We start from the raw sequence: 235,616 nt of genomic DNA on the forward strand, positions 1-235,616 counted from the left end.
ACCCTCTGTGACAATGCACCCTGTTAGGCCTCCCTCACTTCCCCATATCCCTACTATTCACTTCCTCATAAATCCCCTTCATCCAAATCCCCATCTCAGGTCTGCTTCTGGGAACTGAACATCAGACAGCCAGTGACATCTCTGCTCTAACTGGAGAACCACTGCAAAGGTCATTGCTGAGGCAACATGGTCTTATGTGGTATAGCTAGCTTCTCTATTCCCTTTCTTCTTACAAGAAAAACTTCCAAAATAAATCTTAAAGATGCACCAGGGCACTTCTGGGAAAATAAAGTACATGTACCTTACCTATTCCTCCACGAAACACCATTGACATTATATAGAAAACAAACCTAAGGAGACTCTGAAAGGTGGAGAGGAGAAGGCACAGTAGCTTGGGCTTCAGGATCCAAGGAATGACATGGTGGTGAGTTCCCTGGATTCTTTTTTTTTTTTTTCCTCATATATTCCAGACTCAGAATGGAAGAAGCTAAAAACCTGGAAATGGCAATGGTGCAGGCTTAAAAAAAAGACCCTCAAAAAAACCCCACTTTTTCTAGTGAAAGGACCAGGAAAGGGACAGTCTACAGGGCAGGAAACTTATAGACAATAACTACTCTCCTCTAGCTAAATACTACCAAAAAAGCCAGTGGCCCCACTCCTATCTATTCCAGCAAAGGCTCAGTGAGAAGCCTAGACTTCCACCCTTACCAGGTGGAAAGAAGTGCTCCAACTCCCACATCAGGTGGTGGTACAGAAGCTTAGTGGAGAGTCAGGACATCCACTATTGCCCAGCAGTAGAAAGGCCATTCCCAGATGGTGCCATGTGGGGAGAAGTAAATGACAAGCTCCTACTTTTCCTAACCACGAAGATACAGCACAGTGGGGAGAAATGAATTTCCACTCCCACCCAGCAGTAATGAGGTGCCTCATCACCCCTGAGTGTCAAAGGAGGCCAAGTGGGGAGTCTGGACTCTGCCCTCATCTGACAGTAACAAGGTGGCAACTTCACCTCTGCTGGAGGAGTGTAAAAAAAAGCCTACTAGAATGGAAGGTTTAAATAAGATTCAGAGTCTCGTAACATATTACCCAAAATGTCCAGGATTCAGTTTTAAAAATCACTCATCATGTCAAGAACCAGAAATATCTCAAACTGAATGAAAAAAGACAATGATGCCAATACCAAGATGACAGAGATGAGAATTATCTGATAAAGATTTTAAAGCATCCATGATAAAAATACCTCAATGAGTAATTACGAACATGCTTAAACAAATGCAAATGCAAAAGCAGGAATTCCTAGTAAAGAAATAGACAGTTTTGGCAAAGAAATAGAAGATTAAAGGAGAACGAAATGGAAAATTTACAACTGAAAGTACAATAACCAAAAATGTGATAGGCTTAATGTCAAAATGAATGAAATGGAGGACAGAATATGTGAGCGTGAAGAAAGAACAATAGAAATTACGCAGTCTGAGCAACAGACAACAAACAGACTGAAAAAAATCAAGGAGCCTCTAGAACCTGTGGGACTGTAACAAACGATTTAATAGTTATCTCATTGGATTCCCAGAATGAGAGGAGAAAGAGGGCAGGATTTAAAAAGCCCTGAAAGAAAGAATGGCTGAAAACTCCCCAAGTTTGACAAGAGATGTAAACCTATCGCACAAAGAAGCTGAGCAAACCCCAAATAGAATTAACACACATGTACATGCACACACACGCACACACGCACACACATACACACACACACAGTCTACCCCAAGATGCATTTGGTCAAAGCCTGAAAACTAAAGAGAAAGAAAAAAATTTTTGAAAACAGTCAGAAAGAAACATCCGATCTATAGGGAAAAAACAATTTGAATGACAATAGGTCTCTTATCAGGAATCATGGAAACCAGAAGGAAGTGGCACAATATTTTTCATGTACTGAAAGAAAAGGACTATTAACCCAGAATCCTATATCCAGTGAAAATGTTCTTTAAAGATGAAGAAGAAATCAAGATATTTTCGGATGAAGGAAAACTGAAAAGTTTGTCCCCAGCAGACCTAAGCTAAAATAATGAATAAAGGAAGTTCTCTAAACAGAAAGGAAATGATAAAAGAAGGAACCTTGAGAAAAACAAGAAGAGAAGGCAGTTAGCAAAAATAAGGTATTTTCTTCTCCTCCTCTTGATTTTCCTAAATTATGTTTGATGATAAAAGCAATAAACATGCTATGAAAAGAGATACACTAAAAGAAACCACTATAGGTAAATCAAAACAGAATTCAAAAAAAATATGCAAGTAACCTAAAGGAAGTGATGAAAAAAGACTACAGAGCAATGAAAAACAAAGAGAAAAAAAAAAATAAATGGTATACTTAAGCCCTAAACTATGCCATACTAACACTAATGAAAAGAAACCTAGCCCAGCCAAGCGTGGCTCAGCTGTCGAGCATCGACTTAGGATCCAGTAGATCGAGGTTCGGTTCCCGGTCAGGGCACATGCCCGGGTTGCGGGCTCCATCCCCAGTCGGAGGCATGCAGGAGGCAGCCGATCAATGACTCTCTCATCGTTGATGTTTCTATTTCTCTCTCTCCCTCTCCCTTCCTCTTTCTGAAATCAATAAAGATAGAAAGAAAGAAAGAAAGAAAGAAAGAAGGAAGGAAGGAAGGAAGGAAGGAAGGAAGGAAGGAAGGAAGGAAGGAAGGAAGGAAGGAAGGAAGGAAGGAAGGAAGGAGAGAGAGAGAGAGAAAGAGAGAAAGAGAAAGAAAGAAAGAGGCCTGGATGAATTAGTTTGCTAGGGCTGTTGTAACAAAATACCATCAAGTAGGTGGCTTAAATAACAAGAATTTATTGTCTACAGTTCTGGAGGCCAGAAGTCCAAGATTAAGGTGTCAGCAAGGCCATGCTCCCCCTGAAGGTGCTAGGAAAGGATTTTATTCCAGGACTCTCTCCCAGCTTCCGATAGGTCCCTTGGCTTGTGGCTGCACAACTCCAGTCTTTACATGGTGTTCTCCCCGTGTACATGTCTGTCCCTAAATTTCCCCTTTCTACAAGGAAGTCAGTTATGTTGGATTAGAGTTTCACCCTACTCCAGGGTGACCTTGTCTTAACTTAATTACATGCAACAACTCCATTTCCAAATCAGGTCACATTCTGAGGTGTTGGGGAACAGGGTTTCAACATCTTTTGGAGGAACACAATTCAACCTGTAACACTGGAGGAGCCATATTAATTAATTTCAGATAAAGCAGACTTCAGAGCAAGGAAAATCACGAGGGATAAAGAAAGCTTTACATAATGATAAAAGGGTCAGTTCTCTAAGAAGACATAACAGTCCTTAAGGTGCATGCGCCTAACAACAGAGCAACAAAATACACGAGATAAAAACAGATAGAGCTGTAGGAAAAGAGACAAATCCACTGTTATAGTCGGGGGCCTCAAAACCTCTCTATTAGTTTATTGACAGATCCGGCAGGCAAAAAATCAGTAAGGGTAAAGTTGAACTGAACAGCACCTCAATTACTTGGATCTAATTGACATTTATAGAATACTTTATCCAACTACAATGGAATGCATATTCTTCTTAAGCTCAGTTGGAACATTCACTTAGATAGACTACATTCTAGGCCATAAAACAAGTATAAAAGAACAGAAATCATACAAAGTATGGTCTCAGACCACAGTAGAATTAAATTAGAAATCAATAACAGAAAGATGGCTGAAAAAATCCCCAAATATTTGAAGATCATAAACACACTTCTAAATAACATATGAGTCAAAGGAGTCTCAAGAAAAATTTAGAAATATTTTGAACTAAATGAAAGTGAAATAAAATTTAGCAAAATTTGCGGGATGTAGCAACAGCAGTGCTTAGAGGAAATTTTATAGCATTGTGCCTATATTAGAAAAGAAGAAAGATCTAAAATTAATAACCCAAGGGACTTGAGAGCAAAGAAAATTATTAGAAACAAAGGGTCATCATGTAATAAGAGAGTCAAGTTCACCAAGAAGAAATGAAAATCCTAAATGTGTATGCACCAAATCACAGAGCTGCAAAATATGTGAAGGAAAACTGATACAATTAAAGAAATAAACAAATCCATAATCATAATTGGAAAATGCAATACGTTTTTGTCAACAATTGATACAACAACTAGACAGAAAAATCAGCAAAATTTAGTACTAAACACCATCAACCAAAAAGATCTAATTGACATTTATCAAAAGCTCCATACGACAGTGGGGTACACATTCTTTTCAAGTGCGCACAGTACATGTACCAAGATAAGACCATATCCTGGGCTATAAAACAAACCTCCATAAACTTAGAGGGATTTAAATGACAGAGAGCATTTTCTTCAACAATAATTGAATCAAACCAGGAATTAATAATAGAAGGATAACAAGAAACTCTCCAAACACTTGGAAACTAAACAATATACTTCTAAATAACTCATAGGTAAAAGAGGAACTTCTAAGGGAAATTAAAAAATAGATTGGATTGAATGAAAATACAATTAAAATTTGTGGGACACAACGACAGGCTCTGAGAGGGACATTTGTAGCACTAAATGCAAACATAAGATAAGATGCAATGTCTCAAATCAATAACCTAAGCTCCCACCTCAAGAACCGAGAAAAAGAAGAGAAAAACAAAACTGAAGCAAGTAGAGGAAGGAAATAATAAAAACTAGAGCAGAAATCAATGAAGCGGAAAGAGAGAAATATAGAGAAAAATCAATGAAACAAAGAGCTGTTTCTTTGAAAAGATCAATAAAATTTAAAGCCTTTGGCAAGACTGACAAGGAAAAAAACACACAAACTACCATCGTGGGAAGTGAAACCGATATCATTACAGACCCTGCACATGTTGAAAGAACCATAAGGGGACACCACAAACAACTCTACCCACGTAGATTTGACGATTTAGGGGAAATGGCCCAACTCCTCAAAATACACGAAGTACCAACAACTCACATTTATAAAACAGCTTATTTGAATAGCCCTATAAATATTATGATATCAAATTCTTTAAAAATTCCCCCAAAGAAATAATCAGTCCCCAAGAATCCTACCAAAAGCTTAGAGGTTTAATTGTACGCAACCCATGCTGGAAAGCAGAAGGGCCGGGGGAACACTTCCTAACTCGTCTTATGAGGCTAAAATGATTACCCTGCTGCTAACACCAGGCAAAGCCAGACAAAAAGAAAAATTTAGACCAATATCCCGCTCATGAAAACAGATGCAAAAGTTCTTAACACAACATTAGCAAACACGATTCAGCAATATATAAAAAGAATTATACAGTAAAAAGCAAGTGGGATTTATTCTAGGGATGCAAGAATGGTTCAGTGCCCCAAGATATAGTCCACTATAATACCAGGCTATGGAACTATGGAAGCAGAAAAAGCATTTAACATACAATTCATGATTAAAAACAACCTCCCCCCGCCACACACACACACATAAACTCCCAGAAAACTTTAATATTTGCAGGCTCCAGAGAAAAGAGCAAAAGAGAACATCATCTGTAAACAGTGCATTCTTCCAAAGGAAAGGCTAAACCATGTCATGGCTTGAAGAAAATTTCCCAATAGTTCAAAGGGGGGAAATGATGGGAGAACTGAGTCATCAGATAGAACACAATGGTAGAGGCAATGCTCTGTAAAATTATATTCCCATTGTGAGCAGCAATTTAGGCCGAGCAAACCAGTACTATTCATCACATTGAATTAATATCGTCAATTACTAATGGATAAAAGTAACTGAAATTTAATAATAATATATTGATTAAAATTTTTATTGGATTTTTTGGCTTGCTTGTTTCAAATCTCTAAAACTACGTAAATTCAAGCTTTGAACTTGGGCTGTTCGTAGATAAAACTCATCTGAAATATTAAAACATAATGTATATTTCATTCGTTCCAGCTATCCCCCAAATGATACAGGGGTGTCTAGGGGTGCCCAGGGGGTGCATTCCAGTGTTTACAAGCACATCTAGCTAATTACTAGCTGGTGTTGGCCATCTGCATAGTTTAACTTCCCCTACTGGTCCTGTCTGCTGGTCAGCTCCGTTGCCCACTCCTGCCCTGCTTCCAGCCGACAGTGCTGCTTCTCTGAGACCCTACTCCTCCCATCTTGCTGGGACCTCGGTATCTGCAGCCTCCTCAGTGGTACCTGCATGGCCCTGGCCTCCCAGAATTCTGCAGTCATAGGATCTCTAACCCATGTTAAGATGATTCGGTGCACACAGTGTGACGGCATCACCTTTTTCTCCCCGCGGGCTGCGGAAGCTTCCTAGGCAGGAATATACTCTCTGCACGCACAGGGACAGAGCTGCTTCATCTGAAGTCCACCGACCTTCCAAAGGGCTCAAGAGAGAATTCAGGAAAGTCTTTCCATTTGGATGGGGGGAAACGACATTTTTGTTTTCATTATCCACAAACTAAAAAACTTTGTTTCCCTCCATTACAAAACTGGGCAGCAAACGGTGGTGGAAGGGGAGTACCGATGGTTCTGCCACAGCAGGAATCTCAGGTTTTTCCTTGATGTTCCAGTTTCTGTATCTCCAAATATTGTTTATATTCATTGTGATTTTAAAATCACAATAATCATCAGACTTGCCACTAGATCTCGTTATTTAAAGTGTTAAGAAAGAGGCACATATATTACTAGTATATCACAAACTTTTTAAAAACTATTTTGAGAAGTGTATTTCAATATAGTAGGTTTCCTTTACAATCTTATGTGTTTTATTCATTTAAAAGCATCTTTTTTTTTTTTTTGAGAAGGGTTCCATGGGCTTCCCAGACTGCCAAAGGGGCGTCTGGCACGAGATATTCAGGGGTTAATTAACATAAGGGATGTCAGAAATTATTTTTCTGCTACACAATAGGAGCTGTTCAAGTTGTGAGTCTGGCTTTTACAAACTGGGACACAAGAATCAGAAGAACTGCAGTCTAACACTTGCCAGTTAGACCAAGATCTTGGTCTTCCCTTTACAAAGGACATTATCGCCTGGTTCACCTGGAGGCCTGGATGATCCTGTGGTCAGGACATTGCTGTGTTGGCTTTGGAGTGACCCTTTCTGGCAAGGTGTGTGTCATGGGTTGAATGGTGTCCTCTAAAATGATATGTTGAAGTCCCATCCCTGATACCTGTGAATGTGGCCTTTTTGGAAATAGGGTCTTGCAGATATAATCAAGCTAAGATGAGGTCGTATTGGAGTCTAATCCAATATGGCTGGGGTCCTTATAAGAAAAGGAGAAGAGACACACAGGGAGAGTGCCGTGTCAGGGCGGAGCAGGGATCAGAGTGAGGCAGCTGCAAGCCAGGAGCACCAAGGGTTGCCCGCCACCACCAGAAGCTGGGAGGGGTGATGGAGGATTTTACCCAGCATCTCAGAGGGATAGTGGCCCTGCTGACACTCTGGTTTCAGGCTTCTAGCCTCCAGAACTGTGGGAGAATACATTTTCGTTATTTAAACCACCAAGACTGTGGCCCTTTGTTTGTGAAGCCCTAAGAAACAAATACCGTGTGTATCGGAGTGCCTAATAAAGGGAGAACAGGACCCTCATGGAGGTCTCAAAACTGGTTGTGTGACTTTTGGGACCTCGTTGCTAATGAGGCTGTACATGGGGCAGAATCTGGTCTGAGCCTAACACTCATTGTTATATACAGTCTGGTTGTGAGGTTGTGGGGAAGGAAATACAGAGCAGCCACCCACTTCCAACTGGCAGAGCCTAGAGAATCCCAAAATAGAGCACAATTGTTGGGCCTAGAGATTAGCTTAGCACAGTTGAAAACAGAATGTTGCTCTCCCTTTTTGTGTTACACTCCGTGAAAGCTGCCCCATCTCATAACACTTCACGTGAAAGCGTCTCCTTACATTTTTACTCATCTCCCTTTCTTTCCCTGGGGCTCAAATACAAGTCCAGGAAAGGCCAGGAGGGGCCCAAATGCGCTGGTTCCACGTGGCAGTTCTGCCCCCTCCTTGGGATGTGTGTGTCCCCTCCCAGGGAGAGCTCAGGGCTTTACACAGAGACACATGCAAATCTGTCCATGACTTTGCTCTTCCACATTGCTTCCTTGCTAGACCGACTCTCCAGGAGTGGACAGGTTATCCCAAGTCAGGACCCTCTTCTCTATCAACACAGTAGCCTGTTTACCCAAGATGTCAAACTAGATTAGGTACCAGTTCAGACACCCTTTTAGAAGATTTTTTGAGCAATCAAGCAGAAGCTTTCTGGGACCTTGAACTTACTTCCCTGGTTAGACACTTGAGGAAGGGATGGTGGCAGACTGGGAATCAGTAGGGGCAGGGACATGCCATTGCCTGGTGCTCCCACTCTTTCCCTCTTGAGTCCCCATTTCCTTCATGCTTGGCTCCGAATCTCCCTACGTCCAAGATAGTCCTTCCTTCCACTGAGACCTCTGCCTAGAAATGTGTCCTAAAGTCTACCCCTGCTCCCAATACATCCTTTAAAATACACCAGAGCATTCGTAAGAGCCACTAATCTTTCAACAGTTTCTCGCAGATCAAGCGCAAAGTCAAATATTGACCTGCATCAATTTGTACTTATGTAATTTAATCTTCAAATGTCATAAAGATAGCCTTCCACCTTCCCTTTCATTCCCGAGAGAGAATGCAGGTCCTTTGGTCTCACACAAAACCATCTTCAAAATGTCTAGTCGGCTCCTCAAATCAAGTTTTCAGTTGAAAAAAACAAAACCTGTTGCTCAAAATGCCTGTGAACTGGCCCTTCATGTTTCTAAACCACCCTGCTCCCTCTGCTGTTGTTGGCCAGTGACATAGCTCCCATTTGATTGACTGAGATACAACTCATATGCCATAAAATCCAGATGTTTAAAGTGTACGACTGAGTGGTTTTTAATACATTCACAGCATTGTACAGCCATGGCCACTATCTCATTCGAGAAAATTTCATCACCCCAGAAAGAACCTGTTGGCAGTCACCTCATATCCTCCCCTCCCCCAGACCCTGGCAACCTCTAGTTTAATTTCCATCCTCGCGGATTTGCCTGCTCCTTTATTGTTTCAACTCTTTTCCAACCCCAAGAATCCAATCCAGCTCTACCAAATTAGCATTTCTTTAGTGAAGGCCCACAGTTCCCCGAGGGAGGCTCTGGGCTTTGACTTTGAAAGGCCAACCTTTCAGGTTCTCTATTCCTAATGTAAAGAAAGAGGGGGAGGTGGCCACAAGATCCCTGGAGTGGCTGGTGTCCGGAGTTAAGGGACGTGTGGTAGCAATGGCCTTGAAGAACACCCAGCACTCTGGCTTTGTAAACCGAAGCCACACCATATGTTTCCTTAGCAATGAGGCTTCACAGCCACGGAGAATGTGTGCCAAGGGCAGGAACCTTTATTTCTAACTGCTGGAGAGTGGCTGTAGGTGTTGCTAGCTTTCAGTGTAAACAAAGGCAAATGTAAATGTCCGCTGAATGACTGGAAAGTTGATTCTCTGGGGCAGTGCACTGGGCCCCACTTGCCCTCACAGCCACCATTTGTTGGATCTGGTATTGCCCAGTTGACATCAGGACTATATTACATAACCAGCTAACCAAAGTCCTACGAGGTGGAAATAGGTTTAAATACACCTTATGAAAATACAGTTTAGCCTTACAATATATAAAAATAGGCATATTCATTTTGCTAGGATTTTTTTCTAAACTAATCTACAGTAATTCTAAATATACTTTTAATTTTGAAAATATAATATGCATTTTCAAATAATAATATAAGAGGTCATTTGTTTATTGTTTTTAAATAAAGCTCTGAACAATTTTCAGTATTGTTTTTGTCTTTTTAAAAATATAAATCTTTATTATTTCAGAGAGAGGAAGGGAGAGGGAGAGAGAGACAGAAGCATCAATGATGAGAGAGTCATTGATCGGCTGCCACCTGCACACTCCCAACTGGGGATCGAGCCCGCAACCGGGGCATGTGCCCTGACCGGGAATCGAACCGTGACCCCCTGGTTCATAGGCCAACGCTCAACTGCTGAGCCACGCCTGGCCGGGCTGTCTTTGTCTTTTTATAGCACCTACTACTATATGTAAATAGCTTTACCTTGGTATTTCTTTATTTAGTTCATTTCATTTTCTTTATACATTTTCATATCATAGTCTTATTTATAATCTCTTATAACAATGTATGCACTTTATATTTATTGATATTTACCATATTGGAAGTTAAAACTAAAAACTTTAAAATCTATTTAATTCATTTAAAAATAACAATTAACAATATATGTTAACATAAACATAAATTTTAAAAATTACATATTTTCTAAAACAAAAATTTTATGGAGGAGAGTGGCATTGTTTTACATTTTGCAAATCTCATTAATGACTGCCTAAATAGAAAACAGCTAGATTCTTTTTTTTTAATACATGTTTTTATTGATTTCAGAGAGAGGAAGGGAGAGGGAGAGGGAGACAGAAACATCAATGATGAGAGAGTCATTGATTGGCTGCCACCTGCACACCCCCAACTGGGGATCAAGTCCACAACCCAGGCATGTGCCCTGATCTGGAATGTAATCGTGATCTCCTGGATCCTAGGTGGATGCTCAACCTCTGAGCCACACCGGCCGGGCAAAAATAGCTAGATTCTTACATCTACTTTTTAAAATAATAGCTTTATTAAGATTTAATTCACATACCATATCATTTACCCACTTAAAGTGTACAATTCAATGGTTGTTAGTATATTCACAGACTTGTGCAACCATCATCACGATTAATTTTAGAACATTTTTATCATTTCTAAAAGAAGCACTGTACCTATGAGCATTCACTCCTTATTTCCCCTTACCCTCCACCCACCAATCTACATTCTGTCTCTGGGAATTTGACTATTCTGGATATTTTATATACTGTAAATAGAACTATGCAATATATGGTCCTTTACGACTGGCTCTTTTCACCTAATATAATGTTCCAATGTTCATTTATTTTATAGTGTGTTTCAGTAATTCATTTTTTTTAATTGCTGAATAATATCTCATTGTATGCATATATTACATTTTGTTTATCCATTCATCAGTTGATGGGCTTTGGCCATATTTACACTCTGACTGCTGTGGATAATGCTGCTATGTACATTCCTGTATGTACAAGTTTTTGTATAGATACATATTTTCATTTCTCTTTAGTATATGCCTAAGGAGATGTCTTGGGACATTGGGACTTTGTCTGGAGAAATTGCTGGGTCATATGGTAACTGTTTAACATTTTGAGGAAGTGTCAGATTGTTTGCTACAGTCCACTTTATACTCTCCCAGCAACGTATGAGGACCCCAGTTTCTCCATATCGTCTCCAATATTTGTAATTATCTGTCTTTTTTATTTTTGCCACTCAGTGAGTGTGAAGGGCTATCTCACTGTGGTTTTGATTTGTATTTCCCCAATGACTAATGATGTTAAGCACCTTTTCATGTGCTTGTTGTCCATTTATATCTTCTTAGGGAAAATGTCTACTCAGATCCTTTGTTTATTTTTAAACTGGGCTACTTGTTTTATTAAATTATAAAATCTTTTGTATTCTAGATACAAAACCCTTCTTAGATATATGATTTGCAAATGTTTTCTTTTGTCATTTTACTTTCTCACTTGTATCCTTTTAAGCAAAAGCATTTTTAATTTCAATGATGACGTATTTATGTATTTTTTTCTTTTATTGTTTGTGCCTAATACAAGGTCATGAAGTTCAAACCCTTTTTTTTCTGAGAGCTTCATATTTTTAGCACTTACATGTAGGTCTTTGACCCATTTGAGTTAATTTTTGTATATACTGTGATGTAGGAGTCCAACTTCATTCTTTTGCATGATGAAATCCAGTTGTCCCAATACTGTATGTTGAAAATAACATTCTTCCCCTTTGGGTAGTCTTGACACCCTTTTTGAAAATCTATTGACAATAAATGTAAGGATTTACTTTTAGACTCCAAAGTCTATTTTATTGGCCTATACAGCTATCCTTATGCTAGTATCACACTGTGTTGATTTATTGTAGCTTTGTAGTTAAGTTTTGAAATCAGGAAGCATGAATCTTCCAACTTTATTTTTGCTTTGCAAGATTGCTGGGTCCCTTGCATTTCCAAATGAGTTTTTAGGATCCACTTATTAATTTCTGCCAAGGCCAGCTGGGGTTTTGATAGGGATTACATTGAATCTGTAGGTCAATCTGGGGAGTATTGCCATCTTAACAATATTTAGTTTCCCAATCCTTGTACATGAGATGTCTTTCCACTTAACTGGGTGTTTTTAAAATTCTTGCAACAATGCTATATAGTTTTCAGAGTATAAATAAGTTTTATATCTCTTTTCTTAATTTTATTCCTAAATATTATTCTTTTCGATGCTCTTGCAAATGGATTTCTTTTCTTAATTTCATTTTCAGTTTGTTCATTGTTAGTCTATAGAGATACAATTGACTTCTGCATATTGACCTTTATCTTGTGACTTTGTTGAATTTATTAGTGCTAACAGCCTTTTAGTGGATTCCCTAGGATTTTCTATGTACACAATCATGCCATCTGAAAATTTAGTTTTACTTTTTCCTTTTCAATCTGAATGCCTTTTATTTCATTTTCTTGCCGACCAACCTGGCTAGAACTGCCAGTACGATGTTGAATATAAGTGTAAAAGCAGGCATCCTTGTCTTGTTCCTGATGAGAGAGATAGGAACATCAACGATAAGAATCACTGATCGGCTGCCTCCTGCACGCCCTGGACTGGGGATCGAGCCCGCAACCCGGGGCATGTGCCCTGACTGGAATTGCACTTCGATCTCCTGGATCGTAGGTCAATGCTCAACCGCTGAGCCATGCTGGTGGGGCAACTGTGTTTTTTTTAATAGATGCCCTTGATACGGTTGAGAAAATTTCTTAGTTTGTTGTGTTTTCACTATGAAAGAGTATTAGGCTTTGTCAAATGCTTCTCTGCATCTATTGAAATAATCATGTGGGTTTTGTTTTTTATTCTTTTAATAAGGTACATTACATTGAACCAGTCTTACATTCCTGAGATAAATCTCACCTGATTTTGGTGTATAATCCTTTTTATACACTGCTGAACTTAGTTTGCCAATATTTTGTTGAAGATTTTAAATCTATGTTCATAAGAGATATTGGTCTAGATGGTTGTTTTTTTCTTGAGATGTCATTGTTTAGTTTAAATATCAGGGTAATACTGATCTCAGAAAAAGTTGTGAAATATTCTCTCCTTATCAATTTTTGGGAAACATTTGTGAAGAATTGGTATTAGTTCTTCTTTAAATGTTTGTTAGAATTTACCAGTGAAGCAATCTGGGTCTGAACTTTTCTTTGTCAATAGTTTCAAATTATTAATTTAATATTTTAATTGTTATAGGTCTATTCAGATCTTCTAGTTCTTGAGTCAGCTTCAAATTCTAGAAAATTTTGCAATTTATCTAAGTTATTTAATTTGTTGGCCTACTGCTGTTCATAGTATTCCTTTATAATACTTCTTATTTCTGTAAGGTTAGTAGTAATGCCCCTTCTTTCATTCCTGATTTTAGTCTTCTCTCTTTTTCTTTGGTCAGTCTAGTTAAAGATTTGTCAATTTTGCTGATCTTTTCAAAGAACTAACTTTTGGTTTCATTATTGTCTCTATTTTGCTATTATCTTTGCCATTAATTTCCACTCAGATCCGTTATTTTCTTCTTTCTATTTGCTTTGGTGTTGACTTTGCTCTTCTCTTTCTCAGTGCATTAAAGTGAAAAGTTAGGTTATTTATATTAGATTTTTTTTTTTTTTTTTAAGTATCAGTGTTTAGAGCTATAAGTTTCCCTCTAAGTACTGCATTAACAGCATCTTATAAGTATCATTATGAAGCACGCTGCACTTGGTGTCTCTCTTCAGAGAGTGGACATCTGGGTATGAACATGGTCATTCTGGGACATTAGGGGCTTGAGCACTGCTCTCTTTGTGTGTTTCTGTTATCTCTCTTCCTTATTTGCTTCACATCCAGCTGTTTGAATCCACTAATTTCTAATTGCTGTATTGTTTTTGGCAGTTCCCTGGAACATGTACAGCCTGAGGCTCATTAAGAGAATCAGATTAATCAGCCTGCAGGCATAGGAAAACTTCACACTGCTTTGAATCTTTGCCAGATCTGCTTCCGGACCCAGGCCTTGTTAAAACAGACTTTGGTATGCAACTTGGTCCTGTCCAAATGCACCCAGCCCCAATAGAGGGGACCTCAAGCCAAGGGTTGTTGATAGCTCCTAACAGGGTACTCAGGGCCAGTCACAAACAATGTCTGACATTTTCCTGCACCAGAGACCCTCCAGAAAGACTGAGTCCTAGCAGGCCTACCTAATACATAGAAACAAACCCAAATAGGCAGCCAAAATGGGGAGACAAAAAAGCAAGCCCCAATAGAAAGCACAAGAGAAGTTTCCAGGAAAAGAGCTAAATGAAACAGAGATAAACAATCTATCAGATATAGAATTCAGAATACTGATTTTAAGGATGCTCAGCAGTATGAAAAAAGATATAGAAACTATGAAAAATGACCAGTTAGAAATGAAGAATGACTTAGTAGAAATAAAGAATACATTGGAAGGAATAAACAGCAGATTAGAGAAAGCTGAAGATCAGATCAGCGAATTAGAAGACAGGGTAGAAAAAAATCACTCAATCAGAGATCCAAAAAGAAGAAACAATTAAAAAACAGGAGGACAGTCTAAGGGAGCTGTGGGACAACATGAAATGTAACAATATTTGCATTATAAGAGTGCCAGAAGGGGAAGAGAATAAGCAAGGAATAGAGAATTTGTTTGAAAAAATAATGGCAGAAAACTTCCCTAACCTGGTCAAGGAAAAAGTCACACAAGCTCAGAAGGCACAGAGAGTCCCAAGCAAGAAGAATCCAAAGAGGCCCATGCCCAGACACATCATAATTAAAATACCAAAAATTCCAGACAAAGAGAGAATATAAAGGCAGCAAGAGAAAAGCAATCTGTTACCTGCAAAGGAGCTCCCATAAGGCTGTCAGCTGACTTCTCATCAGAAACTCTATAGGCCAGAAGGGAATGGCATGAAGTATTCAAGGTGATGCAAACCAAGGATGTGAAACCAAGACTACTCTATCCAGCAAGGCTATCATTCAAAATAGGTGGTGAAATAAAGAGCTTCCCAGACAAAAAAAAGCTAAAGGAGTTTATCACCACCAAACCAGCATTGCAGGAAATGTTTAAGGGACTGCTCTAATTAGAAGAAGAAAGAGAAGCAGTGCAAGAAATGTTAAAGGGATTGCTTTAATAATTAGAAGAAATAAAGAGAGAAACATAAGCATAAAGAATTAAAATGGCAATAAATAAGGACCTATCAATAATAACCTTAAGAACTTTAAGGGAGACATCAACAGCAATACAGCCATAGTAGTGGACTTTAACACACCATTGACTTCACTGGATAGATCTTCCAGATAAAACGTCAACACAGAAACAGTGACTAAATGACACAATAGGCCAGATGGATTTAATTGATATTTATAGAACAGTTCACCACAAAACTGCAGAATATGCATTCCTTTCAAGTTCACATGGGTCATCCTCAAAGATAGACCACATGTTTGGACACGAAACAAGTCTCTACAAGTTCAAGAAGACTGAAATCATGTCAAGCATCTCAGATCACAAGGGCATGAAATTAGAAATCAATTACAGAAAAAACACTCAAAAACATTCAAACACATGGAGGAGAAATAACATGTTATTAAACAATGAATGGGTTACCAATAAGATCAAGAAAGAAATCAAACACTTCCTGGAAACAAATGAAAATGAACACACAACAACTCCAAATCTATAGGACACAGTGAAAGCAGTCCTAAGAGGGAAGTTCATAGCACTGCTGGCCTACCTCAAAACTAAAATTTTTTAGTAAACTATCTAACTCTACAACTTAAAGAATTAGAAAGCTGCCCTATGAAACCATCCAGACCAGGGCTTTAGTCTACTGGGAGTTTTTATTGCTGCTTAGATTTCATCAGTTGTTATTAGCCTATTCAGGTTTTCTAATTCTTCCTGATTCCATTTTATATGATGTCACTCATATGTGGAATCTAATAAACAAAATAGACTGAGGAACAAAATAGATCCAGAGACACAGAAGCATGGAAAGGACTGATGAATCTCAGTGGGAAGGTGGGGTTGGGGGAGTGGGTGGGGAGAGATTAATCAAAGAACTTATATGCATATATGCATAACCCATGGACACAGAGAATAGTGTGGTAAAGGCATGGGGGTGTGTGTGGGCAGATTAGGGGTGGAGGGAATCAATGAGGGCAAAAAGGGAGATATCTGTAATACTTTCAACAATAAAGATAAATTTTAAAAATTTGTGTTGGTCTCTTCTATGTTTAGACACGGCTGTTGGAAATTCAAAGGGGAAGATAAATGTGGCTGGAGAGAGGACATCAGTCAGTTCAATGTGTGAATGCAACACTGGAGGCATGATGCTTTGGAGACTAGAGAGACCCATTATCAAGTAGGTAACATCAGTACTGGACCTAAATGAATGCAGAAGAATTCTCCAGGTGGAGAATAAGCAATGAGAACTCAGGGCAGAGGGATCAATATCACTGGAATGAGAGTTTTTGTGTATTTGCAATTCTATGTTATTATAGTAAGTCAAATAAGCAATAGTGAGTACCTAATTTGTGTTCATTTCATTAAGGGGCACATTGTAGTTCATGTTCCTGCTTTTGAGAAGCTGAGAATCTAGTTGGAGAGACACAACTGCAACTGACTAAACAGTGAGCCTACAAGGAGTATAGTGTTACCAAAGAGTATGGCCTAGAGTCTAGATGCTATAAGAGTGCCAAGTAGGCTGAGTGGCCCAAGAGTGGGGTGGTGAAAGCAAGCTTCATGCGAGGGATGGCTGAATGAGGCCCAGGAGAACAGAACAGAACAGAGCAAACCCTGCAGTGACATGCCTCCCAAGGGGTAGTCAATAAATGTGTGTGTGTGGGGGGGTGTTGAGGGCATCCCAAGACTGAGAGAGAAACCTAACACACAGAAAGATCTGGTATGGCACTTAGAGTAATGGTGTCAAAGCTATGCTCAATTTTGAACATTGAAATTAATGTATTTTACCCAGTCAATTAATCAATGATTTTCTTTTACCCCTTCTTTTCTCTACCCCAGTGAAGCAACAATTGTGTAGCAAGCAAAGCAAACGGACGGGTTGCTTTGTCAACTATAGCCCACAGACTACATTAGATTCAATAGTCAGACTCCTGGAAAGAGTAGTTATGATCTTGCTTTAGGTAAGTGCAGTCCTCTGATGCTTTCCTTGTAGTGAGTGAGTTGGGAAAAGACCTCATTGGAAATGCTGGTTGAGGTCTTAGGCATCAAAGGCTTGCCATTGATTAAGGCAAGGACTTAATTAAGGCTGCTAAAGATGACTTTCAGTTAATACTGATTAAATTTTTAATTTTCAAGCTTTAAATTAATTTTTTGAATAGGCTACACATTTGTGTGGTATAAAGTTCAGAAAATATAAAACAATATTTACTGAAAAATCTTTTCATTTTCCCCTTCCTGGAGGTAACCAATATTGCAGTCTTGAGTCTCCTTCCAGAGAGCTTATGCACAGACAAGCAGTTACATATTCTTAAAGAAAAGAATTGCTTAGTGTCAGATTTTCATATCATAAATAACATTAAGGATGTATTTTCTTTCACTTAAGGGCAAAATGGTTATTTTTCAAATTATAAAATAAATGATATTTATTATATAACACCTAGCAACTACAAAAAGGAAAATAAAATGAAAATTGCCTATTTTCATACCATTTAGAGATAACCTACAATTATTCGTATTTCCTTCTAGTATGTTTACACTATGCACACAATATGTTATCTTGGGGTCTCTTTGTTTTCACTTATTTTCAACTTACCCAAGTCATTAAATGTGTCTGTATACTCATTTTTAATGGCTTGTTTGTATATATCACAATTTATTTAACCGAGTCCTCTCATTTGAAACTCAAGTTGATTTCAATTTACACCATTATAAACTGTGGTTTGATATATATATTTAAGTTTTATTTATTGTTGACTTTGTAATTTAGGTATAAGTTTCTTAAGGGAAAAGACTGTGTTTGACTTGATTACTTCTGTCCCTAGAGCACAGTGCCTGGTTATGTGAATTTAACTATTAGACCATATCTGTAACAAAAAGATGCCCATTTTAAGTGAAATTAAGCTTCAAAAAGGATTTACTTAAGTGAAATTAAATCTCAGCATTGGGGCTCTGATTTCTCATATAAGTTGCTTTTGGAAGAGAGGACAGTATTCTTTCACCTATAGCTACGAATCCTGTGGAGGGTAAAGGGTTTGTTTATTCTCTGTTATAAAAGGAAGAATTGTGACTAGAGGTCTTAATTGTAAAAACAAGGTGACAAAAAGGGCCTCCATTTTTAGTGAGCTGTGCCCTCTGTGAATCCTACTGTAGTGGGACAAGAGAGTACACTTTGTATCAGGGAAGGCCCCAGACCAGCTAAAGAGCATCAGATAAACACGCTTCCCTGACAATGCCATTTAACACATTACAAACACCACCTTCCAAAACAATTCCCTGTTCCTCAGGAGAGGTCTATTTTAAAAGATAATGCTCACTAGACAACTGTGGTCTTGTTTGTTATTATTCTAAAAGAAGCAACAGAACAGCAGCTTGTTCGGTCTGCAAAAAAATCTTTCCCCCATCCCTAACTGTGAGTCTCCACAGTGGGAACAAAGAAAGATGCTTCCAGAGCAAGGGACAGGCAGGCAAAGGAGGGCAGATGGAGCAGATTTTCGTGGGAGTTCAACTTGTGACTCAGAAGGGTAACATTTCAAGTCCAAATGAACGTTTGTGTTGACAAAGCCTCATGACAGAGCCAATGTCCACTAAGACCAGGAACACTGAGTGCCCAGTGATAATAATAGTATCTGGGTGCCATCACACTCTTAAGCACCCCATACATTGTTTTTTTCATAGTCAGGCCCTGGTCTAGGTTTAGACTTCTGCACGTATAGAGAAGTTTCCTGCAAACCTGACTTTGAAATTGTTTGCAGAGAGAACAGAAACGATCACAGGCACTTTCTTCACTGGAAACTAGATTTTTGACTATTATATGTAGAAAGAAGCTCTTTTTTGGGTCTGTATTTCCCTGAAGGTATAAAAAGCGCTTCTTCTTCTTCTCAAATATTTTATGATGATCCTTTTGACACTGATGGAGAAAGTTTTGATACTTTAAAAACGATACGTTAGCCCTGCTGGCGTGGTTCAGGTGTTGAACATCGACCAATGATCCAGGAGATCACGGTTTGATTTTAGGTCGGGGCACATGCCTGGGTTGTGGGCTTGATCCCCAGCAGGGGGCGTGCAGGAGGCAGCCAACCAATGACTCTCATCATTGATGTTTCTATCTCTCTCCCTCTCCCTTCCTCTCTCTGAAATCAATAAAGATATTTTTTTTTTAAAAAATGATACTTTTACATTAACTTGCCCAACATTTACTCCAAATGCATCTGTCTTCACAATGGACACAACATCTTAGAGAAAGTTCTGCTTCTGTGTCTGTGTGTATTTTTCTAGCTTTCTGTAGATTTCACATGCCTTTGCTGCCACATTTTACCAGGCAACCTGTTCTCCACTCCATTTTCTCAGGTAGGCAGAGTGTGTGCAATGCTTTCTGGCTGTTGTTCTCCAAAAGCCTAAGTCTTGGCTTATACGGCAGAGAGAAATACCCACTGCCCAGGGATTATTCTGTGTTCTCCATATTTTCCTATCTAGTCATTAGGTGGGGTCACGTGTCTTGCTCTGGCCAGTGAGTGGGTTGTGAGTGGAAGCAAACATATGAATGAATCAATATACTTGCGTGTGTCTTAACATAAAATGCACTATATTGCATCCATTTGTTCTACAACTTGATTTTGAAAAAGTCAACAATGTATCTTAGAGACCTTCCTAGAATATAACACATAAACTATTCTTTTAATTTAAACTGCTCTCATATCACAATGATAATACCATAATTTCAACCACTCCCTTATAAATGGATAGTTAGATGATTTCCATTATTTTGTTATTACAGAAACACTCTTGTGTATTTTCAAAGTAACCTGGAAGTGGAATTGCTTGGCAAAAAGTTATTGCTTTTACGAATTTAAAAACAATGCTTTAAAATATATTCCTTTAACTTCAACTTGCTCTTATTTTCCCTAGGATTTTTATAATTAGATTAATCAATAAGAATGTCCTAGTTCTTCTAATGTTATCATCTTTCTCTCTTTTCTCTTCTTCACTCCTTGGGAAGTGGGAATACTGATCTAATTGGGTCAGATTCCAGGATGAGTTTAGGAGTGTGAAGACATCCACCTGGGTGTGGTTCCCCCTGTGGCACTTAGGCCTTTCTCAGAGGGGAAAAGAGGGCAGCCAAACCAGAGCATACCTCTTCTGGTGGGCAGACCTTCTTCTCTTTCTTCCTCCCACAGGAATAGTGCCACACATGTGCCCCTTCCGGCTTGGCAGGGAGTTGGTAGAAATTTCTGAGCTTAGAAAAAGAGAGAGAGGTCCTAGCCTTGTGCCTAAACCCTGTGCCCCTACAGAGTTGTCAGATCACCCCGCACTGGGTTAGAAGGACCTAAAATAAGGGAATGCCTGTTGCCCACTGCCATCGTTGGGTGTGTGTACTCCTCTCTTCAGGAACCACAGGAGGACAACCAGGCCCTGGCAAGATGCAGGCCCATTCCTGAATATCATTTCCACATGATCAAAATCTCATCGCAGGAGCATTGTCTTTTGGCAGCTGTTAGTCTAAGTATTTATTTTGAAGAGTAATTTTAAATTTCCAAGTGTTTAGGACTTTTTTTTCCTTTTTAATATATCTTTATTGATTTCAGAGAGAGGAAAGGAGAGGGAGAGAGAGAGAAATATCAATGACGAGAGAGTCATTGATCAAGCCCACAACCGGGGCATGTGCCCTGACGGGGAATCGAACCCCGATTGCCTGGATCCTAGGTCAACGCTCAACCGCTGAGTCACGCCCAGCTGGGCAGGACTTTTTGTTTAAATAAAATATTTTTGTTCAATTCTTCTTCATGTAGCTATTGGGATATGATAGTAGACAGTAAGGCATTGGTTCCTTTAGAAGCAATGCTGCATTGCAAAGATGTTGATTAACAGGAAGTGGGAGAGATAGGTAATTAGAAAATAGACCTGCTTTATGTCATTTAAAATTGAAATGTGAGGTTTCAAATCCAGCAAGATTTTCATTGTGGCATTAATATCCAGTTCTAAATGAACACTGTACAATTGAGATGACAAAAAATTTCTTTTGGAGGAAACTAAAGCCAACAATTGATCAAGATCAATTGATCAACAGCATATAATTAAGACAGCAGGGTGTTGAGGCAGGCTGCCTGGGTTCAAATTCTGGAGCCAGCATTTACTACCTGTGTGGCCTTGGAGAAGCTGCTTATTCTGTTTCAGTTTATCTATAAAATGGGGATAATTATAGTATTTCCCTCAAAGAGCTTCATAAGGATTGAATGAAGTGGCACATTTAACGTGCTTAGAGCTTGTCTGGCATTGAGTAAATTTTAGCAGTTACTTTTAAGTATTGATCATTACTATCCATTATTGTCAAGGATAGAACAGTTATACCTAAAAGTGTCCTTCCTCACAAAAGGTGTTAGATTGAGAGCCACAGGCCTGCATTCACTCCCCAAATAATAAACGCTGAACTGAAGATTGTGGCAATATATACAAGAGCCTATTTAGACTTTGCCTTCCCCCACTCCCACTCCCCTCTCTCAGGCAGCCCCAGACAGCTAAATAGTGCCAGCCCGGCTTCACCAGCGGCTGCTGCCTGATTTCGTTGCTCTATTTCCCACTTCCCGTGTTCTCTTCTTTCCTCTTCAGGAGGTGAATTCCATCTCAGACTCTTTCTCCCACATATACACCCTTGAATCTACTGTTCTCTGGTTCCAGTTTTTGTGGTGGGCTTAGGAAAATTGCTTTTTCTCCTTTTATTTCATTTATCACTCTTCCTGTCACCCAACCCCCAAGATTCTAATCATGACCATAAGGCCAAGTAGTGCCAGTGACAGACAGAAAAAGAAAAAACATTCAACCTGAAAAGTAAACAGCACAAAGATCAGATAACAATGTAAGGGTTGTCACAAGGCAGTACAAGGTTGCCAAGAGTGTGGTCCTGACAACTGATGCTGAGTCTGGACAGGGGGAGAGAAATTATTGGGGCTAGAGTGTCCATGGAAGGCTTTGTGAAGAGAGGAGCTTGCACTGACACTGAAAGACCTGGGGGTTGTGGTTCCCAAAATGTGGTAATCCTGGTGAGGGGGGTGGTCTGAGTAAAGGCTTCTGTGGTCAGAGGCACATACCAGGTTAGTCTCTCTGATGAAGGGTTTGAGTTGTGGGCAGTGGGCAAAGAGACTGAAAGTATAATCTGGGCCTGTTTGGTAAACTCAGGTTACACATTACTGCAAGGATTGGTCTGATATGATAAATATCAATTATTGAGGTTGAGGGTAGGATACAAATGATCTGTAAAATGTAAATTCAAAACAAATTTGTTAAAGTTCAGTACAGTGATATATCACAACTATGCTAACCACTCGACAAACAAAAATGAGGTGAACCATTCTTTAACTAGCTGAACTCAAGTCCGCATCAGCTCTGCAATACTTCAAAATGACCTAATGTCCCTTAAGCAGTGTTTAACATTTTAATAGGAACTTATGCTTATAGGCATATAAACATAATTGACAGAAACAGAGTCATCTGCAGTTACTTGCATGTAAGTGGCAAGTATCCCAGGGAAGGGAGAATGCATGGGGTGAAGGTGGGGACAGGAGTGCCTGGTATGACTGTGGAGGCCATGGGTTTGGCTGTGTGGATGCTGGCTGTGGGTTTGGCTGTGTGTGCTCTATGCCACCCACATGACACAGGGATATTAGTCTGGCAGGGTGTGGACAGCAGGGATTAATGTGGCCTTGGCAAATGTGGTCATGGCTGCTGTAATACTTCCCTTCTGAACACAATCTTTAGTACTGTTGAGTTTTTGTTTGAGGCTGCTTTTTTGTGTTTGTTTTTTTTTTTGGTGATGAGCTTGACAGGTGTCATGTACAGGGCCAACAGTACACAATAAAATAACTTTACAGAATGACTTGTGATCTGGGATAAAAGTTTCAGTACTTTTTAGTTATAAAGGTGTTTTTAAAAATGCAGGAATAATAAATCTCTGTTGGGGATAGAATTATTCAGTTCCAATATCAACTATGTTTTGTTAGATCTTCGACTCAAAACCCTAGAAATAGTCTGGTCACTTCTTGAATTTTAAAATGTAAAGTACAGTTTAACATCCCAATATACTAAAAACAATACTTGCCTGTGAGATCTTTTCTTAAGGATTTAAATAAGCTTTTCTTAAGCACAATTTTGTTTCTGAGTGACTGAAAAATCACAGGCATATATTTTGAGCTCTTTGCTTACTTGATAAGGAAAAACTAAAATAAGAATTATAAATAAAGATGAATGAAGAAAATAATTGCTATAGGAATTCTCATATGTAATAGCTAAGAGTATTTTTGGTAACTGCAGCCCCTGGCTCCAAAATTGCAAGTCTGCAAAACTGCAGCTCGAGGTTCCTCCTGCCTCAGCTCCACCCTCGTTCAGGCTGAGCAACCTACACCTGCCCCAGCTCTTTAGGCTTCTTTCTCTCAACTGTAAAATGAAGAAAATATCTCTTTACAGCCTTGACGTGAAAATTAAACAAAATAAGTGCTCTGCACACTGAAGAGTGAGTACAGAAGTTAATGGCAACATTTCCTACAATGTGCTGGCCTCTCCGCCTTTATTTTTTTTAACTTTACTTTTATGGTTGACCCTACTACAGATGTCTCCATCACCCTCCTTGCCCCCCACCACCCGGCTCCAGGCCCCCCTGCCCTCCGGCCACCACCACACTCTTGTCTGTGTCTATGGGTTATGTGTATATGTTCTTTGGCGAATCTCTTCGCCTTCTTCCATCCAGCCTCCCCACCCCTGACAGCAGTCAGTGTGTTCTGTTTCCAAGCCTGTGTATCTATTTTGTTCTGTCAGTATATTTTATTCATTAGATTCCACGTATAAGTGAGATCATGTGGTATTTGCGATTCTGTGGTGGCTTATTTCGCGCCTTCCTCCAGGATTGGCTCGAGCTGCGCCCCTTACCTTGCCTAGTCTGTGTATTCGTTTGTTAAATTAATTAACATTCGCCACCGTTATTGATTTCCCTGGTGACAGCAAGGGCAGGGGACGGTCCCATTCTCCCTGTCCTCGGGCGTGGGGACGTCGCTCCAGGTCCAGGTGCAGGCGCCGGGTGGGAAAGAGCCACAGAGCCCCGCCCACACATGGCCCCGCCCCGAACCCGCCGGGAAGCCCCGCCCAGTCTCCGAGCCCCACCCCGCCTCCAGGCAGGGGGCCTCGGACGCCGCCCCCGCCCCCGCCCCGCGCGCGCGCCCCGGGAGAGCCCGGGCTCCGCGAGCCTCGCGGTGATTGGCGCTGCCCGAGCAACCCCCGCTCCGCGGTCGTCAACTAGCCGCCGGGCTGCTCCCGTCACCAGGGAAATCGAACTGCTGAGTCCTTGGCGTCGAGCGCGGACCCTTCGCGCGCGGGAGGCATCCCTCCGCCGCCCTCTCGGGTCTGAGGCCCGCGGGGAAGGGAGGGCGGCTGCTGAATCCGAACCGCCTGTCTGTCACCTGACAGGAGCCCAGTAAGTGTGCGATGCGGTCCCTCCACGTCGGACCCTCCGAGGTGCTGAGGGAAATCTTGGAAATCCAGCTTCCGAGCTGGACTGCCCCGCTTGCAGATGCCGAACCTGGAAAGGCCCTGCGACGTGCCCCACTCCCGTACCCGCTGGGGACCTGGGTCCGGGCGGGGAAGCAGGTGGCCCGCGGCCCGCTCGGCCCGTTCCCGCGCCTCGCCCGCGGCCCGCCAGCCTCCCCGCGCCCCTCTGTCACCGGCCACAGCAGGAAGACGGAGGCTGCTTGGGGCTTGGAGGTCATGCGAGAAACAGGAGAAGTTTAATTCTGAGAAATAATCATAACATGAGTAGTCTAAAACCGAGAGCCATCTGTTTGGACTAAAGCTTTCTACAACGTGTCCTGGAAAGGCTCCCTCCGCTCCTGCTCACGCCAATGGTTTTCACAATCACACCACTAAGACGAGCCCCGTTTTCTTTTGCTCATGGTATATGGGCAACTAAAATTTATATTTAGTTTCCCCTTGGTAGTTTTCCTTTCATCATCTTCTTTTGACCTTCCCCCTAAAGCACCTCATTTATCCTCAGATTTCCTTTTCTCAACCGTGGGACAGCCCACTTCAGCCTCCCTGTCTCTGCCCTCCGTTGTTGTTCGAGTAGATGATTAAGGGCAGAGAATTGGGGTGCGGGCTGAGGGGAGTGTTACAGCAGGGCACCCATGAGGCCTCATCCCAGCTTTCTTCCCTTTGGGAACAATCATAATTCAAAACCCACACAAATCACAAGATATAGCCACCTAGCCCAGACTTCTTTTTCAGAAGCTACCAAGGACATAGGAAGCCTTGGGTGTTGATAATAAGGCAGTTAGAAGTGTAGGAGATATTTAACAGAATTAATAGGCTCTAAGCTGTGCACTGTGCCTCATCCTCTGACCCTCCAGGACCTACTGGCATAAGCGTGGGAGCTTCCGCAGATGCTCCCTCAGCACAGCCTGCACCTCTGCACGCCCCCGCAGCCCCGGCTGCACGTGGAGCCCCGCCCTAGTTCCTTTGGTTGGAGCCTTTGGACTTGTGCCAGATTCATCTTTTTATTTTCCCCCAAACCCTGCCTTCCTGACCCTGCTTTCATCAGACATTGACTTCCTGTTTTCTCTCCCCCTCCCCCCTTTACTTCTTCTTTCTATTTAGAAAACCCCTATTTCCCCAAGCTTTGACCTTGGGATAGCACTTAGGGCAGTGCTCAACTGAGATTTGTTTTGTTTTGTTTTTTATTGTTCAAAATTTTAGAGATTTGTTGTTTCTTACTATGGGTTCCTTTTCCCCCAATTTGTAATAACCTCAGATGAAGAAATCCTGAATAATAATAGTAAGGATAACAACAGCACAGTAATATCCAGAAAGTAATGTCGCTGTTTAAACAAACCTCTATTTCCTGATCTTAGCCTTGTTAGAAAGGCAAATCTTCGCTTTGTTTGACAAAGCAGGATTATCAGCAATTTTGAGTGATCGATGTAATTCAGCTTAAACCCCCTTGCAAAGTGCCTGTTGTATATGAGGTCCTGTGCTGAGGACATTCATATAGTTTGTCCCTATAGTCATGGAACCTTCTTTCAGTCTAGAGAGGACAAACCCGAAGTGTTCAAGGACACATTGGTGAAGTGTCAAAAAGCAAAGGCTAGGGCTTTCTCAGGGGAGAGGCTGCAGAAGGTTGGTGAGGGTGTCTGGAGAGGCTTATTTGAGGAGTCAGGGTTTGAAATTTACCTTGAAGTCTAGGATTCCACACAGGAGAACCACAGGAGACCACCTTGGGGGTGGGAAAACAGGTGGGCTATGTGTGGAGGGGCTGCTTGTCAGGTCACTTGGCAGCACTGCTGTGGCAGGCATCCTTGCCCTGACATAGTTGCTCTTGTCCCATTTGAGTAGAAGGATCCCTTCTGTTGAAGATGCCTTTTCTCTCTTTCCTTCCTGTTTTCTCTGGATAAGTCTCATTTTCCAGGTGCTTTCATTTCCCACGATGTGGTTATTTCAGGCTAAGGAACCCTAAGAGTCAAGATCTGAATCAGAATTACTCATACAGGTTCTCTGATCCAATAGCACTCACCAGACTTACTGTATTTTATTTTATTTTAATTTGTCATTTAAGTGCAAAAGGGGCACACACCTTAGCTGAAGAATCTGGTTGTCTTTTGTTTGGAATCAAGAACGTGTTCCTTTAGCTTAAAAACAAAACCTATGACTCTTCTGAAACCTCTTTTAAGGTTTCAAAAATCCAATGTAGGAGTTTTAGGATAGTTTATGTAGCTGTGTTCCCTTTTTATCCTAGGGCATGTAGCTCCCTCTAGTAAGAACATAGGAAATGGATAAGTATGTTTCAGGGAAGAGAAAGATGACCTGGAAATGATGAAATAAGTAGTAAAAAATATTTATTCTGAGCTTCCTTTTGTTTCTATAAGAACCATTGGCCAAATGTAAATATCAGTCTTTGTTGGAGAGATTTCAAAAAAGAAAGTTGAATCATATGGTCTGTGTTTCATGTTGTTTTCATGTTCTGTGGTTCTAAAGTGGAAGGAGGAGAAACCAAAATTTCATAGCTCAATATAACTGGGGCTTAGAGGTAAAAAGATGCTTGGAGTAAAAGTGCGTATGTGAAACAAAGCAGTTATTAAAGGACACTGATTATAAGTAATTTATTTGTACATAGCTCTTTCCAATATGTCAAGTGCTTATCCATGCAGAACTCCTGCATTGTCACATTTGCTTTTTGCAGTAGCCCTGGGAGTTAGGGGGGCATGGGTGGTGTTAACACTGTGGAGAGGAGAAGTCACCTAATGTGGTGGAATGGACCTACACAGAGTTTTCACTCTCAGCTTTCCCACTCCTATATGATGCTGTCCAAATGCTATTGTAACATTATCATCAAAATGATAAGTAAGAAGAAGGCAAGATCTTCACCAATAATATGTTTGTGTACCTTTGGAATTCAACATATATGGACCGTACAAACTCACATAAACCTTAAAATGGAAATCATTATCTTTAAAAACTTGAAAATGACAAATCAGGAAGCTTATTGATCCTGAGCTCTGAGAATAAAAGTTATTTTTTGTCTTCAGTAAGGTCCCAGGAGCCCTAAGAGAAAGCAGTTTTACTGGAATGCACTCCATTGATAGGCTTGTACTATGGGACCAGGCTGGAGCTGGTCAATTATAACAGTTGCAGAGTGGTTAAGTAATGGCTTTGACTTCTGCTTCTGCCACTTACTGGTTGTGTGTCCTGAACAACTTCTTTAAATTCTTGAAGCTTCTGATTTCTCAAATGTAAATGGGGTGTAAATTAGTTATAGTATGTAACTAACATAGTTATGAAGAATTTATGAGATTGCACATATAAAAAGCTCATGCCAGGGCCTGGTCAACAAATGGAAGTTGCTGCAGTTTTTTTTATAATAATAAAGGCCACAGAACATTCTGTGTTCTAGACCCTAGAGCCAGATGACCTGTTTGGAATCTCAGTTATGCATCTACCTGTGAGAAGATGGGCAAGTTAGTTAAGCACTCTGTCTTGGTTTCCTCATCTGTAAAATGGGAATAATAGTAGGGATACCTACCTCATAGGTTATTACAAGGATTAAATATATGCTACCCAGAATATACATAAAATTATTTGCTAATAATGATACTTCTAACTTCATTTCACAAAAATCTCCCTAGCTTGGGTCCAACTGAATTTTGTGTTTGAAAGTTCATGTGAGACTTTCAGGAAATAAAAAGTTTTAAAACTGGGAAAAGGGAGTGTTTCCATTGTTAAAAAATATTATAGCCCAAGGAACTAATTTATATACATTGCACACTCTGAGTGTAGAAGTAAGCAGAGTTTCCTACTCTTTCCCCAGGTTGTTAGGCCCTTCCTGAAGTTGGAGTGAGTGGGGTAAGATTGCATTACAGTCTGGCCACTCCTTCCTCCTGTGTACATTGGCTATATTTAGGCAGGTCTAGATAAGTTTAATATGTTGCATATTGCCTTGAGTCTGGTTGGTCCCAGAATAGCTGGCTATGTGAGCCAGATTGTTTCAGTCCAACTTTAAAGTCCTAGAGAAGAAGACATTCAGAAGGTGAGGCAGTGTATTCTAGCTGGGTTGAGCCCCAGTCTGGTTCCCAATCTCTCACTAGCTCCCAGTTTGCCACTCCACATGCAGAACAGGTGTGTTTCCTCTCAGTGTTTCATCCTCTTTATCTTCTTTGGAAGCATGCTGTTATAATTGGAATACTGATGTGGAATGAAGGTTCAGGAGTGATTGTTTATTTTCCAAAATGGAAGAGCTTTGTATTTTTAAAAAAAAATATCTTTATTGATTTCAGAGAGAGGAAGGGAGAGGGGGAGAGAGAGAGACAGAAACATCAATGATGAGAGAGTCATCAGTGATCGACTGCCTCCTGCACACCCCCAACCGGGGATCGAGCCTGCAATACAGGCATGTGCCCTGACCAGGAATTGAACCGTGATCTCCTAGATCCTAGGTCGATGCTCAACCGCTGAGCCATGCCTGGCTAGGGTGCAATTTTCTGATTATGAAAATAAATCCTGTTTTAGAAATCTTTAAATAATGCGAAAATTCAAGAAACATAGAAAAGGCAAAAGTCCTACATACTCCCACCACACATAGAAAACTACTGTAAACCTCTTGGCATATATCTTTCTAAGTGCTTTTCTGTGTGTATATGGGTATCTACCTATGGATATTGAATTTTATGGATATCTTTTTGCAATATATGTGGATATCATCTTTGCCAACAAATATATATTTGTATTATAATTTCTTTAAGGTTGGAGAAGCACTAACATAGTGTTTATTTGTTTTTTAAAAAGAATAGTTTATTGATTTTTAGAGAGAGGGGAAGGGAGAAGAGAGAAACATTGATGTGAGAGGGTAACATCAATTGGCTGCTTCCTGCACACACACTACTGACGATCGAGCCCACAGCCCAGGCATGTCCCCTGACTGGGAATAGAACCAGTAACCTCTCAGAACACAGAACAATACCCAACCTACTGAGCCACACCGGCCAGGGCTGTATTATAATTTTTAACTTGTATATAGAATTCCACTTCATGCATGTACTGTAATTTATTTTAAACCAATCCTCTATTAATGTTAGATTGTTTCCAAGTTTTCAGGAAGTCTGAGTATGACAATTGCTCTGACAGGAGGTCCCTGTTACTTAGGTCCTAACTCGGAGATGGAGATATCAGGATCATCGCCTACCATCTCTGAGCAGCAGCTTCGGAGGCAAGAGGGACTGAGCAACACCAAAACAGACGTGGCTGAGCAGAGTCTCATCTCATCTCAGGAATGGCTCCAACTGCATGGGCTAAAGAGCAAAAAATTGACCTTGAAACAGATTTTGTCACAGATTGGATTTCCACACTGTGAAGGTAGAGTACTCACAGAGCAACGCTGGCTGGAAAATTAGCCTGCTGCCCGTTAGCTTCTGAGGAGGCTTTGTCAGTTCGGAAGATCCCTCAGGAACCATGGTCTCTGAGCTTGTTTTGATCTCACTTCCTTACCAGTAAAAAACATTTGTGCCCCCAATATATGTGTGTTATATAGATGTACATTTGTTAATCCAAATATTAAATATTACTAATGCTTAATTTTATTCTTGGTTCTTTGAAAAATGAAATAGAAATTATTTATATTTAGCCCCTGGGGTGTGCAACCCCGTTTTGGAGGTCATTGATGAAAACAATAGCTATGTGCAGTTCCAGGGAGAGTGTGCTATTTTCCTGTGGTGGCCTTCCTTATGTTGTAATCCACTTTTTTTCTAAATGCATTGGTTTGGGTGTTGGTTCTCAACACCCATGAGTACTGCCCTCCAACCAGAGATTATGGCAGTGTGTGGGGATTATGGATTATGCTGGCCTTATAAAATGATTTGGAAATACTTACTCTTCCTCTACTATGTTCTGATGTTTGCATGTATTTGATTGGTACTACTACTTCTTTAGATGTTTGATAGAACTCAGCAGTGAAACTTATCTGAGCCTAGAGTTTTGTTTGTAGGCATAGTTTGATAAGAAATTCAATTTCTGTAATAGACATAGGGCTATTCAGATTTTTGTTTCATCAGGCCAATTTGGGAAAGGTGTGTTTTTTTTAAGCAGGTTGCTCATTTCATCAGTGTTTTTAAAAATGTTGGCAAAACATTGTTCATAATATTCCCTTAACATTGTTTTAATGCCTTTAGAATCTCTAGTAATGTCTCCTTTTTCACTACTGATATTGATAATTTTGTGTTTCACTTTTTCTGGACAAGTCTTGTTAGGGGTATATCAGAACTCTTTTCAAAGAACCAGATTTTGGGTTTGTTGATGTTTTTCTATTTTTTGTTTTCTATTTCATTGATATTTACTTTGATCTTTATTATTTATCTCCTCCTACTTTGAGTTTAATTTGAATTTCTTTTTCCTTTTTTTCTTTTTAAATATGTCTTTATTGATTTCAGAGAGAGGGAAGGAGAGGGAGAGAGAGAGATAGAAACATCAATGATGAGAGAGTCATTGATTGGCTGCCTCCTGCATGCCCCTGACTGGGGATCGAGCCCGCAGCCCGGGCATGTGCCTTGACTGGGAATCAAACCCTGATTGCCTGGATCCTAGGTCGACGCTCAACAGCTGAGCCATGCCCAGCCGGGCTGAATTTCTTTTTCTAACGTTTAAGGTAGAAACTTAGATAATTGATTTTAAGCCTTTTTTCTCTTCTAATGTAGTCGTTTAAAATTATAAGTATTTCCTCAAGTATTGCTTTAGCTGAATCCCATGAATCTTGATAGGTAGTGCTTTCATTATGATCACATTCAAAATATTTTCTTTTTTTTCTTGTGACTTTTTTCTTTGATTCATTTCTTTTTAAAGAAATGTGTTGTTTAATTTTCAAATATTTTAAGACTTTTAAAGATATTTTTGTTGGATTTCTAATTTAATTCTATTGAGATCCATTAACATAAGATTTTAGCCTTTGGGAATTTACTGAGATTTGTTTCATGGCTCAGCATATATCTTGATGAACATTTTATACACACTTGAAAAGAAAGTGTATTCTGCAGTTTTTACATAATATTTGTAAATGTTAATTGGGCCAAGATTATTGATACTATGATAGAGATATTCTATATCTTTAGCAATTTTTTTTGTCTGTTGGGTGTGTTCATTTCTCCCTTTAGCTCTGCCAGTTTAGATTGAAGCTCTAAATGCATACACATTGGGATTTTCATATCTTTCTGATAAAGTGACAAATTTTAATAATTTTGAAATGTCTGTGTTTATCTCAGCTGGTAGTCCTTGTTTTGACATTTACTTTGATGTTAATATAATTACCACAGCTTTGTTATGCTTAGTTTTTACATGGCATGCATGTTTATAGTCTTTTACTCTCAAACTATCCATAGTCTCTATATTTAAAGAGTGTCTCTTTAACCTAGTCTCCTGATATCTGACTTGTAATTATAGTGTTTGTTTTGGTTCCCTACTTTAATGTAATAGTTGATATAGTTAGTTTTAGGTCTACCATTTTACTTTTTGTTTTCTATTTGTCCCATCTTTTTCTTTATCTCTGTTTCTCCCTTCCTGCCTTTTTTGGGGTAAACTGAATATTTTTTAGTGTTTCATTTAATTCCATTTTTACTTATCCATTTAAATTTCAATAAGCTTAGGTATACCTTTTTGCATTATACTTTCAGTAGTTGCTCTAGTGATTATATCCTTAACTTGTCACAGTCTGCTAAAAGTTAACTTTGTACTACTTCTATAAGCCTTGGCTGGTGTGGCTCACTGGTTAGAGCATTGGCTCGCACACCGAAGGGTTGCAGGTTTGATCCCCTGGCCCAGGTTGAGGCATGTTTGGGAAGCAACCAATCAATGTGTCTCTCTCACATGATGTTTTTTTCTCTCTCACTCTCCTTCTCCCCCTCGCTCCCTTCCACTCTGTCTAAAAATTAAATGGAGAAATATCCTCGGGTGAGGATTAACAATAAATAAATAAAAATGTACTACATCTGTAAAATGTAAGAACTTTGTTACAGTACAGCTCTACTTACCCTCCCTCCTGTCCTTAGTGTCATTGTTTCAATATAGTTTATCTCTACGTACATTATAAATCTCACAACCCAGTGTTATAATTTTTGCTCCAAAAAGACATTTGTCTTTTAAATAAACTGAGTAGAAAAATTGCATTTTAAAATCCTCATATTTACTATTTACAATACTTTTCTTTCATGTAAGATTTGAGGTTCCATCTGCTGTTTTTTCCTTTGTCACATATGTGGTCTGCAGATATATTCTCCTAGTCTGTAGCTTGCCTTTTTATCTAGAACTTCTTACAGTTTCTCAGAGCAAAAATTTTTTAATTTTGATGAAGGTCAATTTATTGATTATTTTCTTGTATGGATCTTGTTGGATCTCAAAGATTTTTCTCCTTTTTTTTCCCCTAAAAGTTTTATAGTTCACATCTTACATTTAGCTTGTAATTAATTTGAGTTCATTTCTGTATAAGATTCATTTTTTTGACCATGGATATACAGTTGCTCCAGCATCTTTTATTTAAAAGACAATTCTTCCTCTTTTGAATTGCTTTTGCATTTTTGTTAACAATTAGTTGGTTGTACTTATATGGGGCTATTTCTGGGATTTTTATTTTGTTCTATGCATCTATGTGTCTATCTCTCCAGTAATGCCATACAGTCTTGATTACTATGACTATATAATGTCTTGAATATGTAATATCTTTCCATTTATTTTTGTCTTTGATTTCCTTCATCCAGCTGTCTTATAATTTTTGATATGTAAGTCTTACACATGTTTTGTTAGATTTATACTAAATATTTCATTTTCTGAGCAATTATAAGTGATAATGTATTTTAAATTTTTGTTTCCATGTATTCATTGCTAGTATACAGAAATATGCTTGATTTTTTTTGTATGTTGCTCTCTATCTGTGACCTTACTGAACTTATTAGTTCTAAGAGGTTGTTGTTGTTGTTGTTGTTGTTGTTGTTGTTGATTCCTCAAGATTTCTAGGTAGACCATGATGTCATCTCCAAATAGGGAAAATTTTTATTCTTCCTTTCTGATCTATATGTCTTGTATTTTCTTCTTTTGCTTGTGCTGGCTAGAACTTCCAGTACTATGTTGAATAGCAGTGGGTGAGAGTGGACATTCTTACCTCACTTTAGATCTTAGGGGAAAGATTTCAGTCTTTCACCACCAGCTATGTTGTTAGCAGTAGGTTTTTTGTAGATGTTGAGGAAGTTCCCCTGTATTCCTACTTTTCTGGGAGTTTTTTTTTTATCATGAGTCATTTTTGAATCTTGTCAAATGAAAGGATCATGTGATTTTTCTTCCCTAGCCTGTTAATATGGTTGGTTATATTGATTGATTTTTGAATATTGAACTAGCCTTGTATCTTGGAATAAACACCACTTGGTCGTGTTGTATAATTGTTTATATTGCTGAATTCTATTTGCTAATATTGTGTTAAGGATTTTTGCATCTGTATTCATGGAAGGTATTGGTCTGTAGTTTTCTCTTTTTATACTGCCTCTGTATGGTTTTGGTATCAGGGTTATACTGGCTTCATAGAATGGGTTGGGAAATATTACCTTGTCTTCTGTATTCTGGAAAATATTGTGTAGAATGTTAGTTCTTTATATGCTCAGTAGAATTCTCGAGAGAACCTATTCGAGCCTGAGGATTTCTTTTTGAGAAGTTTTGAATTACAAATTCATTTCCTTAATAGATATGGGGCTATTCATATGATCTATTTCATACTGAATGAGTTGTTGTAGTTTGTGTTTGGAGGCATTGATTCATTTCATCTAAATTGTTTAATTTATGCGTCAAATTGTTTGTGGGATTGCATTATTCTTTTCATGTTTGCAGGGTCTTTAGTGATATCCTGTTTCATTCCTGATACCAGGAATTCATGTCTTCCCTCTTTTTATATTTGTTCATATTGCTAGAGGTTTGTCAATTTTATTGATTGTATTAAAATACCACCTTTGTGTTTGATTTTTTCTTGTTTTTGTAATCAATTTCATTGATTTCTGCCTGAATCTTTATTATTTCCTTCTGCTTTCTTTGGATTTGTTTTGCTTTTCTTTTTCTAGGTTCTTTAGGTAGGTGCTTAGATTATTGATTTGAGACTTTTCATCTCTTCTTTTTTTAAAAAAATATATTTTTATTGATTTCAGAGAGAGGAAGAGAGAGGGAGAGAGAGAGATAGAAACATCAATGATGAGAGAGTCATCATTGATTGGCTGCCTCCTGCTCACCCCGACCGGGGATCGAGCCCACAACCATGATCTCCTGGATCCTAGGTCGATGCTCAACTGCTGAGCCATGTCCAGCTTGGCTCATCTCTTCTTATGTAAGCATTTAGTGCTATAAGTTTTCCTCTTGACACTACTTGAGTTGTGCCCCTCAAATTTTTATATGCTGTAGTATCATTTTTATTCAGTTTAAACTATTTTTATTTTTGTTGAGATTCCTTCTTTTACTGATGGATTTTTTAAAAACATGTTATTTAGTTCCCAAGAGTCTGGAGATTTTCCTGTTATCTTCTTGATTTCTAGTTTGTTTCCACTGGGTACAGAGCACATATCTATTTGGTTTTAGTTATTTTAAATTTTTAAAAATTTGTTTTATAGCCATAGATATGGTTTGTCTTGATATGTATTCTGTAAAACTTGAAAGGAATATGTATTCTTCTGTTGTTATGTAGAGTTTTCTATAAATGTCAGTTAGACCCTGTTTGTTGTGGTGTTGTTGAGTATCCTTGCTGATTTTCTGTTTAGTTATTCTATCAATTGTTGACAGAATAGAGTGGTATTGAAACCTCCAACTTTTATTGTGGATTTGTCTATTTCTCCTCAGTTTCACCAGTTTTTGCTTCACATATTTTACCAGCTTGTTATTTGGTGCATACACACTTTGGATAGCTATGTCTTCCTGGTGGATTGACACTTTGATAATTATATAATGTCCTGCTCCGTACCTAATAATATTTTTTTGCTCTATAGTTTACTTTTCTGATATTAATATAGTCAATCCTGCTTCCTTTTTATTAATACTTATATGATTTATCTTTTTACTTTTAACCTATATAAATCATTATACTTGAAGCAAGTTTCTTATAAATACCCTATTGTTGGGTCATTTTTAAAATCCTCTTTGCCAGTTTATATAGTCTTCTGTAGGCTCATCTCCTTTAATCCTCAAAAAACAGTACTCTTGCCTCATTCCAGATAAATGTCTTAGATAAAGAGAGAGTGCTGCTGGTGATTTGAAGTTGCTCTATTTATGTCAGTTAAGAAGTTGAACTCTTGGAAATGGAGATTTTAGAGTTTGAGAGGTTTGAATGTCAATGATGTAAGAACTGTCCAAACCTGTAGGGAATTTTTATGAGTATTTTTGAGCCATACTGATGACAATTTTTTGGAAGTAAAATCTCAGTGGATTGAGAAAATGCTCCGGAGAATGGCAGTTTTCCGGCTTATTTATATATTACAATCAAAGGAGATGTAAGGGGTGTTACATGAAACCCCTTAGTGGTACATTAAAGAGACAGGAGAAAGCAACGTGGGAAATCTCTGAGACTGGATAAAAAGTAAAATGGAGAGATATGTATTTCTTTTCCCTTGGTGGATATAGGATAGTTAACAGTCAACATTTAACAGCACACAGAGATGGTATTTAGGTCACAAGATAACAATGAGAAGTTCTATGTCTTGTCTCTAGTGGGAGATTGTGCCCTGAGGGATGTGGAAAAAAGGGAGTATTCTGACATTCCAAAGATATGTTATCATAGATGCAAAAAAGACAATAGACAGGCTCAGGTAAGGTAAAGATTGATCTTTGTCTAGGAAGATACATGACTAGTACATGACTACTCACCACAGCTGGCTTTTAGTTAGGAAGTTTTAATTTCAGACCATCCTGTGTAGTTACTTTTGGCCTCTGAGCTTGTAAGGCCCTCTATGCAGGCCTCCCCTGAGCTTTGTCAGGTTTAGTATGTTGCCCCTTTTTCTATCCACACGAGTGATGTTATTGCTGATGGAATTCAAGAATTCATTCTTTACTCTTTACTATTATGATCATTGGTCTTCAAGTCTTGTAAATTTTACCACCCCTGATAATTTGGGACCAAGCCTGGCCAGGGAGGCTATAAAATTCAGCCTGGCCCTTTCTGCCTTTCCAAAGTAGGCTGTTACCTTGCCTCCCTCGGAAGGCAGAGAATAAGACATACTGGATTCAAGAGCACCACCATTCTCTCTTCCATCTTTGGGACTTAACAACAACAACAATGAAATAATCAACACAATAAGAGCATCTCTGGGAAGCTTTGCCTCATCTTCTGTCCTGCCAAGTCAGAGTTAGTCCTTGAATCCTTTCTGTAGCATCTGTTCCACAAAGTAGTAAATATATGTCTTCGGCAGCATCATATTCCCATTCTGTAAGCACTGTGTGTATCATGCGGTGGGTGCTCAATATGTGTTTGTGTAACAGATGTTGAACAGCTGAGCACATAATCTGAGAGAATCTTGTGGTTTTGACATTCTGTGTGAGTATTCTGAATCTATTACCTGCTTGCTTCATTCACTCATCTATTCATGAACCCCTACTTGAGAGAGCAATAGATAATATCTAAGTTTAACTTTTAAAATTCTGAAAACAAGTCTAAGTCCTGAATAAAAGTTTTCAGAAATTAAACACAATTTCTATATTTTCTTGTTCACCTCTGACTTAATCATACTGGACAAACAAGCCAGGAAACCAAGAAAGCAAAATCCTGTTTTCCTCCTCATTTGTTTATGTATTAAAGTATTACCCATGTCATACACAATTACATTTATAGCACCTAGAAATACTTCATTATTTGGATCAGAATACAAAGCATCACAGAGTGTTGCTGTCACTGGGTTTATAATTTGAATGGTGTCAGAGAAAAGCATTTTGAAATCAAAATAAAAAGCATTGATAATGCACCATTTTGATTGTTGTTTTTCATAAAAACACAGATTATGTGACTTCTCTGGGGAGATTTGTGGCTTCCCGGTATGCCGATGGCCTGTTTCCACGGGTCTACAGAGCAGAAGATGGCACTGCATACAATGTAAGTGGAAGTTCCCTTAAGGGACAGGCCCAGTGATCACTGCTGAGGTCTGGGAGTGGCCTGTGCAGAGACAGTCACTGCTTCCATTGATGCTGGAGCTTGAGGAATAAGCTTGAAAGACAAGGGGATGGGGGAAGGAAAGGAGTTTAAGGCAGAGGGGACAGACAGCATGAGCCAAGGCAAGAAAATGTGGAATTACATGGAATGTTCAGAAAACACATTTTCCTTAACAATTTAGGTATTTTGGGGGTGTTCTGAGGGTTGTCAAAGTTTTTAAAAAGTACCAGATCTTTAAAATTGTGATTCTTCACAGAATAGAATATAATTTTTCTTATTCCTTTTCTGTGTCTCCTACTACCATACACCCTGAAAGGCCTTGCACAACTGTGCCTGATCTGTGTGAATGATGGTTTATTTGTGTATACAAGAAATTGCCCGCAAGCCTCTGTCACCTTTCAGTGACAGCCCCTACAGGTGTTGGTGGCAGCTGTAGGTATTCAAGTGATCCAGATACAGAGGAGCCTGGACTGGGAGACAGAGGAAACAGGATAGAGGTCATGAACAGGAGGATAAGTCACTGGGGCAGCATCCTTAGAGGAAGCTGGGCAGATGTGCTGGCATGTTTAGAAGCATTTTCAGAAATATTTTTGGCATGTTGTAGTTAGGAAAACTTTTTAGTGAGGCTTATTTTTTTCCATCTGCCTTTGCTTATCTCTCTTTTTTCTTCTTAATTTCTTAAAAGTTCCCCTGGACATTTTCTGATAATGATAATTCTATAAACATAAAGATAAAACATGATCTAGAAATAGTTTTTTAAAAATAATGCTGTGTTTTGAATAGAACACATGATCATCTTTTCTCCTGTGGGGAATCAGCCAAAGGTTTTCAACTGAAAGACTAGAATGCTTCCTTTTGGATTATGTGGGGTTTGGAGGATCATCTATAAAATCGTTATTAATGCACAGTTCTTGATGGCAGAGGCCTTCACTCAGTGGGCCCCGTTGTTCCTGGCTACACTGTGGTTCAGATGACTTACTTTGGTGTGCTTTTGTTTTGTTTTACTTTTATTTCATTAAGCTGACAGCCAAATCAGAACTGATCTATCAATTTGTGGAACACCTAACACAAGCTGTGGAGAGCTATAAGCAACGGATAAACTGGCTCACCAGCAAAAGCCGGCAGATTTTCGGTGTCATCTTGGAACAGTGCATCACCATAGTGCTGGATTTTGGTGGCATCCGAGAGGAGGAGCTTAATCTGTGCCAAGATGCGCTAATAATGGTCCTACAGGAGCAGGTGGCTCACATAGCCAAGTTCAATATCATATGGTGAGTTTCCCATAGGAACGGAGTGTTTCACTGAGACTTCATAGGTAATTTTTTTTTATTTGGAGTTAAGTGGCATAAGTAACATAGTTAGCTCTATTGGTGGTGGTGGTGGTGGGGTTGTTATTTTGTAATTTCCTAAAATATAGAATTCCAGCAGAAAACCTACAATGAATAAATCTTAGAAAAGTGTTATCTGCTTTGCACATGGCATTTTAGTTTGCAAATTAGGAGAGATTTAGAAACGTACTTTTCTTCAATGCATGGCAAGGTAAAAAAATATAAGAATATGAATTATATTGAATATATATTTAAGGCCATAAAAATCCCTTCACTCATTTTAGATTTAACTTGGTTAATGAATTCATTCTCGTCACAAATTTCACTGGTTTTCAGACTGAGCTTGCAACTCAAGTTGACCTCCCCATAAATTCACCCCTGAATCAGAACAACAGGTGGCTGGCTTTATAGAATTTCCCATATTTCAGAGTTTTCACAATCATTTATGGATTCCTGGATTTGAGAGGATTTGGACTGCAGCACCAACTTCCCATGTGGAACAGTGGCTGCACCTCCCAGACAAGAAACATCTGGAAGGGAACATCTCCCCGAGTTTTTCTTTTTTATTTTTTTAATTGGATTTATTAGAATGACATTGGTTAATAAACTGAGTTTTTCTTTTTAAAAAATAAAATATTTTCAGCTAAATAGATGACATATTTGGGGATGCTACCTAATTGTGTTCTATCCCATGTTCCTGTTTCTGTCATGGATAAAGTACTGAAGGAACTAAGTGCTTAAGTCTGCCATGCTTTAGCTTTCTTGGAAATGTATGCTTTAGCATACATGCCACTTGTCCAGATTCTCTACCTGGAGGGGCCACACAGAGGTGACAGCCTCTGTCTCTGGAGGTGGGCTCTAAGAAATAACTCAGAATGGTTCACTTAGTCCAGGATTCACATAATTCTTATAATCATAAATTCATACCTGCCTGTTTATGAAAAGAACTTCAATAATTTTAATGCACTTTATAATGTTTGAAATCCTTTATGCTCCTGTAAACATTGTTTTTCTGAGTCAGTACAGCCGATGGAAGGTACTGCTGCTTTAGAAACCTGTCTCAGAACCAACAGTTTTGTTGGTAACTTTCAGAGGGCTGGGAGCTGCTTTTTCTTTCAGTGCTGGTGATGTTAAGTGGCTTATTGCTCATGGTTGTGAGACTGAGGGCTGACAGCTGTGTTGACCACTGCCCATGACAGCCCCATGCAATTTCTTTCAGGGCTTCTCAAGAGCCTGTGAAATGGCAAGAAAATGCTACTCCTGTGATGGAACAATCCATAGCTGCTGCCATCAGTTGGGTTGAGAAACTGACCTTTGAGCAGGCTGTGAGCCAGGCTAGCCGCCTGGATGCTCTGCTGGAGGCTGGGAAAGACAAAGCTGTAAGTATATATCCAGGACTGGCCCTAGGTCACAAGGTGGCTTGACACTTTCATTATCCTCATACTGCTGATCTGGGTCCCTTCCCTGTGACATCCCACAGGGACTGAATCATTGGCATTAAAGATCCCCATAAGTCTTAATCCTATTCACCTCTGAATTTGTAACCAAGTGAGAAATAGGTGACAGGCCCTAGACAGGGATCAAAATCACAGTTTTGGTTATGGTAGAGCTGGACCAACCAAAATGAGACTCCCTGACACCTGTCCTCTGGGCCTGTCTGGGCTCCCATGGTGGGATGATTAGGGTTAACCCTCATTTAGCCACTACCAGGAAAGCCACATGCTGCTCACAGCCACTGAACATCAAGAAAGGACAGAGTATTAGGCCATAGTTCTGCATTTCTAACACTTTCATTGCACTCTTTCTCTCCTGACAATTAGATAAATCAGGCAACTCTTATGGGAGCAGAGCTGGAAGAGTCCTCATAGAACCCTTAGGATGAGGAAGTAGGACTTCCCTAACATCTATGTTCTGAAGCTTTCACACTTCCCCTTCCTCACAACTGGGTCTGTTGTGTGCTTTCCAAGATGAAGTATATACATGCCAATGATTCAGCCATTTTCAAATGTTAATGTATTCACAGGGTGCATTTTGATTAGGGACCTTTTGGAAATAAAGAATTATCTGGAAGAAGTGATTAAATGGTGGTGTTTTATGTGTCTTCTAGCCACAAGGATGTGTGTTTTTGTGAATGACTCTAGTTGTGGGACTGTCAAGGGTAGTGGCAAGACAGAGAGGAAGTCCTCTGGGCAGGTGGGTCCTTTAACCCACCTCAACTCCCTGCATGGGGGTAGGTCCCCATTCCTTTAAGACAGCTACTTAATTAATACCTATTAATTAATATTAATGAATATTTAATTGCTTTCTCAGTCCTGGAAGCTTGGGAATTCTATAGATTTCAAACTGTATTCTGCTGCATTAAAAGTCCTTTCTTGGTCAGGAAGGCCATGCATTGGCACCTTGAAGGATAGTCCCCAGTGGTCACCAGACTGTGTTTATTGATACTGAGGATGATGGCTTGAAATTGGAAACACATTGTTTATTCTCATGAAGCCAGAAGAGCAAATGTTTCCCATTAAAGAAGAACAAAATACAGCAACTTTGTTCTTTGACCTTTCAAGTTTGTCTTAACATCTGTAAAATTTCAAGTGTCTGAATATTGTAATTAGCATTCAAGAAATGGGACATTTCACACGCTCATGTGTGTGTGTGCGTGCGTGTGTGTGCGTGTGTGCATGTGTGAGCGTGTGCACACACCCGTGCGCTCCTGGATGTTCTCTTTCTTTGTTCACCTGGCTTCCCTTACCACACCTGACTTTAACAACTTGACATGACTGCAAGATTTCCCAGTGACCTTGATTTTCTATTTTTCTTACCTCTGGTTTGTGCCTCTCCTTTCTCTGGGCTTCATCCAGCCCAGGAAATATGGAACATTTTAGTTAGATCCAGGGAAGTCCAATAGAAGAGGAAGAACCCAGAAAGAATCTTACAGGCACTGATCATCAAATGCCACCTGAACATTTTTGAGGAGAGACTGTGGAGTATGGCAAATGCAAAACATATTTAGACAAGTGTTCCCTCCACGTAGAGCTTTATCTGGGTGTGATCCCAAGGAAAAGTCTATAAATGCAACTGCCTCAGGTATAAAAATTCCATGCCCTATGTTTTATGAGGAGTAAAACAAAGTATGCGTGCATGCGTGTGTGTGTGTGTGTGTGTGTGTGTGTGTGTGTGTAGGATGGAGTGGGAGGTAATGGGTCCTCTACTCTGTGAACCTCATGTCCACCCCAGTGAGTTTAAAATTTATCCATGTCACTGCCGCTTGCTATGACTAGAAAAGATTTAAGGCTTAAGAAACTTGAACAATAAAGCTAAACACCCAGACTTTTCTTACTAATGATAACCTGCTTTAAGTTAGCATCTCCCATGAGTGAGTCCTGAGAGGAACCAAGAAAATAAGTATTGTCTTGTGTCTAAAGACTAATGCAGAAGTTGGGTTTTTGTATCAGGTCTATATGAGGAGGGAGGGCTGACTGATGTGCTTGGTTACGGTGAAGGAGGGTGTTCAGGTGTCCAGAGGCCATTGGCCTCCTCCAGAGGCGGGCTTTGTCACCACAGGTAGGCCAGGAAGATTGAACAGAGAGTAATAACTGAGCATGAGCCTTCAGAGGAGCTGGGCAGAGTGTGAGAGTCTGTTTAAATCTCTAATCATTGCATGTGAAGAGCACTATAGATGGATGAAATACTGTTGTATCCTGTGGAAACAAACCTGGTTCCTGGGTAGGACAGTGTGGGGTACTGAGGAAATATTCACTGTTTAGAGGAGCTGGCATCCTCAGGGTCCAGGTGTGCTATCCAGCTCAGGGTTTCTGCTCTGCACTATACCTCAGCCCCTGCACATGTCTTTTGAAAGTTGGGAGCTCCTTAGTCTTTATGAGGAAGAGGTGCTCTGCCAGGAGGCCCCAGAAGGCCTGCTGGTCCTGGATGTGAAGGTATTTAAGATGGAGAAGACTTATGATCTCAGCTGCCTGAGACAGCTGACCAGGGGCTCTGCCTCTGCTTTCAGCAGGTGACCACCTACCCAGAGGACAGGCACATCTACCTGACAGGCACAAATTTGTTTACTTTTTTAAAAAAATGTATCTTTATTGATTTCAAAGAGAGGAAAGGAGAGGGGGAAGAGAGAGATAGAAACATCAATGATGAGAGAGTCATTGATCAGCCACCTCGTGCACGCCCCCCACTGGGGATTGAGCCAACAACTCGAGCATGTGCCCTGACCGGGAATCCAACCCCGATCGCCTGGATCCTAGGTCGATGCTCAAGCGCTGAGCCATGCCTGGCTAGGCTGTTTGCTTTTTCATTGGAAGACTAAGTGGGTCAATTAGAGGCAGACCCGCGTGATTCCATAAGGAGCTTCCCTACTAGATAGTAAGCGAAGGATCAGCCATCTCAATAAAAAACCTGGCATTTCATTTACTTCCTTGCAGTGACTCAGACAGGCATCAGATCATCTCACTTTTGTGCCCCTAGCAATTGCAGTGCCTAGCAAGGGCTTGATAAAGCTTTGGCAAACAGTGAAGAAATAGAAAGGAAATAATTTGATATTCTTGAGGTTGGGGGCTAGAGGTGAATCTTAGAGAGTCCCATCCCCAAGCTATGGTACATATCTGAGTTTTTTTAATTGAAGGGAGGTGGTCTGCATAGGACCAGGTAGGTGAATTTGCTGGGCCTTGTGTGACTCTGGTAGGACTAGTGGGGTGGATACAGGGACCCTGAAGCCTGGGAGGCCAGAAAGTTGATGGTGGTCAAGGGTGTTAGGACAGATCTGAGAAGTGAGCTGGATTAATACCATGGAAGTAGTTTCTGCCATAAGGAGAATTAGAAATTCAAAATTGCTGAGCCAGGAAAGGTCTGCCACAGGCATGAGCAGGATCTGGAAGTTAAATTCAACATCCTGGTTGGTCAAAGCTGTTGCAGTGTACTGTCAAAGTGGTGTGAAGAACAGAAAGAATTTTGCTAGACGTCTCGTTGCTGTTCTGGTTGACTTTAATTTCTGCTTCCTCGCAGAGTGGAGAGTTTTAGACCCAGAGGCCTTGGGGGCTTTTGACAGGCTCGAACAGTGGGCAGTCAGAGAGGAAGCAGCCTCTTCAAGTCTGGTTCTTTTTTCCCCAAACCTGTGGCTGGGAAGCTGTTAAGGACTCCCTGGCCGGGCAGAATGCAGGTTACCATGGGAAGCTGTTGGACAAATGGCTCAGACAGAATAAGGCATTTTAAGTAAATACAGAAAAGCTCCACCCTATTTTATGTAGTATAAAGTGGCAAGAGTTTGTGACTCAGTAAAATAGCTGAACGTAACTCACATATTTTCCATGTCTTGTATTGTCAAATTCAGTGAAATCAGCATTTAGGGACATGCTGGCCAGTGAGGAAGCTGCTCCTGGTCCTGGTTGCTGCTGCTCCAGATTGGCCCTTGCCTCAGGGAGCTCAGAGGTCCTGGGTAGGGGTGAGGACTCCCGGGATGATAAGCCCCTGAACCAGACCACCTCCTGGACCCAACTTTGGTCAGTGATGTTGCTAGCAGGTGATCGGAGCCTTGGATGGTGTGGGAGCTAAGGAAGTGAAAATGGTGCCTGGCCTCTGGCCACTTTCATGTCCCATGATCTTGCTTTCATAATTTCGGGAGTTCACGTTCATCTCTAATAGGTGACCAGCCTTGCCATGATGAGGCGACAGAGTGAAGTAGTTAAACACAAGGACAGCAGCTCATGAGGTCAGGTAGCCTGGGCTTACTAGCTGCAAGACCAGGTCAATTAACCTGCCCAGGCCTCAGTTTCTTCATCTGTAAACTGGGCATGAGAATAAGAATTCATATCCCACAGGACTGTTGTGAGTGTTGAATAAAATAATTCATGTGAGCTTATCATCCCAAATAGCAGATGACTCCAGAGCCATTTCACTTTAAAAGCATTTTGCCAGTTTGGGGAGGGGCTAGCAATAGGTAGCATATTATCTTCCTCTCTGGTTTTCTCAGTGTCATTATGTGAGCAGAAAGGAGAGGCAGAAAGGCAGTGTGCAGAATGGGGGTGGTAGAGGCGGTCTCAGTGGAAATCTGTAGCAGGGGTACCTGAGAGCTGAACAGAAACATAGGCAATTAAGAAGCTGAGTAGTGAACTTAATGAGTAACCTTATAGCCTTAGTAAATGCAAGGAAATCCTAACGCACTGCTAGCTACAGCAGTTTTTAGTTTGATGAAGTCTCAAGGGAAAACATTTCTTTACAAGGATTTTAGACTCTTAGGTTACTGCCAGAGCAACAAAGCTGAGTCTGCATGACATGCAGTGGAGCTGCAGGGTGTCAGAGCCACCGGCAGACCACCTAGAGATGTGTATCCTCACTGACCTCCCTATTGAGCTAACAAACCCTGGAAAGTACCCCTGTGTGAATGTAAATCCTATGAGAGGATGGACCATCCCCGTGCAACACTTAGGCACCAACACAGCTGAGACACTAATTACTAAGAGCACAGCTCAGTGGAGTCCATTCACTACATCTTATACAAGGTAATGTATACCAGCAGGAGAAAATGGAATTAGTGCATTTGCTGGAAGAACAATATTAGGAATAATGAGGAATCTGGACAACACAGTTTCCCCCTTCCTTCAATTTTTTTTCTGCCACTTGGGTGACTGGCTGAATGTACAGCTTTCTCAGTCTTTACGTTCCATTAGGTCCTTTTTAAAATCAGGGAGCTGGAATTAAAAGCCCCGAGAGAAAAAGTAGGGGTGGGAGGTAGGGGGGACAGAGGAGGGCTCTCTTATGCCCCATTGGAGGAGGTAAACTGCATTCTCTCTCTTATCTTCATTAAAATCACTTGCCCCAGGTTACAGAGCTCATGAGTGGGGTGGTTGGGAAGCCATGGAAGGCAAATCCTGGGAACGAGCAAGGGCATTGTGGTTTCTGTAGGACGGTTGTCACAGGGGCCCTCAGGTGGGTTTGACATAACTCCAAATTAAGCAAGGAGCCTTTGGGATTGACTCTTACCTGGTGAAGTATGCATCTCCTAGATCCCTGAAGGTTGGTGTGTGTGTGTGTGTGTGTCTATGCCTGTGTGTCTGTGTGTCCTGACACAGGGGTTATCTATTCTCTTAGTCTTGTCATGGCATAGCATGGCGACATGAGAAAAGGTCCTGTGGGTGGACCTGTCTCTTAACCTGCTGTGTGAAGTCAGGACAGCCTCACCTCCCCAGGCATGTGCTTCCCTGTGAGATGAGACCAGAGGATGAAACAACTGGGAATGTGTCCTCCTGCCACATTCTACCTCACACCAAGGATGGAGGAGTTGGACTGTAGAATTCTGGCTCCATGGGAAATAGCTAATAAGCTTCCTGCCACAGTGGCTGTGTGTCTTCATGTTGAAAACAGCTGCTCCTTACCTGTATTTGTACTCATGGGCTCAGAGGAAGCTCTTCTGCAAACCTGCCAACCAAACCCTTCCCATGTGACACCCGAGACTGTGGCCACTCCCAACAGACAGTCTTGGCACCAGGTCTTGAATATCTTACTTCCTGACCTTGGTCCCCAAATGTCTTCACAGAACATTGAGCAGTGCTGCTATCCTTTCTGTTCCTCCCTCTCCCCATCCCACCATTTAAAAAAATGCCATTTTGTAGAAAGTGTATTGCCAACTAGTCCAGTACAAGGCTATGGCATGTCAGGTGATAAATTGCTGGTACTCCTGTTTTGCAGATTGAATCCATTTACTACTTTGTGGTGGGGGACATTCCTGAGGAATCCAAGCAGCTTCTCCTCCAGAGAGCATTGGAGATGCCATGTCCTGTCTGCACTGTGTCCTTCAACGCCAGAGGAGAAGGCACTATAGCTTTCTTAAAGGATCTGAGTGCCAAGACTCACAGCAGGTAGGCAGAAACATGCTCTGGAGGGACTGCTAGTGAGTCCTGGGTTCTTTGTGGTCCTAACCAGCCTGTGGCTGTGTTCTTTCCGTCTAACCAGCAGTATTTAATCTCCATGAACCTTTTCTTCTCTACCCTGTACTAGTCTTGCCTTTTTATTTTCTGTAATTTGTATGCTTGGACATCTTGGGACCTTGCAAAGACTGCCCCTCCCAGGGCTAGCTAATCCCTAGAGACGGTGAATGACTCATGGGAGTGCTGCTTTCCTGTGCAAACTAACAAATGCAGAGCCAACATACTCACCCTCAGGGCCCCTAACTATCCCAGAGCCAGATACCAGAAAACTCCTATACCTCAGAACTTGCTGAAATTACTCAAATTTAGCCAATCCTAAGCCTGCTTACTCTGCCTTGCCCATTCCTTCCTGCAGAATCCACATGTTTCCTCTGCCTCCTGACCAGCCCTGGTGCTTTCCTGTGTGGCCCTGTGTAGGGCGTGGTGGCCCCTTCATCTTGGGCACTGTATTAGTCATTTCTAGCTGCTATAGTAGCACAGACTGGGGGGCTTAAACGACAGAAATTTATTTCTCACAGTTCTGGCTGCTGTCAATCCAGCTCCAGGTGCCTGCTGATTCATTTTCTGGTGAGAGCTCTCTTTCTGGCTTGCAGACAGCTGCTTTCTTGCTGTGTCCTTTTATGGGAGGGAGAGAGAGGGAGAGGGAGAGAGAGAGGAAGGGTTGGGGAATCCAGAGCATGTAAGCTCCCTGGTGTGTCTTTTTATTTATTTTTTATTTTTTAAATATATCTTTATTGATTTCAGAGAGAGGAAAGGAGAGGGAGAGAGAGATAGAAACATCAATGATGAGAGAGTCATTGACCAAGCCCGCAACCAGGCATGTGCCCTGACCGGGAATCGAACCCTGATCACCTGGATCCTAGGTCAACGCTCAACCGCTGAGCCACGCCCGGCCGGGCGCTGGTGTGTCTTTTTAAAAGGATACTAATCCTATAGGATCAGGACCTCACCCTTAGGACCTCGCTTAGTCTTAATCATGGATTAAACTTTATAGGCTCTCTCTCCAAATACAAACACTTTATGGGTTAAGGCTTCAGCATATGAAATTGAAGGGTGGACACCATTCCATTCATAGCAGGAACTGTGAGCAATGAACTATCTTTTCAGTGGCAGTTGAAGTGATCTGTTGGCCTCATCATATATGAATAATAATGAAATCTACATTTTAAAACATACCCCACCGCCCTGTCTGTGTGTAAGTTAAAGTCCCTGTGGAGAAAGGCCAGCTGCTTGTGTGATTACCAGGAGAGTGACTGGGTCCTTTCCTAAGAGTCTGTTTGCAATGAGTGCAGTGCCGCTCTTGAGTACATGTTTTTATTGATTTCAGAGAGAATAAAGGAGAGGGATTGAGAGATAGAAACATCAATGACGAGGAAGTCACCGATCAGCTGCCTCCTGCATGCCCCCAACTGGGGATCGAGCCCACAGCCTGGGCATGTGCCTTGACCAGGAATCAAACCCCCATCGCCTGGATCCTAGGTCAATGCTCAACCGCTGAGCCACGCTCGGCCGGGCTGAGTACATGTTCTTAAATTGAGTTGCTCATCATGTTTGAGTGGGGAGCTTAATCATTTGGAGGCCTGGGCTTTACCTTGCAGGCTGATTCCACATAATACAGGGGAGCCTGGGAATATGCATTTAGCCCTTCATTTTGCATAAGAACGACTGAGGGAGCTTAATTAAAATGCAGATGTCTTGGCCTCAGCCCCAGAGATACTATCAAGATCTAGGGCAAGCCAGGGACTTGGATTTTTAACAAGACCCCTGGGGATTCTGAGGAACATGGGCTCTGGCTGCTCTCAAAGCCAGTAAAAGCAATTGGCTTCCATTCAGGGTGCCTGAGTCCCCCAAATACAGAAAGGGCTCACTGCCCCGCTTTTGCTATTGGAGACAGAAAAAGGCAACTGGCAGGGCCACCTTCCTTGCTTGTCCTCCTCTCAGCTCATGTGGGCATCTTCTTTGGGCAGGGGAGAGTCTAGGGAGCAATTTAACAGGGAGTTCACTCTGACCTTTAGCACTTCAAATTTTAACAATTTAGCACTGCAGCATTTCAGCTCCTGACTCTTAGGCCATGCAAGTTTTGAAGAGGACAATGTATAGACAGCCCTCCTGTTCCTGCTCTGGCCCTTGAAAGTGAACCCAACCCACAGACAGTGGTGCTCCTGTTCCTCCCTGCGCCAGGGCCCTGGACTCCCAGTTGGTCTCTCTGCACTTCTGGCTCTTGAGCACCAGCTAAAGTGCACTTATTATTTAACTGTAAGGGCATGTTCTGAGCACCTCAGCTTGCAGAGACCTGGACTCTGGGTTCCCTGTGCCCAAGGCTGTGTCTGGGCAGAGCCACTAGCCCTCAGGTGCAGTGCTGTACTCTGGGCTCTCCAAGGAGCCCATCTTACTGGTGATTTGCTTTCTGCACAAGTGAGGCTGTATTAGCCAGAGGGAATGTCTGCCTTGTTCTCTTTTCTAACCTGGAGACCACATCAGAGAATAGAAAGTCTTGGGCACCAAAGGCCTTGGCACGAAGGGGGTGGGTCCTGCCAAGAATAGCCTCAGCATCTCTTCCCTGCCCTGCTAGGAAGATGGCCATTTCTGCTCTGGAACAGGTCCCAGCAGGAGGTAGGCACAGCCAGCTTGAGTCCATCAGCCTCATGAGGGGCCATTGGACAAGACTGGCTTGTTCATTGCCATCAAGCCATTGTCCTAGTGTCACCTGAAACCCTTATAAATAGACATGACTGAGGCTTTCCATGGCCCAGGCGAGGCCCACACCTCTTCCTCTGTCAGCCCATCCATCCATCCATCCATCCATCCATCCATCCATCCATCCATCCATCCATCCATCCATCCATCCTCACCTGTGCTTCAGGATTCTCTTTTGGTTGAATGAGTAGCAACACATAACCCCTAAGGGCTAGAGGTGCTCTTCTCAGAGATCTCCTCTGCCAATCTGAAAGAAATTCCCTATGACTACTGACTTTTTGGATTCCAGATGAGTGGCTTCGGGTGTGACTTAGCTCATAGGGTGTGACTTAGCCCATAACCCATGCATGACACTGTTGCTCCTTGAGATTTAAGGTGCATGTGAATCCCGTGGGGAGCTTGTTCAAGTGCCAATTTGGCCTAAGCGTCTGGATGGGTGTGGCAACATACACCCTAACCAGCTCCCAGGTGCTGCTGCTGCTCCTGGGGCCACACTTGGAGGAGTCAGTCCCTACAGACCTGTCTGCACAAGAAATCTTCCCATTCGTACTATGCATAGGTCCTGGGGAAGTGTGTATTTGCTGAGTTAAAGCTGACTGCAGCCTGTCAGCCACTGGCAGGTGAAGCAAGGTGCATGTGGTCTCCTGCCCTTTGACTGCAGGGCTGTGGGCACTGTGGGGCCACATTAAACTCGGCTTGTCAAAACTGTGCTGCCATGATTGAACCCTGTGAACAAGGAATAAATGTAAGCATAGTGTATCTTTTTTCCAGGGTCAAGAAATAGCACTTGGCTGAGCAATTACTCTGTAATGAAGAGAAAGAGTCATCGATTAAAATCCCGAAGCATCCACAATTCTCTGTTTTCTCCCACCTTCTCATCTTCCACCTGTGGGAACAGACAAGGCACAGGGAAAGGAGGGAGGCATCTATAGTGCCTGGCAGCGTTGAAGAGCAAGTCCACAGTCTCGGGAGACTGAACAGACACGCGCAAATACCACCTTCCAGCCTAATGATGCAAATCTCTTCACGTTTCAGGTTCCATGCGTTTGCAGAGAGAACAGAGTGTGTGGAATTTCCTGCATCCTCCATAAAAGATGGTGACAGTGTAGTGACTAGGAATTCAAGGAAACTGAAAGGAAAACCCCCTCCAGGTACCTGGAACCAAAAAGAAACAGTGTGCTTTGTATCTTAATCATTTCAGGTGATCTTGTATCCTTAGGAAATACAGCACCAAGTAGGGACTGACTGGGCCTTGTGTTATTTATGTGGTACAAGGGCAGAGTTTATGGATGTTAGTGGTGAATTAACAACCAGTTTTATCAATGAGTCCTAAGTTTATCACCCAGGAAGTGGCCTAAGTGACGCACATTTACAAACTTGGGAATCTTCTGGAGACGTGGCCCTGGGGTGTGTCAGTACAGGACTTGGATCTTGGCAGGGCAGAGCCACTCTGCTGCCCAGGTTAGCTGGATGCCATAGTGAGGATGCCCATGGTTCTCTGCTGCTCTGCGAGGCAGGGACAGCAGTGCTTGTAGATGCAGATGCGGGTTTGACCTGCTCCTTGTTGGGGGCCAAGGCTGCACAGGAACTTCTGCAGAGGCTGAATGAACCTCCCTCTCAAGGAATGTGATTATATTGTTTAACAGGCATAGAAAATGCAGTCACAAAATCAGTGAGAAGTAGGGTTGTGGTTTGGAAAGACAGTACTAGACAGTTACTCAGAAAGCCAAGAGATGGTAGTTTCATTGGGACTGTGAAATTGCAAAGTGCCAGACACTGAGCACACACCACTGAGAGAAGCAGGGAAGGAAGCTCCTGTCCTTTGTGAGATGACTTGGCACAGGAGTAGTCAGACGTCTGAGAAAACCCATCCACCTCCACACTCCTGCTCACTTCTAGTAGTCAGCAGGTTTCTATCTTCAATGTGAGGCAAGAACTACTCTTTGGAGACAGGGGAGAAGCTGCACGTTTCAGCTGCTTAAGCTTCCTGTTGATGTAATGGTGTTGCAGAGGCTCCCAGGGGAAGGGCACTGGGACTGCACAGGAGGCAGTTGTGTCAGGTGGGGAAGGTAGGGGGCAGTCAGGTGTTCAGGTAGAGATGAAGTCTGGGGGTGGAATCAGGTATTCAGATGTGGGTAAATGTAGAGGGTGGAGTCAGGTGGTCAGATGGATTCAAGGCAAGGTGGAGTCACAAAGTGTGTATCAGAGATAGGCTTTGTGAGTTCAGATTCTTAGTGCCCCAAAGCAGAGCAAGAGTGGTCCCTGTGGAACTCAGGGTGGGCACTACTTTAGGTAATAATCTACACCTTTGTTCTGATGGTGAATTAGACATTGCCAAGAAATTGAAAAAATATCAATTGATAAGCAAGGTTGATGCTAATGTAAGAAAAAATTAACTCAGATTATATGCCATGCCTGTTGAAAATAATTTACAAGATTAAGCCTAGTGGGCAATGAATCAATGAGAGTGAAGAATGTGAGATGTCACCAGCTCCCCAAGCCATGCCAATTACTGTCAATGGGGTTTAATTTTGGTCTATGTATTCCTTGGAAAGTCATTTTAAAAGGGAGACATATCTGGCTGCATAGCTTACATTTTCAGCAAGTACCATCCTCCCAACCCTGGGAAGCATACAGATTAATTACAGATAAGAACATTTTTCTTAAAATAAAATACTCAGAGTGTGGCCTGCCACTCTAATACCATTTCAGTGATCACATGTTCTGAATTTGGGGAGAGTCCCAGATCCTAAATATGAGTCTTGTCTTCTCTATCCATCATAATGTCCCAGAAATGCCAACATTCCAAGTTGACCTCTCCCACTCAAAACCAGTCCAGAAATCCTTGACTCTTTTGTTTGGAAAATTTGTGGTTTCCAACCTTATCTGGGGCCTCAGAGATAGTTCTTCAGTCTTTTCCTGATCAGTTCCCTCTCCCCATGTCCCCATAATCGTTTTCAACCATTTATCAGTGTCAGTTTCCTCAGGTTCCTCTCCAGTGTGGGGAGGGAGGGTACCCCCTCAGGAAGCAATTTTCCAACTATTGTATAGAAAACTAGACTATCAAGTGAGGGGCTAGAGGATCAGTACTCAGGGAAATCACCTGGCAATTTAAAGAAATTTCCTGCTCTTATTGATTTTCAGAGTATAACTATTACCCCACACAGTACACCAATGCAAAAAGAAACTCTGTAGTTAAGATAAATAATAGTTTTAGAAAGTAAAAGATACATAAAATTGACCATCTTAATCATTTTTAAGTGTACATTTCAGTAGTGTTAAGTACATTCACATTGTTGTGCAACCAGTATTCAGAACTCTTTTCATCTTGCAAAATTGAAACTCTGTACCTATTAACAACAAATCCCATTCTTCCCTCCCCCAGGCCCTGGCACCCACCATTCTCCTTTCTGTCTCTGTGCCATTGCTTTATTATTATTATTTTAAAATTTAGCAAACACTTAGACATTGCTGGGTACATGACAGTCAGTGTTTCAGCCTCTTATCAAATTTTAGCACACTTAATCTTCATTGAAGCCCTATGGAGTAGGGACTATTAGTATCCTCATTTCAGTGATGGGGAAACCAAGACAGAAAGTGGTTAAGAAACTTGTTCAAATTCACCGAGCGAGTAAGTGGCAGAGTAAGGATTGAGACTCAGGCCATTGCACCAGGGTGGTTTTCTTCAGCGACTCATTTTATGTATAAAACATGACAGACCTCCTCTGACTATCTCTCATGTCTGTCCTTTCCCCCTCTGGTATTTAAAATACTTTATTTCCGTTCTCTGGTTTCTTACAGTGAGTTCCACAGTATATTTTCTTCACTGAGTTTCTACTGATTTTATCTTAACTTTTGTGATTTTTTTCCTACTTTCCTGAGTTGGTCATATGTCATCTCTTCTTGTCATCTCACTCTTGAGTTTTTAAATTTTTACTTTGTTTTCTTCCTTCATGGAGATGATGGCTTCATATATACTTTTAAATTCATGGTCAAATATTGCATCATAATTTCTTGTCTTCCTTGATAACATTTTTAGTGAGTATTCATCTGTTGATAGTTTTATTGGCTTTTTCCCTCATTTTTTCTTGTAATACCTTGTTTGGATGCTGTTTGTTAGCTTCCTTTTTATTATTTGCCACTGGAAGGAGATGGGATAAATCTGTGCAGGAAATTCCTGTGGGAGGTAGGGTAGGGAGGGCTAGGCTTCACAGCTCCAGGCTCTTCTCTGCTGCTGCAGAGAAAGTGGTGCCTACAGATAAGCCAGTTCTGGGTGATGCTGCCTCCCTTTGCTCCCTGAATCAAGTAGACAGACTTTTGTTACTGGTCCTTGTTCCTGCAGCAGCCAGCGTTGCCAAGAAGGCTCACCTTTGACTTTAGGTGGGCCTCCACCTCCGAACGCCTGCCCAGGCTCCCTAGACCACTCCAGGTGCACACCCTGCACTTTCTCCTTCCCCATCTCAGCTGCTCTTGACAGCCTTTATCTGGATGTTACTTGTCTCCTAATTTAGCAGAAGAAGGTATTTGTGTTTTATTTTTCATTCTCATTCCCTTCATAATTTCTAGGGAAAAAGACATTGACTTATATAGTTGTGTGTATCCTGGAAGTAAAGGCTTCATCTTAAATGTTTAAAGGTGTGACAGTGAGCTCTAAGACCAAATGTGAAACCTGATGTCTACATCTACTGTGTGGGGTGGACAGGATCTTTCACTTTTTCTTGTTATGCATTTATGTTTTGTGCATCATGTTGCCACTCACTGTGTTTATTTCAAAAATTATCATTTGAACACAGCCCTTCTATGATCAATTTCTCAAATTCCAAAATAACATTTGATAGGTTGGTATGAAATTCTGGTGTTTTAAAAGAGAATATAATTTGTAAATATTAAAAAATAACCCTCATCATCTGTGGGGTTTTTTTCTCTATTGCATCAGTTATTTCCCAGAAACCATGATATCACTTCTAATTATTGAATGAGAGTGATGAAGTGTACTAACCGTCTAACTGTTTAACTTCTGTCACTTCAAAGGGTTTTTTCTAAGATGGTTAAAGCTGGGGTGTGTGTGTTGCTAGGTACATCACATACATTAACTCATTTAATCTTCACAATAACCATGTGAGGTGAATCATATTATTATCCCAATTTTTCAGAAGAGAAACAGTCTTGGAGTTATCCCCCGCAAAGCTCTGTGTATGTTTTTAATCAATTATATGAGAATAACCATAATAATACCTACAATACAATGTTATTAGAAAAGTTAAGTGCTTAGCTTATATAGTAGTCCCCCCTTATCTGTGGTTTCATTTTCTGTGGTTTCAGTTACCAGCAGTCAACCATGGTTCAAAAATATTAAATGGGAAAATTGGAGTTATTTTCTGAGGCTACACAGCTGGTAAGAGACAGAGCTCCAGATTTGAGCCCAGGCTCATGAAAAGTAGGCCATCTTGTACTCTGCAGACAGTATAGTATAGACAAGGTGGAAAATACAGGGAAGAAAGGAAAAGAAATATTGTTGCCACCAAAGATTTTCACTGTTGAATGCAGTGATGTATTTCCTTCCAATCTTCTCATTGCATATACCATTTTGAACAATTGAAGCATAAATGTCATATTATGTACCAATTTGAATATTGCATTTTTTACTTAATATTGTAGCAAGTATGTTTCCATGTTCCTAGAAAACTTCTGTAAGTGACATTTAATAATACATAATACTTCATGAATGTGATATAGTATAATTTTCTTAATCATTTCCTGTGGACATTTGGGTGCTTTCTTATTGTTTTGCTATTCGAGATGATAACAGCATTTATCTTTTTTTGTGTGGTGTATTTCCTCCTATATTTTAGATTTTGGAGGGATTGATTCTAGTAGTGAAAATACTGGATCAAATATATTTGTATATTTTGGGGGTAATCTCTCACACTTAATTGTTTTCCAAAAAATGTTTCAAGACAATTCACATCAAAAGTATATGGGGAAGACCCATTTCACTGAACCTGAGTTAGCATAAAAACAGTATCTCATTGTTTCCATTTGAATTTCTTTAATGGAGAAATTAATGTCAATTAGTAGTGAAAAGTAGTAAGCATTTTTGTATGTAACTTCTTCTGTGAATTACCTCTTTGTCTTTTGCCCATTTAACTGCTGGGGTCTTGTGTTTCTTACATAGTATGAGCTCTGTATGTTAATGATGTTAACTCTTTGGTGCTATTATTTATGGATAATTTATCCTAGTGATTGTTTTCCTTTTGATTTTGGCTATATTTTATATGCAACCTTAAAATCTGCACAGTAAGTCCAATCTGCAGATCCTGTAACTTTCGTGATTCTGTCTCTTTTCCATTGATCCTTTATAGCCTGAGTTTAAAACAAAAACAAACATCTTTTTGGTCCATCTAGGTTTATTTTGAGGTATGGTATATTGTATGGATATAAATGGATGTTTTTCTCCATAGCTCAAAGCTGTATTCACACCATTCACTTCCTAACCCCTATTTCTCTGGCTCCCTTTGTAATATACTACATTCCTATGTGATAGGCTTGCTCCTGGGTCGTCTGCTTTGCTTCACTGCCCTTTCCCGTCTAGTGATGACCTTTGACATTAATACGTTTTTCTATCTGCCCTGTATGTTTCTTGTAGATGTGAAAAATGGGTTTGATATTTTTCAAATAAACTTCCTTTTGTGTGGTGTGGGACTGAATCTTCTAAGGGGAGGACACGTGTGTGCCTGATTTTTATGGTGTCTTACCCAGTGTGTGCTTGTTTCCTCATAATATCCACTGACATTTTAAGCTTTTTATTTTTTACCCCAAATATATTTTCCTTCCTTTCTCTTATTTTCTTTTCTTCACTCTTCCCCCACCTTGTTCATTAGTATAGATTTGGGGAGGTCCAGCAGTACAATTTGAAAAGAAAATAAAAAATTGAGTTGAATCAGCAGTTTGCTTACTGCACTTTCCTTGCCAAGGTACTAAATAAAGCCTTTAAAATTTTGCAACAATGATATTGCATTTGTACCAATTAGCAAATGGAGATTTAAAAGGTGATAATTATTCTCTAAAGTTCCCAGAGTCCTTTGGACTGCTCCAACTTAATTAGTAGAGACTGGCTAAATAGATAAATGCATTGCTACAAATTCTGATTTCATCTAATTTTGATGTTTGGTACTTGTTGATAAGTAGATATTTATAGGAATCTGCATTTCTTATAATGGGTTTGATAAACAAATTATAATAGTATCAGCAAATAAGTCAATTACGCATGAATTATGATCGTTAGGCTCTGTAATTTGGGATGATTCATTACATTAACCTCTTCTCCTAAAAGGAAGAAGTAGTTGTAAACTGAGAGAAATTTTATCTTGTTTCTTGCTTTATTAGAAAGGCAAAATAGATACATCAAGTACAATCATTTATTTATTCTGTGCCTGCTTTCGATTCTTATATGGACACTAATTCCTTAGAAGAATGTCCTCTCAGATTGAAATTTTTCCTGTTTGTTTTTCCAGGACTGTTCTTTTCAGGTGATGGGAAGCTTTTGCAGGGTTTTGACAGGGGCAGTATGTGCTCTTTAGGTTGATACATTAAATAGTGTTACATTTTAAGTTTTTCTTTTACTACTTCCCAAGAGTTTGTGGTCCATCTTCCTTGTGAAGAATATTTAGAGAGAGGATAGGAAGGGGGGGTTAAGGTTCATGGTGCCTATTGTGTCAGTTCCACTGGGCACTTGTGCAGATGGTGGTGCTGGCCCACCCCAGGATCAGGGGAAAATTGCCTCTGACCCATGATTCTGTGGTCAGGTGCTATCTGAAGACCTTCTCTCGGATTTCTGAGAAACTAAGGTGAGCCCTTTTGCTCCCCTTGCCCTCTGGTATCCTCTGTTTGCCTGCACTGGGTCTCGTTTCCCCATGTTAGCCTGGATGAAAAGTCATGTCCTCTATTCCCTCCCACCACTCTCTTCTCACACTCTTTAGTAGGTGCTACTGACCCTTTGAAGGGTCAGTACTGATACAGTCTTGATGCTGACCAGTTTATTTGCATGCATAATGGTGGATGGGAACTGGCATTTGGAACTAGGAAGTGAATACTGTATTGAGGAAAGACTAACATACATCCTCTCTGGATCTTTCTATTTCTCCTTTTGCCTTTTGAAGCCTCTCTCTATTTCTTCTTTTTTTTCCTTTTCTTTCTTTATTTTTTAAAAAATATTTTTATTAATTTCAGAGAGAGGGGAATGGAGAGGGAGAGAGAGATAGAAACATCACTGATGAGAGAGAGTCATTGATCAGCTGCCTTCTGCATGCCCCCTGCTGGGGATCGAGCCCAAAAGCCAGGCATGTGCCCTGACGGGGAATCAAACCGAGATCTCCTGGATCATAGGTCAATGAGCAACCACTGAGCCACGCCCAATATTTCTTTTTAAGAGCAAAACATGCCATTGAGTCTCCCCTTCAATCCCAATGACAATATCTTGTACTTGGGGTTTGTTAAGCTTCTAGGACCTATTGGTTTATAGTTTTTGTCAAATTTTGAAAAATGTCAGCCATTATTTATTGACATAGGTCTACAGGTCAACTGCAGTTCGATTACTCTAAGATGGCTTGTCTTTCTTTAACTGGTGTTACCCAGGGTATATTTTTATTGTAGGAAATGCCATGAGCACAAGAGCCAAGCCAAACTATGCAACAATGCATAAGACCCCTGTTCATGTTACATCCACTAATATTCCATTGACCAAAGCAAATCACATGACCAAGTTTAACAGTAGTGGGATGGGAGCTCTCCACCTATACTGAGATGGAAGTAAATATTTGCTGAACAATAATGTAAGCTATCACAAGCTTTTGTTCTTTTTGGCTCTGGGAAAGTGTTTGCTGGACATTGAATTAACTTTGGAGTCAGACCAGGATTCATACCCTAGTTTTTCCACTAATTACTTGTGTGACCTTAGGCAAGTTACCTAGCCTTTCTGAGCTATGTTCCCTCAGTTGTAAAAATGGGAATAATAGCATTTACCTCATGTAGTTGTTGGAAGAATTAAGGCATATGGCACACATGGAAGTGTTTAGTACAAGATTGCCATTCAATTAATGTTTGTTTCTTTTTGGGATTCCAAGTGGGCTTTTATTGTAGACATTGGTTCTAGAAAGTAAGATAATCCAACAGGATATGGCAGCCTCTGTCATAAAGATCATTTTCAGAACAGTCTTGATACTGACCAGTTTATTTGAATACATAATGATGGATGGGAACTGGAATTTGGAACTAGGAAGTGAATACTGTATTGTTATATTGTGTCCTGATGGGAGGAAGATCCATGTTTAAGGTTGATATTAGGAGTAGGCCACTGGGACCTATCTAGAAGCAAGCAAGAGCACCTGATGTTTTACTGGTAAGTAGGATTACACTGTGGGGCCCTTTCTGGAAATGAATTTCACCCACTTCCCTATTGTCAGACTGGGCTAGTGAGAGGCTTGAATGGTGTAGGAACATTTGTAAATTGGCCATGGTAATTTTCAGTCCTCAGAAGCTTTCAGGTCGGGATGGACTGTCCTGGGTTGGGGGCTGGGTTACTGTCTTGGGAAGGCACTTTAACTGCTGGTGCTTTCAAGGGACTATATTGTTAAGAGAAAAAAATACTAATTCTATGGGGAGCTGCTCCTTAGGTTATGAAAACCCTGTGGGCCTAGAGTGAGGGGTCTATTGAGTGGTTTGGGGACTTTCTCTTCAGAAGGAAAAAACTTCAGATCTTTTGTGTTTAGGGCAGGCTTCATCTTTTAGTTTGGTTCTTTCTCCCTGTTTTATGCTAAAAAAGTTAATTAAACTGAAATAATAAAATTTTCAATGAGGCATCAGGCTTAAAAAAGGAGACAATTTTAGCATTGTTGAAGCTAGCCCAGGATCTGGACTCACTGGTGAAGCTAACGTGGACTTATTTTAGATGGCCTACAGTGTCAGGCTCTTCAGAATTGATGTTCAAGGCACTGCAGTGGTGTGATGAGTGCCCAGGCTGACAGCCATGGTCAGAGCTCTGAGCTCCCACTTCAGGCCAGAGCATCGTACTTTATACTTGAAGAGGAGGAACAGAAGGAGGAAACAAACTGTGGACAACTGGCCACAGTTTTAACTTTAGCGCATTTACATATTTTTTCATATGTACAACCAATAAAACCAGTAGCTCAGAACCCTCTCCTGGTTCCAGAAGATAGGAGTTGAGCAGCACAGCACTTCCACTTCTAGGCCCACCCTATCCATTCAGCCACCACTAGTCAATCCATCATCACCCCTTCCCACTGAGCCTGCACTGGCGTCAGCCCCTCTAGCACAGCATGCTGGCCGGCCCCTGCTAACTGAGCAAAACTGGCAAGTAGGGTTCCGTGTGCTCACGAGAAAGACTTGGCAATGAATAAATAAAAAGGAGTATCAGGTAGTAGGAAAAAAGCAGTTTTTCTGAGAGTATCTTTGTTTTTTCCAGTCCCCTGGAAAAATGCTAGTAGAAGAGGTGCTCTGTTCTACTAGTATTATTAAGTCCTAAAATGGTGTAGCTGTAAAATGTGGTTGATTCTATCTTTGGAAACTGCACTTATTTTGTGTTGGTGTAGAAAAATGCATGGACTAAAACTAAATATTATGAAACTAGATTTTATTTTCTGTAACATATGTTGAAGCTGTTATACTTAAAGAGAAAAAGTAATCAAGCTGTGTTCTTGGAAGACGCTTGTGATCTTTAGATAGTTAAAGTTTACTGGCCCATCACTTGGCCTTGGCATTGCTGCTTTGTTTCCAACCTCTAATTTAATTTAAAAGCACTGATGGGTGACTGTTTACAGCTTACTGACAGCAGGAGGCCTTCTCAGAGGTCACCTTCCTTCTCCCCAGAATTCAGTTTAATTCAGTGGATGGAGCTGGAGCAGCTGTACATCCAAAGCTGTTGCCACATTACAGTCGACAAAACCAAGAGACTTTAATTATTTCCAGGTCTTGAGCCTTCTAACAGTGGGTTGCTTTGAAAAAAAATTTTTTTTCCTGCTATGAGGCAAGCATTTATTAAGCTCCATCTGTGTCCTTTAGAGTCTTACTAGGGTTGAGGAGGATATTCAAAAGGAATAAAAGATAAGGTTCCTATTCAGGGAACCCCACCCTCTTAGAATGCCCATTATGCTTCTGCTTGATGATAGAAAAGTTGCTCCTTCTCTCTGTAACTCCAGGATCCCAGTTCAGAACTTAAGAAGTGTTCACCTGCACCTCTCTCCTTAGTGCACACCTTCGCCTGATGTGAGTGACGGTCTAGTTTTCCTAATCAGAGAGTAACCCTGTTAAGGGCAGGGAACCTTATATTCCTCTCCCAACATTGGGTGTATATCCCCAGCTCCAGTTTTATTCTCAGCTCCTGGCTGCAGTCCAGGCTATCACCAGGATGCCCCACGGCTCACATTAGCCCTCTGCTGGCACTGGGCAGTGGTGGGGTGATTCAGCCCAGTTCTTCCATCACCAATATCATCTCCTAGAATCATGCTGAAGCAATCGAGGGATGCATCCTGCGTCACCTAACGACACGAGGCATAGAGAAATCCCTCAAAAATCTTTTAAAAACTAAATTGAGTTACTAGGGGGAAAGAAATAGTGAAGATTTCTGGCAACATTTGAAAAACTTGCTTTGACTTCAGGGTGAGAGATCCACTCCCCATTTGTTATTTGAAAATCTAGCACTATGCTGAGCTCTGGGGAAACAATGATGAAAGAAGGAGGTCCCCCTCCTCCAGAGCAGCCTATTTGGAAATATCTGCGAGGAGTGGGGATGTACCAGGGAGAGTGGTTACAGAACAGACAGACATAATTCTGTGTTCAAGGAAGTCACAGTTTGACGAGGGAGACAAGCTGAAGATAGTAGAAGCCCAACACTTGCAAGCTCTCTGAGTTAATAACCCAGGAGGCCTGTCCTATGGGCGGCTGCCGTCCCAGTGCATCGGATTCCAGCCAAGCCAGCAGGTGTGTGCTGTTACTCACCAGAATGTCACTCATTAGGCCTTGTTTTGGAGATACAGCTCAGCAACCATCACCCGTGTATCAGAATTAGTCTGGGTGACTGGGCTTATAGACTCATCTCTTTCTATCCAGGAAGAGATGAGTCTATAAGCCCTTCAAAGGAAACTGGAAACAACCAATACATCTCAGATGAGGTCTGTTGACAGATCTCGCATCGTGATAGCTTGGGAGGAGGCTCAAGGATGGGTCCCAGTGTGGAAAGCTTATCAGGGCTTTGGACACACAGGCCTGAGGCTGAGTCCTGACTTTACCGCTTATCGGTTGTGTGGCCTTGGGCAAGTTCCTAATTTCCCCAACCACAGTTTGCTTATCTGTAAGTGGGGATGATAATCCCTAGTTGTACCGTTGCTGTGAGAGGAAATAAGTTAATGTATTGAAGTGCCCAATATGTTGGCTGGTACGTGGTAAATTTTAGTTTCCCCTCTTTCTCCTCCTTTGTGTATCAGCAGGAAGCAGCCATTATAAAATGCATTTAACATAAACATGCTCTAAGAAACAGCAGAAGGCTGTGAGCCAGATCAATGAAGATAGTATGTCAGGGACTCTCTGACATGTTGAAGGGGAAAGAGAGCTCTGACTTCTTTGGGAAGCATTTCCTCAGGGCAGAAATAGGGACATCAGGGTATTGGGATATTATGCCCAGAAATCATTGAACTTTATTTTTCCCCCAAGAATGTCTTAGATAGAAATAATTTGTTTACATGCCTGTCTCATCTATTAGACCACAATGGCACAAACTTTTGTTGCAAAAGAATCACTGAGATGGTTTTCATTTCCTGGTCTCCCTCCCTCAGAATGCATCTGGGGCGGAGCTTAGGAATCTGCATTTTGATGAGCAGATTCGGGGGTTCTAACAGGGGTTCTGAGGACCGCACTCTGAGAAGACCACACTAGAGTGAGAACCTCTTAAAAGCTGGCACTGTTTCCTGTTCACTCCATTTCCAGTCACCAGATATTATAGGCATTGATCGAGTTTTGTGGAATAAATGAGTGAATGATGATGCTCCAAGAAGGTGTCCTGTTGAGAAGAGGATATTTTAAAATAATTGGCGTCCTAGTTTCTAGGTCAGTTTCTTGTGAGTTTGAAGAAAAGAATTAGTTTCCTAAAACTTGTTCATCTCCTAATGTTCTTGCAGAGCTGGGAATAGACCTCACTGTGTGAATGACATTCAGTCCCCAGCAGCCCAGATGATCCATTTTCACAAAAACAGGCTTCAGTTGAGGACAGGAGGCTGGATAGATGCTAGTATGGGCTTGCTTCTCCAGGACGATAGTCCTGGCTTTACTCTTTCCCTGTTGATTCAGAGCTGGCTGATAGGAATGAGAGAGGAGCTCAGTCATCTTGCATTTGTTTTGTGCCCTATAGGTCCCTGGGAACCAAAGAAGCCCATGTCTTTTTGTGATGGAAGAGCTGAAAAACAATTTTAATAAATTTGCTTTATGGGAAACTCATAAAATTCTCCTGAAGCTACCGTTTCATTAAAACACTGCCCCTTTGAGTTGGTGTCTTCTAAATTGTATTGCCTATTCTAAATAGAATAGATTTATTTATTAAACTATATTCATGGGTATTTTTGGCATTTTTATGTTTAGCTGTTGCTTCTCTATCCCCATGGCTGTGTTTTTATCGCCTGCTTGCCCAGTAGCACCCACAGCAGGGTCATGCTTCTTGCTGAGTGTGATGGAGCACTTGCTCTTTACCTTGGAAGAACAGTGACGGTTTATAACCAGGGTTTCTGTGGGAATGTTGGACTTTTAGACCACATTACATTTGCACTTCACAGTAGTCTACTTAGAAGAGATGCCCCAGGAGCCAGTACCACACCCACCCACTGAGAGTTGTCCATACTTGGTATTTGAAATTGCTTTTAAAGACATCATGGCCCTTGTGAAACATATATATTCATTGCCCCCAAGAAGGTGTCAGATGTTTATACAGATGGCAAAGTGACTCTGTTTGCTTTAATTGGTGGTTGATTCCATAGGGTGAGACTGTGTGCAGCTATACATTCTCCTCAGAGCAGTGAGGCCCAATCAAGCCAGCAGGTGTTCAGTGACCTCTTGACAACAGAACACCTTAATATATAATTTTTTTGTTAATCCTCACCCAAGGATATTTTTTTAAATTGATTTTTAGAGAAAGTGAAAGGGAGGGTGGGAGGGAGTGAGAGTAAGAGAGAAACATCAATGTGAGAGAGACACATCAATTGGTTGCCTCCTGCACATGCCCTGACCAGGGCCAGGGATTGAACCTGCAACCCAGGTACATGCCCTTGACTGGGAATTGAACCCACAACTGTTCAGGGCACAGGCTGATGCTCTAACCACTGAGCCACACTAGCTAGGGCTAAACACCTTAATATATAATTTAACAAGTACCTGGGAATTTTTCCATTACAATAAAAAATACTGATTTCACCACTTTCAATCCCTTTGTGGATGTAATAAATCCCCTTTCACCAGACACATCAAAGCATATCTGACCCGGGTCTTATTTCATTTATTAAACTAGCCAGCCTGAGAAATCAGTTCTGGGAGCAAATGAAGAGCAGCAGCTTAATATGACATCTCTCCCAGCTGATGTCAGCATTTGGCGAGCCTTCAGGCATGTGGGGGATGTCGGGTTGGTGCAGGAGAGGTCATTGGGTTGGAGAATCTTTCAGGTTGCCCAGATGCCTCTGTGAGGAACCACACCCTGCTTCTGGGCACTGCAGGCCTTGGCTGGCTGATGCCCTGATGGTTGAGATTCATAAGGCTTCATTGTTGTTTCGTCTCCTCTCTTGGGTGAGCCTGGAGCATTTCAAGTTCATAGAGCTCTCTGAACACTAGGGTTACCAGTGCCTTGTCCTCCTTCCTCTTCCGTTTCCAGCAGGGCTGTCTCCCTGGGCTGCAGCTGTCCCATATCCTAGCTAAGTCCCTCAGAAGTGACCCCAGTAAAAACGCAGCCCTCCCATGCTGCCTATGAAGTAATCTGAAACAAAACCTCTTCATTCTGAGTTATGCCTTTTACTGCCCTATGACTTTTCTTGTTCACTAGCTGGTTTTGTTTTTAAACAAAACTAGTTAAATGGGTAGTTTTGAGTTCTTCTGTTCCCTGCTCCCCACCATGAGAATCCACCGCGGCCTAACTACAGTGGTTAAACCAGCGTGGCGATAATCCTCACAACGACTCCCGCAGAGAGCATGTCTCAGGCTGCTGCTGCCCCTGAAGCATGTTTTCCCGTCCCTGGATCAAGAGCCAGCTGTATTTCCTTGGACATTTTCCCTCGGATGCTGATCTGTAGTCACTCCCTCTTAGTAAATTAGTGGAAAGCCTCGACTCATTTGAGACATTTTAAGGGAGAATCCTGCTACTTAACACGTCCATGCTGAAGTGAGCAGCTGAAGGCAGGCTGACTCACGTCAGAAGGGCCTGTGGGCTTCAGGTTTACATTTGGCTGCAGCCTGCGATATTTTTGGAGTTCCAGCATGGAGCTGGGTACACATCACGTTTCACTCCTTGGATTGTTGATGGTTGCAGATTCATGGTTGCGTCCACCTCTGCCAGGGCTTGTCACCCACTGCTTTACAAGCACACTATTAATACTCCCTCACTGGATCTGGCCAACTTTGGGAGGGCCAGAGCACTGGTGTCCCTTTACTTCTGCCCTGCCCTTCTTGATTGCTCTTAAAGTCAGAGACATCGACTCTGATCTGCCCCAGGCTGTCTTGGTGGCTTAGGGCCAGCCCTGTGCCCTGGTGGATGAATCTCCTGGGGTGGCCTGTAGACCTGATAGTGGTGTCTCATTCTCTGTGGCTGCATGATCTCAGGTATCTGTGGACTGTTAGTAGACAGCTTATGGACTGTTATGTACACCAGCTTGGTAAGTGGGGGTCTCATGAGCAGCTGGAGGAGAGTCTGCAGGGCCTCTTGATAACCACTCACCACTTTCTCAGGGCAACTAGTCATGGTGGCTGAATTGGTGCAGTCACACCAACCTGGGTTTGACTCTCTGCTCTGACTCTCATTGACAGTGTGATCTTGGTCAACTCACTCTGCCTCCTTTTACATAGCTGTAAAATGGGACAAGAATAGAATTTGCCTGCAGAGTTGTGGTGAAAAGAAATGAGAAAATGTCTAGGAAGGCCTAAGCATAATGTCAGGCACATAGCAAGTACCTCAAAAAGGTATTTATCATTACAGAATTTGGACCCAGCTTACTTCAATGATAACATCATCAGTGTTCTCTGAGCCAACTGTATACAGTCTGTGAAGTAAAGTTGTTGTTTGTGTGTTTTTTAAAATAACTTTGCTAGCCCCAGCCAGGTGGGTCAGTTGGTTGGAGCACTGAAAGATTTAGGATTCAGTTCCTGGTCAGTCAGGGCACATACCCATGTTGCGGTTCGATCTTTGGTTGGGGCACATACAGGAAGCAACCAATTGATGTTTCTCTCTCATATCAATGTTTTTCTCTCTCTCCTCTCTTCTCTCTCTAAAAATCAATAAAAACATATCCTTAAAAAAACCACACAACTTTTTTATTGGAATGGAGTTTTTAAAACTGGAGAATACAGCAGCTAAATTCTTGTCTATGCAACTATATTGAAAGCAGCCCCGGAACAGGGACTCCCCTGTAGCCCCCACAGTGCCAGAGTAGTGCCAGGCTGGTGGCTGGGCCCACGGATGCCACTGAAAATGGGTGGGTGGCATCTTCCACTCATGGTGGCCTCTTGGAGTCACCACTGGCTATGTGTGCACATAACAAAATGCAGAGATCATTACAAGTTCATGTACAGTTGTAGGAAATAATACAGAGATACCCATGTGCCCTTTACCCAGTTCCCCCTGTAGTAACATCTTGCAAAACTATAGGACAATATCACAACTAGAATATTGACATTGATACAGTCAAAATACCACCACAGGATCCCTCCTGTTGCACTTTTATAGTTACACCTATATCCTTCCTGCTCTTGCACCCTCCTTAACCTCCAGAAATTACTAATGTTACAGAACCTGAACTTAGGTGAGGACAGAACCTCTGTCCCAGCCTTGGATATTTTACTGTAGACTAACTTTGATTGATTGATTGTGAGGGTGACATAAATCAGCCATACCATTAAAAATAAAGTCACATGGTCCAACCTAGCCCTAAACTGAGACAGCAGAGGTCCAAAAAAAGGAAGCCAAATTCTCATGATAACATCAGGGGAAAATAAAGACTTGTCAAGGTGCTTTCAAAGAAGTAGGCAGCCTCAGCTAAGTTAAGAAAGGATGCGGGTCATCACTTTCATAAACCATTGAATTTCCTCACCAAGTTCACCCTGGCATTTATTAGGTGCTTGGAATATTTTTATTGTTTATCTTATTTGAGTATTATCAATAATTCATTTTAAAATATTCTGGCTGCTACAAATGTTTACTTTATAAAGATGTATTGCATCCCTGATCTGCATTTATGATTTCTTGAGATAACAGCATTTCCTTAGGGATTTCAGTTCTGCTTCTCAGACATTAGTGGGGAATATTGGAATTTGCTGTTCAAAATGTTCTAGAAAACTGGCTGGAGTGTGCCAGTTCTGCTAGGACTAGTAGAGAGTTCTTGGGCCAGTCATGGCCACCCACTTATGCTGTGTTTCCCTCCCAGGAGCCGGGGTCCGAGAGGACGTGTTTCTCATTTGGAGGGAGATGGAGGAAGCCTGCAGCACGCTGGCCCAGATCCAGAGGCTGGTGGCTGAGCCTTCCAAGTCTGATGTGGCTGCAACAGACCATGGTGAGTGCTGCTTTGGTCACTACTGTAAGAGTCACAACTGCTACTGATTGGGGATGGGGGCTGCTTCCAAGTTCTTTACCAAGGAGCGCTCCTGAGGCCAACCTGAGGAGGGCATCTGGAGCTATGGGGTGTGTGTGCTCATGTGCATTTGTATTCATGTGCACATGTACACATGGATGCATACGTGTCTGTGTGTGTGTGTTGTGTGTGTGTATGAAGATTGTTAAATAAAAACCAGAGCTGGACAGTAGTAAAGCAGTAAAAACAGATTCTATTCAGGGACTATTGCAGTAGGGAAAAGAGATGATACAAACTGGTCTCGGTTATGAACACTCGGTTATGGACAAGTGGGGATTTATAGCCAAGGAGCAGTGTGGGGATGGGTTGGTGGATAGAAAACTACTGAGAGGAAACATCTGGGGTTGGGGGATTTCTGGCTAAACCGACCTGACAGAGTTCCTGCTATAGGCAGGCCATAGTGATTAATTGTCACCTGGGGATATCAAGGGGATTCTGGCTAAACTGATTTAGCAGGACTTTTGCTAAAATTGGGCAATGCAAAGACACACAGGAAGGCCCAAGGCCACAGTCTAGTTAAGACGATTCAGAGGAGCCTGAATTTTGAAGTGAGAAAAACCTGGTTGTAAATTTCATCTTCATTACTAGGTTAACCTGAGTTAATCTCTTCAAGTTAGTTTATTCTCCTGTAAAATGGTTAAAATAATATCAGTCTTGAAGGGTTATAGTTAAGATTAAGTAAGACGATGCATACTTTGTACCAAGCAGGTACTTCTTAAATGTTAACTCACCCTTCCCTTTCACAGTGAGGGGAATTAGTGTTCCGACTCTCCTGCTTGGGAGCTCGAGCCAGTAAAAGATTTCCTCTGTGAGTCACTGGTTTCATGTAGGGCACCCCTGGTAGTAATAGCTGTCAATACTTACAGCACATACCTTACATGTCAGACACTGTTTGGGGCTTGTCACAAGTATTAACTCATTTTATCCTTTGCACAATCTTATAAGATAGATGCTACTATCATATTCATTTAGGGTTAAGTAGCCCCCAAGGTTACCCAAGGCCACACAGCTAGAAGTAATAAAGCTAGGATTCAAACCTAGTTCATCAGTAAAAATACCAGTGTCTGGCACCCACCCCAGACATTCTTTTTAAAAATTTTTACTTATTTTATGTTAATCCTTACCTGAGGATATTTTTTCCATTGTTTTTTAGAGAGAGTGGAAGGAAGGGAGGGTGGGGGAGAGAGAGAAGAGAAACATGGATGTGAAAGAGACACATCAATTGGTTGCCTCCCACACATACCCTGACTGGAGCTGGGAATGAAACTCTCAACCCTTCAGTGCAGAGGCCAACATTCTAACCACTGAGTCATATAGGCCAGGGCCAGACATTCTGATTTAATCCATGTGGGATACAGTCTGGACTTTGGGATTTTTGAAAGCTCCCCAGGATACCCTAACATGCAACATATTTAGGGAACCTCTGCCTGGTTTTATTGCCTCCTGGCATCCTGCTTGTATTACAGAGTGTCAAGGTGGGAGAAGAGCAAGGAGATCAGGCTGGCTGGAGGCAGGCAGGGATATGGTTGAAGAGGAGAAATGGGGAAGGGAACATGTGTAGAGGTGGGGAAGGGCTTGAAGGCCTGGGTAAGCTTGCCCTGTGCAACATGATAAATTCCTGGTGACAATGACATTTTCCTGTGACTGGTTGTTTTAACTTGGGCCTGGGCAGCAGCAGCTACACTTGCTTTGCGAGGACCAGCTTTCTGGTGCTCACTTGGAGTGACGCCCCACTTAGTGCGAGCTTAGAGTCAAGAACCCAGATAGTCCTCTGTCGTCCTGAGTAGATATCCATGCCAGGTAGAGAATGGTGATCCTGCTGCTAAGGTATTTGTTTGGGGGAGTGCTACAGACTGAATTGCATCTCCCCCTAATTCCTAATTCATATGTTGAAGTCCTAACCCACATTGTGACTGCATTTGGAGATGGGTCCTATAATGAGGTGATTAAGGTTAAAAGAGGTCATAAGGGTGGGGCCCTAACCTGATAGGATTGGTATCCTTATGAGAAGAGGAAGGGAGGCCAGAGACCTCTCTCTCTTTCCACACATGCACAGAGGAAGAGCTGTGTGAGGTCAGAGTGAGAAGGTGGCCCTCTACAAGCCAGGAAGAGATGCTTTACCGGAAACCAACCCTGTGGGCACCATGATCTTGAACTTCCAGCCTCTAGGACTGTGAGAAAATTAATTTCTGTTGTTTAAGCCCCCCACTCTGTGGTATTTTGCTATGGCAGCTAGAGCAGACTAATACGGGGGGTATTTAAGCTTGAGGTAGTTAGCCTTGAGGGTTAATAGAAGATTTTCAGATGTTATTCCTAAAAGAAAGAGAAGAGCTATTGGTGTCTGTAATTGATAGAGAGCTAGATCATCATTCCTTTCTTTTCATGTAACACACCCATACACACACACACCCCAAAAACTAAAAACCAAAATAACTCCAAGCATAAATTTTCAAAGATGCTTTAAATGTACCACTTCTATTTAAAAAGGAGAATTTGGTCAGGACCTTTCCACTGTTGGATACCCATCGGAGCTTTCATAACCTTGCTTTGGCCCCAGAGGTCACATGCAGAGTGTCTGACTTCCTCCTGTTGCCACCCACAGCCAAGTGTTTTATTTATTTTTAATATTTTTATTGATATTTAGAGAGAAAGGAAAAGGGAATGAAAGAGAAATATTGATACCAGAGGGCAACATCGATCAACTGCCTCCTGCACGGCCCCTACCAGGGATTGAGCCCTCAACCCTGGTCATGTTCCCTGACCAGGAATCAAACTGCTAACCTTTTGGTGCATGGGATGATGCCCAACCAACTGAGCCACACTGGCTAGGGCACATCCTAGTGTTTTTGAGGTAAAGGCTATGTCAGTCCAAGACCCTGTGACTGCTTTGTATGAAGGCAGCCCATCCTGACCCTTCCCCAAGCTTGGCTGCCCAAGGCCTGCAGGCCAGAGGAGATGGGTTAGTCTTCAGGAGAGGAGAAGCGTCAGGATGGGCTGCCATTGTACATGGAACATCCATGTAGATTAGATAAAAAATCTCTTCCTGGGCATAGCAGTCCCCTTATACCCCCTGGGCTTGGCACATGGGTTCTGGATCAGCTGGCATCTATGACTGTGGGGCCTGGAGAGCAGTTTCTGGCAGAGATGACTCATAAGCCTGATGCCTGGGAAAAGGAGATGGTGAGGCCAGACACTGACCACTAGTAATTTTGACCTTATTTAATTACCAAGAGCAGGACATGAGAATTCCCCAGGGGGGAAACTGACAAAAATATATGAAAAAATGGTTTTTAAAAACATTGGACACCAAGCAATGAAGGCCAATAATCCCTGAGATACAGGGAAAACCCAGGGTGAGCTCTATGATAGTCCCAGCTTAGCGCTTTGGAAGTTTCCAGGCCATGGTATGGCAGGAAGGATCTCAGGTGGAGCACAGCAAATTTCTGAGTTTGGTAGCCAGAATGAAGAGTCCCAGGAGACCAAGACATCTAGATTTCATAGGACAGAGTACCAGAGAGGAGAGAGGTACTCAAAGAGAGAGAACTCTGGAAATCTACAGAGAGCCCCCCTTGAGAATTCGGCTCAATACTGATAGCTCATTTATGTGAGGAAATTATCTGAGGCTGGGAAAGATCCATTGGAAAGAATTAGAAAGAAAGGGCTTTGAACTTGCACACAGCCTATCCTCACCAGCCCAACTGGAAAAATGTGTAACTCATGGGGCCCTGGGGAGACTACCTGGGAAGGTCTTGCCTCAGTAATGGGGACTGACTGGCCTTAAACTGAGCTCTGGGCCCTCCTAAGAAATCAGTGAAGCAAGGCATGGGAGGGAAAAACTCTTCATAGGTAACTTAACTGCATCACAGAACAAAGCTCATGAAGATTTATAAGAATACAGAAACATCCAATACCCATCTAGGTAACTTTCACAATGATTGTAATCCAATCAAAAATTACTAGGCATGAAAAGACAGGTAATGTTCCCTTTAATAATAATTAATCAATGAAACTGATTGGGAACTGACACAGGCATAAGAATTGGCAGAAAAAGAGTTAAGTAGAGACAGGGAAGATATTTAAAAAGATACATGTTGAACTTTTAGAGATGAGAACTTTTAGGGAAGAAAATATTTTAGATGAAATCATGTTGAATGGGATAAATGACAGACATTGTAGGAAAAAAGATTAGTGAACTTGAAGACACAGCAATAGAAACTATCCAAAATGAGACATACACAGAAAAATAATAGTAAGCAAACAAATAACTAACAACGAATATATAAATCAGTGAGCTGTGGGACAACTTCAAGTGGCCAAATGGACATGTAGGTGGAATTTCCAAGGAGAGGAGAAAACAGGCAACAGAAAAATACTTGAACAAATAAAGATTGAAAAATTCCTAAATTTGATGAAAACTATAATCCAGAGATCCAAGAAGTTCAATGAATTCCAAGTACAGGAAAATGAAGGAAACTGTACGAAGGGATATCATCACCAATTTGCTCAAAACCTGTATTACAGAGGAAATCTTAAAGCAACCAGAGGAAAAAAAGACGTCTTTGTACAAAGGAACAAACATAAACATGACAGCAGATTTCTTGTTGGGAGTGAAAAGACAATGGAGCAACAGCTTCTTTTTTCATTCTGTACTTTAAATTTTCAATCTAGAATTCTATATTCCATAAAAATTTATTTCAAAAACAAAGACAAAAAATTTTAGGACATGCAAAAGCTGAAAAAATTTATTATCAGCACATTCACACTGAAGGGATGTTGGAGGAAATCTCTTAGACAGGAGGAGGATGATACTTTTATATGGAAAGGTAAATGGAAATATGGACCTACACAAAGTAGTAAAGAGCACTAGAAATAGCTATGTGGATAAATGGGTGATATTTTTCTATTTAGATATCTTTAAGGCAATTTACCGTTTAAACAAAAATAATGTCTCTATAGCAGATGTATAAGTAAAATGTATGACAATAATAACATAAAAACTAAGAGAAGAATAGCAGCATTATTCATAAGTTCCAAAGATAAACAACCCATATGTCCACTGACAGATGACTGGATAAACAAAATGCGTATATACCTACAACAAAATATTCAGCTTTAAAAAGGATGGAAATTTTGGCACATGCTACAACATGGATAAACCTTGAAAACATTGTGCTAAGTATTTTTAAAATAAGCCAGACACAAAATGACAAATTTTGTATGATTCCACTTGTATGAGGTAAATTTATAGTCAAATTTATAGAGACAGAAAGTAGAATAGTGGTTACCAGGGCATGGGGCGAATGGGGAATGAGGAGTTATTATTTAATGGCGACAGAGTTTCCATTTGGGATACTGGAAGAGCTCTGGAGTTTGATGGTGGTGATAGTCACACAACAATGTGAATGTATTTAATGCCACTGAATTGCACACCTAAAAGTGGTTAATTTTAGGTTGTGTATATTTTACCACAATTAAAAACAACAAACTTATGAACGTCAAAAAAAATTGTCCAGGAGGGGAGAAATGGAAATATGTGATTATAAGACTCTTGTGCCTTGTATGGAGTGGTATAATATCAATTGAAATTGGACCATGATACATTAAAGATCTATACCATAAACCTAAAATAACCACTAACTTGCAAAACAAGCCAACAAAGGAGATAAATGATATTGAAAATATTCAATACAAAAGCTGTCAGAGGAAAATAAAAAAGACCAGAGCAAAGGACAGATAGGACTAATTGAAAACAACTAGCAAGGCGATAGACATAAACCTAACCATATGTATGTCAAAAATGATCAATTTGTACATTTTAAATGTGTATGGTTTATTGTAGGTCCATTATACCTGAACACAACTGTTAATACAGTAAAAGAGGGGGATACAGGTCACTCCTGAGGTGCTGAGCTGTCCAGAGACATTGGTGCTGGTACATCTGAGCATTCTCTATGTGTGTATCAGTGTGTATGCCAGGTGTAACTCTCCAATGAGAAGATGACTTTTCTCACAGAACGTTCAAGAATTTGTCCAAAGTTAGGAAAACTTTACTCTTCTTTGGGTGATGCTACGGTTCAAAACATTTCAGGATCTCCTCGTTTGGAATAACCTTCACAGCCATTTTATGACCCACCAGAGATAATTAGCCTAATCAGGTTGTGTAGTCGTGTCAAGATTGGGTTCTGAATACCTGGTTGTTTCAAAATATCAAACTCAATGTCAAAAGACAAGGAAGGGGCTAGAGGCCCATTCAAGCTCTGCAGGCAGTCCTAACCAGGAGCTGTACAGGAGTTTTGAGCACCTTTTTTTGAACAAATGGAGAGAGGGCCAATCTTCATTTTTATCGGCATTGTATTAAATAACCAGCCAGATTTCTCTATAGTCTTGGGTAATAGTGAAGTACACAGGTTTTGGAGTTAGAAAGATGTTAATCCTGGCTCTGCCCACTCCTGTGTGACCCTATGCTAGACATTTATTATCTGTGCCCCAGTTTCTTTATTTGCAAAATTGGGATGATAATGATAATACCTACCCCATGAAGCTAAGAATTAAATGAGAAAATACATGTAAAACACTTAAAACTGTGCCGGCCTACAGTTAGAATGTAATGATAGCTTAGTAAAAGGTTAATCTGTTTATTCTTTCATTTATTGAGTGGTTCCTAAATGTGGCTCTGTGTTAGACAATGAGTATAATGGCAAGTAAAATAGACATGCAATGGGCCCTCATAAAGCAGGACCTTGTACCATCTCTTGTTCAGTGAGGGTAGAAAATCAGATTCACATGGAAGTATAATTAACAACTGGGGTAGAATGACTAAGGGAAAGTGTGAGCTTCTGAGCTATTCTCTGAGGTCAAGGGTAGCTTTGCTGAGGAAGTGACATCAGAGCTGATATATGAGGGTTGAGGAAGCAAATTAATGAAGTGAAGGGGTGGGAGAGTATATGCCAAGCAGAAGAATAGCACATGCAAAGGTCCTGAGGCAGGAAGGAACATAGTGCTTTAGAAGAACTTTGAAAAGATTAGTGTGGCTGAAGCTCAGAGTTCAAGTTAGCAATTGGCCTGTGATGAATCTTGAAAAGTAGTCAAGAACCAGATGATTCTGGGTCTAGAGGCTATGGTATGACATGTCAGTCCTTAAGTTCAGACCAATGGAAGCCACTGTAAGATTTTAAGCAAGGGAATAATAATAATATTGATTTGCATTTAGAAAAAAGATTACTTTGGCTACTTTACTGAGAAACAGATTGTAAGGGAAGGGCCAAGCAAGGGTGATGGAAGAGAGTTAAGATGTTAGTATAGATGAGGGATAATGACATCTGAGACTAGGGTCATCATGTGAAGATGCAAAGCTTTTATATACTATTAAAATTAATTCAGTATGAATCCAGATGTTAGGATCTTAATTGTAATCCTGAGGGCAGCCACTAAGAAAATAACTAAAAAAATATATAGTAATATGTAAGAAAAGAAATGCCAAGGGGATTAAAATGGTATGCTAGAAAACACATTTTTAAAGTAGAAGAAGGTAGTAATAAGAGAACAAAAAATATTTAAGACATATAGAACACAAGTAAGAAAATGGCAGATGTAAATCCTACTTATATTACATAAAATGCACTAAACAATTAAACAGCAGAGATAAACAGGATGTATTAAAAAACATGATCCAGCAGTATGCTGTCTACAATAGACACATTTTAGATTTAAAGACACAAATAGGATGAAAGTAAAAGATGGAAAAATATATCATACAAATAGTAACAAAGAACTAGAGTAGCTATTCTAATTTAGACAAAATAGACTTTAAGGCAAAAATTTTTACAAAGAAGGATGTTTGATAATAATAAAAGAGTCAATTTACCAAGAAGGTATAACAATTATTAACATAAACACACCTAACAACATATCCCCAAAATATATGAAGCAAAAACTCATGAACTGAAAGGAGAAATAGTTCAATAATAATAGTTGAAGATTTTAATATCTCACCTTAAATAATGAGTGGAATAGCTAGGCAGAAAATCAATCAGGAAATGGGAAACTTTAACAACACAATAAACAAACTACACCTACTAGATATCTGTAGAATACTCCATTCAACAGTAGATTACATATTTTCCTCAAATGCACACAGATAATTCTTCAGAAGAGACTGTATGTTAGGCCATACAATAAATTTAAAATGTTTGAAATAGTACAAAATATATTCTCTGTCTACAATGGATGAAACTGAAAATCAGGAACAGATGGAAATTTTGAAACTGAAAAATATGTGTATATTAACAACATACTCTTAAATAATAAATGGGTGAAAGAAATCAAAAGGGGAATTAGAAAATGCTTTGAAGTGAATGAAAATGAAAAACTTGATTTACCAAAATTTATGGATTCAGCTAAAGCAATTCTTACAAGGTAATTTATAGCTGGAAACACATATATTACAAAAGATAAAAGATCTCTAATAAACTAACTTTCCACCCTAAGAAATTAGAATAAGAAGGGCAAACTAAACTGAAAACATGTGGAAGGAAGTAATAAAGATTAGAGAAAAAGAAATGAAATAGAGAATAGAAAAATAACAGAAAAATCAAAGAAACCAAACATTGGTTCCTTTAAAAGGAATCAAAATTGAAAAAGGCTTATACAAACTAATCAAGGAAAGAAGGGTGGGAAAAGATTCATATTACTGGAATGAAAAGGGGGTATCACTACTGGCCCTGCAGAAATAAAAATGATTATAAAGGAATGCTATGAACAACTGTATGCCAACAAACTAGACAAAGTAGATTAAATGGACATATTCCTAGAAATATAAACAACCAAAACTGACTCAAGAAGAAACTGAAAATCTGAATAGACCTATCATTAATAAAGAGAAATCCAGGACTGAATTGCTTCACTGGTGAATTCTATCAAGTGTTTAAACAAGAGTTAACACCAATTCTTCACAAACTCTTCTAAAATACAGTAGAGGAGGAAATACTTCCCAACTCATTCTACGAGGCTAATATTGTGCTTTCACCAAAACCAGAGGAAGATATAACAAGTAAAACCAAAGAAACAAAAAACAAAAACAAAAACAAACTATAGACCAGTACCTCATGTAATTATAGATACAAAATTCTCAACAAAATACTAACAGACTGAATCCAGCAATATATAAAAGGAACTATACACTTTGACCAAGTGGAATTTACCTTAGAGTGCAAGGTTGGTTAAACACACAAAAATTAATGTAATATACCATGTAAATAGACTAAAGGACAAAATTTACATGATTATATCAATAGATGTGGAAGAAGCATTTGACAAATCCCACACCCTGTCATGATGAAAATACTCAATAAACTAGGGATAGAAGGGAATTTCCTCAACCTGATAAAGAGAATCAATGAAAAATTCATGACTAATTTCATGCTTATGGCAAAGACTGAAAACTTTTCTCTAAAATCAGAATAAGACAAGGATGTCCCTTCTTACCACTGCAATTCAATGTCATACTAAAGGTTTAGCCAACATAAATAGTCAAGAAAAAGAAATAAAAGCATCCAGATGGGAAAGGAAGAAGTAAAATTATCTCTAACAATAAGGATTTAATTTGGTACTGATACATGCTACAGTGTAGATTAACTTTGAAAACATTATGCTAAATGAAAGAAGCCAGACACAAAAGGCCACAATTTGTTTGACTTCATTTATGTCAATGTGAATGAAATAGGCAAATCCCTACAGTGAATTAGTGGGGGTGAGGGTGAGAAAAGAGGAGAGAAGGGAAATGGGGAGTGACTTTTAATGAGAATAGGGTTTCTTTTTGCAGTGATGAAAATGTGCTGGAATTAAGCAGTGGTTGCACAGCTGTGTAAAGAAACTGAAAACCACTGAATTCTGGGTGAATTCTGTAGTATGTAAATTATATCTCAACAAACTTTTTAAAAGAATACATGAAATAAATATACTGACTAAAAGTGAAAAAAATGCCTTGGCAATGGTGATGCAAGATTAAAAAAATATTAATATCCCAAGGGAAGCAGATTTAGATTTTCTGTCTTGGTTTAATTCCAGTATTCTCACTGTATTTCAGAGTTCAATTCTCACTACTACATGAATTTCAGGCTCTGAATCTAAAATTCCCAAACTCCATTATTCCTTTTCTCAATTCTCAATCTTGATTTTTTCCACTTTATGCCAAACATCTTGAATTGGCTTGTGTTTATCTTGCAGATCATGCTATTCTTTTAAGGTATAATTTGTTGCCCATATCACTGATCCTCAACTATTTTCAGTTTCTTTTAACTGTCATTTTAGATACAGACAGATTAAAATGTGGCTTTCAAAATTCTTCTCTTGGAATCTGTGCTCCACTAGTGGTATCCTCTCAGCCTTCGTGTGGGTTTAAACATTCTTCCTGGCTACTTGTAATTTCTTCCTTTCTTTCTGCTGGACATTCCTTCCAGGTTCTCTGAACCTTTCCTTTACAACTAATTCACAGCATCCTTTTCCCGAGCCACTTTCCACATGGCAGCCAAGGGGTGGTTCAGGGTCTCACGGTATCTGCAGTAACAGAGATGTTGGACAGTGTGCACCGAACTGTGGTCTATCAAATATAAACCCTCCAAAATGTTCTATGCAGATAGGTCTTGGACCAAATTACTTTAGGAAATACCATTTTATACCTCTGTTCATGGTGAGCCCACTGCTGAGTCTATAACAAAGGCTTAGATGAGTCCTGTGATAAAGAATCTGCTGAAACTGTTTAGTTTCAAGCTCCCCAAACTTTTTGCTAAGGCACCTTCTTTCTGAGTAATAGCCACCGAATGCACTAGAAGTAGTGTTTGTGGAACAAGTGTGGGAAACATTGTCCTGGATGCTCTCTGAGGTTGGTTCCAAATCTAGAGCTCTGGTTTTTTCATTAGCTGATGGTTCACATGGACCTACCGTGGCTGGAATGAGGTGCTAGACAGGTAACTTTCAGTGGAAGAGGACAGGTGTATTAGCCAGGTTCTTCAGAGAACAGAACCAATAGGATGTGCGAGTGTGTGTGTGTGTGTGTGTGTGTGTGTGTGTGTGTGTGTGTGTGTGTGTAGAAGGAGAGGGAGATTATATATATGCTAAGGATTTGACTCACTTCATTGTGAGGGCTGGCAAATCCAAAATCTACAGAGCAGGCCACAGGCTGGAGATGCAGGGAAAAGCTTGTGTCTTAATTCAGGTTCAAGGGCCATCTGCTGTCAAATTCCCTCTTCCTCAGGGGAGGTCAGTCTTTTTTCTTTTAATGCCTTCAATTGAATGGATGAGGCCCACCTGCTTGATTCAAAGTATATGGATTTAAATGTTGATCTTGCCTAAAAAATACCTTCACAGAAACATCTAGAATAATGTTTGACCCAATATACAGGTACCGTGGCCCAGCCAAGTTGACATGTAAGATTAGCCATCGCTGTGGGACCAGCAGTTATGGTGGTGCTGAACTTGCAATAGCTGTGAGCCGCTTGGTGACTGCACCTTGAGGGGAGGAGTGGGCACTGATGCACTGTGCCCGATTTGTCATTACACCAAGGCCCTGGCTATGGCAGTGACATTTCAAAAGCATTGGCCAGTAGGTCTTACTCATTAAAACATGTTCTGAGATTTGATAAGGAGGACAGAGAGGACCAGGCCAGTAAATTCTGTGGCACAGATGTGATCTGCCATGTGTTTCTCCTTCCATAACAGAGAAAATCTTTGGCAATCTGTCACATGGAAAAGAAAAGCATTGTAATCAGTACGAGCTGTGAGCTCACATGTCTGTAGGCGAGAAGTTATCTAAACGGTTAATTCAGATAACTGCAGGAGAATGGAAAGGACCCTTTTGCAAGAGGCTGTAATGAACAGATGAGGCCCTTCCCATCCCCTGTTGGGCAAAATGAGGCTCAGCCACTAATTGGTACAATTCACACTGAAAGTGCGAGATTTTCCCCTTTCTCTCCTTTCCTCAGCTGTGGAGCACCTACGCTGTTTTTGCATGCTTGGTTACCCCTTCTTTCTTTATGAAGTTCAAGTTGCTTTAGGGGTCTTCCTCCCAACCCCCTTTTTGGAGGGTAATTGGGAGTCTGAATAATGCTTTTAAGGTGACTGCACTGCCTGGTCCTGGATGAAGATGGAAGGAGTCAGAAGTTAGTCTCTGGCTCTTTAAAACCCCTTATTAAAATTGATGTGATGTGTTTTTATGGAATTCTTTTATGGTAAGCTGGATTTATCATTGATAAAGGGTTCTTATTGTTCTAAAAGAAAGCAAGCCAAAACAGAGCAGAAGAATGTGATAGTGTGTGTGTTGCTATGAAAATAATTGAATGAAAATTTTATTTCCTACTACAGCTATTGATTAGAAAGAAGGGAGGTGAATAATAAAGCTGAACTAAAAATGAGACAAAGGCTTAGAATATAATTAACAATGGTGGAGCAAAAACAGCCATCAAAAGGGTTTCTCCAATGAAGCTGACCCCACTGAGTAAACAGCTCCGCTGTCTTTATGCTGCATCCTTGTGATGCAGGTGAACATCAGGGGAACCTTGGAGATTACAGGCTCTGCAAAGCCTCTGGTTGGAGCTCCCTGGGATGAGAGGACACTGTGAGTCACATAGAAATCAACTGCTGGCTTTGGGGGCAGATCCCAAAGCAGTGTTTGAAGCCAGATTGGTTTAAAATTCAAAAGCCAATAACAGAGTTCTTAGAGACATTGCAGCTCCAATAGATTTCAGAGTGTGTTATTTAAAAAGTATTCTATGAAAATTTGAGGACATGGCTCACATGTAGAATTAGTGGACAGATCCTTTAGGTATTATTGGGAAACAGTTGGATCTAAGGTGTTTTATGTCTTCAAATATTATTCTAATTATATAACCCCTTAAATATAGTAATGGGTAAGAATGGGTAATATTTTTGTTTTCCTAATAGTGAGTGCTACTTTTTAATTAAAAGTATAATTTGACTTGAATCTGTGTGTCTGCTGGAAGCATGATTGATGGGATCACAAGATCACATTTTAGAAAGCTCTTTCCATCTTACCCCAGGTGCAGAGCTTGACTCACAGTGTAATCATCTGGGAGTTTGAAAATCCCAGCATTCAGACCAGTTAAAACAGAATCTAATGGGTGGGGCCCACGCAGCAGTATTTTTAAAACTCCTCAGAGGATTCCAGTATTCAGGGTTAGAACCACTGATCTAAGTGGAAATGTACTCTGTAGGGCTGATGGACCCTGGGTAAGACATTTTATAAAAACCACCTCTGCCCAACATCCCTCCTGGTCCTCCTTTTGTTCTGCTGGTCCCAATGGGACTAAAATCTTGGGGTCCTTTCTGCCTGCCTTCCAGTGGCATGCAAATAAATGTTTGCCAATCCACACTTTGGAACAAAAACCCTGATTTGTAACATCTGTTGGTCTCCAGATTTTATGAATACTCCCAGCATGGTCAATTTCACGCTCGCAATGTGCTACCACTGTGCACCTGGCTGGAAGAGGAGGTGCACTATTAGCTCTCACAGGCCAGTGCAAGCCAGCTCCAGACACCAATGTCTCCTTCTCAGCTTCAGATTGTTTGTTCCCTTTCTCCTCTGTGCCCACTCCAAGATACCCCAGCCTCCCTTAGGTGGCAGTAGGGGTTTTTGTACAACCCAGATAAAGACTTTTCTGCTTACATGATTTTTCTGCTCAGGTAGTGTTATCAGTGGAAGTGGGGTGCCCCTTTCCCGACTGAGTGCTGGGGGTGGGGTCCTTACAATATCTCGAGAAAAAGAATTTTCTGAGACTTGCACAGGAGGATGAGTGCTTTTTATTTGTGTGGAATTACATCCCTGGGTTTCCAAAGTCCCATTTCTCTTAATCCAGTCTTGGAAGAAGTGCAGCTGGGGATTTAGTAGAGCTAGAAGTAAAGCCAGTGTCCAAAGCTTCCTTCCCATGGTGAAGTTGGGTCTGGTACAGCATCAGGCTATTTGCAGTCCATTAGTCCATTGTGTGGGATCCACATGGCTGTGGGCCATGTGGGCAAATGCAGGAGCATAGGAGAATGAAAGCAAGAGCTAGGATCCAGTAGTGCACCAAGAGCGCAAGAGAGAGAACCCCTTTGTTTAGGGGATTAAATATCTCAGATCTTCCTGTGCTAGCAGTGACCATGCCTACTTTAGCCAATGACCTGTTCCCAGGTGTGACTGACAGGTAAGTACCTTCTCTTTTTCCCCCAGACTTTACTGGGCATGTGTCTGTTCTACCCTAGTCCAGTCCCTTCCACCAGCAATTAGTGGAAAATAGACCAGTGGCTATCTGGGGAGTATTAAACTGCAGCTTCCTGGCAAAGCTGCACAAATGGCATGCCTATAATATTTGGCCTTCCCTTTGATCCTTTCCTGTTATTAATAACTAGGTTAGCCTGGCTGGCATGGCTCAGTGGTTGAGCATTGACCTATGATCCAGGAGATAGTGGTTTGATTCCTAGTCAGGGCACATGCCCCGGTTGCGGGCTTGATCCCCAGTAGGGGCTTGCAGGAGGCAGCCGATCAACGACTCTCTCATCAATGATGTTTCTCTCTCTCTCTCTCTCTCTCACTCCCTCTCCCTTCCTCTCTCTGAAATCAATAAGATATATTTTTTAAAAACATAACTAGGTTAATTACAACGCTATAAGTAGCATAATACCTCCTCCCACTTAAAGAGTATAGGAAACCTTTTTAACACACCAAGGGAATGTGCCTAAGGCTGGGTATATTTGGACAATTGGCCTTCTGGATTATACTTTATCCTGTGAATCTGACTAAGGTGAGTTGTCATAGATCAGCTCCAGGTGCCTGAGCTGATATATGAAGTTTCTGAGCCTGCTGAATTGAGGGCCAGGCTTTGAATCAGGACACATCCACCAAGTTAATGGGGAGCTCCTGGAAGACAGCTCACCAGTCTTCTGGGCTACCTGACTTCCGCCTCAATGCAGGTTACATCTCCCTACTTCTCCCCTTTCATTACAAAGCACTCCCACATGACTTTTCTCCTTGAATCACTTCAACACACCTAGGAAGGCATATTGGATGCTGTTTTCCATCTGCAGGTGAGGAATTCTGCTGAAACTCAGAGAGATTGAGTGACCTGCCAAGTTTGAGAATTTGCCCAAGCTAGTCAGTGATGGAGGCAGGACTTGAACCTAGAGCTTCTGACCCCAAGTTTAATGCTCTCCCAACACACTGCCTTGGTCTATTGGCCATCTCCACCTATGCATGGGGCCAGTCAACTTAGGTAGAAGAGGAAGTAAGATGAAGAGTAGCAGATTCCTGGCTTCCAGTCCTGTGAACTAATTCTTTGGAAAGCATACTTCCGGAAATGAGTGGGATCTAACAAAGAACATGTTCCAGCTTGGTAAGTCCTAAGGTGGGAGTGAAATAGGAATGGCTCGTGTAATATGAATGTCTAATGAACTGTGATTCCAAAAATAGAATCAGGAGCAGCCTCTGTTGGAAGTGAGCTAAATCAAGAAGACACCTGGGACTCTAAGAAGTGGCTGCATAAATACGGCTTAAAAGCCCAAAAGCTGTCATTTTATGATGTTCTTGCTGACTGTTCCTTCCGCCATGCTGATGGAGTTGTTGATATAAAAGCCAAACCTGAGAACGAGTCCGTACAAACCAGTGCGGTAAGTGCACTCTTGGTGGGATTGTGCCTTCTCTTGATGCACTGAGTAGGTAGGTAAGGCCTCCCTCAGACCAGAGCCCAGGGCAGGACCAAGGTTAAAGGCAGCGTGGAGGGAAACTGGCTGGGGTTTCCATGTAGAAGGACATCCCTTTCTGCTTCTTACCATACACTCCCCTGAATGGTACCTGTGGGAGTGGAGGTCAACTCTGGGAATGGTTTCTAGAGATAAGTGAATTATAGAGTAATTATACATAAGCCAGAAGCTGGGCTTGTAGAAATTCAGGCATCATGAGTCTCAGAATTATTTAACATTAATTCTAAAGAGAAGCCCTTTGGTTCTCCATATTGAATGGGAGAAAGAAGCTACTTATAATATGCCCAAAGCAGGCATTTCTAGGGTCCTCTTGTACTGTCACTGTCTTAAAGAGACATAATTCGAGTGACTACCTGCCAGCATTTAGTGGATTCCCAGTAAATACGAAATCAGATTTTTTGAGGAACTACAGCACTGGAAGGGTGTATATTGAGAACTTTGGAAGCTATAATTCCATTATGCCAATGGGTCTGAAAGGAACATAGCTTCTCTAAGTGTTCGACGCTGGCTCACAATGGAAGGATAATATCTGTAGTAGCAGCTCCCACACACGTGAATCAGTGGGTCTGGGGTGGGGTGCCAAGAATTTGCATTTATAACAAGCCTCAGATGATGCTGAGGCTTCTGGTCCAGGGGCCACACTTTGAGACATACTGGGTATAAAGAGAACCCAGAACTGTCAAAAGTTTAGAATTATAGAAAGACTAGAAAGTGTCACAATGTGAAAAAGAAAATCGGGATAAAATGAATATTCTAAATTTATTGAAACTGAAGGAAAGCTCTTTGAGAAGGTAGTAAGGCCCAGGTACCCACTTTGAAGTGAAAGCCAAAATGCCAGCAACAGAGCAGACATGACTGGGAGAAGAAGTCAGGGTCCTTCTCAAATGCAGGCCACTCTGTGTATTCTCTAATCTCTCAATGTCAAGATTATCACTGAAATGTCTGTCAAGTCACAGGTGAAACCCGTCCCTCTGACACTCGGGCTGACTGGCCACAGGGCTCCTTGGGGGAAGTCTTTCAGGGCTGCATAGCCACTCGATGTTGTATGTTTGCCCTCTTATTGCTGTGTGTTGACAGTGAACTGCAAGAAGGAAAATATAAAAACTGAATTAGAAGAAAAATGCAGAGTTGACGCAAGACTTGTTTCCTGGCGTATATGCTGGGATGCAGAGTGATTGCTGTGGTGCAGGCAAATCTCATTTGTTTCCTCCCAGAACAGTTTTCTGATTTTATAGACATCATTCAGTAATGTTATTAGTTCAGGAAATAAGCATAACTAAATTTTCATTTTTTAAAATCCATTAGGCCCTGGATATTTAAAATTATGAATCCTTGTCCATTTGAACCTAGCCTACTGCACCCTCCTGGTATTGTGGTGGTGCGCTCAGGCCTCTCTAACTCTGATTTTCTTTTTGTTCTTCCTTGACAGTTTTATATGAAACTTTACAGGGAAAGTTTGAATAATTTGGCTTATAAATGAGGAATTTTACCTCAAATTTCTTGTGCTAACAAATAATAATGTAATAAAAGTTAAGAAATAGTACAGCTATCCCCTTTCACAAATATTGATGAAAAGGGGACAATTTTATGTTTAGTATTTGGGGTTACATATCTGAAACTGGATTTATGCCTAAAATTGTGATGTGTATAAGGCAGGGAGAAACTGAGGCTGTGAAATAGGTAGATTATTTAGCGCTCTCCCAGACTCCCACTGGGCAGGGCCCCCTAAACTTTTACCTATAAAAACCAATTTGTAGGTACTGATTTAGGAAACTCATTTGCACTGAGAAATAAGTGACTAAAAAGGCCTTTCTGTGTAGCATTCCAAGATAAATGAGCAGATGGGAGGAGGAGACAAAAATGCATTTCTAATTAGGAAATTTCAGGCAAAGCCTAGTAACTTGATATTTCAGGGCAACCCTAAAATCACATCACATTCACGGCTACTTATGCTGCGTATTTACAATGCCAGTCCTGATGTTCAAAAACCCACTCTGTTCTCATCATTTAATCCTGTAACAAATATTGATTGAACCTTCACTATATACCAGGCAGTATGGTTTGGTGGAAAGTGCACTAGATTTGGAGTGAGAAGACCTGGGTGTGAACGCTGTTTCTACTAGTTACTAATTATGAGATGTCCAGCAAATAATTTAACCTGTTTGAGTCTCACTCTCCACATCTGTAATGTGGGTGGTGTAAAGTCCCAATTAAAACAATGCATGTCTGAGCACAGTGCCTGGCCCTCAGGAGATCCCAGTTACCTGCCGTCATTATTAAAAACACAGTGAGTCAGAAATGAGCACTTATGGAATGCCCATGTGCTTTATATAGAAGGTGCATATTTGTGCTCTCATATCACACATGACAAAACAAAGTCACGGGGCCTCTGAAAGGTTAGGCAACTCACCTGCCACCTCATGGCAGGTGGAGGCAGGATTTGAACTCAGATCTGCTTGGCTCTCACACTGTGCTTTTCCCATTCTGAGGCTCTGCTGCCTAACGCCTGTGCTCACGTAACGTATGGTCTGGTGTTTCTACTTGGGAGTGCGTAAGGCATAGTTGGCAGAGGCCATGTGATGGGATTGAGAGCAGAGAGAACTCTCCTGTGTGCCGTCCTCAGCAATGTGGTGAGAATGAGAGGACATCTTTCTCCTTCCATCTTGCACTGCAGAGGAGATGTGGCTCCCCTCTGTGCCTGCCTTGGCAGCATCAGGGCTGACCTCATCGTGCCCTTCAACCCCGTTCACGTTAGTCACCGCTGGACCCCTGAATCTCATTCATGTTTGGCCCTGACCTCCCTCCTCTGAGCCTCGCCATTTTTCTCTGACTCCCAGGACCCCTCCACTATGCCCTCTGGACCTAGAAGTCATCAGCAAACCCCCTAGAGTCTCAAGTGATCTGAGATGTTACTTTCCCCTGCTTGTCTGGGTTCTCTCTTGAGGACCCTGGCTTCTCTCCCCTTCTCCTGTGGGCCTTGGAGGTGGACAGTGGCTTCTTTGCTCCTATTTGCTGCTTCATGATCATTCTCCTGCCCTCTTCCTATGTCATCAGAATGTACCACCCACTACACCTTCTGTGGCTGTCACATACTGAGCCCCAGGTCACCGCCATCAAGCCTTGAAGATTAAGCTTCAGGTTTGTTGTTACTGGCTCTGTTTTAATTCCTAGTGATGTCAATACCATGAAGAAGACTCTGACCTTTCATTTCTCTGACCTACTCTTTTCCGGTGACTTTTCCTCCACTGCATGTCTACCACTCTTGTCATAGGCATGCCCTTGACCTTATCATTACAAATAGCTGTGTAGTCATAACCCACATAATCAGTTCCAAAGGTCCCACTATCTGATCACTTTTTTTTAGGTCATTCTCTCTGCTGCCCTAATTCTATCAATCTTTCAGCCTCACTGAGATGTACAATTTGTTGTTTCTACCATCTCTTCTCTCTGTCCATTAATCCCTCTCATACATCCTTGACTACCTTTTCTCTCTTACATTAATTATTGCACTCCCTGGAAAAAACCCAACTCTGGTTAAATCCACTTTCTGCCTTATACCTGTGCAGATGTCTACAGTGGATGAAACTGGAGGAAAACAGCCATGGTGTCTGGTTTCACCTTAAATCCCTGACTTGTAACTTCAGGTGGGTCTTTTGTGCTACACCACAGTCCCACTGACCTCTCCCTGTCCACTCAGACTGTTATTCTGCCAGATGTCGAGCTTCTTCCTCCTCAAACTTCAGCCCTAACCCTAACCCTAACCCTAACCCTAACCCTAACCCTAACCCTAACCCTAACCCTAACCCTAACTCTAGCAGGTGGCCTTCTTCCCATTTCCCTGAACAATGAAGTGAACACCCACGAACACCTACAAACAGCTGCAAATCTCCCAGCATGTGTTTGTATGTTCTCCTCTTATTTTTTCTAGGATGGCTGAACTGTCCTTGCTCTGTCTAAGGCCAACTCTCCATGTGTTCACTGAGCCTATTCCTTTGTTCATTCTTCCCCTTTCTAACTCGGATATTCGGTATTGCCCTAATTTCCAGATCTTTTCTGTCAGATTATGGTTGTTTCTCCCATCTTAACTTGACAGTGTTCTGTCCTCCATGTGCCCCCAGCTCTGCCTCCCTACCTCATTCCTCAGCTCCTCTCTGGAATTCTGTTCCGTGGAAGTTTCATACATTCCCATTCTCCATTTCTGCTGCTCTCCCACACTCTCTTTGCACTCCAGCTAGACAAAGGCCCCACTCCACCAAAACCTACTCCTTTAAGGGATACCTGAGTTGCTAAATCCAGGGGTCAATTCTCAGTCTCTTTCTTACTTGGCCTGTTATCAATATTTAGTATAGTTTGGTTACTTTCTTGAAATTCTTTTACTTACAAAAAATGCACTGTCCTGTTTTCCCCTCTACCTCCTGCTCTTCTTTCTCAGCCTTCTTTGTTACTTCTTTCCCAAACTAAATGCTGAAGGGCCTCAAGGCACAGTCCTCAGACCTCTTCTCTGTCTGCACTCATCTCTGGGTGTTCCCTGCTGGAAACATGAGCTTCTCTGGGGCACAGACAGGATTGCACATGCCTTTCTGACCATCTTTCATGACATCTAGTACAAGCCTCTGTATAGAGCAGGCCCCAGCATGTTTGGTTGAACCAACAGTGGAATGATTTCACTATGGGAGTGAGTGCTAAGAGCTATATGATTAAAGCAGAGATGGAGCTGCCATCTGGAGACTTTTCTTCTTGGAATGGTTTCTGAGCGGCTTCTGTCCTTTGTCCATTCCTTAGGAGGCCAACAAGAAGACAGTCCATGCGAAATACTGTAGTAGATTTGTCCATGCTCCCTGGAAGGATGGGAGCTTGGTCCACGTCTGCATTACCAGGGAGAAGTTCACCTGGTACAGTGAGAGGATCCGTGCAGTCCTGGCCCAGATCCGGCAGAGGTTGGTGTGTTTATAGGAGGGCTAGTCTCTTTGAATTCAAATCTTCTTGTCCTCTTTGTAAAAGCTTAACCAAGAGAAATGGCCAGTAAACATGTGAATTCAAGTTGCCATCTGTTGGTTTGCTGGTGGCCTTGTTGTTAATAAGGGGTGATGCTTGGATTCAGACCCTTAAAAAAAACAGTAAACAAAGGTGTAGTTAACATGCTGGTTGTGCATCTGTGTAGGAGGTAAAGGAACGCTTCTCCTGTCTTACATGTCTCATGGGCCACAGGTATATTGAGACTGTATTACATCTGTTCTCTGTACTCTTGAATACTACATTTCAGGGCACTATTACAATGTGAAATATTTGAATATAGTGGAATAACATATATGATATATGTATTTTAGAAATCAGCTAAAAATAACTTCATATATTCGCTCTCAACCCTGCTCTTTCTTAAAATTTGGTAATGCCAATGAGTCTGATGCTCTAATGCTGAGGCCTCAGCCTCAGATCCGGGGGACGATCTACCCTCATGCTTTCACCTCCCAAGGCAGGGACAGCTTAGGCCATGAAGACCAAGTCCATTTAGGTGCATGGGCTCTGGGGTCAGATAGAGCTGGATTCTGATCTCAGCTCTGCCACTTGCTGTGTGACCCTGGCCTAAAGATGGTTAATGTTTTTGTTCATCAGTTTCCTCATTTATATAGTGGGGATAATAATGCCATTTAGAGATGTGTTCTATGGATTAGGTTGGATACTAAATGTAATGAGTATAGGCTACTACCCAGACTGTAGTAGCTGCTTGAAAATGAGAGTTTCCTCCTTCCTTCTGTGTTTTCTGCTATAAAGCCACAAGCTGCAGACACCTGTCTCCATATTAAGTCTTTGGCGCCACAGCTTCTTAAAACCCAGTTGGTGATGGGATACTCAGAAAAACTAATCCTTATGTCTGGAGCCTCCTCTGCTTATAGTTTTAGGGTTGGCTTTTGGGGAGAGTAGTTTGGATTTCAGATCTGGGAAAAAGAGTGCTGCTTAAAAGAGGTCTTTTTGTCCCTCTTATCACACCAGGTGTGAAGGGTTGTTAGAAAGTTTTCTCTCCTTCTCAGTTTTCTGTGAAGAATTGGTATCATGTCTCCCTTAAATGTTTGTGGAATTCACTATTAAAGCCATCTGGGCCTGGAGTTTTTCTTTATGGGAAGGTTTTTAACTACATATTCAATTTCTTTAAATGCTCATAGAGCTGATGTTGGTAATTTATGTCACCTTTATTTTGTAACCAGTCTGGCTAGAGGTTATCCATTTTATTTATCTTTCCTTTTGGTTTCATTGTGTTTTTTCTCTATAGGGTTTTCTCCTTCCTATACCATTGATTTTTACTCTCACCTTTTTTATTTCTTTCTTTTTCCTTACTTTGGGTTTAAGTTTCTTAAGATGGATATCACTGATTTGAGCCCTTTCCTTCTAGTATAAACATTTATTTTATAAACTTTCCTCTGAGTAGCTCTTTAGCTGCCTCTCACAAATTTTGTTATGTTGTATTTCACTTCATTCAATACTCTCCAGCAGTTAGTCCTACAAATTCTAGTTGCCTAGGCCTTGCTGTACTCTGAACTCAGTTTCAAATATTTTTCCATTGCACTGCTCCCTTCCCCAGGCTTTGCTTGCAGCCATGAATTTAATTTTACATCCTGTGATGGGAGCCTGAGCCTGTACCACAAAAGCAGCCCTGCTCACACAGCTGCCTGACCCTTGGTTATTACAGGGACCTGGGTGGCCTGGTATTGTGCATAAGCTCCAATGAGGCTCCAGGAATGTGCTGGCATTACCAGCTTGGCTACAACCAGCAGGGTGAGAAGAACAAATGGTGTGAAGTCATAGCTGAGGGCTTCAAACTCTCAGAGGACTAGAAATAATGTACTTTTGACTTTGGAACCCAGTCTTGGATTTATTTTTCTGCCCTATTAATTTTCTGTTTGTTTTACTTGGATTGATGGTGGCTAGGGGAGGGGGGCTGATGAGGAGCCAGCCCCAATGTAGGATTTTCCACAGAAATCCCTCAATGTGAGTAATCCATCCACAGAAGATTGTATGTAAACATGCAGCACAGCTCTGGACTTTGTAGGTGTATCATTGAGTTCTGAGGAAGGTGCTCTCATTCCACAGGCCCTAACCATTCTCTTTCAATCTATTTCCTGCCTAGGATTGAATGGCTACAGGATGGGAGTCAAATCCTCTTTGGAAAAGTGTGTAATGATTGCGTCTACATTCTCATTGATACGTCTCACTCAATGAAGGGCAAACTGGATTTGGTGAAGGACAAGATCACCCAGTTTATACAGGTTAGATGGAGCTATCATTTATGCAAAGCTCTGATGCATCTCCACTGATCATCACCTGCTATGGTAATGGGAGGTTCACAGGTGAGGTTTGCACTAAAAAATCCACAGGAAAGCCATGTTAGGAAAAAGCTCCTTTCACTAGTGAGAGTGTTACCAGTTTTCCTTTGCAAGCAGAACTTCCTTTGGCAGGTCCTTTCAGTAACACACAGGTTACTGACGGAGTTTCTTTGTCCATTGCTTCAGGTTTTATCTGTCCTGAAATCTGTGGCATGCATACACCTCCATGGTTTTCGTCTTTAGGTTAGCATTCAGATTTTAATTTCCAGTGTTTATGAGGGTCCTGTGTGCACACAGACCCAGCATGAATGGTCAGGAGCTTCCTTTCTTACTCTGCCTGTGCTGCCTCTGAGGTGTAGGGCCTGAAGTAGACAGCCCATGTTTCCTAACTCAGAGTTTCCACACGTAGAAATGGGTACCACAGAACGGTCATGAGCCAATAGTGCTGATGTGAGTATTAACCACGTAAAATAGCTGTGGGGAGTGTTGACAACTACAAAATACAGCTTTTCATTCAGTAAACCTCTCTTGGAGAAATATGGGCTGATGCAAGTGAACAGATATGTAATGGAATAACAGCCTTACCAAAGAGATGATCACCAAAATGTAACACTGGGATTTCTTTTTCTTAAGCATATTGCACTTAGCATGCATATTAGGTATATCATTAATATCAGTATTAGAGACATTTAATGTCATATTATATTTATAAACATATGTATGTGATACATAATATACATTCATGCTCATATACATTTTTAAAGGTTTAGTATCCAAACTGTGTATAAATTTTACTTAAATGCCTTTTGTACTAAAAAATATTTTCTCTATTGAATATAATTTTTACCTTCTAGAACTGAAAATAGATATCATGGTGATTAAAATTTATCACACAGTGACCTGTCTCAATATTTTCTTACATTTGAGTGGTTTGATCGTTAAATAATAATTGTCTCTTACAGGAACAGCTGAAATTTAAAAGGAAATTCAATTTTGTGCAGTTTGATGCTCAAGCAGTTGCTTGGCAGGAAAAACTTGTTGAAGTCAATGAAGATAATTTGAAAGGGGCTCAGTCCTGGGTTAGAGACATAAAGGTAAGAAGGAGGCTGGGCTGGGAGAAGCAGCCTGACTGATCACCAGTTGAGGCTGTTCTGGGAGAGAAATTTCTGAGGAACTGCTGTGAGCTCTGAGGATGGCAGTGGCCACAAAGACACTCGTTTGTTTTCCTAAGGTTACATTAACCCAATCCCATCAGCCAGTGCCTTCACTAGGGGTGTGGCCCTCTCAGCAGCTCTGGGCCCAGAACCCAACCCCATTCCTCCTGCAGGTGTAGAGGGTTTGTTTCTCCCTCTTTCCTTCCTCTTGCTGTCCGGGGTTCTCACCAGTGCCCAAGGGTGACATGTTGGTGCCCTTCTCCCCACACTCCCCTCTACATGCAGATTAAGGCTTTTGTTCTCTAGGGGAAGTAAAGGGGGTCTCTGGAGATTCAGGTGACAGTTTGCTTTCCCTGGTCCTGCACCATGAAAGAAACTTTCTTGGGACTCTCCCATCTTCTCTGAGCATTCTGGGGTTTGTGGTGAAAAAGCCTTCAGGAGAGCACAGATGCCCCTGTAGCTGTGGCCTCCAGACCTAGCCAGCATACACCAGGGCAGCCTCTACTGATTCACTGGTCATCCCAGAGAAATTCTTTCTTTTTCCTTCCTTCCTTCCTTCCTTCCTTCCTTCCTTCCTTCCTTCCTTCCTTCCTTCCTTCCTTCCTTCCTTCTTTCCTTCCTCTCTCTCTCTCTCTCTCTCTTTCTTCTTTTTTTGTTAATTCTCACCTGAGGATATTTTTTTCCATTAATTTTTTAGCGAGAGTAGGAGGGAGGCAGGGAAGGAGGGAGGGAGGGAAGGATGGGGAGAGAGAGAAACATCTACATGGGAGAGACACTTCAATTGGTTGCCTCCTGCATGGGCTCTGACTGGGGCCAGGGATCAAACCTGCAACCAAGGTATGTGCCCTTGACCAGGAATCTAACCCAAGACCCTTTGGTGTGCAGGCCTACACTCTAACCACTTGTGTAGTTGGCCAGAGCAACACTGGTCAGGGCCCAGATAAATTCTTCTTACGTATGTCTGGCTGCATCCTGTCCCAGAAAGCCAGTGTGTGCATCTTGTCTGTCTCTGCAGGTGCCACTGCTCCCCATATTTGGGGCCAATTGTCTGTCCTGTGACCTGAGCACTGTGGTGGGTGTAACAGCAGTTCCCTGCTTGCTGTTTGTCTGGCTTTTTTGTTATGAGTTTTGGAGTGACACTCATGCCAGTTTTCTACATCCCTGGGCACAAACTTCAGGAGTTTTAAAATTTACAATTTCTTTGTTTTACCTCCAGATTGCCAATGATACCACACTCATGTTTGCCAAATACTAAGTATCATGAATCAACCCTGGTTTGAAACAAGCATGATCCCTGCCAGGGTATACTCAGGTTGCATGTTTAAGCTGTGCCGACAGCTGAATGAGCAGCAACTGAGTTAGTGCCTCACACAGAAACACGAAGAGATAGAATTGCATTAAGAGCTCTGTCGTCAGGAAAGGAGATCCATAGTCCTGGCTTCCAGCAGTCCCAGAATCGGCAGGGAGGGGCCTTATGGCACACTCAGGGGTTTGACACTTGGAATTACTGAGCTTAAATTATTATCTCAATATAATTTTAATGTATCTTTTATTTCACAAGTACTTTTCTATTTTTTTTGGAAGCAGAAAATAACATTTGTTTGAAATCTTTCTTGAGATTTAAGTGTATGCTTGGTATTTCTCCCTCTCTCTTCTGTAGGTTGGGAGTTCCACAAACACTCTGCATGCCCTGAAAATTGCTTTTGCTGATAAAGAAACACAAGCAATCTACCTTTTGACAGATGGGAGACCCGACCAGGTACTTATCAAAGTTGGGGACCCTGAAAGTCATTGCTGAGAATGGGTTTGGGGGACCTTTTAAACTGTCATGCCTTGCTGGGTGTGGCTCAGCAGTTGAGCATCGACCTGGCACCCAGGAGATCACGGTTCGATTCCTGGTCAGGGCACATGCCCAGGTTGTGTGCTTGATCCCCAGTCGGGGGCATGCAGGAAGCAGCCAATCAATGACGACTCTCTCATCGTTGATGCTTCTATCTCTCTCTCTCCCCCACTTCCTCTTTCTGAAATCAATAAAGATATATTTTAAAAATAAATAAATACATACATAAATAAACAAATAAATAAATAAATAAATGCTGTAGAAAGATGTTTCCTTGGCTGAGGGTTCCCAGATCTGAGGTGAGAAAATACTCAGAGGAATTCCTTTGTCTACTGAAGCACTGAGAACAATTTATGTGACCCTGAGTATTGTCTGGTTAATGCGCCCACACCCACAGGGTTGGAGACTGAGTCCATGTAAGGAGATCTTCCATTGAACACTGGTTTATATTTTATTATAAACAAAGAGGGAGAGGATTCTTTTTGATTTTTTTCCTTTGGGGACTGAATCTAAACATGTCACTGCACATGCCCTTGATTTTACCCCTAATGTTAACTTAGTGATCGTTTAAACAAAAGCGTGCCTTTCTAGTGAAATGTTCTTTGTTTTGTTTAGCCTGACTGGAGATATTTGAACGTTTTAGCAGAGTCTGTTCATCTTCTTTTGAGCTTTGTGAATGAAAGACTAATGCTCTGAGCATTAAATAAATATGCAGATTTGCAGGCCAGTACCATGTAAATTAACCACGAAAATGAATTAGTACTGACTTGTTTCCTTCATTGTGAGGTGTTTGCATGTGAAGACAGGCAAATGGTGCACAATACCCTGTGTCCAGTGGTCTTGTGATTAAATAGTAAAGCAACGGGACTTACTGCAGCATTAGCTTTATTGTGGCAGAAACGTTGTATATAAAGTTGTATTTGGCGTGATTTTCCCATCAACGTCACTGTATTTTCTCTTTGGAAGTAGAGTGTTGTGCCCTGTTTACATTCTATGTGTGGCGTCAGGTGTGAGGCTACAGGGGTGAACAAGATCCCTGCCTTAGGGAAGCTAACACTTTAGGGTACCTGCTAGACGTGTTCAATTAACCCTGACACGGTGTGGGAGTGAGTTTGCTGGTGCTCTGAGATGTCTGTGTGCACAGAGCAATGGATTTTGCTGTAAAAGATGGAGAGACAACCAGGCAAGTTTCCCCCGAGGAGCATATGGTTTTATCCATCTGTATTTAGAAATATGCCTGACTAGTGCCAGGGAAAGAGGAGATCTTGATAGACTGGTAAGGGCCCACCTCAGGTAGGAGCAGCAGCATGGGAGACGAGGGGACTCTCTTCAGAGATGAGATAATAGAAGTGGCCTCAAAGGACTCGGTGACCAATTTGGGAGGAGGTTGTGGGGCCAGGTGAGGAGAAGTGGGAACAAGGGAGAAAGAAGTCAAGATGACTGATTTCTGGTTATAATGACTATATTATTGACTGATTTAATTTAAAGCAGGAGCAGGTTGGGAAGTTGCTGATGGAGGAAGCTGAGTTGTGAGCCTGTAGTCCATGGATGCCCATAAGCCCCTAGAAATAGGAAGCTGGAGGTTCTGATTTGAAAGTCATCTGGACAAGAGGTCCTTTTCTTTCGACTAATTTCTCACTGATTTTATTGCAATTTAGAAAAATAGACAAGCATAAGCATAAGAAAGAACAAAAGTTAAATCATTCATAATTCAATTTTGCATCCTGCTTTTTTAAAATCTTATATGTGCAATTTTTTCAAGTCATGAGAAATTCTTAAGAAACATCATTCTCAATGACTGCATCATATTCCATTAATAAAGCATCTACCTTCAAAATTAATTTTATTTAATTTGTGAATAGTAATACACTTACATGGTACAAATTACAAAGGTACAAAAAGATATACAGAGAAAATTCTCCTTCCCATTTCCTGTTCACCAGCTAAGAGGCAATGTGTGTTACCAGTGTCTTCTATCTTCTTTCAGATGTAGTTTGTTTGCAAGCAGGTATGTATTTATATATATTTCCTTTAAAAATATACAAGTGGTAGCATGTTACACAGACAATTCTGAGGGCCTTTTTAAATAAAACAATATACCTTAGAGATTACTTATTATCATTTCATAAAGAGCTTCCTCTTTTTTAAAAAAAAATGCCTTTATTGATTTCAGAGTGAGGAAGGGAGAGGTACAGAGATAGATAGAAACATCAGTGATGAGAATCACTGATTGGCTACCTCCTGCATGCCCCCCACTGGGGATCAGGCTCATAACCTGGGCGTATGCCCTGACCAGGAATCGAACCTTGATGGCCTGGATCATAAGTAGATGCTCAACCGCTGAGCCACCCTGGTCGGGCTTCCTCATTTTTTAATAGCTGCCTACTATTCTACCACATGGCTACTTAGCCATGTTCCCTGAAGATCGACATTTAGGTTGTTTTCAATCTTTCTGTTATACACAATGTTGCAAAAGTAACTATGTGTGTGTGTGTGTGTGTGTGTATAATTTTGCACATGTATGAGTAAATCTGTAGTGTAAATTCTGAGAGGTGGACTCAGTCAAAATGCATGTTTTGATAGATAGTGTCAAATAGCACCCCACTCCCCAAAGAGGATGTACCAAGTAACACTTCTGCTAGCAGGATATTAAGAAGCACAGTCTTTCCAAATCTACTTCACAAGATGGTTGTGAAGATTAACTGGGATTCTATGCCCCAACAGAGTGCCCAGCACACAGAAGGACAATTAATGTCTCTTCGTTTGCTCTCTGTGGGATACACATTGACAGTGGCTTGTCTGAAGCTGAAAATTGCTCTTTTGGTAGAGACCTTTGGAAGCCACTTGAAGATCCAGTGTCCCCACTCTGTAGAATCCTGACTGTCAGGATGTTCTACTCATGGCCTCTGACTGCAGTACTTTAGGGGATCTAATGCATAGCCCAACACTTGAGAAGCATGGATTCTAAGTTTAGGTGCACCTCAGGCTGAGGGACTTGATTAGCCAAACCTTTCTCCCAGATTCTTTTTCCTACCCTCAGAGGGCAAGGACCTCTTTGTACTCTCACTGTCTGGCAGTGTTTGCTTTCCTTACCGAATTGAATTGATACCTTTCTCAGAAGCCACTCACTGCTATATAGGTAATTACTAGTTGAGGTTTCACTATCTCGAGCAAATACTAAAGGATTTTACATCTTATTATTTTCTTTCTCTTTTTCTCTTTTTCTATCTCCTCTTCCCCCTCCCTCAAAACTTATCAATTCAGCCACCTGAAATGGTTATAGACCAAGTCAAAGTTTTTCAGAAAATTCCTATTTATACCATCTCCTTCAATTACAATGATAAGATTGCAAACGACTTTTTGAAAGAACTTGCTTCTTTGACTGGAGGAGAGTTCCATTCTTACAAATTGGGCTCCAAGGATCCCTGTCCTATGGAGGCTGTTCAGGTAAGAGCTTGATGAGCTGAGAGGCATGTTCACTTAATTGAACATTACTCTGGAGGCCCAGGGACAATACCTTAATTGTTAAAACAGCAACCATAAAGACAATTAAGTCGAGCAAATGGATCATTTAATATGAGCATATCAGTGTTTCTCAAGGACCACGTGGGCAAGGGCACTTGTGAAAATACAGATTCCTGGGCCCCACTTCAGAACTACCAAATCAGGCTCTAGGCACAGAAGCCCAGGAATCTTAATAGATTTGGTTTTCCACTAAGCTTTTTATTGTGGAAAGTTTCAAACTTACAAAAGTAGAAGAGTACATGGACTTTTATGTATCCATCAGTCAAATTCAACAACTATCAACATTTTGCCAAACTTTAGGAATCTGTATTTTTAACAAGCAGCCCAGGGATCCATATGTGAAATCTCTTAACCACTGCTGTTTATGGACCTATATCAGATACTATAAAAAAATTCAGTTGCTAGGTAGTTGTCTTCTAAGTTCTTTGGCTATATAACCATGTGACCATCTGATGAAGCAATTCATTCTAATGGGCTAATGGGAAAAAGTAAATAAAATTCTATTTTTCAATCCTCCAGTCTTGGCCTGAGGATATATATTTTAAGAATGCCCTTCTAGATAATGTGTTTTTCATCTCATTGTCTGTCCTGAGGAGTGACCTTTAAATCCAGGACAAGCCAGAGTATTGATTAGTGCTTACATGTGAGGAAACTACTGGGGTCTGGGGAATGAATCATTCAAGAAGATTGCAGGGAAGAGAAGTTGGAGTCCACACAGAGCTGGGAATAGTGACTACTCCTATAAACTAGACTGGAAAACCTTATAACCCTAGTTATAAGTATGAGTGGAGTATACAAAATGGTCTTGCCTCAGTATTGGGAGCAACCTAATGCTGCTCCAATTCTTCCTAGAAAATCTTAAATCCAAGAAGCAAAAGGATCACACTGTTCCCAAGGGACTTTACTGCATCCCTGATCAAACCTCAAGAATACTTACAGGAAAGCAAAAATATCCACCACCCAACAAAGTGAAACTGAAAATTTCTGGCATCCAATCAAGTAGTACCAGGTATGCAAAGAAGCAGTAAAACATAGGCACATAATGAAGAAAAATGTAAACAGAAAAATAAAAACATACCCATAACTGACTCAGATGTCAGTATTCATGCATTAAAACAGTTAATGTAATTGTATTAGATATATTCGCAAAGTTAGGGAGAGACATGGAAGCTACATGTAAGACACAAATCAAACTTGTAAAGATGGAAACTACAGTGTATGAGATGAAAAATACATGGAAGGGGATAAACAACAGATCAAACATTGCAGAACAAAAGATTGAAACTATCCAAATGTAACACAGAGAAAAAAAGAATTAAAACCAAAAAGCAAACAAAAAAAGAGGCTTCAGTGAGTTGAGGAAAAATTCAAGTAGCCTAATAAATGTGTAATTGAAGAAATAGTGGCCACAATATTTCCAACTTGGATTAAAACTATAAACCCACAGGTCCAAGAAGCTTATTAAATCCCAAGCACAAGAAACATGAAGAAAACCACACCAAGTCACATCAGAATCAAACTTCTCAGAAGCACTGACAAAGAGAAAACCTTAAAAGAACAGGGAGAAAGAAGACATGTTATGTACAGAGGAAGGATATACATACGGATGAGACAGCTGACTTCCCATCGTGAACAATGCAAGTGAAAATACAGTGGAGTAACACTTTTTAAAGTACTGAAAGAAAAACCTATCCTTGTATAATCTATACATTGTGAAGATATCTTTCAAAAAGGAAGGTTAAATAAACACTCTTCAAAATATACAAAAACTTCCCTGGCTAGTGTGGCTCAGTTGGTTGAAGCACTGTCCTGTACACCAAAAAGATTGCTGGTTAGATTCCTGGTCAGGGCATACACCCAAGTTACTGGTTTGGTCCTCAATTGGGGCATGTGCAGGAGGCAACCAATCAATGTGATGTTTCTCTCTCACATCTCTCACATCGATTTTTTTTCTCTCTCTCTCTAAAATCAAACTCACTGAATAGGCTCAATAGTAGAGTGGAGATGACAGAACAGTCAGTGAACTTGAGGTCAGACAATAGAATTCTGCCAATCTGAACAAAAGAGAGAAAATAGGCTAAAAAAAGTAAAGAACCACAGGGACAATAACAAAAGAGCCAACATAGTATCATAAGAGTTCCCCAAGGAGAGTAGAAAGAAAGTGAAAGACTATGTGAAGAAATAGTAGCCGAAAACTTTTGAAATTTGATGAAAAATTCAAATATACAGATTTGAAAAGCTAAGTAAATTCCAAACAAGATAAACCCAAAGAAACTCATGTCAAGGCACATCATATTTAGACATTTAAAAATCAAAGATCAAGGAAAAAAATCTTGAAAATAATCTGAAAGAAATGACATCAAATTGGCAGTGGATTTGACAGAAAATTTCTCACTTATAACCAAGAAGGCCAGGAAAAAAAGTGGCACAATAAAGTAAAGAGCCATCAACCACAAATTTTATATCTGATAAAACTATCCTTCAGAAATGCAGAGGAAATGAAAATATTCTCAGAAAAATAAAATTTAAAAGAATTTGTTGCTAAAAGACCTGCTCTTATATTGGCTATTGAGAAGTTCTTCAAGCAAAAGGAATTCATAAGGAAAGAAATCTTGGAACATCAGGAAGGAAGGAAAAAAGATAAAAAAATATCAATAGATAGACTAGACTATCCTTTCCTCATGTGATTTATTAATCATATTTGCTAATTGAAATAAAAATATAGCACTATTGGATCCTCAAGACAATAATATTTAAAAGGGAGTAAAGTAAATGGACCTAAATAGAAGTGAAATTTTCATATTTCTCTCAAAGTAGTAAAATATTGATTGCTAGTACACTTTTATAATCACATACATATGTTTTCATACTCTAAGAAACCATTATTAAAACCATACAAGGAGATACACTCAAAAGCACTACAAATGAACCAAGATAGAATTATTTTTAAAAGTTAAAGTAACCTGGAGAAAGGCAAGAAAAGAGAAACAGAGGAACAAGACCAATGAAAACAAATAGAAAATAATAAAATAACAGAAGTAAGTGCTAACATCAATAATTACTTTAAATGTAAATGTTCTAATTGCATAAAAAAACATGTATTGGTAGAGTGTATAGAAGAACGTGACTGAATTATATGCTGCTTACAATAAACTCACTTCACATACAATGACAGAGGTAGGTTCCAATAAAAGGATGGAAAAGACATACCATATAAATATTAAAAAGCTGGACTGGCTATGTTAATAACTAATAAAGTAGACTTCAGAGCAAATAAAATTTACATAATAATAAGAGAATCAATCCACCAAGAAAATATAAAGGTTCTAAATATGTGTGCACAAACCAGTACAGCAAACCAGTACAAATCAGTATGAACCAAAATCTGACAGAATTAAAAAGACAAATGGATAAATACAAAATTATAGTTGGAAACCTCAACATTTCCCTCTCAGCAACTGATAGAACTACTAGACATAAAATCAACAAGAACAGAGAAGATCTGAACAACACAATCAACCATCAGGATCTAGTTGATGTAGATATAACACTCCCCACCATAACAGTAGAATACACATTTTTCCAGTGCTCACAAAATATTCATCAAGATAGGCCATAAAATGGGTGATAAACAAACCTCAACTAATATGAAAGACTTGAAATCACAGTTTGCCCTCTGACCATGGTGAAATCAAACTAGAAATTAATAAAAGAAAGACAGTAGGAAAATGTCTAACACATGGAATTTAAACAACACAGTCCTAAATAACCCAGAGGTCAAAGAAGTCTCAAAGGAAATAAAAAGTACTTAAAACTGAATTAAAAAAACACCACATATCAAACTATGTGGGATGAAGCTAAAACTGTTGGGAGTAAAATTTATAGTACTAAATGCTTCTGTTGGAAACAAAGAAAGGTATTCAATCAACAATCTGAGTTCCTGCCCCAAGAAACTAGAACAAGAAGCAAAATAAACCCAAAGCAAGCGGGAGGAAGGAAACAATTAATAAAAGAGCATAAATCAATGAAATTGAAAATAGAAAAAAAGTAGAGGAAGTCAATAAGACAAAAAGCTCTTTCTTTGGGGAAAAACTCAAGAATTGATGAAACCTCTTGGAAGGCTGATGAAGGCAAAAATAGCTTTCACAAACCACTAATATCAGAAATGAAATTAGAGGACATCACAAAAGATCTTGTAGTCTTTAAAAAGATAATAAAGAAATACAATGGACAACTTACTCTCATAAATTGACAACTTAGGAAAAAATGGATCACTTCCACAAAAACTAGAAACTACCATAACTCAGCCAAGATAAAATGGACAATGTGAATATATTGAATTAATAATTTTAAAACTTCTGAAAAAGAAATATCCAGGCCAAGATTGCTCCATGGAGAATTTTATTAAACATTCAAAGAATAACTAAACCAATTTATTTCAACAAATAGAGGAGGATGGATCATTTTCTAATTCATTTTATGAGGCTAGTAGTACTTTGACACCATAACCAAATAGGCAGTATTAAAAAATCTACATACCAATATCCCTCAGGAACAAAGATGCAGAAGTCCTCAATTAAATGTTAGTAATCTGAATCCAACAATGTATTAAAAGAGTTATTCATTAAGACCAAGGGGAATTTATTCTAGGTATACAAAGCTGGTTCAATATTAGAAAATCAGTAATATAATGTGGCATATCAATTGATAAAGAAGAGAAATCATATGGTCATATCAGTTGTGCAGAAAAGGCCTTGACTGAATCCTACACCCATTCGTGATAAAAACTCTCAGCAAAATAGGAATAAAGGTGAACTTCCCAACTTACATCATCATAACACCTATAGCTAAAATCATAGCTAATAGTAAAAGGTTGATTAATTTCGTCCTAAGATCAAGAAAGAGACAAGGACATCCATTCTAACCACTCTTATTCAGCATACTACCAGAAGCCTTACACCCATGGCAACAAGACAACGAAGGAAATAAAAGGCATACAAATTGGAAAAGAAGGAATAGAACTGTCTCCCTTTTTGTAGTAACATATTGTCTACATAGGAAACCCCAAGAGATCGACAATAAAACTTCTAGAACTATTAAGTTAGTTCAGCAGGATCACTGGTTACAAGATCAATACACAAAATTCAATCACATTTTGATAAAGTAAAAGTGAACATGCAGAAGTCAAAACTAAATAGTCAATGCAATTTATAATTGTGCAAAAGAAAATGAAATAAGTATACATTGAAAACGTACATAATTTTTATGCTGAAAAGTTTAAAATGCAGTAGTAAGAAATCAAAGACCTAGATTAATGGACAGACATCATGTTCTCAGAATGGATGACTCAACATATTAGAGATGTCAGTTCCCCCTTATTTGATCTATAGGTTTAATAAAATTCCTATCCAAATCTCACAAATGTTTTTAATAGACATATTTAAGCTTATTCTAAAATTTATATGTCAAGACACAGGCACCTAGAAGAGCTTAAACAATATTGAAAAAGATTAACGTTGGAATAAAGCTTATTCTGTAGCTGCATTAATCAAGACAGTATGGCATTGGTGGAGGAATAGACATAAAGGCCAATGGAATGGAATGTAGAACCCAGAAATACACTCACACAATATGCCAAACTGCAAAGATGCAAAAACAATAGAGGAAGGAGAGCCCTTTCAACAAATGATTGGGACAACTCGACATTCATAGGCAAAACAGTAAACCTCAACCTACATCTCACTCATGCAGATATTAACTCAAAATGGAGCACTGACTTAAATATAAATCATAAACCCTGACCAGTTTTGCTCAGTAGTTAGAGGGTCGATCCACTGACTGAAGGGTCTGGGGTTCGATTGTTGGTCAAGGGCAAGTACCTCCGGTTGCAGGCTTGATCTATGGCCTGGTCAGGGCGCTTGTGGGAAGCAACCAATCAATGTGTCTCTCTCACATCAATGTTTCTCTCTCTCACTCACTCCCCCTCTTCCCTCGATTCCACTCTCTCTAAAAATCAATGGAAAAATATATCCTCAGGTGAGAATTAAAATAAATTAATATAAAACACAAAACTATAAAACTTTTAGAAAGAAATATGGGAAAAAATCTTGAGGACCTTAGCCTAGGCAAAGAATTTTTAGTCTTGACACCAAAAGCATGATCTATGAAGGAAAGTATTAATAAGTTAAACCTCATCAAAGTTGAAACCTTTTGTTTTGTGAAAGACCCTGTTAAGAGAATGAAAAGACTTGGAGAAAGTATCTGCAAACAACATATCTGACAAAGGCCTAGTATCTAGAATATATGAAGAACTCTAAAAACTCAGGAGTAAAAACCAAATCATCCAACCAGAAAATAGGCAAAACACACGCACAGACATTTCACTGAAGAGGATATACAGATGGCAAATAAGCATATGAAAAGATGTTCAACATCATTAGCCGTTAGGGGAATGCAAATTAAACTGCCACCCAGCCGGCATGGCTCAATGGTTGAGCAGCGACCTATGAACCAGGAGGTCACGGTTCGATTCCCGGTCAGGTACATGCCTGGCTTGTGGGTTCAATCCCCAGTAGAGGGTGTACAGGAGGCAGCTGATCTATCTCTCTTTCTCTCCCTTTCCCTTCCTCTCTGAAATCAATAAAAAAAAGTATTAAAAAGGAAATAAACAAATTGCCATGAGATATCACAACATGCCCATCAGAATGGCTAAAATAAGAAATTGTGACAAAATTTAGTGCTGGCAAAGATGAGGAGAAACTGAACCATTAATTAGTTTTATGTAATTGCTTGTGGGAATGCAAAATATAGTAGCCACTCTGGGAAAGTTTTACAGTTTGCTTAAAAACTAATGTTTAATTACTGTATGACCCAATACTTGCTCCTTTAGGCATATATTTCATAGAATAAAAACTTATACTCACATAAAAGCCTATACTTGAATGTTGATAGCAACTTAATTTGTATTAGACAGAAACACAAAACAACCCAGATGTCCTTCAACAGATGAATGGTTAAATCAACTGTGGTATGTCCATATCCTAGAATACTACTCAGTAATAAAAGGAATTAATTATTGATTCATGACACAACTTGGATGAATTTCCAGGGAATTTTGCTGAGGGGAAAAAGCCAAGCTTAAAAATTTATATACTATATGATTCCATTTGTATAACATTTTTGAAATGAAAAAACTGTAAATGGAGATCAATTTAGTGGTTGCTAAGGTTTAGGAATGATGTGGGAGGGAGGTGGGTGTGATTACAGAAGAGAAACATGAGGCCTCCTTGTGATGATGAAACTGTTCTGTATCTTGACTTCAGTGGCAAATGTACAAGCCCATACAGGTGAGAACATCATATACAGCTAAATACACACACATGTACACATACAGTTGAAGACAAGTAAGACTGGGGAAATCAGAATATGATTGGTGGGTTATATCAATTCCAAAATCCTTGTTTGATATTATATTACTGATTTTCAATATGTTACCATTGGAGAAAACTGTGTGAAGAGTATATAGGATCTCTCTGTATTATTTATTACAAATGTATGTGAATACACAATTATCTGAAAATAAAAAGTTAATTTTAAAAAGACAAAAACAATTTACTGGTAATGCAAAGAATAATAATAAATTCACATCTAAGATTAAATGATAAATTGCTCAAAAGACACAAATTACCAAAACTCTCTCAAGGATAGGTAATTTGAACAGCCCTACATCTATTTAAGAAATTGAATTTGTAGTTAAAAACCTTTTTGCAAAGAAGACTCCAGTAGCAGATTACTTTAGTGCTGATTTGTATAAAATATATAAAGACAAATATCACATGATCTCGCTTATACATGGAATCTAAAGAACTTAATAAACTGATGAACAGAATAGATTCAATGACATGGAAGCATAGATGAGACTGATGAATGTCAGAGGGATGGAGGAGGGTGGGTGGGTGAAGGGGGAGAGAATAACCAAAGAATTTATGTGCATATAGACACAACCCAAGGACATGGATAATGGTGGGGAGAGGGACTGGGGAGGGGGAAGGAACGGGGTGGAACGGGTCATTGGGGAGAAAAAGGGACATCTGTAATATTTTAAACAATAATAAAATTAAAAATATATATATATATAAAGGAGAAAATAATATCAATTCTACATAAACTCTTTCAGAAAATTTAACAAAGAGAATATTTCCCAACTCATTCTATGAGGCTAACATTAGCCTGATACCAAAACTTCACAAACACATTATAAAAAATGTATAGGCTAATATCCCTCATGCATATAGACAAAAAAATTTTAAACAGAATTTGGCAAATTGAAGGTAAAGTATACATTAAAAGTCTAATGTATAATGAACAAGTTGAGTTTATTCCAGAAATGCACTGTTGGTGCAATTAACCATCTTAACATACTTTAAAATCCAACTTTACAGTCATTACAATTTATGCAGAAAAAGCTTTGACAAAATCCAATGTACATTTTTAATAAAAACTGCCAGTGAACTATGAATAGCAGAGACTTCCTCAATCTGATAAATGGTTATTTGTGAAAAACTTACAGTTAACATCATACTTTAATGGTAAAAGAGTGTATATTTTCCCTCAATAGCAGGACAATGACAAGGATGTCTGCTTTTACCATGCCTATTCAACCCAGGGTAATGGAGTTTCTAGTTAGTACAATAAAACAGGGTGGATATGGACTGGGGGAAGAAATACAGATTGGAAAGAATAAAGTGAAACTGTCTTTATTTTCATTCAACATAGTTATCTATGAAGAAAATTCAATGGGATATACAAAAAAAGTACTGGAACTAAAGTTAATTTAGCAAGACTATAGTGAAAGGTTAAAGTCGGTGGTGCTCAGGCAGGCTAAATAGCCATCTCAGACCTTGGATAAAGAAAAATAAAATTTATTTAAGGGAAAGGGAATGGAGGATAGGGACATCCAAAAGGAAGGGCTACAGAGCACTGAGTCAAGGGGCTATTGGGTCGATGATGGCAGCAAAAATATACTTAGGACAGTGCAACAAGGAAGGTGCATAGAAGAACAGGAGAGCCTATGCTGGACTGCTTTGGCTCACTGAGAAGTCAGAGAAAAGGGGGTCTTGGAGACAGGTTCGGGGGTAAGCCTAGGACAAGCTGCTGCTGCCCATTGCTCCCCTGGTTGCAAGTCTCATGGGGTCTGGGAGGGAAGAAGGGGGAAGGAAATCGCACTGGGTCCTTTGTCTTGAGCATATTTCTCTCTCTCTTGCAGGTGGGAATCTTAGGGGAGGTCTCAGGGGAGTGTCTCAATAGAATATTCATCAGCTTTCCAGCTCTTTCAGGATCGTGGTCTCCACTGATTGGTCAGTGTCAGGGCAAGGGGTCATTAGTCAATGTAGCTGGTCCAGAGGCAGCACAGTGTCACTTGTCTGGTTTTGCTGCTTTTCTGGGCCTGGAGCTGAGATACAACTGAGGCCAAGCTGTTATCTTTAGGAAGGAAATGATCAGTGGGTCTCAATTGCATGACCAGCGATATGCTGGGGGAAGATAGGTTACCCTGGGAACAAGGTTCTTTTTTTTCCAGTTTTGCCCCTTGCTAGGCATCTGGGGCTTTCTGTCCTAGTGAGTTTTTGTATCTGGCCCATTGTCCTTGCTCTGCTCATGTCTGTCCAACATGTAGGATGCAAAGTTAACATAAAAAAATGAACTTTGTTTCTATCTATTAGCAAAGGACAATAAAAATACACTACTATCAAAAATATTAAATATGTAGGGAAAAATCTATCAAAATATGTGAAAACACACTGAAAACTACAGAACACTGTTGAGAGATATAACTTGTTTATGGGCCAGAAGATACGACAATATTGATGTCCTTTTTCCCCAATTAATCTATAGACTTATTGCAATCGCAATCAAAATCACAGCAGGCTTTTTTGTAAAACTGACAAACCAATTCTATGGAAATACAAAGGATTTAGGATAGCCAAAACAACTTAGAAAAAGAAAAACAAAGTTGGTGACTAACACTACCTGGTTCCAAGGCTTATTATAAAGCTATAGTAATTAAAACAGTGTGGTATTAATGTAAAAATAGACATACAGATCAATGAAACAGAATAGAGAAACTATAAGTAGATAGACACTTATATGAACAACTAATTTTCAGCAAAGATGCAAAGACAATTCTGTGAAGAAAAAATAGTTATAGGTTTTTTTTTTACCTCAAGAAATGGTGTAGGAAAAGTTGGCTATCCATATGCAAAAAATGAACTTTAATCCATACCTCACACCTTATTAAAAAATTAACTGTAAGTGGTTCATAGACCTAAATGTAAAACCTAGGTTTTTTTCCTTCTAGAGAAAAAGATATGAAAAAGCCTTTGTCATCTTATCTTAGACAAAAAACAAAAAATTAATAGGATTTCAAAAGCATGATCCATATAAGAACAAATTGATAAATTAGACTTGATCAAAATTAAAAGCTTCTCTTTAAAAGACAATGCTAAGATAATGAAAAGACAAATTGTAGACTTGGAGAAATTATTTTCAAATTGTATATCTAATAACGGACTTCCATCCAAAATACATAAATATCTCTAAAAACTCAATGGTAAGGAAACTCAAAAAATGGGCAAAAGATTTAAACAGATGCTTCACCAAAGAGGACATATGTATGGCAAATAAGAACATGAAAAGATGCTTAACATTATTAATCATTAGGGAAAATACAAATTAAAACCATGATGAGATACCACTGCCCAGCTGTTAGAATAGGTAAAATTAAAACCAAGATTGACCCTACCAAATGTTTGCAAGGATGTGGAGGAACTGGAACTCTCATACATTACTGGTGGGAATGTAAACTAGTACATCTATTCTGGAAAAGAGTTTGGTAGTTTCTTTAAAAGCTTAACATCACCAAACATATGCTCCAGCCATTCTACTCCTAGACATTTTCCCAAGAGAAATGAAAGCAGATATTCATACAAAGACTTGTACACAAATGTGCATAGTTTTATGTATAATAGCCCAAACCTGGAAACAACTCAAATGTTCATCAACAGGTATTTGGTATACAATATAATACTACTGAGCAATAAAAATGAATGAATTATTGATTCATGCTACAACATGAATGAAGCTGAAAATAATTGTATGAGTGAAGGAAAAAGAGTACATCTATGATTCCATTTATATAAAAATCCAGAAAATTAAACTAATGTATAGTGACAGAAAGCAGATGAATGGTTGCTTGGGAATGGAGGGAGAGGGGTCTTGAAGTGGGAGAGAGCAGATTTACAATGGGCATGAGGAAACTTTTGGGGGTGATGGATATGTTTATTGTCTTGATGGCAATGATGATTTCACAGGCGTGAATGTCAAAACTCTTCCAACGGCACCTTTTTCATACATTTAGGTTATTGTATATAAATTATATCTCAATAAAGCTGTTTAAAAACAGAATAATGAGCATTATTTACAATAGCTAAGATCAGGAAATAGCCCAAGTGCCTGCCCATCAGTAGATGAGTGAATAAAAAAGCTGTAGTACATTTACACAATGGAATACTATGCAGCTGTAAAAAAGATCTATTACCCTTTGAGACAGCATGGAGGGACCTGGAGATTATTATGCTAAGCGAAATAAGCCACACAGAGAAAGACAAACATCACATGATCTTGCTTATATGTGAAATCTAATGAACAAAATAAACTGACAAACAAAATAGGTCCAGAGGCATGGATACATGGAACAGACTGACAGATCTCAGAGAGGAGGGGGTTGGGGGTAGACAGGAAGAGATTAACCAAATAATTTATATGCATAGCCCAGGGACACAGACAAAAGTGTAGTGAAGGCCAGGGGTGGGGTGGGGGCTGGGTGGAGGGGATAAAGGAGGGGGGAATTGGGGGACATCTCTAATACTGATGACAATAAATAAAATGGAATAATGTAAGAACTACATGAAATTTTTTAGATTCTTAGATTCTTCTTTCCCTGATACACTTGGTTTTGGGTTAGAAATGTTTGCAGTGTGAGCTCTTATATAATCTCACAGTGTGTTCACTTTTCATTTTGGCAGAATGAAGATCTCACTCTTTTAATTAAGGAAATGGAGCAGGGACGCAATGACCTGGAGAAGATGCAAAACCTTTATTCTGAGTCCTTGATCATGGACTGGTGGTACAACGGCGAAAAGGAAGGCGACAAGTGAGCGTGCCCAACTGCATTTCCCTTCACTGGGCCCCCTCTGATGCGCTGCTCCCTCTCCTTGACACTTCCTCCTTCCGCAGTGCTTTGTGGTATTTCTTTGAAAAGAATCGCACAGTATGATTACGTAAGGATTTTTTTAAAGCAAAGATAATTTATCTTCTAATAATTTAATAATGATTGGCCACATGTTCACCTTGATAAGTAAGTTCTGAAGTCCTTGCATGGACCTAAGAGCAGTGCTGGCTTCATCCGCACCCAGTGTAAACAGGGCCCCAACCCAAGTGAGAGAGCAGAGCAGGAGTGTGTAGTGAAGGAGACCTGACCCAAGGTCCAGCTCCACTCTGGCAAATTCTTACCCCCCACCCCCATCCATTGCTGTGGGTCTCAGTTTCTTCATCTTTGAAATTGTGGGTGTTGGTGGTAGGATTTGGGATAGATGATTTCGGTCTTTTCCCGCTCTGTATTCTAATATATTTCTGATTAGTAGTTTTTTTTAAAAAAAATCAAAACCAGCCCCAACATTCAAAAAAATGTGTCAAATCTTATGAAAATGATTTAGCATTGTACAGATATTCAAGTATCACAGCTTCATAGAAATACTCTCTCAGGAGGATTTTTATTTAAAGAGTGATAGCAAAATGGAAAGGAGTTGAAATACATTTATTAATCAGCATTTCCTCTTCATCAAAATTCACTGTCTTTCTATTAGCAAATTAAGCATTAATATGAGCTGGGGGCAGGGTATGAGCATGAAATCAAAACAAGATAACTATCATACTGGGCATCTCTTATAATGAGATTTTACAGCATCAATTTTAAGTATTTGTTTGGGAAAGCTCAGGTACATCTTCTAAATTGAGAGAATTTGAACAAATAAATTTAGAATCAAGTCAATCGGCAGCACTTTGGTGTAAATTACCGTCTCTGCACTTCAGCCAGTGCCTCAACTGTCCTGGTCCCCTTGTTTAATCAAACTAAAAATCTCAGAAAGTTGGCTTGTTCCGTTGACTGTATTTGCTATTGATTAAGTAGTGGATGCATTCTAGTTCTTCATATTTATTTTTTGGGGACTGGTAGGGGCAGGTTCCAGAGTCAAGTGGAAAAGCGTTTTAATCCAGGCTTCCAAGCATTGCGTGTTACGTAACTCTGGGCAAGTTACTTAACCTTGTTGGGCCTCAGTTTCCTCATGGGAATAATGGTAGTCATAGAATTGTTAGGTGGACTAAACAAGGACATACCTGGCACATAATAAGAGCTCTGAATTAATATAAAGGCAAGAGTAAACACAGTGCCTCTTCTACATTTCCTTGTAACATAACATTAGGAAAAGTTATTTACCAATTTAACTCCAGTCAAAAACAAATTCCCATGTTCTAGTTTTCCACCCGCTGAAAAAAAAATAGCCCTAAATATCCTCTCCCTTCCTTCTTTTTTCAAACATTATTGAGTATAAGTCAGTAACCGGGAGAACTGGGAAGCACCAATGAATGTGAGTCTGGCCCCTTCTGTCGTAGGATGCCGTGTGGGTGGGACACACAGGATCTTACACATTGGGTGGGAGCTCCATGGAGGTTGGCAGGGGGTAGGGGGATGCCGAAGAAGGAGGACATGCTGTACGTGCCAGTGCAGGAGATTGTTCTGGAAACTTTCCTCTCTGTGGCTGCTGTGTTCAGAGCTTCAGAGAAGGTGTGTCTGGGAAAATACTGGGGCATTTCTGGGGTCCCTCCTGGCCCCAGATCTTCACCAGAATGTTTTGCTGTGATCTGGTGTTGGTACAGGTAGTCCAAGCAGGGGTTCCCCTCCTTTGGCTTTTATAAAAGTTGATTGTTCAACCCTTTGATTAAAGAAATGGGTTCCTGTAAAGCTTTCTGGTTTACAACTGGCTCTCCTCCTGTTAATCCTCACATCAGCCCCATGCAGTCAGAGCACAGCTGTAGATGAGGAAAGTGACGAAATTTAAAGAGGACTGAGTGGCTTCACTGAGTCACACAGTCAGAAAGGACGAAAGCTGTGATGTGAGCCATATCTCATGGCTACAGATCTGGGTCCCTGTCTACTCTCTGCATGGGGCAGTTATCAAGGACTGTTCTTATACGTTACCTAAAAGAGGGGGAGGGGGTGCTCACTTCTTTAAGTTTGTAGCTTTCAACATGACTATTGATCTAACTGCCTTCTTGATGAAAAATTTATGTTTTCCCTCTTTTTTCTTTTTGTTCTTTCTTTTTATTTGTCTGCTTTTTATCTAAATCAAAACAGGCATCAAAAAGAAATCTGTTCCTTGGTTTCAATCCCAGAAAAATGTGTGAATCTTCACTCTGATGTTGAAGCAACACAGGTGTCCTCCCTAACTATGTTGAGAGTACCAGAGGACCTTTCAAATCAAAAGATTCAGAAAAAGAAAGTCCTCCACGCAGGTATCAGTGAACAAAATGGTTTGAATGTTATTACTGGTTATTCTTCAATGCAAAAGGTAGAATAAAACTAAACCCACATGATATTATAAAAGAAGCCTAAACCTGTGTTTTTTTAATTGAAATAATTGTATATTCACATGCACTTGTAAGAAATAATTCAGAGAAATCCTGTATACCTACCCTTCACCCAGTTCCCCCAGTGGTGACATCTTGCAAAACATAATAATGCAATATTCCACCAGGATATTAACATTGAAACAATCCATGATCTTGTTCAGCTTATCCAGTTTTACTGTGTTCATTTGTGTGTGTGTGTGTGTGTGTGTGTGTGTGTGTAGTTCTATACAATTTTATCACATGGAGTAGTTTCATGTTTCCACCACCACAGTCAAGATACAGAAATAGTTCCATCACCACAAGGATCCCTGGCATTGCTCTTTTGCAACTACACCTATCTTTCCTAAGCCTCAGGAAACCACTAAATTCTCCATTTCTAAAAAACTATTTCAAAAATGTTATATAAATGGAATCATGCAGTACATAACCTTTGGGGTTGGCTTAGTTTTTGCATGTATCAACAGTTCATTCCTTTTAATTGCTGCATAGTACTCAGTGATATAAATATGTCAGAGTTAGTTTAACCATTCATCTATTGAAGAATATTTGGGTTGTTTCCAGTTTGGGGGTATTACAAATAAAGCAGTTATAAATATTCATATACAAGGTTTATGTGAACATAAGTTTCACTTTTTGGCAGTTAGTGGTTTTTGAGGAAGTGGTCTATTTTTTTCTAAGTTGTCAGATTTATGTGTGCAAAGTTATTTATTGTATTCCTTTATTACCTTTTTAATAGCTGCAAAGGCTATAGTGATGTCCCCTATTTTATTCCTAATATTAGTGTTATGTCTATCTTCTCTCTCTCTCCCTCCCTCTCTCTCTTTCTTATTTGTCTTTTTCAGTCTTGCTAGAGATTTTATCAACAGCTTTTTGTCTCATCGATTTCTCAATGTTTTACTATATTCAATTTTATTGATTTCTGCTCTTTTTGCTTCCTCTCTTCTCCTCCTTTAGTTTCTTTTGCCCTTTGTTTTCTAGTTTCTTTAGTTAGGATTCTATTATTGATACCAGTTATTTCTTCATTTCCAATGTAAGTATTTAGTGCTATAAATTTCCCTCTCTGTACTGTTTTAGCTGCATCTCATGTATTTTGATTTGTTGTGTTTTGGATTTTATTCATTTCTAAGCTTTTTTTAAAAATCCTCACCCGAGAATATTTTTTACATTGTTTTTCAGAGAGAGTGGAAGGGAGAGAGAGAGGGAGAGAGAGAAACATCAATGTGAGAGAGACACATCGATTGGTTGCCTCCTGCATGTGCCCTGACTAGGGCCTGGGATCAAGCCTGCAACTGAGGTATGTGCCCTTGACCAGGAATCAAACCCAGGACCCTTTAGTCCACAGGCCAACACTCTTAACCATTGAGCCAAACCAGCTAGGGCCATTCCTAAGTATTTTTACTTCCTTTAAAGACTTTTTCTTTGACCTATGGATTATTGATAAATGTATTATTTAACTTCCATGTACGTAGAGATTTTTTCCTGTTGTCTTCCTCTTATTGAATTCTAGTTTGATTCCACTATGGTCAGAGAACACACACTCTATATGAATTTAATTCTTTTAAATTAATTGAGGTTTGTTTTAATGCCTAATGTGTAGCCTATCTTGATCAATGTTTCACAGATACTGGGAAAATGTATATTCTGCTGTTGTTGAGGAGAGTGTTAGTTAGATTCTGGTGGTCCACTGTGTTGTTCAGATCTTCTCTGCGCTTGCTGATTTTGTGTCTCAGTTGTTGGGAGGGAGGTTATGAGGTCTTCAACTACATTTATTGATTTTTTTTACTTTTCCTTTCAGCTCTATCAGTTTTAGCTTTATATATTTTAAAGCTGTATTGGTTCATGTGCATCCATGTAGGATCTCTATGTCTTCCTGGTGGGCTGATCATTTTATTATGTAAATTCTTTCTGCTGCGAAGTCTACATTATCAATATTAATATAGCCACTCTAACTTTTTATTTATATTTGCATGACATAACTTTTTCCATCCTTTTCCTTTCAATCTACCTATGCTATACTTGAAGTATAAATTTCTTGTATGTTGCATATAGTTTGATTCTGTTCTTTTATCCACTCAGCTAATACATGTCTTTTGATTAGTGTAATTAGACTATTTACATTTAAATTGTTGCTATATTAGCACTTACTACTGTTATTTTAGTATTTTCTATTTGTTTTTATTGGTCTGGTTTCTCTGTTTCTCTTTTCTTGCTTTCCTTCAGGTTATTTGATTTTTTTTTTTTACAAATCCATCTTGGTTTATTTGTTGTTGTTGTGTGTGTGTGATATCCTTCTTAAATTTTTTTCAATTACAGTTTGCATTCAACACTATTTTGTATTAGTCTCAGGTGTATAGCACAGTGGATAGACATTCATGCAGGTTATAGTGTTTCCCCTGATAATTCCATTGTCCAGTTGGCACCATAGATAGTTATTACAATATTGTTAACTATATTCCCTATGCTTTATTGTTAACTACATCCCCATGCTAATTTTGTAACTACCAATTAGTACTTCTTAATCCTGACACCACCACCCCCAACCAGCCTCCATCAGTTTGTTCTCTGTATCTATGAGTCTGTTTCAATTTTGTTTGTTCACTTATTGTGTTCTTTAGATTTCACATATAAGTGAGATCATATGGTATTTCTCTTTCTCTGTTTGGCTTATTTCACGTAGCATAATACCCTCGACATCCATCCGTGCTGTCACAAATGGTAAAATTTTATTCTTTTTTATGGTGAGTAATATTCCATTGTATATAATGTTTTTACCCACTTGTGTATTGATGGGCACTTATTTTGGGGTGTATCTTTTTGTATGGCTTTTGTAATGGTTTATTTGGGTATGACAGCATATGAATGTGACTTATAACATGTAGTAGCATCAGTATTTTAGCACTTTGTGTGGAGTGTGGAAATCTTACTTCAATTTAGATTTCTTTACCTTCTCCAGTTTTAAATCATTTGTTTGAGTATCAGCTGGTTTTATAGCTTTAATTTAAATGATCAGGTGTGGTTTATAAATCTCATGATGAAAGGACAGTCTACTGTATGCACCATACCTTTTCTCTCTTTTCTTCTTCCTTCCTTCCTGATTCCCCAAAATATCCTCTTTTATGATTTTCTTTCTGTTTGAAAAACTTCCTATATTCAGTCTGTTAAGGTAAGTCTGCTAGCCACAAATGCTTTTTCTTTTTCTTAGTCTAGAAAACTTTTTACTTTCTCTTCATTCCTGAAGGATGACTTGCCATATTCAGAATTTGCAGTTGATTGTTCTTTCTGTAACTGAAAAATAGTGTACCTCTTCCTCTGGCCTCCTACATTTTATTTTATTTTTTAAAAATATGTTTTTATTGATATTTAGAGAGGGAAGAAGGGAGAGGGAGAGAGAAATAGGAATATTGATGAAAGAGAAACATCATTAATCGGCCACCTCCTGCACGTTCCCTGCTGGGGACTGAGCTCCCAATCCAGGCATGTGCCCTGACTGGGAATCAAACCAGTGACCTCTTGGTTCGTGGGTCGACGCTCAACCACTGAGCTACACAGGCTGGGCTGGCCTCCTACATTTTAAATGAGAATTCATTTTGGTATTCCCCTATGGGTAATGCATCCTTTCTCTTTGGCTACTTTCAAGATTTTTTCTTTGCCTCTAATTTCAAATGTTTGGCTATAAATAATAAACCTTGGCATAGACTTCTTTGGGCTTATTCTTTTGGGGATTTGCTCAGTTTCTTGAATCTTTATAGTATGTCTTTCACCAAATTTGGAAAGTTTTTATTATTAGTTCTTCAAATAGTTTCCCAGTCCTACTTTCTTTCTCCCTCCTCTTTGGGATCTAATGATATGAATGTTGGATATTTTGTTGTTATCTTACAGGTTTGAGGCTCTTTTTATTTTTTTTTAATGTATTTTCTCTCTGTTGTCAAAATTGACTGAACTCCATTTTTCTGTCTTCAAATTCTCTGATATAATTATTGGTCATCTCCACTGTTCTATTGAGCCCCATGGCAAGTTTTTTAAAAAAATTTCTGTTATTTTATTTTTCAGTTCTACGATTTCCACTTGGAAATTTTTATGACTTCTATTTATTTTGTGAGATTTTCTACTTGTGTATTTGTCTCAAAAGAATTTGTAATTAATTATTGAAGCATTTTTAAGATAGCTTCTTTGAAATTCTTGTCAGATAATTCCATCTTCTGATTTATCTTGGTGTTGGAGTCATTTGATTATTTTTTTCATTCAAGGTGTGATTTTCTTGGTTATTGATATACTGGATGATTTTTTTATAGTATTCTGAACATTTAGTCAGGAACATTATGTTAGGGACTCTGGATCCTATTTAAATCTTTTTTTTAGTTAAGTAGATGCCCTGGTCAAGGTTAACACATAGACCTTGTCCTGCTTTTGTGGGCTGTGGTTCCAATTTAATTTTCATAGCCTTTTTGGTATGATTTTGGTACTTGGTTTTCTGGTGTCACTGGGCTGCTTCTGATTCCTGCTGGGACTACCTGAGTTTCCTCAGGCCAGAATTGTAGATGTCTCTCAGTGGGGGAGGGTTGTGGTGGCTCCTCCACCATTGTCTCTTGGGTGTCCCCATGTCCAGAGGGGTAGAGAGGCTTCCTAGAATGAGCCACTTGCTATGTCTTGGTCCCTCTTGAATGATCTGTCCACTCGTCCTGGTGTCTCTGTGCAAGGGAGGAATGTGTTAGGCCCATGGGGACAAAGAGGCTTCCATACTGGGTACTTGTGTGGCTGCATCTCTTTTGCCAGTCCTGCCTACCTATCCCAGTGAATCTGAGTCCTGCTAAAGATGCCACTTTCCACTCATCCTAAACATTTTAATGGCTTTTTGTCACTTGTACCATTTCACTTAGAGTTGGGATCATTGCTAATGATAGGCAACCATGCACTGAATTTCTATTCTATTTCAGTCATATAGAGAATGAAGAAGGCGGGGATGGACTATGCAGAGCTTGGGGAGGGGTTAAATGCTTGAATCTACCACCAGATAAATATGTTTTTATTCAGTATTTGCAGAGTTTGGGGGTAGTGCAGTTTTTATGCATGGAGACTTTTGGAGCAAAATTTCACTTTCATTTTGGCACACCTGTCTGTGTGGTTGTTTTCACCTGGTAATTTTGGTCAAGGTGGCCTGCCAGTGTAGTCAGGGGCCAGAGTTCAGCTCTCTTATGTGGATTATTTATCTCCTTTTCACAGATATAGCTCCCAAGAAGATGTATCCTTCTTAATCCCTGGTTACAGAGGCAACCGAGACAGGACTCACCCTTTTGTTGCCTAGAAAAACAACCAATAGCATATAGTACACTCCTATCTCCATGCATGGAGGCCCTGGTATTACCTTTCTGTGCAAAAGACAGACAGACAATTTGCAGATTACTAACTATTATTCACATTATTTAATTTCTTATGGGAGATGGTAAGTCCCTTGTTGAAAATAAGAGCACATTTCATTCAGGAATACTACATAAAGCCTTGGTACTTGTGCCTCTAAATTGTAAAGTACAGAACACATTTACAGCTAGTATAGTTTATGTAATAACATATGAAAACTCAAGATATCTTGGTGCAGGCTCATTATTCTCTAAAGCACACAGATTAAATGTCAATATTCTATAAGTGTCCACTTGCTAGTTGAAGGGACCCAACAGAGGGTAGAAAATAATATAAAGGTGTGGACAGCAACTGTGGGAGACAGTTTCTAAAGCTGCCTACCAAAGTTGTCCCACTCTAAACCCAGCATAATTTTGTTATGTTGACCTGGAGACATGGTTATAAGGGGTGGCAGGTATTTACACAGGCCCTTAGGAGCAGGGGTGTTTTCTAGCTGGTGGCAGAATGGAAAATCAGAGATGAAGCAGGAGGGAAATTGAGTGTGCCCTTGCTGGCTTGGAGATGGAGGGGCCATAGGAGGAGAAATGCGGGTGCCTTAAGGAGCTGGGAGAAGCCTCTGGCTGACAGCCAGCAAGGAAACAGGGACCTCAGTCCTAAAAATGCAAGGAAATGAATTCTGCCAACAACTTGAATGACCTTGGAAGCAGATTTCTCTCCAAAAGGGTCAGAACTTGAACTAATAAAAGTGGAGCAAGCCATTACCACAGCATTCAGTTGGTGGAAGAACTGTGCTCCGAGGTTGGGAAACTGAAGCTGCATTTTTTTTTTTTTTTTTAAGAATCCAAGGACATAGTTACATCTAATGAAGCATCTTTTTCCATCCCAATTCCCTTTAACCCCTCTCCCTGTAATACCTGCAGAATCGACCAAAACCAGCCTGCTCAGAAGCCAGATGTGCACCCTCAAGAGCTCAGCTTGTAGCAGGAAGGACGGCCTTTCCACTTCCAGCAGCTGGAACTCTCCAAATGACAGAGGCAAGCCAGAGAGGGTCTGTGTGTCAGGAAGCCCAGGCTGGCCTCCCTTTGCCAGGGTGCCTGCCCCTGAGAGAGCTGGGTATAGATACTTGAGGGGAAACAGACAGTTTTTAAGTGGATCCAGATTGCTTTCTATTCATGGGACTCTCTTATAACTCAGGTCTACCTGCCTTTGTGAACTGGATTTTCTTAGGGTGAGACTTCCGTTTACTGTGCCTGGGTGTTTAATACACACGTGGCCTGTGTAGCTATGGTGCTAGTGGTCATGCTTGTGGTCACTCCAAGGTTTGAATTTGAACATCTAATACTTCACTATAGGCTTATTTATATATTTTAAATATTACTGTACTCTAATATTTTGGATTTGTTGATTTTTAGAGAGAGAGGAAGGGACAGAGAGAGATTGATTTGTTGTTCCATTTATTTATGCATTTATTGGCTGATTCTTGCATGTACCCCAACTGGGGATCGAACCCACAACATTGGTATATCAGGACAATGCTCTAACCCACTGAGCTACCCTGCCAGGACCACAGTTGGTTTATTTTCTTCCCTTCATTCACAGGTGGCACCATCCAATGAGCTCATCCCTGGTCTAAATGTGAGGAAAATATGACTTTTCCACTCAGTTTTTATTACTATTTATAGATAAAATCATTATGGTTAAAATAGTAAATTTCTAAAAGTCTAATTCTTGTAGTACTTTTCCCCATATTTCAAATAGTTGATAAATAATAAATCCCAGACACACACATACATACAATCCAAAGTCCCCTAGGTAGTAGGACGCACCTGAGTGACAAATCACACCTGTTGTTACTCATCATAGCTTAATCAAACCTTGTGTTCTTCAGGGCTGATCTAGGTGACGTCTTTTCCTTAGTTTCAGCTAACCTGGCATATCTCCTAAGTCTGCTCCATGCACCATCTTTAAAGGGCTTATCATGTGATGATAGGATAGGAACCTTAGGCATTTAACTAGCTCACTCCCAAACACCCTTTCTTCCAAATGCTGCTGATTCAATGAGCTAATATTGCTTTCAATTAATAAATCCAAGTTTATATGAGGGTATACATTAAAACCCCCAAACACTAATTTAAAAAATAGTACCTGCAGCTAAGCAGGACCTAATAGGGATTTGGTTTTCCTACATAGAGCTGAGGAACCACAAAACAAACTATTAACAACTAAAATGTCAATCAAAGCTCCCCTGTGTAATTTGGGGGGAGTTTAATGAGGGCAACATTAAACAATCAGTGGTTAGTGGTATTCTTATTTAACATTTTAAAAATATGTTCTCTGGAGAATGAGAGAATGAGTGTGTCTCAATTTTCCCTGGAGGGAGTGAGGTAGATAAAACAATGATAGCACCGTATGTACCTATGCATTGGTCTTCAGAGTCAATCACAGGTGAATCTTGCCTGAAAACCCACTCTGACAGACTAGTGTTGTCTGAAATGTGGTCCATTTCTCAACCCTCAGTCACAACTACCTCAGACACATATGTGATCCTTTTGCATTTTGGTATAAACCCAATGTACGAGGATATTATACAGCTGCCATTTCCCCTTCCACAGAAATGAGCATCCTGCTGGCAAATGAGTATCCAGACAAATCATCAGAAAGACCAACTCCGGGAGGAAGCCAAGTTAATGACCAAGAGTGAGTGTTCTAATTTTACTAGGACAGTTTTGTTCTGTTTTCATTTGTTGTAAGTTTTAAAATGTTACACTCATGTGTTTTTAGTTCTTCAGATTTGTCTTCAGCAAACTGGCTCAAGACCAATGGCTTGGTTGCCAAGAAACTCACCATCATGGATGCCTTGTCAGTGGCAGCTGTCCCTCACAGCCCCACCTACATTCCCATTCTGGGAAAGTATGTTGCTTCCAAGGTCTTCGATGAGGTAAACTGATTTTCTATATGTCTCTGCTTGACATAGTTTTCATTTCTTGCTTAAATGAAAAGTTATCCATTTCAATGTCTTGTACAGTTGTAACAAAAATGTATTTTACCCATTGAAAAAGAACTCCTTGTAAAGGCAGTAAGAAGTGTTTTTGCTATTAAGCTAAGAAGGAACTGGCCTTTGTTAGGTTGGCAGTTCAGGATTCTCTACTTGTGAGAGGTTATGTCCTTCCTTTGCTCACCTTCTTTTCCTGAGTGCAGTGGCATCTTTACCATCATCAAAGTCTCCAAAGGAAAAAGAGAGAAAGAGGGAGGGACGGAAGGGGGGAGAGAGAGGGGGAGAGAGAAAGAGAGAGAGAGAATGTTAATAAAATGTTAAATAAGAATACCACTAACCACTGATTGGAGAGTTAGCTAGAACAAAGGAACCCTAAGAGAGTGATGAGTAACAGTCATTCATGTCCCAGGAGAAAAAGAGCTGAGAGCTTCCAGTAAGAGGGTGTGTGGTAGGGTGTGTGGAGGAAGCCAAATAAGTACTGAAGAGTTTCCATTGACTTGTGTGACAAGAAGGTCCTTGTCCTTAGCAAGAACAGATCCAGTAGAGCAGCCAGATTGCACAGGGATGGGGAACACAAAAGACATGAGAACATAAGGATTGAACTCCAGTGCTTCAATATAATAGCAACTAATGATTTAAATAGGAACACATTAGGCTTTACATTCACTAAATGAAAATAATATCCTTAAAAGACCTTATCTCGTACTGAAATATTTACAGAGGAATGGAAGGGGTTTGGGATTTGCTTCAAAATAATCTGTATGGTGAGAGCAGTGGGAGGAAGGGAGGAGTAGATAAAGCAAGATTGGCCATGAGTAGATAACAGTTATATTTGGATAATAAGACTATTGAGTGGGGGAGGCTCATTCTACTATTCTGTCTTCTTTTTTACATATTTGAAATTTTTCATAATAAAAAGTTGGGGGGAAATCAAAGGCAGGAAAATTTTTTTTTAAAAAGAGCTTTATCTAATTGGTCTTAAAATAGCTGAGATTTGATGTATTTGGAAGAAGTGGATGAATTGATGAGTTTATGTTATACCCATTTAACAAATTATACCTATGGCCTTCAAAGCATCCTGGTTGACATGACCAATGGCTCTTGTTCTGGAGGTTGTGTGTGATCACTTGGGCTGGGTTCCTGATGACTTTGCCTTAAGGTGAATGGTCTTGTCCCTGGCTGTCATTTTGTGACTGGCAGATTCTATTTATACCTCCAGTGAACTCTAACCTGATTAGTCAACTTATCACTTGAACTTGACTTTTTCCAGAAACAGCAGAGAGAAACTGAGCACTGATTTATTTCTTCCAGGGAGTTTGGTGACAGCTTCTCATATTCTGTGGATTTATTTTATTAAATTCTTGAGTTATATTTAGAATAAAGTATATTTAGTGAACTCTCCCTGGAAATAGAATTTTCCTATGCTTATCATGTCTCCTTCTAAGCCTCTCAATAAGCCAAGATACATAGAGAGTAAATTTCTCTAAAAACAAACATGGTAGGGTAGGCAAACATAAGAATAAAATCAAAGGGAGAAGCCATAAAGGAAAGATTTATAGATTGAATAAATAAAAATGTTATTTTGAATAAAAACATATAAATATAATTAAAGCAGATCTCTGAAAGATATTGGGGGAAAAAACAGCAACACACAGTTGAGGAAATAGAAACTAAAATAAGAAGTTCTAGTTCTTGTGATGTGTGGAAAGTGTAGAGTGAAGATGCAGAAGGGTCCCCTAACCCAGCTTCAGATGTCGAAGAAGTGTTCAGACGTGGCCGTGACAGTTCAGTCCAAGTCCAGGCCTGGGGGAAAGAAGGAGTTATGAAGGTGAGGAGGTGAGGAGAAGTGTCCTAGGCAGTGCAGGAGCATATAGGGAAGTCTAAGGGTCAGAGAAAGTTTGTCATTCCAAAGAAAGTTTAGTGTGACTGGAGGAAAGTGTCAAAGCTGGGGAAGGAAGGGCCTTGATTGAGTTAAGGACTTTGAATGTCATCCTGAGGGGAAGTGATTTTTTATAGGGGAGAGAAAAGATCAATTTTGGGCTTTGGCTGCTATCTGTACAATGGTTAGAGGGGCCTGAGGCTGGGAAGGTGAAGGGCAGTCAGGAGGCAAGGTCAAGGTGGCTGTGACCCAGGTGGTAACACTGGGGATGGATGCAAGGCAATTTATAAAGTCAAGTGGACAAGACCAAACCACATGGAGCTGAGAGAGAGGAAAATGCCAAGAGTGAAATTTAAGAAGGAAAAATTGGGAGGAAGAATAGTGAGGCTTCTGGTCTTCAAAAGAACATTCTAGTCTTCTGACTCTAGAAAGCAAAGCCACAGAAAGAGAACCAACATTTTTCAAGTGCATTTTACCATGGGGCATGTGCTTGGTGCCTTTTGTGGCATTGTATGGCCTCATCACAAGCTTGTGGGTAGGTCGCACACCACCCAGAGTGCTTCATTATTGATAGTAAGAGCAAGACCATGATGATGATAGAAATATACTGTAATGAATTCCAATTTCATCCTTACGGCCCATTTACATCTTTTATTCCTTAATATTTTCTCTGACTTTATAAGAGACTGTTGACTGTAAATGGGAAAAATAGGAAAACAATAATCTAAAAACATGTCCCACTTAGTGGGCTATATAGGTTTTTGAAACTTGGACCTAATATTTTATGAAAAAGTAGACAAAAACTGGAATAGAGCTGAAAAGAAAAAATGAACCTTAACCCACTTCACTGAGAATTTCAATTGACTCTTACTCCTATGTTCTGTGCACAGCTGCATTCATCTGGGTGGAATTGTAAAGCAATGTTTGGCTTTGTCCCCAACTCTTTGTTTCATTCATGACTTATGTGTGGGCTCTTTCTTCTTCTGGAACACAATGCTGTTTTGGTTTTCAGTGTTTCCTGGAGCAGCATCAAATTTGTCACCTTGGAAATTGAGCAGAGAGGTTGCCCTAGCAATTCTCCATTACAAGATGCTAACTGGCAGTTTTAGTTTCCAGTGGGCCAGATAATTGTATCTTAGCTCTTTCAAAAAGATTCACTCATTGTCAAGCCATATACAGAATAAAACTGTTTTAATTATTTGATGAATCTAGAATTTGAAGCTCTTTATTGCCATTTTTTTTTTTTTTTAAATAATAAAACCAAAATAATTTGGGAACATCAGTCTGTATTGTTGGAAAGTCTAAATCTTCATCATCACCAACACAATGTCTTTAACAGCATCCCATCAAGACTTCTTGTTTTGTCCTAATTTGGATTCAGCAGACAGCTTTGTGGTCACATAGCCTTGGCTTACACCCCAGCTCATTTACTCCTGATGGGCCATGGCAGGCCTCTAATCTAGTACGAGAGGGGTCCTCACACTAGGGTCTGAGTGAAGCATCTGATATCATCAGAGTAGTTCATTTAAAACTTAGTAACCCATTAAGGTGGCTATCCATCTCATCATTTGGCTAGAAGAGAAGGTTCAGTGCAAAGAGGTTAGAGATACGGTGAAAGGCCTGGCACTTGTTACTTTCAAATATAGTGGCATTCAACATAATTTTTCTATCGATAGGAAAGCTTACTTCAATTAAAAATTCAAAAGCACAGTTATCACAAAAGCTACATATATTCACTGTGTGAAAAAATTAGAAAATATAGTTGAGTGAAAAAGAAACAATAGTTGTAATTCCACCACAGACGAATCACTGGTGGCTGGCTGGCTATATCTTTTCACTATGTGTGTGTCCTTTGTTCTTTTTGCTTTACCAAAATGAAATCAAACTGAATATACTGTTTTGTACCCTCATTTTTACTCAGTAGTCTGTTGTGAACATTTTTCCAACAAATGTGTACCTAGTATACCATTTTAATTAAAATTTAAACCATCTTTTATATTCTAAAAGTTTAGATTGAAAAATGTAAGAAGTGCCCTGGTCAAGCGACTCAGCTGGTTGGTGCGTTGTACCATACACCAGAGGTTGTGGGTTCAATCCCTGGTCAGGGTGTGCATGACGGGCAACTGATCAATGTTTCTTTCTCACATTGATGTTTCTGTCTCTCTCCCTGCCTCTCTCTAAAAATCATTAAACATATCCTCGGGTGAGGATTAAAAAAATGTAAAATGTAATCTATGCTGTAATCTACAGTGTAGTAAGTAACATATTTTCATGGGTTTATGAATGATCTTTTCGGCACACTGCTAGGACAGTTAATTTTGTGGCCCTGCCTTCATTTTGCTCTTTGGAGAATGGAGGTAATGCAGTTAGAAAGGTGTGAGCACTTTACAGTTTGGACAACTGCACTATCTATCTGTACTCAGAGTTATCCATCTGGGATATGCGTTTGCATTTTCATTGCACATGTCCAGTCTGACCTTTCTTGGCCAATCTGGCAGCAAGCTCTGGAAACTCATTGGAAGAGCTGATTTTACTGGAAAAAAAAGTAGTTGATGAATTCAGTCAGGAATGAACAATAAATATATAAATACCAGTTTCACACTATTTTCTCATTTCAAAAGGGGCATTGTGGGATTGCTTATAAACACAGAATGTTGTCAGGTAAAATTCTGCCTGCACTACTTTAGCAACTAATAGCTACATGCACAGTTCTATATTCTGCTTTCTTTTATTGTTGTGGTTGTTAATCCTCACCTGAGGATATTTTTTCCATTGGTTTTTAGAGAGAGTAGAAGGGAGGGAGGAGGAGAGAGAGAGGGAGAGAGAAAGAGAGAGAGATGTGAGAGAGACACATCAATTGGTTACCTCCCACACTTGCCCTAACAGGGCCAGAGGTTTGAACCTGCAACCCAGGTACCTGCGCTTGACTGGCAATTGTACCCACAAGCCTTCAGTGTGCAGGCCAGTGCCCTAACCACTGAGCAACACCAACCAGGGCTGTATTCTGCTTTCTTTATTTAGCATATGTTTTGAACATATTTCCTTGTAATGACCATTTTTGGATGATTTTAATGGTTGTACTAATATTCAATAATATGAGTTACTACAATTTATTTAACTATTACCCCAATTATTGGGCAGTTTACTTGGAATTTTAAGAATGCCTGTTTTCCTATATCTTTGCTATCATGTAGAACAGTAACATTAAAAAAAACTTTGCCAATTGCTATGTGGAATAGTATTTTAATTTTCTATTCTTTTATTATTTAAGGATAGTTTTCTTATGTGAGCTAAATATCTTTCTTAAAATCCTGTTCACATTATTCATACACTCAGCAAACACCTCTTTAAAAATAGCAAAGTTACACTCATCTCATACCTCAGTTACCAAGGATTCAAATTTGGTGGGATCCAAACTTAATTATGTTTTGCAATATAGATGAACTTTAAAAAATTTTGAGCCTTGGCCATTATTTTAATTTGTATATAATTTTAGTCTTTCATATGTCCAACAAATGGTTAATTTACATATGTATTATACTAGAAACTAGTATTTTTAAAAGGAATAAAGAACTACAGAGTTTAGCAGAGAGGCAAGTCATATAACAAGAAGTACATGTATAAATATATTTATACAGGACTTGAATGAGAAAATATGTAGAGTGCCTAGTGTTTGGCAGAGAGTAAAGAATAAACACTATTATCATTATTGATAAAACTATTCCTAAGTACAGTGGTTCCTTTAGGGTGTCTCTGGTCTAACAGTAGGAAAAGTGCTAACAAAATCAGCCCAGATTAGCTGTCCATGAATTCTAGAAATTTCTTCTGCTTTTATGATCATTGTCTGTTTCCTTCCTCTCTCCCCCCCTCTAGTTAAAATCTTCTCACACAGGGTTCATATCAATTTGGTAAGGTTTTTAGATTAACCTCAAGAGAACTGAAGTAGGTTATACCTCGAGACTCCCTTGTGTTATCAAATCTTGTCTAGAAGGGTCTCTCATTACTTGGCTATGCTTAATTTGCATTATGAGAGGTAGTAAGTAAACTGTTTCAAGGGAGGTGTGATCAGGTGGTTTTATTTCCTCTCAAATAGAGCTGCCAGTTTCTTCATTAACCACACTCCTCCCTGCTGCTTCCTGACAGCACTGGGTGGCCATGATTCTCACCTCCCAAGACCCTGTGAGACTGCTCCTTATGACCTCATAGTCACACTAAATTTGACATCATAAAGAGACTATCCCATGGGACCTCCAGTGACCACCATGTTGTGAAAACTAAGACCACAGACTGAAGGTGTGGAGTATGACTTTGTCTTTCCCTAAATCTGCATGCACACGAGCCAGAACTGCACAAATCTGAGCTGCTACCACACTGAAGTACACTATGGCCATGCAAGGCATGAGATCCAAGTCTACAAAAGAGGGAAGTAGAATGTTAAATGCTGAGTTTTCTTAAGTACATGAAGTGAGAGGTCAAGCTGATCATGGTGAAGTGGGATAAGGCTGCTACACGTTTTGTGGTGGTGATTTGTAATTAAGCTGTATAAGATGACAGACTTGGAGGGCTATTCATAGACTTCTAAAGGTTTTTTATCCTCGGGGGTGATAAAAAAGTAAGGGTCTTTTGTTGAAATTGTTTTTCCCTTCTCTGGGAATTATGTGATATGTAGCTCTATTTTGAAAGATTTTTTTTTCTCTAAGCTTCATTCAGTTTTCAAAGGCCAGTGGACCCACTGCTCTGGCTCCTGCCTTTGACAAAGACTGTCAGAAGTTACATACACACTGAATTCATGTGTCTGACAAGTAGGGTGGTTTGACTATGTGGCCTCTTAACTTTGTGATTTTCAGTTTTCTGAATCTTTGCCTATTTTCTTGTTGGTTTTGATCTTCATGTTTTAATTACAAGATTAATACATGTAGTTTTCAATTTCAAAGTCTGTTTTTTCCAAAAGAGATTTATTTTATTATTTAAAATATTGTTTTTCCCATTTGTTTCTTCTTATGGCACTCTATACTTTTATATGACTGTTACATCTTTGAACAATCTAATAATTAATCTTAATCCTAACTAATATAAAGTCATTGTTAGATGGCTTATAAGTTAGTTTCTTCTCAAGTGAATTGACATTCTGACTTGATTTGCTCAGCTATTATTTTTGGTGAGTGTGTGTGTGTGTGTGTGTGCGCGCGCATGCTTTGGAATTTTAGTATGCTATGCTAGCTAGTTTTAACAAGATTTTTTTAAACTGCTTTTTTCTTCTTCTTCTGTTTTGCACTTGCCTAAATCCATCCTCTTGAGCTGCCTCATTGGCATTTAGAGCTCTCTTTCCATGGTGATACTGGAACATCATAGATTCAGGAGGTGGATCATAGATTCAGTGCCCTCTCTCACTAGACTGGGCCTTCCTTCAGGGATGAAAGACCCTGATACCAGTGCTGACTTCAGGCACTGAGCCTGCCTTGGGCCTTTGTTCTGCACACAGAGCACTCATAATCCCACTTGCTGTGCAGGGGTTGAGCTCCATTGTCCCTGCCATCTCTGGACAGAGTCAGCACACCCACAGCTCAGCCCTGCTCATTTGTTCAGTTTTGTTCAACTGTGTCTCTGGAAATCTATCAATCATGCATCTTTTTCCTTCTTGCCTATGTATTTTACTTTAAACAATAACAAAACAATTTTTGTAAGATTTTAGAGGCAAGGGGGAACAAAAGCATGAACTATATTGTCTTGATTGATTGAAAGTAAAAATTACTTTTTAAAAACAATTCCCCACATTCCCAAGACACCTATATGCCCCTTGTGGTTGGAATCAGGTACATTTTTGAAATGATACTGTAGCTTAGTATTCTCCTGTTAGACTTTCTTTTTCTTCCTTGTTTAAATATTAAGATATGGAATATGCCTTTTTGCGAAACTATATTTATTTATCAACAAATATTTGTTGAGGGCACACTATGTGCCACGCACTGTTCTAGGTGATAGGAATACAGTAGTGACTAAAGCAAAGTCCCTGCCCTGGTGGAGCTTACATTGTGCTAGAAGGAGATGGGTGTTACACAAACAGATAAATGTACAGTATTACAGGTACTGTTGAGATGGCATGGAGTCAGAGGCATCCCCAGCCCGGAAGGAAGGAAGGAAACACCAGGTGCAGACAGAAAGAACTCAGAAAGAAGCCTCGTACTCTGCTCTTCCTATAGAATGTCGTGCCATTGACCACTGAGCCTTCTCCATTGGACATGCATAAGAACCTCTTATAAGCCAATAGGAAAATGGTCAAAAGATGTTAACTATCATAAGATATTCTCAAGAGAAAATTAAATGCAAATTAGATATATGAAAAAGATGTTTAACCCAACTAGTAATTTACAAGTAGCAACAATGAGATCCTATTTCTTATTGCTCACTCTCATCAATTTGAAAGAGGTTCATGAAGATAACACTCAGTTCTGACAACAGTTTCCCAAAACAGTTTTTCTTTTCTTTTCTTTTCTTTTCTTTTCTTTTCTTTTCTTTTCTTTTCTTTTCTTTTCTTTTCTTTTCTTTTCTTTTCTTTTCTTTTCTTTTCTTTTCTTTTCTTTTCTTTTCTTTTCTTCCTTTCCTTTCCTTTCCTTTCCTTTCCTTTCCCTTTCCCTTTCCCTTTCCCTTTCCCTTTCCCTTTCCCTTTCCCTTTCCCTTTCCCTTTCCCTTTCCCTTTCCCTTTCCCTTTCCCTTTTCCTTTTCTTTTTCCTTTTCTTTTTCTTTTCTCGTGGTGGTGGTGATTTTTTAAATGTGTAGTTTTTGGAAGAAAAAGATTACCAATGCTATCTTTGATTCTTGTCTCCTTCTTAATGACTTTCTATATTTTCTAATTTTCTACAGTTATATTAATCTTATAGTCAGAAAAACGTGCTGTATAGCCATGTGGATCCATTTTTGAAAGTACACATTAGCCTATCCAATGACGCTTTCCTGTGTTATTGCTGTAGGTGTTCCCTTTGGCACACGTGTGCAATGACACGAACAAGATGACATTAATTAACCCCCACGGATTCAAGCTCAATATCTACAAGCAAAAAGTGGAACAGGCAATTAAATCCTATGAAAAGTGAGTGTTACTCGGGCTGCTTGCTCATGGCTGTGGGATTGGTTTGTTTGGGCTTGTTTTCCCCTGTTTTAGCTTAGATTTTTCATCTGGAGCAACGGTTTAAAACTCGTCCACAAGGAATATCAAATTCAGTAGCAGCTGCCACAAACACAGACACTTCTGTGTGCCAGACTCTGCGTTAAGTACCTCACCCCTATATGTCCAACAGAGTTTCAAACTGTCTTCCCTTTCCCAAACCTATAGAAACCTCATGTTTCCACGTGATCTTTAAACTTTCCACTTTAGCAGAGTGGACTTGGTCATTTTGGTACCTAACATTTTGTAAAGTGACTAGTAAAACCCCACAATAATGAGATAGTGGAGATAATATGGGTGCTAGTATGTAAACAGTCTTTGTATCAAGATCCAGAAGGTGATCAAGTTGACTGCAGTGAAGATTATACTCTTAAATGGTCCCTGTGTCAGTGCTGAGGTAGGGGCCTTTCTTCACAAGGACAGCTGACTCAGTCTCGCCTGTCCTAGCTCTCTCCTCACCTCCCACCCCACCCAGCACTTAATTAATCCTTGGTGCACAGCACTTCACCTTTGACCATGCCTGGCTTCTCCAGGCAAGCCTGTGCTTGGTTCTAGAAGCTGTGCAACTGGGTTTTCAATTCCCACCACAATGAAATAGAGTACACAAAAATTAGCGCTGTGTCCTGGGCAGACATACATTGGTTTATTGTCATTGTGCAGTGAGTCTAGCATGTGTTCAAAAGAAGTATAAAGCCTGACCCCTGCATGAGGGGTGCACAGTCCAGCAGAGACTGGCCTCCCCCCACGCCCATCACAGGCCTCTCCAATCTCCCCTGGAGTTTTGGGTTTTTATCTGCCCTTCGTTTCTCTTACAGGCAGGATGAACTACACCAGGGCTCACCCTTCCCTGTGGGCCTGAAACTGCTCTGTTGTTAGTCCCTCACACTGGCCCTGTCCCTTTCCTCTGCCTCTTCCTCTGCTCCAGGCAGGCCTCCAAGCTCTGCTGCTCCTCTTCTTCTCCCCCAGCTGGCCTCTTGCATCCTCCTCATGAGGCCTCCCCCCAGTAACTTTCCATCACCCACTATGTGCGGCCTTCAGAGCACTCGCAGACGTGTGAGCTCCCAGTGGCGGGAGCTTGGTAGCCTTGCTTTCCCCTTTGTCTCCTCTTCCTAACGGATGCCACTATACACACACACACACACACACACACACACACACACACATACACATATATTTGACTATTGGAATTTAATTTGAAAAAAAAAAGAATTTAATTTGAATTTGATCTAATTCAAGTTTAGTCATTAAAATTTTTCAAATTCAGTTATTTGAAATGTAATATAATAATAATTATTCATATTATAATTTAATTTTCTTGAGTCATTCAAATATGTGACTTCTCTAATTACCTACCTGGTCTGTGAGCGACTGGTGCAGGGCCACAGGCTGGGGAGCTGAGGCCAGACAATTCTGGGTTTCCCTCGTGCCTCTGATATCTACTTGGCAAGTCACGTGACAACCACAGGCTTTCCCCCTCTCGTTCCTGAATCTGCTGATCCTACAAGAACCATAAGTAGATGGCATTTCATTCATTTATACAGCTCTTCCCAAGGATTTCCAGAAGACGAGGACTCCTCCTTTCCAGGTGGGAGAGTGCTTTTCCCTAATAGGAAAGCCAAGAACATAGTGATTTGCCCATTTCTTCCTTTCCAGGGAGTGAATCTAGAAAAGCCTTTTAGTGCCCTTAGAGAAATAGTACACCAGGTTGTTATTATTGATAATAATATTAAATCTAATGTGACTAATATTTAATATTGATTGAATTTGTATTAATTATTTAGTGTTAGTAACTTGATGATTATATTAAATGAATTATTTATTTAATATTATTTAATAATATTAACATTAACATTACTATTATACAGAATAAGCTTCCTGATCTTTTGCATTCAATAGTATTTAAGAACTTTGTTGGTATAAGTGTCAATACCCTTTTCTACCTTGTTCCACCTTCCTAAAGACATGCATAATGTGAAAAGTAATGAAGCATGATTTACTCTCACACCATCCCCAATATAGCATTTCTAAGGTGTTTCCCACCATAAGTAAGCCAGACATAACTTGTATGGTTGGGGATAACCAGGCAAATGGGAAGCTCACAACCCTTTGGCCAACAGTGATGTACACTAGCTATTTTGGTCACACTTAGTGTCTATGTGTGGGAGTACTTCTGTTCCAACATTTTAAGAATGGAGGTAGCAATTTTGGCTTTCTGTGTCTGATAGAAGCTTGGAGTGGAGATTGCCAGGGCTGGCTGGATTCTAGACTAATTTTTCTGAAGCTCCTTTTGATTGTGAGTCTGAAGTCAAGGTTGCAGCCCCCAGATCCACAGGAGGAGCACCAGTTCTAAGCTGGCTCTGGGACCATGTTAGTAACCACTGCTTACAATCTCCAAAATGATCGGCTGCTGCCTACACTTCTGAAGTGTCATTAGTGACAAGTTGCTTTGCAAATGGAACCAATTCTTGGTACATATAGTTTGTGAAGCAGAGATATAGAAAAATGGTGAATGTAACTCCTCAAGCAGATTTCATTCTTCTAATATAAGCAAAGAGGAAAACTGAGCAGTAACACCCCTGAGTCAAGGGGCTGGACCAGCCATAGAGAAACCCTCCTATCCAGTGCCCTCAGTACTGGCTAGGGACTTCCCACAGTCTCCCCCATCATTGGTGGTGGAGCTAACATTAACACACCCTTGGTTGTCCTCAGTTCGCACTCACCCATTTTTCCTGCCCTGTGTGCTTTGCAATATTTCAGTAAAGATGGAAAATAAGGCAGTAGGCTGTTAAGTGTTGGTGGAAGAGGGAGATTAAAGATAGCAGTGGACTGAGTGGAAGGAAGCTACACTGACACTCTCCTGGGACCAAACTGGAATTACAACTAAAATATAGAAAAACCATCCTGAATAATCAACTGCAACTGAAGACAAGCTGGAGAGCACCCTCATAACCAAAGAGGAAAAGTGGAGACCACAAAGAGACTGGTAGGAAGTGTGGAGGTGCAAGAGGACTGGCTGGGCTCCCACAGGCAGTAGCTGAAGGTCTAGAGGGATATCTCAGCTGTGGGGGGGGGGTTCCCACTGATGACTCTGGGGCCTAAACCCCAGGCTGGGCTGCCCAGCCAAGAGCACCAGAACTGAGAAGGGTGTTCACATAACATCTGGCTGTGAAAAGCAGCCAGGTTTCTGTGTGCCAAGGAGAAACAGCTAGAAATGCAGGCACCCTCTCAAAGAGCCAATGCACAAAGTTTTGTGTGCAGCCACTCACCTTGGGCTCCAGCAACGGGAGGACAGAGTGGACTGGAGCTGTGTGAGGAGAATCTAGGGTTGTGGGCTCTGGAGATAGAACTCAGAGGACACCCCTCTGGATTCCTGTGCCGAGTCATTCCCCCAAACTTCAGAGGACATCTTTCCCAGGCAGACATTTATCTTCCAAACAGCTCTTGCCCAAAGGGGAAGTAATTGCCCACCCTTCAAGAAAACCTCTCCCCTTGCCCATGGAATTTCTACATCCTGAGGCTCATTAAGAGAATCAGATTAATCAGCCTGCAGGCAGAGACAGACCTCAGAGTGCTTTGAGTCTTTGCCTGATCTGCTTCTGGATCCGGGCCTTGGAAAAGCAAACTTTGGTGTGCATCTTGGTCCTGTCTAAATGCACCCAGCCCCAATAGAGGGGACCTCAAGCCAAGGGTTGTTGATAGCTCCAAATGGGGTACTCAAGGCCAGTCATAAACAGCATCTGACATTGGCCTGCAGCAGAGACCATTCAAAAAGACTGAGTGTCCTAGCTGCCCTACCTAATACAGAGAAACAAACCCAAATAGGCAGCCAAAATGGGGAGACAAAAGAACAAGCCCCAAATCAAAGAAACAGAGAAGTCTCCAGAAAAAGAGCTAAATGAAATGGAGAAAAGCAATCTATCAGATATATAGAGTTCAGAATACTGATTGTAAGGATGCTCAACAGCATGAAAAAAGATATGGAAACTATGAAAAGTGACCAGTCAGAAACGAAGAATTACATAGCAGAAATAAAAAATACATTGGAAAGAATAAACAGCAGGTTAGAGAAAGCTGAGGACTGGATCAGTGAATTAGAAGACAGGGTAGAAAAAAATCACTGAATCAGAGATCCAGAAAGAACAAACAATAAAAAAACTGGAGGACAGTCTAAGGGAACTGCGGGACAACATGAAATGTAACAGTATTCAAGTGACAGAAGAGGTCAAAAGTAAGCAAGAGTTAGAGAACCTGTTTGAAGAAATAATGGCAGAAAACTTCCCTAACCTGGTCAAGGAAAAGTCACACAAGTTCAGAAGGCACAGAGAGTACCAAGCAAGAAGAATCCAAAGAGGCCCACACTCAGACACATCATAATTAAAATGCCAAAAATTCAAGAAAAAGAGAGAACATTAAAGGCAGTAAGAGAAAAGCAATGTGTTACCTACAAAGGAGCTCCCATAAGGCTGTCAGTTGACTTCTCATCAGAAACTCTATAGGCCAGAAGGGAATGGCATGAAGTATTCAAGGTAATGCAAAACAAGGACCTGAAACCAAGACTACTCTATCCAAAAAGACTATCATTCAAAATAGGTGGTGAAATAAAGAGCTTCCCAGGCAAAAAAAAAAAAAAAAAAGCTAAAGGAGTTTATCCACAACAAACCAGCATTGCAGGAAATGTTAAAGGGACTGCTGTAATAAGAAACAGAGAGAGAAACATAGACATAAAGAATTAAAATGGCAATAAATAAGGACCTATCAGTAATAACCTTAAGGACTTTAAGGGAGACATCAACAGCAATACAGTCATAGTCATGGACTTGAACACCCTGCTGACTTCACTGGATAGGTCTTCCAAACAAAAAGTCAACACAGAAACAGTGACTCTAAATGGCACACTAGATCAAATGGATTTAATTGATATTTACAGAACATTTCACCCCAAAGCTGCAGGATATACACTTCTCTCAAGTGCACATGGGTCATCCTCAAAGATAGACCACATGTTAGGACACAAAACCAGTCTCTACAAGTTCAAGAAGATTGAAATCAAGCATCTCAGATCACAATGGCATGAAATTAGAAATCAATTATAGTAAAAACACTCAAAAACATTCAAATACATGGAAGCTAAATATCATGTTATTAAACAATGAATGGGTTACCAATAAGATCAAGAAAGAGATAAAAAATTCTTGGAAACAAATGAAAATGAACACACAACCACCCCAAATCTATGGGACACAGCAAAAGCAGTTCTTTTTTAAAAAAAAAATAAAAAAAATCTTTATTAATTTCAGAAAGAGGAAAGGAGAGGGAGAGAGAGAGATAGAAACATCAGTGATGAGAGAGTCATTGATCAAGCCCGCAACCCGGGCTTGGGCCCTGACTGGGAATCGAACCCCGATCGCCTGGACCCCAGGTCGACGCTCAACTGCTGAGCCACACCCAGCTGGGCAGCAAAAGCAGTTCTAAGAGGGAACTTCATAGCACTACAGGCCTACCTCAAAAATCAAGAAGAATTTTTAGTGAACTATCTAACCCTAGAAGCATGGAACAGACTGATGAATCTCAGTGGGAAGGCGGGGGTGGGAGAGTGGGTGGGGAGAGATTAGTCAAAGAACTTATATGTATATATGCATAACCCATGGACACAGACAATAGTGTGGTAAAGGTCTGGGGGGTGGATATGGTGTGGAGGGGATCGATGAGGGGAAAAAACAGGGATATCCATAATACTTTCAACAATAAAGACAAGTTAAATAATAATAAATAAATTTTTTATAAAAAGAAAATAGGTAACAGAGGTGATGAAATGTGCTCTTGGAAACATTTTTTCTAAAAGATGGAATTCAAAGTAGACATGCTGAGTAATTGTACACACATTCACTAATTGTTTCTCAGCCTGCCAAGGCTTGCCCTTCTCTGGAACCAGGAGGCAATGAACATAAGGTTATTCCTGGTCACTTTAGACAGGTGTGGGCAAAAGCAAACACACTGTGTCATTGTGACAGCCTTTTGAGCCAATAAAGCTACTGTAATAATCATAACCTGCACATCTTTTTCCATATGAACAACTGTACACCTAATTTTGCCCACTCCTGTCCATACATCTCAGTTTCTTCAGCGCCAAGTTGGGTAGTGTTATTCTTATTTTATCGACAAAAAATAGAGTTTCAAAAAGTCGCTTAACACAGGGTCACACAACGGCCAGTGGAGACCCTGAGATTTGAACCCAGACCCATGTAGCTCTAATCCCTGCTCCACACTTCCAGCCTCCCTAGTACATCGCCTCCACTGTCAAGGTTTAGATTTAAGAGGGGTTTTAAATGAAGATTTTTTTCTAGAAAAGCACACACACGCACGTGCACGTACACACGCACACAAATCCAAAATACATCCTATGAATCATTTTTAAGTCTCAGAAGCCCTGATCATTGTTCATTACATGTTCATTACATGAACCACATGATTAAAGAAACAATTTTCAAATAGGCCCCAAAGAACCAAAAACTTCAAATGAGATAGAAGCACTGAGATGGCTTATTTCCTACTTCCCAACTCTCTATCACCTATAGAGCATCTGCGCGTGTCAGACACACTACATTGTTGAGTCCTCACAGTAACACTGGGAGGGGGTACTATTATCCCCATTCCACAGAAAAGTTTCGCCCAAAGTCTAGGAAGAGGAGAAGCTAAATGAGCTCTGGATCCAGGTGGTCTGGCTCCCAAGTCTGTGCATATCATGCCAGCCCCCCTTTCTGTGACCTCACCAAGCTCATGGCAGGAGGTCAGGGCAGGATAACACCCCCAAAGTGTGTTCCTAGAGCCCTAGCACTCATGCTGGGGCCAGTGGTTAGAAGAATACCTCGTGAAGGGTGACAAATTCTCCCACCTCATTTTACTGAAGCAGTTTTTTTCACGGAATACCAGCTCACAACCCCTGGAGCATGCACTCCAGAAAGCCTGGGGTAATGACGTGGATAATGATGTAGCTGTACAGAACTGGCTGACACCTCTGAAAGAAGCATCCCTGGTTAGTAACGAGGGGGAGCTCCACCTACCCTATAGGAACCATCGATGCTCCAGCTCCTCCTTCTTAGGTTGATGAGCATCTCTGCAAACATGTTTGGTGATGAGGTTTAGTCTCAGCACCGCCAATTAGCTGTGCAGGGTGAGCAAGGCACTTCATTAGTCTGCCCCTCCCAGAGGCTTCATTTGGAAAACAAGGTCTCTAAAGTGTGACCCACTCCTGTTCTGTACGACCCTATTAACCTCCTTTGCTTGGAGAATCCAGGCAGAAGAATGTCTTCAGGGACAAGTTAAGGGCACGCTTATTTTTACTTTGGAAGAAAAATAGTGGGTGTTAGAAACATCTTCATGCAGAGATAAGGAGGACCAGTTTGTTTACTGCCTTTTCCCAGCCTGGTTTTACCTGATTGAGCTGAGAGCTGCAGCCTCCTTTGCCGTGTAACTTGACTGCCATAAAGCCACAAAGCTTCTGAGTGATGCTAAGGGAGGGAGCACGCGAATCCCTCCTTAAGCACACGGCCGTGGTATGTGCAGTGGTGATGGCAGCTGGCCTGGGCTCTCCCTGCAGTGCCTTTCGGACGGAACCTGGGCTCAACCTTTTGCTATGAAATGATGTATTGGTACTAAGTAATTGTTTTTAATTTTTTTGAACAGGCGCTTGAATAAAATTGTTTGGCGAGCATTATCTCAAGAGGAAAAAGAAAAGTAAGCCAGTTCCTCTTTTTTTAATAAAATTTTGGTGACATCCACATAACCTACAACTAGCTTTTTTAAAGTGAACAATTCAGTAGTATTTAAATTGTTCAAAATGTTGTACAAACCACTACCTCCCTCTAGTTTCAAAACTGTTCTGTGACCTCAGAAAAACACCTGTATCCATTAAGTAACCCTTCCCCATCCCTTTCTTCCCCTCTGTCTCTAAATTTGCCTGTTCTGGATATACCATATAAAAGGAATCATACATATCATACATCATGTGACTTTTTGTGTCTGGCTTCCTTTACTTAGTTAATGTAAAAACTTGATGTTTTCAAGGTTCATCCAAGTTGTAGCATATATAGTACTTTATGTATATCTACCAATTTTCTTATCCACTGATGGATGTTTACTTTGCACTTTGGAGCTATTATGAACAATGCTGCCATATACGTTCATGCAGACGCTTCGGTGTGGACACATGTTTTCATTACTCTTGAGTACATAACTAAGAGTGGTTTTGCTGCATCACAGGGTAATTCTATGTTTAACTTTTGAGGAACCACCAAATTGTTTGCCACAGCAACCACGCCATTTTACATTCCCGCCAGTAGTGTCTGAGGGTTGTCTTCCACAATCCTTGCCAACGCTTATTCCCCCTCTTTTCTTTAAACTAAAGCCACCCTAATGGGTGTGAAGTGATATCTCACTGTGGTTTTCATTTGCATTTCCTTAACAATCAATAATGTTGAACATCTTTTGTGTACTTGTTGGTTGTATGTGTATCTTCAGAGAAAGATCTATTGAAGTCCTTTGCCCATTTTTAAATTTAGTTCTTTGTCCTTTTGTTGCTGAGTTGTAAGAGTTCTGGATGTTCAACCTTCATCAGATTTATGATTTGTCAATATTTTCTCCCATTCTATACATTGTCTTTTCACATTTTTTATAATTTCCCTTTTTCCCCAGAAGTTTTTAATGTTTACAAAGTTGATTTATCTACTTTTTCTTTTGTTGCTCCTGCTTTTGGTGTCAAATATAAGACATCAGTCCATTGCCAAATACAAGGTCATGAAGATTTACCCCTGTAAATCTCTTCTAATACCTTTCTGGTTTTAGCTCTCACGTTTAGGTCATTGATCAATTCTGAGTGAATTTTTATATATGGAGTATGGTTATCTCTATCTGCAAACAGAGATAGTTTTACTTTGCCTTTCCATTTTGTCAGCCTTTTATTTCTTTTCTTGCCTAGTTGATCTGGATAGGACTCCCAGTATACAGTTGAATACCAGTGGTGAAGGGGGCATCTTGTCCTGTTCCTAGTCACAGGGAAAAGCTTTCAGTCTGTAACCATTGAGTAGAGTGTTAGTTGTGGGTTTTTCATAAATGCCCTATATCATGCGAAGGAAGTTCCCTTCTATTCTTAGTTTGCTAATTGTTTTTATCTTGAAAGGGTGTTAGTTGGATTTTGTCAAATAGTTTTCCTGCATCTATTGAGATGATCATGTGGGTTTTTTCCTTTGTTCTGTTCATGTTCTGTGGTGTATTAAATCAACTGATTTTCTTAGGTTGAACCATCTTGCATGCCTGAGTTAAATCCCACTTTGTCAGGATGTATAATCCTTTTAATGCTCTGTTGGATTTGGTTTGCTGCTATTATGTTAAGCCTATTTACTTCTATATTCATAAAGGGAAATGATCTTGTAGCTTTATTTTCTTTAGTATCTTTGTTTGGTTTTGGCACTGAGATAATGCTGGTCATTTTTAAATGGTTCCTTGGATGGGGCCATCTTTCTCCGTTTCTTTGTATGCCATAGCATCTGTAGTTGTGTTTTGAGCATTTGAAAAAAACAGACACCTCTCCCAGTCATTGTGTACTGTCTTCTTACAGGGGAAGACCCTGACCAATCAGGCTAGAGAGTCCGGGGACCTCTTAACTCTTTTCTGGGGATATGTCTTCTCTAGGCTTGTGTGCATAATTTCCCAAAGAGGGTTGCCCCTGTTTCTTTTCAGGAGCCCATGTCTCTTCCTCCCTCTGGTGTCTATTTTTGGTACTGTGGTATTCTGGTGCTGTACTAAGCCTTGGAACTTGCCTTTGTTCTCAGCTGCCCCTAACCTGGCATCCAAAGCGAACAGCCATTCCCATCAAGGCTCTGAGTCATATGAGACAGAAACCAGTCTCTCCAACAGACCCCCAAAAGCCAGAATGTTGGATGCAGAGTCCCTTTTTTCTTTCCCTCCCAAGGAAGAAGTCAGGGTTTAGTTTTTCTCTCAGTTATGCTGCATTGTGCCTGGGAAGGTGAGGGGCTAGGCCAGGCAAAATGCAATAAACTTTTCTACTGACTTTAGCACCTACTCTTCTTGGGTTTATGGAGTGCTATAAGCTTTTGACTGGTTTCTGGGATTCTCACAAAGGCAATTTGGTCCATACATTGTTGTTAAGTCAGTATCTCTATGAGGAAATAGGGTTTCTTATTCCACCGTCTTGCTGACATCATTCCAATTTAGATTTTTAATAAGAATTTTTGCTGTCCTCTGGAGACAAGTTTGTTTGTGGATTGAGTCCTGTGGTTGTGCTGGGTTTACACTGGATTCTTTCAACACCTTGCATCTAAAGGAAGTGACACTCTCGGCAGTAAGAGGATGATCATGATGAAATGAGCTCTCCGCCATCCCCTTCTCTCTCCTTCCTACATGTGTGGCTCCCTAGTAGCTGGGACTGGAAATAGAATCCAGGACCTGGGCCATCACACCACGCTGGCTTCCCCTGGAGTCTCACCGCCGGCTCATCAGCTCATAGAAAGTTTAGCTTCTGTTTCTTGTGTACCCAAACCATGAAGCCAGAAGTTTAGGCCAATTTAGGCTTACAGGGAGAAGAGGAGAGCAAAGTGGCTGAAATGAGCTAGTAGAAGAATTTCTGCACTGAGGCAGATAGTTGGGTTTTGTTTAATTTTTCTTTCCTTTGCTTTCCTTTGTTTTCCAGAGTCACTGCTAAAGGATAGTTGAGTGAAATTTATTTGAAGCACATTTTTGGTTCTGCCAAATGTTAGACCTAGGGAGAAAGAAATGGGTTCTAAATATGCCAAAAAGAAATTGTTAAAAAAAAAGTCATGTATATCAAACTTCTTTAAAATCAGATAATTAAATTAGGTAATGAGGAAAAGTGCCTACCATTATTTAAAGAGATGATTATTTTTAACTTGTGCAAGCTACCAAAGTTCCGAAGGACCAGAGGGTGTGGCTGTGATTCTGTTAACTGGTACCTGACATCGGCTTTGACAGATGTTTCTCTGGGGAGGGTTTACTAAAAAACATCTTCTCATATTTTTTCTGTTATGGTCACTTTCTTTGTTCTTTTGTTTCTTCTTCTTTTTTCTTTCTTAGGCTAGATGCAAACAAACCAATGCGATACTTGGAAAACAAGGCAGCTTTAAATGAGGCATTAGAACGGTTGAATTGGCCCATTTCACTGAAAGAGCTGTCGATGCTGGAAAATGAAATCTTAGCTGGGAAGATGTACATCCAGCAGGCCATGGAACTCCAGGAGGCTGCCATGAAGGAGGATGCTGTGAGCAGGGCCCTAGGAGAGGTGGGTACCTTGGAGGGGTCTGTGTTTCCTCCCTCCCTCCTGGCCAGAGTCACTGCCATCCTGTGCTGGCGGCTTTCCTTCTCTCTCTCCCACCCCCATCACACTGACTACTAAAAGACTTAGCACCAACTCACTTAGGGTCCAAGGACTTCTTTCAAAAGGAATTAAATGCTATTTGGTTTTACTATGGCCTTATTTTAAAACAATACATCTTTTAACTGCAAAATAAAACTGAAGTATAATGTCATGATTAAAAGCCTGGCTTTGATATAAGTCAGAGCAAGGTCCAACTTCAGATCTGCCAACTAATACCTGTGTGATCTTGGCCAGTTACTCTGTGACTCTAAACTTTAATTTTTGTTTGTTTTTTAATATTTTATTTTTATTGTTAACATTATTACAGTTGTCCCCCATTTACCTCCCCTTTGCCCTCCCCTCCTCCTGGCCCTTACCACATTGTTGTCTGTGTCCATGGGCTATGCATATATGTTCTTTGGCTATTCTCTTCACCTTCTTTCATCCCGTCCATCCTACCCCCCTCCCCTCTGATCTCTGTAAGGCATGTATTCATGCCTCTGGTTCTATTTTGTCAGTTTATTTTGTTCATTAGATTCCACATATAAATGAGATCATGTGGTATTTGTCTTTCTCTGATTGGCTTATTTCACTCAGCTTAATAATCTCCAGGTCCATCCATGCTTTCACAGACTTAAGACTTCCTTCTTTTTTATGGCCACATAGTATTCCATTGTGTAAATGTCCCATGGCTTTTTTATCCACTCATCTGCTGATGGACACTTGGACTGTTTCTAGATCTTGGCTATTGTAAATAGTGCTGCTGTGAACATAGGGGTGCATATATTCTTTCTGATTGGTATTTCAGGATTCTTAAGATACATTCCCAGAAGTGGAATCACTGGGTCAGGTGTCAGTTCCATTTTTAATTTTTTGAGGAACCTCCATACTGTTTTCAACAGTGGCTGTACCAGTCTGCATTCCCACCAGCAGTACACGAGGGTCCCCTTTTCTTCACATCCTTGCCAACATTTGTTTGTTGATTTATTGATGGCAGCCATTCCGGCAGGTGTGAGGTGATAACTCACTGTGGTTTTAATTTGCATCTCTCTGATGATTAGTGACATTGAGCATTTTTTCATATGTCTATTGGCCATCTGTATGTCCTTTTGGAAATGTGTCTGCTCAGGTCCTTTGCCCATTTTTTAATTGGATTGTATGTCTTCCTGGTGTTGAGTTGTATAAGTTCTTCATATATTTTGGAAATTAACTTCTTATCAGATATATCATTGGCAAATATGTTCTCCCATTCAGTGGGCTCCCTTTTCATTTTGTTTGGTTTCTTTTGCTGTGCAGAAGCTTTTTAGTTGGATGTAGTCCCATTTGTTTATTGTTCTCTTTGTTTCCCTTGCCCTAGGAGACATGTTGGCAAAAATATTTTTCCGAGAGATGTCTGAGATTTTACTGGCTATTTTCTTCTAGTATTTTTATGGTTTTACAACTTACATTTAAGTCTTTTATCCATTTTACGTTTATTCTTGTGTATCCTATAAATTGATGGTCTAGTTTCATTTTTTGCATGTACCTGTTCGATTTTCCCAGCACCGCTTATGCTTATGTTCCTCTCTCTCTATTTCTTCTTCTTCTTAAAGCAGCCCCTTTAACACTTCTTGCAATGATGGTTTAGTGGTACTGAATTCCCTTAGCTTTCTTTTGTCTCTAAACTTTGGTTTTTTTACTTGTAAAATAGGAGTTTTAATAGTATCTGCCTCAGAGGGTTGCTATGAAAGTAAAATGAGCATTTAAAGAGCTTAGTATTGAAAGTCCACTTTTAGTATTAGCAATTATTATTAGTAAAACAAACCTTTTAAAAAGAAAGTAATTCATTATACAGGTGACTTATTACTTATTATCACCTTGAATCTTTTACTTCTAGTTTTTTCTTCTTGAATATATTTTTTACATAGATGCAGTCAGAGTGTTCGTAATCGTTTCATATTCTGCCTTTTAATTTAGCATTATCTGATATACTTCCTCTTTGTTTTTACTGAATCATAAGATTGGTATTTTTTTGTGGTTAGATAACATTTTATGGTGTGTGTGTGTGTATATACACTGATTTATTTAACTCTTCACTGAATGTTGGACAGTTAGCCTTGTTTTCCAGTTTTCTTCTCTTTCACATCATGTTTTAATGATTTCTATGGTGCATATAGTTGAACTAATTTTTTAGGATAAATTCCTAGGAGTAGGATCCTTAGATCAGAGGGCATGAACACTTGGGGGCTTTAAATACTTGTTGCCAGTATAACACCCCCTTTCTGACTGCAGGTGGTTGATGCAGACCTGGAATAGTTCATCCAAAACCTTACTGAACTCTATTTAGTTTTCACCATATGACAGTCTAAAAAATATACCCAAAGAACTGACCTCTGAGATTCTTCATATTTGGTTTCAGTCTTTGCTAATGATACTGGTTTTGCCTGGTTTTAAATTTTATATTTGCTGCTCTAGACTAGATTTCTGTGTGTGCTTGTTTTTATTTAATTTTACTTTTTCCCCTGCAAATGACATTTTTTCCCTTCAGTATAGAAAGCTATTTCTTTTGTTCAGAATGCAAACTTTAGTTAGTTTTATTTATTTTTTTGTTTTATATATATTTTATAAATATATATTTACATTTATAGTGTTTTTTGGGTTTTTATTTTTTTTAATTGATTTCCTCAGCGTGTTGTGTAGTGTTTCCTTGGGAAGCACCTCAGACGCCTCCAAATGTGTGGCTGTCTGCTGGCCTGAGAAGTGTTGCTAATGGAGTGAAAAGAAGCCTCTTGTGGTTCAGAACAAAGACTGGTTCTATGCAATTTATCTAGGATTGTGGGAATAAAAAGCTCATTATTGATGGGATATAAATTAATTGTTCTATCCCTTTATTTCCCTTAGCCACAGAGTGGAAATAAATATAATTTCTATAATTTCCTCATCTAAAAATACTTATTCACTCCCTAACATAGATTAGATTCTGTGCTTGGCACAGTTGGCCTCAGGCAGTGAATAGCTTGTCTGGTTGTTCTCTCTCTCCTTGGGGCTTCCCAAAGTGCTGCTCTACATTGTATACAAAATGGGGGCTTGTTACCTGCACTGAAGACATGGACCCACCCTAGTAGAGGAGACATATCAGAATAGAATGTAAGCTCCATGAGAGCCGAGACCTTGTCTGGGCTTGTTTGTAGCTGCATCCATAGTACTGAGAATGGTGTCTGGCACACAGTGAGCACTCAGAAAATATTTATTGAATGAATGAAACCCAGGTTCTTATTTAAGAGTATTATAAATGTGACAACAGAGGCACACCTGTAGAGCAACTGGCAGATGGGAAAAAGTGAGCAGTTCTGGCTGGGAAGGTGGGGAAGGTGTCATGGAGGGGATAATTAAGTTTGGTCTGGAAGAATGAGTAGTAATATACATGTTGTGGTGCGAGAAATGTTCTGAGAGAAAGAAACAGTCTGTGAAAAGGCAGGAAGGTGGGAATAACATGGCATGTTCACCAGGGGCAGGCAGGACACAAGACAGGGAAGATGGCACTAGAATACCAGGGACCTGAATTCTCTCCCAGGACCAGGGACTCTGCCTACAGGAAATGAATATCCAGGGAGGGATTTTCCGCAAGTGGAAGATGTTAACAAACCTGTGTCTTGGGAAGATCCTTTTGGCAGCAAGATGAGGCCCAGTGTAGAGGGGAAAGACCAAAACCAAGGGCAGCACTCTACTGAGAGGCATTGAGGCCTTGAGCCAAGCCTGAACAGAGAGGAGGGAATAGGTAACAGAGATATGAGTTGGTGGAAGGTGCATATGTGGGGTGAGCCCACAGATCGAGGGTGCCCACAGATTTCTGTCTTGGACAACTGGGGAGATAAAGTTACTATCAACCACTTCCCTATGGCCTCTGTTTCTCAAGGACACAGGTATTCCCTGGACAGCCCATCTGAACACCCTGTCATTCTCTAACCCTTACCACATTTCTGTTTTTTTCAAAGTTCATTTTAATACCTGACATTATATGCTCATTTATGATCTGTCTCTCCTGATAGAATCAGGGTGAGATTTTGTCCATTGTGTTCTAGATACTGCCAGTGCCATGAGCACCTTGTAGGCACTCATAAATATTTGAATTAATAAATGAAAAATGGGCCTGGCCCGGCATGGCTCAGCGGTTGAGCATTGACCTAGGATCCAGGTGATCAGGGTTCGATTCCCGGTCAGGGCACAAGCTTGGGTTGCGGGCTTGATCCCCAGTCGGGGACGTGCAGGAGGCAGCTGATCAATGACGACTCTCTCATCACTGATGTTTCTATCCCTCTCTCTCCCTCTCCTTTCCTCTCTCTGAAATCAATAAAGATATATTTAAATAAACAAACAAATAAATAAATAAATGAAAAATGGATAAGAGGAAGAGGTATGATAAGTGGAAGGATATATTTTCAGGGAAAGGTAAGTCACTTTAGGTCTCTTGATGTCGATGGGGTGTCCAGGTGAGAAAGGCCAACAGACAGCACATGTTTGGAGCTTAGGAGAGAAATCTAAGTTGAGGTATATCTGGAGGTCATTTGAGGTGTTGAGAGAAGAAGAGCAGACAGTAGAGTAATAGAAGCAGGGAAGTTAGAGGAGCAGGTGGCCCAGGGTAGGGAGCTGTGATGCAAGAGCCTGGGCCTGGAGTGGTACAGACCTAAATGCAGGTCTTGGCGCTGCCACTTTCTAGCTGTGATCTAGCCAGGCCCTCAAAGCCTAGTTTCCTCTTTTTTTTTTTTAAATATGTCTTTATTGATTTCAGAGAGAGGAAGGGAGAGGGGGAGAGAGACAGAAGCATCAATGATGAGAGTCATTGATTGGCTGCCTCCTGCATGCCCCCTGCTGGGGATCAAGCCCTCAGCCTGGGCATGTGCCCTGACTGGGAATTGAACCTTGATCTCCTGGATCATAGGTCGATGCTCAACTCCTGAGCCACACATTCAAGACCTAGTTTCCTCATCTTCAAGGGAGAAAAATCAAAGTGTCTACCTACAAAATGGTTGTGAGACAATGCACCTGATATGCTTAGACAGTGTGCAGCACTAGTGCTCACAGTATGTGCACTCGGCCTGTATTGCTCTTTCATTGTTAAGGTAGTTACTGAGGAGTCTTGAAAAGTCACACAGAATGGTGTCCGAAAGACATTTTATTGGGCAAGAGGGAGATCACTAGTGGTCTTAGGCCAAATAATTTCATGGGCGTGTGGGAGCAGAAGCTAGTTTACAGTGGGGAGAGATGTGGGTAGAAGTCAAGCAGTAAATATAAGAAGTGCCAATTATCATTTCAAGATCTTTGTAGGGAAGAAAAGGAGAAAGGTGGTGGGAGCTTGAACATGACCCAGAGTGAGATACCTTCAATTTGTGTACTGGTATCGATGGGTCTAACTGTTGCCCCCTTCTTGGTTAGGGGCTAAGGCTCTCCCTTTACTGCCCTGTCCCCACATAGGGTGTCTGAGCCCCCATTTTCTGTCCAAGGGAGTGTCCACGTGCCGAGGACAAATGTCTATAGATAATGAATGGAGAGGGATTGTCATACTTGGCAGCTTATCTTCAGAGCTCTTTCCATTCTTCGCATGGCCCTCAACAATGGAAGATTTTGTATATTACTTTCTTAGAATGATACTTCTCCTTACCATGTGTGATGTATTCTGAGATATTTTCATTCCATTTTTGTCATGTCCCACTTACCAATTTCATGACCCACTAACAGGTCTCAACCAGAGTGAAAACGTTGGTTGGGACCAAAGCTAAAGATTGCAAAGCCTTTTGAGGTCCTAGAGTGAAATTCATCACAGACACAAGTCATTTTCACTGATTTCTATATAAATAGATCCTCATTTAAAATCCTTTTTGCAAAGGCCAAGGATTTTGATTAATGATTATAAGTTGGAGTGTATGAAAACTTCTGTTACTTATTAAGACCCCCTAGTTTATTAGAAATGTGTAGCAAAAGGTGATCAAAGTTTGTCTGAATGTGACCACATAACGAAAGGAGGGACCATAAGCCTGAAATTTTAAATTCCCTTGAAAACTCCCCCACCAGCACTTCTTGTTGCCAGGGTTGCAGATTTCACCCTCATTGGCCAATCCTGAGTTTTCAGAGGTGGAAGTACCAGAAGGCATCTGAATCATATTAACCTTCCAGTCTAGGGAGCCCCAGCCTACAGCATTTCCTGAATAAATAAAGTTCTCCAGAGCAAATCCCACAGCATCCAGGCCAAGAAAGATCCAGTGGGCTCTCTGCACCCATAAACTTAATCACTTTGGAAAATTCAGAGGCAGAAATTAAGCTGTTAAGCTGTAAGCAGCTGTAAGCAGCCCTAAGAAAGGCCTTGGGGATGTCCCTACACAGCAGGGTGCACATGTTTACTTCTCAGAGCTGTGAGTGGCCTTAAGGAAGGGTGAACTGAGTGTTCCACTACTTGAAAAAGAGTCCAGGACAAAGAGAGTGGTAGGAAAATGCACGTGAGGGAGGATGCGAGCGGATTGGGTGAGGTACAACAGGGAATGAAGGCAAGAAGAGATCTTGGATTTGAAAACATCATGTTGGGCTGCGACTTTTACACCGTACAGGAGAAATTTAGTTGGGGAGACTTAGAAATCTCTTGATGTTGTACGAAGTAAAGTCAGAATAGGTAGAGTTGTTATCTTTGTTTCCAATAATAATCAGACCAGTTGTCATTCTTGCATTGTAATCTACTCTTTTACAGTGTTCCTTTGCGAAGGGAGAAGGGAGGTGTCGCGCCTGAACCCTTTCTTATTCCACTAGTAAAGTTTAGTCTGTTGTGCTGATGCTTGGTCTGGTGGGAGGCTACCCCCAGTGACCGGGAACTGTTCTCCGGTCGCACGTAAGTGCCCCAGGTGTGAGGGCGGGAAATAGCAAGTCTGGGTTGTGTCAGTGGTTGTTGCCATCACAGAAAGAAGGACGTATGCATTCCAGGCCAGCACCTCCGTGACAAGTTACCATCTGGAAACGGGACCCAGACAGGCTCCTGTGGAGTGATGCCAGGATATGTGGCCAGGGTGGGACTTAAATCTCAAAGAGAACCTGAGGCTCCCTGACGAGACAGAGAGGATGCCAAAGAGAGGATGCTGCCAACTGCATGATTGAGCCACAGTTAGAAGGGGGTTAAAGAGAAAATCCTGCTCAGGGACAGCAGTCACTAAAGGGAATTAAAAGAAAGGAAGAAAAACCCCCACAAACCCTAAACATTATCTAAAAAGTTATCTGTCTAGTATCTGATGTTGAGGAGTAGAAAGGTGAAGTCAGCTCTAGAGATCCCAGAGGTGACAGAAATCACAGCCAGACTGTCTCCATTCTAAAGCTAAAGGCATCCTCTGTGCTGGAGACTGCAGCTGGTGCACCTGAGCACTCTCCTGCTGCCAGGTTTCTCTTTTTCAGTCATAAATTCTACCCTAGACAGGTGTGGGGATCGTCACTGTCCTCCTTGTCTGGAGAACTGAGTGGAAGGCTTATCAGTAGGGTCCAGGCAGGAAACAGACTCCCATTCGGTTGGTCCAAGTGAAGAAAAGTTAATGAAGGGACTTTTCGCAGAGGTGGAGGTAGGCCTAAGGCAGACCACAGCGGGTGTGAGGCCCTCAGCAACTGGCGAGAGCAGGAAGTGTCATCACCCCTAGACTTGAAGGGGCAGTGGGAAGTAGTGCTGCTGGAGTCCCATGAGCACTGGTCCCCAGAGGGAGGAGCAGCTAGAGAGACAAAGGGCAGGAGGAGCGCAGAGCCAGTGCCCCAATCGGTCATCGTCCTGCACACACACTGACCTGCCTCCCATTGCATCCCTACCCAGAGGCCAGCCAGCAACAGAAGAGGGTGGTATTGTCCTTGGGGGCCAGCCTCCAGGGCATGGAACAAGGCAGGGCAGAGAATGGATCTGTGGGCAGAAGCATAGACCAGAAATCTCTTAAAAAGTTTTCTTAAAGGCCAGTGCTTATTTTTAGGCCATAGCTTGTGTGAGGTATTTATATACAGCTATAGCAGATAGCTGGTGGGGGCCACGCTCCAGGCAGTGACACAAGGATGGCTCAAATGTGTGGCTTTTGTTCATCTCTGGAGCAGCAGCAAGCATATGGACAACTATATCAGTACCATCAAATTACAGGTCTCAAAGCCGAGGCAATTTTCAGATTTAAATATTTAAAACATTTCCAATGTTTCTCATTTTGATTTTTCCCTAAAAGAGCAGAGAGGGAATATTCCATGAAATGTTCCTAGTTTTCTCTTCAAGCTGGAGAAATCATTTTATCCAGCATCTAATGTATATTTACTAGGTCTTTTGCTGCACACACACACACACACACACACACACACACCATCCTTTCACAAAAGCCTTTGAGTTGCTATTGATTCACGTTTGGTTGGAGATTTTACTTTGAGTGGTTAACTCCACGGACCAGTGCTGCGGTGGTGGAGAGGAGGGAGCTGTTTTCCAGGCCAGGGCTTCATCCTGCCATGGAGGCCTGTGCTTCCTAAGCAGCCGCTCAGGCTGCACAAGGAACCGGGGCCTGGGACAGCTTGCCCAGCTGGTGGTCTGCCCAGGAAGTATCCTGAGGGGAAGTAGAAACTCCATAGAATTTTGGGGACATGTTTCTCACTGTGTTTCCTGAAGTTTCATTATTCCCTGAAGAGGAGGAGGGGGAACAACTCCACCCAAGCACTCCCCTCCACCCCTTTGGATTTTAAAGCAAGGCCAAGTACCCAGGATTAATTCTCCCTGCATGTCCTCCTGCCTGCAGCTTCTGCCTTAAGCCTGGGGCTCACATGCCTTATCCTGAGTGTCCCTGTGAGCCCCAATGTCTTGTGAGAGGTTTCAAAAGGTGAATTAGTTCCTTCTTCAAAAGGGCAGGACTGAGGCAGTACTTTCTACTTAGAGCTTCACTCCTTTGGCAAAGTAGCTTACCTTCTGTTAAAATGCAAATACCTTAGGAAGGAAAGCACACCAAAGCCTTTCCACTCCTTTACGATGAGTCAACACTCCAGGGCCTAGAGGGTCTGGGCATGAGCTTGCCACTCCTGACTCACATTTTCCTTTAAGGTCTTTTTCTCATTCTCTCTCCAGAACCCATTTTTAAAAGGGCTGCAGACCTTAGATACGCTGGAGGTGGAGAAAACCCCTCTAAATCTAAAGAAGAGGAGGGATAATGGAGGTCAGAAAACACTCCAAGCTGGCCCCGTCCTCACCAAAGGGTTAAGGGAACTGAATAAATAACAGACAATGTGTAATGTTCTGGTCTTATAAGTAGCTGTCCTAGAGAGAGGAAAGGTTCAGAACACGCCTGACTCTCCTGTATTCCTTGATTACAGCAATCACAGACTGTTGGCTTTAAAGACAAGATGTGAACAGAGCAGCACATTGGAACTGCCATATGGTGGCGGTTCAGTAATTTGGGGTAGGAAAAACTATTTAGTGATGGTTTTATAACAAGATTTTGAGCCAAAGACTAATTCTAGTTAGATCCTAGAGATGCATTCTGTACTTGATGTAGAATGTTAAATGTTAAAACACCAAACATTTAGTAAGTTCACTGTCCCCTCCAATGTAAACTGGAGAGCGTGATTTTGAAATTAAGTAATGAAATAAAGGGAGGGTGGCATCATTTTGGGTCCTGCTCTACATCACCTGGTAACTGAATCCGGCAAACAAGTGAATTAGGACTCTCTGGGTTTTGGAGATGAGGTAAAATCAAATTACCCAGTGGGCAGCATCCCGGCTGTCAGCGTCACTGCCTATCCGACTTCCTCACTGAAACCTGCAGTAGCTGCTCTCAGGCACCTAAGCCTAGAGCTATGAGGGCTTATTGATTTAGTGTTGGCATTTCCTGTTCTCACTCTCCATCTCCTCTGACTCTCGTACACCATGGATTTCTTTTTAAAACTCAATGACATGCATATATTTTGCATGTGTGTAGTAGGTGAGATGTGGCAGGAAAGGATCAGGGTATACAGTGTCTCTAAAGTCTTGGGCAAGATTCAAAAGTGGCGAGATGTCATCTTTCTGGAAAGGTGCTATCAGTGTGGCTGGAGGGATGGTGTTAGCTGCCCTGATTGATGCCCTCTATCGAGGAGACCAGTGTGCTCTGTGCCTATGGAATGAACCTGCCACTAAAGCTGGCCCTCAGGTTTGTTTCTCCATGGCTCCTCTACTGGATCTGTGGTGTAGCTGAACTGATAGTGGCCAGGATGAATCACTGAGTTTAAGTGAATTGTCCCTTCCATAAGGCCACATGTTGTGAAAACAACCAGAAATGGATTGTTGCCAATAGTAATAACGGTTGTAAACAAGAGCAGAGTAAATGTGAGTGACATGTAGAAAGCCCTTTAGTGGCTATAATGGTCCTTTCAGGGGAACTCACAGGAATATGAGTGATCTGGGGGCGGAGGGTGATACTTTTCAACCATTTGGAAGATGTTTTATTAGGTGGCATGTCCAGCGTGTAAAAATGAACACGAAGCACTCTGCACTGCTACCATCCACTCTTGTTGCCCATGCAGGGGGTTCTTTACAGGGTGGGTGGTTGTCCTACATCAGATGAATTGGGAAGTGAGTAACAACTGGAGGGGAGAAAAAGAGCTCGGACAATTTCTGGCAACTTACTTCACAGAGATTGTACCTGTGACAATGTAGAAAGCAATCTCATCAGTCAGCTGTAGGCTGGGATATTGAAAGAACCAAATCAATATTTGGAATCTAGAGAGAAAAGGGGGCTAGGTAAATAAATTACATAATTACACTCATTTAGAATTTTGAAAAGGAACTTTAAATGTGTCTAGAAATAGATTCTAATAAATGGCTTGCCTGTTACATTGATGAAATCTAAAGTGAAAAAGGCCTTTCTGGATCAATGTGGATATCTTTCTGAAATAACGTTATCTGTGTGGAGGCAGAGGGGCTGTCTGGTGCCTTGGTGGCCACCAGCACCTCCCTGGATGCTTGATCTTTGCTGTCAATGCTGGTGACATGAAGCACATAGCTATGGAAGTTAGCTTTATGTAAAGGTAACCTTTATGGGACTTTACCTTTATGTGAAGGTTTTTAAGTAACAATGATTTAATTTGTCTTGTTCCAGGTTCTCAAGATTCTAAATTCTATCAGTAATTAGAAGCTTTATGTGGGTCTGTTGGGAAACTTCACATGGATCCTATGTGACTGTAGGAAAGTGGTGTGGGCATCTCAGTGGAGTGTGATGACGGAAAATTGTGCTGCTCATGTTCATAGTTCTGGCTGGTACATTTCCCTCAAATGGTAAAAACTGCAAACAAGGACTCATTCTTGAGTCCCAGTCATTGTTTACACAAGGCCTGACAGTGGCCCTTGTGGTACAGGAAGGCCTAGTAAGGCCTAGAATCTCCTGGACAAAAGTGCAGAGCTAGAGGGTGTTAGAGATCATTTAGGTTATCCCCTCATTTTGCAAGTGAGGAAATTGAAGCTCAGGAAGGTTACAAGGTTGCCCAAAGTCACACAGTCAATGGGGAAGCCCTCAGTCCTGCTTCTCCTGCCTCCTGGCCCAGGCTCCTCCCTTTGAGGCCATTTCAGACTACAGGTCACTCTGAATCTTCTGTGGGAAGGCCCAGAAACAGGCAGCTAACATTGACCATATACCAGTGATGCTGACTGTCCTCTTTAACGTACTGACCGCATTAGTAACAATAGAAATTCCATGAGAATGGAGGTACCCAAGCAAAATCAGCTAAATGGGAACATCATAAACAAAAGGGTAGTGCTCATCTGACGTTTTGTCTGTGTCTGCATAGGCCAAAATTTGATCATATCCCACAGTTCCTTCAAGAGACCCTACCCCTTAGTTCATAATTTCTTCACTTCTGAGGACATGGCTCTAAGTTTTCATCTCCCAGGAAATCAACCACGCTCCCACTTGTTTTAATGAACCTGTAAAGCATGTCCAAACAGGTCCAGATGATAGATGCTGCAGAAGAACCCAGCCCACTTATATCCAAACTATACTGAAATGAATAATGGCCCAAGAACAAATGTGTTGAGACCACCTGAAGTTATTTAAATTTTTATAGTCAATTGCCTTATAAATTAGAGACTTGTTTAAGTGGAATTCTGTAGATGAACTCATAAAATATGCATTTAATACTTTATGATACAGCTATAGCATTGCAAAAAAGTAACCTCAAAATGCATGTGAGAACACCTGATTGGCTTTCTTTCATTGGAAAGAGGGAGACTTGATTGTCTGCACACAAGCTGGAGAATGATGTTGCTGAGCAGTCAGGTTGAGCAGGAGGACTAATTTCTTTTTTTATTATTAATTTATCTTTATTGTTGAAAGTATTACAGGTGTCCCATTTTCCCCCCCAATTGACCCCCTCCTCCTTGCTCCACCCCCTCCCCAGGCCTTCACCCTGTTATTGTCTGTGTCCATGGGTTATGCATATATGCATATAACTTCTTTGGTTAATCCCCTCCCACCCTCCACTCCCCTTCCCTCTTCCTTCTGAAATATGATCATCTGTTGCATGCATCAATGTCTCTGGATCTATTTAGTTTGTCAGATTCTTTTGTTCATTAACTTCTTCTTAAAGAAGACCCTTCAACATTTCATGTAGTACTGGTCTGGTGGTGATAAACTCCTTTAGCTTTTCCTTGTCTGAGCTCTTTATCTGACCTTCAGTTCTAAATGATAACTTTGCTGGGTAGAGTAATCTTGGTTGTAGGTTCTTGCTTTTCATCACTTTGAATATTTCTTGCCACTCCCTTCTGGCCTGCAAAGTTTCTGTTGAGAAATCAGCTGACAGTCATATGGGTGCTCCCTTGTAGGTAACTAACTGCTTTTCTCTTGCTGCTTTTAAGATTCTCTCTTTGTCTTTAACCTTTGGAGTTTTAATTATGATGTGTCTTGCTGTGGGACTCTTTGGATTCCTCTTGTTTGGTTCTCTCTGTGCTTCCTGGACTTGTAATTCTATCCCCAGGTAGGGGAAGTTTTCTGTCATTTTTTCAAATAGGTTTTCAATTACTTGCTCTCTTTCTTCTCCTTCTGGAACTGCAATAATACAAATGTTGGGCTGATTGAAGCTGTCCCAGAGACTCCTTACACTATCTTCATATTTCTGGATTCTTTTTCCTTTTTGCTCTTCTGGTTGGGTGTTTTTTGTTTCTTCATATTCCAAATTGCTTATTTCATTCTCAGCGTCCTCTACTCTACTGTTGATTCCCTGTAAATTATTTTTTATTTCAGTTCGTGTAGACTTCATTTCTGGTTTGTACTTTATTATGTCATCCATGGTCTCACTTGTTTTCTTAATTGTCTTACTAATATCCTTGAGCATCCTTATAACCATAATTCTGAACTCTGTATCTAGTAGCTTGCTTGGTTCTATTTCATTTAGTTCCTTTTCTGGAGATTTCTTCTGTTCTTCCCTTTGTGGCATATTTCTTTGCCTCCACATTTTGGCTGCTTCCAGGTGTTTGTTTCTATGTATTAGGTAGAGCTACTATGTCTCCTGTAATTGGTAGAGTGGCTTTGTGTACTAGGTGTCCCATAGGGTTCAGTGGCTCAGCCTCCCTAGACACCTGAGCTGGGTCTTCTAGGTGCTTCCCTGTGTGTGCTGTGTGCACTGTCCTGTTGTAGTTTAGCCTTGGTTGCTGTTGGTGTTACTGGGAGGAATTGACCCCCCAGGCCAATCAGCTGTGAGGACCAGCTGCAACTACAGCCAAAGAGCTGCTGTACTGGAGACACCCTTATGGAGCAGGATTTTCTTCAGTGGAGCTTTGGTGTTCACCAACTGCACCCCTTGAGTGTGTCACTTGTGGATGTGGTAGGGTTGTAATCCAACGTGGTTGAGTCTGGCCACCAGGTTGAGTCTGGCACTGTCTCTGGGGCCTGCCAGGAGGTGCAAAGTCAGCCTCTGCCAGTGCCTTGCCCAGGGCCACCCAGCATGAGCTACACAGCAAGCTGTAGATGGCTGCTACTTGTGCTGGGCTTAGAGGTGTCCAGGAGAGGCCAAGCCATGGTCCAATGCAGGCTGTCACTAGTGCCAGGCCTGGGGCCCCTTATCAAGCCATATGGGGCTCCCTGCTGCTTGTTTGAGAGATTTTAGAAAAATCCTAAGCATGAGGCTCGAGAGGCCACTTGCATAGAAAAGCCACTGGAAATGGCTTGGATGAGCTTGCAAGTAGGGAGGGCGGAGTCTCTGGGAATCACCACAGCGGGGCCAAAGGTGTGAGCCAAGTTGATGGAGATTCAAATATGGTGCCTGCCTGCCAGCTCTGTGGGGGAGGGCTTGCCAAAGGAGCAGTGGCCTCTGCCAGCTCTTCTGTCTGGGAGAAAGCTGCCCCTCCACCTCTCGCCACAATTTCAGGCAAGTTAGTTCCTCCCCAAATGTCCCAGGCTCCTTTCAAGCTGCTGCCTGGTGCTGGGGCTCAGAGGGAGCGGGTCTGAGTGAGTCTGTGCGCGGGCCCTTTAAGAGGAGCTGCCTGAGACTCCCGCAGCCTCTGCTCCCTCAGCCACAGTCCCTGCTGGTTTCCACAGCCTGAAGCTGTGGGGACATCTCTTCCCAGCCCTGGGACCTGATGTGGGACTGGGACCCCTCGCTCCTTCGGGAAACCTCCCCCACCGAGATATCCCTCCCAGTTTTACCCCAAGACACTGGGTGTGGGCCCGAGGCTGCCTCTCAGGGATTCAGCCCTGATCCGCCCATGTCCTCATCCCTCCTACTGGTCTCGGTGCTTCTTCAGTTCCCTGGTTGTAGGGCTTCTGTTCAGCCAGATTTCAGGAGGTTCTGCATGATGGTTGTTCTGTATTTTAGTTGTAATTTTGATGTGGTCGTGGGAGGCGGCGGGGACCGCGGTTACCTACGCCGCCATCTTGTTTCTAGTCCGCGACTAATTTCTTTCAGAAACCCAAGAATTAATAAATTAATGGTCAAGAAAAGGAAAAGAAGGAAAAAAAATCTAAGAGGGGAAAATCCCCAGTTTCTGCAATTTAGCAATCTGAAGAAAAAGGCCTATTTGGTTTATCCTTTTTTCCTTTTTATTTTTTTAAAATTTTTTATTGAACTTATTGGTTAATAAAATGATATAGGTTTCAGGTGTACAATTCTATAACACATCATCTGTATATTGTATTGTGTGTTCACCACCCCAAGTCAGGTCTTCCATCACCATTTATTACGCCCTTTACCCTCTTCTATCTCCCCCCAGCCCTCCTTTCTCTCTGGTAATCACCATGCTATTGTCTGTGTCTATGAGGTTTTTTAGGGGGGGGGGGGTTGCTTAATCCCTTCACCTTTTTCACCCAGCCCCCAACACCCCTCCCCTCTGACAGCTGTCAGGCTGTTCTCTATCTATGAGTCTGTTTCTATTTTGTTAGTTTATTGAAGCTTCTGTACTCATTTGCTCCTATAGCCCACTGTATGTAAAATAACATGAGCATTTACTAGAGTAAACCATAAATAAATGGCTGTTTTTACCTTTAAAAAAAAACAAACCCACAGATTTATAGAAATAAGATTTTGACACTATAAAACTCACCTGTTTCAATTCAGTGATTTTTAGTAAAACTGACTAGGCTGTCAACCACCACATTCCAGTTGTGGCACTTTTCCGTCACCCCAAAAAGACCCCTCGTGCCCATTTGTAGTCAATCTGTTTGCACCCCCAGCCTTGGGTAACCACGAATCAGTGAATTTGCCTTTTCTGTACATATCATATATAAGTGGCTAAATAATATTTGTTGTAAAAATATACTTTTGCTTTTTCTGAGACTGCCTGGGGTAGTCTTCCTGGCGAGATTATAACTGAACTGGGCTTTGAAAGGGTTATATGGAACAGGAGGGACCTTGCTCATTTAAAAAAAAATTTTTTTTTCTCTGTGTTCTTCAGATTGAATAATTTCTGTTGATTTGTCTCTTCTGTTATATCAATTCTACTATTGAGCCCTTCCAAATACTATATTTTTTACTTCTAAAATTTTCATTTTGTTCTTTTTATAGTTTCTTTTTCTCTGCTGAAAACACATTGACATTCATTTCAAAGGTATTTGCTTTTACATCATGGACTATGGTTATAATTGCTGACTTAAGTCTTTATCTGATTATCACAACACTTGGGGCATCTCGGTATTGTGATCTATCAGCTGCTTTATACCTTGAGAACTGGTCATGTTGCCTTGCTTTCTTGTCTGTTGCATTTTGGATTGTATAATGATATATTGAATATTATGTTTAAGATTTGGGATCCTGTTTAAATTCTCTGGAAAAGGTTGACTTTTCTGTTTTGTGTTTTTGTTTTAACAAAACTTGATTATGTTTAGACAGAAAATTCTGTCTCACTTTCTGTGGACAAGGTTCCCAGGCCAGTTCAGTTGAAAGCCTGTTCCCACCAACAAAGAACAGGAAGTTCCCCAGAAAGATGCACAGTACATGTATGTCCTGCAATTCCAACAGAGTCCTAAGATACCTATACCTGTGATTTTCACTGTCTGCGTTGACTTTTTCTACCAATTACTAATATTTTGTTTTTTTAGCCACCGAAATTTCAAGGAAATTCAACAAAGAAAATCAAATCCAAAAAATTGCATCACCTCAAAGGCCAGAGGGTTATTGCAAGATGTGATGCAAATGGCTTTTATTTTCCAGGTAGGTATACTGTTTTGTAAGATTTCTTTGTTAAAGAATATGCTATCAGGGACCAGAGGTTCTCAAACTGTGCTTTCCCTAGAACATTGAAATTTCATAGCTGTACTAAGATATTCCACTTCTAATCCACTTCTAAAATGAAATGGTGATGGGTTTCTCCCCATATTTGTGGGGGAGGGGGACTAGCCAGAACATATATTTACTTTAATCCCCCACTTGTTTAATAACCAAATTTTTACTACACATCTACTATGTTCCATGTATGTAATATTCCTGAAGTGCTGGTCTGTCTATTGAAGGAAGCAAACATATGGAAATTCTTGTCTTCATGGAGATTACATTCTAGTGAGGGCAACAGACAGGCGACCACATAAATATGCAGTGTGTCAGATACAGTGCTATAGAGGGAGAAAAATCAAGCCGTAAAGGAGGCTGAAAGCCAAGGTGAAAGTGGCAATTCTAAATATGGTGGCCCATGAAGAGCTTCCAGGGCAGGTGGCAGGTGAGGGAGGACTTAAAGCAGGAGGGGCAGGCATGAGATTGTTTAGAAGAGAGCTCTAAGCAGGGGACTCTCTGCTTAGTACAAAGTCATGAGGCCGGAGTGCACGTGTGCCTTGGAGGAAGAGGCCCGTGTGGCTGGACCTGAGAGGCTTGCCAGAGTTCCTGGAAGACACGATCCTAAAGCACTCAGCCAGGTGACGTTCAAGTGAGAGCTTAATGGATAGTGAAAGGAAGATGAATGAAGACCTAGAGGTGCAGAAAACCATTTCATGTCTGAGAAATAAAATAGAAAATAATGATGCTCTTCAGAGAGGTAAACATGGGGCTGTTTAGTAAGGATCTTGTTTAAAAATGTGGGTTTTGCACTGGCCACATGGCTTACTTGGTTGGAGTGTGGCCTTGGTGCACCAAAAGGTGGTGGGCTCGATTCCTGGTCAGGGCACATACCCAAGTTGGGGGTTTGATCCCTAGTCGGGGTACACATGGGAGGCAACTGATCGATGTTTCCCTCTTTCTCTCTGTCTCATTGAAAAAACACCTTAGCAACAATTCAAAGAGGCAATTGGAGGGAAACCTCTGAGACTAAAGCAAGATAAGAGCATGGTGAATGGACATGTAGGGTGACCCTTAGTGCGTTGGGGCAGGTAGGGGGGGAGGCTACTAGTAGGGCAAAGTGAATTTCTTTTTCAGGAGATGGAATTGAAGCTGGGCTGTGAATATCAGAAGGTTCTTGCAGCCAGAGGTAAAAAAACAGAAAAGAAAAAAGAAAAAGAAAAAAAAAAACACAGGCTCCAGCCTGAGAAATTCCTGTTTGGAGCAAAGAGTAAGACCTATTCTTGCATCTCTCACCAAATGAACTGACCTACGCTGTATACTGAGACTATTTCTCCAGTCCTCTAACCTCTGAGCACAGGCCAGTTTTGCTGAGGGTCTCAATAGGGGCACATCCCCTGTTTCCTAGCCTGAATAGAGGAGAGCCCTCTGGCCCAGGTGGGGGGCCGACTCATATCCAGGAAGATGACTGGAATCACCAAGCCTCCTTCAGGAGAAAAGACCAAAAGAACAAAGACCAGACCCCTGAAATGGTTCTTGGTGACACTTCAGAGCCAGGCGACACAGTCTCCCCTCTCTGGGGGTAAAGACAGAAAAGTGGCGCTGTCAGGAAGCAAAAGTTGGAAGTTGGTCTTGGATCAGGGCATAGAAATGCTGCCAACTCCTCACTTAGATGAAGGAGCAAGTGCAGATGCTGAGCCCTGACTCGACAAGCCGCTCAGGGTCCTGCAGGTCCCAGAGCACAGCCAGAGGGGTGCCAGGTGGTGAGGCTGGTTCTAAAGTTAGGCCATAAGAAAGTACACATTTCTGGAAGTAGACAAAGGCCACATCTGCAGAGATTGTACACAAAGGAGAAGAGAATCGAAGGAACTAAAAAGAGATTGTAGTAACATACCGAAATGTCTAGGTCCCATCACCTAGGGCAGGTGGGGCAGACTTTCCTGTAAAAGACAGGGAATGAATGGTTCAAACTTGTGGGCCATGCAGCCTCAGTCACAGCTGCTCAGTTTAGGCAGGCAACTGGCAAACTGGTGGCCGGCTTAAGACCAGATTCTGCTCAAGTCCCAAAGGTTGGGAGTGTGAAGAGGCTCACCCTGGCGGTGGCGATGTGGCCGCCTTGGCAGCCCAAACCTGAACCAGGGGGAGGGTGTGGCGTGGGAAGTTTCCCTTCAACCAGGAGTGATCCTTCATTATTTCATAATAGGAATTCCTTTGAAAAGTAGTGTTTGTTTTTCTAATTAAAAGAGTAAAGTCGGTTTATGTAGGAAATGTGTAATATGTAAAGAATATTCAAAACCCAAATTGAACATGCTAATTTGATAAGACAGCACATACAGTGGAAGCTGGTTTTCATGTGTGTGTGTTGTTTTTAAAAAAAGTTGTCATTTAATGGTTGGTTATTTAATACAAAAGACATGGACTCAAGATGAAAATCAGCAGGGTCTTTGCTGCGCACAGGGCATGGGACTTTGCTGAGGTGGGATGTGAGCAGGTGTGGGTACCAAGACTCATGCTGCCGGAGCCCAGTGGGGATGCGCACATTTCTGTCTTGGAGTGGAGGTCCAGGGGCAGCTGTCAATGCCCAGGGAAGTGTCGTGTCCAAGCTTCCCCTTAATATTTATAACCCCTTTATAATGGGAAAATATAACTGATAAAATATGTGCACCTTAACACAGGCACTTTCCTTTCCTGCTTCAGTAAGCTCTTTGAGGAGAACTAAAGGGTAGGGAGACACCTGGGTTCTTCCCCCCCCCCTCCCCTTTTTGGTTGTACGTTTCAGGGAAGCTGTAGGATGATCTAATATTAATGAAAAGCTGGTGGTGGGAGTTCACATCACCTTTTCACTTTCATGATTTCATTTTATTGACTTTCAATAGCTAAGCATTATAGAGGGGAGTGTGGCTAAAATAAATGAATAAGGAAACCAGGCTGTAGGAAGTGTCCAGGAAGAGGGTATTGTTTCTAAGAGTGACGTTCCCCTAGGATGACTGCTAGTCATGTGACACTGAATGAGTGAGCTTCTGCATGTTCTCTGGGCTCCCAGCTCCGGGGTGCCCAGACCAGAGCACTGCCTTCACCGCCTTCAATCAGTCCGCCCCATTGGACGGCGCCCAATGCTATATGGTGGGGACGTCAAAGAGGCACACTGATGTAAATAGGCAAAGTGTAATAATTAGCAGTCAACAGGAGGGGCCAGCCTAAGGAAACAGACATTACTTGTCTTCATATCGTATTTTAACTTTGATTCCTTCCAGGGGTCGTAAAGAAGTGCATAAGCCCCACCCATGCACTGGTGGACTTCAGGTACGGAGACACCAAGGTTGTGCCTACCTCCTTCATCACGCCTGTGGGGGGCGCCATGCCCTGCCCGCTGCTCCAGGTACCTGCTCTAACACCTGTTTCAGGTCCCTTTTCACCATTCCCAGCGCTCTGAGGATGGTGCAAGCCCTGATGGACCCTTTGTTGAGCTCTGGTTGGGCTCCTGCAGAGGGCTTGTATTCCAAGGAGAAGAGCAATGGCCCCTGTTGCTATGACCACTTGCCTGGAGATTTCTTTGCTCGTGGACCTGATCTGTTAACACCCTGTTAAGTAGCTCAGGACTGCACTTGTCACTTTATAGGCCAGAGATGGTCAGGGAAGAGAGTTGCTATAGTTGCTAGTGCTCTTGAAAATTTAACTGCAAAAGAGTATATTGAAATAGATTTAAAACAAGGGCAGAGGTCATGCTTTCCTTGCCACCCAGGCCAGAGAGTAGAGAGAAAGCCCCCAGAACCGCAGTGCTGTGGTTTCTGGGATAGTGTGAGCCTGGAGGAAAGGCACTGAGCACATTCTTGGGATGTCATCTGGTTGTGAGGTCCCACCTCCCCAGGCCAGACCCAGGGTGCAAGTTAGTGCACTTTCTCCTGACAACTGATCCTTTCCATCTGACAAATGCCAGCAGCCTCTGTGTGTTCCTTCCCAGGATTTTGTTTCTGCTGGAAGCTATCTCGTAACTTTTACCCATGGAGTCCCTCTGTGTGCTCAGCACGATGTTAACAAACCTGCTCTCTTCCTGTATTGTGGTGGCAGCCCTTCAGATGCATGAAGACAGTGTTCACCTCTCTCCTTGATCTTCATGTGGAGTACCCCAGGTTCCTTCCACCAGTCCCAGTAGGATTTGTGTTTCTAGACCCCTCACCATCTTGCTGGCTGTCGCTGGTGAAAAAGTCCTGCTACAAAGGGGCTTCTCCAGACTGATCACTAAATTCCAGGTGTGGCCCAATGAGTACAAAGAATTTTAGAACTATTTACTCTTCCTGAGAAAAAAACATGTATTTGAAATTTAGAATCCTGGGGTATTTTAGAACAAGCTTATATTAATATTGTCTGTAAGATCTATAGCAAAATGTTTACTATGAAATATGTCATCTACAGGTTGGAGATTATGTATTTGCCAAAATTGTGGTACCAAATGGATTTGACTTCTATGTCCCTGCCATTGTCATAGCACTTCCGAATCAGGATGTGGCCGAAGATAAATTCTACACAGTTTTGAAGTGTAACAACCGGAGAGTAAGTAGAACCGCATTTAGAGAGGACTGTGGCGCAAGCAGGAAGTGGCTCCTTCATCTGCCTTTCTTGTGGGCCACACCTAGCTCTTCCCAGGCACTGCCAGGTGTCTTGAAGAAGTTTTTTCCCTGGCTGTATCTACTCCCCCCTGCAGTTTGGATTCTGCCCACTCATGACACAAAATCTGCCCTCACTAAGCCACGGCCTCCCTGCTCCGCTGCTGAATGGCCTTCTTGGCTCCCGTTCTGCACCCCTGGCTGGGAACTCGCTTGGCTTCTTCAGGGTCTTTCCTGTTCTTACTTCTCTCTTGCTTCCCTGCTGCTGCTCAGAAAACTCCTGCCTTACGCTCCCCTGCCAGTCCTCCCAATGGATCTTTCCTAAAAATTTTAGAAAAAATCTCTATTGGTTTACTAATTTGATGGTATCATTTGCCTGCCTAATGTACACACACACACACACACACACACACTTTTCATCAACCTCAAGAAAAAGTGCAGCTTTGGGGATGTACAGTATAGCATAAGGAATATAGTCAATAATATTGTAATACCTATGTATGGTGTCAGGTGGGTACTTGAAATATCAGGGGATCACTTTGTAAAGTATAGGATTGTCTGACCACTATGCTGTACAACTGAAACTACTACAAAATAATATTGAATGTAAACTGTAATTGAAAATTTTAAAAAGAAGAAGAAAAGAAAAGAAAAGAAAAGAAAAAGTATTGGTTGACCCCAAGGTTCTGGCCTGCCTGTGAATTTGGCTTCCAGCCCATGGATGGCTCGCTACTTCCTGAACAGTGGCCTTTTCCAAGCCCCTGGGTTTAACTCTTCTGGACTGCCATTCCCATCTTCTTTCCATGAACACTCCTGTCACTTGAAAGATTCAGCCTAGTTGTGATTCCTTGCTGAGGCCCTCAGGGTCCCCTGCACACTGTCCTGTCCTCTTCCCTCACTGGCTTCCTCACCAGCCTCCCAGCTCCTTAAATGCAGGAACTGTGGCCCTAGTCACCTTTGCACCATGACACAGGCCCTGAGGAAAAGAAGGCTCTCCCAATTGCTTTTTAAATTATCTGAGTAAATGATGTTTCTAAAGGAAATAACTTTGCTTGAATGGGCTACTTAATATGCCTGGAAAATAGATTGTCAAGCAAAAAGGAGCAAATAAAATCATAGATGCTAACTTTACTAGGCACACAAGTGTGTTGTCCATAGCGAACAACCGAGTGGGAACGATCATTGTCCCCGTCTTTGCATAAGGAAGCCAAAGCAGAGAGGTGGTCACACACGGGCGCCATAGAGCAGGGGTGTGAACTAGGCAGTCGGGTTCCATGGGCTGCAACCTAAACCTCTGCGTCTGACTGCCTAATATGCGGAATAAAATACCTAGTCAATTCTTGACTGTAGCATGAGGTATATTCACCAGGGAGGGGGCTGTGGTAAATATACCACAGTGGATTTTAGGATTAAGGGCAAAGAATGAAGACCATCAGAGCCAGTGGGTCTGGAAGGACTGAATCCAACCTGACAGAACAGAGGGAGAAATGTGCCTTCTCATCACCCATGAAAAGCCCTGAGAGAAAATGGGCTTCCCTGGAGCTGTTTGGATGACAGTAAAGGGGCCTTCTAGAAGGGCACCGGGTGGTGCTGATGTGGGGATATCTACCGGGCAAGAGAGGAGAGAGCAAGTCAAGGGGTGATTGAAGAGACATCCTGGGCATGTCCCCTCAGTGTGGGGAAAGATGAAGCAACTGACACAGGATCGCTGAGCAAGAAACTCAGTCTAGGAAGGACCTTGGCTTTTCCCACAGGGCAGTGGGTCCCTGGAGACCTGAGTGGCATGGGGGAGGGGGAGGGATGGACACTGAAAACAGTTCTGATGGAGATGCTGGGAGACTCATGGTGCTGAAGGTTGGGCATTCGTCAAGGGGTGGTGGTGACAGTTTATAAGTCCAGGAAAGAGATGGCCAAGGCCGAAGTAAAGGTGGGACGATGGTTATGTGAGAGGGTGTGTGTGTATGCATGTGTGTGCACCCACTGCATCTTAAGTGGATGGACTTGGCAAATGATCCAGGATGTGGAGAAATCACAAAGAGGATTCAGTGATGACTGTTCTTCAGCATGTAATTATCAAATGAGGCTTTGTATTTAAACTGCACTCTTGAGTATCACTCTGAATAGGATAATGGATAGCTATTATAATGAGTTGAGCTAGAGTAAAATTACATCTGAATTGTGGACATCTCTGACTTAAATTGAGTTAACTCTTTGGTATTATTGCAGGAATTTTGCCCACGAAGTGCACTTATTAAGATCAGCCAAAACAAGTATGCTCTCTCTTGCTCTCATATAAAGTCATCCCCAGTTCAGGAGGATCCAAAAGTGTAAGTGGACCCAACTTTTTACTTTCTGAATTTTATTTCTATTTTTGCACTTTTAATCAGTTTCTGGTTGAGATTCATGATCTCTGAGTACTTGGGGGGAAAAGCAGAGGTGGGGACTTCCTGCTTACAATGTAGCTCTATGATTGTTCTTTACTCAGTGTCATGCCTTTTACCTCCTGGTTATTTGTCTGTCTGGTTCTAACCTCAAATCCAACACTATTTTACTAACCTTTCAGAAAAGCATTCTGACTTCTGTCATGAATATGAAGGAATTATTCCTTTTTATTTGTAAGGATTCAAGGCCTTCTTTCCCCGCAGCCCTTGACAGCCACCATCCTACTTTCTGTCTCTATGATTTTGACTACTCTGGGAACTTCATATAAGTGGAATCATATAGTATTTGTCATTTTATGACTGGTTTATTTCACTTAGCATAATGCCCTCATGGTTCATCCATGTTATAGCAAATGCTAGACTTTCTTTCCTTTTTCAGGCTGAACAATATTCCATTGTATGTGTTTACTATATTTTGTTTATCCATTTATCTGTCACTGAACACTTGGGCTGCTTTCATCTTTGGCTGTTGTGAATAATGCTGCTATGAACATGGGTGTACAGGTATCTGTTTGAGTCCCTGCTTTCATTCTTGTGGATTCATAACCAGAAGTGGAATTGCTGAATCATGTGCTAGTTCTATTTTGAATATTTTGAGGGACTGCCATACTGTTTTCCATAGCAGCTGCACCATTTTACATTCCCATCAACAATGCACAAGGGTTCCAGTTTCTCCACACCTTTGCCAACACTTGTTATTTTTCCGTTCTGTTCATTTTCTTTTTAATAATAGTATCCTAATGGGTATGAAATAATCAAGCCAATTTTTTAATCCTTCTTGGAAATTACCTCCAGAGTCTTTGAGCCAGTCTTTGAAAAGTATCACATGTGGTAAATCTTAGTCCTTTGGAGAGAGATTTGATCTATGAAATTTTCTATTTAGAAATAACTAAAAATCTAACCAGCTGGTGTTGCTCAGTGATCTAGGAGATTGAGGTTTGATTCCCAGTCAGGGCACATGCCTGGGTTTTGGGCTCCATCCCTGGTGGGGGTGTGCAGGAGGCAGCTGATCAATGACTTTCATCACTGATGTTTCTATTTGTCTCTCCCTCTCCCTTCCTCTCTCTGAAATCAATTTTAAAAAAAAAAGAAATAATTAAAAATCTTTTCCCACTCTATTAATTTTTTCTTGACAACTTTAAAAAGGATCTGAAGTGGCTATCATCAAAGTTATTCAGAATGAAGGCTGGGTGATCAAGGTGGCAGATACTGATTATGGGAATAAAATATGGTTTAACAAACACCAGGCAGCTGGTGTCCTTAACTTAGCCTGAAGGCTCTGAAAAAGGCAAGTTCCCAAAATGGTGTGCCTGGAAGGCGTGGCTGAAATGAGGTCAAGGTATTTGTTGCCTAGACACCTTCTTTGAAAGAGGACATTTCTGGATAAATTGTCCAGTATATTTTCTTTGTGTTTTTTTGGTACCCTTTGACCAACATCTCTCCGTTTCCCCCACCTGCATCCCCAGCCCCTAGCACCACCTTTTTACTCTGTTTCTATGAGTTTGGTTTATTTTAGGCTTCACATATGAGAATGAGAATGATCATGCAGTATTTGTCTTTTTCTGACATATTCCACTTAAAAAATACCCTCAAGTTCCATTCAAGTGGTTGCAAATAGCAAGATTTCCTTCTCTTTTTTACTGCTAAATAATATTTTGCTATTTATATGTGATATATATATCACATTTTCTTTACCTATCCATTCATCAATGGAGGACATTTAGGTTGTTCCCATGTCTTGGCTACTGTGAATAAGGCAGCAATGAATGTAAGAGTGCAGATATTTCTTCAAGATAGTGATTTCATTTTCTTTGGATAAATACCCAGAAGTGGAATTGCTGGGTCATAAGGCAGTTCCATTTTTAATTTTTGAGGATCTTCCATACTGCTTTTCATAGTGGCTGCACCAATTTACATTCCCACCAGCAGTACACATGGGTTCCCTTTTCTCCACATCCTCGCCCACACTTGTCTCTTGGCTTGGATCTCTATGTAGACACAGCAGCTGTCAAGACCAGGGTAACCTGATTCCATCTCTCTAGGGCTGATGTGAACATGAAGAACTCAGCTTTACTAACATGGCCAATCAGAGAAGCTGGCACTGCCGATCTACGGGAGCTAAGACAGGAGAACCCCAGAAGAAAGAAAAAGAAGCCTGCCAAGAGGCTGCCTCTGCAGGAGGTGGTGTCCTCGGATTCAGACGACCCTTCCCGTGGCAACAGGTCCCAACAGTCCTACCCCAGGAGACACCCCAAGCCCAAGGTGGGAGGGGGACAACATTATTTATCTCCAGAACACCCTGAAATCTCTCCCAAGAGTAGTACATGTGATATCACTCCCCAGTTCCTGGGCCAGTTTAGGCCTCAGTACAGCAAAAACTCTAATACCTTAAGTAATACTGACATCCACTTCCCCAGAGAAGGTCCCCAGCCCGGGGTTTAGGAGTCAGCCAGCCTCGACAACGCTGCCACACCTCCACCTGAGCAGCCCCACTCTGCACTCTTAGAGACACCCACAGCAGCAAAGGGCTGAGGATCGCCCAGAAACCTTAAAGCAGTCTAGTAGCAGCTATGTTTGAGAGAGCCAGCATTCCTCCAGGGCTGCCAGACCTCAACCCCTTGACACTGTGGACCTAGCCCCTCTGCTGAGGTAAGGCCACCTCCTTCATTCCACCCCTGCCATCCCTATTTATTACAGAGGTAGACTTCCCTGACACCCGCCACCTGCATTGCCTACCTGTTTGAGCTTATTGGTTTTGGCTTTTCCATGTTTTTATCCTATTCTTTCCACTGTCCTCACAAAACTATACTCAAATTCTGGTAGACTCTCCACACCTAGAAGTTTAATCTGATAGATTACTGTCATAGGATTTTCAAATTTTTTGAAAGTTAGTTATAATCCAAGCCTGAAGTCTTGTTTTAAACTGATTATCTCATATGAATTAGGCATTTTATCATTTAATATTAGGACTGGAATTAAGGCCTAATAACTTGTATGAGAGCTGCAAGACTGAGCATTCTTATTTTATTGTTTTCTGGAGGTTTTTCTTGAGCTCTCCCTAATTGTCTTTGTCTATAGTCTGTTGTAGGTACCTCTAATTGAGCGTGGAACCAGAATAAAAACTCTTACATTGGAGACATTTCAAAACTATTGGATTGTGTGTTACTGCTTTCTTTGAACACATCTTAGCAATAACATATAAAAGTATTCACCTCTATCCATTAATTTCTTAGTAAAATTAGCTTTATTAATTTCAAAAATTAAAAAGCTTATTCAAGTCACTTCTAGTCAATAATAGCTTTGGGACTAGATAATAATAGGACATAGATAATAAGAAAAATGTTGGGTGCTTTTTGCAAAAGCTAGGGCTGCATTCCAATACTCTAAAAATTCACAACCTAATTAAAAGTGATGCTCACATTCCAGAAAGCTAAGGAATTGCCAAGATTATGGCAAAGAAATGAAAAGAGGAATCCACTTCCAAAAATGTGTGAGAAAAAGGGGCATCAGGCTCAGCATCAGGCCAAAAGTAGGAATGCAGTGAGAAAGGAATTGAGTAAGGAAATGGTCCAAAACAAGGCAGGGAGCTGTGGGAGGCGTGCTGCTACCCAGAGCCCAGAGTTTCTCCCAGGTAGGAAGGCTCTGGGGATTGGCTTAGGCCTGCACAGTGGAGAACGGGTGGGGCAGGAAAGAAGCCATTCATCCAGTCACTGTAACTCACTCATGCTGCCTGTGTGCATCCATATGTCCCTGCATGCATCCATGTGGGCCTGTGTACATTCATGCAGTCATTCAACAAGCAACTGAATGCTTGTGTCAGGCTCCGAGGAGATCTCTGACTTCTGAAAGGTAAGCACCTTCTGTCTATCCTACCTTTCTTGGTATTGACAGGACTGCAGGGATGAAGAACTATGGGATGAATATACCTGAAAATAGTTTGTTGGTATTACATTACAAAGCATTGTATGCTGAGAGACATTAAGTGATATGTTCAATGCACTGTCCTTCGTTGATAATGCCCAGTCGATGTGCTGGGAAAAATTGCAGTAACAAGTGTATTTGCATTTCCAGCCAATATGGAATAATAGAAATTGAATCCTCCTCCCCCACCTGAAACAAATTAGAACCTGATCAAATGTATTTAACAACTGTTTCCAAAGTGTTGGGCACAGGCAAAGATCTCCAAGAAACAAGGTGAGAGCTTCTAGGCTGTGGCATGTACATCTGTGTGCATTGCCTCAGGTAACTCCTGTTTGATTGTCACTGAATAAATGTGCATCTTTAGCATATGCCAGAAATAATAAAAGGGGTTCAATCTGTAAAATAATAGTAATAATAGTTATGTATCCAGGTTTTATGACCACCCTATATGATTGGCATGGATCATAAGCCGGGATGGGGCATCAGGATGAAGTAACTGACAGCCATACAGAACTATGTGGAATGGGTACAGGGTTACTCCCTTAAAGAGAGAGACACTTTTTAAAAAAATATACATTTTTATTGATTTCAGAGAGGAAAGGAGAGGGATAGAGAGATAGAAGCATCAATGATGAGAGACAATCATTGATCGGCTGCCTCCTGCATGCCCCGTACTGGGGGTGGAGCCTGCAACCTGGGCATGTGCCCTGACTGGGAATCAAACCATGACCTCCTGGTTCATGGGTCGGTGCTCAACCACTGAGCCACACCTGCCGGGCAAGAGATATGTTCTTATCAGAAAAAAGGAACAGATGTTCAAGAAGAGACTGGATCACCACTAGAGAGACGTAAAAAAGACCCATGCATCAAGTGGACAGAGTTGCCAACATTGACTCTAAGTTCCTTTTCAACTCCAGGAGTCAATGGATCAATGACACTCCATCATCAACTTAGAGCATTTCCGCATATGGCCAACACAAGAAGGCAAGAGAAATTAATCAGGGAAATTGATGCTCTTTCAAATAAAATAACTCAGGAGGTAACAGGATAGAAATTTAATATGCAGAAATCAACAGCTTTCATGCACACAAATAATGATAGTAAAAAACCTCATCTATAATGGCAACAAAGAAAATATAGTGGGCTCTCATTATTCGTGGCAGTTTTGTTCTATGAAGTCCCCTCTAACAATTTAGCAAATATTGAATCACTGTCCTTAGGAGAAGAACAGGGTTAGATTCTTGAGTCTCTGGTCACATCTGTTCCACCAATTGATCAATATGTAAACTTTTATGTGTGTTTCTGTTTAAAGACACCTTATTTGATATATATTGTTGATTCATTCACAGAGAACTCATGGCCAACAGCGCTGTGACTCATGTCTGAATGAAGCTTATCTAACATATCATTTCTTTGTGGCACCTCACAACCTCTTACACACAGGACACTAGACGGCACTTCAACACAGTACATGGGGAGTTAAACAGGGAAATGGCCAGTTAAACAGGGAAATCAACAGGAAGCACAGAAGCATGGAAAGCATGGCACTGAGCATGCCACTAAGGAAAAGGTCAGTCTTTTATACTAAGCTGAAAGGAGGCAGAAAGGCGAGTGAAATTTTCAACACTCTGAGCATATGCATATCTGCAAAATATCTTGAGTATTGATTGTGGAGTTACAAATGAATTTTAGTGAATAGGTGAATTCACAAATATGGAATCCATGAAAAATGAGGAGCATAGAATAAACTTAACAAAAGATGTGCAAAAATAATATGAAAATGTAAAACATTCCTGAAAGACACAAAAATAGACTTAAATATTCCTTATTTTTAGATAGGATGGCTCAATGTCCTGTCTCCCTGAGTTCATTTATAAATGCAACACCACCCCAATAAAACTAGCAAGTACTTTATGAGGTTTGAAAAGTTGATAGTAAAGTTCATATGAAAAAAATAAACGTGAAAGTAACTAGGAAATGCTGAAAAAGAAAAGCCATGAAAAGTGACTTATAAAATAAGCTGACATACAAAACGTTATAGTATCTCACTGCCTAAGACTGTGGTGCTAACACAAAAAAAGGCAAATAGACCAACGAAATGGAATAGGGTCCAGAAACAGACCCAAATACATATGAAAATTTAACATAAAGGTGGCATAAAGGGCTGATGTCCCTAAAATATACAGAACTCTTAAAAATTCGGGGGGGAAATGACCAAAAACCTGGTAGGAAAAATAGGCAAAAGTCATGAACTATTCATAAAATATAACAATAGACTTAAAATATGAAATGATGTTTAATCTCACTCCTCCTAAGGGAAATGCAAATTAAAACTACACATAGGGAACACCCAGGAATGTTGCCATGTGAAGCCGTAATGCACATCCTCTCACAAATAACAATTTTAAGACCTGGGTAAAATATGTTTTAAATCAATGAGTACTTAAAAATGCAATAAGATGTTCAAAAGCATATAGAATGTGGAGAGTTTATTCTGTAAAAACTGCAACTGGAAGGAGTAAGAATTGAAGGGTTGCAACACTCTGGCCCGAGGGCTCTTCCCACCTTTCATGGCCCAGAAAACAGAAAAATGCAGCCGGAAGTGCCAGAGGTAGGAGTTCAAAGCTGGAAGAGAAGTGACAATTTAAAGAAGAAATCCTGTCAGCAAGAAGCCACAGTAAGAGAGCCATAAAATCAGAGTATAAATTATGTTCTAATTTCTGGATGATCACTAAATTGCTCGCGTCTATGGGAAAACCCAGGACATCCTGTTTAAAATAAAAAAGTACAGAGAAAACAGAGAGGAATCTCCTAAGAGACTTAGCTGCATGGAGCTGAGTATGTGTGTTTGCTGCTTGTGAACTGAAATGCATTTGCAAATCGTACAGCCTGGGGAGCAGTAATCTGGTCCTATGGGGTCACAGTGTCAAGGGACAGAGTCTGAGGCTGGCCAAGCAGTTGAGCATTTAAGGAAGGAAATCACTGAGAGAGTGAGCTCCAAAATCTTCACAAGCCCTTGACTGACCACCATTACATGGGCATAGGGGAAATACCCAGGGTGCCAGCAGTGAGAAGCCGCAGGAACAGAATGGAGATGTGAACTGCTTCATACAAGAGAAAAACGTTTGCAGTTTGAGTATAGGCAAGTTAACTTCCTACTAGAATTTTTTTTTTAAAATCAAGCAGAAAAAACAAACAAAAACTCTTGAACACGATAGAATACATCACTAGAACGTAAAGTGTCCCATTTTCCAGTTTTGAATGAAAAAACTTAGTTAGACATGCAAAGAAACAGGAAAATGTGTTCTATTCTAATGGATAAAAAGACAGTCAATAGAAACTTTGAGTCCAGATGTATTTAACAGTCTTCACAATAACTATTAAAAATATATATAAAGAATTGAAGAAAAAGATAGTATCAGTGAAGAAATGGATAGGGAATCTGAATAGAAAAATGAAGGTATTAAAAATGCAAAAGAAAAATTCTACAACTGAAATGTACAACAGAATATATATACAGCAGGAGGAGAGGGCAGAAGAATCTCTGAAACTGAAGATAAATTAATAAAAATTGCCCAACTCAAAGAACAGAAATAAAAAGGATTGAAGAAAAGTAAACAGAACCTCAGAGACATATGGGATGATTTTAAGCATTTCAAAATGTGTGAAATTGGAGTCCTTGGACGAGGCTGGGACAGAGAAAAAAAATTAGAACATTTTGAGACAATGACCGAAAACTTCCAAAATTTGGTAGAAAACATTAACAGATCCAAGAAGTCTAAGTAATCCTAAGCATGATAAATGACAAAGAAAACCACTCCAAGGCACATTACAGTCAAACTGCTAAAAGATGACAATAACAAGGAAATCTTGAAAGCAGCCAGAGAAGAACAATATGCTACATTCTGGGAAACATGACATGGTGTTAAGTGAATTCTCAACAAAACTATGGATATCAGAAGACACTGAAATGGTAAAACACTGAAAGAAAAAAATAACAAAACCTGTAACAAAGAATTGTATATTCAGTAGAACTCATCTTAAAAAATGAAGGTGAGAGGATTTTCAGTATATCTGAGTAAGCTCTTAACACAAAACCCTCTGTCAGATAATTATAAGTTCTGGACAAAATATAAGTAACTACCCAGAGATTCTAGAGAGTGACCAAAGGCAGATGCTGATGTGTCGAGGAAAGCCTGTGGCAGGATGTAGTTAGTACCACATACAGAGATTTAATGAATGAAAGGGTGTGGTCTTTCTGGTTTGAAAAACCAGAAAACAGAGCTTGGAGAAACTATAGTTTCTGGAACTATAGATTCCCAACAAGGAGAGAGCCCGAGACAGGGAGTCAAAAATTTTGTGTATATAAACTGCCCAAATCCCTGGCTGAGACCTTAACCACACATGCACAGGCAGGTTACGGGATCATAGTCCAAGGCTAAAATAGTTACTCAGAAATTTGAGCTGTCACCCAAGAGGCAGAGATTTCTGTTCAAGTTTCACTAAGTTAATGTTTGCTAAAATAAAAATATCAAGGCTTCAAAGGGATGTTACAGAATGCAGAGTCTCTACAACCTAATTTGCATTGCAAAAGTCTGGGATACAACTTGAAGTTATTCAACATGAAACTTTGACCCAGCTTCAAGATAAATGGCAACAAACAAGCTAACCTTGATATGACCTAATGTTGGATTATCAGACAAGGGCTTTAAAGCAGCTGGCATAACTATGTCCATGAAAGTAAAAGAAAATATGCTTATAATGAATGAAAAGATGAGAAGCTTCATAGGAGAAACAAGCTGTAAAAAAATGGAAATTCTAGAACTAAAAATCACATTGTCTTAAGTTTAAAAGAACCACTAAATGGGCTTACAAGCAAAATAGAGGAAAGAAGCAATGGTTCTAAGGTTAACAGAAATTGTCCAGTCTGAAAAAAAGATTGTTTTTCAAAAATGAAAAGACTTCTGGGAAGTGTGGAGCAATACCAAAAAGTCTAATACAGTTTGTAACTGGAGTTTTAAAATGAGAGAAGAGAGAAGACGGAATAAAATATCTAGAGAAACAATTGCTGAAAAAATCCTAAATTTCTTGAAAGATAAATTTAAAGATTCAAGAAGTTCAGTGAATTCCAAACAGAACAAATAAGAAGAAAATCATTATAATTACAACGTTGAAAACCAAGCATAAATAGAAAATCTTGAGAGCTTCCATAAAAAAAAAAAAAAAAAAGATACATCACATAAAGAGGAACAATAATTAGAAATCACTACTTCTCACCAGAAACTATGGAAAGTGGAAGGCAGTGGAACATCGTTATAATGTCAAAAGAAATTAAAACCTGTCAACCCAAAATTCTATACCAAGTAAAAATATTCTCCAAAAATGAAAGCAAAACACAGGTGCAGATAAAAGTAAACGAAGAGAAGTTATCATCAGAAGACTTGCACTGTAAGAAATGCTAAAAGAAATTCTCAGCTGAAGGGAAATAATGATACATTATAGAAAATCAGATTTAAGGATGGAATGAACAGCATCTGAGATGTTAAGTACCTAGGAAATATTTTTGAGCCATTTTTTCTTAATTTCCTTGATGCACACATAGATATAATACATATGGCAACTATGGCAGAAAAGGCAACTGGTAGAGGAATAAATGCATCTACCGGGTTTCAAGGTGTCTACATTTTACATAGGTGTGGATTTTAACTTTTTTTGCTCAGCATCTAAATAGACAAAACAAAGCAAGATAAAAAAACAAACAAGACATATTATCTCCACCACTGTGTACTCCAAGTCCTAGAAAACAGTCTTTTCCAGACTATTTGATACTTTTACCAACACAGCCTATGCTTGCTCATAAAATAAGTCTCAAAATTTAAAAGAACTGATATCATACAGAGTATGTTTTTGAACCACAATTAAACTAAGTAAAAAACCTCCATCCTCGAACCTGTGAGGAAGAGACCACCACTTGGAGCAGCCAGCAGCCACCAGGAGCAGTAGCAAGCACATGCTCAATGTGAGCACTGAGCTGCTTTCACCTGCCTCCCCAGGTGGGACTTTCCCAAGTACTTGCCCTCTGCTCATGAGTTCCCACCCAGCAGCAAACTGTCCTCCACTGACAAGTTAGCATCTCGTTGTACTCTCCACAGTTTCCTTTCCACGTGCCACTGGAATTCCCAAATCCCCCTCTGTCATCCCAACATTGCATGGCTGGTGGAAGCCTGCACCAAGCACCCTTTGGCATCAAAATGCTATGAATCTCCCTCAAGACACCAACGACTATGTTGTGCCTTAGCACCAACCCCCACCACCCCCTCACCTCAGGTGTTCCCAAAGCAGTCTTGCAGAAACTCATCAACCTTTGTTCCAAGAGCACATGGCTGTGTCTTACATGATCTTGAGCCCCGTTCACACAGAGTAGGAAGTCTTTGTCAATTTGACGAGGTGAGCCAGACACATAGTAGGTTCTCAACACATATTTGTGGAATGGATGAGCCTTGATTTAGGCAGCCTTGCACCTGACAGGGCATGTGTACTTTAGAGAAAGCATTCACTCTAGGCCCAGGATGGCCATCCGGTGCCTCCCTGGGCAGCCCCTCTGGAGGGTGTGGAGGGGGAGGATCTCTAAAGGACTGGGAGCCTGCAGGAAGGCCCCACCCTGTCCCTTCTGATTTCGCCTCCATAAACAGGCATATGTAGTGCCAGGGAACAGTTCATCAACATACCCACCAGTAGGCATGATTACCTAAACAAAAAAGGAAGACGTCTACAATTCACAGCTGATTGCGGTGTTGGGCAACCAATCAGAGAAAGCAGGGCCTCTCAAGCTCTTTCATAATGGGGAGATGAGTGTCTCTCAGTTCCTCAGCAGTTAACCCATCTAAAAGTTGACCTTTCAGGTTGTCAGAGTGACCACACCTTACTTCTCCCAGCCTGTTAACCTCCCCTGTGACTCTCAAGATGAGTTTGGATAGACTGAGCACTTCACAGTCCCATCAACAACCGGTTTTGTGGCCTGAGAGTTCACACCCACTGCTTGGGTGTCTGGTGGAAAGATGCTGAGTCCCTGAAAGGCCTGGGGGCCCAGCTTCCTGCTGACAGACCACAGGGACATAGTTTAAATGTGTGCTTAAGAACCCACCTCTGGTGCCAGCCTAGCTCTATGGTAGTGGACACCTCTCCTATGCCTCAGTTTCCTCCTTTGTTGTGAAAATTAAATGAATTGACAAGTGCTTTGCATAGTGTGTGACACAGAGTAAGTGCTGTGAACATGTTGACTCATTACTGCCAGGGCTCGGGTTTCCTCAGCATCTCTCTCTAATTAACAAACAGGTTTCATCCCTGTAGGATTGAAATCTTCTATGAAAAGAGCAAGCCTTAGCTCTCCAGAATCACACAGCTATTGGTCTCTCTGATAGTGATGAAAAATTTTATGCTATCTTTTTAATAGGCTGGAGGCATAACTCAAACCTGTTGAGCTTGCTGTCTCCTGTCATTACACTGGGGGAATCAGGGGACATGCAGGGCAGATCTGGCTAGAAAGATAGTGGGGACTGACCACAAAAGGTGGTCATTGGTGAATAGCAAACTGGCCATTTAATCTTGAGCTAGTTACTCCCCACTCTGGGCCTCAGTTTTCTTATCTCTTCAGTGACAGGTTTGAGGAATGGGTCAGGTCCATGAGAGGGGATCTACTGCATTCAGTGACTCCTGAGAACCTCCCAAGTCTGCCTCCTATAGTCCCTCTCCCCATTCTTCCTCCACAACCAGAACCGGCATCAGAGTAACCATGGGCTTGCACATCACACAGAGAAAGTGAGCCCTCACAGGGCAGGAGAAAATGGTGGAAATACCATCATTCCAAAGAGGAGGTGGAACCTGGGGTTGGGAGGGGGTGGAAGAGAAGTGAAAAGGAGGGGAAGAAATGAAGAAAAGATAAAGACTGAAATTAAAAAAAAAAAAAAAATGGAAGGAATGGAAGAAAAGGAGAGAGGAAGAAACAAGAAAAAAGATAAATTCTTTTTGTCAACTGATGGTCGATGATTGTTGGCACCAATTCAACACCAACGAGAATCTCCAATTTGGGGTACAGTGAAGAAGGAAACAATTCAATGAAAAATGGTTCTATTGTGATACAGCACAGCTGTAAAAACATCACAGCTGTGGAACAGCACAATTGTGAGAATACAGTGAAAACAGCGCAGCTGTGAGGAAGCCCTGGGGCCAGGCCCCTCTTTGGCTAGACAGCTCTGCTCTGGCCAGATCTGCTCCACCCTACCACAGTTTGCTCTGTTGTGACATCGGCAGTGTTCCAGCTCAACCAGGGAAATGCAGTCTCCTATAGAAAGGGAAAGGGTGCTCTTAGAGCCACCAGGAGCTGAGTTATATAGACAGAATCCTCAATCCTTGTACCTGATTAGTTCATCCTTATGCAAATGAAGACTCCAAATCCTTGCAGTTTGATTGGTCCAGAAAGCACTGTCCTGACTGGACAGAATAGATCCTCTCTGGTTGGTCAAAGCTGCACAGCTCTGATTGGATGGGGAAAGCTTCAACCCTATTGGTTGAAATAGAATTCCAGGAAACCTTTGTAAGGGCTGGCTCAGCTAACAGAAGCACAGTATCTGCTGGCTTCTCCCAGGAATGCAGTTTGTGTGTGAGAGGGCCCTCTGTGGAAATGGCTGCTAGGTTCTGGGGGTTTTTTTGTTTTTTAAATTTGAGCCCATGCTGGGCGGGGTGTGGCTCAGTGGTTGAACATTGACTTAGGATCCAGGAGATCGTGGTTCAATTCCTGAGTCAGAGCACATGCCTAGCTGCAAGCTCAATCCCTAGTCTGGGGTGTGCAGCAGGCAGCCAATCAATGATTCTCTCATCACTGATATTTTGATCTCTTTCCCTCTCCCTCTCTCTCTCTGAAGTCAATAACAATATATATATATTTTTAAAGTTTTATAAATAAATTTGATCCCAGTTTGCCACTGGCTTCCCTTCTTAGTATCTTCTCTCTCAGGGTCCGCACTTTCTATAGCCACTTGGTAAAAAATCTGAATTAAATAGAAAAAAAAATTCAAGAGCTGCAGTCTACAAAGGGTCAAGTGGAAATAGAAAATACCCTTATCTTCTATAAAATATATTGTTCATTGCTCATGTCACTGCAAGATGTGTGTGCTGTGTCCACTCATGGATAAGAAGGATACACTTGCATGATTTAAATGTCACTCCAATCTTGTGAAGAATGAACTGGGTGACATAATTCCAGAGGGTCTGAATCACTTTCCCTGGAAAGCCTTCCTCAATAGTGACTTCTTGTGCTATCTCATTACTCAAGGCATCAGGGTCAAAACAAACCATGTTCCCTTCATCGGCAGCTTTCAAACACCCCAGAGCATGGGGCCATATCAAATAAGTTAGATCCCTGTGCCCCAGAGAATTTTAATGTCCAGCATTGGGGGAGGTGGGGGGGTGATAACCAACATCTGCGGAATGAGGAATAAGGTGGTTATTGATAGGTAGGGAGAAATGATGGCCTTCCTCACTGAAATCTGGGCATTGTTTTTCCAAGGCCTTTTAACATGCATTATCCCCATTACCTATGTTGTGAAGAGAACTCCTCCCCCAACCCCCCAGTTGCATTCCTGGAGCTTGGTACCCTAAGCTAGGATTCACACATGTAGCAGGTACTTACTGAATTGCTACTATGTACCAGACTTTATTCTGGGCACTAGGAGGTATAGCAATAAACAAAGGAGACAAAGATCCTTGTCCTCATGGTGCTTACAGACTATGAGCGTGATAGAAAACAAACAAATAAGATATATAGTATGCCAGATAGAAATAAGTGCTATGGAGAAAAATAAAGCAGGAAAGGGAGGTAGAGTGGAGGGGTGGGGGGGTTAGGGTCTTGAAATTTTGTATAGGGTATTCAGGAAATGCCTTCCTGAGAAAGTGATTCATGAGCAAAACATGAAGTGGGGGAGGGAGTCACATAGATGACAGGGAAGATCAGGTTAAAGGCCCTGAGGCAGAAGTGTGCCAGGCTGTTCAAGAATTAACAAGGAAGGGGCAAGGGTGGAAGCAGTGGGACCAGTTAGAAGGTGACTACAGTACTCCAGGCCAGATGTGACCAGAAGGGAAACACTGGAGGTGGTGAGAAGTCATTCAGTCTAGATTTATTTTGAAGGTAGAACAGGTGAGATTTGCTCCTGGAGTGGATATGGGTTATAAAAGAAATAGAGTAGTCAGGATTACTGAGTTTTAGGCCTGAGCTACTTGAAGGTTGACATTGCCATGACAAGAAGGTCTTTAGGATACAACTCAAATTGGTGGAGGCCATGAATCTTTTAGCCATCTAACGTTCCCAGGAAGTGAGTCATGGAAGAGGAAGGGCTGGGATCCAGCTATGGGTCAAATTCCCACTCCTCTTCACCTATAGGTACCAAACACATCCCATTTTCATCCCATTCTATTTCTATTTTAGTAATTCTTTAAAAAATATTTAATACAATTTTATTAAATGAGGCATAATTTGCATCTAATAAATGTGTAGATCTTAAGTGCTCATCAGTTCAATGAATTTTGACAATTAAGTTCCTTCCTGCTCGGTTGCAGTCAACCCTACCCTGACCCTCAGCGAACAGAAGTTTTAATTTTTCTGCACCATGGATCAGTCTCTCATTCTAAGACTTCAAGTAAAAGGAATCATACTGTGTGTGCTCTTGTCACTGAATCATTTCCTTCAATAGAATGTTTCTGAGAAGTGTCCGTATTGTTGCATGTATCAGTAGTCCTTCCTTCTCATTGCTGAATGTCTGAATAAGTCACAGCCTATTTATAATTCATCTATTGATGGACATTTGGGTTAATTCCAGTTTGGGCCTATTATAGATAAAGCTGCTATGAATATTTGTATGTAAACCGTTGTGACAACATCTGTTGAATTTCTCTTGAAAAAATATCCAGGAGTGAAAATGCGGGATCACAAGGTAAATGTGCCAAATGGTTTTCCAGATACTTGTATTATTTTACATTCCCACCATCTACATTGGTGTTGCTACATATCCTTTCCAAATTTAGGACTCTCAGCCTTTTTTATTTTTTATGGTACAGTGGCTGTTTAGTTTTATTGCTTAAAAATAACATGATTCTTTAAAAACACAATTTTTTACAGATATTTATAGAAGTGTACAACCATAGAATGCCATCAACCTTTTTAATGTTAGTCATTCTAGTGGGTATGTAGTAGTGGTTCATCATGATTTTAATTTGCATTTCTAATTTGTAACTCATAATTTGATTACTAACGACATTGAATACTTTTTATGTGCCACCCATATATCTTCTTTGGTGAAATGTCTGTTCAAATGTTTTTCCCATTTTTTAATTGTGTTGTCTTTGTATTATTGGTTTATACAGATATAGATATTATTAATATTTTCTCTTTGGGGCTTATTTATATCTTTGTTTTTTAAATACTTATTTTAAAATAATTTAAGACTTACAGAAAAGTTGCAAAAATAGTCCAAAGAATTTCCATAATATACCCTTCACCCTTCACCCATAAATGTCAACAATTTACCATTTACCATGTTGACTTTATCAGCCCCCCCCACACACACACACACACTTTTTTTTCCTGAAACATTTGAGATTAAGTAACAGAAATAATGGTTTTTTATCTCTAATACTTCAATGACTGTTTTCTAAAAACAAGGGCACCCTCTTACTTAATCACAGTATAATGATCAAAATCAGCAAATAAGCACTGCACAACTATTATCTAATCTACAAATCTTGAGCAAAGTTCATCAGTTGTCTCACAATGTCCTTTAGAGCAAAAAAAAAAAGAAAAATTTCTAGAGTCAAGGATCCAAACCAAGGCCACATTGCATTTAGTTGCCATTTATCTTTAGTCTTCTTTAATCTGGAACAGTTCCTCAACTTGCTGTCTGTTGGTTTTTTGTTTAGTGTCTTTCATAACCTTTACAGTTTCGAAGACACAAAATCACTTATTTTGTAGACTATCTTCTTTACTTCCTTAATGGTATCTTTTAATGAAGAGAAATTCTTATTTTGATGAAGTGCAATTTATTGGGTTTTTTTATGGCTATTTTCTTTGATCCTAAGAATATTTTGCCTACCCCAGATCATGAAAATATTCTGTTTTTGTTTGTTTGTTTGTTTATATGCATTATGGATGTAGCTTTTATATTTAGGTCTATTTATGATCCCTCTCAAATTAAATTTCCTGTGTGGAGTGAGATAGGAGTTGAAATGTGTTTTTATTCATACATATCCCAGTTGTTTGTCCACCATTTCTTAAAAACAAATTTCCCACTAATCTGCCTTGGGCCATTTATAAAAAATCAATTGACTCTAGATTCATGTTTTTTTTCTGGAATTTTTATTTTGTTCCACTAGCCTGTACCACTATGCCAATACCACACTGTTTTGATTACTGTAGCTTTATTGTAAGTCATCTCGATCAGGTAGTATAAATCCTACCACTTTTTCTTTTTTAAGATTATTTTGTCTAATGTAGATCCTTTGCATTTAAAAAAAAAAAAGTTTACTGATTGATTTTAGAGACAGGGAGAGAGAGAGAGAAACATCAATTTTTTGTTCCACTTATTTATGCATTCCTTGGTTGATTCTTGTATGTGCCCTGACCAGGGATTGAACCCGCAACCCTGGTGTATTGGGAGCACACTCTAACCAACTGAGCTGCTTGGCCAGGGCTTCCTGTGCATTTCCATGAAATTTCAAAATCCAATTCCTTAACCCAGAAAGCCTGTTGGGATTTTGATTGGGATTGCATGGAATCTATAGATTAATTGGGTTGGGGCATCTTAAAATTATCGAGATTTCATAAATGTGTACAATAACATGGCATATCTTGACATTTATTTATGTCTTTGTTAACTTTTCTTAGCAATACTTTATAAGTCTTGCACGTAGTGTTGGATTTATTCTTAAGTAATTATGTCTACTGCAAATGGTATTTTAAAATTTTTATTTTCTATTGGTTGTTATTGGAATACATAGAAGTACAACTGAATTTTGTATGTTCACATTGTGCCCTGCAATCTTATTAAATATGCTTTTTAGTTCTAATATTTTTTTACAGATTAATAGGGTTTTCTACATTCCTAATCATGCTATTTTCAAATAATGACAGTTACCTTTTGTTCGTCTTTATGCCATTTGTGTCTTTCCTTCTCTCTCTTCTGTGCTATATTGGCTGGGACTTCCAGGCCAGTGTTGAACAGAAGAGCTGAAAGTGAAGTCCTTGCCTTGTTCTTAATCTCAGTCTTCAAATCAAGCATAATATTAACTGTAAGCTTTTCTGAGATGACTTTTATCAACTTGAGGAAGTTCCCTTTTATTCCCAATTTAATGAGAGTTTTTCTTTTTTTAAACATAAATGGGTGTTGAATCTTGTGACAAAAACCATATGGCCTGAAAGCCTAAAATACTTATTATATCCAGCCTTTTTTTTAAAAAAAAAAAATGACACTATATTAAATTTATTGGGGTAACAATGGTTAAGATGAACATATAGGTTTCAGGTGTGTGTTTCTGTGTTACAAGACCTGTATATTGTTCTGTGTGCCCAATACCCAAAGTCATATCTTCTCCCATCACCATATATTAAGATCCCCTTCACCCCCCACCCCTCCACCCCCTTCCCTCGGGCAACCACCACACTGCTGTTTGTGTCCGAAAGTTTCAGTTTTATATCCCATGTATGAATGAAATCATATGGTTCTTAGCTTTTCCTGCCTGACTGACTTCACTTAGCATAATATTCTCAAGGTCCATCCATGTTGTGGAAATGGCAGTATTTTGTCTTTTCTTATGGCTACATAGTATTCCATTGTGTACATGTCCCACATCTTCTCTGTCCAGTCCTCTGTTACATGACACTTTGGTTGTTTCCAAGTCTTGGCCACTGTGAATGATGCTGCAGTGAGCATAGGGGTGCATATGTCTTTACAAATACATATTTTTGAGTTTTTTTGTTATATACCCAGAAGAGGGATTTTTGGGTCATATGGCAGCTCTAAATTTTTTGAGGAATCACCAGACTGCTTTCCACAGTGGTTGTACCAGTCTGTGTTCCCATTAGCAGTGAATGAGTATCCAGCCGTTTAAAAATAGTTTCTGACCCTTTCTCTAGTAACAATATGAGATACCCTGGCATATATGTCAGTTTGAGTCTAATAAAGAGGTAGAAACCACACAATGGTTTAAACAGCAGAAGCTTAATATAAAGATTATTAAACTATAATAAAAGAGCAATTATAAGATGTTAGAATCTACATGGCACCCCAAGGATGAAAGAGAGTAGGGAAGGACAAGTTTAGAATGGGAACCCCTCCCCAAGCATAGCATTTAGACATTTCTGGAGCTGTTGTAATTGCAGCCCAATGGATGGCAGAGAAGTTTGCTGGTTGCAAACTTCTCAGGGCTTATGTCAAAATAAGCCCTGAGCTGGCCTGCAGTTCCTGGGCCAGCAAGAAGAAGCCCCCAAAATGCAGGCAGGGTAAGCCATCCAGTGGCTGGCCACCACCGAGGATCAGAGAAAGTGGGGGCACCAGTGTGAGTAGGAGACAGGGAGCTGTGGTGCGTGTGTTAGAAGGGCTGCACCACCAGAAGGCTGCAGGAGTCAAACGTGGGAACAAGGGTGTAAGGAAGCAGAGGGAGTCGGCACCGGGGCAGGCAGGAGGGCTGCAGCATCTGGTGCTTCGGCGGAGAGAGCTGCAGGAAGGTGACCACCTGGTCAGGCTGGGGCTGAGGTGCAGTCAAGGGGCCATGTGCTCTAGGCAGAAAACCACTGGATCTTCTCACGCCCTCATTGCTGACCAATAGTGCAGCCGCCAGACATAGCAGGTGAGTCCTTCTCTGCTTCAGTGTCGTTCCAGCATCCTCTGCTTCCCTTCACACCCTGCTCACTGTAATGAAGAAATGCTTAAAGTAATTATGCAGAGCAGGTATTGAAACTGGGAGCTGAGAGGCAATGAACTGGTAACTGACATGGCGTGGCTGAAGAATGGGGCATCCTAGGCAACCCAGTATGTGACCCGCCCAATATTCTGTTGGAGGATCCCAGAATGAAAATAAGAAGTGGATACCTTCTTTTTTTTTTTTTAATTTTTATTAACAGATGAGGCACTTGGTCCCACATTAAATTGCTCAAAGTTAGAGATTTTGAGTAAAATTGTCTAGACTTTATGTCAGAATAAGCCCAATTATATTAAAAAGTTAATTTTAAGAAAAAACATACAAAACCATTAAAAAAAAAGTAGACATCATATATGTAGTGGAATATGCATTCTAGGCTTTCAGTGAACTGAATGGATCGCAGTGGGAAATGTTTGCTAGTCTCTAGAATAAATATTACCATAACTCAAATAAAAAGGCAAACAGACTAGGGCAAATATTTTCATCAAATGTACCGGAGAAAAGTCTATGTCAGTACTGCGCAAAAAGTTGATGAAAACTGAAAATCATCAACTTTAATGCAAATTGGCAAAGGACATGAATAGATGATGCACAAAGAGGAAACACGGGTAATAAACAGATGTAAGAAAATGTTCAACTTTGCTAGCTCTGATTGAGACGCAAATTAAAACTTTAATGAAGTAGAGTTTATGCATGAAATTTTAAAAATAAACTAAAAAGCTGGTGAAAAAGAGGCGGTGGGACTGGCAAATTGATGACAACAGAAATTACTAAAACTTCTCTTGAATTCAGATGTCATATCCCTGGAGAAATCCTACTTCTGGGAATATAACCTAAGGAAATCATTACAGACAATAGAAAAAGTTTCTATGCCTGTGTTTAGAGCAATCATTTAGAGAGTTGAAGAGTGGGAAATAATTTAAATGTACATTAAAAGGTCAGTAATAGTGTAAATCATTCTATAATAGTGTAAATCATTCTTAATTGTGTAATTCATTTGGTTATGACCATGGCCAGTAATAAATGACTTGGCTGTGACCAAAAATTATCAAAAACTAATGAAGCAAGATAGGTTACCTCTCAAGATATAACATCTAATTAAAAGCAGAATAAAAGAACAAAACTGTATTTATATGTGAAAGAGAATAATATGGGTATATGAAGAAAAGGAACATAAAATGTAGAATTGGTTTATTAAATTGATTTGAAGTTTACTATTAATATAATATTGCTTAGGCAATACTTTTTTTAAAAAAAATACATCTTTATTGATTTCAGAGAGAGGAAAGGAGAGGGAGAGAGAGAGAAACATCAATGATGTGAGAGTCATTGATCGGCTCCAGCCCGCAACTCGGGCATGTGCCCTGACCGGGAGTCGAACCCCAATAGCCTGGATCCTAGGTCGATGCTCAATCGCTGAGCCACACCTGGCTGGGCAGGCAATACTTTTTTTTTTTTTTTTTTAATATATCTTTATTGATTTCAGAGAGAGGGAGGGAGAGGGAGAGAGAGAGATAGAAACATCAATGATGAGAGAATCATTGATCGAGCCCACAACCCAGGCATGTGCCCTGACTGGGAATCGAACCCCGATCACCTGGATCCTAGGTCGACGCTCAACCGCTGAGCCACGCCCGGCCGGACAGGCAATACTTTTTTAAATGCGACATTTAAAATGAAAATAATCCAGGTGTGTTGACAAGAGCTGGGCTGAGTTAGGCTCACCTCTCTTTTTTTTCTTCTTTTTTTTAAAATATATCTTTATTGATTTCGGAGAGAGGAAAGGAGAGGGAGAGAGAGACAAATAGAAACATCGATGAGCAAGTCATTGGGGATCGAGCCCGCAGCCCAGGCATGTGCCCTGACAGGGAATCAAACCTCGATCTCCTGGATCCTAGGTCGATGCTCAACCGCTGAGCCACACCTGGCCAGGCTGGCTCACCTCTTTTCCACACGGTACACGTCTACTAAGTCAGCACTTTTTCTCATTAGCTTTTTGCCAGTTTCTGTGGAGGCTTCTGTCTTATTGTATGAGGCCTGTTGAGCCACGTCTCCTCTTCCTGTGCGTGGGTAGCCGAATTACTGAGGCAGAAGCTTACATTTGTTCCTGTTACATTTTTCTTGGTCTGTATATTTATCCCATCATGAAGGCTCTCTTGATTTTTTTTTTGGCTCCTGACCTACACCCTTTGTTTGCCCTGTTTCCTGAGTGGATATTAATTGCACATTCTATCCACAGTGAGATATGCAGGAGAGTCCATGCTCACCCCAGGCCCTGATGAAAATGGTGGCCTGAGCAGTACTGAGCCCCAGGGCCTGTCACATCTATCAAGGAGCACCTTTGATGACATCATGCTGCAATCTACTAAAATAGTCCTGCACATCGTACACATCAGCCAGCTTTAACAATGAGCAAAGGGTCTTTCACAGGTAAAGGGCAAAGGCTTAGAGGGAAACTCAGGTGACTTTCCTGGACCAGACTCCACCTCGGGCTCCGCTGTGATAGGGAGCACGTCTGACCTCAGTGTTCAGTGTCTGTCCCTTGGGCCCTTGTCCCCTCTTGTGCCACCAGTTCCCATGGTATCCACAGCACCCACCCTCCTGGTCTCCAGGGTCATCAGGTGTTCCTTTCAGTCTTTCTTATCAGACTTTTTATTTGGTTCTTGTCTGCACTCTTTATCTTGGAGTCATCTGCATTTTAAAAGAAGTCAAAGATTGAAAATGGAGGGAGGTGGAATTTCAGGCTTTGCCAGTCAGATACAGGAGACCTGGACGGACTGGGAGGGTGGACACTGGGCCTTGTAGACAGTTCCTGCCTGTTTGCTGCCTGCAAGGCTGGCCTGCAGGGGGGATTTCCAGGGGACAAGGTAAGTTAGACCCCATAGCACCACATCCTCACCAAGCTCTTAATGATATTCGGATAGAATTTCTCTTTAAATCTCATTAGTTTAATTTTCCCTCTGTTCTTCCAACTGCCAGGTAGGTGAGAGAAACAGAGGCTGTCGTCTTCAGACTGAGAAGGAAGCAGCAAAGCGGGCCTTGAAAACTGGGACCAACAGCTTCTCCCCATCCAAGGCCTCTCCTCACAGGGAACTTTGCACCAGCAGAGACTTCCTGCTGGAAACTGATGCTCTGTTGCTGTTTGCATGAACCTTGCCTACCTCTGCATAAATATTTTATTTTTCAAAAGCCATTCCGACAAATTGCCTTCTCATTTGCAGAGGATCTAGACCATCTGTGGGAGCAGGCCCACACCCTCCCCCTTCCTGATAACTGGACTTATCTGCTTGCATTTCAGCTGCTCAGCTGCTAGTCTGGTTGATCGCCTTACAGATTAGTGCTCTTTACCACACTGTACACCATCTGGTCCCAGCAAGAGGTCTAGCTCACTGGCCATCTCACTGGCCACCTCCGGCACCATGTAAGTGCCTTTTAACCCTAATCCATAAATGTCAGGCCCAGTACATCCAAAATTTGTTTGAACAAGGCAAATTTAAAAATATATATATATCTATTGATTTCAGAGAGAGGAAAAGAGAGGGAGAGAGAGAGATAGAAACATCAGTGATGAGAGAGTCATTGATCAGCTGCCTCATGCACACCCACCACTGGGGATTGAGCCCAAAACCTGGCTCTGCTGGATGCCTTTTGCAGACAAATTCACAGATATATCCTTAGAATAGCAAACATTTGGTTCCTCTCTCTGATTTTTTAAATCAAAAAGTATAATTTTCACCAAGAATAAATAACAAATTATATTTTTATTTGTTAAAATAAAAATGACAAGAACTATAGCTGCAATCAACATCACTGAATCTTAATATTGGTTGGGGGGAAAGCAAGTCTCAGAAGACTATATAGAGTTCAATCACATTTTCTAAACTTTAAAAACTGCATACCGTTGGGGAGTCCCCTAAGCCAAACTGTGCATGCTCACCCTAGGCTGTAATCCCTCTGGGCATGACTAGTAGCCATCTTTTTATTTCTCTGGCACTGGAATCATAGGGTGGGTAGAATTGGACTCACCAGGTTTCTTGGTTGTAGCCTTCCTCGGTCCCTGATGGCTGGATGCCACCCTTTTCCTCACAGACCCTCTTCATTTCCTTAGCCAGTCTAAGGTTGAAGCAACCTGGGACTCACCTTGTCCTCCCCCCTCCTCCCAGTCTCACCTGCCCAGTCAGAGTGAGGAAGTGGTGCCTTCTCCATAGCTCCCTTCTCATCGTGGTCTCCCTTTTCTGGCACAGGCTTTGGGTTTCTGAAGGTCCCTTTGCCAGGTCTCTTGGACCTGTTAGGACATCCCACTAACTTGTCTCGGGTTGCCAGGTGCTGATTGCGTCCTGCATCTTGACAAAGGACTGCTGCCCCTTCCCACACTGTACCATGGACACCTGGTTGTATGAAGCCTGAGCAACACGTCCCCAGAGGCTAGTCCCCTGTGAGTCTTTGGCCAGATTTGCACCCTCCACCCTGGCAGCCCGGGATCTTGCTGCTGGATGCCTTTTGCAGACAAATTCACAGATATATCCTCTCCAGGCTCTTGCTGCCGATTTTTAGCCTGTTCATCTGTTTCCACTTTTCAGGTACCAAAAGTTCTTCAGTGATAACTACTGCCACATACATGATTTTCTAAGGGCCAGTGATGTGCCTGACCCCGAACTGGATGCTCTACCTCACTCATCAGGCTCAGCGCACGTTGGCATTTCATGCACTTCAGGGTCAACTTTGTACGGTCTTAGAAATGGTCTGCATTTCAAAAACAAAATCCAAAGGGATTTTTCACTTTTAGGATTATTCCTTAAATTGTCTCATAATAACTACTACCTTCTCCAAAGTCAGCTCTGAAATGTTTCTGGACAACAGAACATAACCATCTGCTTCCAGTCTTCCCCAAGGACAGGCCAACAGGAGACAGCTTTCATTTGTATCATAAATTACAGTGATCGGAGGAACTAGAGCATTTCCTGTCAGCAGGGCTGTAAAACAACCCGACAGGGGAACTGATGTGTTGGAGGGTCTCTGGGTGCAGGAAACTAGGGGTCTCGATGACGTATGGTCATTCTCATGAGTTAGGTTTTCTCTTGTATTTCATTCATTTCAGGTTTCTTCCGGGAACCCAAAAGGTACAGCACAAACTCTCCTCTCCTCCAGCTCCTGGGCTTCAACTTTGTTTTGTTAATTCCTCACTTCCATTTACTTGCTTTCCCACTGCCAGAGTCCCTTTCACTCTGAATGATTAAGCCTGACTTGACTTTGGGGAAAGTTTTTCGAGGTTTTGCTTCCCTTCTTTAAGATGAGTGTGTGTGTGCTGTTCTAATTTTTTATTTCTCCAGTGAATAGTATACATTTATTTTTTCCTTCAACTGATGCATAAACTTGAAAACTTAAGCCTTCCGAAGACCATCTGCTCCACAAGTACACAATCTGATCAGTGTGTTTTGGAAATGCCTTGTGCTCCAAGTCCAGAGAAGCCTCTGACTTTCAGGCGGCTGTGGTGTCTGCTCCTAAGGAGTTTTTTCCCATAAGTGTGTCTGTTACCCCTGGGAACCTGGAACCCAAGAGGCATCCAGGTCTTGTCCCAGGCAGAACCTTGGATTCCTCCTGGGGCCTGCTCCTACCATCCAGAAAGGGGGGGGGGGGGGCAGGAATAGGTGTTCATCCAAATAGAGTTGAGTATCCTTGAACATATACCTTCTGGGAGGAAAGTGAGTTTGGAGAAGTGTGGCGGCTTTGTCCAATGAAGTTACCACCTTCTCCAAAAGGAGCTTAAGTCCCTTTGGCTTCCATGGAGGGCAGTGACTACTAGCTGATTGGTGGGTTTCTTGATTTTGGGGGTGAGGGAATCCGTATTGTCTGTTGTGATGAAAGGAAACAAAAAAACTTCAAGGAGAACACACAGTATCCCTCAGAGAGATTTGCATCTGCTCTCTCCTAAGGTTGTAAACAAGTTCAAGGGGGTAGACATCCCCACCTGTAAACTGCAGACTCCCCGATCTGCGCTGTATGGTCATCCAGTGTGGGTGGCACTACCGGTGAAACAACCGCTTGGCAGAGTCCAAGGTGGCCACTTGGGGCGAGGAGAGAGTCCGGAGCTGACCGGCGGACTTCCCTGGCTTCTTGCTCCCTAGGAGGGGATGGCGACCTGACCCAGAGACTCCTGCCTCTCCCGGGACCACCTTGGAGACTCCCGAGCCTCGCCTGACGTCCCCCGCCCCCGGGAGGCACCAGGCTCCCTCCGCAGAGCCGGGCCCTGGGGCCGGAGCGCAGGGGAGGAGCGCGGCCGGAGCTGCTGCTCAGACCCGGAGGGAGCCAGCGGGGCGCGAGCGCGCCGCGGGACCTCAAACTCTGGCGGGGTAAGGATTTTAGGGGCTCTTGAGCTGGGAGTGCTGGGCGCTGGGAGGTGTGCTGGGGACGCGGACTTGGCCAGGAGAGGCGTTAAAATATAAAAGCCCGGGAGGGGGAGCAGCGTGCTGAGCGCGGGAAGGTGAGGCGCTTTGCTCCGTCCCCGGTGCCAAAACGGCCGCGTCTGGGCGGAAGGAAAAGGGGAGGAAAGCGAGGGCCGGCTCCGGCCTCTGCTCACACACACACACACACACACACGCAAGCACACCTGTAGCTGGAGTGCCAGGACAAGAAGCCGGTCCCTGTACCCCAAGTCTTTCCCACCCCTTTTTACTCACCTCGCGCAGCCCCTGGACCAAGCCCGGCTGAGCCGTCGGGGCAGGAGGCAGAAGGAGCCGGGTGGGCTCCCACTGGAGACAGAAAGGGGGAGGGGGGTCAAGGTCACGACACCGCCCCCTGGACACCTCCTCAAGACACCCTACACCCAGGGGCCTCGCGTCCTGGAAAGGGCCCCCCCGGACCGCCCGGCTTCCCCGCCGCCGGTCGGGGACCTGGGCAGAGTCTCCAAGTCCGCGCCGCTCGTGGGGCGCTTTGTCCGTGGCTTGGAGGAAGCGGGAGCCGGGGAACCCGCGGACAGGGCCAGGGGCTGCCTCCGCCGCCCCTCCTCAGCCTTGGGGACCCAAAGAGACAGGTGGGCTGAGCACGAGGCCAGGAGTTAAAAACCTTTTGGGGAGGGAGCGGTCACTGTTTTAAACGATAAAAATCATAACTCGGGATCTTGGCTTAGTGCTCGGGAGCGAGGAGCAGGGGTGCGGGCCCTCTGATCCCCCGCAATCCCCTAACAGGATGATCCCACGGCTCCCGGCCCTTGGGCTTTTCTCCCAGCTCAGCCCCACCCCCCCTCCGCCCCACCCTACTCCACCCCAGCCCCCAGCAGGACCCGCAGGCCCTTGTGCTTCACCATTGGGGCTGGGGGACTTCGGACCCCACCCCACCCCCGTGGCCGGCTCCTTGGGCGCAAAACTCAGGCCCGGAAAGCGAACAGCCAGACGGTGGATGCCCCTCACCAAATCTTCCAGAGGGCAAAGCTGGACGGCAGCGGGTCCCTGCCACCCCAAATACGTGCACAATGCCCCCCATATGCGTTTGGCCTTGCATCCTGAAGCTGGCAGCCTAGCCCCCCATCTCCCTCCAAGGACTGCCTGCCAGCCCCTCCCAACTTGTCATTCATACAAAGGAGCAACAATATCTCTGGACATGGGCCACATGCAAGGTGGGCAGGGAGAGGGGAGGTGACCACTCTCTTAACAAGGTCTCCTGTACCAAAGTCCAGGGTTCCTGAGAATTCTGCCAGGTGGGGTGAACCCAGCTGGGGTTTCACTGGGCTGGTGGGTGCTCCTTGGGCAGGAGTGGGGAGGGAAAGACAGGCAGTCTCACATCACAGGAATGCGCAGCACGCTTTCCCTCTTCCGCCTTTGTTAAGAAATGAAGTTCCCCTCCAGCATTGATTCCCAGAGAGGGTGAAAGGTGGCTCTCTGGGTGACCAATTGGTCAGCATAAGACCTCAGTCACTCTGGCCCCTTGCCTTGGATGCACCTCACCTATTTTCATGCCTTTTCTGTTATCATTCACAATCTGCCAGCAGTCCTGCCTCTGGTTAATATGGGGGTTGCCAGAGTGACCAGTCTCCCATCACCATGGTACCCAGGAGATAAACAGTTAAGAAGCCAAGAGGCTCTTCACTAGCTCCCCCAGATCCTGTGGGAGTCTGGCTTCCAGTTTCCCGATGGAGTGGGGAGGGATGGCCATGTCCAGATTCTGGGAACCCCTCTCCCACACCCACACCCACACCTCCACCTCCCTACTCACCCGACACCCTCTCCAATCTCTACCAACCACTGGGGCCTCCTGGTTGAAATGGATCAAGCTGTTTTCCCCTATCCCCCAATTGCATAAATCGAAACCAGGGGTTAAATGGTTTTCCCTCTGACCTAACCCACGCCAGCTGCACATTGAGTACTCCCCAGTACAAATCACAAGGTCAAATCCTGAGGGAGAAACAGAATGAAGCGGACACAGTCCACTCCGGACATGGTGGTGTAGTGTGGGAAACCAGCCCCTACACTGTGCTCTGGGCTGAAATAGAGGTGATTACAGTGCCCTGGGAGTGGAGAGAGGTGGGACAGACTGACTCCCCCTGGTCAGGGAGAATGAAAGTAATTTCAACTAACTAGAGAGCAAGAAGGGACAACCTCTTTCTAGACAGAGAGACTAACAGGAATAAAGACATTGGGATTAGTCAGGAGCAGATAGGCCCTGCTGTGGCAACGTATGGACTCGGAATGTCTCAGTGGCTTACCCGTCACCTTTGCAACATTATGTCTTGACCTCGAGGAAGAAAGTATCTACAAGAAAGGCTTCTGGTGACTAATTGGGCTCAAAATTATTACTATTTTTTTTAAAAAGAGCCTAGCAGGGGCCTCATTTCTACACAGGGACCGCTCACATAAGTGGTACTTCAGGGAGAAGTCTGCACTGAACTGCCTGCCTGGGCTGTGTTCCTACCACCTGAGCCAAGGAATTCCTGGAATCCCATTTCAACCAATAGGACTCCTGTCCAATTGGTGCTACAAAGCTCTAACCTTATTAGCATTTTTACCTACCAATCAGAGCAGCTCCAGTCTGACCAATCAAGGCAGTGCTTTGGGGCCAATCAAACGGTGTAGATTTGGCACCCTTATTTGCATGAGGAAGGGCCAATCAGGGACCAACCAGGGCGGGGACTTCTCTCTATATAAGCCAGTTGCCCTGGGCTGGGAGCAGCTTTCCCTTTGCAGTGAAGCTTGGGTTTTGCAACCAGAAGCTGAGCGGTGGGTCCTGCCTCAGAGCTCATGAGTGGCCAGGGCAGCCTCTCAGCCGTGCTGTATCACAATTGAGCTGCTTGCACTGAATAAAGTCTCCTTCACCATACCTTAAGTTGGGGATTCCTGTTGGCCTTGAATTGGCACCAACGACCCTCAGTTAACATGAGGCTTTGGGGGGGCCTGCGTCAGGAGAGGAGTCCACGGGCCAGAACTTGTCACTCGGGTCTCACCTGTCCTGGAAGGGAGATAGAAATGCAGGAAGCTCCGGGTGAGCTTGAGTGAGCAGTCTCTGCCAATAAATGAGACAGGAACAGTCATGACACACTTAAGGAAAGGGCGAGTAATTTGGTTTAAATGGAGCATCCTACTTAGGCTGATACTGTCCTGGTTATGAAAAGCCTTGAGTGGCAGGTTAAGACTCCATGCTGGAGAAAATAGGCAACCTCTGAGTGTATCTGAGTGACACGATTAAAACTACCTTTCAGAGAGACCCTACTATTGTCAGCAGGGAAGATTCACTTGTTTGTTCCACACTTGCTGAGCACCTCCTGAGTGCCAGACCTTGGGTGGATTGCAGAGGTGAGGTTGAGATGGGAGGTGAACAATGGAAATTGTTTTGAAAATCCCAGGGACAGAGACAAGGGCCTGGACAACGATGGGAGCAGAACTTGAGGAAGCCTCTTTTTGTACTCCTTTTCAGAACTCCCTACATTCTATCTTGTATAATAATGATGTAGTGTAGGGGTTAAACTGAAACAGGCTTTCGTCCCCAGTCTGCTACTGGGTGGCTTTGAATACCTTGTTTAACCATTCTGAGCCTCCATTTCTCCATGTGAAAATTGGAAGTGCTAGTTGGATTGTTGGGAGGAGTAAGTGAAGTAATTGGAGTGAATTCCCTTCTCACATGGTGCCTGACATAGCAAGTGCTCAAAGTTAGACATGACCATCTTATTTTCTATAATGACAGTGGATTCCTTTTATAATCACATCCCATACATTAATTAAGGGGGGGAGGGACAAACGCACTTTACCTCCTGTGCCTGCAGCTAGGTTTGGTGAAACAGGTCCTTGGGGAAGAAAGGGAGGTCTGGTGTGTGTGTGTTACGGTTGTGGAGTGGCTGCAGGGAGCAGATGGACTTCTGGGGAGAGCATCTGCAGGATTGGCTACAGAGATCTGGGTTCTCCAGCTGTAGCAACATCTGGAAAGCAGTTTCACCTCTTTGGAATCTCACTCTGAGCAGCTGGATCTTATTGCAAAGCGGTCATTCTGAAACTGAGCACACTTAGAACTGTGAAAGCCAGAGGCCCATTAGCTCTCTGTTACTTCTGCAGAAGACCGGGACACTTTCTAGGCATGAGACAGTCCCCTGTCTGGTGATTGGGTAACATAATTGATAACCTTGTTACAATTCCAGTGCATTCTCTTTCACTCCAAATCTCTTCCTGTTCTTGGGGACAATGTCAATTTTTATTCTCAGGCAGGAATTGAAAACTCGCATCTGGCACACACAAGCTTCCCTCTGCCTGCGTTATAAAAACGCAGGGTTCATGAGGGAGACCTGTAGCTCACAGGTTACCTTGGGAAACAACACTCAACTCTTCTAACTCAAACTCCTCTCTGTCTTGATGTGGGGACATTCCTGCAGTTGCCTGTGTGTACATCACTTCACAGAAAAGGGGGAATGAGGACTCTGACCCCCACACCCCTCATCACTTGGAAACTGGGCCCTGAGCAAAGCTGGACATATCCTTGTGGTCTGAGACCAGAGCTGCCCTTTGGGGCCTTTCCTGGGCAAATGGAGGAAGCTTTGCTATTTACTGTTCCCAGAAATTGGCCTTGTTTATCGAGAGTCAGGCTCTGCAGTTAGATAGTCTGCTATAGCCCTGGCTGTGTGAACTGTGTGCCTCGGTTTGTTCATCTGTAAAATAGGGGTGATAATAGTGCTTACCCCACAGACTCATTGTGCAGATTAAATGAGTTAATACATGTAGAACAGTGCCTGGCATAGTGTAAGCCCTCAACAATGTTGTTTCAGTTATTATTATTTTCTTTTTATTATTGTGATATTTTGACATTTCTCCCTTTTGGTACATTTTGTTATTGTGAGTTCCTTGTAGGAGATATTCTGAATTTTGCATTTTAAAAGTGTTTTGACTTTAGATTTAATATCGCTTCTATTTTTAGCTTTCATTCACATGCCATAAGTCATCCATCCATTTAAAGCATACCTTTCAGTGATTTTTAGTATATTCTCAGTTGCACAACCATCACAATACAATTTTGAGACTGACTTTTCAACACCCCCAGGAGAAACCCTGTAGCTATTAGCATTTGCTCTCTTTTCTGACTCCCTCAACTCTTGCCCCCAGCAACCACTCACTAACTTACTTTCCAACTCTTTGGATTTGCCTATTCTGGACATTCTGTACAAATGGAGTCATACAACATGTGGCATTTTGCGTCTGGCTTTTTTTCACTTAGCATAATGTTTTCAAATTCCATCCATGTTTTATTCTTTTAAATTGCCAGATTTTCACTGGCGAAGGGGTTCTTGCCGCCCTCCCCAAGATATAGGAGGCGAGACAGGTTCAAAAAAGAAAAGGTGTACTGTGTACTTGAAAGAAGGCGGAGGGAAAGGAGGAAGGGAAGGAGGTGGGTGTATGAAGGGCGCACACACTGGCCGGCAGCATGGTCCTGAGCTGCTCCTGGGCCCGGCTCACGCGGCGCCGGGTTTCCTTGGGCCTGCGCAGAGTGCATGGCTCTGTTGCCCAGATTCCTGCCCCGGGCTGGCAGTGACTGGCACGGGTGCATCGGTTTGGCGAGTGCCTAAAAGGAACTTGGCTCTTATCTAGAAGAGGTTCTAAAAGTAACCGAAGAACATTCCCACCCATCTGAAGAGAGACTTGGCCTTTCTCAAAATAACATTTCAGCTGAACAACATCCCACTGTGTAGATATACCGTTTTGTTTATTCAGTTATCAGTCAACGGGCATTTAGGTGGTTTTCACTTTTGGGCTAATGTGGTTAATGATGCCATGAACACTTAGGCACAAGTTGGGCAGATGTGTTTTCCTTTCTCTTCTGTCTCTATTTAGAAGCAGAATTACTGGTCATGTGGTGACTCTATATTTAGCATCATTAAAGGGACCACCCAACTGTTTGCCAAAGTGGCTGCACAGTTACATTCCCACCATGTGTGGTTGAGAGCTCCAGCTTCTCCTACCAACTCTTATTATTGTGTTGGGGTTTTTTTTATGATAGCCATTGTAGTTGGTGCGGAGGGGTATCTCATCATGATTTGGATTTGCATTTCCCACGACTAAATATGTTGAATATCTTTTTATGGGCTTGTTGGTCCTTTGGGTATCTTCTTCCAAGAAAAACCCGTTTAGTCTGCCCATTGTTTCATTGGGTTGTCTTTTTATTACTGAGTTTGTAGGTGTTCTTTACATATTCTGGATATAAGTTCCTTACCAGTACATGATTTTAAAATGCTTTCTTCCATTCTGAGGGCTGCATTTTTACTTTCTTGATGGTGTCATTTGATGCACAAAGGTTTTTGTTTTTATTTTGATGAAGTCCAATCTCTTTTTTCTTCTGTTGCTTATGCTTTCGGTGTCATATTTAAGAATCCATCACCTAGCACAACGTCCTGAAGATTTACTCCTATGTTTTCTTCTAGGAATTTTATAGTTTTATCCCTTAAATTTCAGTCTGTGATGCATTTTGAGTTAGCTTTTGCGTATGGTGTGTGCTCTTTTGGCTGTGGATATCCAGTTATCCCAGAAACATTTATTGAAAAGAAAGACTCTTCTTTCTCCCATTGAATTATCTGGTTACCCTTGTCAAAAATCAATTGATCAAAAATGTGAGTGTATATTTCTGGACTCTGCATTCTATTCCATTGATGGATTATCTATCCTATGCCAGTACCACACTGTCTTGATTCCTGTGGCTTGGTAATGGGTTTTGAAATCAGAAAGTGTGAGTCCTCCAACTCTATTATTCTTTTTCAGGATTTCAAGATTATTTTGGCTATTCTGGGTCTCTTGAATTTCCATGTAAATTTAAGATTAGCTTTTCAATTCTGCAAAAATTTCAGCAGGGATTTTGATAAGGATCCCATCGAATCTGTAGCTCAATTTGGGAAGTTGCCATCTTAACAGTATTAATTCTTCCAATGTATGAGCAGGAGAACTTTCCATCTATTTATATTTTTAAGATTTTTCTTTCAATAATATTTTATAGTTTTCAGAGTACAAACATTTTATTTCCTTGGTTAATTTTATTTCTAGGTATTTTGTTCTTTTGCTGCTATTAAGGATGGGATTTTTTCCTTTATTTTATTGTTTTAGTGTTCATTGTTAGTGTATAGAAATGCAATTGATTTTTTATGCTGATCTTGTATATTGCCACACTACTAAACTCATTTATTAGTTCTAATGGTTTTTAACAGATTCCTTAGAATTTCTATGTAGCAGATCATGTCTCTGCAAGTAGAGGTAGTTTCACTTCTTTCCCAGTGTGGTTTAGAAGAGGTTTACGTCTTTTGACCTCCTTTGCTGTTTACTTGCTCTCTCCTTCATACATTCCCAAGCCTTTTTAAAATTTTTAAAAATTGATTTGAGAAAGAGAGAGAGAGAGAAAAACACTGATTTGTTGTTCCACTTATTTATGCATTCATTGGTTGATTCTTGTATGTGCCCTGACCAGGGATCAAACCCACAACCTTGGCGTATCAGGACAACATTCTAGCCAACTGAGCTACCTGGCCAAGGCCCAACCATTTTTATGTGAAATAGAAATGTCCAGTGTGAGTCATTCACAGGATCAAATTAGTTAATACACATTTGAAGTTATTAAAACAGTGCCAGGAAAAGGGTAAATATATGGTTGTTATTATCAGTGGCATCATTACAATTACTCACCGGTCTTCCTCCATCTATGCTACCCATTACCTATCATGTGTGTGTCTGGGAGTTTGGAGGAAAAATATTTTTTTAAGTAAAAGGAGATAGTTTTGCCTTTAAGGAGTGAGGAGAGTACAAAAGTCACTGGAATGCTGGTGAGCTGTGTTAGATTCCTGGCCTACGGAGGTGCCCAGGCCAAGCACGATGAGAGAGTTAAAGGTCTGCACCATAACACAAAACTCACAACGGAATCCTGAAACGTGTACAGCACGGTGGCTAACACATGGTGAATGTTGAGTAATGTTAAATAAATGTTATGACTGTTCCTCACCTGAGAAGCCATCTCCTCCCTTGTACTTGAGATTCTATGTCTCAGAGATTCTGTCCATTTGGCAGTTTTTCAGTGTATGTGATCCACCACCACAAACCTAGTTCAGGCAACTATTCTCTCTCCCCTGAGATACTGCAGCATTTAGCTGCTCACCTCATGTCCATTCATGTTCCCTGAATAAGTTCCGCCCCCCGGGCAGCCAGAGTGACCTTTACATATATGACCACAGCCTTGCTGGGCTCTGGGTAAAGCCCATGCCCCTTTACACGACCGAGGACCCCTGGATGCATCATCTAGTGGATGTAAGATCCTTGAAAATCTTCATCTTATATTTCTTTGTATGTCCTGTGATCAGCCAGAAACTCACGGTTATATAAAATGAATAAAGTTTTGAAAAATCAAAACATTGAGAAAATTATGAAAGTTAACATCATGGACTTAAACTATCAAACATCAGAGGTGAACCACAAGCATCAGAAACCACAACTTCCCTGAATGACTGATGGTGAGCTGACCATGATGCAGTGATCTGGGCTCCCTGCACTGGTCAGAAATCAGGGAACTGGTCAGTCTTCACCTTTGTGTTCTTCACACCAGCCCTGCACCCATAGCAGCTGTCTTTCCTCATCAACCACAAGAGCACCTTCAAATGTTTACTGGTGGGAAAGTATTCATGGTCTGATTTCTAGCACCAGGATCATGCCATTGACAGGTTTTTTTCTTTAATGATTTTTTAAAAAAATATATCTTTATTGATTTCAGAGAGAGAAAAGGAGAGGGAGAGAGAGAGAGAAACATCAATGATAAGAGTCATTGATCGGCTGCCTCCTGCATGTCCCCGACTGGGGATCAAGCTCGCAACCCGGGCATGTGCCCTGACCGGGAATCGAACCCTGATCGCCTGGATCCTAGGCGGAGCCATGCCCAGCTGGGCTCTTTAATGATTTTTTAAAATTGATTTTAGAAAGAGAGAAGGGAGAGAGACAGAGTGAGAAAGACAGAGAAGCAGAGAGCCATTGATGTGAGAGAGATACATCAACTGGTTGCCTCCTGTACATGCCCTGGCCAGGGATTGAACCCTCAACCTTCTGCTGCACAAGATGATGCTCCAACCAACTGAGCCACCCAGCCAGGGCACCATTGACAGATTTTATCTATTTCTTTGCTTAGACAAGCTGCTTAATACTTCTGAGTCTCAATGAAGCCATTTTTAAGTGGGGATAAAAATCACAAATATCTGCCCGGCTTGAGTGGCTCAGTTTGTTAAGAATCAGCCTATGCACCAGGGGTTGCTGGTTTGATCCCCAGTCAGGGAACATATGGAGGGCAACCGATTGATGTTTCTCTCTCATGTCAATGTTTCTCTCTCTCTCTCTCTCTCTCTCTCTCTCTCTCTCTCCCCCTTCCTTCCCCTCTCTAATCATGTCCTCCAGTGAGGATTAAATAAAAAATGATAAAAGAGACAAAGTAGCAATGTAGGTAACTGCAGTACCTGCTCCATCCCACAACCACATCAAAATTACAACTAAAATACAGAACAACCATCATTCAGAACCTCCTGAAATCTAGCTGAACAGAAGTCCTACAGTGAGAGAACTGAAGAAGCATCAAGACCTGTAGGAGGGGCAGAGATGAGAGACAGAATCTGGATGGAATCACAGAGATGCGATCGCAGTCCCACACCCAGGTGCCATGGTTTAAAACCGGGAGCGATATATTGGAGGTGGAGGTTTCCTGGAAGAGTGAGGGGTTCCAGCCCCAGATCAGGCCCCCGGCCTAGGGTTCTAGGGCCAAGAATGGAAGTCCCCACAACTTTGGGCTGTAAACACCAGTGGGGACTGTGGCTGAGGGACACAGAGGCTGTGCAAGTCCCAGGCAGTTCCTCTTACAGGGGAGGTACATGGACTCACTTAGACTCGCTTCCTCTGAGCTCCAGCCCTGGGCTGCAACTTGAAAGGAACCTGGGACATTTGGGGAGGAACTAACTTGCCTGGAATCCTGCAGGGCAAGAGCTGGAGGGCAGCTTTCTCCCAGACAGAAGAGCTGGCAGAGGCCATTGCTATTTTGACAAGCCCTCCCCCAACAGAGTTGGCAGGCAGGTGCCTTCTCTGAATGTCCATCAACGTGACTCACACCTTTGGCCCAGCCTTGATGTTTCCCAGAGGTCCCACCCTCCCTACTTGCAAGATCACCTAAGGCATTTCCAGTGGCTTTTCTATGCAAGTGGCCTCTCGAGCCTCATGCTTAGGACTTTCCTAAATCTCTCAAACAAGCAGCAGTGGGCCTCAGTGGGCCCCATACCTCTCGATAAGTGGCCCCAGGCCTGGCACTAGTGGCAGCCTGCATTGGTTCATTGCCTGACCTCTCCTGGACACCTCCAAGCCCAACACAAGTAGCAGCCAACTACAGCTTGCCATGTAGCTCATGCTGGGTGGCTCTGGACAGGGCACAGGCAGAAGCTGAATTTGCACCTCCTGGGAGACCCCAGAGACAGTGCATCTGGTGGTCAGCTTTGCCAATACTAGATTACAACTCTACCACATCCAAGAGTGACACATTTAAGGGGCAGACTCACTGAACACCAAAGTCCCACTGAAGCAAATCCTGCTCCATAGGGGAGTCTTCAGCACAACAGCTCTTTGGCTGTAGTTGCAGCTGGTCCTCACAGCCAAGTGGCCTGGGGGTCAATTTGTCCCAGTGGCCAATAGCAACCAAAGCTCAACTGCAACAGGACAATGCACACAGCACACACAGGGGAGCACCTAAAAGGCCCAGCTCAGGTGCCTGAGGAGACTAAGCCACTGGGCGCTACAGGACACCTAGTACACAAAGCCACTCTACCAATTCTAGGAGACATATCAGCTCTACCTAATACATAGAAAGAACACCTGGAAGCAGCCAAAATGTGGAGACAAAGAAGCATGCCACAAAGGAAAGAACAGAAGAAATCTCCAGAAAAGGAACTAAATGAAATAGAATCAAGCAAGCTACTAGATACAGAGTTCAAAATAATGGTTATAAGGATGCTCAAGGATCTTAGTAAGACTATTAAGGAAACTAGTGAGATCATCAATGACATAATAAAGAACTAGTCAGAAAGGAAGGCTACACTAACTGAAAGAAAGAATAATTTACAGAGAATCAACAGTAGAGTAGAGAACACTGAGAATCAAATCAACAGTTTGGAATATGAGGAAGCCAAAAACACCCAACCAGAAGAGCAAAAGGGAAAAAGAATCCAGAAATATGAAGATAGTGTAAGGAGTCTCTGGGACAACTTCAAGTGGCCCACCATTCACATTATGGGGGTTCCAGAAGGAGAAGAGAGGGAGTAAGAAATTGAAAACCTATTTGAAAAAATAATGACAGAAAACTTTCCCTACCTGGTGAAAGAAATAGACTTACAAGTCCAGGAAGCACAGAGAGTTCCAAACAAGAGGAACTCAAAGAGGCCCACAGCATGACACATCATAATTAAAACCCCAAAGGTTAAAGACAAAGAGAATCTTAAAAGCAGAAAGAGAAAAGCAGTTAGTTACTTACAAAGGAGCACCCATATGACTGTCAGCTGATTTCTCAACAGAAACTTTGCAGGCCAGAAGGGAGTGGTAAGAAATATTCAAAGTGATGAAAAGCAGAAACCTACAACCCAGATTACTCTACCCAGCAAAGCTATCATTTAGAACTGAAGGTCAGATAAAGAGCTTCATAGATAAGAAAAAACTAAAGGAGTTCATCACCACTAAACCAGTATTACATGAAATGTTGAAGGGTCTCCTTTAAGAAGAAGCTAATGAACAAAAGAATCTGACAAATAGACCCAGAGACATTGAAGCATGCAACAGACAGTCATATAGGAGAGGGAAGAGGGAAGAGGGTTAGGGGGTGGGAAGAGATTAACCAAAGAAGTTATATTATGCATATATGCGTAACCCATGGACACAGACAATCATGGGCTGAAGGCCTGGGAAAGGGGTGGGAACTAGGTGGAGGGTGTCAATGGGGGGGGGGGGGGAATGGGATACCTATAATGCTTTTAACAATAAAAATAAATTTTTTTAAAAAACAACTAAAAAAAATCATAAATATCTGATAAAATTATTGTGAGGGTTAAATGAGATGAAATATGGACTGGGTTTAACATATTTGTAAAGATTTTATGAATGTCAAGTATGAGATATTTATGTTTTGTTTTAAAACAGGATTTGGGGTATCTATAAAAACATGAGCAAAATTGTCAGATAAAAATATGTAAATGAGAAAGCCAGAGTCAAGAAAGATATTGCAGCCCGGCCAGCGTTGCTCAGCAGTTGAGCATTGACTTAGGACCCAGGAGATCGAGGTTTGATTCCCTGTCAGGGCACATGCCCTGGTTGTGGGCTCGATCCCCAGTTGGGGGCATGCAGGAGGCAGCCGCTCAATGATTCTCTCATCATTGATGTTTCTATCTTTCTCTCTCTCTCTCTTGTCCTTCCTCTCTCTGAAATCAATAAAGAAATTAAAATAAATAAATAAATAAAAACCTCAAATTATGTTTGGGAGATTCAATATTGAAAAGAAAAGAAAAGAAAAGGAAAGGAAAAGAAAGGAAAGGGAAAGGGAAAGGGAAAGGAAAAGGAAAAGGAAAAGGAAAAGGAAAAGGAAAAGGAAAAGGAAAAGGAAAAGGAAAAGGAAAAGGAAAGATATTGCATTACCCCAGAGAATGAGGGTTTTTAGCTTTCTTACATCAGATAGCAACTTGGCCATTCATCCACTCATTTGCTGGGTCAGCCAGCACTTCACTTTGAGCACCTCTCCCAAGTGACAGCATATGGAGAAAAAGACCGCGTCTCTGCTTCAGGCAGGGAAACAGAACCCAGAGATGCCCACTAACACGGTGCCGCAGGAACTGTGAGAGAAGATGGGTGAGGGCACCTGGGGGGTAGCCCTCCAGACAGTGACAGCTGGGTCTGCAGGTACTTCCCACCCTGAGTCCTGACTGTATCTGTCCCATGTTCATGTTTTAGCAACCACCTTGGGGCGAGAAGATGGCCAAGATTAACACCCAGTACTCCCACCCCAACCCGCCCTGCCCTCGGGTAAGGACCACAGACAGAGATCTCGATCCCATGGAAAATGGCCTCCGCAGGTAAGTCGGGCTTGTTATTTCGGGCCTGGAAACTGTTATTCCCCGGGCTGGCCTGTGCTGTGGGGGAATGCCTTCACCGATGGCCAACCACAGGCTCCTTCCAGCAGCACTTTTCATCTCACTGAATCCTCGCAACCCACTCTGAAGTCATTTTTGTTCCTGTTTTAGAGATGTGGGAAAATAAGGCTCAAAAAGTTCCATAACTTCAGAAAGTACCAAAATGAAGATTTGAATGTCGCAGATTCAATTCTACTGTAGAAACATCTCCAAACTGCCCCACAAACATGTGCTGGACTCCACTGTGCACCAGCCACTGTCCTGGGCACTGGGATGCCCTGCCGTCCCTGCCAGGGGCCGGTCAGGCTTCATGCTACACTAGTGGGCAGTGCCCTGCAGGCTGCAGGGAAATCGGGGGCCCCAAGCTCTACTTCTGGCCCGGTTGCTAACTTGCTAGGAGACTTGGGAAAATTCACTTAACCTTTCCATGCCTCAGTTTCTTCATTTGCAAAATGGAGCAGTATTCTTTTCCAAGTTCCTGACATACTAGTAAGGAAATGGAAAGTGCCTGTTTGGTGCAAGAGGGCTTACATGTTTCTGTTTCTTATATTCCCAATGAGTTGATTGAGTGGAACCATGAGAAACTTTATTTCCAACATTTATGTTAACTTTGTCCTACGTATATAACACTGAAAACTTCTCCCCCCATGATGACTGCATATTATCTGATGGTCACAATGCAATGACAGCCCCTCGGTCCCCAAGCCACTGGCACTGGGCCCTCACCCATCATTTCTCCTCACTCAGGTGCACATTTGTCTCTTCTCTGTCTGGGAATTTGGTTCCAGCTCCTTAACAAACTCTGCTAATAGTTGGACTACAATTTCTGAAAAGACTGAGTCCCTATTACTTGAAATTTATGCAGCCCTTGGACCCCGCCTTCTAGGATTCAGACAAAGGGAGGAAAATCTCAAAGCATCCCAACCAAGGTTTATTCCTCCACTATTGCAACATGCTGCTAGGGTCCCAGGAAATGTCACATGACTTGGGGCCCTTAGGAAACCCCACCCTTCTAATTGCTCCCTCCTAACTGGCCTGCTGTCAATACCTGTATCCCACCACAGGGGACTTACTCCTTTAGGTTAAAGTATTTCTTTAATTTAAAAGAAAAAAGAATATTATTCAGTATTATTAATACTTTGGTATGCATTAATAGTCTCCTTCCCATATCTGAGCTAATAAAAGCCCCTCAAACGTGGGCTTTGAAGAAGCTTGGGGTGGGGATAGGGGGAGAAAAGGCCCAAGCATGGGCACAGCAGTAAAGTCAGGCTCACTGGCAGCATCTGGCTCCTGGGATCTTGGTCCCAATGGGAGAAGACCGGAGTCTGTCAGGATCAGGGGGTATTCAAAGCAAAATGGAATTTCCCCCCATCGCTCCCTTTCCATGTGCTGGGGCATAACCAGAGCATCTCTTGGAGCTTGCAGACTCCTGGGGCTGAGAAGAGAGGGGCTCATTCTGGCTCCTTCCAGTGAGATGCTCAAGAGAAAGTAGGCCCAGGTGGTGCCGTGGCTCTTGCCCAGATGGCTGCTTGACCAGACACTGCAGTGGTCCAGCTCTGCCCGATTTGTCCTGGCTTCTCCTTGGCCAGTGGCCTGCAAGCCTGACTGTTTGAGAGGGCCCACGAGGTCTCCTGGGAGAGGAGCCTTTGCAAAAGGAACTGCCAGCTCATTGAGCCACCTGACACCTAGTGATATCCTCTGGCTTATGAGAGACTCCACTCGGGCTCACACTGGGCTCACAGTGTCTCAGGGCTGGTCAGCCACACTGGTCAGAGCTCTGAATCCATGCCCTTCAGCAATGCTATTCGCCATCTTCCTGGGTGAGACTGTCCTCCCCTCCCCCTTCCCCCCACTCCCCTCTTCCGTCCCCCCATTCCCTGACCAGCAGGATGGCGAACAGCACCAGTCAGACTGCTGACCTGAACAGTGGACCATAACTGACCAGCTCTGAAAAAATGCTTAACTGCTCCAAGACTCAGTTTCCTCATCTGCACAACATGCTGCACTTACCGCAGAGGGCTGTAGTGGGGTTCAAACAAGCCAAAGCTCTGGGCTCTGTCCCTGCCTGGAGTAAGTGCCCCGTGAACACTCGCTGTCAGCCTCGGACAGTAGTCCCCCTCCCATGGGCCTTCTCTGGTGTCCCAGGCTGGAAGCCTTCTCCTCCTCTGACCTCAGAGCCCCAGCTGTTCCGACATCTGGATCTGGCCCTTTCCCGCCTGTGTCCCAGTCATGCTTTCTCAGCCTGACCACTAACCAAGTCTCACCCCTAGCCGCACTTGAGCCCTTGCCCAGCTGCTCATTTGGGAAAAGCTTGTTGACAAGTGAATACAGAATTCCATGGAAATTCGGCAAAGACTTTAAACAAAGAGGGAAAGAACACTTCTTTATCTCCTAGAGGCAGGAGTGGTTAACAGATGGAAGTTTCCAGAATGGGTCCCGTGGCATCACCACAGATTGAGAACTGTGTTCAGTCTAGGAGTGGAACAGTGGGGCCGAGACCCCTCCACCACTTCCCCATGGGGCCCAGCATCTATTAACCACAGACAAATTTTCCCTGTAAGACTTATGTGAACACAGGACTCTGGCACATACGTAACACATTTTAAAGTTTCAAATCACTATCTTAAGGGAGGAAATGGTATTTGAACAAACCACAGACCTTTGCCTTGAAATTCAAATCCTTTTAGAAAGCTTTTGGGAGAACTAACTGTGCCTGTGTGTCCTTAACATTAGTCACTCTTTACCCTCAGTGATGTCTGAAGTTGTGCTGGGGCCCCTGCTGAGCCCCCAGAGGGTAGGGACTCCATGGCCTCCTCCCCCTAGGGCCCTGCCCCAGGTTTTTTACCAAAATGGATACGCAGGTTTCTGTTTCTCTTTTTAAATCACTGGGGCCATTTTCCCTGTTAATGGTGATAAGGAAGAATGAAAACATTTCACTTGAACAAAAAATTGAGTTTACACCCTAAAAATACCAGAAATAAGAAGTCTTGAATTTCTCTGTTCTATTTAGATCTGTTCAGTTGACTCAGTTATTTAAGAGCTGCCTGGTGTGTTTCTGAAGATGATACACTAGGGAAAGACTTGAGAATCTGAGATAGGAAGTTGCAGCCAGGACTGGCGGGGGGGGGGGGGGGGGCACCAGGGTCTCAATGTCCTGGGGCAGCTATTTCAGTTGAGCTTTGGGGCTTAGGGATCTGTGTCCCACAGAAAAGACACCTTCTCTGTGTTGATCCTTGAGCAGATCCCTGAGCAAGTATCAACCCCTCCCAAAAAACACACACCCCCATTTTCAGCTGCTTCCCAGGCAGAAGGAAAGAAGGCAGTGGCTTCCATTCTGGGCACACGCGGCCACCGGCAGTGCCTACTGCTCACTTAGGCTCCTCAGGGCTTGGGCAAGGAGAAGCCAAATATGGTCTCATGCTCTCCACTCTTGTTCTGAAAGGTCACTTCTGTTTGCTCTCATGTCCCCAAAACCACTGGAGGATGACACCAGCTGCTCCACAGAGGGCAAAGTTAATTACCACTTCGTCTCAGGCCTCTGACCTCTCTCAGTAACAGGAAACTACCTCAGGAACATCAATTCCTCTTTATAAATAAACGTGGGGATGAGCATTGCACGGGGGAAAGTACCTTGTCTTTCAGAAAGTCCCTTCACTGTGTCGCACTCCTTGCTCTTGTTCTCCCTAATTACCAAGTTCATGGGCTTCTTCCTGCAAAAGCACTGTTCCCTCCCAGAGCTGGGGTCTGTGAGTGGGAAGGCAGGCGGCTCATTTTGCAGAGACTGAGGCCCTGTTGAGTCCTTGACCAGGCCCCTCAGCCAGCTCCTGGCAGCCCCCGCCTCTCTTGCCTCTGAATTTCCCTGGGAGGTTCTTGCACTGAACGCCAAAAGTGTCTTCCTTGGCCTGGCCAGTGTTGCTCAGTGGTTAGAGTGCCAGCCCATGCACTGAAGGGTCATGGGTTTGATTCCCAGGTCAAGGGCAGGTACCTGGGTTGCAGGTTCCATCCCCGGCCTCGGTCGGGGCTCATGTGGGAGGAAATCAATCGATGTGTCTCTCTCACATCGATGTTTCTCTCTCTCTCCTTTCCTCCCTTCTACTCTCTCTAAAAACCAATAGAAAAAATATCCTCAGGTGAGGATTAAAAAAATTAAAAACAAAAAAGAACCAAGTGCGGAGATACATGGGAAAGAAAGGCCCCTTCGAGTCCCTTGAACTTACATCATGTGAGGCTCCTTCATTCTTCACGGCTACTTGTGCCCTTCTGGACTTGAGTTTGTGAACAACACTTAAATCAACATGAAATCACCTCTTTTTTTCTTTCTTTCCTTTTTAAATACCAGAAAACAAACTCAGGGAAGGTGAGTGACCAGCCCACCTGGCTAATAGGTGCTGAGGTAAGGATGGGACCTAGGCCTCTCACTCTGCCCCTCTCCTCCTAGTGGGTGTCATATGTCTGGTCCACACACAACAGCTCTCACAGCGGCAAGCAGCAGGCCTGCTTTGAAATCTCATGGGTTCTGCCCTCCTCGCAGGCCTCAAGCTCTGATGTCATGGGTGTTGATTCCTCCGCTGCTAATGCACTAAGTCTGGTCTCAGGATGTGTCCTACGTAATTAGCAGAAACCAGACTCGGCAGAAACACTGGGCTGGCTGTGTGGTGCCCAGAGCTCCCGGAGGAGCTGCCGGTGGGGACAAAACACCCCCATCCCTGGGATTGCCTCCAGGTCTTCCAGAAGCACGTGCCAGGGCAGAGCTCCCCCAGCTGTTCCCACCTCCCACCACCCTGTGCCAGCTGCTGGGATCTAGGGGCTGGACAGACAGACTCACTTGTCCCCCTGGCTCCTCCTCCGGGAACTGAGAGAGGTGCCTTGGGAGGTTCATTCCACCCATGTAATATACAGAATATCAGACGGGCAACTGAATTATAGCTTCCTAACTGCAGCGGGGCCGGACAAGATCTCATATGTATCAGGATGAAATGTGAGTGGTCTCTTATGGGAATAGGGGTAGAATTCAATTAAGTGGTTTGGAAGTAAAGAGACAGGTCTACAGAGCGCAGCTGGGTGGATCAGAGCCCTGTTTTTAGTCGCAAGCCACAGGGCTCAGTCCTCAGCCATGTCCTATTCAACTTCTGTTTTAATTGGTACCATATATGAAAATACGGAGGGCAGCTTCATGGTGTGGAATGGGATGGAATTACATTCAAATCTCAGCTTTGCCACTTGGCTGTGTGCCCTTAGGAAAGTTACTTAACCTCTCTGAACCTTGTTTTCCTCTCTTATAGGGTTATTATGGGGATTAAATGATAAAATGGATATGGCTGACATACAGTAAGCAGTCAATGTGTGTTACACAGTTTGTGTTTGTGAATGAGACGGAGTTGGGAGGAAAGGCTAGTATTATGCACTGCATACCAAGAATCTCAAAACATCAAGTGACTCAGATAAATGGGAAGGTCCAATACTTATTTCCAACAAACAAATTGTTCACGGAGCAGCCACGTTATAGGACTTTGGGTTTCGGCTGATAGTAATTGGTGATGGGGGCCCCAAAAGCACACAAACCCACAGCCTACAAAGACCTCTGGCTTGGGCTCCAGTAACAGCAGGATGGTCTTCACCTCCCCGCCCAGTCAGGCAAGAATGCAGGAACCTGTGCCCAGGAGAATGACCGTGATGAAGAAGAGACTTGAACCTGATAAGGAATAGCTGGGGGAGCTGAGGGTTTGAGCCTGGAAAAGCAGCACAGGGATGAGATCCGTCCCATCACGGAAGGCGGCCATGGAGAAGACGCAGGAACTGTGTGGTTCCAGCAGAAGAAAGGAGTCTTGAGGTGGGGAAGCAGAGGGAGGGGAGAACCTATTAGCAGTCAGAGCTGTGCAAAGGCAGGACAGGACATGGGATGGTAGTGAGCTCCCCCTGCTGGAGACACAGGGGTGCTGTCGGGAGTAGGAGGCCCAGCTCAGCGGCTGGGGTGCAGGGTTCTGATGTCTAATCACTCAGTGGAGAGAGCTGGAGCTTTTTCTCTGACATTAATTCTTGCCCCCTCCTCAGCCGTTATCACCTCGTTAGAGGGCTGATTAGGTTGGAGTAGGTCATGAGATAGAATTAATTTGGCTTGCCTGGGCTCTTCAGGACTTGCAAATCCCTAGAGGCCAATGCCTGGATGGCTTTTAATCAGGCTGGTTAACCGCAGCCCCAGAAGGTTTTAAAAGAAAGGGAAAGAAAAGAAAATATTCCCAGACACACTGGTCTTATTCCAGGCAACTCCATAAACACCAGGGAAGGCCTCCTGAAGGAGGTGGCAATCGATCTTGCCTTAGAAGATAGGATTTCACTAGGCAGAGATGAGTTTGAACCAAAACCCTTGTCTGGAATCAGTGTGGATAAGGCTGCCACAGGCCGAGGTGGCGGCACTGGGACCTCTCCCTCCCAGGGCTCTGACCAGGACAGTGTGTCGCTGGCTCACCCCTCTCATTGAGCCCATGGCAGCAGCTGGCCTTGAGCTACTTTCTGTGGACAGACTTGCTGTAGGAAAGGATCCGTGGCAGCGTGACCTGAAGTGGGGAGCCTCTGAGTTGAGGACCGTGACGGCAGCTGTCCTTATTAAGCAGAGCATCTGGCCATGTCATTGCTGAGTGTGTCCAGGAGGTGCATAAGCTTGAAATCAATTCAGCCTGCTGCATATTTGATTTCCTAGGACCCGCTCACCAGGCGAGGAGACATCCTCAGGACTGCAACCAGGAATCGCCATGGAGACCAGAGGACAGACTGAATCCAGGCAAGGCTCCTTGACCGGCCAGGAGCCTGCCAGGTAACTGATGGGCCTTAACCTCCACTTTGGGAAGGGGGAAACTGAGGCAGAAAGAAAGTAGATGCATCTGAGAAAGAAATGGTGGGCAGGGTGGGTTGAAGATTTGGAGAAAAAAGAGGCAGGAGCAGAGCCGTCAGAAATCCATCAGTGCGTAATTCTCTCTCGGGTCAGGTGGCCCGAGCTCAGGAAATTCTAAGAAAAGCTGCCTTTATCTGAAATTGCTTTAATAAAAAGTGATTTTGAGAGACTTGCTCAATTCTGGAAGAATTCGGGAGAAAAAAGCCAACCAAGGAAGGTTCAGAAAAAAAGTCCAGGGGGCCATGGGAGACCATTGGTGGACCGCTGCGGCGTGTAGACAACACTGGCACTGCCGAAGTAGCCTCTGGCAGGACCTCACCAGCACAGCGTGCCCGCTTGTAAAAGCATCTGAAACGTTCACCAGGCTCTCTCTCCCTTCTGATGGTGTCTGAACTCGGGCTTCAGTAACTGTACCGCCCGAAGGACATCATTGCATCTTTCCGACTATCATCTGAGATTGTCTGACCGGGCTGGCCCCACGGTGGCTGCAGGGCTGCACTGCAGCCAGGTGCTGACCCATGACAGGGGTCCACAAATCTGGGCTCACTGTTCCTTCCACCAATTTTGTTGTTGCTGTTGTTGTTTTGTGTGTATGTGTGTGTTAATCTTCACCTGAGGATATTTTTCCCATTGCTTTTCAGAGAGAGTGGAAAGGAGGGAAGTAGGGGGAGAGAATCATTGATGGGTTGCCTCCCTTATACTTGAAGATGGAACCCGAAACTTCGGTATGTGCCCTAACCAGGAATTGAACCTGCAACCTTTAGGTGTACAGGATGATGCTCCAACCAACTGAGTTACCCAGCCAGGGCACCAATTTTTTTTTTTTTTTAACAATGCCATAGTTATTTTATATAATCATGTGTTCTGCAGTTTTTGCTTAAGATAATCGCAAAAATTTTTATTCATTCTTGATATTTTTCGTTATGGAGAATGCTGTCACCATCTATTTCACTATCCATCATAACTGGACATTTAAGTGATTTCCAGTGTTTTTGTCTTAAGGCTCATGGATTGCAAGGAAGAGAATGCTGTCAAACCGGTTCAAATTAAAAGGCCTGGGGCGGGGCAGGGCTGGGGCAGGGCTAGGGCAGGGCTGGGGCCAGGTGCTGGTAGAAGGTAAGATACTGGCCACCTCATGGAAATGGAGCCAGTGGGGCTCCTGAGGGGAGCTGGGATGGGGGGGAGTATCTTTTCCCTTTCATTTTCTTGTAGAGGTTCAGGTCTTGGTGCTTTTTTCTGCTTGTCTTCTTGGTTTCTGTCTCTGTTCACATATCACAGCACAGGCTGAAAATGGCCTTCACCATGAGATCTTGAGTCATCCAACCCCATCTTGGAGTGGCTCTTAGATGAGTGGCTTGGGTGACTCTGGTTCAGCTGTCCCTCTTTGAGCCCATTTGCTGAAGCTGGAGGGGTGGTATGGCCTCAGTTTCACCTCCTGGGCAGAGGGAAATGGGGAAGGGGGAGTGTCCAGAGCAGACAAGTTGGGCTGGGAGGGGCCTCGACAAACTTGCATGGCCGCAGCTGTAAGCAGCTGTTTCTGGGACATTTTCTTGCTTCAATTTATTCCCTTAAGCTAAGGTCACAAGTGTGTAATTAAGGCCAAAGTATGTGATAATTTGTGACTTCATTTCAGGTTGCTCAGAACTGTTTTTATTGGGGACTGCGGTGTGCACTGTCCGTGCCAAGTCAGGGAGACCAGACGCCAAAATACAGAGCTGAGCTCTCCTCCCACTGCCTCCTGGCAGAGACAGGGACGGCAGGAGGCCGGGCTCAGGGAAGCTGGAGCTAAGACCAGCTCTGTGGACATGGACTGACCGTCTCAGGGCCTGAGGCCCCCGGGGGCCTGACTCCAGGAGAATGGTAAAGCCGAGGTGCAACAGAATTTATGCACAAGCCAGGGGAGAAAATGAGAGTTTGCCTAAGAAACAATAATACAAGGGTTGGGGGAAGACTCTCAATTGTATTGAAGGGTTTGTTTCCTTAAAACCTTGCTCTAAATTTTTCACCAGTTGTAACAGAGTTCCACGCGGGGCAAAAGGAACAGTGTGGCCCGGCCGGTGTGGCTCAGTGGATTGAGCATCATCCCATGCACCAAGAGGTCACCAGTTCGATTCCTGGTCAGGGCACATGTCCGGGTTGTGGACTTGATCCCCGGTAGGGGACTTGCAGGAGGCAGCCAATCAGTGTTTCTCTAGTCGATGTTTCCATCTCTCTCTCCCTCTCCCTTTCTCTCTCTCTAAAAAATCAAAACATTAGAAAAAAGAGAGAGAACAGTGAGCAGAAAAGCTTGCTCATGTCCATTGGAAGGCTCATGCCTTTGGAGAGTCAAGGTGTTAGAAGGACAAGGCCATTATGAGGACAGCGTCCCTTACCGAGGAAGCTGTGTTCTAGGTGCAGATGTCAGAGGAGACGGGAATAAAAGGCCTGGGCAGAGTGAGGTGCAGCCTGAGTCCGGGACCTAGAAGGACACGAGTGCTTTTCTGTCTTCCTCCTCTGTGCACTGACTGCCCGTCGCTGCCCTTCCAGGCTGTGGCGCCTCATCGTCTCACTGCGCGTGTGGGCTTCCAGGCACTTACGCCACCAGGACCAGAGACCTGACTCGTTCCTGGAGCGTTTCCACGGAGCCGAGCTAAGGGAGGTGTCCAGCCGAGAAAGCAGTGCCCAGTCCAACGTGGGCAGCGAAGAGCCAGCAGACGGAGAGAGCAGGTAAGGAGCCAAAGGGAGCATGGGCCACCTGCAGCAGGCAGGTGGCAGGAGGCACCGCTGGCTAGCTCAGCTGGGAGCTGCTCCTTGAAGAAGACTTCGGTCTCAGGGGAGCCCCAAGTGCTCTAACTGTCTCTGTCCCAGTCCCAGAAGTCCTGCAGGAGAGGAACCCTTTCCCCAGAGTCCCCAGCCTCATGCAACCCCTGACCCCACTCTATTCAGGGCTCAGCTAGTGTCCCCTGGAACTGGTACTCTCAGAATCACACATGGGGGTGCGTGCCTCACCCATCTCTGTCCGCCAGAGGGCCCTCCTCCTAAACTGCACTGTAACCCACCCTGATACAAACCCATGCTCCTCGGGGAGAGCCTAAATGGTACTGTTTATTGCAGAGGGATACATGCATTTTTCCAGAAAGAAGGTCTGCAGGTGAGTGAGAATTTTCAAGGGGAACCATTCATGTTCCAGATCAGGTTAAAACTGTGGGGAAGAGCACAAGGAGGGGCTAAAGTGGGGGTGGGGAGAGCTTCACCTTTTGATAGGAGAAGGGTCTGCAGGACAAGGGGTCTGGGCATCGTCTAGCCGACCTGCTGCCCAGCTAGGAGCCTGTGGCCAGTGCCATTTGGGGCAGGACTGACCTCCACACCCCACACCCCACACCCCACACCCACACTGCTACTACCACTCTCCTCTCTTGTTCTTGAGAAGTCCCCCAGCCCATGGTCAGTGGGGAGACCCCTGGGCCACCACCGGTTGAGTCAATAGTCACTGAGCAGCAGAGGGTCTCTAGGACTCTGGAGGCAGTTGTGGGGTTGGACAGGGGAGACGGCAGGGGAAGTTGAGCTTCTGCCTCTGGAACATCTCAGAACCTGCTTTCTGAAAACGGGCCTAAAAGGCTGTTTAGTTTGAATTCTCTAGGTAATGCCAAGACCTATAAGATGCAGAGGTAAAAGTAAGCATGGTCACTGCAGAGCAGACAGTCTCTATGTAAGTGTTAGAGAAAATGCTGTGCGCTTTTGTATCTAATGAGAAGTGCTCAGCTGTGGGCGTCTCAAACGGGCTTTGGAGGGCCTTGGGGATGAAGGCCATGAAGCCTTGGAAACAGGAGGGCTCTTCTCTATTTGCGTGTGTTGGGGAGGGGTATTTTTATTATAGATATGCAGTAGGTCGCAAAATGCACACGCATATTTAAGATAAAATATGGGAGTTTAGGGCAATTTCTTGCTAGTGTCCACTGGGGGAAACACAGATTTAGTCTCCTGGAGGGGAAAGGTGTGAGGGTTGCTGACTGGGATGCGAAGGCCCCTGGAGCAACATTCCTGGACTCCTGTCCTCACGTGAGCTTGGACTGCCAATGCTTGGGTACTCTGGGCTGTGGGAAGGGGACCATAGGGAGCTGGGTACTGGCTAGGACCTGTGCAGGAACATCCCACATTCCCAGGGCCAGGCATCCCAGACCGTGAAGGCCCTTCCTGAGTGCAGGGCCTGAGAGCTGTCCGCTGCTGAGCCAGAAAGACGAAATGGGGGTTGTTGGCAGCTCAAGAAACAGAGAAGGTGGGGAAGGTAGAGCAAGAGAAGGAAAGGGAGGGAAAGGGGCTTGCTAGCAAGCAAGCCAGACCCCTCAGTTCCTTTTGGGTGAGCAAAGACTTCTTCAGCTAAACTGATCCGATTGTCTTCTCCACAACCTTAGACTTATGGAAATGAACATGAGACTGTCGATTTCCCAGTGTGGCCAGATGAGCGGAGGGTTGAGCTAGGACCTTATGGTGCCAGGCTCCACTACATCACAGATACTGGTCACTTGCAGGAAGGTTCAGAGTGGGTAGATGAATTTGATGGTGCAAGACGGTAGCTGATCAATTAGGGAGGCTTCCTTGGGGAGGAAGACTGAATTTTTGATGCAAAGTTCCACTGGCAAAACAAAATGTTAGCAGAGACCAGTCTTAGTGCAGTGGGTTTGGGCTGTGGGACAGCCAGCCCAGAGGTGTGATCAGCATAGGCCACTGCATCCATGGAGCTAAGCTTTCGCTCCTTCCCAGTCTCACAAGGAGGTGTTGCTTCCTGGGTTTCCAGATGCTGGGAACCAATCCCCAAGTAATCCTGGGAGAGGAGAGAGTGACTTGGCAGAAGTCCCAAAGTGGCATCATAGAAGAGGGGCCCTGAGGGTCAGGCTGGGGTGTTATGTGCCACTGGCTTTGGTCTCCAGGTCTCCTATGAGTGTCTGCAGTGACCATGAACTGGCAAGCCACCCTCCAGCTCGATGAGGCCAAGCTGGCTTCCCGCACCAGCTGTGCCCCAAATGTGCCCTGGTAGTTGACCACTTGGAGATAATACCTTTGACCCTGAAGTACTGTGCTGTTCAGCTTTTTAAAAATGTTTATTTGGGAGCAAAACCAGTCGCACCTCCCACCGGGTTCTCACATGATCAGGGTGGCAGGACTGGATGTGTTGAGATGAATGTGAGGGCAGGAGGTGGGAGAGGAGACACTGGGACAGTTCTGCCCGTGGTCTGTGTTCGCTCTGCAAATTGGAAGTCACGGCTGTGACTGCATCTTCCAGTGGGGGTGCCCTTACAAGCCAGGTCTCTGCAGACGAGGGCAGCAGGCTGTCACTGCTGCTGCTGCGTCCATTCTTGAGTGCAAGGCACTCGACCCACCTCACCTGAGAGCACCCGAGGGCAGACGCCATGTTAGATCCACGGCTGTGCCCTTCATGCCACTTTCGCATAATTAAACTGCATGAAATAGAGTTGAACCTGAGCCAGATGCTGCATGGAGTCACATGGTCGATCCCATTTATTCTGGAGCCTCTGGTTAGCCAAGCAGTCACCCTCCCTCCCTGCAAGGCTTGTACCGGAGCAAACTAGTCACAACACATTTTAGTCCCCGACACCCTCTGTCCCTCAAGCCGTGTGGAAAGGCCCGGGAGGTGGGGCAGGGGCGCTGGAATAACCACCTGGGGCCGATGGGCCCCTGAGCTGGAGCTGAGTTCAGGTTCCCATGCTCCCTTCTCTCCGCCTCCTGCAGCAGCTCGCCCCTGGCCAGAAACAGTGCCAGCACCTGCAGGGGAGCAGAGGAGCGAGTACCCCTGCTCCCCCAGGGCCCCTCGCCCTCCCTCTTCCCCGGAGATGCCCAGCTTTCTTCCCTCCTGAAGTCTTCTTCCCTCCCATCCTCTCAGATCGTCCTAGAATCCTGTTCCTTTTATTGGAACTCCATCCCCAGGACAAACTGAGGGACCTGATCTGTGGGACTTCTTAGGGCAGGTCCTTTTATCTCTTTGTCTCAATTTCTTATCTATAAAGCAGGGGGGTGGATGGGATAAACATTTCAAGCTTTAACAGCCCCTTGAGTGCAGAACCAGAGGGTGCCCCCACAGAACCTCCGGCTCCTAGGTGCCAATGAAACGCTCTTGTCCTAAAGTCGATCAGGGGCCAAGTTGGAGGGTGGACTCAGGGCAGTGGAAGAGAAAATTTAAATATTTCCAGAGCATAGCCTCTAGAAATGGTGACCCTCTGTTATCACATGCTGAGCACGCAGACCAATGTGACGAGTGATTATGGCAAATGCCACCCAAGAGCCCAATGTGTGATCATACATGTGTGTTAGTGCGTGTGCACCATTTTCCTGCCTTCTTCATGGAATATCATGGGAATAGCTGGAGGAGAATGTCTCAGTTGGAGCTTAGGAAAAACCATCAATATCAGCAAGAAATGCCAATGTCTTGACTTCAATCGAAAGAGAAATGTACCAGAGCTTTTTCTTGTTATTTCCCTTTGTTTCTCTGGTAGAACATTTTTCCATTTCCCTCCATGAAACTTAGTTGCATTTTGTTTGCATGAATTTGGACATCACATCCACAGACCCAAATGCTAGCAATCAAGAAAAATGAAATTATTTCAGCTACAAAACAATAGCTATTGCAATATGTGCTTGATTTAAAGCCAAACCTGATAATAACAGCTTTGAAACCTGGTTTTAGTCCCTTGGTCAGAGAAAGGCTCAGGACACTAGAAACCATGGACCGAGGTCCTGGAGGTCTCTAGGCTTCTTTGTCCTGGGGCTGACACATGGGTGGGTGAGGATGTGAGTGTATGGTGTTGGCTGCACTGAACTCCTATAAATCTTTTCAGATGGGCTCATCTCATGGGTCCAGCCCTGCAGCCAAGGACCAAGGGACAAAACTGGACACTGCCCCAAACAGGGCTACCTATACACAAAGGTACAGAAATAATTTTTATGGGCACCCACGCCCATTCTTCCACCACTTCTGGTGTTTTCACTTAGTCCCATGAATCCTGACGCTCCCTCCTTGATCAAACTGCTCCGGTCAAAACCAGTTTCATTTTACGGCTGCGAGTGGGTCTTTTGGGTCAGTGCTGGGTGGGTTTGGGGATGCAGCTGGATGGCGCTGGGTCTTCCCTAGGCTCTCAGCAGATTGGTAGCCAGAGGAAAGGCCAAAGCCCGAAATCAGGAACCAAAATCCTGGACAAAGAAACCTGAACCTGGTGCAATTAAAACTCCCAGCAAGGCTTAGCCTGCTCAATAAGCTTGTAGGAAGCGCCCTCTGCTGGTATCTTGATGCTAAGATTTTGGCCACAGAAAGGACTTGGGGGCGTATCACAGGAGATCCAAGAGGACAGAGCATGGGTGACTGTCTTTCCTCTTCTCACTTAACAAGCTTGATAAATTTTATTCTTATTTTATGTATTCATATATACATTGTCAAAAGCTTGCAAAACACAGAAAAGCACACAAGAGCGTACACACCTAGAAAAGTCTGCTTCATGTTAACGGTGGGATCCCATTCTCAGAGAAAACCCTTTTTAACATGTTGGCAAAGATACCTCCCAGTTTTTCTTAGGTATAAAAATCAAATGGATAGATAGATAGAATATATTTAATACAGACACTGGTTAAGAGCATTTGCATCCCAACTCAGCCACCTAAAAGCTTTGTGACTTTGGGTAAGTTGCCCTACCTCTCTGTTTCCTGACTTGTAAGATAGATGTTGTAACTGTGTCTTACTTACAGGTTTGTGTGAAGACTACATGTGTTAATTATGTAAAGTGCTTAGAACAGTGCCTGGTACATAGTAAGTGCTCAATAAATATTGTCTAGTATGTTAAGCAGAATAATTTCAGACTACAGCTGGAACCAGGCTTAGGGATTGGGACCTCAGGCTGCAGGTCCACCTGGGCCAAATGTGTGAGCTCAGGCAGAGGATGCATTGTCACTTGCCCGGACCCTGCAATCCTCAAAGAGCCCGATCCTCCTGCCTGGCCTACCTCACCTTGCCTCCACGCAGCTCTGCTTCTCACTGACCTATCCCACCTAGCAGCTTCCTCCAAGTTGCTGGAACTCACCGAAGATAATTTTTGAGAGTCACATCTCCAACATGGGCTCTGTGGGCCTCATACTTTGTCAAGTTCTTCGCTCCCTGGTGTGGACACTGCAAGAGGCTTGCCCTTGAGTATGAAGCTGCAGCTAGCTACCAGATTAAAAGGAGTTGTTCCATTAGCAAAGGTTATTGCCAACACAGACCCTGAGACAAACCCTAAAGGTCCCTGCTGCTGGAGAAACACAGTGATGACAGTGGCTGAGAAATTCCTGAATGGACTCTGGACACAAACTCTACTGTGGCTGGCTGCAAAACCTTCAGCCACAGACTTTCTGATTTAGGTTTTGAGAGCACTGCTGAAGAAGTTGCTGTGGTTGCTACCAGACCTGCCGAAGGAGGAGACTGTCCTGCAGGAGGAGTTCTTGAGCGATGCCATGGCTCTTGAGAGATTCCTGCAGGGTTATTTGGATGGCAACCTGAGGAGAGGCCTGAAGCCTGAGCCTATCCCAGATAGCAACATTGACCCCATGAAGGTAGTGGTAGGTAGAGAAATGGTTCCCCGTGAAGCCCCGGTAGATCCCTACACCCTGTGGCTGTATCCCCCACATGACAAAAGGGGGCTTGGCAGATGTGGTTAGGTTTAAGGACCTTGAGAGAGTAGATGATCCTGACCCGGGATTATCTGGGTGGCCCCTTTAATCCCAGGCATCCTTCAAAGTAGAGAACTTTTGCCAGCTGCAGAGAACCAGGGTGGTGGCATGTTGAAGGGAACTCAACCCACTGTTTCTGGCTTTGAAGGAAAGAAGATTTAAACCAAGGCTGCAGCAGCCTCTGGAAGCTGGGAATGCCCTCAGCGTACAGCCAGCAACGAAATGAGGACACTGGTCCTACCACTGCAAGGAATCGAATTTGGCCAACAGTCCAAATGAGCAGGAAAGCGACTCTCCCCTGAAGTCTTCAGAAGGGTCACAGCCTGTGACACCCTGATTTTTGCCGGTGAGACCCATGCCATACTCTGACTTACAGACCTGCAGGGTCCCTGTGGGTCATTTAAGCCATGGCGTTTGTGGCAGTTTGTTCTGGCAGCAACGCGATGAATGCAGCTGTTACTATAAAGTCCGTGCAGTCTGCTTCGTAACCGCTAAACGTCAGGCCCGTTTCCCGGGGTCGCTAAATACGCTTCACCGGCTTCTGAAGGGGCCTCCGGATCCACTGTCGATGACGTTGCCCGACTAGAAGCCTTTTGACTTTATAAGTAGCGGTCCTGCTCATTCCTTTGTATGCACGTTTGCACGCAGCTTGGATTATTTCCTTAGGAAATGCTGTGGAAACTGCGCTGATCTTTTTCAACAGGTGTTTCATTAGCAGACATTTATCTCTCATCCAGCACCTTCCTCCAGGATATGGAATGGGGAATCTGGGGGCCTATGGGTGACTCTGGGGGACCCCTGACGCAGGCCAGGTCCCTTATCCTCTGCCACGGTTTCCTCAGCTGTTCAGTGGGCGGTGATGCCTGACTTGCAGAACTGTTGTAACTATTAGCAGGTCACGTTGATGACTGCTCCCAGTCCTCAAATGACAGCCAGGGAAGAGGGAGCGAGTGAAGCCAGCGTTGTGGAGATGGCTGCACTCACGGGGGCATGGGGGCCTTCCTGCGATGGGGAGGGAGGGGGCTGTCCACCCCCAGCCTCAGGCACTCGCTCCCTTTCTCCTGTGTGAAGCTGGCTCCTTCCTGCACCCCAGCTTTCTCCCCAAAGCCAGGTTTTCATCCAATGCCCAGATAGGTTTTGAGAACAATCAGCAGGCCACACCATTTTCTTTAGAACAAAGGGCTCCGTAGGTGCCTTTTCTACCCCACGGCCTCTCCTCCCTGTCACTCCAGCCCACCCTCTCCATGTGACAGTGTCTGTGGTGTGTGAAAATTGCTTAATGTCACCCTGTGTCATCCAGTGACAAGGCAAGAAAGGAGGAAAAAGAGAGGAGGGAAGAAGAGAGGAAGGAAAACTGCCTAAAACAAGAGGAGTAAGTACTGAGAGAAGTGCTTCCAAAGAGAGCTCAGTGGTCACATTGAGCCCGTGCCCCCCCCCTACCCCGGGACCCAGGACCTGGGACCCCAGGCCTCAGGGCAGCACTGGAGAGGAGGCTGGTGAGGTCTGCCGAGGAGGAGTTGGTCCCGGGAGAGTCAGGCTTAAGAGATCCTGTGAGGATCTCGTCCTGCAGGGAGTCCTGGCCCAGCTCTGGGACCCAAGGGGGGCTGACTGGTAGAGAGGGTGGTCTGTGGCCTTGGGGGAGCAGTTCGTGGCTGTCCCTGTGAACCTGTGCACTCCCCACCCACAGGCGTTCAATCTGCCCACACAAGTGCTGTCCACACAGCCCAGGTGAGCCGTGGCCTTCTCCTGGGCACATGAAAATACTATAGTCACAAACCTCAACCTAAACCCAGTGAGAAGTGCTGGAACAGTCCAAATCCTGTCTGTGAGCCGGCAGTCTTGCACTTGCTGAGTCCAGGTGAGGGCAGGAAGGCCTGGGTCTCCTCTGGGAGAGACCTGGGCTGGAAGTGGAGCATATGAGCTGGGGGAGGAGACACATGGACCCAAAGGAAAAGAATCTTCAGCACAGCTGTAAATGCTATTCCTCAGAAAATCCTGGAAATGAAAACAGAGAACACCCCAGGTTACCTTTCATCTCTGTGCTGGCCACATCACCTAGGCGATACCCGGGTTGGTGGTTTGGATGGAGAGGTAGGACCTGAGTGCTTGGAAATGAGCCTTTAGAACACCCTTGCAAATGATGTGAGCAAGGTGGAATGCGTTCCCAAGGGGATGCCCCAGGCTCCCAAATTCTGTCCTGAGAGGAGCTGCTTCAGAATCCTTGGCAGGCTCCGGCCCTGGGGGATTTGGATGGGCCCTGGGATCTGCATTTTCACAAAGCTCCCAGATGGTTCTGAGACTCCATTTGCAGCCCTGAGTGACATCCCCATGCTGCATTTTCATTCCCAGAGTCCTAAGGACATGGAAGATGCCACCAGGCACACGGGGATGTCACCTCCATGATTTTATAGGCAACTTGGCTTTCTGGGGAACTGAGAAGGACCTCCAGAGTCTACCCTGCCTCCCAGCCTGTCTTCCCATGCAGGGACACCCATGTGGCCCCTGAGACTGACAGGACACTGTCTGGGACCACCCTCTCTTGAGCTTCACCCATGATTGCCCTAGGGTTCCTAAGCCAGGCCAGGTGTCTAAGGCCTTCCAAAGCTGTGGTCTTTCAGCAACTGCACTGCTTGTGGGGTCTGTTTCCAGGAAGAAGGGCACCATCGTGGTGGACCCCGCCAGCAACGTGTACTATCGCTGGCTGACCGTCATTTCCCTGCCTGTCTTCTACAACTGGTGCCTGTTGGTGTGCAGGTAGGGGTGTGGCTGGGGCCTCCCCCAGGGACAGGGAGGGAGAGGGAGGGCAGCCAGGCTCTAGATGGCCGAACTCTGAGTCTCAATCAAGAGCCTGGCTCCTGGCTCCTCTGGGCCACCACGCAGCTGTTCCTCCATCTGTGAGGCGGCTCTGGAGGAGCTCCGTGAAGGCTCTCTGATGCACTGGTGGGACCTGTGCTCGCACCCACAGCAAGGTTCCTGGCACCTTGGAGCCTTAATGGAGTTGTAGGAGGAAGAAGCAGGGGGCTAGCTGCCTTTATTCTGAGGGCAGGGTGGGGGTGGGGCTCTCCCTAGCAGCCCGTGGGATGGGGTGCAGGGGAGGGGAGCTACTCTCTGATTATAAGCTGGGGGCCCAGCTTTCTGTGCTGGGGTGCAGAGTGAGCTCTTATGAAAGGTTCCAGGGCCTTTGGGTGCTCCTGAGCAGGCCTTCAGGACAGGGTGCAAATTCCTGGGCCAGCATGTACTTCTGAGGTGCAGGGACAAGCTGCTGCCCTCCTGGGATTCCAGGGAGCTCAGGAACTTTCTCAGGAAGCTGCAGGAGAGGAAGGCAGGGTGAGCAGCTCGTCTCATAAGAGGCAGAGGGAGGGGGATCTGGGTCTCTCCTAGGTAGATGCTGCTCCTCTGAGGTAGGTGGGAGCTGGGCGAGCCTGGGAGAGCCAGCAGGACTGTACGGTGGGGCTGTGTGCTTCCTGAGAAAGCTGCAGAAGAGACAGGGCAGCTGCTGGTCTCCTGGGCAGGCAGATCTGCAAGAGAGGGGGCAAGGATGTGTCCTTTCTCCGCCAGTGGGGTAGGTGGAGTTCTGGGAGGTCCTGAGCCAGGTAGAGGGCAAAGATGCAGGGACAAAAAGGCTGCATTTCTGAGAGTGACCTGTGGCTTTAGGGCATTCCTGTTCAAGTCTGGAGACAAGAATGCAAGGGTGGAGGGGCTCCAGGGTGGGGGGGTTGGGGAGAAGCAGGTGCAGCTACTCTTCTGATGGGATAGGGCTTTGAGAAGTTTCCTAGCAGGCCTTCAGGGTACACAGGAGGGTTTGGGCTTTTCTGAGCAAACTTCAGGACCCATAAGGGGTGAGCTGCTACTCTGAGAGTAAGCAAGGGGTTGGGGGTTCTTCCCAGCAGGCCTGTGGGACAAAGGATGCAAGGTGAGCTGCTGCTCTTCGGTAGACAGGAGGCCCAGGGGAGGGAGGCAGGGGAGCTACGGGCCATTCCTAAGCAAGCCTGAAAAGCAAGTATGGCTACTTCAAGGGGTACACAGAACTTTGGAGCTTTCCTAAGTCCATAGTAGGACCAGAATGCAGGGGAGAGGGCTGCTCTGTAAGGGCTCACAGGGCTTTAGGGCTTTCCTGAGCACCTGCAGGGGAGGACTGGGGTGCAGGAAAGAGGTGCTGCTCTGTGGGGGTACCCAGGACTTTGGAGCTTTCCTGAGCAAGTGATAAGACCAGGATTCAGGGGAGAGGGCTAATCTGTGAGGTTTCACAGGGCTTTGGGGCTTTCCTGAGCTAGCCTGCCAGGCAAGAATGCAGGGGTGAGTCCTGCTCTCCTGGTGGGTGTTGGAGCCACCTGATCAGGCCACAGGACAGGGGTGCAGAGACCCATGGTTCTCTGGGTATAAGTGGGGGCTTTCGGGATTATCTGAGCAAGGGGGAGTCTCTTGCTCCTCTGAGGGTAAGTGGGGGGTGAAGTGGGGGAGAACTCAGGGCCCTTCCTAGCACACCTGGGGATAGAGTCAAGCTGCTGTCCTTTTAGGAATGAGGGATATTTTGTGGGTATTGTCTGTATGACAAATAGTGAATATAAAGATCTAAAAGTAGAAAATATTTCCTGGTTTGTTCAGTTGTTAATCTCCCAGAAATTCTCATATTTTTGACCCCAGAAAGGGCAAGTCCTCAGCCCCTTCCCCTGACTCCACCAGTGAGGCCAGAGAAACTGCCCCCTGGGGCCTCGGAGCTGACTGCTCAGCAGCAGCATGGCCCACTCTTTGGGGTCAGTCCCAGCTCTTCTTAACCATGTGACCGTAGGACAGAAAAGCTCCAAAACTAGGTCTCCTCATCAGAGGCTGGGGCGATGACGCTGGGCACAAACCCTACAGGCTGGGCTGGTGCCCAGATGAGGACCCTGCCCCGGACACCCGGCTCCTTGTTGCGCTGGTTTAGGGCATGTTTTGATGAGCTGCAGTCTGAGCACCTGATGCTGTGGCTGGTCCTGGACTACTCTGCGGATGTCCTCTACAGCTTGGATGTGCTGGTGCGCGCCAGGACTGGTGAGTGTGTCCCCGACCAGGATCCTCTGGGCCCAGCCACAGGCCCCACATCAGGAGGGGTCCAGGGGACCAAGCCACGTTCAGGGAGATCCAGAACAGTAGGGTAGACTTACCCACCCCTGACTACGAGAGCCCAAGCAGGTCTGGGGATGCCTGAAGCTTCCTCTATAGTGACCCCTTGGACAGGATTCTGAGCAGGGGTCATGACACCTGGGCTCTGGGCTCTCTTAGCCCAATGAGCTGTGTGACCCTGTGCAAGTCAAGCTGTCTCTCTGGGCCTCCTTCGCATCACCTGTGAAATAGGAAGGCCACGTCATCATTGTGAAGCTCCCCTCCAGCCCAGCTCACTGGGAGCAGGAAACAGAGCCCAGTCCCTCTTCTCTTGGACAGCTGTAGGACCCAGGATGTACTACTTGGTGGCTTTTAGAGGAGTATTCAATATGAAGACCTAAAATCTGGAACAGGGCATTCTACAGACAGCCTCTGGTTGCATCTGGGGGCTAAACTCCACCCTCTCCCCAGCCCCAAGCCATGCATCTTCAGGGCACCTTTTTCTAATTTGCACAAAGACATCACATAAGCTAGTGGAGGCCCTGCTTGTGACTTCCAAGATTTTTTAGCTAAAAACTGTTCCATAGTTGTCAATATAAGCACCACCAGATCACAGCAACAAGCCATGTGGCCCTGGTGACTTAGCCCGTCCTGGTGGTGGTCCACTCCACAGTCATGTAAGCCTCCCAAGGCACAGGAGCTCCCGGAGGTGCCCAGCTCATGGGGCCGACCAAGCTCAGTAGCACAGGTCACTCTGACTCGGACATCGGCCCCACCCTTCCTTATGCTTTAGTGCTGTCCCTGGCAGCCTAAGATTCAGCAGGAAGCCAGGAGCGAGGGGGCAGGTGGGTACAGAAACCAATTGGCTAATATTGGATTATATTCCGGGAGAGGGGAGGGGAACTCTTCAAGATTGAAAAAAGATGCAGTAAGGAAGAATGGAGGAGTCTCAAGGCACAAGGAGTGCCATGTAATGATCAAGGTTCCCAATAAACACGAGTGTAACCCAAGAATGAAATAGGAAATAGGGGGCTGGACAGCAGTGTCCCTAGCACGTGACAACAAACTTGGTGTTTGTTTCCCAGAGGGGGCAGCCCTACCTCCGTCTCCTCAGAGCGTGGCCGGTCAGGACCAGCAGCAGCCCCTGGGCCTGTGAGAAGAGCCCCAGCCCTAACCTGAGGGATAGGCTCAGCCCTCTGTGTCCCGCAGAGCCCTCGGGTGACCGCTGCTCACCAAAATCTTAAAAGCATTTTTTACGTTACTCTACTTTTGCAAGTGTTTAAAAATGTTAAAAAAAGAAGACAAGTATGCTCACTGGACTGATTTCACCAGTAATTATGTCTCATGACTCCCAACGTCCAGGCCAGTCTGATTTTTGGGGGGTGAGTTTCAGGCTTCCTGTGTTCCCAGAGCCCCTTGGATGACACTAGTGCGCAGCCAGGAAAGAGAACTACTGCTTTCCCAGATGGCGTCTCTAAGAGGCAGCTCCTGCCCCATAGTGACTGGCGAAATCAACTGCATAGACCATGCCTCGTGCTTTTAAAATTTTTATTAAATTTTCAAACATGCACAAAGTCAGAGTGAGAAGTATTATGGATCCTCATTTACCTTCACCCAGCTTCAACAGTTATCAACATTTTGCTAATCTTGTTTCATCGACCTTTCTTGGCTAGAATATTTTAAAGCAAATCTCAGACAGTGACCCTTTTACCATGTATGTCTAACTTTAAAGGACCCATTAAAAAATATAACTTCCATTTATGTCTCAAAATTAAATAATCATTTCTTTCCATTTCTAATTCCCAATCCAATTCAAATGGACCCAACTGATCTGTATTTTCAATTGAATAAAATGGATTAGAACATCATAGACTAGTAAATATCAGGGCGCATTTCCTGTGGGAACGGCGAGTGTGGTTTTTGGAGTGGTTTCTCATATTAATGTATAACTATGTCTTCTGTTGTCACGTTGTGAAATATCTTCTTGTGCGCCACGGTCAGAAAAAAAAATGCAGCCTCTTTGATGCCCAAGTGACCCCCGTCTCCTTTTTTTAGGCTTCCTCGAGCAAGGCTTGATGGTCAGGGATCCCAAGAGGCTGTGGCGACATTACACGAAGACCTTGCACTTCAAGCTGGATGTGCTGTCCCTTGTCCCCACGGACCTGGCTTATTTTAAGCTGGGCATAAACTACCCAGAACTGAGGTTCAACCGCCTGCTGAAGTTCGCCCGGCTCTTCGAATTCTTTGACCGCACGGAGACCAGAACCAGCTACCCCAACGTGTTCCGGATCGGGAACCTGGTGCTGTACATCCTCATAATCATCCACTGGAACGCCTGCATCTACTTCGCCATCTCCAAGTTCATTGGCTTCGGCACGGATTCCTGGGTCTACCCCAACGTCTCCAACCCAGAGTACGGGCGCCTCTCCAGGAAGTACATTTACAGTCTCTACTGGTCCACCTTGACCCTGACCACCATCGGAGAGACCCCGCCCCCTGTGAAAGACGAGGAGTACCTCTTCGTGGTCATAGACTTCCTGGTGGGAGTCCTTATTTTTGCCACCATCGTGGGCAATGTGGGCTCCATGATCTCAAACATGAACGCCTCCCGGACTGAGTTCCAGGCCAAGATTGACGCCATCAAGCAGTACATGCAGTTCCGCAAGGTGACCAAGGACTTGGAGACACGGGTCATCCGCTGGTTTGACTACCTGTGGGCCAACCGGAAGACGGTGGACGAGAGGGAAGTGCTCAAGAGCCTCCCGGACAAGCTGAAGGCCGAGATCGCCATCAACGTGCACCTGGACACCCTGAAGAAGGTCTGCATCTTCCAGGACTGTGAGGCGGGGCTCCTGGTGGAGCTCGTGCTGAAGCTTCGGCCCGCAGTGTTCAGCCCTGGGGACTACATCTGCAGGAAGGGGGACATCGGGAGGGAGATGTACATCATCAAGGAGGGCAAGCTGGCGGTGGTGGCTGACGATGGGATCACCCAGTTCGTGGTCCTCAGTGATGGGAGTTACTTTGGGGAGATCAGCATCTTAAACATCAAGGGGAGCAAGTCAGGGAACCGCAGGACGGCCAATATCCGGAGCATCGGTTACTCGGACCTGTTCTGCCTTTCCAAGGATGACCTGATGGAGGCGCTCACCGAATACCCTGACGCCAAGAAGGCCCTGGAGGAGAAAGGACGGCAGATCCTGGCGAAGGACAACCTGATCGACGAGGACCTGGCCAACGCCGGGGCAGACCCCAAGGACATCGAGGAGAAGGTGGAGCGCCTGGAGTCCTCCCTGGACACCCTCCAGACCAGGTTTGCACGGCTCCTGGCCGAGTACAGCGCCACCCAGATGAAAGTGAAGCAGCGTCTCAGCCACCTGGAAAGCCAGGTGCAGCTCTGTGGGAGCAGCCCTCGGCCTGACGGGGTCGCTCTAGAACCAGAGACCAAGCAGCAGTGAAAATGCAGAGGCCTGTCTCCTGCCTCTGGGCCGGAGTCAGCTGTCAGTGTGATGCTATGGAGCCCACAGGGCAGGGGACGTGGCAGGGTGACAGTCCAGCTCTCCTTGCCCTTTGCAAGCTGTGTGGACTTGGCAGAGAGCCTTGGCTTCCTCACCTAGAAAGTGGAGCCCATCATGTCAGCCCCGGTCCAGGGCAGGCCACTACAAGGTCCACATGGAACACTGCGTGGGGCAGGGCTTGGTAAAGTGTGAGGTGTCCCCAGTCCAAGCATACAGGAAAGCGTGGGCACTGAACTCTTATTTTTTACCCCTGCGGAATTTTTAGATGCCTGAACCTTCCCTTTGTTATGAATGAAAGGTGATTTAGTCTCTCTCTCCCTCCCCCTCCTCTCTGGCACCTCCCTCCACCCCCTGCCTGTGGGGGAGACTGACAGGGGCTGGAGGTAAGAGGCAGTAACTGCTCACAGCACCTCACCAGAGGCCCTCTGAGGCCAATTCCTGAACCTGGTACCTCCCCACGGGCTCTTTGGGACCCTAGAGACCCAGGCCTGTGGTGGTGCTGTGACAAGCACAGGGTGAAGCAAGGTCACCCATCAGAGGTCACTTCAAGTCTGTGACGCAAATCCAGACGCCCTGCCACCCAGCCTCTGTGAAACCGGAATCTGTTTCACGGAGAGAAAAAAAAGAAAAGAAAAGGGCATCTCAGCTGGGGAAGGAGATCTCTCCTAACTTGCCAAAGGGATTAAAATTCAGCCTCTCTCACCCTTGCATGGGGCCCTGGGGGGCCTCTCCTGGCTGGAGGAGGAGAGTGATGTTTAGGGGAGAGCCTTTCAGGTTGGTGGCCATGGGGTTCCCAGCCAAACACAGCTGACAACTGGGACTCCAACAAGATGAGATCCTTAGGCCACGTCTTTGCAAACTGCCCAGGGACGCCTTGCCCTCCGTCGGAATTACATCCTGAGGCAAAGCTCTTAGCTTGCGAAGGGCATAGAATGCAGAATGTAGCTTTTAAACAAATCCAGTAAGTAGAATTCCATTAACATTTTATAAGATACTTAAACATTTGGGTTCTATGATTGCAAATTATAACCTTAATGGTCCACCGTCTGCTTAAATACGCTTTGGAAATAACCCCAAGAGGACTCCTCTCCTGATGCAGACAAGCCATGCGGGCAGGTTTTCCTTCTTTTCTCTGCAATCTCTCTCCCTCTCCCTCTCTCTCTGTGCCTCTTCTTTCTTCCCCTCCCTCCATCCCTCCTCTTCCTGTTCCCCCTCTTTCCTCCCTCTTCTCAGGAAAAATGCCCCATTTTGCTTTGGCCACTTTGAAGTCACTGTGGCCTGATGTTATGATCCATATGCCACGCAGCTGGGCCCTTTATACAAAAGGTGCTGCATTTTCAAGTATGTGTTTTGGGTTTTTATGGGTCTCTTCTGGTTTTTATTATGAATCATTTAACCATTTTAGCTTTTAAAAAAATATATCTTTATTGATTTCAGAGAGAGGAAGGAGGAAGAGAGAGAGAGAGAGAAACATCAATGATGAGAGAGTCATTGATCGGCTGCCTCCTGCACGCCCCTGACTGGGGACCTAGCCCGCAACCCTGGCATGTGCCCTGACCGGGAATTGAACTGCGATCTCCTGGATCCTAGATCGATGCTCAACCACTGAGCCATGCCCGGCCGGGCTAACCATTTTAACTTTTAAAAATAAATTTAAAAGGTCTATTAAAGGAAGTATGATCCAAGCTCATATCATTAGCAAAATGCAACTAGCAATGTATTTTCAAAATGCATATATTTTAAAAGCCTTAACTAATAAATTATGCCTCTATTCCTATTTGCACAGGAAAAATAAAGACCTGGATTAAAAAATATTGAGTGACTCCTGCTTCATATTTTTTCATATTTTGTCATAAGGGAAGATGCAGCCCTGAGGTGTGTTTCTAGGGCCAAGACCTGGCTACCCCAGCAAGAACAGGTGCTGACGAGCAGGGGACGGCACAGCAGGGGATGGCACACACTCCTGCGAGGGCGCACACAGGCAGGAACAGGTGAGAAAATGCAACCACAGCTGCTGCGTTCATCAGAGTGAAGAAGTTAAAGCACTCAGATATATGCAAAGTGTATCCCTGGGGGTGCTAAATGTGCAGGCATCCTTTGTCCAGGATCATCATGGGGGGGTCAGGCACTCTGGGAAGGATGAATAGACAGAAAGCTGGAGAAAGCCTGGGAAGTACAGCCCCAGCTTTCCCACTGCTTATGCCCAAGGAGTCTCAGTAAGTTAGTAAGTTGGAAAGTGGCATGTCAAGCCTGCTCTTGTTCAAGTCACCACCTGGCCACTCGGGCAAATTATTTTATCTTTAGGCCTCATTGCTCTCACCTGAAAAAGAGGAATGACACTGCCCACGTCAGAGGTTTGTTGTGAATGAACACACTGTTTTCCTAGGGGGGTAAATGAATAGTTTCAGCTAGCTAGCCTCCCACTGCCAACATGGTTGGGAAGCTGAGTCTCCGGTTGTTGTCAGGACTCCTGTTCACTGACTTGGAACCTGAGATAGGGTCTGTGGCCTCCCAGCGATTGTGGCTGCCACCAGAGGTCACCATCAGAATCCAGGCTGGGAGACAGCTTCTCATGGAAGTGTGTATGTCTCCCTGTGTGTGTGTGTGTGTATGGAGAATCCCTGAGACAGGAAAGGAATGGACCAAGGCAGGTTCCCAGGCAGAACCCTGGGGAGGTAAGAGGTGGTAGGACCTCAAGTGAGGGCTGGAGCTTTGCTTTGTGGAACCCAGCCTGGCAAACATTCCAGTGCCTGGAGCTTGGAAAGTCCCAAAGCTATTAGAACTCAAGGAACCAGGCCCAGCTGGACAAAGGGTATCTTGGCAGTAACCACTATAAAGAATGTCTGGAAATATTTGTAACTCAACTGCTCCAACCCCCCACCCCCATCCCCACCCCGTGCCCAAAGCATCAGCCCTGAGAGATCTGCTGCTCCCAGCTCTCAAAGTTAAACAGGGCCAGGGGCCTAGTATAGCTTTATCAGCCCAGCTCTGGTCCATCTCAGACCCTCTGCCAGTATTTTATGGACGAAGCCAAGGCAGCTTCCTTCCTTGGGTCTCGTGGCCATTAGTGATACCCTGAGGAAGGAAAAGTGAGATGCAAACTGGGGCGAGCCAAATGGAGAATAAAGATGCTCCCTGAAGTGCAGGGAGGGAGCTTGTCTGGTAACGATGGAGACGACCATCCCCGTCACCTAGCAGCCCTCCTGACTTCATGACATAGGAAAGCTCTCGCCTATGTGCACCCAAACGTGAGTACAAATGTTTATTACAGCATTGTTTTTCATAGAAAAAATGAAATAACCTAAATTCAGATTCTAAGAACAAATTAGGATAAATATATACTATGTTAGGTATTTCACCAAAGAGAATTAATAGAAGGAATGAACTGTATGGGCGTTGGAGGGCTGAGAGGGCAGGAAAGGAGCACTGAGGTTATCTGGAGAGAGCAACTGCAGGAGCAGCTATTGCCCTTCAGGCTGGGGAACAAAGGAGGGGCTGCTAGAAGGACAGCTCCTCAGAGCTGGACTGCGGACTTTGAGGAAGGGCTCCTGCTGGTTGTTACTGGTGACATAGGAACTTCAGAGGAGTTTGGCAAAGATGAGACTTTGGATGGGACTCTCAAGAGGGGCATTGCATGGTGAGATTGGTCCTGGGAGCCCCCCCTCAAAAGTCCCCAAAGAAGTCTGGAACCAACTGCCACTGCCATGATCTTCTATAGCTACTAGGGCTACATAACCAGGACAGTAGGCAGACAGGAAAAGGAAAGTCCCTCTCCCCTCCCCCTTTCTTTCAATCTTCTTCACAGAGAGTTCTAGAAAAGCAAGGGCAGGGAGGAGGACTTTTGGACTTGACTGACAGTGTTGTTTCACTTTTATTTATTTGTTCACAAGTGATTTTTTAAAAAATATGTTTTGCCCAGCCGGGCGTGGCTCAGCGGTTGAGCGTCGACCTAGGATCCAGGCGATCGGGGTTTGATTCCCGGTCAGGGCACATGCAAACATATTTACTGATTTCAGAGAGAGGAAGGGAGAGGGAGAGGGAGAGAGAAACATCAGTGATGAGAGTCATTCATCGGCTGCCTCCTGCATGTGCCCTGCTGGGGACTGAGCCCGCAACCCGGGCATGTGCCCTGACCGGGGTATCGAACCCTGATTGCCAGGATCCTAGGTCGACGCTCAACCGCTGAGCCACGCCGGCCAGGCCACAAGTGATTTTAATATTCTCCCCATTTGTTTATTAGTCATTTGAAGTTTATTTTCTGTGTGTTGTCCATTCCAAGCCTATTTTATGCTGACTAAACGTTCCAGGGAAACCAAATCACCCTTATATAAGGGCTGGATAAAAAGAAAATCAAGTGTCAACTTGCCCCAGGAGATCTCTTCATCGCCCTCTGCTTTCAGTCATGGGCAATGTGTTAGGCCCAGCACAGCCAGCATTCCCGCCAGGGAAGCAGATTGCTCACTCCTTGCCTGGGGACCAGAGGAAAGAGTTGGCATGTCTTTAGCGACTATGTTCAGGGCTGTTACAGATGGTTGCTCTAGTTGTGCACTGCCCCAAAGGGTCCCTTTAAAAAGGCATCTTGCCTTATCACCGTGAATTTTTGTGTTTATTATGACTTTTCGGGAAGATAGCAGGGGGGGGTTTGCTCTAATACAGTCATTACAGTATAACAGCTCTCCAACAGGGGGAGGTAAAGAGTCTTGTCTGGGCAGGCACGAGGGTTTTTAATCAAGTCAATTTCTGTCTCCAACAGGAGTGTTAAAGCATAGGTGTAGCTGAATCATTTCTGAGTTATTTTGTGTATATTTACATTCAAAATCAGGCAGCCAATATCAATGGCCAGTGGAGAATGTAGGTTGTCCTTAAGATTTACAATGTCACAAGAAGAACTGGCAAACGCTATGATCATTTCTGTAGAAGAGAGACCATGGGACACGCAAAAGCATTGAAATGTCAGAGAATTTCATTTCCACAAAAGCATGCATATGTATTTCATAACAAATCAGTATATCTCAGTACTTTTGAGTTCCTGTGACTAACAATTCAGAATTTCCATTTTATGCGCGATCATTTGCTGCATATAGTTTTGAAGAACGGCTTTATGTTTGTTACAATTGCTCATACTGAGATATAAAAAATCCACTAACTAAACACAATGTTTGCCTGGTCCTGGCATGTTGAATATCAGTGCAGTGACTGTTCACACCCTGAGATGCTTTTGGAATCCCTGCTCCCTTCAGCAGTGGAAGGACGAGTGGCTTGTAGGAGACAAACATGAATGACAAGGACAGGACTCTGCATTCCATGATATATGCCAGGCTTAAAATATAGAGGTAAATAGAACTGTTGCCCCAAAAGAATATTTTAAAAGCCACATTAATTTCTGAAATTATAATACATTTCAGTGGTTCTCAGCCAGCCCCTCAGAGGGCACTGGGAAGTGTGGGGAAAGGGTCCTGGCTTGTCAAGGTGACTGCAGGTACGAATGGCATTTAGTGGGGTGGGGGGTGCAGATGCTCAGCGTCCTCAGTGTGATGTTTCCCATACACGGACGGGTTGCCATGCCCCAGACAGCTGCAGAACCCGTGATAGCTTGGAGCCAGCCTCTCACAGTTTGTTTCCTTCCATGATGAACATGTTTTCAATATTCGTGGGAAACACTGAGTCCATTTTAACTGTCCCACAGATCTCTACGGCTCTATTCATATTTCTTCATCCTTTTTTCTTTATGTCCCTCAACTGACCTATCTTTAAGTGCTAATTCCTCCTTCTGCCAGCTTAATCTTCCTTTTGTACCCCTCTAACAGATTTTTAAATTTCAGTTATTGTACCTTTTAGTTATAGGATGTCTTTCTCTTTTTTTTGGTAAGAGAACATTTATTTATAAAATTACGGAGATAGAAGCAATTCCTAGCAGAAATGGGCTTAGGAAACAAGTTATAGAGGCAAAGGAAGGGCCCTTGGAGCTTGGGAGTGAGGAAGCTAATGTTAACCCGCCTGGAGGGGGGGAGGGGGAAGGGAGGAGGGGGAAGAGGGGGAGGGAGAGGAGAAAGGCGAAGGCAAAGGCAGGGGCCTGCTCCCGGTAGGAAGAGCGCACTCCTCCGTCCTAAGGTTTTAAGGGTGGAGATTTTAGCAGAGGTGGAGGGGCCGATCTCAATAGAATATTCAGCAGCTTTCCAGGTGTGTCCTTTCAGGTTTGGGGTCTCCTCTGATTGATTAGTTGGAGCCAGGGGGTGCGGGGAAGGGATTGTCATTATCCCATGCAGCAGGTCCTGAGGTTAACTGGATGTTGCTTGTCTGGATTTGCTGCTTTTCTGGGCCTGGAGCTGAAATACAACTGAGGTCCAAATGTTATCTCTAGGAAGGAAAGGTCAGGAAGTCCAAACCACATGACCAGCCATATACTAGAGGAAGAAAGGTCGCCCTGGGGGCAAGGTCTCACCCTACAATTGTCCATTGCTATGCACCTGGGGCTTTCCACCCTGATGACCTTTGTACCTGGCCCATTGTCTTTGCTCTGCTCACGTCTGTCTAACTGCCCACCACATTCCCTCCTCGAGGATCTTCGCTCTGAATTCTTTCACAGAAAAGGCATCTCTTCTGTAGCTGCTTCCTGCTGAAAGGGGGGCAACATTTTTCTTCTGAATAGGATTTCTATTTGGTTCTTTTGTTTTTTTTAATCCTCACCTGAAGATATTTTTTCCATTGATTTTTAGAGATAGAAGAGAGGAAGGGAAGGAGAGCAACAGAAACATTGATGTGAAAGAGACATATCAATTGGTTGCCTCCCACACATGCCCCAACCTGGGCCGGATCAAACCTACAAACCAGGTACGAGCCCTTGACTGGGAATCAAACCTGAGACCCTTCAGTGTGTGGGCTGACGCTCTAACCACTGAGCAACACTGGCCAGGGCTCTATTTTGTTCCTTTTTTAAAGTCCTATCTCTTTATTGATACTCTCTTTTGTTGCTCTCATACTTCCCTTTAATTTTGGGGATGTGATATTGTCTTTGTCTAGTAAGTCCAGCATTTTATTTTCTCATGGACATTCTATGGGCTACCCTTAGCCTCTGCTCTTTCCTGTTTCTTTATGTGTCTCATAACTTTTTGTTTAAAAACTAGGCTTTTAAATAATTAATGTGGCAATTCTAGAAATCATATTTCCCTTTACTCCAGGGTTTGTTGTTGCTTTTTGTTTGTTTAGTGACTTTCTTGGAATAATTATGTAAAGTCTGTATTCTTTGTTACTTATAGCCACTGAAGTTCTTGCTTGGTTAGCTTAATGACTTGCTAATTGATTAGACAAAGATATTCTCAAATGCTGGAACCAATATGCCTCCTTATCTTTATGGAGAGGCTCTGTGTGTGTTGACTCACATCTTCAATGCTCAGGCTGGCAGATTACAGCTCTGCCTGGCCTTCACTTCTTACGTGCTCAAAGCTTCACAGTCAGCCAGAAGTGAGAGGTTATGGCCTTCTCAAGTTTTTTCCTGGGCATGTGCACAGTTGCACATGTGTGTGTACTTTTAGATTCCCAGAAGTATGTCAGATCTTTCCAAAGGCTCTCCCCACCCACTCCCCTCCCCAAACATTAATTCCTCATTATTTCCTGTTATTTGGCCAAACTCCTGTTAGCTCCAACTGGTGTCACCTCCTTAGGCAGCTGCAGTGTTAAACAATTGCTGCTGATTGGTTCACCAAATGCCTTGTGAATAGACCATTTGCACAGAGTATGCTCTGAGTCAGTCAATTAAAGACAAGCCCTGAGAATGGAGCTTTTCAAGTAAGCTGCCATGCCAGTCAAATAGTGACACACTTCTGGGGATAGGACTTTGGCAGCAGGGCTGTTGGTTTTCAACATTACATATGTTCTCTAATGAAAGCACATATGAGCATAAATATATCATGTTTAATAGTTTGAAAAGAAATTCTCATGTAGGTTGGTTCAAGTTCCCAAAATACTACTACTCAGGCCATAATTATCTTATATAGATTATTTAAATCAGCTTACTAATTGTACATAGGATTATCTAGGCCCACATGTTTATCAGAATTTCCTAGAGGGCTACAGTACAGATTGCTTGGCTCCACTTTAGACTTTTTGATTCAGCAGGTCTGGCATGGGGCTTGGGAATTTGCATTTCTAGCAAGTTCTAAGAGGATGTTAACACTGCTGTTTGGGGAACCCATGTTGAGACCTCCTAAAGGGTGTGGATACTTTTTTCTACCATGTTATGGTGCTTAGGGAATGCATA

General features: G+C 42.5%; 2 protein-coding genes across 2 annotated transcripts; both read left to right on the forward strand.

Annotated features, from left to right (window-relative positions):
- The first annotated feature begins 30,024 nt into the window (after positions 1-30,024).
- VWA3B (von Willebrand factor A domain containing 3B) lies at positions 30,025-167,112 on the forward strand. The gene is made up of 26 exons (XM_087823772.1): positions 30,025-30,220; positions 37,858-37,952; positions 39,030-39,280; positions 40,557-40,716; positions 47,027-47,196; positions 50,998-51,113; positions 67,641-67,766; positions 83,302-83,498; positions 88,374-88,528; positions 90,715-90,853; positions 91,873-92,004; positions 93,725-93,823; positions 97,169-97,351; positions 109,510-109,637; positions 111,897-112,054; positions 118,447-118,596; positions 120,139-120,223; positions 120,308-120,464; positions 129,369-129,487; positions 137,246-137,296; positions 140,669-140,873; positions 157,460-157,571; positions 160,880-161,004; positions 162,039-162,176; positions 164,456-164,556; positions 166,713-167,112. Exons 1-26 carry the CDS (start codon positions 30,025-30,027, stop codon positions 167,110-167,112), a joined length of 3,948 nt encoding a protein of 1,315 aa, XP_087679898.1.
- Positions 167,113-203,027: 35,915 nt separating this feature from the next.
- CNGA3 (cyclic nucleotide gated channel subunit alpha 3) lies at positions 203,028-227,425 on the forward strand. The gene is made up of 8 exons (XM_087823881.1): positions 203,028-203,128; positions 209,883-209,996; positions 212,601-212,780; positions 215,802-215,852; positions 220,063-220,134; positions 221,412-221,516; positions 223,687-223,793; positions 225,900-227,425. The coding sequence occupies exons 1-8, from the start codon at positions 203,028-203,030 to the stop codon at positions 227,297-227,299; spliced, it is 2,130 nt and encodes a 709-aa protein (XP_087680007.1). The 3' UTR covers positions 227,300-227,425.
- Positions 227,426-235,616: the final 8,191 nt, after the last annotated feature.

The sequence above is a fragment of the Miniopterus natalensis genome, chromosome 13 (assembly GCF_054644295.1).
Source record: "Miniopterus natalensis isolate mMinNat1 chromosome 13, mMinNat1.hap1, whole genome shotgun sequence".
In the NCBI taxonomy this organism is placed as follows: domain Eukaryota; kingdom Metazoa; phylum Chordata; class Mammalia; order Chiroptera; family Miniopteridae; genus Miniopterus; species Miniopterus natalensis.

Bases quoted from the DNA above. Each gene is read 5' to 3' on its own strand.
- VWA3B (XM_087823772.1), top strand. From the start codon at position 30,025: ATGGAGATATCAGGATCATCGCCTACCATCTCTGAGCAGCAGCTTCGG. The intron at 90,854-91,872 runs GTTAGATGGAGC...TGTCTCTTACAG, and splicing joins AGATCACCCAGTTTATACAG to GAACAGCTGAAATTTAAAAG. The intron at 93,824-97,168 runs GTACTTATCAAA...TTATCAATTCAG, and splicing joins CAGATGGGAGACCCGACCAG to CCACCTGAAATGGTTATAGA.
- CNGA3 (XM_087823881.1), top strand. From the start codon at position 203,028: ATGGCCAAGATTAACACCCAGTACTCCCACCCCAACCCGCCCTGCCCT. The intron at 215,853-220,062 runs GCGAGTACCCCT...TGTGTCATCCAG, and splicing joins ACCTGCAGGGGAGCAGAGGA to TGACAAGGCAAGAAAGGAGG. The intron at 220,135-221,411 runs GTAAGTACTGAG...GTCTGTTTCCAG, and splicing joins AACTGCCTAAAACAAGAGGA to GAAGAAGGGCACCATCGTGG.